Below are 288,358 nucleotides of genomic sequence, written 5' to 3'. Positions count from 1 at the left end.
AGAGTTAATAACAGCAATTCGACTGAACCGGCAGATTTTTTTTGGGGTGGTATCTGATGAATTTTGATGGTCTGATTTTCCAAAATGTACCAGCACTGTTACTAGATTATACGTTTTTACACAACTCTCTTTACATCAGTACTGTGTACTTTTAATTTCCTGCCTGTGACTGTATTCCTAATCAATTGTACTTCAAAGAAAAGACACCACCTCCAACTGAACTGGTACACAAATACACCAATTTATTTAAATCCTTAGTATGAAATATAGTGGAAATTTGATATGTCTCTTTAAGCCAAGGCTATTTGATACCTACAGAATAACAACAAAGGAAATAGGCCCACAAACACTGAATTTCTATGACTTCCTTTTTCTTTCCAGCATAAGAAAGGGTCACAGCTGCAGTGTATATATATATATATATAAAAAATATCGTGATGCTTTGCAAATTCTAACTTAAACAGATCCCAGACCATGGTCTTAGTTCTGTATTTAGGGATATTCTCTAGAAAAACATGATTTCTTAGAGTTTTCCGTGTTCTTTGAGGAGTGATAGCAAGTTATTGTCACAGGAATTTCCAGAATGAGATAACTACTCAGGTCCATCAAGCCCCCTCCATGAAGGAGTGAACTGAAATATTCAGAACTTGTTTTTGGTTCTGTTGCACCACTTTCAAGCAAACAAAGCAAAAAAGATTCAGCTACAAGACACAAGATGATGTTGAAAAGGTATTAACCCTTTCCTTCCGAGTCTTACAGCAGATGTGGAAGCCTTAGTGTCTTCGCCCATGAAGTAATGAACCCCAGTCTGTGTGCCAATTCTTTTCCAGTCAACCCCTACAATAAATTCAAGGTGAACCATCAAATGTGGTCTTCACACTTTGTAACTCTTGACACCCTCAACCCCTTCACAATCTTAATACTCCCCAACCTAAAACCCTGCTATACCCTTCCTGTGCCCTGTTGTCACAAATGCTGCCTGTGTTGTGCTGTCTGTCCCTCAAGGGTAGCTCTCAGGTCTATCCCAGCACATGAGCAACCAGTGAACCAAAATAAAGCATGGCCATCCAGGGATACATCTGCATACAGCTCACCTCTTCTTCCAGTATTGCTGTTACCTGTGGGCAACAGGGGAAGGAAAAGGTGACAGGAACAAAGAACTATGGCATTGCTAAAAGTAGACTTTTTGCACATGAAACCAGCAGACTAGAAGCAGTTTACTCAGTTTTTCTACCTATAAATGGTGATTGTTTTAGTCCTTAATGTCTAACGTACTTTGTGACCTATCAATTAAATATGCTAGGTATTCTTCCCAAAATGTATAAGGAGGACTAAGGATGCACCACTGTGAGGTGGAATAGTACAAAGCTGTTATACAGCCATATAATTGACTAATATAGAGGGCAATCCTTACCATAAGAAATAATAATAACAATACTAATAGATAAAAACATTCTATACAAAGAGATTTTTATTTCTTATTCATTCTAGATAAATATATCCCTTGTATGATTCCATTTACTTTTTGCAAGCACTGCCTGCTTACAGACAGGAGAAGCTATATAATAAGTGTCACCATCCTATAGCATATTGGTGGTTTAGTTACTAATATTAAAAGCAATTCTAAATGGTTCAGTTTGTAAAATGTTATTTTCATTAATGTAACAGCGCCCTCTATGTTCCAAAGATTGCACTGAGGATAATATAATTATTGCACACTTAATGAAACTTACCTTTTTATTTTGGTTTTTTTTATTTTTAAGAAAGGGTGAAATTACCTTGTTAACTTTTTTTTACTGTTAAATTCCATAAAACCATAGGCAAGAAATGAAATGGAATTTTAAATTTCAATCTGTTAATCTCATTGTAAATATCCAGTCGCACATCATTTCTGACATTAAAAGAAAGAAAGAAGTGTTTTTTGTGGAAAAATGGATGTGTAAACATTTTTTAAACCCTACAATTAACATTTAAAGGTCTCAGAAGTTATAGCATATTTGTTTTCAGTACAAGACCATAACCAGTGAATTATGGGTTTATTGCACACATAAAAGTCTTCAAGAGGCTTCATGGTGAAAGTGAAGCACATATGAATTATGAAGCACTGAGATGTACATGCCCTCATGACCACTGTTTATTTATTATATAGCTTTGGTCAGATTTTACTAAGAAAAGTATAAGATAAAAATGGGAAAGGTTTCTTCAGATTTGGGTCAACAAAATCTCACAATTAAATTGTAACTCAAAGGAAGTCTACCTGAATCTTCTCTAACATGAAGAAGAAGCACAAGACATCTTGAGGAAATAAGTGATTTAGTGAGGGTTTTTTTCTAAAAGAGAAAAGAAGGAAAAAACATAAAAGGAAAAAGTCCTTCATGAGTGCTACTGCACTTCACATTGTACACAGCAGGATCAAGCTAGTAAGTATAAGTCATAAGTGGTTATTTAGGGACCAGGAAACCTTGGCTCATTGTTCAGTCAACAGGGAAGAATAATTTTAATGACTGACTGAAACACATAAATAGAGTAATCTGAATCCAGTTTTAGCAGGCTAAGTAAGATGGAGATGGAGGTTGGAAATGAAGATTAATTTAACCTTTTTCACTTTACTTTGAAACAACTCGTTTCTTCTAAGCTGTCCCTCTATCAGCCTTCAGTCTCCTTAGACACCTTGATAGGAGAGAATGGGACAACAAAGGGGATTGTGAAGACCAAATCCCTATTTCTTTTTTCTCAACTCTTGCTGCTATTTAGTGATCAGAAAGCTTCTGAACTTTTAGGACAGTATTTGCTAATCAGGCATAAGCTGAAGTACGCTCGCAGTAAAATGGTTTTTTTAAACTATTCCATAGTAATATTTGCCTGGGAATTATAAAGGAGAAAGGGGAGAAGGTGTTAATAAATGATGCTTCAGGTAAAAGGGACCAAAACGTTGCTATTAAGAAAAAGAAATCACTTTGCTGAAAATAAAAGGCTTTTTGCATTAATAAATATCTTAATGTTTTCAAAAAAAGAAAAAGTCCCTAAATTATTTATAATAGAAAACATTTAACAGCCAAAGCAAAAGGCAACCACTAGATACATTATAATAAAATCTCATTGTGATTGCCTCCATTCCTCTCTTGGAAGAGGGAATGCTCAATGAATGCTATGAATCCATTGAAAAAGCACAATTTCAGTAGTAATAGTGTGATCTTCTCATTGCTGAAAAAGGGTTTAATTATTTGCTTATCCTTTGTACTGTCTACGTTTAGAAAAATGCAAGGTGTTATAAAACAGTGACATGGTGTTCATGCCAGTGCTATCCTAGCTAAAACTGTCAATATTTCCCATAAACTTCAGCTGGGGAAGTGAATTCACTGGTTGTTTTTCATAATGGTTGAAAGAAAGAAGAAATTTTGATTTAAATATACCTGTGGCCTCTCATTAAGAGAATGATGATACTTTTCATGGCAAAATTTGCATACATAGACAAATTCATGTTTTTTTCTTAATTATGCATGTTTTCTTTCCCTATTTTTTCCCTCCTCTCAGATCTTAAGCAGCCGAGAGCCCTTGATTCTGTTGACTATTATCTTAATACTAGCACTGAGCAGTTTTGTCACTATTTCCATTAGACTTGTGTTCTGAAGCCAAGAATATCTTTCTTCTTTCTTCTCCTTTTTATCTATCTACACATAAGGCTTTTGTCAGACAACAGGAGTAAATTAAATACCAGCCTCTACTTTTCAGATTTTTAAATTATGCTCTAACTATGCAGCAGAGAGCTCCTCCTTCTCACCCTTTCATGGGATGGGAAACTGTGACATGGAAGCATTTTTCGAGGAGGTAAAGTTACAAGATGCAAAAAGCTAAAAAGAAAAAAAAAAGGAAAGAAAGAAAAAAGAAACAAAAAAGATTATCCAGCTATTCAGAAATGATGGAAAACTGGAAAGACCAGGGGACAGGGCACACTGCTGTCATTGAAGAAACAGGAAGAACAGGAAGGAACAGAAGAAACTGAAATTAGTTTCATCATCTTGATGACAAAGGTTTTAACAAGTGCAAGAAACACAAAACAAATCCTTGCTTGTGATAACGACTGCAATGAGTCTGAGAAACATTATGATGTTACTTCACTGCTGTAAGTTTGAAATCTCATGCACTCACTATCCCGTTCTTTTTGCTCCATTAACTTAATCCCACTGTTTTGCTTGACTAAAAGACTTGCCTTGGGGAGAGCAAGGGGGTTCACAAAAGCGGGATTTGTGGTGGATCATACAGCATTACTGGCAGAAGGCTGACCTCAAATACATAAAATATACCCCCTATTCTAGTGCTTGCTTAAACTGATTTGAAAATAGGAACTGAAAATGAAGACTGGAAAATGTTCTTTAACTCATTAGTATGAAAATCAGAAAATTAATATTATTTTAATAACAAAAGTTTTAAGTATGCTATGCACAGAAATGGCAGTGACAAATTATCCACTGTGATGATAATTATCCACAGTTATCCATTTTAGAGCTCGGCAAATGGTAAGAGCCTATATCACAACACTCACTAATAATCCAGAATCCCCATGAAGTCTACTAAACCTTTTGTACCTATTTTGTGTGAAAGGAGCTCAGAGAAAAGAGCTCAATTAAGGCAGTAACACTGTAAGAGAACCTGCTATCACAGCTGACTATGTAGGACAGTGGTATGAATAAGAAACTACTATAATGTATTGATATACAGCAATAAGTGAGCACCTTCTGGACCAGATGAATAAAGAAGAAATAGATCCTTAGCTACTATGGCCATGAAAGAAGACAGCCTTTTAAGAAGCAAGAGGGAGCAGGAGAAAACTAGGAAAGGATCAATCAACAACATAGGCAATATCATTACATTACTGCACAAATTGATTGCATCCTGAATAGTTCTGGGTACCTTGTTTCTAAAAAGAGTAGAATTGAACCATAAAAGATATGCAAAGAATGTGACAAGGACAGCTTCCATAAAAGAAACAGACTCTGCAGCCTTGCAAGAAAACAGTAGAAGGAGATATGATGGAGGTCTCTAAAATCTTGAAAGGCAATGATTATTCACTCCCCCTATGAACTAGGGAAATCAAATGAAACTAACATGTCATGCTTAAATAGGACAAATTTAATTATTCTTCACATTACAGAAACTATAGAACTCCTTCTTACAGCATTTTGCATTTACCAAAAGTTTACCTTACTTCAGAAAGTGATTAGAAAAAAATGGCACATCTGGCTAAGGTATTAACAAAGTTATACAAATCACCGGAGGCTGGAAAATGTACCAGAAAATGTTACTGTCTGTCCTGTTGTTGAACAGTCCTCTGTGAATCTTGTGGTGCCACTGTTGGGTGGGGGGATGATTATTTGGACTGTGTGGTATCCTGACACAGTCGACTCTTCTTACATGAGCTGAAGGGGCTTCCAAAACACTTTGACTTGAATAGTACTTCTGATAGTGTCTCATCAGGCCTAAATCTAAAAATATCCTCCATGACCACATTTTTGAAACATTTACCTCTAAATTTCTTTCCTTTTGATATCAAGAAGACACTATTTTTTTTCTGAAGTTAACATTATCCCGTGTTTGCCTAGAGTCACCAACTCATTCATTAGTCTCAGTTATCTACTCATGAAAACAGAACTATGCAGCCAGTATAGTCCTCAAAGATTTGAGAAACTGTTGTTACATCTACATTTAGATTTAAAGAGAGAATTTTAATTTTCTGTGCCTTTCTTCCCTTTTTTTCACCCCCCCCCAACTTTCTGGCTTAGCCTAAGTGTTTATTTCACTTCCAAAAATCAAGGCCAAGGTACTCCTGAGAGGTTACCTTGGCAGCTATCATTTCTGTGTTACACAGTACCATTTGAAGAGATATCGTTAATCCAAAAAACTTGCAGATGGAGTGGGGTTCTGCCTTCAACGCATTCTTTATTGCTGAGGGACAGAAGCACTCTCTGATATGGGAAGTGAGATGGAGGAAGTATCAGAGAAGCAAGTACATGTTCTGGAAATGATCCTTTCAACATCATAGAACATCTGTTTAAACAAATGTGTCTTGTATTACAAGATGACACAGGTGCTATGAAGAAAAGGATGAGCTATAGCATTAGTGCTGAGAGTAGAAAAAAACATTTGTGACTGAGGAGGTAAGACTACCAGAAGGATTTAAACTTATTAGTTTATCATATAGGCAGTAAACTACTATCAAGAAACCAAACTCAGAAGGAGTGCTGCAGATAGCCACTGGTGACATATACCTGATGGATAGTTTTGTGATGTTAAACATCAAATGACAAATCTTCTTAAGAAAGCTGGAATTTGTCTTCAATAACTCCCTTTAATTTGAGGACTGATGAGACTTATGTCCTAGAAATCACTGGTAACAATAAATGGGAATGGTTAAAAGGAATACTACATCAGAATACAGAGACAATTCTATGTGTTTAAGATGTTGGCAGAATTTTTAGGTAGAAAACTTTATTAGAGGTTGTTTTGTCCCATGAAGGAAAAAGCAGGAAAGCCTGGATGTAAACTGCTGTCTATGCCATTACTGTCAAGCTTGTTTGGCTGAAAAGAAATTATTATGGATCTGTAATGACAGATTATCTTCCAGTACAGAAGGAGACTATATAAGCATGATTTCTGATGTCTCCTTAACAAAGAGACAAATCTTTGCTGAAGACAGGTTAGAGCAGTCTGTAGCTGAAACAACTTTTGAGAAGATTTCCACACCATTAATTTTCATTGTTTAATAAATCTAGGCATTAGGCACTGTACAATATCATAAAGTTAAAGATGTTAAATGGATCAAGAATTGGTTAACTGACATATTAAAAGTAAGCCATCAGTGGTTAATCATCACTCTACAGGAGAGTGGGGCTCCACAGGGAACAGTGCAATGCCCAGTGAGATACAATATTTTTATCAGAGATAGGGAAGTAATTATCTAATCACCAGCAAGAAAATGTGTGGAAGGCATAAAATTTATCACAATGGTAAATAATAATGAGAACGTGGAGGCCATAGAGAGTAATCTGGATAGCTTGATAAACTGGTCATATCCACATGAAGTATTTTTAATGCAGCCAGATACAAAGCCATTAATTTAAGAATAGAGGCTGCAGCTGCAGAATAAGATTTTTTTTTCCTGAAAAGCAGTGATTGAAAAGAATCTAGCAGTCATAGTGGGAAGATAACCAGCTTTCAGAACAATGCTGTAGCAATGAGAACTAGTCTGCTTCTTGGAGAAGGAGAAGTTAATAAGAGCAGGTAGTTAATTTTACCATTGCTGAAATCGTTATTAGGGTATTCCATATAATTCTGAAGTCTAGATTTTTCAAAAGAAGGATGAAAGATTGGGGAAGGCTAATGAAAAAAGATCAACAAAAATGATTTGAGAGTTGGAGAAAGTACCTTAAAGTGAAATACAGAACATATCAAAAAGAAGATTGTAAGGTGATTTGATTACAGTGTGTAAGTATCTTCACAGAAAAAGATACATTAGGTACTATAGAGTACTTTCATACAGTGGAAGACACCATAACAAGAACTAGAAGCTGGAAATTGAAACTAGATATTCACACTGGAAATTAGGTGTACATTTTTATCAATTGTAGAAAAAAACTATCAATTCTAGTGATAGCTTTTTTGCATCTCTTGATGGCTTCAGGTCAAGGCTGGAAGGTTTTCTAAGAGCCTATTACACCTTGATCTAGCCAAAGGAAAAAAAAAATCTGCTTAACTTAAGGCACCCAGGTGAAATTTAAGGACAAGAAACATTCAAGGAGTCAAATAAAATGGTCTCATTTGATTATGAGTCTTATTAATTTGTATCTTAGATTTAAATTGATAAGTTCTACTTGATGTTATTGCTTTGAAATCCAATATAGAGTGAAGGCACTGTACTGTAAGTTTGCTCTTTAGCTGATCAGCTTATAGTATGTTGCTTCAGCAGCGTCCTGCAGGATGTTACAACACTGTCAAGAGATATACTATACTCCACCAAAGGAAAAGAAAATACTTCCTTCTTCGTCTTAATTTAATGGCTGGATTTTAACTAATGCTTTGCCCTTCCTCATACACACCACTGCTCTATGCTCTACCTCTCTCTGAACCTTGATTTCTGGTTGCTTCTGAGCTTAAATTTCCTTTGTCTCTTCTTGCTAAAAGTAAGATACCAACATTTTCTGATCTGTTGTTTTGCTGTCCACCTGCTTGCACATCATTAACTCTAAAGGGGCATGAAACAGCTGTTTAGAACTGAAGAGGAAAAGTAAAGTAATGGACTAGTCAGAAGCACTGTCAAAGGCAAAATAGCCAGACTTCTAGCTGTTAAAGACATCTCAGCAGATTTGGAAAGTAATTCCCCAATTAAAAAAAGTTTTATACTGGATAATGCTCCATCAAAGTAATTTCCAAAGTGGTGTTTGCTACATTTGCTGCTGGCTGCACTGGACTCCTCTCTCACATTTGTTTTTTTCCTAAGAAAACTTTTGAAACTCTTAGGTTCATCTTGATGCAGATCATGAAACTCTTTGTGTGTGTGTGTGTGTTAAATGGGAGACTGTCCAGTTCTGCTCTGCAGTCAGCCTTGGCAACAAGATGTTTTCTCAAGACTGAAAAGAGGGAGATCAAAAGTCACTGATCTGTTTGAAGAGTGGTTGTACAGAGTGCTGTGAGGTAAGGCAGGCCACGTAGGATGAATCAGAAGAAGCTGACAGGCACGTTTGAACTGATGAATGGAAAAATAAATAATGTTTTGCTCTGAACAAGTTGGTTCAAAGCCATTTTAATAAGATGGTTTCACAAATTCTCAGAGAGTCAACCCAGACTGGATTTGCTAACGTAGTGTCATCTGTTGACCTGGGATCCGTAACCCTAGGCTCAGGGCAGGCTGCAAATCCATTTCTGGAACGTGATAGCATGATACCTAATGACTGTGACTCTGAGTGACCCTGAGCAAGAGCTGTAATTCAAGTAGTCTGGTATGTGTGATACTGTCTGTATACCTTTCTTTCATAACAATCTAGAAAGCAAGTTTCCTGGAGGTGTTCTGGAATATATTTCAAAAGTTTCTCATTCCTGCTTCTCCCTGCAACTATATCACACTTCACTTTTCGATAGCAGTTCTAAACATCCATTGTAAAGGTCAATACTCTTGCAATAGAATTAGAGTAAACTGATCTGTAAGGAACTTTAAGAAGCCATCTAACCCCTCCAGGACTCTGCAGCAAGCTCAGCTCTCACTTATTCACTGTAGCATTTCTAAGAAATCTCTATTTGCTATTGCTTAGCTATCTGTATGTTCAGGAAGTTTTTCTGTGCACTGATCTAAATCTCATTTTCTGAAATTTAAGCTACTATTTTCTTGTCCTATCCATCAGGGACATGGAATACTTTCTTTTTGTTGCAGTGCTTTACATGTCTGAAGGTTGCTATTTTATCCTTGTTTAGTTTTCTCTGAATAAGCAATTCCGATCCTCTTAGTTTTTCCTTGATATCTTTTTTCAGATCTCAGTGCTTCCATTAGGTGATCTAGTTGGTCAAAGCTCATCTTGAACTATGATGCCCAAAAGTTGCCTTGAAGTGTGATGCACTTCCTCATAGCAAAGCCAGAACAGTAAAGAACAAGGCACTGCTGCTTATGACATTCAGCCTGCTATTTCTCTTTTGTGCAACATATTAGTACTTATGTTCATATGACTCATGCTAATCCTTTTTTATATATATATAGAACTAAAACCAAAAGAGAGGGAAAACCAGAAGGACTTGTTGAAGGTCAGTTAGTGGAGAAAGGTCTTGAGTCCCAGTCTAGTCCTATAGCTAGTTATTTGTGCTGTTCTGGAATATGTTTAGTTTTATTTTATTTTCAGAATATGTTTGCCCCATTGACATGCCCCCTTACAGTCTGTTTCTCTGGTTGTAAAATACTCTAGTAGACCTGACTGCCTCAGACACACAGCTTGGCAGACATTACGTCCTGCCCTCCTGGCTTGTACTAATCTCATCATGCGTTACTATTGGTCATTCCTAGGGAGCTAGTAAAAAATCACTCAGATGTTTCCTCAAATATCAGATTACAAAGATTAAATACTAAAAAGATTTCATCTAGCAGAAAGACCATCCAGAAATGTAGTTTATAACTGGATACAGCATAAATGAATTGTGTCCATAGCTCTACATGAAAACATCTAGTAGCCTCTATGTCGTTCCTATAAGTCTAATGTTGCAAGCTGACATGATTTTTGCTGTTGACTTTAGTGTGACTTCTGCTCTACTTTTTTCTTCCTTAATTTGCTTTAAGATCATTTATACATGGAGATATAAGAGAAGGGCGTTTAGGGTGTTGGGAAAAGGCGTTTAACATTTGTGAAGTGTCATCCATTATAATCCCATGATTTTTTGTCAACACCTTTCTTCAGAGCTACTCTCTACTATTCTAGATTAAGCGAAGGAAACAAAATAGATGAAAGCCTGACAGTGTTTGCTAGACAATTGCAATATCTCATTTATCTAAATGTCACTTACTAAACTACAGTGGATGATTTTTTTTGTATTACAGAGGGTACAGGGAATGCAGAGAGAGAAGAGAGAAGGAAACTATGAGAGTTTCATCTGACTGGAAAATTATTTATTTACCTTTGCCCTGTCCATTGGAATTGGTGAGATTTTTTTTCTCTTTATTCCCTTACACTAGTTAATAACTTATTTGCACATTTGGGTAAGAATTCATCAGTTTTTATGGAATTTTAAGTAAAAAAGATAGAATATTTCTAAGATAGAGTTAGGGAACAGGGAACAATTCCAGTCCCAACCAGAGTGATACATTTGAAAAGATTTTAGCACTGTGATTAGGTTGCTACTTTGGGGGCGTAAGAGGTGAAGTCGGTTGCCTAAAATTAGACATTGAGTGCCAATTTAGATGCTCCAGGCTATCCGCCAGGTTTACATGTGCCTATAATAGTCTGGGGAAGGGGTTGGGAGGAAGCCAAAGAGAGACCGAAACCAGAACGCATGTGCAGGAGAGAAACGTGAGCAAAAAGCCTTGTGAAATAATGACCCACGGCAATTCTAGCCTGGCAGGGTACCCTTTTTACTAGACATAGCTAGTCTCCTATTAGTGAAAACACAAAGCTCTCCAGCAAGAAAGATTGCACTTCAGAATAGTCAGGTGGCAAGATATGAATGTGGAATAGATGTCTTCAACTTTAAATCATATAGGGAAGGAACTTGAAGCTCTGTTTCCCATGGCCAAATAACTGTGCTGATCATGGCTGTCCTCCAATATCCTGCAGTTTCTCTCTTTATTTTATCCATTATAATTTCAGTTTCAAAAGGTTTTGATTTAATTCTAATGTCAAACAAGAACAGGTTTGAACTGCCAGAAAATTGTTTTGCAGTAGAAAAGCTGTTTACCGATCTGCTCAAAATCAAAAAAACTATGGCTACCTGGCAAGGATGAGTGACAAAGGATGACTGTTTAGACGAATGTACAGTATACATTAAAAAAATACTAGCTATATTAAATCAGGTTTATTTTATAGGCTTTTGTAGTGCCAAGGCTATCAATAAGTAACACTGTGATATTCTGTTAGGAAGAAATCACACTGAACTGTAATTATTAACACCTATGGTGATGGTATGTTAGTATCTTGGAAACCTTGCTGCTCTTGAATTTTCTACAAAAATACAGTCCCTGTACAGAGCTTTGAAGAGCTCATGATCTAAATAAATTAGAGTGGTAATGGAAAAGTAGCTTGATAGATGGGACAATGCTCTGTGCTGTTGAAAAAAAAATCAACATGTATTATCCATTGTCTTACTCTACATTTGCAGATTGATGCTGCACTGGCAGTTTCTGTGGCTGAACCATGTGCACTGTTTCAGTATTGGTACTTTTTTGATTCCAGTCTTCCTTCCCTGCTTTGTGGAATAAGTGTCCCCATGTCTAAATGCTTCCTGTGGTTAATTAGTATCATATTTCACATCATCTCAATGCCTTTTAGCAGCAGCCAGCCTGATGAAGCTACTTCAGCAGCGAACTCATTTCAGCCTGGCTGCATATATATTATTTTGGATTATTTTTAGGTCAGATTTCATTTTAATGTTTGCTGCAATGTTTATAACATCACATCCCTTTGTTTTATCTCTGTTTCAGTTGTGTTCAATGCTCCTTTTGATGCAATATCAGACTGATTATCTGTGAATTTCATTAATATGCTCTTTGTTCTTTTAGATCATTAAAGATTTGAAATAAGACGAGACATCACAGAGATCTCTTGTTTCTTCCAGTACAAACATTCCAGCAACTTCACGTTTTACCATCTTCATTAGCCTTTGTTTATATTTCTTCAGCCAGTGTTCAGTTCAAATGAAAGTACCTGATTACTTTTATCTAGATAAATAATGTTATGTATTTTGAAATATTTACTCACTGCCAGGCATGTTGATATTAAGATATTAGTATTCTTTATACTAAAATTAATTATAGTCAAATACTTCAGGGTGAAACTAAGATTGCTATTTCATGACAATACTACTGTAGTATAATAAGTAAGGTATTGTATTTTATCCACACAAAATATAATAGCAGCAAAACATTTGCATACTACATTCATGTGCTAATTTTAAATATCAGTCTGTAAATCTATCCAGCTGCATAAAGGTATAATACAATTACAGCATTTTTATTGACATAACTGTTATAGCTGTTATTATTATTGCAACAAAAGGAAACATTTTCAGCTCAAATGATCTTAATCTGCTGGTGTTTTTATGACCTGTGCAGGTAATTTTCCACCCTTATGTGTTTCTTTGCAATTTAGTAGTCTAAAGACACAATCACTACACACATACACACTAATATGTACAGGTACGCATAAATATATAGACACAAGTTTTTTATATATATATCTGTGTGTGTGTGTGTGTGTGTGTGTGTGTAAATTTAGATCTTTTGTGGGTGCATATATCTGAATATTTATATTTAAGATATAACAGATAATATATATTTGAACATTTATTTAAAATATTTTACTAACTTGTACATCTGCATGAAGCCTGAGATTTAGTATTATGCTGACTTCCAAGCAAAAGCTCCAGTAATTCCCAGTGTGGCTATTCAAAGTCCCACTTGTTACCTTTTTTGCATGCATGACACAATTACAAATACCAACTCTAATTCCATCACATTTCCTGAATTCTCATTACTTTTGCATTTCTGAACAATTTCATTATACCTTTAGGAAGCTAATATAATAAAATCGCCAAGCAAAATGTCACCCCTAATTTATTTGCTTTTAAGGATAACTTAAATAATCTGAGAAAAAAAATCTGATAAGGTTTATTAGCAATTTTGGAGTTTATCTTAGCAGAAGAACTATGAAAGGGTTTTATTTCCACTTAAAAAAGAAAAGAAAAGCTTGTGCCACAGGACTGGGCATGTTTCAAGTTGTTCAACAAGGGACTACAATGAGGCTAAAAGATGAGGAGAGATCCCAGAAGAGCACAGGCAACCTCATTTAGTGTTGTCATATCTCAGTAGAGCTAAATGACATGAATTTAAGAGTAATGTGGATTTCTTTGTGTAGGTATGCATTCCACATACAGATGTTTGTAGTGAGACCAACTTGAAGCTTAGCAGCACCTGAGAATTTCTAGTACAGAAAATTCCAAATTGTTTTAGATACTAAAAAATGAAAAAATCTCAAACTACCTAATATACCTAATATTTGGACAAATATGTATAGAAATTCATTAAGCAGCAGGAACAGGGAAGGCAAGTATACAGATGTGTGAACAAATACAAAACAGAAGTCCATAGGCAACTGGAGAATGATATAGTTTGAATTGTTGGTTTCAATCACCATATTTTCTTTGCAATGGGTGTTTGAAATTAATTATAGGATGAAATTAGCAACAATGCTAAAACATATAATAGTATTTAATATCACTAGAGTAGCTTCTAAAAACATGCCAAATTACTGAATAATAGTACTTTCATACATTAAACACATAAAATATCACAATTTAAATTATTAACTTACATGTTTTTGAATTACATTAGCCGTCAGCTTAAATTAAAAAAGTAGAATTTTGAAGAAGGCAAATTACATTATAATGCAGTCAAGGTAAGTGGCAAGTGGATTCTGCTGGGGAGGTTTTTACAGAAAGGCAAATAGCAGTAAATCTTTAGGTGTCTAAGAATAGGTATTGATCCCCAGCTGCTTCAGCCCTAGGTACCTTAGCCATCTTCACATTTCACTGTTACTTAGTTTAGATGGCTTCCACTTACTGATGGGATGCTAGTTACTGTGCTCAGGTTTGCACAAAGTGATAACTCCACTCCATAGCAGAACATCTGGTAAGCTGTTTTTCCAGTGTTAATGGTACAGCTTCCAGTCAGCCCTTTGAATTATGTGAATGTAATGGGTATTTTTGGTCAGGACCCTACAACCAGATCTCTTATGGCCATAGGATCTATGTGTTAACTAACATGGCAATACAAAGCAGATAGTAATAGGGGAAAAAATAATGGTGATGTATAATCATGAGTTCTCTCACATACACTGCATGCTAAGTCTTTGCTGTTTATTAACTGTTGTTAATACAGTAAGTCAAAAGGCCAAGTCAGAGCACTGAAATTGAAATTGTGGCATGAAAGAAGAGAGGTATTTCATGCGGGACCACATCAGAAGGCTTTTAAGTTGTATGAAAGGGAGGTTATTAACACCTCAGTTTACTACTGCAATAACAAGTCCACCTATATCTCTAAAAGCTTATATAGTATACTCATATTTAACATACTTATTCCAAGTTTCACTACCTTGTAAAAATCAAACCAGTTAATCAGAATGAATACAAAGAAAAGCAATCAAAATGAGTGAATGCTTAGTAGTGATGACTAACATGTCTATTTACTGAGTATTGTTAAATCATTACTTTGAGATTAAGGATGAAGTTACTATATAAATGCAAAATTGTTTATAAATCTGGAATATGTATTTGATTCATAACTACTTACCATTCTTGCATAATATATGCCTATACTAAAGATCAGAGTCCATTTGCATGCTGATGACTTGCTAGTAGTGATTAACTGGTCTGTTTACATAGCATCCCATCCAGGTATCATTAAAATAAGGAAGAAAATGTAATTACTTTAATGGGACTTGAATGATATCCTAAGTGATAAGGAGCAGTTCCACTTTTCTAAAGTCTTCTGCTATACTTCCATGAGCAGCAGAGATGTCTGAGCAACTTATTTCCAGCAAAGGGGCAATCTAACAGCCTCTTCCCCTGCTCTTGTCTGCATGGTTCCCTCCCTTGCATTTTATGGCTTGGACGACCCCTTGCTGAGCCAATTCTACTTAACAGCTTGGCAAAAAAGAGTGGTCTACAGTTTTGCTAGCTTTTTTTGTTGTTGTTGTTGTTGTTGTTTGTTTTTTTTTTTATGAGCTACTGAAATGAAGTAACTCACAAAAGCCTCAGATAAAAGTCAAGGTGCAGAGCCTGTGCAGAAAAGGCTGAGGAAGAGAGGAGAGAGATGGAGGACAACTCCCTCTTTTGGCATTTTTGATCTGCTCAGGTAGTTCACTCCAGCTAGTGAAACCATTCCTGTAGGCACAGTTTCTAGTTACCAACGCTTTGGTGCAAAAGCTGGGTTAGGTTTCCTTCTCCCATCTCTCCATCACATCAGTGGTGTTGATTCAGAGATGTATGCCCATGCTGTAAATTAGATCCAGGAAGAAAAATGTTGTGGTGCAGTGATGATTAAATCTGGCTTGAATTCTTCAGCAAGACTTCCGTGCCACATAAGCAAAGTGCTCATTTGATAAAAACTAACTTTTCCAGTTCAGATTTACTCACAAACTATCTGTGGATAATCTTGGCACAAGCAGACATTGGGTCCGTCTTCTTGCAGCCATCACTAAACTGGTGTATAAACCCTGAAAAAACTCCTTATCTCCTGTTTGTTCGACAGTAATGTAATTGTGAATCCACCTGGGAGGCACACTTCCTGGAAGTGTATAAATCTAGGATGAACAATGCAGGAACCACAGTGTTTTTCCATAAATCAGTGAATTTGACTGATCTGGTTCAGGGCACAGCAGCACACAAAGAGCTGATTTAGCAAACAGAAAGTACAATAGCCTCTGCTGGGGACAGGGGAAAGGCTAAGGATAAGCAGAAGGAGGAAAGAAATATTTTATAGTAGTTTTAATATGATGTTGTACCATTATGCATTGGCCATATATCCTTTCCTAGATCTAAGTTACCTTATAGCCCTCTCCAGCTGCTTACCACTGCCTCCCTCCATCCTGACTCCCAGGGAGAATTTACCATCCCTCTGATATGCCGGCTCTGCTGCTGCAAAGACAGCTCCAGCGTGTTCTGTCTTAGGTAAATCTTTTATTTAAACTGTTTAGCTCAACCTAGCTCACTTTGACACAAGCAGTTTTGACACAAGCAGTTCTGCTGAGAAATTTGAGGGAGTCATAATCGCTAGCAAGGAGAGCTGGGGATGAACAGTTGGGAAAGCAGCTCTTCCATCAGTCTGTAAAGCACATGTCTTCCTGCATGCTTCAAGGTTAACATAGCAGTGGTAGCGATTACTGCTCTACAAAAAGCAGCTTCGTAGGTACCTGGCATGTGTGTGAAGGTGAAGAAACTCCTTCCTCTCTGACAATCCTGGAAGGTTTGGTTTGGACTGAGTACTGAGGAACTGAATAGTGAGAACCTCTTTTGGGTCAGCGAATACCCTGCATAAGGCATTGCTAAGGTTATTACTAGATTGACATGTTGAAATATATGTCAGTGCACTTATTCATCAGGCCAGCAGATGAGAGAGACAGGCAATCTTTATCCAGAACAAGAAAGGATTGATTAATATATCAGTAAGATATCTGTTTTTCTAGGTTGGAAGGTTGAAAGTATATGCTTCTGTGTTTGAACAAGTCAGGTTCTCAAGTTTCAGCAAAAGTATCTGTGGTTTAGAAGGTGTAGTTTTGCTCAAATTCCAAATAAAAAGAGCAGTACTGAATAAGTCAGGAAGAGATAGTATTTTGTCATTCTTTCTCTTAAAATCATAAAGCTGAATGAGACCTCAGGAGCTTATTTAGTCCATGACCTTCCTCAGAAAGTGTTATCTGTATCTAGATCATTCATTTTTGTCTAATCTGTTCTTCTAGACATATTTAGATGGAAATTTTCAAAACTCTCAATGATATCATATTGTTAGAAAAGTGTGTGGGGGTGGGGTGGGGGGGTTGCTCCAAATATACAAATATACAATTCTGAAAGGAGGGAAGAAGGCAAATATTCAGTGACTGAGGAACATAAATAAGTAAAAATAATTTTATATTTTCATCTTCTTTATTGCTGGGCATAGACTTCTGGCTGTCTGTAGAAAATAATAATTTTCTAAGTGTCACCAATTTCCTAAGAGGCTGAGGAGATAGTAAAGGTTTTCTTTTTTCTCACATCTGTACTCATTCAAGTACTGTCATTAAAAAGCTTTGACAATGAGATGACCCAAATAAAGGCTTAGCACCACAGGTCCTTAGGCTGCATTAGAGTAGTTTCTGCCCCGTACATTCATAGGCACCTAGAATTCAGCTATTTTATTTCTTGTTTTCTCTTTTTTTCTGTAGAACTCTAATAAATCCTTCTTTTGTTCACTCAGAAATCAACATGACTTTGGCTGTGAGCTAAGGATGTTATTCAATGGTGTTCTGAGAGGAACTGATCTGTGTCTTCTTAAGAAGCAGAATAGCACATCCAGATCTAAAGGCAAAAAAAAAAAAAAAAAAAAAAAAATCAGAACATTTGTAATAAAGTCAAATTCTCTTTCTTTCAAAGACCCTATTGATTTTTAGACATTTCCTTTGGACGATAAGAAAGAAATTACCATGCTCTATTGGGTAACGGACCAGAGCATTCATCCTGAGAACGGAGCAACTCAAATGTCAGCTTCTCTTTGGTCAGATTCATAGCAGAAGGTCTCATGTCAGATCCTTCTGAGACAAGAGGATCAGGGACTTGACTTTCCAGTTCCTCTCTCTTGAACCAGTACATTAATCATGAGAGCGAAAAGTGTGTGAATTTATCATTGGATGGGATTATCAAGCCATACATATACATAAATTTATGTTTTCCCAAGCTGAAAGCCCCAGTTCCATTTAAAAAAGACAGACTGTATCTCTTAAAAACATTCTGAAAGGTATTTGATTTGTTTCAGTGTAGTACAAAATTAAATGTTGAAAATTAAAGAATTGTTGCAAAAGGTAAGTAATTGTATCAAGAATATAATTAGAAGTTATATAATAATTAAAATAACAATTAAATAATATTTTAAAAGATATTACAAATGGCACAGCCAGAAGCCTCTACTTACCATAGTTTTATATGGTAAATTGGTTAAATTTAAAACATTTGGACACAAAACTGGAAGAAAATGCTAGGTATATGTAAGTAACAACAATTCAGGTTTGCAGGTATAGGCAAAAATTGGTTAGCTGCTGCTGAGAAAGGGCTGTTTTGCCCACGTTCCAAGCAAAAGACAGAATTCTTGAGAAGATCCAGTGCCTTTGACAATATGTCATTGCAGACACAGGAAATGATTCACCAGGTGTTAAATTCACCAAGTTTTACAGTTTTTAGCAAAAACAGTGCTTTCAAAATTCAATGTACATATGTTGAGACTGTAATTTTTTACCATTACATCTTGCAAAGCTCTGTCCTCACTAAACATGCTTCATCCTCTCACAACTCTTATTGTGCGTAGACCACTACAAGCCTGAATCTCTCAAAGCATGCTCTGCTTTAAGTACGTAGAAGATGGCTGAAGAGGATGATTTCTCCATTCCTTCCCACACTAGAAAGGCTGGCTCATATTACTGCTTCTCGCATTCAAATCAATAGGAAGCCACTGCACTTAAGAGGAGCTACAAAATAAGAAGAGAAGAGACACTGGACAAAGGAGAAAGAGAAAACATTAGGAAAATGAGGAGCAACCATGTAGGAGAGATGCATAGGGAGCTGAAAGGGCAGAAGAGAGAGTTTAGACTCAAGAGCAAAAGCCTGCGAACTGGGGGAACATGGTGAAGAGCTAAAATTAATAATAGTGGTGTAAACCACTGGCAGAAGCTGTGATTGGTATAAAAACAGGGAAAAATGTACAATATGTGGCAGTAAACACAGTAGTTCTGTAGCTGCTAGAAAATGCTTCCTGCTGGATCTAGATATGAACGCATTATTTTCATATTTCAGCATTTCTTTGTTATCTGAAAAGACTGGGAAGCTCACAAGAAGGAGTCTCTACTCCTCAGCTTTTACTGCTTGCTACAATGGGTAATATTTTGTGAAAGAACTTTTTTCCTCATACAAAAAGGTCATCTACTTCACCTGAAACATCCCAGAAATGTATGCTGAAATCATTGCCAAGAAATAAAAATAAGTGAAAAAAGAGAAGTAAAATATAACCTTAAAATTTGATCAGATTTTATGTTTTGAGTTAAAACAAGCCTCACACATCAAATGAAACACTCTAAGGGTACACTTTACCAGCTAAATTATATTGGTTTTGTTAGAAAACAGTGAAAGATTTAATTTCAGACAATATGTTTGGTTTCAAGTCTGAGATTAAACAGCAAACCAATAAAAGATGGAAATACACTTCTCAAACCAGTCTTGTGCTGGATTAAATAATGAATTACTTTTGAAACTGCAAGTTTGCTCCTGGCTGGGAATGATACTGTTACCAAGAATGCAATTTATTTATTATTTCCAGCATTTAATTTTGAGAAGGAAAGAAGTAAACAAGGAAATTACATTTTAAACAAAGGTATGACAAAAATATTTAAGTTACAAATCAAACTTTCTAAAGTTACAAAATGCCTATGTTACAGTTGCCATTGCAATTTTAAGTCACTTCATTTATGATGCTTTCTGCCTGTGTAATGACACGTTTCCTTTCTAACAGGATTCCTGGCTCATCAAAGGCCCAGAGAAAGGCCCAAAGATACAGGGGAGTATAACAGCTCCTGACCTGTGAGTAGGGCACTCCCTGAGGCCGGTAATATGAGAGTACTGTACTAAAAAAGAGTATTATTTTAATAGTCCTTTCTTTTTAAATCTGGCTTACATTATAGATGAATATAATAACCTGCATATTGGTCAAGGACTAATAAAGTAGGTTACCATCCTCTTCTAAGGCAGTATCAGAAAATGACATTTGTTGATTAGCTTTATTATTTGCAGTCATTAGCATCTGAAATATGGAGAGAAGAGCTGGGAAGATGGAATGGCAGTACCAGGTGATAGAATGGCAATTATATTCTCCAGAAGATTTCCACTTTTATGGTTTTTTTTTATTCCTACAATGATTTTTTTCTAGAAAATCTCAAAAAAACAAAAAGTCCATAAGGCATATCAAATTTATAACATAATCTGTATTTAAGAATTATGGAGATTACTACCTCCCCAACTTCTCCCTGAGGTATCCTAGTTATCTAGGATGGCATTATCCATTAATTTGCTAGGCAATCATATCTGTGAGGAACGTTCCCTTGTTCCCACTACTCCTTTCTTGTCACTTTTAGTGGGGACCCTAAATTATACCTTCTTTTTAAGATATGGTCTGTATCTAACTCTTATTCCCGCTCCCAGAGACTCTCAAGGTGAAGATAAGAGTTCCTTTTTCTGAGAAGAGCACCACGGATCTCCCTTAAAATATTAAAAATAGAAGAAAGCAGCTAGTGCTGTACAGACAGTAACAGCCTAGGTTTACAACCTGAGGTGCCAGGTTGCTTCTTTTTGGAGTAACATAACAATCATGCAGACAAATTGATTTCAGATAGCTTACACATTCTATCTAATTTCTTCACACTGCTCAGTTATTCCTGTGAGGTTACTAAAGGACATTAATATATGCAGCTATGCAGGAGAAAAATGAAACCTATGTCTCTGTATGTAAGAAACAATTCAGAGACTGTATCTTAGAATTCTACATTTTAACCATCATTTTTCAAAAGAGGAGGTAGAATATGTGTAGTGCATGAGACAGCACAATTGGACTTGAAAATGAAAAAGGAAAAGCTTACACACAACTTTCTTTTTTAGCATTAATAATAATTAGGTAATGAAATGATGCTTAGGGAGAAAGTTGAGGTACAGTTGCTACAACTGCTTGACACAGAATTGCTTTAAAATTTAGGAATATATATATATATACATTTATATATGTGTACATGTGTGTGTATGCAGATACATATACACCTCCAGGAGATAGACTAGCAGTGAAAAAATCCTGCTGTGTTCTAAATGATTGAAATAGTTGACCAAGAGGCCTTTTCCAGTCCTAGCAGCCGAATGATTCTATGATTAGGAATAAAAATACAAATAAAAAGTGCATACAATATGAGTTGCTTATGCAAAATCCAGCCTCAGAATTCATTAGCATATTTGCAGTCCTTATTTGAACAGACTATGGTAAATTGCATTTTTAAAAATAGTTTGCATATATGTGAAAGAAAAATGCCACAGAAAAGAAAAAAAAGTTGTCAACATCAAGTAAGAGAAACCTGTCCAAACCAAAAACAGATATGACTGCAAGGGGAAAAAAGTCTCTTCTCCCAGAAGGCTTCTTAGAGTAGACAAGAAGAATAAAATATGCATCTGAAACTGAGAGAAGTAAGGATGACGTCACACGAATATGAGTCATATCATGAAAACAATTATGTGAGTGTGACAGGAAAATATATTAATAATTTTTTTGTTTAACTTCTTAATACTAAGATTATACAGGAGTCTGAAGTTAAAAAGGGGGTTGCTTTTTTTTTTTGATTAATGAATAACTTCTTTAAACTTAAAATCTTGATGATAAATGCATATGCACATATGCCTGTTACTGTTCACACACTATCCTTATTACTACCTATATTTTACTCAGTAAAGATCGGGTATTTAAAACTTTGCATACAATGTAGTTATCAAGAGAGGCTTCCAGAAGAACTATTTTTCCAGGGAGGGTAGTTTTGATATACAGCCTCTGCATGTGATGAAGGCTGTCTCCAGACATCTCCCCCTAGCTAAGATGTTTTGGTGTGGAGTTCAGGTCTGGAAAAAAGTTAGTGATCCCAGTGAATCTCAGACCCCCATCTGTGATGGGAAAAGACTTCACCAGCAGTTATAAGCCATTGTACAATTGTTCTGCCTTCTGAGAGACCCAAATGCTTATCTGATTGAATCTGAAACCATGAACCTGCTCAAAGCCAGAATTGCTGGATCTTTTGTAGAGAGTGCTGCAAATAGTAGACTGATGGAAAGCTACCCATGTGCAGCTGTGCTGAAAGGTTCTAGAAATGGAATATAACAGTTACTGGGAAAAATTTACATGCAGATGCCCAAATGACCATCTGCAAAAAGTCTGGAAATTTTTCTAGAAATCTAGATTTCTTCCCTAGAAATGATGATTTTTCTAGAAATGAAGATTTTTTCATGCAAAATGAAGTGTAAAATGAGTATATTGTAGAGTATTACTTCACACGAGAGATAAGCTGAATCAGTATGATTAGAGCTTTTCATGAGAAAAGGAGTCATACATAAATGGTAAGCTTGAACTGACCTTAATTATTATACAGGGGGCATGATATAGAATAAGAAGACAACATCAGAAATTAGAAGCATCAAAATCAGCAAAACAATCATGACTATAAACAGAAAAATAGGTATATTTACCTATATCCCATACAACAACATTATCCTATTCATAAATGAGGAAAACAGGGCTTCCACTTTGAGCTGATGTTTCTCTTCCTCTGAGTTCAAGGTCTGCATAAGTTCCCACCTGCAAGTGCTCCCAGACCTTTCTTGGGAGTTTGTCTATGAAACTTAGGTAAGAAAGTGAGATTCTCATCTAGGTTGCCCCTGAGAGGTAGAGAGTTCTTGTTCATGGATAGAAGATATTGATTATGTTCCTAATTGATAATAATGGATTTCTTAAGAGATTTATGTTTTAAACTGTGGTCATACATAATTTTATTATACCTTGAGTAAATTACATTTTTCTTGATCTAATTATTTTATCATAGGTTTGAAAAGCTAAAATAGAATTTGTTAGTTTGTTTTTGTTTCATTTTTCCTAGTCTTTTTGAGTACTTCTTTCCCTGGGGTATATTCTTTGAACCCTTGTGAATTCCAGTTTATGTCAGAAAACTCACACTTCCAACCTCTTGTTAAACAGAGAATTCACTGAACCCCAGAGGCTGAAATTTCATCCCCCTGCCCCCTGAGGTCTTTACAGAATGAAATAAACCTACAGTAAAAAAATGGGGTGGACAGAGAAATAATGGGAAAGAACACTGCAATTATTTTTTATTAGAAAATCAAAGCTTCCCTTTTCTTTCTTTTTCTTTTTTCTTTTTACCCTAAACAACACCATCATCCATAATTGTTTAGTTAGAAGGCTTACTTCAAAGATTAGTAACTTATGACTGCAGTTCTAAAGAGATCTAACAATGTAATTTCTTTGTTTTAAGTATAAAGACTGCATTGGCAAACCCAGAATGCATTTTATTAAGCCTTGCTAAATTTCTATTAGTTCTCCGAGCTATAGATTTAACTCAACTTAAAATGAAAAATCGTTACCCCCTGAAAAAACATTTCATTGCTTAAATATATAATTTATATGTGATTCAAAATTCCTTGAATCAATCAGCCAAAGGTGACTGTGTTATTGAGGAGTGATCTGAAGGCATATGAACATCTGAGAGAATAGTGAGCTTTTGCAAATCACAATATAAAACATATTCAAGTGATCTAAAGAGTAAATGCAAGTGAGAAAAGCACTGCAGTTATCCTGCTGTCACTGTTAACTATTTAATATTACAGAAGATTCGGTCCTGGTCCTGAATGGTAGTATAATTACGGATTCCAATTCTCAGGCAGGCGTCTTTATTCTCTTTCTTTTATTCAGCAGATATATGTTCATATAGCATTGATACAGTGTAAAGTCTAGTATATTGCCAAACTTGAATACCCCTGGGCTTAGAAGAAGAAACACTAGAATTAGTGTGTGGAAGTTAGTATCTGAGGTAATAAGTGTCAGCCATTTAATAGCATCCACTTTATGTCAATGATTTGTATGCAACACAATGTAGGTATTTATAATGAATATTTTTAATTAAGTGCCATGATTAATGAGTTGCATGTAAATTTGTTTTTTAATCTTTGGGAAACAGATTAAAATTCCATCTGAAAAATAAAATTCATGATAGCTCATGATGTACGTAGGGCCATTAGACTGTGTTAAACTGTGTCAGCATGTCTCTATTTTTTAGAATAGATTTTGAGAGAGACTTTGAAATTTAAGCTTCAGTTCTTCCTAAAAGAAGTTTTGATTATGCTATGAATTGAAAACTGAATTATAGTTTCAAACAAGATTTCAACTGCTATCACATTTAGTAATCATTATCTAGAAAGATGCAACAGGTACTAAGCGATATTTACTCCGAATATCTCGGCTCTGGGTTTTTCGGGAAGGTTGATGTGGGAGGGGTGGAAACAGGAAATCTGAGGCAAGATTCAGTGTTTTACTCTTCAAGCTGCAGCACAGAACTTCTAGTTTACTGAATATGAGACTAGATGGGCTTCAAATTGAACTCTTCAGACTCAGAGTTGTTTCAAGGGTTGGGGAAACTTGTGACTGATTCCAAACATGCAGATCTGGATACTTGCCAGTAAACAAAGAAATATGTATTTCTCCAAGGATTTAAAGGAAATTCTAAATATAAGATTAAGATACATTTTGCATAATGCAAAGTACAGCAGAACATTCTGGTACAAGGATGTTCAAAAATAATCTATCAAATTGAGACTCCCTGTAAAGGTCTATTTGCTTTAATGGTTTTACAAAACATGGTACTCATAAAAGTGTTCCAATAATGAACTACTCATCTTGTGAGATCATAGACTTTCTTAGCACCTAACAAAATGGAAATTATTTGAATATTTTTGAGTAGAAATGCATAAAAATATTGCATTAACCAGAGACATGAAATTAAAAAGAATGGCAGTATTGCAGTTGACAAAAAGAGGGGGAAAATAGCTGTAATTTTCTGGGGAAGAAATGGCTCATACATGGTGGGTTCAAATCAGCTGAGAAAAAGATGCTGCTGAATTCATCTGTCTGAGTAGGTATCAGTTACACCTCCTTGTCTGATCAATGGCTAGAGTAACTGTAAAGACTGATCATAGGGTTGTAATAGTCTAAAGTCTTAATCACAGTAAAGCTGCTGGATAGTGATAATATATTTTATAGTCCAGTTAATCTTGGTGCCAAAGCCACATCTGTTTTTTCAAACTTCATTTCTTGATCTGCAAAATAATATTTCTTTTTATACTCAGAATCTTTATATAAAGATTCGTAATCCTGACAACTCACTGGCAGATCCTTTAACATCGACATATCATTACTTTTCCATCTATTACATTTCCCTCTGACATTGTGACCTCTGATCTATTAGAGCTTCACTACTTTCATCCCTGAGAAAGCAAAGAAAAGAGCAAAGAAAAATCCTTTTGACTATTTTTTCTGGAAATATTATTATTTCTTGTTTCATTACAGTTCTGGCTCCTTACTTAGATGAGAAGATCAGCTTCCCCCCCCCCCCCCCCCCAAGAAAAAGTAAGTTTCTGAACTTTTTGACTGTAAAGAAAAACTTTTAATATGTATTAATGTATTATGTATATATGTATTTTATGTATGTATGCGTAATATGTATTCAATATGATGATGATCAATACCTCTGATGTATTTTCAGAGACAGAGAATAAAGATTCAAACTTCAAGAAGCAAACAGAACACAAAATGTGTTCCCTTTCAGATAATCTCAGTTGTATCTCCATTCTGAAGTAAATACACAATGCATATGCCTTCAACATAATTCATTAAATCTTCATTATAATCTTCATTATTTGGGGCAGGAGAGCCAACCAGTGTTTACTGAACATTGGAACTAAGAATACAGCTTTCTTGTCAATACACAAGTTGTCAAATTTAGTGTCAGATAATATAGTGTCAGATATAGTGTCAGAAATTGTATGTTTTTTCTTTCAGTGAATGTCATTCACTTGTACTAACTATGTGTCTATGATTTAGATGAGTAGATGAATAGAGAGGTCTGCCTTAGTCCTTTCAGGCTGCCTTTATAGTCAGTGGAAAGAAATAAACTTCCCCAAAGAGCAAGTAATTTGACCCGAGATATATGTGTTGAATTGCCCTCTGGTATTCTCTAAGCCATCAAGCTCTTTATCAACTATACAGAGAGTGAAGAGAAATTTACTCATCTAACCATGGCAGGTGGGATTGGCCAGCCCCATTTACCTGTGAGGCAAAACCTAAGCTTTACAGAACAGATTAAATATGAACACCTACAAAATTTCCAGTTGAGCCGGGACTGCTGGAATTTAAACACAAGTGGAGTGTGCTGAACCTAACTACACACTCCTCTGAGTGTTTTTGAATCCTTACTCTTCCTTCGAGTTACTTTTATTGTTAATTCAATGCTATACCAATTGAGAGTTAATTCTTTAAATTTGTATGTTTGAAACACATGAAAAAGAAGTATTTCACTGATATTCTGTGAACACGGGATATTTTTCAATTTGGTATCACATCAATGGAAAATATTAGTGTTTACTAAGTTTCGTAGATTATATTATTCTAAATACGCATTTGAACCATATGCTGTTAAAGTGTCCTTCAATTTTGTTAAATTTTAATGTGTTTTAAATAATACTCATTTGCATATAATGGACTGTTTGTAACAATGAAAAGCACATCAGAAAGTTTTACAAAAAGTAGCTATTCCAGATGCATGTTGAATGAACTTTATTTTTTACACTTGATGAAAAATCAAAATATACTTTCAGCATGAACTAATTAGGTACAAATTTTGTGTAGCTGATATCCATTAATGTTTACCAATTCTAGTTTTTTCTTTTCATTATTTTATTCTCCAGCAATGCATAACATGGGCTAGAGCCTATGAAAAGAGGTTAAAAATTTCTGACAAATTAAAATTATAAAGCTTGTTTGCCTTAGGTATGCCATACACACACACACACACATACATACACACATTTATGTGTATATGTGTGTATATGTGTGTGTGTGTGTGTGTGCATATATATATATATACACATACATATATACATTTTCTGTTTGGAAGAAAATACCATAAAACTTATTTCTTTCCCATTAAAATATATCCTCATAAATAAAATATTTTAATGGGAAGAAGGTCTACTAGCTTAAGTGCAGCTTGTGGAAACAGCCAAGATCAATTACCAACAATAGAGTTTTTAAATATATATACTATTAGGTTATCTGACTAAGGCTAAACAAATCAAACACAAAGGTAAGGATCAGAGGAACAATGAATGCAGAGGAATATAATATATGTAATGTAGTAATGGAAGCAGTGAAGAGAGCACACTGAATCAGCTATTCCTGAAACCTCCAAGGGAGTATGGTGCGAAAGCCACCACAAAGATTCAAGAAAAGGAACTCTCTTCCTTGATTGCCATGCAAATGAAGGGGGATTATTGCCCGAAGGAGTTTGGGATTTATTTTGGAAAGCAAGGGCAAGAGAATTTGGGGGACAGAGCAGAGAGAATTCTGGCATTGCTTAAAGTTTACTATGGGATGATTTAAGGGGATGGTGGGAATGTCCATAATTTATTATGGGATGTTTAATGGAATGACTGAAAGTGATGAAGGGGAGGGGTCAAGGTGAATTAGGGAGGAACAAGTTTGGAAAAATGGAGGGAAAAAGGAATGAAAGTCTATGGTTTTGTGTAGACCGGCTGCTGGTAGCTACTTACGTCTGGCTGAACCCTGCACCTAATCACTTCAGTCTCTTTTATCGATTTAAGTCTTATTTTCTGTGTGGGTGCCCTTTCTGTTCTGGGCCTATGAGTGTGCATGCTAGCAAACCTGGAGTTGCACTAGCTGACAAGTAGGAGATGAAGTCTTAGTGCCAGTCATGAGACTGGGACCATGAGCATGAGGGGCTCGAAGGTGAGGGGCCAGCAACTTGAGAGACCAGGCCCTGGGGCTGGCTACAGGAGAGACCAGTGTCTGTGACCAGCTGCTGGAGAGAGGGGGACATGGTTTGGGCTGTCCGTGATGTTCACATTTATGTGAATACTGTTTGCATTTATGCAGTTGCTGGTACAGGCATTGCCCTGTCTCTGTGTTGTTCTATCTGGGGACAGGGAACTGGTGCAGCCTCACCTCTAGCTAACTGAGATGGGACAACTCTACTGGATCCCAAAATCCACCTGATTCAGCTACCCTTAGCACCTATCAGCTAGACTGCTGACGCTTAATGTTTACATTAAGCTGGTCTCCCTTTTGGGAGGCAAAACTGATCACAACTCTGCATAAATCTGGTAACAGAACTCTGTTAGTCCTAGGGGACCATATAATATATTTTTTATTCATCACAATCTTTGTGTCAGTGTTGCATATTCTGAGTTGGTTCAAAGTTCAACTCTTCAGAGAAATTAATAGGGCTCTTGCTCTGAGTCAGAAAATACCTCTACTGCTATCACTTAAAACTCCAGGTTTATTTTAATTTAGAATTTTTCCCTTGAAATTCACCCATAAATCCACAAACTATTAAGATCCTTGATGAATGAAAATGGCATCTTATTGTCAGAGCAGAATGGAAGAAAAGTAAAGTGGATATACAAAATTATGGTCAAGTTCTTTTCAATGGGTTTTGGTACAATTTGTTCTGCCTCATTAACAGTACTGTTCTTCCAACAGAACTCTGTTTAGAAAAATACATTTTGCAAAACACATCTTCTTCGAAAAACAATGAAGTGGCCAATGAAGTCCTGGAGATGTATAGGAACTAGATAGATGGAGATATTTTTGATGAATTGGTGACCTGAGCTGGCAAATCTTTTTCAAGACTGCTTTCAGGAGCTTCTCTGGATGTGAATGAACAGCTTGCTGCAAATCCAAAAAGTACAAAAGACAAAGCATGGTGTTAGGTTTCCTGGCTAAACAAAAGAGTTTAACAAGATGAAGGTGGAGTGGACATAAGGAACTTCTAGATGGGGCAGATTTCAATAATTATCTGACAGTACTGAGACATGTACAAGATATATTTTGTTGTAAGAAATGTATGTAAATAAATTGGAGTTGTGTACACTTCAGCATTATGATGCCACCAGCACACAACTAATAGAGGGATGAGTTTATTAATGAAGCTTAAGAAAATTGTTTACTCGCTGGAAAAAAAATTCTTTAACTTTCAGTTTGTCTGGTCTTAATAATATTCCTCAATGATATAATTTACCTTCACTTCTGAATAAAAACAAATCAGGAAGGGAAACAAAGGATAATAACCTACACATAAGCCTAACACACGTAGTGATGGAGAGGATCAGATTGCTGTTTCAACAGATTTCTTATTTCCAGCCCTGCCTTACTGCAGAACAACTGAAGATCTTAAATCTTGAATGTTTGTTTCCCTACTAAGTCTAAGACTTGTACTATTGTACTCTCCCCCTTCCACTAAGGTGTCACAGTTCTCTCATCCTATGGTAAGGTTGTTGATTCTGTTTCCCTAAGTTTTAACATTCGATTTCCCTTTCAGTCTGTACAAGAATGTAACGTAGCTGCCATAACTTTAAAAAAAAAAAATCTGCACATTTTACAGGATAAGACGTACAACAAGTTACTTTCCTCAGTCTTTCTGAACTCTTTCCCGTGTCTCATGTCTCTACTGCACTGGTGGGACTTCAAAACACCATGTCAAACCTCAGCTCTTACTCCATGTACTCCATACTTCACCTGGATATATCTTGAACTTTCCTTCCTCGCTATACCTTCTTTCACACCTGTTTGTCCCACTCTCTTTCACAAGCTGCTTTCTTCTGAGGGTGTTATAGTCTTCAGTGCCCTGATGTTGCAGGGAATGTGTGGTTTATGAAGACACATAATTTATGATATTCATGGAATGACAGGAATATCTTGATTTCTCTTAACACTCTCTTTTCACAAGCCTAAGCCAACGCCAATTTCTTCTAGGTGTGTAAGGTGTGTAAGCTTAAACAGTTTAGGAACTTCATTGGCATTCACTGTGATTAATGATGTTACAAAGATAAATCAAAGCAGTAGGCTTGTCATATCTTTGCATATTAAATAAACACAATTATTTGGGATCTACTTCTGCTGATGTATTTTTTATTACTATTGATTTTGATATGCAAAGAGAAAAGTACCGAAAGGTTCTACTTTCTTGAAAGAGAATATGGAAGTTAATATATTATTGACATGATTTTGCTAAATAAGCAAACCTCATACAAATGTATGAACAGGAGAAATGTCTGTAAAGTATATTATATACTTTGTCCATTCCACCCATCAGTGTAAAGACCACAGCTGGAAACTCAAATTTGAGAGACTGTCCTTAAAGAAAGACGTTTTCCATTTGGAGTCTAGAGGAGAGTAACAGAAATAATCAATGTGAAACACTGAAAACATGGAGTTACTTAGTCTAGAAAAGAAAAGGCTGAGGTGAGAAATGATAGAGTCTTTTAATGTAAAAAGCAGAGCTGCAAGAGGAAGAAAACAAAATCTTTTATTTTTTCACTGAGGACAGAGTAAGCAGTAATGGACTTAGAGTTCATCAAATGCTGTGAGAGGCATTAAAAAATCCTTAGCAACTTTGAAGACTGATCTGCAATAGAGTAGATTGTCTGGGAGGTTATGGAATCTCCATCACTAAAGAATTTTTAGGACAGATTAGGTGTCTATGTGTCCGGGAGGGCTTAGTGGTATCGGATTCTGCCTTGGATGTCCAGGCTGGACTAGACGACCTTTCAAGCTGTGATCTATGATGATATAGAAACAATAATAACCTCCTTTGTAACATGCTTCCATATCTACTGTCAAAAAGTCAAATGTTATCATCAGATCCAGAGGTGAGATAGATTCAGAGGTAGTGAGAAATTTACTAAAAATGCTTGTTTTGACTTAAGCATCAAATTTATCAGCAGGGGACTAAGAGACAAATAGGAGGACATGTACAGAGAATACAATTGCATAACTTTCATTTCTTTGAAAAAAATAAGGCTAAAAGGCTAAAAATTGAATTTCCTGTGGAGTTTAGGTATCGTCATTGCTGGCTTGTAAATGAGAGAAAGGTTTCAGAAATAAGATTTATCATTCATGTTTCTAAATTCTTTCTATTTAGGTGCTACTTACCTTTCCTTGAGTTTGATTTTTAGCTGATTAGTAAGGTCACTTCCTTCATTTACAGACAACACAAGGTTGTGGGAATCTGACCTTCCCCCCCTCCCTTACTATTTCTACACATACATATAAACCATTTTTTTTAAAGTATTCTGAAGTACTGTTAACTTTTAACACAACTAATACACCCAAAAAGCAAAGCTACTTATAAAATATACTTTTTAAATTCTTCATAAGGATTGGCTAATCCAGGGTGAATTACTGAGGCTTATGCATTTAGTGTTGAGTAGAAAATGAGAATTATACATGATAATATTTATTCTTTTCATTTTGTTTGAATCAATTTTTTTTTTAATTTAAGAGATAATGATTTAGGATCCAGGTTATGACAGCTTTGTATTGAATGGCAATCTGTCTCTGACTTTTATGGACTTTACAAGACTATTTCTACGGTAAGGAAACATTTGGTGAAATTAGAAGATCAGATTTTGACCAATGCTTCTTGTAACTTTTTGTACTTCTGCAGCACAGTATATTTTTGCAATGATATTGAAGTCTCAGTGGTATGCAACTTTGCAAAGAGATGCTAACATTAGCTCTTTGTTCAGTAATAAAAGACACCAGTTTGGTGCAAATTGTGGAGGTGGAGATATGAAAAGTGCAGTTAAGTGAGATTCACAATTTAACTTGCACTAAATTAATCACCCTCAAGCACTCTGAAGATAGAAAATATCACTCATATGCTAAGTGTTACTATTGGGGAAAGGATAAAGGAAAACATGTACTCAAGATGGTATGCCAATATTTAATCTTGGTGGTAAATTGTCTTAGTTTAATGGGCTGAATTTCTCAACAAAATGTAAAATATAATAAAAACAGAGGGATTCAGGTGTTTTCCAAGTATTCCAGCCAATAAAATGATAAGACTTTTTATTGACTTGAAGCCATGCCACTGGAAAATTTATTCCACTGAAAATTTGCAGAATTTGGCACTATAGGTTGGCTAACCAAAAAGATGTAGTTGTTGAAACATGGAATTGCTGAGCATTTCAATCAGGTAGTCAGAAGAGAGTAAAGTACCAGACATTAAAAGAGCTGAAGAGAGGGGTTTAACCAGCTTGGAAATTTAAATATAGCTGAGATATTTATCTCTGTCTTACAGGATAGGAATTGCTGCTCCAGAAGTGTCTAGTGCTGGTTAAGTCGGCTCTTACAAAATACAGTGAGAATATTTAGCTGTAATCTGAACGCCTCCAAGGAAAAATTGTCTTGCATTTGAGAGCATTGGAAACCATATCTTTTTAACCATATTTCCTTCTTTCAGCCACTGCTTTATTGGGCATTGTGAGGAAATAAAACCTAGATCTGATGCTCCCACTCCCGTGCTAAAGCTAAGCATTATATTCTAAACACTTACATGAAAACCCTTATTAAGATCCAAATAGGAAGTAGGTGAGAGGAAATGCCTGGCTACACTACACTAGTGGTAAAGTTACATACAACTTTGGGCTAGGGACCCAGTCTGAAAAGGCCAGCACACAAGGCTGTATGCGTAAGATTTAATTCACTGTACTGCATAGTTGCTTTTTGCATTAGCAGCATGCCTGAAAAATATTAGTTTTTGCTTTGCAAGCATAGTAGGACTCATTGTAAGCAGATTGAATTTCTATGCCCTCTTACGCACAGTTCCCAAGGCCTTTCTTATTAGTAAGTATCAGATTTAGAAAGCATGGACATGCATGTTTCGATTCAGACAGAGATTTACTTCCCTAATGGCATTTTGCTGCTGGAATGTGAATGTTGGCTGTTGGTACTTTATAGTTTAACATGATCTGAACATTGGCAGTAAGAATCTGTTTCCTTAAAGGATAAGGATGTTTAGATTTGGAAAAACAATACAGATCACCTAAATCATTCAGAATTAAGTTCTAAATATTTTGTTTATAATACCATAATAGCTAATTCCATACAACAATCCCAGATAAATAAGAATATTTTTATTTGACATTGGATTTGCAAATCTTTCAGCTATCTTAAATACATTAAGGATGGTGTTTACAAGTTTTTTTTTTTTTAATCCTTATACCTCTGTTTCACCCAATACTTTTTTTTTTTCGTTATAAGAATCCTCCCATTGTTTTTCACTCAGCTCCAGAGAGTGATTGCATAAAATGTATGATCAACTATCAAATAGACATCTGCTCAGGAAGCTATTGACTACAGAGTTCAAAATTGCCTGGGAGATGTGTTTTCAATTCTTTGAAGCTCTTATAAGTCAGCTGCAGGTTAGCTGCCAATAATGAACCTTTGAAATATTAGATTCTCTCTTCATCTAAGTAAGTGAATTAAGGTGACTTAATAAGTAAATTAAAAAATAGTAATAATACCACCATACATGCCTGGAGGATAAGTAAGTTTCCCACTCTCCTTCTTACCTGGAAACATCTCTTCTCAGCTTTTCAGATGACTTGTTTTCTTTCATTCTGACAAATAAATATGTCTCAATCACCTATTAATATATATTTTCTCTGCCAGTCGCTAATGGAATTTTTCATCTCCTATAAAGCTTTCCCATCAGAAGCACTAACATCATATTGCCATGAAATATTTAGCTTTAATATGTGTAAACCACTCAACATATAGCTTACAATTTAATAACATGCAAGTTGTAATTCAGTGACCACAATTCTTTCTCCAAACAGCTATTTTAGAATAGCTGAAAAAACTGGGTGAGAGAATAAGGATGTCTGTTTAAACTAAATTTCTTCATTTTCCACACATGCAATCAGTAAATGGAACTACATATAAAAATTTAGAGGGAAGGGATGTACTTCTAAGAAGTCAGTTTTAGATGCTTACAAATCAGGCTGACTTTTGGCTGATGGAAATGTAATAGAAATAGTAAGTGCATTCCTGATATGAATGTACAGAAATTCAGATATAAAACAAGATTTGAGTGCAGGTGCCTTTCCTCTGTCAGAACGCTGTGATCTCAGAAAAATGGCCTAAAGAGCTGTTCTCACCTCAAAATAAATTATTGTTGAGTAAGTACATAATTTAGAATGTGGGAAAAACTACTTACCTTTTGTTAACTTTACCTAAGCCTTAGGCCTGGGAAGGTAAAAATTATGGTTCTATTTTAGAAAAAAATGAACTTCATCACACCGACATTACTAGCAGACCTATTTAATGTTTTGCGAATGACTATACTTTTATTATTATTATAAGCCACTATTATTATAAATGTCCTTGTTATCATATTAAGCTCTTCCACATCAGAAGAAAACATGAAAATACAAAGAATGACCTATTTACATGATTTACATAAATGAAGTATGGGAGTTAGCTGTTCACTTTATCCTATTATAAAAAAAAAAGTGTAGATTGATGTTTCTAAGACCTGATAATAGACCAGACTAATTCTGATTTTTATGAATAATTAATTTTGCCTGAGTAAGGCAGAGAGTAATGAACAGAATGTAACCATTATTGGTATTTGCCTGTGCCACTGCATTTTAGAAACTTCGTCAGTATTTGACAGAATAAGTGACAGTATCTGCCAAGGGATATACACTTTACTTGGGCTGTATGTAGAACACAAATATGTGCCTACCACAGAGCTTTAATGGATTCCCTTAAAAATAATGATAAGTAAACTAAGCGCATAAAACTGTAATGTAGGTAGCCAGAAGAGTATGTGCAATCTTCTGGGTTGGCCTTCCTTAACCAGGCCTCCTTAGCCAGCTCTGACTTTGACATGCCAGTGGAGTGAAAGTGCATTTTCCTACTATGCCAAAAGAATTGTCAGGATTGTCATGGCTTAATAAGATTTGCCAGCTACTTTTGATAAAGATAAGATGTTGATATGTTCGTGATTCCTGGCAATAATGAGTAGATCTGCTTAGCAGGGACTACACTGCTTCTTTAAATTGAAGAACCCAGTGACTGAGCATTTGTCTACCACCAAAATGTTTTTGTAATGAACTGAAATCAGTTGTCTCTCCGACTCTTCTTCAATGTATTTAGTTGAATATATAGTTCAATATATAGTTCAGTGTCTCCAATCTGACTAATCGCATGTGCGCAACAGGGCAGAAGAATGTTTACTGTATGCCAACATGCATTTGAAAAAGATTATTTGGGCTCCATTTAGATTCACCGACTGTGAGTCAGAAATGAGGTAGCCTTTTTATGTAGCAGTATTTGTCATGGTGAGTTACAGTGTGAGTGTTACTGTTTAATCTTTTAATTTTTTCAGTACCACTACTTGCCACTAGTAAGTGTGCACAGGATGTAGTTACAGCAGCACAGAGGTGAGGTCTCTGTTTGGAAGAGTCCTTTTACCCAGGAGCACAGCAAATTCATGACACAAAATCACTAATCAGCCTTACCAAGATGTGTGACCCTCTCCATTCACTTTTTTATTGGCTGTATAAAAAGGAGTTCTGAATGAAGACTGGCTGGGACAGTTGAAATTCAGGATTAACCAGATCCATGGAGAGGGAATGAGCTAGGAGTACAACAGAGATGTGTAGGGAACGGCGATCGGAAGATCTCGCGATGGCACGGAAAGAGGAAGGAAGAGGAAGGATATGACGTAGGGATAGCAGTATGCTTGTAGGTATATAAGCGAATACATGCGTACAATAAACGCCATTTGCAGCATCCTCATATTGGTGTCAGTGCTCATTGGCCCGGAGGCTGGGGGAGCCTCCGTGCCGTCTCAGGCGAACGGGAGATTGTCACATCAGAAGGCGACAAGTGGTGACCCCGACGTGATAGCTGAGACGGCGGACCGCAGGCGGTCGAGAGGATCCGGATCATGGACGCGGTACTTAAGGTTGTACGCGTGGGTGCCCGGGAATGGGTGCTCTCTATGAGAGCGAATGCAGTTGCGAACTGCGTCGGGCGGCTCCTGAAAGATGGAGCGATAGTTAGAACAGGGGACATTTTTTCCCCTTCTAACTGGGAGAAGTGCACTCGAGCACTTGCTCAGAGAGCTATGGCCACTAAGAAGGCCGCAGAGCTTAAGACGTGGGGAGATATAACGATCATTTTAGAAAGGACTAGGGAGGAGCTTGAGACCTGGCAGGCTGCCCGCGCGGCGCTACACATGTCCGCGGAAATGGCGACACAGACAGCAGCGAACGCAGAGGAGCGAACGGAGGAGATAGAGGAAGAGACGATAGTAGGGGATGAAGTGAAAACGGAGAGTGTGGAAACAGACATAAAGGAGGAGGCGGTTAATCAAGAACCAGAGCGGGGAGAGGGGGAGGCAAAAACTCCAGAGGCTTACCCAATAACGCCCTCTTCTCCGCCTCCGCCGCGGTATCCGTGGAAAGAGATGAGGGCGATGGAAGGGGGAGAACTAGGAGAACCAGGAGACCTTTGTGGAGACCGAGATATGAAAAAGCCAGAGGCGTGTAGAGGAAAAGAAAGCAAGGTGAAAGTGGAGGAGGCAGAAGAAAAGGAAAGACCGATTATAGTGGATGATCCCCGAGACTGGCTACCGGGGGCCATGATTCGGGTGCAGTGGGAGGACGAAAGAAGAGAAGAAGCAGGGGAAAGACCAGAAGCAGGGGAAAGACCGAGGGTGCCGCACCCGGGAAAAGATGGCGCTGGCCGAGAGAGGAGTGGGCGTCGACCAGCACTGCGGAAGGAGGAGACTGAAGACTCAGGTGCAGCAACTAGGGCGGAGTTCCCCCGCCGCAGTCAGAGGCGAAGGAAAAAAAAAAAAAAAAAAGGAGGAGGAAAGTCACAAGAGATATGGAGCAGATGTTTATGCTGCTTACAGCTCTGGAAGAAGAAACAGCTAAACAAAGAGGGCTATCAGAGGCAACAGCTAAACAAAGAGGGCTATCAGAGACAGCAGGTTCCACCCAAGCGGGAGGGGGAAAAGAAATTCCCCTAACAGACTGGAAACTGATAGCGACGGAATGTGCCCTGAGTGGCCTCAAGTTTCGTGCGCCAACAGGGGCCTTCCCAGTACGAGTTGCCCCGGGGGGGGGGGGGGGGGCAGTGGAATGGATGCCCCTCGACCCAAAGACGGTACAACAGCTATTGAAAGCAGTGCAAGAACAGGGCCTGCGACACCCGGTGACACAGACGTTGCTGGACGCGGCGCACGCGGGAGGCCTAATACCGTGGGATTGTCGCGCCCTCGCGCGACTGGTTTTATCGCCCACGATGGTCCTTATGTGGAAAGAAGCGTGGACCTCGCGCCTGCAGCAGGCATTGATGGCCGCACAGGCAGACCCGCAGAACCCACTGGGCCAATCCACCCTAGCGCGGTTAAGAGGAAATGATGCGGCCATGGCTACACCCCAGCAGCAGGCAGCGGGCCTGAGACCTCGGGAGATACTGGTGGCAACAGAAGCATCTCGAAAGGCCTTTGATGATATTGGGCCACTGGTGCAGCAGGCAGACCCATGGACGACTGTGAAGCAGAGAGTGGGAGAGCCGTTTGACAAGTTTTGTGACAGGCTACAGGCAGCAGTAGAACTTGCATCTTTACCAGATGCTGCAAAAGGAGCAGTGATGTTGGAATGTATCAAACAACAGGGCAACGAGTTGACAAAAGAACTCCTAAGAACAGCGCCTAAGGGAGCAAGTCTAGGGCAGACGATCAAGTACGTATTAGAACACCGGGACAAGACCACAGCCCTACAGATTGCTGCAGCAGTTATGGCAATGCCGGAGGTTAGAGCTAGAGGAGGTCCAAAAGGAGGCCCATGCTTTGGCTGCGGGCAAATGGGCCATTTGAGAGCACAGTGCACGAATAAGGGAAGTTACGCGCGCCCAACAGGGGGTATGGGGAGCCTTACATGCTGGGCCTGTGGAAAACCAGGACACAGAGCACGAGATTGTCGGCGGTCGGGAAACGAGAAGCGGGGAGGGCAACTAGGGGGCCACCCCTCCCCGGTGAGCCGGCCTCAAGTAGCCCCCGTCAACAACAACACACCGCTGATGGACAGCTCCAGCGACCAAACTCCGAAGGGAAACCCCGCGTGGCCCTGGTCTTAGGGTGTGAGAAGAGACTCCGAGTGAAAGCGCATCTGATAGGCCCACCAGGGGCGGGTCCTCCTAGCATCCCCTTAATAATGATGCTAGATACGGGGGCAGATGTTACATGTGTGCCCTCGTGGTTGTGGCCATCGAGTTGGCCAGCAAAAGTGGCAAGCTCGTTAGATGGAGTGGGAGGCAGGGCGGAGGCTATGATTTCTGAAACTGATATCACAATTGTATTGGAGGACCCGGATAGGCCTGCTCAGATCATCCGTGTGCGGCCGTACATAACTGCCATAGGGGAACCATTGTTAGAGCGAGATGCCTTATTGCAAAGCGGCTTTCACCTGACAAATTTAGGGTAAGGGCCACTGCCTACCTCCTCGGGGCTCATTTCGCTGTCCCGCTGACATGGTGCTCCAATGAGCCTGTGTGGGTAGAGCAGTGGCCATTGACAGGGGACAAATTGGTGGCTGCCTGACAAATAGTAAGTAGAGAACTAGAGCAGGGACACCTGGAGGAAAGCCACAGTCCCTGGAACACTCCTATATTTGTGATACACAAAAAGGATAAGTCTAAATTTCGATTACTGCACGACCTACGAGCGGTAAATCAGCAGATGGAAGCGATGGGTGCCCTCCAGCCGGGGTTGCCACTACCATCAGCAATACCAAAGAATTGGCCAGTGGTGGTGATGGATATCCAAGATTGCTTTTTCTCTATACCATTAGCCCTTCAGGACAAAGCTCGATTTGCCTTCACACTGCCCTCAGAGAATCTGCAGGAGCCAGCAGCGTGATATCAATGGACCGTCCTCCCGCAGGGCATGAAAAATTCACCTACGATTTGTCAGGCGGCAGTAGCTAAGGTATTGCAGCCGGTAAGAGCGCAGCTCCCGCGCGCGCTTGTCATCCATTACATGGACGACCTCCTAATAGCTGCAGAGACCCAGCAAGAAACCGATCAGGCAGAACAGGCAGTAATTAACTGCCTAAATGAAGCGGGGTTGTACGTCCAGAAAGCGAAGACGCAAAGGGGAGAATCTGTCGACTATCTGGGAACCACCATCCTCCCCAGAGCTGTGGTCCCACAGCCGATAAAGCTCAATAGAGAGATACGGACGTTGCATGATGTACAGCAATTGGTTGGAGCTCTCCAATGGCTGCGAGGGCTGATAGGTATTCCCAAGGAGTGGATGGAGCCACTGTTCGAGTTGCTCAAGGGCCACAAACCATGGGAACCGAGGCAGATGACACCGAACGCGTTAGAAGCCCTCCGAAAAATAGAAGATCTCATGGCAAAGGGCGGAGTAACGAGATACGACCCGGCCAGACCTATCAATCTGTACGTGGCAGTTACAAGAACAGGAGCCATAGGCGTTCTAGGTCAAGGGATGCCGGAGCGTCCGGAAGTCGTATGGTGGATAGTGTCGAACCAAATAAGTACGGCATACGTCACAATCGTAACAGCGTTGGCACAGATGATACAGAAGGGACGAACCGCCACCGTTCGGCACTTCGCGAAGGAGCCTGAGTCCATTTACCTGCCGGTAAAAAGGAGTCAATGGGACAGCGTGGTCCAGAAACAAGATAGTATAGCAATAGCTTTAGAAGGATTCCCAGGAACAATCAGATTATCGCCTGTGCTGGAGATGTATACACACCTCTCCGTCCTTCGGCCCCATCTGAAAGCCCGAGTGCTACAGCGACCTGCACCAGGGCGCACAGTGTTCACCGACGCGTCATCGGTGACCAGGGCAGCGGTCGTTGTGTGGCAAGATCAGAAGGCCCAATGGCACCGAGTGAAGATCAGCGAGCCGGACAGTAGCGTACAGCATTTAGAGGCCCGAGCTGTGGCGCAGGCATTGCAAATGTGGCCAGAAGAGCATTTGAATGTAGTGACAGACTCCATGTTCGTCTTTAAATTGTTACACAACATGTCGTATCCCGGATGGGCCGGATCGCCCATTGCGCTAATGCTAGAAGAAGCCCTACAACAACGGCGGGCCACTGCCTCCATTATTCATGTTCAGAGTCATGAGGCAATCCAAGGAGTGTACCAAGAAGGCAACAATAAAGCCGATCAAGCGGCCAAAGGTGTGTGGACAGTCGCAGAAGCAAGGCAGGTGCACGACCTTCTCCATGTTGGTGCAAAAGCACTGGCAAAAAGCTGCAACATCCCCCTCACCACGGCTCGTGAAGTGGTTGCGGCTTGCCCGTATTGCCAAAAAACCCCCCTGTGGGGTGCTGGCATCAACCCCAGGGGGCTGAAAGGAAACCAAATATGGCAAACGGACTTCACAATGTGCCAGCGACTTCGACCACGGCCCTGGCTGGCTGTCACAGTGGACACACACAGCGGTATCATCGTTGCGACCCAACATAAACGAGTCACAGCGCAGGCGGCACAGTTGCATTGGCACACGGCAATGGCCTGGCTGGGTGCCCCAGAAACTATTAAAACAGACAACGGCACGTGTTTCACAGCGCAAAGCACGAGAGAATGGGCCGTACGGTGGGGAATTAAGCTAGTGCACAGTATTGCCTATAATAGCACAGGTCAGGCCATCGTCGAGCGAGCAAACCACACTTTAAAGCAAAGGATCGAGATTCTTGGGGAGGGGGAAGGATATACACAAAAAATCCCCGCGCACAAACAATCAGAAATAATTATGCGCGCCTTATTTGGTCTGAATCAGTTCATCAGGGGGGAGGAGAACAAGACACCAGCGGAAAAGCATTGGGCGGTCCGAGCGATGCACGAGGGACCAGACGTAAAGGTCCGAATCCCGGAAAAAGGGGAATGGGAAGAGGGGTGGCAACTGGTAACCCAAGGACGAGGGTATGCAGCGGTCAGGCAGGGGGAAGTGGTAAGATGGGTCCCTGTGAAGTGGGTGCGCCCAGACCTCAGGGCAAGGACAAGACAGGAAGCAGAGAGTCAGGTGAATTAATGAATGTCTGAGTTTTATTGCAGGGGAGGACCACCATGAAAAGCCGATGATCCCTTCTAGCAGCAAAGACAGCAGACAGGAGAAGAAGAACAGATGAGAAAAGGCGCGTGAAACCACAAGAAGAACGCGTAACCAGAAAACCCGAGAAGATGGCAGGGGGAGCAACCCAAGTAGCTCTCCTCGTAGCGATGCTGGGACTGGGACTCCAAGGGGTGAAAGGCGAACCAACGTTAGCGAAATGGGGTAGTAACAATCTATGGCTCACCTGGCAAACCGGACAGGAAATAAGCAATTTTGCCTGACGTTGGTGGGTGCGGGGCAGCTTTTAAGACATGCTTAATAGGGGTCACATTGAATTTGACCGTAGACCTACGAAAGCTGAGAGAGCATTGCACAAACACAAGCAATATTAGTAACCGCTTGAACACGCTGAGTGCATCATTGCCCTGGGACCCGCAAGAGCTTGACCTTCTGGGTTCAGTAGTGGTAATTGGCTTGGGCTAGGACCATGGGCCAGGCAATTACTAATAGAAGAGTTGCACCTGCTGCTGATGCTCGTGCTAGGCATATTAGTATGTAGACTAGTGTTTAGATGCTTGGTAAGACAACTGCTAAAAAAGGGGTGGTCCCACCCACACCCACACTATGAACGCTTAACCCGCGACACGGCAATTTAAAGCAAATAGCATAGTCAAAGCATGGGGAGGGGGAGATGTAGGGAACGGCGATCGGAAGATCTCGCGATGGCACGGAAAGAGGAAGGAAGAGGAAGGATATGACGTAGGGATAGCAGTATGCTTGTAGGTATATAAGCGAATACATGCGTACAATAAACGCCATTTGCAGCATCCTCATATTGGTGTCAGTGCTCATTGGCCCGGAGGCTGGGGGAGCCTCCGTGCCATCTCAGGCGAACGGGAGATTGTCGCATCAGAAGGCGACAGAGATGAATTTTATTTTTACATTGTAACTACTGTATACTTGCTTTCTGTATACGTATAAGTCTATTGATAAGATAGTTTTATTGAGATGCATTTGGATGCCCTTAAAGAAAACGAACACATCTCAGAGAACATAGTTACCTTTTACATAGGGTATTTACATCTTTTTTTTTAAAATGCATATTTTTAATTGCATTAGATACAGACTTTCCTTCCTCTCTCTATGTATATCTCTATGTATATTGCATTCTCAATGGTAAGTTGTTTGAAACAGCATCAGTTTTTTTCACCAGCTATCAGTACAATATATAGCACAATGATGGCTCTATACATTAATCATAACAGTATTTACAAAAGTTATTTAGAGTTTTATCATGTAATAAAGCAGGAAAAATAAACAAGATTATTTCCAATGGAAAATATGTATACTTACTGCCTAGTTTTGTCAAAAAGATACTGAATTTAGTTAGTATTTCACAGTAACTATGTATCTAGTTAATGTCACCCACTGATAACTACATATACATTACAGCATTGCAAATACTGATAACCTGTGCCTGAAAGGGAAGTATTGTTAAAGGACTGACATAGTTTTTACTGCAAAATCTTCTTCAAAGAGGCTTGTACCTCAGCCATGGTTTTATGGGCTTCTACTTTCAAGAAAAGAGGATAGACTGCGATGAATTTCCTTTTAAACTTTACTTTTTTGATGGATATCATTCCTATAACTATAAAACAGTATATGAAGAACAGAACAGTCAACATTCTTTGATAAAACTGCTGTATTTCAAATCATCACCCCAAATTCTATGAGAAATAGTGCAAAAAAAGATCTATGTATGTGCTTTCTAGGTCAATGTGAGGTCATCCCTTAATAACTGATCACTTGTGGGGCAGCAAAAAAAGTAAAAAAAAACCCTTCTGTGAGTACCTATGTGTAACTAACAGCATCACTTCATGTCAATGTGGCTGCAGGTAGCTTCTTAAACAGTAATTACTTTTCAATTCCCTTGATAATGCACAAGCTAAAAGAGAGTCCATCCGTTTATCCATAGCTGCTCTTGCCCTGCAAAGATAACATGAGTACAGTTATTCCTGTGGGTGTGAGGTTCTTCTTGGACCTTAGCTGCATTACCAGCTAAAATGTAAGAGGAAAGGAAAATATTGGTGGATTATTTCTCTGTGATGGATAATATTTTCGCAGTGTGCTATTGATAAAATGGTAACTTTTTCTTCGTTTTTGGAAAATAACTCCCCACTCCTTTTGCCATTAGATCATGCAATGGGAAAGCAGGGAATGAAGTCCTTATTTTCATACCTCTTTTTGTTGGAATAATCACACATGACTAAATAGATCTGTGGAAAACATTTTTGATCCAGAATATGTCTACATGCAAAGTCAGATATTTTACCATAAGTTTTGAAACAGGAATATTCCCCTTTATTGGCTAACTTCTTTCTTCCTATTAAAATTACCACTGTATTGGGTAGAAAAATTGTTGCTGTTAGTCCTAAAACATCATTTAGAAATGGTCAGCATTTACACTGTGTCCAATGCAGTACAAAGAGAATGATAAAGGTCACTTCCCTGAAGAGCCTACAGACTAAAAATCTGATAAGAAATGATAGCTACAGGCAGAAAAAACACATAGGAAACAGTAAAGCAATATTTGTCAGCATGGTAGGTAACAGGCTGAGAGCGAATTAGAACATTTCCAACAAAACCAAACATTATTGGTAATGTAACCTCACTGCGGCTGAAATTTTTGTCACTGAAACAATGTCAGCTGTCCCATACTCCTTACTCCTGGGTCCCAGAGTCTTGACCTGGGAGCTTGAACCTGGTGCTTTACATTCTTGAGCCTCTTAGTTTCTTAGAAGGAAATCATGCCAAGAGCGGTATCACAAGAGATGTCAGGTCCTTGGCCCTGAAACAGCCCAACTCACGAGCCTCCCAAAGCCACAGACTACTGAAGGACAAAAGATTGATTTTACTGAGCATCAGCATACTGCAGTTAGGAAACACTACTAGGTTTCTTATCTGAAATTTCCCATCTGTGGTTTAGACTGAATTTCAATGAAACTTGCTCCTACATTCAGAAAACAAGATTCTTCATGAGTCAGAGAACTTTTTTTCAGCCAACTTTCTCAGCATATGCTCTGCCTAACACTTGTCAAGTTTCCTGGTAGGAATCATAGTGAAAAAGGAGATTCACGTGGTAGCTTTGAAATATGTTTTTGGAGAGTGGACATGAGAAGAAGTATGTAAGAAAGCAGGAAAAATGGTGTTTGAAAACCTAACAAGTAGCAATAGAAACAGATTATGGAATCAAAACTAGCAATCAGTCTCTGTACATTTGAATGAGAGGTGACAAGTAGATTGCCATGTCTTGTGATGTACAGGTCAGCCTTGATGATTCAGTAGTCTGGTTTGAAGTTTCTTAAGTTTTAATGAGAGCTTTCTGAAAGAAAGTGTAATATTATCGTTATGTCTTTTGACCCATATTCTGTAGATGCAGTCGCACACAGGCACACACACACATGCTGTTTGCATGCAAGGTTGAAATCTATTTTAAAGTAGGATTAAAATGATGTCTTCCATCTCTGTTATGTAAAGAAATAATCACCAGAGGATGGCACCAGAAATACAACTGAAATGAGGAACTCTGCTAGTCATCCTCCTAACTTCATATAACAAGTTATTTATTTCATACACTCAGGGCTTAAATATAGATGCAGAGGTATTATTATGGTCTAGATAAATTTGGTTGACATGTTGTAGATTTTATTTACATTCAAAATATGGAATAAATTCCAGCTGTTGGATATCCATTGGGTAGACTAACAATTTGGAATATTCTTATGTGTAGCATACAGTAATTGCAGTGGGGCAATATAGACACAGCATTTCAGATTTAGTTATGAATGCTCATATATGTGTATCATTGTTTAACCACAAGTCTAAGTCTAATCTTTATAATGTATAGAAGAAACTTTCTCAGAGAGAGAAAATCCTTAAAAATCATGTGTTCCTAAAGACATGTGGTGTAGTGTATTTGGTGGAAATAAAGAAATTACTGTAGTTTTAAAATTATGTTTAAAAAGTAGGCCAATATGTCTTCACTTACTTTTTTAATACTTTTTCACTATTATAATTCATGTACTTCCCCAGGCAGTGGTCTGTATTTAATCTTCATAAAATTTGACTCACTTTAATTCCGCTACTGACATCTCCTCAAGGAAAAAAAAACCAAAATAAGTAGATTTTATTTTGTCTATATTCCCTCTTCTGTCTGTCCACATCCACCTAAAAAGATTTCTCTCAGGTCACGGCAAATAGCAGTTGGGTTCTGGTTTTAGACAAGGTTCTTAGTCTACAGTACTAGAAACAATTAACAGTATTAAATAATGGATAAAAGAGCATAAGAATTAAAGAAGAATCAAAGTGATAGATAAATATAAGAGGAGAATGCACCATACATAGAGATAGCTTGAAAATATATGAATATGCACAATAAAAAAGGATTATTTTTGTGAGAGTAAATGAAATGGAAAACAACAGAAAGAAGGCACATTTTTCCACTTTGAAATGGAGAAAGAAAAGGGAAACTTAAAATGGGATTTGGAAGACTTGAAAATGCAGAAGAGGAATATTTTTTCAAAATGTGAGTATAAAAGAAATGGAAGTGACTGTGAAATTTGATGAAAATGAACTAGATCCTCTTCTCTCTTCTGCTTCACAGAAAGGCAATATTAACCCTAAAAGGTCAAAAGAATATGAATATGAAACACCAGTGTGAAAGAAAATCTTTAAAGTACATAGCCTCAATCATACTATTTTCTCAGTAATACATGCACTATCCTACTGGTGAAACAAGCAACTCAGTGGGGGCTGGATTCCCGCTGCTCGTGTTGAACAGGACAAAGAATGGGACAAACTGTGAAGTGTGAAATAAGGAGCTTCTCAGAAGGAACAGTGGGGTTGGATGAGGTAAATAAAACATGACGACAACACCTGTCTACACAACATTAATTGTTAATGACAAATTTATGATGCACTGTTGCATTATCCAAACATTTCGTCACTCAGAAGGGTTGTTCTTTGCATCAGCTGTGCAATATACTGCAGCAGCAGTTTGCGGCTGTGGTATTCTAGTAGCCTAAAAGCAGTGCTCTGTTCTCCATTTTGGCATCATATTCCCCTGAGGAAACTTGGAGCTATGCAGTAATGTAAGAACGGTCTCTTCACAAAGACTTTTATTCATGTATAGTCAAGTCAGCAATTTTTTATCAATAAGAACGTTCACAGGAAGCTGAAGTGACATTCCCGTAAGTGCATTCATAAACTGAAAGTGTTCCCAAAACCACTCTGAAAACTGATGGCACCTTGAGAATTGATGTAGGAGGGAAGGATTTAGCCTACTGCAGAGAAGGAAGACAAAAAATTCATAAAGACTGGGAAGAAGGTCATACTACAAATTTCACTATCTCCACTGGTTCTGAATATATTTGGATGACTGCAGGTGGAAAAGGATTTACACTTTTAACACCCTTGGTCAGTGATCCAGACACTGCTTTTTGGATAAAAAGAAGTTTCACATGTTTATCGTCTCTCTGCTTTTGCCAGGCAAGGCTGGTGGAGATTACCCACTCTCAGAGTGGTATGTTCCCAGTTCAAAACACCACTATCCTCTCAATTCATGGAGTTGTTTGTTGCCTTCTTTAAGTAGCTTCCTGGGTATATACCTAATTAATGAACTACAAACTTACAGTTATATTGCATGAAAAGTCTGGGATAGGGCAATGTATTCCACACAGAAAATAAATTCCTAAAATTATTGTTTGTGCTTTAGTCCTCCACTCTTCCTGTTTCAGTTCATTGTTACTCTCACTCAAAAACATCACTGTTTCAGCTATTGAATGAACAAGGCTATTTGTCCTGTAAATGGCAGGTATACTGGATATCTCCTAGACCTACATGAGGCTTAAATATGACTTTCTGAAAGATGGTCTCCTCCTAGCATCCATTTCTGCTTTTATTGACTTTTGTCAGTAAATATGACTTCTATGAATAAAAAATTACTCATAGACATACTAAATCTCCTGGAAAATACAAAGATGATCATTCATAAAGCACAAGTAACTCATCTTGACCAATGAATGTCATCTTGATACAGTGAAGAGGAAATGCATAGGCTAAGATCTCTTTACAAAAATAATTATTTGAGTAATGACAAAGACCAAATATATTCCTAAAGTCATGGTTCACAGAAAAGTTAAGTAAGAAAGAGGTTACATTTCCTGAATAAATTATTCACAGAAAATTATTTACTCAAATCGATCCATATTGAGGCTCCTAAATTTTCCAGGATATGTGACAAATGGGTTCAGATCATTTAAGTCATGCCTTGATGAGACTGTAAAGCCTCCAGCAACATACAGCTAAAGTGGGAAGAAGTGTAAATACTCACAGCGGCTGCCATATCAAAAAGCAATCACGATTCTCATTGAAACAAGCTGAGCTCTTTAAAGGAATGTTAATCACAGCTCTTCAGACAGAGCATCTCACTGGAGACACTGAACAGCAAGTCCTCTACTGCTTACAGTCGCTGAACAGATTATTATAAATGGAATTATTTGTAGATGAAATTAAATGTACATTGTATTAAATAACATTTTAAAAAATTGGTGCTTTATTTTGTATTTCTATCATATTATATTTGCATAGGTACTGATTTTGAGGAGTTGGAATGAAACACCTCATCAATATTATTAACCACAGCCAGGAGTTTTCCTAGAAATTAAAGGTAGCCAACCCCATAACAGACATAACCTCTGTTTTATGCAGGCTTCAGTGACACGCTCTATATCATGAGCTGTAGTGAGGGACCCACTCAGAAAACAGCCAGCTACATCTTTTGCCAGGCTATTGAACACCAAAGTGCAAGACATGTACATAACCTCAGGAATAGAAAGAAATCTCTCTGTGAGCTGTGTGGCATAGACCTGTGTTTGCTCGTCTGAAGAAGGAAATATTTCAGTGGACTGTAAGGCCGTTGAACTGGAGCTGGGCACACAGCTGACAGTCACAGACAGAATCCATTTAACAGTAGGCAGAGATATCCTGCTCTAAGGAAAGGTTTCTGCTGCAAATAATCACAATAGAAAGTATTCTCCAACAAAAATCTGAAACTGAGCCAGCAAACTTTGGAGGATGAATGTCTTCTATTAGACTGCAACTGAATATCTTTGATAGCGCATGCTGCACTCCCTTATGCTCACTTTTTTGGAGACAGTTCTGTGGAATTTTGTGATCTCTCTTTAGATCCTTAATTTCTTACTGGAATCAATTGGAATTTATGTCCATTTATAGTGGTCAAGTATCTAACTATCTTTATGTAGTTGGTCCTGAGTTTCGGTGCACAGACCAACCTCCAAGGTCTTTTATTCTGTGTTTGAAATTGCCTCATGCGGGACGGCTGGATGAGAGCGCAGGCATGACCATAAAAACATTCTACTGTCCCTGAAAATGCCTTCCTTTGTTTTTTACAGATTTTTTTTATGACAGCTTTAGCGTAGTCAGGGAACTCAATATCCTTACTGAGTCCATTGCCAGAGGAGAATAGTGAACTTCAAAAATAGCCTACAGCGTGTGCATGTGAAGATATATATATATATATATGTATATACATATAAAATGCAAATGGCCATGAAATGTTCCTAATTAGGCAAACTTGGTATCATACACTCCTCTTTCCAGCACTTCTAAAAGGGAAAAAACAGAGAGAATTAAAAACAGTGGAAGCCCTTTGACTTTTAGCTGCCAGGCATGGAGCACCTAAGAAATGAGCAGAAGGTTCTGTGACAAGCAGTGTTTCTTCTTCAGTTAAAATCGTCCTTTAAATAAAAAAATTAAAAAAAAAACAACAATAGCAACAACAAAGTCCATCAAAAAACCCCATCAACAAAACAAATGTAAAACTAGGTTAGAAGACAAGGCAATTCAGAAAAATTCACTTTCTGAAACCAAGTTTTTGTCTACTGGTGCTATTTATCCCATTTGGTAAAATAGAGTTATTTTTCTGAGACTGAAATAAAATTTTAACATGGAGATACAGGTAAGTTTTTTATATAGACAAATAATGGGCAAGAATAGAAGTTAGAAAATTATGCAAATTTCTTTAGGATATTTTAAGGACGCACAACCAATTCAGGGTCGAAAATAATCTTCACCTATACAACAGTACATCTGCTCTGAAAGACTCTCTCTTGAGAATACATCTCCTGTTAGGAATTTCAAAATGGCTGAGTTAAATTTAGCTTGCATTTAAATGACCTGTGAATAACTTCACAATCACATTTTGGCATACATTTTGAATGCGTATTTCACATGTCCTACCTTCATTTCCAACCAGAAGCTAAACAGAAGCAGCAAGATGCTTTAGGAAATGTTCTTGCACCGTTTTTGCTAGACACTGTCACAAGAACGTATGTTCTACTTCTGTCAAAAAACACCTTATTTATTGATGATGGCCACACAGCAGCTGAGCAGCCCACCTTCTGAGGCACAGCCAGAGGGGACCAGCCGCAAACGCGCAGCCTTGTGCACCCAGGGCAATGCACATGCTGACTAACGGCTACGTCTTTCTTGCAGAAAGAAGAAGCTGTTTCCATCCTGACACCCACAGTTGTAAAAATCCCAGGGAAACCCTGTTTTATGTGACAACAACTATACTAATGAACTTTGGAGTTTAAACCAGGCACCTTCAGAACTAAAAAGAAAAGCATTTTTTACCTAGAACTAGAGTAATTTCTGCAGATTAAGATGCACAATAGTGTTTTCTCCTCTGTCCAAACTGTGGAGGCAATTCTCTTCCTCCATCTATTTCCATATCGAGGACTTCTTTATCTGCATATTGAAAACCTTATTTCTAGCTGAATGAGAGGAGGAATATTAGGCGGAGTAATCTCATCTTTCCAACCAAAATGGTTGAAGAATTTTGCTGCTATTCACATTATGTGAGACAATATCTTCTATTTTTGGTATCCTGTTTGTAAATTTGCTGATTATCAATCTGATTATCTTTTCTGACCTTAGCTCTGGCTGCTTGGCAAAGTCAGCAATAAGTGTGTCTTGAAAAAGTGCTAAGAGCCAAGCAAGAGTCAGTATAAAAATCCATTTACTCAGCACATGTAAAAGAAAAACAAACTGAATCCTCTCAGAAATTAAATTTTGTAGAATTATGTAGAAATAATTTATTTAGATAACTGAAACATTTCATTTGCATGTTAAGCTTTCTGAAACTTTTAAAAGCTTAATATATGAAAATGCTTAATTATGTGTAAATAAATAAAAGTATTTATTGGAATGGGATGGGACTTTCAAAGTGCTTTTGATATAATGTTGTTCTTTTCCTAAATGAAATATCAACAAAAGAGATAGCCTTAAAAAAATTTAGAATATAGCATTTTTTGGTATTTATAGAAATTCTTTCTCATTATGATCTAGCAAAAGTCATCACTTAACAAAAAATGTTGATGATTTTATAAATATTTATTTTACTAGAAGAAACCAACCTAGCTATGCTGAAAGAAAACAGAGTTTACAGTGGCATTACCATATAGTATGATATTACTTCTCCCAATCATTTTTGTTAGATGGAAAAATTGCAAAATACGTTTTTTTTTTTTTTTCCTTCAGTTATCAATTTCCAGATGCTTCCAGTTACTAGGAGCTATATTCAGAATGCCTAGTTTGGAAACTCAGTTATCATATCACGATCCTTGGTCCCAGTAGGGTCTAAGTCACAGAGCAAAAATACAAATGTTAGACAATAATGTGAGAATTTATTTCATTACTCTTCCCCAGTCAAATATCAGGGTGCTTGTTTGTTCTCCTAAAACTTTCATATTTCTAAAGGTAACACAAAAATGATGGTCCCTGGTGTTTTTCCTGACTTCTTGACATTAAGCGCACCTTAGCCATGGCTTGACCCTGTATCTGGCAGGAAACTCAGAGACACCGGTGTCTCACCTGCTGTCTGGTTTCCACAGCCAGGGTGACTGGGCCTTGTGACTCGAAGTGGCATTGCATGCACTCACTGATCAACAGCACAGCTGCAGGAGCCCCACGGAAAGTATTTTATTCTAGAGCCTGGTCATCAAGGAATACTTTTGGAAAGTGAGAGGCTTGAATATTTCCATGGAGCGGAGGGAAATGAAGCCGCACTTCCACTTCCCAGAGAGCATTCTTTCCACTACAGTATTGTGTAAAAGGTGCGTGGTACCTGTACTGAAGTCCTATACACCATCCAGCAGATTTGTGACATGGCATTCTGTCACACTTTAAATGCACAGAGGAGATAGAAATAAGGGCCAGTACTGGAAAGCAAACCTAAAGAGACAGAAGGATAGTATTCCTCTTTGTTGTGGATTGTGTTGGTAGTTTTTGCTTTATCCTGTGAAAGAACAAAAGCTAGAGAGAGGAGAGCGACTGCTTGTTTTTGTCTTCTCCCCCAGCACAGACAAGGCTGGACCACAGCAGCTTGCTGTAAGCCACACCAGCTGCTCAGGCTCTCTGACACCCTTAAAACTCCAGGCTTACTTAAATTGCTCCATACCTTGTTTCAGTTTCAGCAGCCCCACTATGTACAGACAGCTATGTATGAGACACATGCAGTTTCAGGTTTTTAAATGACAGCAAGCTTAGTCCTATTATGTACTGAGGACATAAAAAGGGGGGCTCAGCACTGTTTGATTCCCAGGCTACCATGACAGCAAAGGAGCAATTCTGCAGCTTGCAGAATTAAAACCACACGCAGCTTGATGACTATTAGTTTGACCTACAAAATAACAGACCATACATGTATTTAATATTCTGTTCTACTAAACAGGATCTCAGCATGTGGTTACTGACATTCACCTATTCAGCTGCAGGGGTAAACGCTTAAGAAAGGAATTTATTAGCTTCAGTAATGCCACACAAGCTCAGTTCATGGCCAGAGCTGAGCTCCTGCTCTAATTCCACTCCTCCCAGCTGAAATCAGTCTGGGACTTCACCTTAAACTAACTGACACTTGAGAGAAAAAGCAAGAGGAGATCAATTTGCTTGGTACTATGATGTCTAATTAAAACACCGTATGTGTTCAGAGACTTGTCACAGTTTGTTAAACCATTGAAGGAGTTGGTGGCATTAACTCCATTTTAGAGAAAATCCTGCTTCAGTTGCAGCCCATTAAAATGTTCTTCACAAAAACCTCATTTCAAATTTAAATCTGGAAATCCTATTAGCTTCTATATGGGTGTTATGCTCTCTAAATTTAAATACACCTGTTCATAAGCCTCTTTACTGTTTGCAATACACATTATGGATTTCCCAATACAGCTCTTAATTTATTTCATTTCCTACAGCTGGTGCATCTGATCTGAGTGTGATTTTATTCCCTTCACAACTTTCTAGCACAGGTTTTCAGATTCCTGGTCATTCTAATTTTCTGTGCCAGGAGCAAAATAGCAGTTATCATTTCCTACGTGATGTTACCAAATCCATTCCAAACAGGAGGTATTTGAAATCTGATGCTGGGTTTTCTTGAAATTTCTAGTCCAAATGTGGGGATCCAAGAGATTTTAATAGTTTGAACTATATAGTCTGAGCTATATAAATCTATGGTAATTTGCCTTGACTTGGAGCATAGGCAGATTTCAAAAGAAATATAGAAGTCTAAAAATGTCATCCACAAAACCCCAAACCAAAGTCTTTTAAAACTGAAAAGTGCCATATTTTACCTGACTTCTAAATTCAGTGCAGGAATTACTAGGTGATCATGATGGTTCAGTCTGCCCATCACATTCACATATCTTAAATTCTGCAAAAAGCATCATTTGATTTGGCAAATGACTTTTAAAGTCAGTTAAGACATGGAAAGTAATGTGAATTGGTTCTTTATGAACATATTTAAGCTAATAATTAGAGGTTTCTGCCTGATAGCTCCATAACACTCCGTACAGCCTACAGCTCAGAACAGCAGGAGACAAGTATCCCGACTACTTTTTAGACATTTTTGAAAGTAACTTCAGTAACAAAGCCCTGGGCACAAGGGATTCAGGACACCTATGCCTAAATACAGGTGCCTAGTGCCATTTGAGATGACCTAGGGAATCTGAGACATTGCTATGCGTCTGACAGGTATAACACAAGGTCTGTGGGGAATGCTTGCCCTTCTGGAGTGAAAGCTGGAGACAAGGCGGGATACCCTAGAGCACCTCCAAAAGCAATAAACGCCTAAGTTTTCAGCTGAATCAAACCCAAATAGGCTTTGTCCCAAAGGATTCTCGTTCCAATCTGAAGTGGAACTTAATCACACAATTATGTTCATTTAAACTTTGTGACAGAGAACTGTGTGGAATTCTTAAAATTATTTTAAAACATACACGTATATGATATGCAGAGAAATTTGAGGAGATGCACTTCAACTTTTTTAATATGCTGTTTTGGTGCAATGAAGCATGATTATCAAGGAAATTCATGACAATGATCTAACCGAACTGCAAATCAGCATTTGTCACTTATTTCCACCCCCAGCTCTAACCAGCTAGACATTTTTTAACTTGAATATGAATCAAAACATTTAAAGTAATCACTCCCAAATTATTCTTCACAGCTTTGTATCCCTGCCAATTAAACAAGCATACATGATTTTTTTAACATTCCTGAAATTTATTTATCATGCTGTATTTTTTTCCTCATAGGTGCCCTCAACCTATGGAAACATTACAGGTAGAATGTGGAAATCAGATAGTTCTCTCTACTTCACCTTTATTTTCTGTAAGAAGCTACTAGATTGTAATATTAGGCAAACAATAGATTTAATTAACAAATTAAAAAAAAAAAAAAACAAGAAGCATAATCTCTGTGTTCCCTCCAAATATTTCCAGAAGAATCTCTCTTGTATAATTTATAATAATATCTCTGATGAGTAAATTCTGGTTAGTTATAAACTTTAGTCCAGTTATTTGCAATGATGGAGATTCCACAACTTCTGTAAGTATCTGGTCCTGTGCTTCCCTATATTTACCACCAGATGGTTAATCTAAATATTCTTCTTGCAGTGTGTGCCTATCATTCTTTTTCCTGTCTGCATCAGAGGTGGAGAACAGACTATTCGCTTCCTCCCTCAGGCAGCCCATTATGAACCTAAAGACTCTTATTATGCAGTCTCCCATTCTTTTCTTCTCTAGACAAAACATCCTTTGTCATTTCAGTCTCTTGTCCTAGGCCACATTATGTACATCACTCTCCAATCTTCTTGTTACCTTCTAGCCTCTACCCACTTGATTTTTTTTTTCCTGAAAAGCAGTGCCCCAAAGTTCACACAGATTGTCTCATTAGGCTTTGTCAGCATTGAGCAGGTAGTTACTCCATGGATTTTACAGGCTATGCTCTAATTTATGTAATCCAGTAAGATATTTGCCTTTTTGCCCAGATAAGTACTCTTCAGGTTGGAATTCTCTATTATGCCTAGATCCTTTTTTGAGGAAACATTGCTCAGCCAGTTGTCACTGTTGAACTACTTAGGCACATTCTTGTATTTTCATGATAATTTGATTTTTTTTATCCTTTCTGATACAATCACAATCAGTCCCACAAAGCTTCATGTTCTCTGTGGATTTAATAAGCTCATTCAATATTGCTTTACCCAGATCATTAGCAGAAATACAGAGCAACTCCAAATCCGGAAAATAAAACCCTTACTCAACACGTCCTTTCATTTTAACAACAACAAAAAAAATGTTATGACCAACCGCCCAGCTAATTTTGTACTTATACCATAGTCGTTCCACACAGGCTGCATTTCCCTACCTTCATTAGGAAAAGGGCACGTGAGACCCTGCTGAAAGCTTTAGGAAAGCCACTGTATTAGATATTTATTACTTCTTCCCATGAGAACAGGGACAAATGTCACTCTCACCGGGAGCATTCGACATTTACAGAGGAAATTAGATTGGTTTCAAAAATTGCCAATTATTATCATCACCTCCTTTTTTATTAATTTTCAGTACTTACAAACATTTAGATTAATTCTTCTGATACTCTTACCACGAAGCGAAATTAGTCTGGATGGTTTCAGTTCTGTAAATTGGGATTTTTTCCCCCTTTTCAGAAGATTGGCACCATCTTCTTTCTTCTCATCCAAAGGTTTTCAGAATGATCATTACAAATTCTGAAATTACATCAGTCAGTTCAAAAAGCATTTAAAATGCAGTTCATGAAAACCAATCAATTTGAATGGCCTACCCTTGCAATGTCACTCATCTAATCTTTTTAATATCTATTTTAATCTGAGACCTTCCCCCTTTGTTTTATATTAATTGTACTTCCTTCCTACTCACAGACAAGTGCTGTAGTGAAGGTAAGCAAAAAGTCACTAAAAAATGCAGATCTTCCTGTCATCGTCTGCCAATAAGTTTTCCTCTCCGTAGTAGTAAAACCTACTTCTTGTTCTTAGAATTTCTTTAAAGCATTGATGTCTTTCCTTAGACTTGGTTATCATGGGCTTTTACCAACCTATTTTCTGAGTCCTTTTGAAGTCCACTGTTTTTATTTTGCTGATCTCTCTTTCACTTCCAAATGATCATGAACATCTGCCATTTCAAGGTCACCCTCATGATCTGCTTTTCACTTTCATGTGATGTACAAGTTTCTCTTTATCAATTAGAATAAAATTTAGAAGATAATCCTCTGTATTGCTTTCTCTAACTTCTATACCCCCAAAATTGTCATGAGTTGATGCTAACAGACAATCATGAAAATATTCATATTGGCAACAAACAATAACAGAATGTATGCAATAGTTGGGTTTTTTTTCTTGAGTTTCTATTTTTCATATATTTCTCATAATTTCATACATTTTCATTTTTTTCATTAATTCATATATTTCCTAATTTGTTTCTTGATTTTTAAGTACTGTGTTTTTAATGGAATAATAACATCATTTACTAACTTCACTTGAGTGAAAAATGAATTAAGTTTTCAAATAACACTGTATGCTTTAAACAGCAATACACCGAGAAAGTGTACTGTGATATTATATCACATTATTTAGTTGTCCTCAGGAAATAAATTTCTGAATACTTAATAAAGAAATCACAGCAGGATTTCCTAGGTGCACTTAAACACCCAAGACTCTGGTTCACCAATAACCGGTTACTGGATTTCTCTGCATCATCACGTTTGTTCTTCCACTCTCAAATAAGTCTACGTCAAGAAAGAGTTACATAAAGAGTTACAAAAAAAGTACAATATTAAAGAATGTGTAGATGTGTTCCTTGGCTACTTCTATACTAGAAGTTAATACATAGTGCAGTCATGTTTTTCCTCAGAGAAATCTGAGACTCAGTTTCAAGTAGTGTTTAACAAGTTTATCCTGCTCTGTAGGTGACATATACTGCCATAACTTTTATCTGGAGTTTTGATCTAAAGATCAGTGATCTGGATCATCATCAGCTAACTCTGAGTAGATAATTGAAAAATAATTTATTTTCTCTAAGCAGCTCTGTCAAGCTAATCATCTATTCCAATTCAAATCAAGGACCAAACTGTATAAAAATGGAGTCATTGATAGTTACTTCTCTTAAAACAATTATAGCAAGCCTTTTAATATTTAATACACAGGCCTATTTACTTCCTCTTCTTCATGGCTACCATGTTAATGAAGATGCACAGATAATAAAATAGCACGTAGTTATATATCTCTTTTCCTTTTAGCTGCGATATATAGCTTCTGCTTTTAGATGAATTCTGAAGATATTGAAATGAAGAACGAATGAATGAAAAGAATGTGGTATTGGCAAAACAGTATTTCAAATACCTAAATGTAATTTTCAGCACAGGTAGCACATAACATCATGAATACTGCTGACTGATTAGACCAAGAGTGGATTGTACTGAACAGAAGTAGGAATGATCAATTTTTGGTAATCTCTATGGTTATGTTATTCTTCCTTACTATTTCTATTTAAAGCTATACTCCATTTATCCCATTGCATAATCCATTTCCAAGGTGTGTCAGCAAAATTATGCAATTAGTTGTTTGGTACGGGAACTGTCTTTCACCCAATTTTTGATTGTCATTGGCACAGCCTCTGTTGGATGTCCCCTTATTGCTTATATTATAAGCAAGTATATTATAAAAGGAAATACCAACGATGAATATGCAAAAGTCTTCTTAACCATCCTACATTAAAAGCAGAAAATTGTCTCCATAAGTTTTAATAGAAAATTGATATATAGCTAAGCATAGGAACTATTCATTTAGTTGCATACTTCTTTTTCAAATTTTCTCATCTTTCAAATAATTTAACATATTGATCTAATTGTGTTACACTGTTCATTTTGATGGTACTGTTTGAATCATGAAACAATATTTCCAGGAAGTTTCCAGAGTTACTTTGATACTGACTGTTTTTTTGGTTTTTTTTTTTTTTTTTTCTTCATTTAAGATGACAGATTGAAGTGAAAGCTTGCTTTGGCAGCAGACAGTAGGTATGTTAGCAGTAAATAAATAAAAGCCACAAGCAAGTGAGCAACTCAACACTGAAGATTTTGTAGAACTTTTTTTTTTTTTTTTTAATAAAATTGTGCAGACAGGTTTTCATTCTAAGATTTCATTTTACCAAGTTAGGTCAACTTTTAAGGCTATCTTATGGGATAGTTGCTGGATAGCAGTTACAAGGTTCAGTAGCACAGCTGAGGAGAAAACCCATGAAGTCTCACATTGATCTATTTTTTAACTAGAAGCAATCTTATTTCTTATTGCCATATAGGTAATTAGATGAAATGCACTTAAAGTATTTTCATTCATTATAAAACACTTATAGAAATACCTTATTAGGAAGCAAAAATAAGTAATAGGTTATCTTGCCTAATTTCCTGCTTGCATCCTGTTGGTTGGCTCTTATTGAGACAAATGCTTCCTGATGGCTCATTGTAGGGGCTTTGGAAATGCCTGGAATCCAGACAGAAAACACTAGGCCTTGGGATGCAAGAACAAATATAGGCCATTTGAACCTAATCTTACAGAACATTATATTAAAAAAAAAATCTTTTTGTATTGTGTTTAGCTTGCCGAAAATAATTTTATTCAGTTATTTTTATGATTTCATTAATCTCTTTTTGTGTAGCTTTCTAAATTGACACCAATCAAAAATAAAATAAAATAAAATAAAATAAAACAAAACAAAACAAAAGTAATCCTTAGTCTTTCTCAGTAGATCAATATATAAACCAGTAATTTTTCTGTAGATAGCATTCCACTGTTGAATAATCAATATTTCTTTCTTGGAGGCTTATATGTTTTTTTCATATTGTGTGTTACTATTTGATAAAAGAAGGATCTTCTAATATTTAGTTTTATAAATAAAATTTCATTTTATATAGCAATAACAGAATACATATTTGAAACAGGTAATAAGTTATAAGAGTAAAAGTGTTATATTACTCCAAAAAGATTTAAAAGCTGATCTCTCTGTGTATATTGTATGCAGGTTACTCTTAACTCTTTAATAAAGGATTATTTATAAATTCTCAGTTACGTTCTCTTAAGGCTTTTAAGCTGTGCTCCTGCAGTAACCAGCTGATTCTTATTTGAAGGGATAGCTAAGTATGATCTATTTATTTAGCACATAGCCAAGACAACTAATGAAGAGATGGAAGGCATTGTAGGCCTATCAGCCCCTAGTGGTAGTAAATATTTCTTCTGCTTCTGTTTGGGGGTCTCATTCATACTCCCCCAAATTATGGGAAGGGAAGCCACATAAATTCAAGTGATTCTGACCTGGAGACAGGTTTGAAAAATTCACCTTTTGTGCACAATGGTGACTTCTCCACAACTTTGCTGTCTCCTGAGGATGCGCCTGGAGCTGCCAGCTTCATCGCCTGCCAAGTCTGGTTCTGTTTTATTAGCCTGACGCATTGCACAATGACGATTTCAAGCCTTGTGTGTTTGAATTTTGTCTTTCAACGTATTGCTTCGGGCCTGTTGGTTCTAACTTCCCATCAGGTGCTGTCATTTTCCAGTAGTCAGCTGTAAAGAAGCACCCTCGGCCCCTGTGTGAGGCAGTATAGCTCATGTTTTCATTAAAGAAATCTGCACTAGCTACAAGGACAAAAAAGGCCTGATCTCCTGGCAGAGTTTTATTTGTTAATGTATAATAGTGAACTGCACAAATGAAAGCCAACTCTGGAATAAAGTCATAAGATTACATTAGAGATTTGCCTCAAAATAATCTTATTGCTGAATTTAAATATGTGTCATCTTCCACAAGAAATTAATTTCTAGTTTATGTCTTGACTCATTTTCCTTCACCAAGGAAAGGTATATATTGTAATATAGTGTTGTATAGTTCAACTTCTTTTATTCACCTAAACTGGGAGACAGTAAACTGCTTCCATTTAAAAATACAGAATGAATAATCACTGCAAACTGAAAAATATTGCCTCACAGCATGTTCTGAGATCATTTATTTTTGATGTCTTCATGTAATTTGTAGTAATTCATAATTTACTAGTAAATGTAGCCATGAAGAGTTTGTAAATATTGTAAATTCTGAGTAATGTGATTTCACAGTGACACTCTCCCATGGGATCTTCCATTTTTATTGACCAATGCCTCTCTTTTACAGCTAGGCATTTGTTTTCAAAAGCTGTTGATTCATTTTGCATAAGTTTCTGAAAGTTAAAATTTCAGCTTTGAAGGGAGAGATGATATGATAGTACTTTTACCCCAGTTTAACTACAACTGATTTCTTGTTCTTTTTAATCATACCCTAAATGAGTAACTATTATTATACAGAAGTATGAATGGATTCAAGAAGAGATCAGGAGATGTCTGCCTGTCACTGGCTATTGAAAACAATGTCTAGAGGCAACCTCCAGGTGAGATTTACAAAAGAGAGATTATTCAATGCCTGTCTTGCTTTGGAAGTTAATATTTGGTAAGGTGGTCCCTCTATAGGCTACAGCATAGTCTGTGTAAGGGTACTTTATTCTCCTGAACTTGTTCAGTCAGGAAAACATCATTGTCTTCCGCAAAATACCTGCTATTGGCCATGGTAGGAAGCTCCTTCCTGGGACAGCCGGTTTGACCTCCTATTGCATTTATTTCATTCTTATGTGTTCTTCGCTGCTTTCTTTGCAACCCAGACAGTTGTTTTTTGTTGGTTTTTGTCGGGGCAGGACGGACGAGGGAAGCAAGAGACCACCCAATATGGGTGATAAGCAAGCTTCAACTTTATTGGTAACAAGCACAGCTTATATAGCTCATTCGACTCTCGATTACATATTTGGCGCACATCCATTGGATAAGGATTGTACACGCCCTCCTGACAAGTCCCTTGGCCGACTGCCAGGGACTTCTCCTGTCCGTTAGTGGTGTGCTGTTTGTTACCTACACTGTGCTGTAACTAAAGGTCAAGTAAAGTTCAAAACCTCTGTAATTTTCCTCAAGCTAGCACCTATACAAGCATCTCCATAGGACTGTGTCCCTGTTCCTCAAGCCATTCCCCAACAGGTTTTTTTTAAGCATACCTGCTTGAAAGCTCAGTTCATCTACCTAGGGCATTTTAAAGGACTACTGAGACTGCTTGTGTACATAAGAACAATGATTATTTCTGAACTGAAAAAATCACCCACTGCAGAGAGTGATCCTTTCGCCTCAGGCCCAGTGTGAGGGAATAGCTCATGCTCACACTCCCTTTAAAGTGCGTTGGCTGTGTGCATTCTACATGGCTCCCTGGCATGAGTCTCTCTGGAGTTTTCCAGGACATTTCTCTGCCCTAAGACATAATTACTGGTTGTTAAGGTTATTATTGCAGTTTGAAATTCCTGAAATAATGGGAGTACTGTGTTGCTGCCTATTCAAATGCTGTTTTAATCATATCTGAAGTAAGACCTGGGCCACAGTGGCAGTTCTTAAAGATCCACTCTAATAGCATTGGGGAACTAGGAACTTCCTACTGTGTGTAGGCTGGAGTCCCTGGAGCACACCATGCCACAGGCTGCATCTGGGTTTTGTCTCGAAGAGAAATATACGGTTCATTCCAAACTAAATTTAACTAATATGCTTATATGCAGTGAAGGCAATCAGGGGGGCAATCGGGACTGGTGAGCAAAAAAAAAGGCTAAATTGTTTGATAAAATGCATTATCTATTTTCCACCTCTCATTGCAAAATATATGCTGTTAGTCACTACTGAAAGGTTTTACACCACATTTTGCATTTATTAAAGCTTATTTTTAACTGCTCTCCAGAAATATGATTGAAATCACAATTTGGGAATTCATCTCTGAGGTGTCTACTGTTATATTTGATTGAATATAAGAACTGTCATCTCTGCATGTCCACACTTTGCTTTCAGGTCTACATTTTGTGCCTGCACTTAAACAAGGAAGGAAATTTTGTCCATCTGCCTTGATATTTCTTAGTTATACGTATACATATATAGATCACAAGGTAAGAATATAAATGGACTACTGAAAATTAGAAGAGTTTTACAATATTTGTTACGTGTATGTCACTGAGTCTTCAATAACGAATGGTAGGAGGTAAGAGTGATTAAAATCTGCTCCCTGCTGGGTTTACTGTGGGTACTAGAAGTGGAATATTCAGAATAAGTTTTACTGTTTCTTGTATCCCTTGATGCCCTACTAATCACGAAGTCTTAAAAAAAAACCCTATAAATATCCTCTCTTCTAGTTCTGAAGGACACTTCGCAAATAAATGAGTGGAATACACTGCACATAAATCAGAGATGAGAACACCAGTCATCAAAATGAGATATTAACTTCCCTGTTAGGGATAAGCAAAGTAACTCCTAAATCAGACATTTACCATTGCTAGCTGTCAGAGTTCAGCTGTCTCTGCCTGCAAAGCTTGTTTGTTTTTGTAGCCGAATATCTACAATTTAACGGCAAACAATAAAGGGAAATATTACTTTATTTAGAGAATGAACAATAATATACTGAACTACTCAGTAGAGAGTATGAAAGTACAGGCCTACAAAAAAGTTGATGTAAATTACTTTCCAAACAGTTAGCTACTACTTTGTTTTAGCAAAGATTAACAAATATTCCCAAATGATGAACAACATTTCTACCAATCCCTTCCTCCTTTAAGGGAAAAAAAATCTTACATAGCTATAGCAAAGTGTAGGTTATATCAAGCTTGTTATTCTTTAATGATTCATTTTTTCCTCAATCTACTGAATAATTTTGTCAAAAAAGACATCTTTTCATTATTCTATGAAAGTATATTAAACACTCCCACTTACAGGATACACCTCTTTACCAGCAGGATTGCATGAATTTTCACATTTTTTAGACTTTCAGGATGTAAAAAGATGAGGCTTTACTGCCTGAGATAAAAACTACATATCCACTTAAATGCTGAAAGACTCAAACTTCAAAAAGGGAACATGGACTATATGTCATATACGAGTGTTAGAAGTACAATGAAAGAGTTGTACTTGTGGTTGCCAGTGGGACTTCATAAAATAATATGAGTAAATGGAGTCATGTCATTTTGGTATTTTTACCTGAAGCTCTGCCTTTAAAATTAAGTTTCTATAGACAGGTACCAGTGATCAACTAATTTAAAGCTATGTAGTAATGCTGAAAACAATGCATTTAGGATGTTCTTGCTTACCTTTTTTTTTTCTTTTCTTCAGGGAAAGTCTGGCTTGCTTTCTTATTCTATAGAAGGCTCTTCAGCCTAATCAAGAGTGTAAAAAACCCCTATTTTTTCCATTCTCAGGTCATTCAGGAAAGCAGAACCTTTCAACCTTTTTGGTTTTTCGTCTTAAAAATTAGTCACTAATTAAGCCTTCTGGCAACTGGTTGCTTTTTTATGTCTCTTACATGGACCCCTCAAGGAAGCCTATAGATTTCAGGGAGTTACACAATGCATAAAGGGAACTGATATGCTGAAGCTAGTTTTACATGAGTAAACTTCATGTGTCCTCATATTAGCTACCTAAAACTCTAAAGAAAGTTCATCAGTGGCTGCAAAACGGACTGTGAAATTAGTTTCCCTCTTTTGCACAACCTTCTGCAGTGGTCCCCAATTTCTCATTCCCACACTCTCTTCAGGAAAGTTAAAAGATTGAAATGCAAAGACATATAGTAAGAGAGGCTTCATAAGCACGACAGGTAGGTTCACTGACACTCCTTCCTTGGATATAAGACAGGAGCCTTCCTATCTTACTTATGAAGCCTGGTCTTCTTGAAAACCTTTAGAAGTCAAGGGGAGTCTTTTCTTTCTCTTTCTTTCTTTCTTTCTTTTTTTTTTTTTAAACTAGAATAGGCTTTTGATCATGCACCAAACTGAAGCTTTTTTTTATTAATTGAAAAAACAAGCAAGTGAGCAAGAATCCCTTCATATGCTGCTCTCTTTATGAGCAAAGTTGATGCACACAGTGGTAGAAAACTAACTTTTTACATAGCTGCATTGGGGAGGATAAGCAGGAAATATTAAAGAACACTTCTTGAATTTGGCCCAAAGAAAGATGTTACCATTTTCAACAGAAAATCCAAAGCTCTACAATAAACAAAATAAAACCTGAAACTAAAAGAAATTCAATTTGTATCAAGCCAATTTTGCTAGCTCAGAAGAAGACTCATGCAATTTCATATAGAGGGAGAAAAGATGCTAGATGCATTTTGTGAGAGAAATACCAATTTTCTGTTAGAAATATCTAATATAAGGAAGCCTAATATGAAAATAATTATCAATTTATTGCTACTAATAGTTATAGTAATATACATATTTTATTGTTTCTATGGTAATATTTATAAAAAGAGATCTTCCTAACAGTTTTTTTCTGTAGACATGGCCTGTAGACATAGGCTCTGTTTTGCCAGTGATCCTGCAAACAGCTTATGCTTTATAAATACTCTGTGCTGTCCCACTTCTTTGTATTCCTCTTGAACCGGAGGTTCAAAACTGTCATAAAAGCCACTTTTTCTGCTATAATATAAAGAAATACAAAAAGCTATCTAAACAACTTAAGTTCAACAGCTACAAGCTCACTCATGTGGTTGTTTCTATTTATCTTGAAGTGTACCTATGTAAAGAATGTAGATTGTACTTTCAGGCCATCCATTCATTTTGTGCTGCTTTTGTGGTACAAAATGAAAATGAAGCAGCAGGAAAACTGCTTGAGAACTTTTCCTACATGAAGGAAATCTGCAGTGCATACAGCTGCTGAGGTGATGCCACTCTCTTAGCTGCTTTCTTTACTGGCCGCAGCTGGCATCAGGAACTCCATGGACTGGTGTAAAGGGAAGCAGAAGACAAGCTGAGGGCCAAAGAAGGGTAATGGGGAGGTGATGTTGCAACACAAGCCTTGACTGAAGTGAGTGAATGAATTGGTATCCCTTAGGATTTTCAGCCAGAAAGGAGCATCTTTTAAACAAATGCTGTTATCAGACATATGAGAATCTGCAAGCCTCAAAATTTGATTCACAACAGAGAAAATGGAGAATGAGACATGTAAAGATATAATTACGTCCCTCTTCTTAGCATCTCAAAAAGTAGTTGTTACCGTAGACGGAAAGTGTGGTAGGCACCATAAGCTTTCATATTCATTGACTACTTAGAATCCTACCATGAATCTCCTTTGAGCCTCCAGGGGACAACAACAAAAATGAAAACAGTGTGTCTCAGGAATTTTCAGAAATTCCTCCAAATCTCCAAGTAGTTTTTATTATTATTATTGCTGACATTTCATTTTCAATTCAAAACTTAATTGCTTTCATTTTGCTCACTATTCTGATTGCTTTAGTCTAATTTTCACAGTATTCCTCAAAGACAGGGCTGACAGTTAGTCACCCCAACTCCATTATCATCCTCACAGGAGTGATTAACATTGCATCTGATCTCCATGAAGAGTCAGTAATAAGCTGTGGGCATTCATCTTTTTTTTTTCTATTATTTTTGTATGAGGTAGAACAGGTGATTTACCTGCTTAAATGATGAAAAGCCTCAAAGCCTGGGAAATGAGTGGTTCCACACAAAAGGAGGGGCAGTTGCACCCTACCTATCTCTAGCAGAACTGTCAGTTTAAGGGTTTCCTACACTTTCCTTATTTGATTTTTTTTTTCCTTTTCAGCTTAGATATTTTCCTTGATCTAGTTTAGACACAACAAACAGTTACAGCAGCACAAGTGAGAATTGGTGAATTAAATGGAGGAAACAGAGAGGAAGTGGCAAGAAGATTGCTTCTTAATAACATTTTGCCAGCAGAGATATCATAATGTTGGATCACAGTGCAGTTTACTAAATAAAGTGGAAAAGAGCATTTTATCCTTCAAAGAATTAAGTGCTTGCTAGTAGTTCTGCTGAGTAAATGAGGTATTATTCTTAGGTCCAATAGACAGATATTAAAATCCCTAAAAAAACAGAAGAGCAGCTAGTAGGCTTAGTTAAGAAAGTTCAGTATGCCTGAATAAGGATAAATATTCCTTGAGGAAGAGAAAACTTGAAATTGTAAACTTCATCCCAATAGTCCCAAACAATGTTATGGGTGAAAAATAAACCACCACCAACAAAAATAACAAGAAAAACCCACAGTATTCTTCCTCAAGCAAATATGTCACCTAGTGCTTAGTGTGCACCGGGAACCCATGTTCCGGACTGGAAGGATTGAGTGAGTCTCTAGCTTGGTCGATGGTCAAAGAGGAAGAGAGATGTTTGGGTTTGATCCTGGTGAGATTTATTTGCATTGTACACACAATTGTACCTTTTGTTATCTATTCTGCACTTTGGAAACTTAAAATGGTTTGCTCGTACCTTGCATTAGTTTGTGTTATGGGTGACAGCAAACTAAAATGAAAGCACACTCTCTCTCTGGGACATTCTGGCAGTTTGAACTCACTCCAGCATATGGCTCCAGAGAATCCCAGCAATAAGAGAGTACGTGGCTTCAGAATATTGTGAAATAGGAGCCTCTGGGGCATGAGAGTTTTCTCATCAGTAGTGTTAGCAAAAAAAACCTGCAAAAAGACAGGGCAGTGGAGAGCAAACCTGCATCCCTAGGAAAGCTTGTGAGCCTAGTATTCTGGCTTTTGCCTTTATTATTGTCACATGACCACAGGCTGTAAAATCACTCTTTTATTAAGGGCTTGCTACCACTGTCATTAAAGATAGTGATAACACTTGTGACAAAATTTCAACAGACTTAGGATCAGGACTGACATCAATTCAGTAACAACTTGTCAAATTTATTTGGAAAAGGACCAGAATTAGTGGTCTCATTAGACTTCTTTTCCCTCCCTTCTGGGAAAAAAAAAAAAAAAGCCACTGCGAATTGATCACTATCATATATACAAAACATCTTATTTTTTAACAATTTTCAGTGAAAGTCAAATTTTTGAACCTATATGTAATTGTTTGGTCTAGGATTAAACACATTATTTCAAAGAAATTTTGAAAAATTTCAGAAGTGATGTGGTTTATGAGAAATTCCTTATTTCATAAAAGCCTAGAATTTCAAGTTTTTGAAAAGATAAATGATCATATCTGGGACCTAACCTTCCTTATTTCATAATTATGTGACCCAGTTTTACATGCAGAAAAAACTTCTCATTTGATATGTTCCTGACAACTGAATCAACCTTCTCAGACCTTTTAAGAAGTCAAATTCATAAGGCAGATCAGCAAAAATCATAAGACCCATTTAAAAATCTTCATGGTATAAAAAGAACAGTTGGAAAGACTCTATTAGAATTATGTTATCATTCCTATTTACTCATAATCCTATCAGTGTGGTTAATTCTGCCTCAAAAAATTATTCTCCTCCTTAGCTCACCATACTTCCAGGTACATTTTTCTCAAATTCACATCACTAAGACTTTTAGCATTCACAGGAATAAAAACACAGCTGACTGCTAGCAAGATCTGGATCCCTCAGTCATGCGCATGCATAGGGCTTTGATTTAGGAAAGGATTTACCCTTATAGAAAAATGTTGCCTAATTTTTTGTATATATTTAAATTCAAAAAATCAAAACTTGACTCCAAGCAGTTTTTATGGATAAGAATACATTAGTGATGAACATACCATAACCTAAAGTTATCAAGTCAAGCTCAAGCTTCTAGAAGGTGGTTTTTTGATAAAAGACAACTTACTAGAATCAGTACAGGAATAAATGCATTAAACTCTACAATTTGTGTTACAGAATGTGTTATATTAGATGGTCTAATCATTGCTTCCAGAGTCAAAATCTATGAACATGCTTTATATGCTACCTAGAATTGCAACAGATTTAGGCATGTGCTTAAGTGGTTTTCTGTATCGTGTTTTAAGTTTTACAATTATTCTTGTTGCAAGTGGGAGATATTCTGAGAGAAGGGTACGCTACTTTGCTAATGTAAAAAAAACCCTTACCAACAATAGATCTAGGTTTAATTGTAGTCAGTAAAATACAATTTTTACAAGTAATTCGGAAGACAATTAATTACGGATTCAGTGCAGAGATGTAAATATTTTTACTGTGATTACTTAAAAAGGATATAACGAGCAGTTTGAAAAAGTCTGCAAACCTAGAGACCAGGCAGGGCAGATAATTACATAATTGGTAATATGTCAACATCTGAACTCCAAATAAGAGAAAGGAACTTGAAAAGGAAAACGTTTTTCTTTTATTTGAATTTTCTGTAGGTTTTTTTTTGAACAACAACAACAACAAAGTAAGCAATCACTTTTCCTTGAGAATAGGTGCTGGGTTTCTCTCCCTGTAATTTATACCAGATTGTCCTCTGACATTCCCTTTTGTTGTTTAAAATTGTTGCAACTTTGAATAAAACATTTTTTGTGCATTGTGTGTTGTAGATTAATTGCTCCTGTCAGATGAACAGCCCATCTTGGGAATACAGCAAATTATTGTATACTTGACTGTTTTTTTAGTGCACCCATGAAAACTGAAGGGAGCTGATGCAAAAGAAAATCCCAAAACAAAACAAAACAACAAGCCCCACTCCTTCCTGAACAAATAAAATAAAAAGCAGAGCTCACTACATCTCAGAAAGGCCCTCCAAGCACTGTCACGTCAGATATTGGAGAATAGAGTACATTCACCCTTCAGGAAAGACATTTTTAAATTCATTTCAGTCATTGCTTGTAATTGAGTTTAACAACTGAAAATCCTTCAGTTGACCTCCTGTCTATCTTTGTTTCTTCTTCTAATACAATTGCTCAGAGAGAAAAAGGTCTATCCAAACAAGCTGGAATGACAACAACAATAATATATATATGTGTATATATATACACCACACACACGCAGGCACACACACACAAAACAAAATCAAAAGTGTCAAAGCCATCTGTTTTGGGAATGTTAGAACTGATGCAGGTAAATAATTGAAATGGCTTAAATTGCTTTTTCTCCATATACAAAGAAAATCTCAGAGCCGCATGGTACAAACAGATCACATATGGAAACTAATTAAAACCCTGTCAAAGACAGCCTGTCATCTTCGACTGAAGTGAGTGAGCAAGAAAATGGAACAAGACTGCTAATAAAATTTGGCACAATAATTTGCTTTTATTTGAAAATATCTGAAAGAATTTAGAAGCTGAAATAGCAGCTTCTTGCAACACTCTTTTGGAGCAGGTATACTTATGATTCCCGTACTATTCTTTTGATACCTTGAAGTTTCTAGCCACAAAATTCCTCCAGACTGAGTAGAATAGTATCCTAACATCACAACATTATCTAGCTATCACAGGAACCCGTAATAAACTTGTTCTATGGAAGAAAGATATACAAGGAAGTAGGATTTGGGATGGGTGAAAACAGGCAAACGCCAGCAGGAAATTTGGATTTGCCTCCCTTTAGAACAATGACTCACTGACCCTTTGGCAAAAGCACCGAAAATGATCTGATTGCCTAAAGGGCTGAGTGCCTGCACTCGAGAAAACCAGGTTTTTCTTTTTTAATTTACTTCAGCCAATTCCTTAAAAATATTGGCTTTGCAGCTAGACAATCATTCCATTTCATCCCTGTCCGTATTGTATGCAGCGTATCTTTTTGGAACATGATCAGTAAGTATTTTGACTAAGCTAATACCTAGAATGTGCACCTCACCCTGCACTTCTGAGAAAGGCACTTACCATTTTTTAAAGGTGGGAGAAGAAGAAATTTTTGCTAATTGGTTTACAAAAATATGTTAGAGAGAGTGTATTATTCCAGTTCCACCTTTCCTCCTTCCTCTTTGCTTCATTTCTTTCCCAGCTATCAGGTCAGTTGAATTTTCTCACGTATAAGGAAAGACCAAATAAAGTTTAAACAACTCCTATTTCATGATTTAATCATCTGCTGAATGCCTCACATCTGTTCTACTGAAGGAAAAAAGATTCTCACCTAGGCTTTCTGCCTGCTCTGTTTCTCTGTCCAGCTCCACTTCTCATACCAAAAAAACACTCTAAATATTTTGCCAGTGTCTAGGTACTCACTGACCCGGAGTTTCTCCTTCACTAGTATTTCCTTTCTCTAGAAACTCTAGTTGCCTCCCAAATCTAGTCCAAAAGAAGATCAGTCTTCTCCTTATTTCTTCTTCATATAGAAACTTACAATATGTCTAGATGCCACTGTTTTCTCTCTCCTCCTCCAGACATTTGATAACACATATTTATTCTTATATTCTTAGCATATACTATATATTATAATACATTATAATCTCCTTTTGAAAGGGGATTATATACTGGATTCTATACTGGATGCCAGGTAATAGGAGAAGAGGTATCAATGTTTTATTTTGTTTTTTGTATTTTGTTGTTGCTGTGCTTCATTTTTGCTTTTTTTCTTTTTTGTTTTCTTTTTATATCAAACCATCCCTTTTAGTAAGAGAATTATCTACAGAGAAGCTGAAGTTGCAACTACCTTTCAAACCACGTTCAAACACACAGACATTTTAGCAGTGCCTTGACAATATAACCTTTCTTCTTGCTAACAAGTCCCGTCCAGGCTGCATCTTTCTTTTTAATAACTGCAATTGTCTTTATATTTGAGAAACACTTATTTGTGGTAGCCTCTATCAGTTGCTAGTATGCAGGCCCCAGCAAAGATGTGTGCAGAATAGGGTATTTACTAATGCAGCCTCCTAGGCTGAAGTTCCTTGAATCTGAAGTTCTTTAAATACATGGGTCTTGAAACCCATGTCCCACTTTTTCTCTGTCCTTATTGCAGTGATGGAAGATGGCCTTATTGCCTTTCAAGCATTTTGTTCATTTTTTCAGTTAGTGAAGTTTGTTTTCCATATTATTTCCATACTGTTTTCCTATCTGGTTTCTTCTAACTCGCTTGCTTCCTGGCTGCTGGTCCTGCTGGCTCCTAACTGTTCCTAATAGTAAGTTAGCCTAAAAATAAACTAATCTTGCATCTCTAGACCAACAGTATTTTTACAGAGATGTTTTCTAGTGTACAACATGGTGTGTGTCCTAATACATAGCACATTGGTTAAGCATTGCTTAGTGAGCTCTATTCACTGACTTTGTCTTTAAATTTCAGTATTCTCTTATTTTGTCTGCTTACTGTTTATTCCTCTGAGTATATGTATTCAAGGGATGACTTGAGCTCAGTGACACTGAATTACTAGTATACATTTATATACTAGTATATTTATATACAAGTATATACATACTGCATATATTTAATACACCTTGCAAAATATACTTTCCATGTGAGACCGTTGTTCCCAAAGTCCCAGCATCCCCAGTATACTCTGTCTCAAAACTGAGAGGCTGAACTAGCTTTGTCAAATTCCTTTAGAAGAGCAGTCCTGGAATATCTTCATTTCTAAAGTGCAAGACATAAACCTACTTGCTATTGTCACCATTGTTGTCATTGCCACTTCATTTTTCAGTGTTTCTATGGTGATGTTCCACACTCAGTACTTTATAGGCAAATTAAGTTCAGAGTTCCTTCCCTAAGAAGCATTTATGAGGTATACTTCTGAATAGTTCAGAAAAGTCAATGACTGTAAATATTGTGCCTGGAAACAGTTGCAGGATTATCTTTTGATTTACATTAAATTGCAAAAGAATCCTTCTAGGTTAGAACCAGCAATAGCCAGAAGAGAAATGGAGGTAAACATATTGAAAGTCATACAATTTGCACCATAAAACAGTACAGAGGTACTTAGAAATGACTTTTATGAGAAATATTGTGATTTTACTGGTTTTCCTTGACATTTGTTTTCACTTTAAAATGCAATGTATTACTCAATAGTATTTCACTTCCAGTCATGCTGCGTTATCAAAGAGATATTTGCATTAAGTATGCAGTGCTTTTTATGGCATACTTTTGGGTAGTTAGGAAGTGGTTCTGTCACTTTTTGAGAAAACTAATGGATGAGTCAAAGTAAAATTGAAAACCTTTAACTATATATTTATTTTATTTATGAAGTAGGGGAGAAGTAGGAGGCAATCCTGTAAGAGGAACCAAATAAAGAAATACACTGTTTGTCTTGTGATTTTGTAGGAGAGGATGAGGTAGATATGTTAATTTTAATCCAGTCAAGCTCTGGGCACTGGCTTCTTATGTAAGTGCATGCAAATCACTAAGGATTTTCTTTTTTTTTTTTAAGAAGGAGACTTTCTTTCATGTGGATGATGAGCTAGGAATGGCACGTTATGGTCCCTACAAATTGCTTAGATTGTGGATTCTGTACAGATAATTTCTGCCTTGTACTTATTTCACTGACTGAATAGGAGTTTTCAATTTGGCTTAAGCTTTTAATATTATTTTTCCCTCCTGTAGAATAGTTGCGCATACATTATTTTGGTATAAATACAACATACACTGTTTAAGGTAGAACTAGATACAGTTTATAAAACAATACTAAATTATGAATGGTGATCTGGCAAATTTGTATGTGTGCTTTTTTTCACTATATAGTGTGTATAAATGAGGCCTGAAAAGGTCTTCGTTTAGCTCCAAAAAGGCTCATCTCTCCCCATTTATTTCTCATTATTAATATCAACAACATTGTATTTTATCTCCCTGATTTGTTGCAGGACTTTTGGAATCCACACATGTTTTAGGAGCTCCTTATAGTGGAAAGTTTATTCAACACCATTCACTGCTGAAAACAGATGCCTAATATCCGCATTTCAAAAATTACTCCTAGTAGTTAATGAATATATCTCAGCTACATCCAGGATCAAGTATGATTAATTGACCTATGCATTCTATACTCAGTTTTGGATATTTTCCATTGCAAAAACTGTGCATCCTGCTGCCTTGAAAGATTTTGCAGATCTAGATTCTGTTCAGCAGTCATGCTGAAGGAGGACCAGAATAAATCACTCCAGAGTCTCAAAGCCAGCAGATATCATTAGGCTTGACGTTACAAGCTTAGACAGAGGTGTCTGGAGACTGCCGAACAGATCCATCTGAAATCAGTGGAAACAGAAAGGAAAAATTACAGTTGTTCGTACCTCTACAGTTAATATTGACTGAAATAAAAACTCCAGACAGAAACAGCAAGGGCACTTGGTCTCCTTCATTTGAGGAGCTCTGGCTTTACTTTATACACTAGATCTAGATCTCAATTTGCATATGACTTTCCATGTGGAACAGAGATATTAACAAGGAGAGCTATTTACAAATCTAGATTTCACAGAAAGCTGCCTTTCAGGACCACCTTCATATTCAGAAATTATGAAGGGAAAGGAGAGGAAGAGGATTTTATAATCCTTTTCCCTTCTTTTCATTGTGGTTTCAAAACAGTCAGCTGAAAGCTTTCCACAGCTGTCAGATGTTTTCCCCTTGAAAAATCCTATAGGAAATAGAAGCTCAGATCAGTCTGTTGCATTTCCAGTATTACCAGTAATGGGAGCACTAGAAGACCTGCCAAGTCCATACTTTCATGGCATTTTTGTTTGGTTGCAGAACAAAGAAGCTCAGAGCATAGATATGCATGAGAGATGCAATGCAAATTTTGAATTGTCCTTCAAATTACAATTTCAATGCCTTTGAATTTCACCCAATCAGCATTCATCATTTTCAGGCCCTTTCCCTGTAACCTTCCTATGACAGTTTCCTGACAGCTCTTACTGTCTCCCAGATTCAATCAAATTGTTGAGATAGTGCTTGTAAAATATATTTTAATTTGATTCTATTGAAAGGCAACTCTTATGCTGCCTCTCAGAAGGGACCAGCATGTTAGGAAAAGTGCAGGAAATGTTAAAAAGCAATAATTGGAACAACTAGTTAATTTGAATTTCTTTCTTTTTTTTCTTTTTTTCTTTTTTTCAGTTTGTCGTATTGGATTCATTACCCTTGCTTATGGAGTCAGACAACAAATCCATAAACTTTCTCTCAATCTCTCTTCCTCAGCTAAGTTATTGCTCCATGCACATGTTAGCTTCAGAAAGCAGATCTTTGTTTCTTCACAGCAGAGTCTGTATAAACCACTTTACTGGGTGAATTTATGATATATCTTGATTGTCTTGTTGCTATGAGTGTATCTGTGCAATAATGATGCTTTGCACTCACTGGACCAATTAAAAAGATTCTGAATTCAACTACACTATATTATAGTATTTATATTGTAATGAAACCTGCTAAATTGCAAAGAATTATTTCTGTTCCCTGATTGGATGAGAGACCAACCCCCCATTAGCACAAATATTAAGTCATTTAACATAGCTTTCCACAAACGTTCATGCAAGTAAACTGCATTTCTCCAATATTTTTGGAAAGAAAATATAAAAAGAGTTGGAACGTAGCCAAAATAGAATAATTTATAATTCTAAAAAATATCCACAGGAGATATTTTGTGTTATCGACCTTGGTCTTTCGAATATTAATAAGAATTGAGGTTGATCCTGGAGACAATTTTAACATATAATGGGGAATGAGACAAAGCTAGAAAAAAGTCATTATCTTGCATCTTGTGGCCAGTCCTGTCAGTTCATGTTGCCCAGTGACAACTTTAAATAATCTTGGGAAAAGACAGAAAATTGGATAACATTTTAGTATAAGTATATTTGTTCCTCCAAATGGTCCTAGTAAAACATTTAAGAGCTGAAGAAGAAATGGACATCACTTAATTTGATAATTTAATTTAATAACATGTTTGTATAGGTATGGCACACAAAACGTGTTCTAGTATTGAACACTAAATTAGTTGCCTTACAGGACTGATTTTTTGTTCTTTTTTTATTTATTCCAATAAACTACTTTTTCAAATAGTGTAAGATAAATATCAGATACTAGATTGCTTTAACTTTTTCTTGAAAAGTCCTAGGTAGAGTATATTTATCAGTTTTACTTTGACCACATTCACCAGAATGTTTCTATGATTGTATGTGAAAGGTGAGAATATACAGAGTATGTTGAATAAATTGTAGATATTCCTGATTTTGCAGATTTTTGCAGATTGATGGTATTTACAGGTTGATGGATTGAGGGACAGAACATGTGACACGGGAAGCATTAAATGCAACTTCTGACATCAGATTTTGGAACTGATGCTTATTCCAATATTCCAAATTTACAGAAAAACACCTACCATGTCACCTCATAAAATACCAAAGAATAGGACACAGAATGAAACAGTTTCAGCATTTTTTAGACTGACTCATGAGTTTGTGTTGCTACTGATGTTACAAATCATGCTGTTCTAGGGGGTATGACCATTAGCTGAAGAATTCAAATTAACAGTTCATCGTTTTCCCACAAGGACATTAAATATGTACCCTTACGCCTCATGCAGCTTGACAGAGAGCACGCAGTTCACCTCTTACTTCAAATTGCATTGCTGTCTCTATTTATAATATCAACAAGTCTAGAACAGACCAGACTGAGGACTGTAACAAATTAAATGCAACTCTGAAAGCACTGAGGTGTTTTCTATTTTGTTTCATTTTCCTTTGTTTTCCCCTTCCTCTGTGGGAGCAGAAATTTTAAATATATCACAGCACTGCAGTAAAAGAGTAACAATTTCTGAAGAGAAATTGTAAGCAGAGCTGACCATCAGCACAGGCCATTGGCAGTTCTTGGAGCAGGGAACAGTCACAAACGCTGTGCAGAGGCTAAGATGGCTAGCACACAAAAAATGTGCACACATGACAAAGAAATGAAGAGGAACAAGGAGGAAGGAAAAATAAAATGAAAAATTAAATCTGCCCCGAGATCCTCTGGGCTCCCCGGCTGCTGGCACTGGGGGGACACGCAAGCCCCCGAGGCCGCAGCCCCACGGTCTCCCTGGCAGTCATCCAGGACCCCTTGGTCCCTCTAGTAGCCAGTTGTCTCCTGGTCTCGCCCTTAGAGACCCCCCCCCCCCCCCAACCTGCCTCCCAGGTCACTTTACCTACTCACCAGCTCTTACAGCTTGATGTTCACTACTGCTCACGCAGACCAGCGCGCCCTCGCTCACTGTGGGTGCTGCACCACAGGCTCAGGACAGGCCCCTGACTCGTGGTCTGACTCCAGCTGCTGGCACTCAGGCCTCCTCACACACACATGCACGCAGAATAGAGTCCCTCACACAGGGAGGGTGACAGAAAGTCATTTAATTAGAAGACGGGACAGATTGTACTGATCAGGCACAGGGCATGGCCACACAAGCACACTTGCCAGCAACCTGCTTACACACAACCGGCCCCTTTCCTCCCCTTCTCCCTGTATTTTCCCATGTTTGTTTCTTCCCGTACCACCTAGATGCCTCCCTTTCCCCACCTTTGTTTCCTCCCCTAAACAACCCATAATAAAACTTGTGTAATCCTGAAATGCTCTTCCTCTGCATCCCATAATGTGTCCCGAAAGAGCTCCAGAGAGCCTCCTCTGCTAACTCGTGATGGGCTTTCACCCTGATGGTGCGGCTGATGGTCGCCCAGGAAAGCCCTGGGAGGAGGAACCTGGTTCCCTGCGAGGGGGATTTGCGTTCCCCCCGCCTGCCGTTGTCTCTCTGTGCTACCTTGTGCTTGTGGAGATGAAACAGGGGCAATGGTGGCAGTCCAAACTGCTGTGCACAGTACAGTTATGCAGCATATATACATATAATTAATCATTTATGCAGAAATTCTCATACACCAGTATAACTCATTTCTTGCTGGAGATTAAACCAATCTATTTATTTGAGAAGAAAATTCATACCCTAGCTGACATTTTAACTTCATACAGTACTTGAAAATAGATCAGGTTTGAAAGTTTTCTCAGAAATCGCAGCAGTCGGTCACATTATGTGTCTAAGCCCTGGCCTCCGCCATCTGGAAACCTGGCTGGTTCCACTCTGAAGACTCCCCATTATTCTCAGTCTCCCTTTACTGTGTGGTAAATACACACACGTGTGTGTGTAAGTGTATACACCTCCACACACATCATACGCACCTATCTGAGGGCTCCTGCCATTTCCCAGGACTTTCCTTTGAAGAAATACTTGGATGACAGTTATGCTATTGTCATCTCATCCCTTCTGAAATGTCTGTCAGGCTTGATTTTCATAACTTTGGTAACCCCTATGTGCTTCAGGCCACAGTTTATACTAAACCTGGGGAAACTTCAGGGAAAAATAACCTAAGGATGAGCTAAATAGCAGGTAGCAAGACATCCAACATGAAAAAGGAAAATAAAAAGGCCTCCCTGCCAGCTCCTGTTCAGGACCAGTACAAGTATAAAGCTACTCAAGCTACTCCTGCTGTAATTTAGCCTTTAGTGTTCAAGCCTCAGTAAGATTCCCCCCATTTTGAAATACCTTATCAGAGGGAACTGAGTTAACAACACCTTTATAGTTTGCACGCTGCTGTGACTTTGCTCTAAACATTATTAGTAAGCAGTTATGTTCTGTATTTTCTAAATTTATCATCTATATTTTTAAAAAAGCACCAGGATACGTGCTACGGAACAACCAGGCTTCTTGATTTTTTCATTAACAAGCAGAGCAATGCTTCAGATGTTGTATCTTAGAGGCTTGAATTCCATACTAAGCACTTCTTGATCTCACTCTTGCAGCTGCTACTTTTGTAAAAACAAAGCAAAGACAAGAAAAGGGATACTCGTTTAAATAATATGATTCTGCTCCCTTCTTCTCCCCAAAACAGCAAGAACAACAGCAAAAGTTCACCTCAGTGGACTTCCTTAGTGAAATCCTGCAGTGCCGATTGGGATAGTTGAATTAGCTGATGAGTGAATGTTAGCTAGTTCTGCAATTTAAATAAAACATGCATTCTGAGTTCTGATAGAAATGCTTTGAGGTAACTCTTGCAGGCTTTCACGTGCATCCTCAGCATCCCTTCTACATTTTTGGGGGTGTTTGTTTGTTTGTTTGTTTGTCAGTGTTGCTCTTTCCTGTGCCCCGTAGTTTGCTGGTGTTTTTGTGAGAATGTGGATTTTTTTTTCTAATCTTATGAAGATGTTTCTCCTCCAGTCCTAAGTGGCCATGTTGTACAGAACACAATAGGTTCTATTTTTCATCCACAGCTCAAGACTGTTAGCAAATAAACCTCTGGAATGTGTTAACAGCTTAGATATATTGTACGCTAGGTCTGCAATGAATGGTAAATGAATGGTGAAATACTTTCCTTTCAAATCTTACAGATAATTTAAAGTGTTGATTCCATTAGAGAAGAGAATGCAAATTGATGCATTACTACTAATCCTTTATGCACCTTATGAATTTTCTCAAGGATCTCTGTTTAGACTACTGACAAAAACTAAGGCTTTATTGCTAACAGTAAAAATTCAATACCTGACTTGCAAAGTGAAACTGATCTTTTTTCAGACTCATGCATCAGTAGAACTGCCTGCGAAATTCCAGTTTGGGAGTGTATTATAATACATAGTGCATGGCAAAGTTGTTTCTGGAGCCTCAGAGTAAACCAGTCTTTCTAAATAAGGTCTTCATATTTCATATTGAATAGTTTGATACAGAGAAGTGGAGATACAGTAGCAAATGAGGCAATCATTAGCAAGGTTCTTTTCCAGTCCTAAGGGATTTCCATCACCATTCTGCCTTACTATCTCCAAAACTGAGGTTCAGTACTGAATATTGAATATCAGACATGGAAATATCAGACAAAATACACAGAGTGGACATACTCCAGAGTTTCTGAGAGGAATTTGCTTCCTCTGTGGTTTATAAATATTCTGTTTACTCATCTAAGCATAACATTAAAACTGAAGCAAAATATGTAGTCCACGATGTAATGGGAGATTGTAAAGTCAATTTGTTATTTGAGTCAAATTTGGTGTTAGGTAATGGAGTTAGGAAAAGACTTAAAGAAGTTTATCTATCTCCTCTGAAAATTTTTAGATATTCTAAAAAGCTGTTGATATTTGTAAGATTCCTCCTATTTGGTGGTAAAATCTTGGTACTTTTGACATAGGTGAAATCAGAATTTCATCAATTAGTTATAAGGTTGGTTCAACATACCTCCACTCACCTGTACTCAATTATTGCCATAAATTAGAAGATTCAATTTAATAAATATTTGAGAATTATCCTGTTTGAACATTTATTTGAAATTTTGAAAAATGTTCTACTAGAATTCTTTCAGTTTGTTAGTACAGTTTTTTAGAACTACAGGTTGCAATTAATACAAATATTCTTATAATGCCAGAACAGTTTTTGTAATTTTGCAGGTCCTCTTGATTGATTTGGCAGTATTTCTGAGTTTATGTCTATTCAATAACTATTGTTAGCACACTTAGATGGAATAAGATGTAACAGCTATGCATTATTTAAAAGCCATGCCTTGACAGGTGATGACAGTTGAACATGACAACTTTAGAGATGTTTATTTTTTAAGATTTCACAATAATCACTTTTCAGACTTCTTACAAAATTCCTGTTAAATAATAGTTCGAGGCAGCTCAGCAACAGTACTTTCTTCTATTAAACTAGAAAATTCCTCCCCAAACCATCTGGGCTGGCAGGTGTTCATCATCAGATCTAGGTTGCTATGAGACAAGAGCTTGCTTATGCTAATTAGTCGTGTAGCAAGAAACTCCAATTTTGCTCATTTGAAGCAACTTACATTTGCTAGGGCGTATTATTAGTACCTGTAAAGCTCAAGGTGTAAAACTGAAATCAAGGATATGAGAAAGTGATGATTTCATCAACTGAAAAGCCTTTTAAGCAAGATCTGTGATGGAGTCACTCATACACATAAAGCTCTCAGTTTAGTCCTTGCCTCTCTGACCCGTCAATAACTGCTGTAATTTAGTGCGCTAGTGTTTACTGATTTGAGATGCATCAAATCCCAGGTCAAGGTCCATCACTCAGTTTAATGAACAAGAATTAGGATTGCTTCTATGGGATCATTCTGGAATCACTGTAATGCTCAATTTTCTTCTGTGAATCTGTTTAAGGCCTCCAGGTCCAGGACAGGAGAAAGCAGAAAATGCTATGCAGTTCAAATCTTCCAGTTGTCAATTTCGTTGTTTGTATTATGATAAAACTCTGAAGCTCCAACTAAGATTAGTATAGTAGCATCCAATAATTAACATTATAGACAGACAGTAGCTACAGCTATAGCATTTCCTATACTGGAGATGGAATAAGAGTAAAAGTCAGACAGGATTCAGACAGTATACTCTACAGGCTGCCTAACCTTTTAGCACTCTAAATAAAGATTCCCATTTTGGATCTCAAATTTCCCTACTCATAGGCTCCCAAATGCTCTATCTCAGAGGACCATCTAAGCACTTAACCTCTTTGTAAACACTATCAAAATTCAAAGAGAGGTGGAAAGAGGCACACAAACACTGGTTACATCCTCAATCACCTGGAAGAGGGCTGAGTTTAGTCTAAAGCACGCTGGGTATGATTTTGTGGTCACAGTGATTTCATTCAAGAGTATGACAGGAGAAGACTGCATAGATAATGTTTCATTGAATGGTTTCAAGAGTGACTTCTGATCCCTTCTCACAGTTTTTTATTTTTTTTATTTTTTAATGCATTCTCATCATCATTGCAAAATGTGTAAGGAATTCCCAGAGATCAAAATTCATGGAGTCCCATTTTCACTGAGATATAGTCATACTTTTTTTGCTTCTTGTTATTTTTGTCCCATAAATCTTGCAGAGCTTGTACAAGGGCTTCAGCAGGAAGAAGACAACCTGTCACAGTCTTGCCCATAATTGGTGAATAATGCTGTAAGTGAAAACTGTGGGTTTGAATTCTCTCAGACCAATGGAGTCACCATCAACCTTGTCTAATAGTAGTTGCTCTGTTGTTCTGGTACTCAAAAGGTGTATATTTTTTCTCCTCCATTTCCCGATCCCTATTCTGAAACCCAGCTAAAACAAAGATTCCTAATGAGCAGCCCTTAATCAACTGCCAAGGCACCAGAAATCATCTTAGGCAAGTTCTTTGCCTACTGTTTCTTATTGGCTGACTGTAGCTGCTCCCTGCCAAGCCTGCAAGAGAACTGAATCACTCTTTGAAGATCCTGCTGTTTGTTAGAGGAGTGAGACTCACACATCTGAGGCCATGCTGTCTCCGAGTGATTTGTCCAAGGTCACAAAATGAAGCTAGATCTAGAAACTGCATCTAGATCTCCAGAGGTCATGCATTCCAGGTATGCAATTAGTTCATTAATTCTATTCAAGTATCAGGATTTAACTATCATAACAAAGTATGTCTTTCTGCATTTAGCATCTTTTTTCTGTTTCATTTCTGTCCTGTTGATTTTTGATGTACTCAGCACAATGCATGTGGACTGACTCCAAGAAAGAGTCCAGGCAGTTGTAGTTTCCCCAATGACTAATACTTGATCATGTCTGCTCTAGGACAAGCATCCATCTGGCTTAATCAGTATACAGGGGCTCAGATTCTATTTTCCTTTCCCTTGATGGCACACAGCCACCTTGACAGTGTGAAGGGAAAAAAAAAAAGTTACTGTGTCAGACCAGCTTATGATGAGCAGAAAAATGCATTGGACTTTTAATTCATGGTACTGGGTAAGCAACAGGTAGCCTTCAACAGAAGCAATGATTTGCAGTGCACAGCTTTTGTTGCATTCCTTGATTCAGCCCCCTCCCCCCTTTTTTGTAGGAGCCTGTGTTTTCAACTGAAATACTTACAGAGTAGTCAGGAGCTGAGAACAAAGCTTTACTATTAAAAACTAAACTCAGGATATTAATATTGAAAGCCTGTTTTTACTTAAGAACCTTCTGTGGACCTTAATCATCACTAGTAAGTAATATAAATAATAGAAGTGGATTTTCAAGAGTGAAGGACATGGCGCTGATGTCCATATGCATTTTGGTGGGACGAGGCAGGAGTGTTACTTCAGACCAGGGTCTGACATTATGGACTCCATGTCAATTGGTGGTTGAGATGCATTTGATGTGTTCGTGAACCATGACTTTGATCCGATAACAATCTAGGTAATGCACTCCAAGAATAAACTGGTGTGAAAACCAAAGTGAAGAGAGTCAGGAGATTCACTTCAAAAGCCTTCTCTCTTGATCTGAACCAAAAATTCAGTGCAGGTGTATGGTCAGTTTTTTAATTATCCAGCCAGAGATACGAAAAATAATGCAAATATTCTACAGTATCATTTTAAACCGTAAGTTCTTTCGGACAAAAGCATCTTGAGTCTCTCTATACCATGCCTAACTTGAATGGGCCCTTATAGACTAAATTTGTTTGTTCAGATGAAAATAATAGAGAAATAGTGTGTTTTTTTTCACAAAGTTCTAATGCTTGACTGAGAGTGTAATTTTGAATATCAATCTGTTCCAAAATTTCTATTTCCAGTCACAAAAAATTAAAAGGAACAAACCTTCATGTCTAGTAATTTGTCTCTGAAGATTAGAATTGTTGAAATTCTTGCACAGTCCCTCTATTTCAAGGAGGGTTGAAAATAAATTCCCTCCCCCAGATTCTGTAAATTCTCTTAATGAAAAATAAATAAATAAATAGATTAAGGTAAGCTATGGTAAGGTAAGGCATGGTAAGGTAAGTATGGTAGGGTAAGGCATGGTAAGGTACAGTAAGGTAAGATATTGATATCTGTGATGTTGACATGGAAGGGAAACATTAATGTGATTCATTACTTTCTCCACCAAAAAAAAAAAAACAACAAAAATACTTTGTTGTAACAAGAGCTGAAGCAATATAACATGTTGCACTCAGCTGTTGCATAGCTGTAATCATTAAAGTATTATCCACTCATGCAACAAGAAAAGTGAGAAATCTGCTGATTCAAGGAAAGACTGATTATTGCGTAAACATCATTTTATAGCTAATTAAGGAAAAACAAAGTTTGATGCTGTCTTGATGTGAGCAACAGGAAAACAGGAATTACAATTTTCTAGTACTGCAAACTCTTAGAAACTGAGAATGAAAAAGATATATTGAAAATAAGCAAAATACTCCTAATATTATAGATGAACTAAATACCTAGTGCTTCTTTTTTTAAGGTTGTGGAAATACAATGAAGTGTAGGAATAGTGGGAGATTAACAGAAATTTTTGATGAGTATCTTTTCATTTTAATGTAGCTGTGTCTGTGCCATTGATAGTTATGACACTGGCATTTCTACAGTGGGTTTTCTGGTTGTTTTTGTTTTTGCGAGAATATCTAGGGAAGAGCTTTTACCTGCAATTTGTACTTATCACAGTACAAATATTGTTTTTGTCACTCTGTACCTGCTCCAGGTGATCTAAAATGTGTGTTACAAAAAGAGAAGGAAGTTTTCCAAGCCGTTGAACAATCAGTTACAATGAGCAAGAGGGAGGAGGAAGGTGAGGAGTATTCTCTGACCAGAAGGGTCCTTTTCTGGAGAGCCTTTGTTCTTCAAGCAAAATTTCCGCTGTGTAGCTGGATAATAAGACAAGTTGAAAGAGTAGGTGTTTCACAACGTCCATTTCACAGAACTTCATTTGTGCAGACACAAGGTAATGGGCTATGGGCTTTCTGACTAGTGTGACTAGTCAAAGAGCTGAAGGGAAGGAGAAATAACATGTACACTGTATTCAGGGAAAAATGCAGAACCAGAAAGAAAGAAGGAAAGGGAGTCATACACACAGACAAGCACATTACTTCTCGAGACTTGTGGGAACACCCCTTCAACAATATAAAGGTTGCTGAATACTTTATTGTACCATCTTACTGTGTTCTTGTCAGCATCTTATCTGGAGTGCAGGCCATAAGATTCCAAAGTAGAGATTTAGGAATGACTGCTGTACACTTTTTTACAAAGATGTAAAACAACCCTCACAATGTGTTTTCTGAGAGCTGGGGAAATCCATTATTCTAAATACAGAATGCAGAAGAAGTTCTGTCTTCTCTATTGTCCCAGTTGGATGGTGTCTTTATCTGCCAAATCAAAGCTGGAGGCAACCATAATGAAGCTGAGCTTCTAGGTAAGTACCAAAATAACCTGTCCAGATAGCTGCCAGAAAAGGAACTAAAACAAAAAAGATGACTCTGTAGTAAAGAATATATAATCTGTGACTTTTATTCAACCTTACCTAGTTCTAACATAGACCAAAATAAGGAAGTTTTAAAACCACACACACATGAGAAAAGGTGGGAAGAAGGAGCAGGTGCTGTGAGTCACTTGCAAGAAGGATGAGGTAGATGCTGTGGTGGGTATTGCAAAGCTTTAGCTGGACACAGGAAACCAGTCTTCCATATCAGCTAGGGGCCTAAGGAAAGGAGAAAGGGAAAAAAAAGTTCTGTCCTAAAAAAAAAAAAAAAAATCAAGAAGCACAACAATGACCTGAGAAATAATGCAGTATCCGGACTTTTCTGCAGCAAAAGATGAGATCAGCTCAACCTCAACCACAGCTTTGCTTACTTGCAGTAGATGCTTGGTAAATATAGTGTCCCGTAGTCCTTGGTAATGAAGTCACAAATCGGCTGACTGGTGACATGTGTCACTCTGCTTGCAGTTTTGACTCAGTTGTGGAGTAAATGAGAATAGTTATTCACCTTCTTTCCATTTCCCATATCCTTAAAGTACCTATTGGTGAGCAGCGTAAAAGTTGGTGAACTAGCCTGACTACTGAGTGCTGATTATTCCCTCAGCTGGCAGTCCTCGTAGGTGGGGGTCACAGCCTTGTCTTCATCTGTGACTGCTGGAGGAGACCAGTCAGTATGTACCTGCATGGTGCTCCCCATCAGGAGATCCAAAATGCACATGGTCTCCAACAAGGCTAACGAGGCTCCTTCCTCCTTCCTCCATGTCAGAGGAAATTTCCCTTGCATCTTCCTTGCTGTCCTATGACCCCCTTATGCCTTTTCCATAACACAGAGACATGAGTCACAAATCTGTCCCACACCATGCTGTTGCATATAAATCACATCGCTTTGACCAATTGGTCTCAAAAGATGCTAAGAGAATATTTCTAAAAGAAAAAACAAAAACAAAAAAATAGACAAACCTATACAAAGTCTTAAAAAAGCACTTCCCCTAATTGAATTTCTAATTGGAAATTGTTTAGTGTTTATGGTTCACAACTTATGACTTTTTTTTTTAATAAATTAGTGAAATTCTGTTGCTAAACTAATTAGGTAACTGCCTTTCATTACTATGCTTCTTCATCTTCCTGCCAGCTTCGATTTTTATAAGCAAAATGAGTGTGATGAGTCCAGCCTACTTTCTAGCAACCTGTGGTACTGAACCCTCATATCTGGCATACCTCAGCAATTAGCATAACTTCCACGTGTAATGGCTTTACTGGTACAGCACCTGAGCTCCACCTCTGGCAACTGATGTAATTTTCTAAACCAAACATGGCTTGTGGAAGAAGAAATTGATTGACAGCAAAGCATATGACAGCTCGACCCCTGCTTTGCTTCGGCTGTACGTTCTTTCCCAATAACATTTTTACTCATTGTGTGATTAATAAGGTAAACACAACTGAGTAACGGTTTGAGCAGAGGACTGTTGCCTGTGTGTAGAATATGTGGCATATACTGACAACGAGAACTCCATCATCTGTCTATGCAATGCAGATGACTAACATAAAGGTCTCAATCATTAGAATACCTGCATAAAATCCTATAAACTACCACTTGCTCACTTCATAAGTCCATCTCATAATATGTTGCTCCTCAGCTGTGCAATGAGAATGGCTTTTCTATATCCATGAGGATAAATGTATTTGGAGTGCAGAGAAACAAGGTAAAATAGGTAGAGCAGTGTTGTCATCTAAGACAAACTTCTGATCCTTTCCATGGCACAAAGAAATGACTAAAAGATAAATTTTGCAGCAGTTAAAGATCTCAAAAAGATAGGCATAAGATCTCCTTAAAATTCTCTTTTTAGCTTGCTTCAGATTCATTTCATGAAGGTTTTTTTTTCATCTTTGAAAGCGTTGCAATAACAAAGCACAAAAATAACAAAAAACAGACTTGAGCCCTCTCCCACCCCACAAAATAAAACAAAAACCAAAGCAAAATAAAAAAACCCACCCTCCAAAAACACTGCTGTTGTTTACTTTGGATGAAAGAAAGACCGAAGAAAAGAGAGGGAGTACACTACAAGTTGAGTAATAAGCAAGCCCTCCACAATAAGTACACTTTGCAAGACTTAAAGCAAGATAACAGGATAAGAAGCCCTCTACAAAGTGATAATGGATACGTTGTTCATGATAATACCAGCAATAAAACCAAGCTGCATTTTACAATAATGTATCTTCTCGTGCAGATGATAGTGTTCAAACTCCCCTGTGTTCGTTTTTCTTGGTATGAAAAATGAACCATAAACACTAACAAGTGCTTCTGTCTGATGTCTCGATTCTCTGTTTGAAAGATGCCACTTTTAGATAAAGAAAGCTTCAAAAGCCTACCATTATCAAATGAAATAAAATCAGTATGAGTTGAGGCATTTGTACTTGGAACCCATGTTGGATTTGTAGCAGCATTATCACACACACACACACACAAAAACACAAGGGAAAGTTTTCCATCTGATTTCATTTGTTTCTTGTTTTGGATGCAATTTTGTGCTAAAAGGCATTGGTTAAGCCTTCTTACTATGTAAACATTTCCACAGTAGAACTCCTGAATAAAGACAGACAAAAATATATATCAGATCTCATTGTCATCAGTCACTTTTCTTTAAGCCTAAAAGAGAAGCCAGCAGCCATTAGTAGCACTTGGAGCCATGATCTCACCATAGGATCTGTGCTTGGATGGGTGAAAGTCCAAAGCAAACTGCAGATGTGAGAAGGAGTCAGTGCTGATGCCACAGCTGCCAAGTCAGCTGGCAAACTTGCCTTGAAATCAGAATTGAACAGCCTTGGCCCTGGGATGAAGATACGGACGAAAATGCTGCTGATGGTGTTCTTTTAGTAGCCAAAGTAATTAAATAACCCAAGAATGGAAAGAAACGGAATATTCCAAAAGTCTCTGCAGGTATATTAAGCTGCTTGCAGCCGGAAGTTGGGTTATAGTGCAATGGGCCAAATTCAACATGGGAAATTAGGAGTTATACTTCCAAGAATTTTTGATACCTGTCTTTCTGACATCCTTTGGTGCATATAGAACTGGTCCGTGTTTGTAAAGCTCAAAAGAGTGTCTCAGTTAGAGACTGGGACTTTCTGAACTAGTTCAGAAGCAAATGTCAATAAAAGTCGAGGAGCAGAAAGCCTAAACTCTGCCCCTCAAAGGTCAGGCCTGTGCAGAATTTGGAAAGCAGTCGGTGAAGAACCTTCCCACCCTGCCCACACCTAGGAGATGGGCAAGAATTTGATACTTACATACACTAGTAGTTCACTCCATTTGCTAGTATTTCACCATAAGTAATCCTCTTTTGCTGCTCAGATGGTGACAGCTGAAGTTCTGAGCCTCTTATTTTCCTCCCGACATGAGAAAGGGAGCACACCTATCTGAAAGCAAAATCTCAGAACCTGTAGTGGGCAGCTGTCACAGGATCTGACTCATAGCTCTGACCCAGGTTTATTTCATGAGAGACAACAAAGCCTCATTCCAGCCTTCTTTTCATAGATCTTTACCTTTTTTAAAGTTAACAAAACATGTTCTTGATTTTCTTTATTTTAGTATACGATTAACACACTGAGTCAATCTGCCTATTAATTTAGGATAGAATTAATTTTAGCAGAGAAAAAGACTTCAATGGTGAATTAATAGAGAAAGTCATCTAAAATAAATAGCTTTTTATTTATAGCCTTCTTAGTACTTGGATAGGATAGGGTCAGATCTCTCATTCACCAGCTCACTGTATTATTATTTTTACTTAGTATGATTTATTTTGTGTTTATTAAGTGCTAACGTTGGGAACCTTCTCAAAGATAGACATCTGAACATTTTTTTCCCCCATGATTACCTCAGAAGAAAAGAAAAATGTATTTTTGCTTAACTTTAGCTGAAGGATGACAAATCCTAAAAAAGATGTTGCTGAAGGAGAGGTGAGGAAAGTACACAAATATTCGCTTTCCCTGTCTGTACCAGGTCGCGCTTTTACAATAAATTATATAATTAAAGTTGTATAATCAGTGTGAATTCTGGACCTTCAGTACTGGTTACTCAACTTCACAACTTCAACAATGACCTATTAGCTAATGATTAATTACTAATGTCCTTTTATGCTTAACAATATATATGTAAATTTGCCAACAAATTTAAGTGGTCATATTTGCTAAAGTTTCAGTTTGTGCCCATTGCCTCTTGTCCTGTCACTGGGAACCACTGAAAATAGTCTGGCCCCATCCTCTTGCTCCCTTAAAGTATTTGTATACATTGATAAGATCCCCTCTCAGTCTTCTCTTCCCCAGGCTAAACAGGCCCAGCTCTCTCAGCCTTTCCTCATAGGGGAGATGCTCCAGTTCCCTAATCATCTTTGTAGCCCTCTGCTGGACTCGCTCCAGTAGTTCCATGTCTCTCTTGTACTGGGGAGCCCAGAACTGGACACAGGAATCTGTGATTACTGGTGAATTTTAGCATTACTCTGCCTCAGTCCATGGATAGGCTCAGGTATTATGACTTCCTACAGAAATGAACAAGGAAAGTTTATGGCCCTGTCTTCTTTTATTGTTCTTTTCTCCTTCCATCTTCTCATCTGGAAGTAGTTAGAAAAATGATCATAACTATGGACACTCAGATATACCACCGAATAATAAAAATGTAATGTTATCTGCATTCTTCCATTCAGATTCAGTGAACTTTCTGCAAAGGTTAGCATATTCATATATGGTTTTATTATTTCAGACTAAAGAAATACCTTAGAAATTATAGAAAGATTATACAAAAAAAGAGAGAATTTGTTATACAAATATGCACATCTCTTTTTTGAGTATTATCAGCACCCAAAGGTATATCTGAGTTGTGCATACATAACTAATTTTCAAGAGCAATTTAAAAAGTCATAAATATGGCAGTCAAAGGCTATATCTCTACGGACCCGCAAAATAGCTAATCTACATGCATAAGAACTCCATACCAAAATGTACCCATCTGACTCCACTCTAAAGTACTGTGTAGTGCATTAAATAGAAAGAAACACAAAATCCTTGGGAGATGAAAGTCTGTTACAAATATGTAATCTTCATTCTTTTTTCGTACTTACCCGCTCATCATATAACCATGAAAAAAATAAATATACATGACCAAAATCAAATTGATTTCTGTAACTGGGTAAAATAGATTATAGGTAAAGAAAAGTTCTAATGAACTTCCTTATAAAACTTTATAACAGAAAGCAGATTTCCATCACAAGCATACAAATATTTCCACTGTCCCTAGTACAGAGTAAGGTTCTTCCCTCATTTTAAAAGCCATCAGAAGTGTCATCCCACAGGTAGAAGTGGATTGAAAAAGTTTCTTGATAGAGAGCATGTAGAATACATTGCCTTGCATTAAAAATCTCAAATGTTTCCCATTATATCAAATGCAATTTTCTTCTCCAGCTCCTAGGAGGTTTTGAAGCAGATTCTTCTTCTATAAATTTTACAGACATGACAAGCTACCATTTCTCAATAAACTTTTCTTATTTGACTTCTGTGCTACCAGTCTCAGGAACTTTTATCTTCAGTGTAGTCTGTATTTCTTAAAGTTGCACTAACATACATCTAATCACTCTTAGAAAATAAACTTAATGTTGCTACTTTTTAATGAAGTTAAGGTTGCTGGGAGAAAATGTACCTTTTTATTATTATTACTTCTAATGTCAGTGGATTTAGCACTCATGGAAGTAGAATTGAATTTCAGTGACTTTGGCAATTCATATTGCTGGCAAACACTGTAGAAGGTATTCATAAGCCTGCTACTGGAATTGAGATACAATTTATCTTTTGGACTCACAGAAAAAGGCTAACAGTCACAAATGCCTTTTCAGGGTCTTTTGATGTAGTTGGGAGAAATGATTAAGCTGGAGACACTAATCTCTCTCCCTTTAATTGTAAACCAGGACAGCATGTGAACAAAGGATTCCAGAGATTAAATAAGGTGTATTGACTGAATGTGTCATTTGCCCCCAGCATTGCACGTGTCTGGATCTGGAGAAGCTATTTCTGCTTAGAAAAATGCAGGGTTTTGTAGTAAAATATGTAAATAAATGGAGTCAGAGTACTGTTGTATCATTCAAATACTGGACGGTTTGACTTTCATAGTTATATATGAGAAGTGGAAAGTGTTTTGAGCCCTATGGTATTTCTTCTGACAAGTTTGTGCAATAGTATTTGATCATTGTGTAGATCTGATGAAAGTGTGCAATGCAAATAGAAATTAAAATTGCTATTAATATCTTTGCTTTTATTCTACAATCTCTATTTGCTATATTTTTTTTTCCTGTTCTGTATATATTCTGTTGGCTTTTTTTGCTTGCCAATAAATATTTCTTTCCCATAGAGTGCACCCTGGTCAGTGGTGTGATGAAAGCTGGGCTCCACACACAGGGAAGCACAGTGGACCCACGGCAGGCGGAAATCCACATGATTCACTGCCCTGGCGACCCCCAGGGCCAGCACAGGAGAGCGATCAGCCTGTAACGGGTCTGGAGCACGCCAGGCTGAGGAGTTGCTGCCCCAAGCTTGAGTCTGTATGGGAGCCGGGGATGAGCATCGTGGGGCTGTGTGTACTTACTGTGCAGGGCTTTGGGGAGGGACGGGTGGCTGGGGAAAGGAGGCACCCAGGTGGTTCAGGGAGGAACAAGCCTGGGAAAACAGTGGGAGCAGAGGGTAAGAGGGGCCAGTCAGGTGCAAATGGGGGCTGGTCTGTACCCTTGTCTGGCCATGCCTGATCCCCACAGCCTGCCCTGTTTCCTCATTACACTCCATTTCTAACTATTTTCATAGGTGAGGGACCCTCTATGCTGTGTGCATGTGTGTATGGAGGTCTAAGTGCCAGCAGTTGGAGGGGGACTGCAGGTCAGCAGGGCTGCATGTGCCTAGGTGCTACCACCTGGAGTGAGTGAGAGTGGGCTTGTCTGTGTAAGTGCTAGCATGCATCAAGACAGATGAGCTGGCAAGTAGGTAAAATAGCTTGGGAGCCAGGGGTCTGTGTGTGTGTGTGTGTGTGTGTGTTTGTTTGTGTGTGTGTGTGTGTTTGTGCGAGGGTGTGAGGGCATCTGTAGCAGCAGCTGGCGTGGGGCTGCAGCCTTGGGGGCTCGTGTGTCCCCCCGGTGCCAGCAGCCAGGGAGCCCAGGGGATCCTGGGGCAACTACTGAGGGGATGCATGTCTGAGCCTGGCTCCTGAAGGGATCTGCACTGAGTATTTGTATATATTTCCCACTAACAGACCTTCTTCCTGATCAGCCAGAGAAGGGAAAAGGATGAGGCTGTTTGTGCTGTCTGTGTTTGCATTCGTGTTGAGTGTTTCTGTGCTGATCTGTGCGGCTGGCCGTGTGTATATGTAGATGTGCTGCTGTATGTGTGTTTTGTATGTGTGCCTGTTGGGAATACACACTCAGCCTCGCGGCTGTTTGGATCTGAGGGCATGGAGCTGCAGTGGCCTGAACTCTACTAGGCTACTGCATCCAGCCATTCATAACACAACCTATAAAAGTGGCCATAATTTTCTTAAGTATATTCAGTAAAATTACTCAGAGGTGTGGTGTGAGGAATTTTCTCCATCTTAACTAGATTAAAATTACTTTTGCCCTGTTCACCTGTCAGCCTTGGTATATTACCTTGAATTTTTGTGCTCTGCTGGCACCTTTTGTTCACTTTGCGTTAGCCTGGTGACTCCTGCACTAAAAGACAATCATTTTGCCTATAGCCTTCAGAATAATTTTCAAATATTTCCTTTTACAAAGGAAGAAACAGAAGCAAATTCTCCTAGACATTTTGACCATTATGCACTTACTTGACCAAGTGAAAGGAATCTCAGTCCTTCTGACTGCATGTCAAGAAATAACCCAGGAAGGTAGGAATAGTCTATGAAGCGACTTCATGTGCTCTGGTCTTCGTAGTTTCAAAACTGAACATATCCACAAAGCCACAAATTCTTTTTGACAATAAGCATTTCAAAGCAGTACAAACAACAATACAACCTTTTAAAGAGTTACAAAAAGTCATTCCATACCTCAGCGACATACCCCACATTTATGACTGAAACTTCAGAAGCATACTCTTTTCAAGAAAAGAAGCATACAAATATCTTCTGTAGATTGGAAAAGGACTTGTGAAAAATGTCAGAGACCTTTTACATTAGTGGAGCTTCAACTTTGCTATTGTCTTTTCTTCATCATTTTCATTATCTGGATGAGAAAGAAGAAAGACAAGCCTGGTGAATTCTGGAGGAGGTGAGTGAAAAAGACCCATTTTTATTTGTTCACTTTGTGAGAAGAACTCTTTAGGAAGGTGTTGGAAACTTGCACGGGAGGAGCCGACGGAGGGAAGACCCAGACGCTCAATATGAGTGATCAGTGTACTTCCATTTTATTAGGTGTGGTCTTTCTTTATATAGCACAGGACTAATCAGGCTCATACATATTGCAAAAGCTGAGCTCCTTATTGGTAACAGCAACTTGGTTTACCCAGCAACTTCTGCATTACATCACCCGCAAGTTCCCAGGACTAATCATTGATAACACCTTGGAGCCAAGGACAATGTGTCCTTGGCTCTAGCTGTTTTTACTCTCATACGGGACTTGGCTCACATCAACTGTGTGCGATATGCACTTAGTTCTGCTTCCTTTAGTTGTTCAATCTTCACATGACCTCTGCCCTCAAGCCAGTCCTCCACAATTCCCCCGTTTTTATTTTGTGCGAGAAAGACCTTTTTAGTTAATTGTTCAAGCTTTTGTGTTAAGCAGCTAAAAATCACTCTTACAGCAATTAAAATTAATACAATTATGAATAGAATATGTAGCCTTTCTTTGATCAAGCTCAAAATCCAGGTACTCACATTACCAAACATCTTTCTAAACAGATCATCAAACCAATTATACTGTACGGTGATTCTCTGGGTGTGGTCCTTTAGCCATTTCAATTGCTCATGGATTGACTGTCCATGATCAGAAAGATTAAAACAACACATTCCTTCAAAATCCTCACACCCGCGTCCCTGTGCCAAAAGCAGAAAGTCTATAGCTACTCTATTTTGCAACACTGCATGTCTCAGGCTATCCATATCCTGTGACATTTCAGAGAGAATTTGTGTAGTAACATTTGATTGCTTAACAGCCCAACAAGCAAGTTTATTTAGATTAGACATGGCATGCGCAACTGCAACGTTAGGAGCTAAAGCTGCGGCGAAAAACCTTTCCGCAGGCCCCCATAATTCTACATCATCAACACAATCTGAACCTAGTTTTTTCAATTCACGCTTGCCTCGACGATTCTCACTTCTTCTATGTTTGATTGCTGCAGTCAGATTTGACCAACGCTGATCATGTAAGTCAGGGGCGAAGAGTGTCCTAATGAGTTCGGCCAGCGTTGAAATTTTTTCTTGAATAGTTCGTTTTGGTTGTAACGGTGGTGCTATCCATTCTAGTACAATGGGTTCCGCCAACCCTCTTTTTTCCCCCGTTTTTATTTTGTGTTGTGTAATGGCTCCCATTAGGTATTGTGGGCCACATAAAATAGTAAGATCAAGTGGCTGATTTTCCAGGCGTCGGTGCGTAGCACGCGTAGTAATTAGCGATGCAATTTCCTGGAGTACCCGTTGCTGTTCCTCTGTGAGCGTGACAGCAGCCGCTGGGTCTGTTCCCTTCAGCAAGGGGCGTAGCAGATTTAAAAGTTCATTAGGAATGCCGACAACCGGACGGATCCATTGGAGGTCTCCTAATAGTTTTTGAGCATCATTGAGTGTTCTTATGTCAGTCCTGATTGTCAATTTCTGTGGTCTGATGGTGGCATTCGAAATATGCCAACCTAGATACTGCCAGGGGCTGGATTCCTGTACCTTTTCCGGGGCCATCACAAGTTCCTTTTTCTTTAATTGTGTGATTAGATCAAATTTTTGTTCAGGAGAAAAAGGGGGTTTTTTTGTGCCAACAATATGTCGTCCATGTAGTGATATATCATGGTCTCTGGCCACTGTTGACGTAACGGTTGAAGTGCCGCATCGACATAGAGTTGACAGAGGGTTGGTGAGTTTCGCATACCCTGCGGTAGTACTGTCCATTCAAATCTTTGGTCTGGCCCCTCTCTATTGATAGCAGGGAGTGTAAATGCAAATCGCTGTTTATCATCTTCATGGAGGGCTATGGTAAAGAAACAGTCCTTTAAATCTATGATTAGCAGGTGCCAGCCTTCTGGGATCATTGCTGGGCTGGATAACCCCGGTTGTAAAGCACCCATGTCATGCATCTGTCTGTTTACAGCACGTAGATCGTGTAAAAGTCTGTATTTGCCGGATTTTTTCTTGATCACAAATATTGGGGTATTCCAAGGGCTGGTAGATAGTCTTAGATGACCTTGTTTGTACTGTTGCTTTACTAGTTCATGTGCTTGAATGAGACTTTCCCGTTTAAGCGGCCATTGCTCTACCCACACAGGCTGATCAGTCCTCCAGCTGAGTGGGATTGGGAAAGTCCAGGCAATGGCCGGTGCTATAAAGGGTGTTCCGAGGTAAGCACCATACCCATCTGGGCAAGGATATCGCGCCCTATTAATGTTTGCACTCCTTCAGGTAGGGGTAAAATGGAAACGGAGCAATTCACCACCTTGTTCCCTATAGTCCATTGTAGCGTCGATGATTTTCGGGCGAGGGTGACCCCGCCTACCCCAGCTACCATAGAGCTGGTCTCTCGGGTTGGCCAATGTTGGGGCCAAATCTTAGTGCTAATTATTGATACATCCGCTCCAGTGTCCAATAAGGCATTAGTGCGTATAGATTCTTCTTTATACTTTACAGTCACGGTTTGTCGGGGCCTTTGATGCATTCCGACAGTCAGTAATGCTGCACTCCCAGTGGAACCAAAAGCACCATAGCCTCGTGGTTGCTCTTTCGCTGGTGCCACCCCTTCAGTCAGGTGGGGAAGCGGAATAAGTTGAGCTATTCTCGATCCTTGTGGTATGTGCATAGGTGGAAACATTGCTGAAACCACAATTTGTATTTCCCCGAAATAGTCCTTGTCGATCAATCCTGTCAAAACTTGTAATCCTTTCATTGTAGCGGACGATCTTCCAATCAGTAAGGCACCTATCGGCTCATGATTAATAGTTACTGGTCCATAGACATTCGTCCGGATTCTTGTTGGCTTTGTATCCAATAAGGTGGCGTCTACTGCTGTTGCCAAGTCCAGTCCGAGACTCCCTCTGGTGGCTGGTCGAAGACAAAGGGATTCATGCTGTTCGGAGTGGAGCTGGGCGCCGGGGGGGTCGGTAGTTGTGTTAACTGCGGGGGTTGCTGGGTTGTTGTGGTGAAGGCCGCCTTTTGTGTCATCGCGGGGCGGCTCGTCCCGCTTCTCTGGGCGTTTCCCGAGCCAGCCTTCCAGCAAGCCGCTCCATCATGTTTGCTGCTTTTGCAGTTGGGACACCATACTCTACTAGCTTGGCATTCTCTGCGAAGATGACCAACAACGCCGCATCGGTAGCAGTGTGCCGATCGTCGATTAGGGGGGGTATTTCCGCCGGGGTTTTGCAAAGGAGCAAGGGCAGCGAATACCTGACTTTGATTCTGTTGCATATTATCCCGCAACGCCTGTGCTTGCTCTCTCATGCTCTCTCCTAATTGTTTCACCGCCTCTACTAGCATAGCTTGCGGTCCTACAAGTACCTGCGCCATTCTTTCTAGCCCCTCCTCAATAGTCCATGTTCCCGGGAGTGTGGCTAAAATACTACGCGTTGAAGGGTTACTATTCTGTATTGCACATTGTTTCAAGATAGTCCCTTTCAGATAATCTGGTACCCCTGCTGCTTGTATAGCATTGGCTACTCTGTCAATAAATAAGCCGAAAGGCTCTTCCCGGCCCTGCTTTATTCCCATATAAGATGGGATACCCCCTTTATTTTTTTTTCTTTTTTTTTCTTTTCTTTTTTTTTTTCCTTTTTCTTTCCTTTTTTTTTTCTTTTTTTTTCTTTTCTTTTTTTTTTCTTTATTATTTTTTTTTCAAACTGCTTTTATTAGTGGTTTCTGACCATTAATATCATAGAGAAAAACTTATTTCACATTGATAGCCTGAGATGGGTGTCCTCAGATAACTGTGGCCAAAGGAAGAGGAGAAGGAGGAGAGGAGAAAAAAAGGGGGGGGGAAGAGAGGGGGGGGGAGAGAGGGGGGGGAGAGAGAGAGGGGGGGGAGGGGGGGGAGAGGGGGGAGGGAGAGAGGGGGGGAGAGAGAGGGGGAGAGAGAAGGGTGGGGGAGAGAGAAGGGGGGGGGAGAGAGAAGGGGGGGGGAGAGAGAAGGGGGGGGGAGGGGGGGGGCACTGAGGGAGGAGGGGGGATCTGCCGCATGGTCAATGTTGCTCCTTTTGGCAGGCCTGTGTTCCCAGACCCTCCCTGGGCAATATTAAAGGTTCGAGGGGGGTGATGGGTATGGGGACACAGGGGACACCTCTGCATGCGGGGGTTCCTTGAACCCATCGGGGCTTCCCAAACGCGCCGCGGCGGCGGCAGCTACTTTTTTTTTTTTTTTTTTTTTTTTTTACTTTTTTTTTCTTTCTTTTTTTTTTTTTTACTTTCTTTTTTTTTTTTTTACTTTTTTCTTTTTTTTTCTTTTTTTACTTTTTTTTTACTTTTTTTCTTTCTTTTTTTTTTTTTTTTTTTTTACTTTGAGGTGCGAGAGCATTAGTAACTGCCCTCCACGGCTTCATCAGCTTTTTTGCTGTCTTGTTGTCACTTATTACTTCATCAAACAACTTGTTCCCAAATTTTTTCCATTCAGTTTGTTCAAACATGGTATCTGGGTTAACAAAACACCCCTTAGCCACTCCGTAAGCTAATAGCCCTGGGAGTTCCTTATGACATTCTATTCCTTGAGTACCTCGCTTTTCTAAAAAGCATCTTAATAAATAATAAGCCGCTTGTCGCGCCGTGGTTACTCACGTACCGTTGCAACCTTTGCAAGACCTGCGGCGAGACTTTCTGGCAGGACCCCGTCTCGTCCTGGGCACGGACCCCCTTTGTTTGTGTCCTCTCCACCTCCTCTGTAGCTCTGGCACGTAGACCCCCTTTTGTGTCTCGTCGCCTTTAGCACAGCAGGACCAGCTGTCTCTAGCACTCTGTCGACTCCTGAGTTTTTAATCACCGAGTCCCTGACCGGCAGGGTCCCTGTTCGGGCGCCATTTGTTGGAAACTTGCACGGGAGGAGCCGACGGAGGGAAGACCCAGACGCTCAATATGAGTGATCAGCGTACTTCAACTTTATTAGGCGTGGTCTTTCTTTATATAGTATAGGACTAATCAGGCTCATACATATTGCAAAAGCTGAGCTCCTTATTGGTAACAGCAATTTGGTTTACCCAGCAACTTCTGCATTACATCACCCGCAAGTTCCCAGGACTAATCATTGATAACACCTTGGAGCCAAGGACAATGTGTCCTTGGCTCTAGCTGTTTTTACTCTCATACGGGACTTGGCTCACATCAACTGTGTGCGATATGCACTTAGTTCTGCTTCCTTTAGTTGTTCAATCTTCACATGACCTCTGCCCTCAAGCCAGTCCTCCACACATGCACATGATTATTTTGACAAATATGTTCATGCTGGACCTAACAGAATTACACATGTGAAGAGTTACTTATATGTCTTTGTGGGACTGAGCCCTAAATCACTGATTATTGTAAAGGGTTTTGAAGACCTCACATACAAAGTATTTTGGATATACTTTTGAATAATATTCTTGTATGCATTTTTCTAGCAGTCAGTCTGCTTCTTCTGCTTTCATTCCAGACAAATAGCACCCCAGAAAAAATATTTTCATTAGAACTATTTCTGCAAGTTCACTTCACAAGTGTTGTAAGTCCTGAGGAATGCATTCTCTTTTTCAAATCAATATTTATCCTGATTGCATTCAGAATGTACTAGATACTACTTGCATAGGCACAGGATGTATATGGCAGAAACAGAATTTTAGTGTCCAGTTTGCCAGCTTTAGATCTGTGCCCCAGTTCACTGCTTAAGTCTCTCTCTGTGCAGTGCAGCTTGTAGCCGTACGTAAATATTTGTACAGCCAGCATGCTCAACAGGGCTTTAAAAAGAAGGCTTGTTTAATGAAAGACTACAAAACATAAGGCAGAGTTGTATGCTTCTCCTGCACATGCAGTCAAAAAGCCATTATTAGGAAAAGTGGATACTAGTCACAAACATTCCTTTTTGATAAGCACCTCAAGTAAAAAACAGAAAAACTTTGAGCAAGCAAAAACTCACAAAGAAAATACATTTTCTCCTATCACTCAGACACAGACTTCCTTGTAAAACTGATTCTAAGTGTAGGACATGTAACTCGACAACTTGGTAATGCCGTTAACAGCCATTAAGCCTCTAGCAAATTACTCCACAGCTGCCACTGATTTTTCACTTCTTGCTGAAAAAGATTTCATTTTCACACCTACCACCACCACCATCTTCTTCCCTGGAAAATCAAGTAATATTGTGCTTTCAGTGTATCCTGATGCTCTAAAAAGCATCTGCAGAAATAGCAGAGAGGGTTGCTTTTTTTTCCATATAACCTTTCCAAACATTTCATTGTGAATGTATCCAAGATTTTCTCAAGTGCCTTCAGCCAGAGATCTTGTAAAAAAGGAGAAAAACATGATCTTACAAATTAGCAAAAAACTAGACTTAATTTATTCTCCTCCAGTAACACATAAAGACATCACATTGCCTAAACTAGATATCTATGTTTATAATTAATATAAAAACTGAAAGTAATGATTGTATTTTCTTTTTAAAAAAGGTTATTATTATTCTGACTTTCTTTCATCTCATTAAAGCATCAGGCAGAAAATGCAATACAACTTTATATGAAAAATGATCAAATTGCTTTCCCAATCCAGTTACTTTATCTGTCAATGTAAATTCAAGGTACATTAAGTGACTAAAGTTACTCTGTGTTTCATACAGTAAAAAGGAAATTAGAATCAGTTGCAATAGTTTTGGTTTTTTTAATGATTTTGAATGCATTAACAACTTTTATATTTCAGATTTTGTTATGTTTCTTTACGAAACTGAATAGTAGTATGGATATTTTCACACAAGAATTGCACAAAAACATTGTAACAGCTGCCATAGCTAGACCCACTGTCTTTATCTCCCAATATCCTTTTTCTGACAGTTGTCAAATACGTGTTTTCAATTAACTTTTTCAGTATCAAAGTAGTATCATTTTATAAAATGAAGTACAGGAAGACAGCATTATCCACTATTTATAATTTTGTTACTCGGATTCCAAACTGAAATATACAATTCCATATTTCGGTAATTTCTATTTCAGTGAGTAACACTACCACAGATGAGTCATTGGTGTATCCCAAAAATTTAAGGTGCATGTGTAAAGCCAATGGAGCTCACTTTCAGTGAGCTGCTTCATTTCTAGTGAAGAAAATACATTCAAAAAACAGTCAACTGGACTCTTTTTGGAAGGGATGCAACTCTAATGCATACACAGTTGGTTGCTTTGCCTCTCTCCCTGCTTTGGGTGGTAAGACAATGCAGGTCCCGCAACAGAGGAAGGGCAGCATCCCAGAACAGGGAAATGCTTCTCTTGGCTCTGCAGCTCTTTGGCTTCCCTCCAGTTACACAAAAAAGAGGGAGAGAGAGAGAGATGGCATCACATTATCAAGTGCATGGAGTGTAGAAGAGTTGCCAACACATTGGCTGACAATTGTAGGTGAGAATGATTAGTGCAGGTAGTGAGGGAAGAGGCAAAGCCATTTTTCTCTTCATATATATTGCATTCAGTAACGCTTGCTTTTCAAGCCAGGACAATATTTAATAATTAGAGGTTTGCACATGTCCCAGGCCTTATCTTTAAATCCTATATGACCTCTGATTTTTCTCTCAGTTCTCTTTTGTTTCCAGAACTTTTAGGGTTTGAACTCCAAGAGGAAAGGAAGAAAAAGGGTGGGGGAGGGAGGAATTAGAGTTAATATCTTCAGGCTCAAGTTCATCCCACTTAACTGAATACCCTTACTTCCAAGCCAGCATCAACTAGGCCTTATCTGCTGCAACTGATCAGCAACTTCGAAGCATGATTAAGCCAACGTATGACTTAACTGCCCTCTCCAGAGCCCTTTCTGCTGAACATAAGCTGAAATCTAATTACCTAAAAATCAGCAGAACACAAGGTATACTATGATATAATATCTATTTTTTGTTGTTCTTATGGCTTTGCCTCCCTTGTGGTCTACTAGAGTAGCACAGCCACCAGTGTGAGCTGGACCATGTAGTACTTCAATATCTGTAAGCACTGCTGAATTTATATGGCCTGACATTAAGATTTTTCATAAGATATCCTGGACATTTCCTAGCTGAATAGTGGATAACAAAAATTTTTATATCCAGGGAGTTTAACCTGGTTTCTTTGAGTAACTGTATGGTTATAGAAAAAATCACGGCAGGGATATGGATTGATTTTACTGAAAATCAATATACTTTTTTGTAAAAATACTGGGTGTTATAATACACCTTGTTCTTGTACAGCATCATAGATGGTGCTTTTGCCCTAAGCAACTGCTACATTCCAGTCCACTAATAAAGAGACCTTCCATAAAAAGTAGTATAGAAAACAGTATCTAAAAGGCTCCCAGGGCCCATCCATAAGCCCACTTAAATTCAAACCTCACACAGCAGCAGCAGAAGATGTAAGTACATAATACCTTCCTGTGGAGGACTGGCTTGAGGGCAGAGGTCATGTGAAGACTGAACAACTAAAGGAAGCAGAACTAAGTATATATCGTACACAGTTGATGTGAGCCAAGTCCCGTACGAGAGTAAAAACAGCTAGAGCCAAGGACACATTGTCCTTGGCTCCAAGGTGTTATCAATGATTAGTCCTGGGAACTTGCGGGTGATGTAATGCAGAAGTTGCTGGGTAAACCAAGTTGCTGTTACCAATAAGGAGCTCAGCTTTTGCAATATGTATGAGCCTGATTAGTCCTGTGCTATATAAAGAAAGACCACACCTAATAAAGTTGAAGTACACTGATCACTCATATTGAGCGTCTGGGTCTTCCCTCCGTCGGCTCCTCCCGTGCAAGTTTCCAACAAATGGCGCCCGAACAGGGACCCTGCCGGTCAGGGACTCGGTGATTAAAAACTCAGGAGTCGACAGAGTGCTAGAGACAGCTGGTCCTGCTGTGCTAAAGGCGACGTGACACAAAAGGGGGTCTACGTGCCAGAGTTACAGAGGAGGTGGAGAGGACACAAACAAAGGGGGTCCGTGCCCAGGACAAGACGGGGTCCTGCCAGAAAGTCTCGCCGCAGGTCTTGCAAAGGTTGCAACGGTAAGTGAGTAACCACGGCGCGACAAGTGGCTTATTATTTATTAAGATGCTTTTTAGAAAAGCGAGGTACTCAAGGAATAGAATGTCATAAGGAACTCCCAGGGCTATTAGCTTACGGAGTGGCTAAGGGGTGTTTTGTTAACCCAGATACCATGTTCGAACAAACTGAATGGAAAAAATTTGGGGACAAGTTGTTTGATGAAGTAATAAGTGACAACAAGACAGCAAAAAAGCTGATGAAGCCGTGGAGGGCAGTTACTAATGCTCTCGCACCTCAAAAAAAAAAAAAAAAAAAAAAAAAAAAAAAAAAAAAGGTAGCTGCCACTGCCGCGGAGCGTTTGGGAAGCCCCGATGGGTTCAAGGAACCCCCGCATGCAGAGGTGTCCCCTGTGTTCCCATACCCATCGCCCCCCTCGATCCGAACCTTTACTATTGCCCAGGGAGGGTCTGGGAACACAGGCCTGCCAAAAGGAGCAACATTGACCATGCGGCAGATCCCCCCTCCTCCCTCAGCGCCTCCCCCCCTCTCTCTCTCCCCCCCCCTCCCCCTCCCTCCCCCCCTCTCTCCCTCCCCCCCTCCCCCCCCTCTCCCCCCCCTCCCCCCCCCCTCTCCCCCCCCCCTTTTTTCTCCTCTCCTCCTTCTCCTCTTCCTTTGGCCACAGTTATCTGAGGACACCCATCTCAGGCTATCAATGTGAAATAAGTTTTTCTCTATGATATTAATGGTCAGAAACCACTAATAAAAGCAGTTTGAAAAAAAAAAAAAAAGAAAAGAAAAAAAAAAAGAAAAAAAAGTAAAAAAAAAAAAAAAAAAAAAAAAAAGGGGGGTATCCCATCTTATATGGGAATAAAGCAGGGCCGGGAAGAGCCTTTCGGCTTATTTATTGACAGAGTAGCCAATGCTATACAAGCAGCAGGGGTACCAGATTACCTGAAAGGGACTATCTTGAAACAATGTGCAATACAGAATAGTAACCCTTCAACGCGTAGTATTTTAGCCACACTCCCGGGAACATGGACTATCGAGGAGGGGCTAGAAAGAATGGCGCAGGTACCTGTAGGACCGCAAGCTATGCTAGTAGAGGAGGTGAAACAATTAGGAGAGAGCATGAGAGAGCAAGCACAGGTGTTGCGGGATAATATGCAACAGAATCAAAGACAGGTATTCGCTGCCCTTGCTCCTTTGCAAAAGCCCGGCGGAAATACCCCCCCCGATCACCAACTGCAAAACCAACAAACATGATGGAGCGGCTTGCTGGAAGGCTGGTTCGGGAAACGCCCGGAGAAGCGGGACGAGCCGCCCCGCGACGACACAAAAGGCGGCCTTCACCACAACAACTCAGCAACCCCCGCAGTTAACACAACCACCTCAGCCGGTGCCCAGCTCCACTCCGAACGCCATGAACCCCTTTGTCTTCGACCAGCCACCAGAGGGAGTCTCGGACTGGACTTGGCAACAGCAGTAGACGCCACCTTATTGGATACAAAGCCAACAAGAATCCGGACGAATGTCTATGGACCAGTAACTATTAATCATGAGCCGATAGGTGCCTTACTGATTGGAAGATCGTCCGCTACAATGAAAGGATTACAAGTTTTGACAGGATTGATCGACAAGGACTATTTCGGGGAAATACAAATTGTGGTTTCAGCAATGTTTCCACCTATGCACATACCACAAGGATCGAGAATAGCTCAACTTATTCCGCTTCCCCACCTGACTGAAGGGGTGGCACCAGCGAAAGAGCAACCACGAGGCTATGGTGCTTTTGGTTCCACTGGGAGTGCAGCATTACTGACTGTCGGAATGCATCAAAGGCCCCGACAAACCGTGACTGTAAAGTATAAAGAAGAATCTATACGCACTAATGCCTTATTGGACACTGGAGCGGATGTATCAATAATTAGCACTAAGATTTGGCCCCAACATTGGCCAACCCGAGAGACCAGCTCTATGGTAGCTGGGGTAGGCGGGGTCACCCTCGCCCGAAAATCATCGACGCTACAATGGACTATAGGGAACAAGGTGGTGAATTGCTCCGTTTCCATTTTACCCCTACCTGAAGGAGTGCAAACATTAATAGGGCGCGATATCCTTGCCCAGATGGGTATGGTGCTTACCTCGGAACACCCTTTATAGCACCGGCCATTGCCTGGACTTTCCCAATCCCACTCAGCTGGAGGACTGATCAGCCTGTGTGGGTAGAGCAATGGCCGCTTAAACGGGAAAGTCTCATTCAAGCACATGAACTAGTAAAGCAACAGTACAAACAAGGTCATCTAAGACTATCTACCAGCCCTTGGAATACCCCAATATTTGTGATCAAGAAAAAATCCGGCAAATACAGACTTTTACACGATCTACGTGCTGTAAACAGACAGATGCATGACATGGGTGCTTTACAACCGGGGTTACCCAGCCCAGCAATGATCCCAGAAGGCTGGCACCTGCTAATCATAGATTTAAAGGACTGTTTCTTTACCATAGCCCTCCATGAAGATGATAAACAGCGATTTGCATTTACACTCCCTGCTATCAATAGAGAGGGGCCAGACCAAAGATTTGAATGGACAGTACTACCGCAGGGTATGCGAAACTCACCAACCCTCTGTCAACTCTATGTCGATGCGGCACTTCAACCGTTACGTCAACAGTGGCCAGAGACCATGATATATCACTACATGGACGACATATTGTTGGCACAAAAAAACCCCCTTTTTCTCCTGAACAAAAATTTGATCTAATCACACAATTAAAGAAAAAGGAACTTGTGATGGCCCCGGAAAAGGTACAGGAATCCAGCCCCTGGCAGTATCTAGGTTGGCATATTTCGAATGCCACCATCAGACCACAGAAATTGACAATCAGGACTGACATAAGAACACTCAATGATGCTCAAAAACTATTAGGAGACCTCCAATGGATCCGTCCGGTTGTCGGCATTCCTAATGAACTTTTAAATCTGCTACGCCCCTTGCTGAAGGGAACAGACCCAGCGGCTGCTGTCACGCTCACAGAGGAACAGCAACGGGTACTCCAGGAAATTGCATCGCTAATTACTACGCGTGCTACGCACCGACGCCTGGAAAATCAGCCACTTGATCTTACTATTTTATGTGGCCCACAATACCTAATGGGAGCCATTACACAACACAAAATAAAAACGGGGGAAAAAAGAGGGTTGGCGGAACCCATTGTACTAGAATGGATAGCACCACCGTTACAACCAAAACGAACTATTCAAGAAAAAATTTCAACGCTGGCCGAACTCATTAGGACACTCTTCGCCCCTGACTTACATGATCAGCGTTGGTCAAATCTGACTGCAGCAATCAAACATAGAAGAAGTGAGAATCGTCGAGGCAAGCGTGAATTGAAAAAACTAGGTTCAGATTGTGTTGATGATGTAGAATTATGGGGGCCTGCGGAAAGGTTTTTCGCCGCAGCTTTAGCTCCTAACGTTGCAGTTGCGCATGCCATGTCTAATCTAAATAAACTTGCTTGTTGGGCTGTTAAGCAATCAAATGTTACTACACAAATTCTCTCTGAAATGTCACAGGATATGGATAGCCTGAGACATGCAGTGTTGCAAAATAGAGTAGCTATAGACTTTCTGCTTTTGGCACAGGGACGCGGGTGTGAGGATTTTGAAGGAATGTGTTGTTTTAATCTTTCTGATCATGGACAGTCAATCCATGAGCAATTGAAATGGCTAAAGGACCACACCCAGAGAATCACCGTACAGTATAATTGGTTTGATGATCTGTTTAGAAAGATGTTTGGTAATGTGAGTACCTGGATTTTGAGCTTGATCAAAGAAAGGCTACATATTCTATTCATAATTGTATTAATTTTAATTGCTGTAAGAGTGATTTTTAGCTGCTTAACACAAAAGCTTGAACAATTAACTAAAAAGGTCTTTCTCGCACAAAATAAAAACGGGGGAATTGTGGAGGACTGGCTTGAGGGCAGAGGTCATGTGAAGATTGAACAACTAAAGGAAGCAGAACTAAGTGCATATCGCACACAGTTGATGTGAGCCAAGTCCCGTATGAGAGTAAAAACAGCTAGAGCCAAGGACACATTGTCCTTGGCTCCAAGGTGTTATCAATGATTAGTCCTGGGAACTTGCGGGTGATGTAATGCAGAAGTTGCTGGGTAAACCAAATTGCTGTTACCAATAAGGAGCTCAGCTTTTGCAATATGTATGAGCCTGATTAGTCCTATACTATATAAAGAAAGACCACGCCTAATAAAGTTGAAGTACGCTGATCACTCATATTGAGCGTCTGGGTCTTCCCTCCGTCGGCTCCTCCCGTGCAAGTTTCCAACATGCATGTTACAGGAACTCAGGCCTTAGTTCTGAAATTTCTCTAAGGTACAGGTATGAGTGTAAAAATATGGGTAGGATTTCTCCTTTATCTATTACATTCAATTTTTACAATAATAGCATATTAAATTAAAATATATTACTGGTTTTATCATCATAGCATGTAGGGTGGTTATCAGCTCTTTCCTGAATTTATCTACCTGCTAAGTTAATTTTCCACCCACTCTAACTGCATATTCTACATCAATTTAGAATATTAGAATCTATTGATGAAGATGTAATGCTTTAAATTTATGTAGTTTGTAAAAGCAATTAGATGTCCTTTTCAAGATTTATTCAAATTATGGATTCATTTGATAATAAAATCAGATTAGATGTCTATCAGCAATGAGAAAAACTTAACAAAATAACTTCTTAATAATTGATCTCAGCTTCAGCATTGTCGTGCTCTTGTTGCTTTTGCATGGAGCTATTTCTTACCAGCTAGAGACTCTTGTTTTTAGCTTCCTAGTAGTCTGCAGAGCTACATCTTGTAAATTATTCTGATTAAAAATGCTAGGGTCTAAGGTGCAACAAAAATAAATCTGCTCGGAAGAAGAATGGATATGCTTTGGCCTAATAATAATTTTGAATACCCACACAGCTTCAGCAGCCTGTCAAATTTACAAAAAAAATGGTAGATTTAATTTTCAGTAGTTGTTTTGATTGTCTACACTTCACAATTTGCCATGTCAAGTTAAACTGATGAAAAATGCGGGATGCATTCTATGTAAATCTTTTGAAGGAAAAAGTAAACCATCAGTATGCGGGATTAAAAATAACCTGCAATCTGCAAACAGTAGTAAGGGTATATTTACCACATTTCTCTGAATTATAGAAAACTAGGATGAAAATTCCAAGGTTTGTTTTGTTTTGTTTTCAGCTTTAAAGTGTACCTTTCAAGCAGGTGAGTTGTAATTCATGCATCTAATCCCAGGTCATTAACAAAGCAAAAAGAAAAAAGAAATGATGATACTGTGGTTATAACTTCAGCTATATCAGCAGAATACCTACTTGACACACACATAATATTGTTCTTTCTAGAAAGGAAGCACAACATTAGTTAGATAACTTACCTAAATCCAAAATGACAACTGAAATGAAACTGTATACAGTAACTGCTTATATACTAGGTGTTTCACTGGATGCTCTTTGACCTGAGAGTTCCCACGATTTCTGCACTTGTGACTTCTGTGCATGCCCCTCCATGTTTGTACTTCAGCTTGAGCCTAATCATCATTGAAGTCTGGAGACTACAGGAATAACATCAACGTCTTTTTGCTTGATCCACAGACATCCTTTCAGCATGTCTAATGACACTAAGCGGAGTGAGCCCTTCATGAATGGAAGGCATAGGCTCTTTATTTTGTTACTGTGACCAGCACCACCAGCTATCCTACACATCGTAGTGATGAGAGCGCTCACCCTCGAAGTAGGCAGTATGTAATTACTTCCCAACTTCAAATGGAGAGATATAAACTAGTATTTCTCACTCCCATTTCCAATAAAATCTTTAGCTTGCCCATACTCCTGAATCTGGTGATAAACTCTGAAAATGAGCAGCAGTTTAAAGGCACTACATTTGCCTTGTTTAACTTGAAGACACCTAAGTCTACAACTGGATCTAGTCTAAGAAGATATTTGCAGGACTGCCTTCTAATTCTGTTTAAATATAAGGGACAAACAATACAGAACCAAAACAAGCAAACAAACAAAAAGGTGTTACCTCAATTGATAGCCACTGAAGTTAGCATCCCGTACTGTTTCAAGAAAAATATATTTTTTTCCATTTAATCCAGCACCAAACTGAGACTTTTTCATCTTTGGACTCAAAGAAAGCTGTTATTTAATAACTGTCACTACTAATTCCTGCAATGTGCATTTTCCTTGAGCATCTCTAACCCAGACTGAATGCCTCCATCCCTCCTTCCTCCCACAAACCAGTGTGGAAGATCCACACATCCGCTCAGTTACAAGATTTGACAGGATCATAGCCCAGAGTAATATGGGCCTTCTACTAATCTTTCTACTAATAGAAAGATATTTCTTTGGTGATAACATTGAATTTTATGAATGCAAGTCAAGAGTCTACAGATGCTCCATGGCACTAAATGAGGTTCCATTTACATGACAGAACTTATAATATTCTCTCAGAATGCAAAAATAAGTAGAAGGTCTGTAGAAGCTGGCTGAGTCATAAAATCTCCAGTGCTAATGACTCTTACTACCATGAGGACAGATGGCATCTGTACTCTGGAATGCCTTTCATAGTCTTGCTGCTACATCACCAGGACAATTTATACATTGCTCAATTTTTTCTAAATTCAGGGCACAGACCAGCCCTGGTTTACACCCAGCTGTCTCTCCTTACCCTCTTGCCCTACTGTTTTCCCATGAGACAACAGACTGTAGTTAACACACGTGGGATCTGCAGAAGCACCCTAAGAACATGGAAGCATGAAACCCATTTTTCTTCTGCCTTCCAAACTGACTGAATTCCAAGTATAGGTGAAATAGTACAAGTGTCATATAGATCTCTGTCTTTTAACAGAACTGAGATATCTTTATCTTTTGGAAAATTAAATTGGTTAATCATAGAAAATATCTGTGCCTTATTCCTTATACACAGTTTTCCTAAATTGTTAAAAGAAAAGATGCAGTTTGCAAATGTAATAGTATTGCACTGTCTTGAAAATATCTTTCTCAACTCCATCTCACCACTGAAACTGCATTTCCCCAAATATATCAGGATTTTATATTTGAGAGTCTACATGAAACCTTCCTAGAACTTAAAAAAAAGATCCTTAAAACATTAATGTTCTTTTTTTCCCTCTATTTACATTTGTCCATTCCTTGAGGTCTCAGATGCAACTGAATTTCTCTACAGCTTTTCTAGCTGTAGCCTAATTTTTTGAGCACTCTTTTTCAACTTGTAGAAATTTTGATAATAAATATATTAATTTCTGGCTTATATATTTACCTGTACCTATGATATATCCTGTAAGTATACTGTATTCTTACTAACAATTGAAACTAGATACTTTCTGATTCTTTTATATCAAATGTTTCAGAGGCTAATCAGAGTTAATAGTTGAAAAAAGAAAATAACAGTGGAAAACTACAAAATAATTAAAAAGAAAAAATCTCAGAATAAATTTTAAACTTAAAATTAAATAGGTAGGTCAGAGAAGCTGAATGTAAAGCAATAGCCACTTTATTATAAAAAAAGTTCACTAAAACTTAAAGAAATAAAGTCAACTCATCTGAGTCATTTCCTCCAGAGATGGCTGATCCCTTATTCATTAGTTAACTAACAACAGTGAGGGATTTTCTACTAAAGGCTTTTATGTGTAGGGAGTTTCTGTAAGATTTTGTGTAGAATCACATCCAAGGTATTATTAAATTATTCATATTAATCAAAAACAAAGGTCAGCTCCAAAGAGGCTATTTAGGAACACAAGTTTCAAGTACTTACATCCTTTTAAGTAATCAACATGGTTCATTCTTATTCCAGACTTACTCCTTTCTGATTTTTACAGAAGGACAGTGAATTATATGTCATAAGCACAACCGTTATTCTTTTAAAAGATGGAAGGATTTCTTAAGACTTGTTTTTGTCCTCCACAAGTTATGAAGGGTACCTTAAGGGTCAATGATGGGAAAAGCATTTTCACCTATTAAGGTAGGGATTTGAGTGCAATACAAGGACAGTAGTTGTCCTTGTTCCATTTTCCCAAACACCTAAGTCCTTGCTGACTATGGAGTCATTTACATGTATGAGCGAAAAGTGTGTAAGAACTAGAAAGAAGTAAAAATAGGTTTGTATGTTTCCTTTGTATATCTAAAAATGACTTAAGTGAAATCTGTGATGTGGGGCTCTTATGCTGTCTCATCCCAATTGATGTTTTAATTTTTGGCCTGGATGTGTTGTTATTCTCAAATGAAATATGGGGCAAATTTAAACTTCTACTATTGAGTCTAAGTTTAATAGATCAGTGTGCTCTTCATTCCTCCTCCTGCCAGTATTAGATCATCCTACTGCCCATAAATTGTGCTTCCATAAGGCATAGATACAAGTCTATTTCTCTGAAAAGGAAAATCATGCCATTTTGCTCTATGGTAGAATACTTAGTGCCCTCCAAATTTATGACAGTTATTCTGCATCCATTTTATTTTTCTTGTGTCGAGGACAAGAAAATAATAATTAAAAAAAAAGTCTTCCCAAACCTTATAGAGCATCACTCACTACTGAGAAAATAATTTCAGTGTGCTAGATGATCCTGAGAGAACTCTGTAGTAGGAGATACACAAGGATAAAATAAGAAAAAAGTATTTATTATAAACCCTGCAACTAGAAAATTATAAAATTTCAAGTCTGAGTCTCATCTGAAGATATATACATGGGTTGATTCCTATATTATTTTAGATTTTTCTAATTATTGACTTATAGTCTGCTCAGCAGAATCTTACTGTTACCAATGATCAGGAGGAAACAATAATTACCATTATCTTCCTCTTATCTCTAAGATATTATAGTAAAGAGAATTACTTGGTGTCAGAGGTGGGAAGATGAAGGCCAAAAATAAAGGCAAAAAAGTAAGCATAGTAGTATGACTAGAAGAGAAGAAAAAATATTTCTAGATTGGAAAGGATTTGAGTAGTCACATGGATTTCACAGTCATTTCTTAGTGACAAAGGAGGTAGATATGGTGCCAACCAGCTTTGCTTTCCTTTTCCTTTTTTTTTTTTTTTTTTTTTTTTTTTTTTTTTTTTTGCTAAGGCTTACCCAGGCTCACACCTAGTAATTATGTGTCTTTTATCACAAAAAGTGCATCTTTGAAGTGAGATTCTGTGAGCCAATTAGGCAGATTAGTTTCAAAACACATGATGCAGCAGTTCTCATTTGTTGACCTTTGGACAGCTGTGCTAATGGGTTTGTCTCTAGATTATCAATACATTAGCTCAATTACAACAATTTTAGCTGAAAAAAATTAGGAACCTGATTAAAATTCACAGCTTTTATGGAATATGTGGGCTGATTGTCCAGCTTTATCTTCTGCTGCTAAGCATAAAAGACACAACTAAAGAGGACAAAGACGTAGTCAGTGAAGTGGAGAGTCAGGGCAAAGTCTGTGTCTAAACAGTCCTAATTGTGATTATTTTAATTGGCCTTATCAACAGAAAATTTCTCTGTAAACAGTTTGTTTTTTAGTTATGATATGGCAAGGAACATTGACATAAAATATATGTATTTTTCTCTTACTACATAATATGAGGGTGAGGAATGATTTATAGCTTGACTTTTATTTTTAGAAAGTTTTTAATTTCTATATTTTTACTTTTAATACTGTTATGTATAAAGTTTGGTACTCTAATTAATATGAAAATACAGAAGAAAATACAGGAGTCATTATTCCTCAGTACTGTTATTCATGTCTTGTCTCAGATTTTAGAATTGTCTTAAATAATAAATAATTATTTTAAGTAACAATTATTTTAATATTTTATTAATAATTTAAATACAATTTAAATGAATTTTAAATAAGCTAAGGGATCTACAGCCATCTCTTTCCCTGCTAAAGTCACAGGAAAAAGGAAACTTCCAAACAAATAGTAGGGCTTGCAGTTTAATACTTCAATAGGAATAAGTCAGCAAATCATATTATAACATCCTCTCACTCTATTTCCTGCTGAATATTATTACTGAATCTAGTTAAGACCAACAAAATAACTAAAGGTTGAATGAAGGTGAGTTTCATAAGATACAGAACCAATGTAAATGATCTTATATCATTTCCTCTGCTTGCCACTAATGTTACAGGGAAAAAGTCACCTAAATTGGACTCCTGCTATTGCATTTTTCCTGGTGATCACTGTACTCCAAAATCAATTAGACCATTCTTGACAAGAATAAAAACAGCTCAGGAGGACTGGTCTGCACAGAAAAACAGCAGGATCAGGGTTCTGTAAAAAAATTAGTTTATGAACCTCACTCTCATCTAGCCAATGTACAGAGTTAGCCACATCCCAGGGGTAAACCAAGTTGATGATAGTACAGGATTTTATTGCTTGCTAAAAATACAGGATTTTTCACTTTGATAAGGCTTTTATTGTTGTTTTTTGTTGTTGTTGTTGATGATCAAGGCCATTTTTGATATTTTTTCTGTAAAACCTGAACAATGTGAAGAAAATTTAAATTTTACAGGGGGAAAGGAAGTGGGGGAGAGAAAGAAAGAGGAAGAAAGAAAGAAAGATAGGGAGATATTTTCCTTCAGAACAGAAACATCAACCGATGCTGTTCTAACAGAACAACTGTTCACTAACATTTGGGTTAGGGGACTTAAGTCAGTCACAGGCTGATTCACTTTTTCTTCCTTAACCAGCTATCCAGATTCAATCTTGTTTACTCAAATATTTTAAGTTATGGTCTGAGGGCAATTGCTTTCTCCAGGCAATGAAAAGAGAAGGACACCTATAGAAGATGGTTCAGCTCTTGGTTTACATATTCTAGAAATGCCCATATCTTTATGCTTAGTACAGAGGACCCTGAGTGCCTGGAGTTGGATGGGATGATTCCAGGTTTCTGATCTTTTCTGACAGCATTGTGTAATATAAAAAAATTCTCTGCCCCTCCCCTTTACGACTAGACAGAATATGTCAATCTTTATTTTACAGTTCTTAATGATATTAACGTTTGTCAAGACTACATGCACAAATGGGTACTCTGCTCATCACAATAACTATAGATGAGTATTTTGCAAAGTCAGATGGAGTGATCCTAATCTCAGCAATCTTTTCCTGTCTAAAAGTTGGGCAACTAATTTAAGATTATTGTTTAAGATCAGTCTTAGTCTGCAGGAAAAGATGAGCATCCCTAAAAGTTAATTAATCTCACCTCATTTAGACACCTATCTTAGGATAGCAGAAATCTCCCTATAGCATTAATGACAAGAAAGTGATTGATGTGTCGAATGACTGAGGTGTTAAATAGTAGCAGTTCAGCAGAGAGGTATTTTTTGGTAGTATAAAACTAGTACAATAGCACAAGACATACATAAATAACCATTAGGTTTATTGTGAATAAGGGTACAAAACCAGGTGTATCATGTAGCCAATGAATTTCTAGTGAAACTATTCAGCTGAGTTATGGAGGTCATCTAGAGTCCAAGACCTTCTGTTTTTTTTCTTGGAATTCCTTTTACTATGACTGAAAATATTCTTTCATCAAATTTCATTGGTTCTAGGTAAAACGAGCGGTGTTAACCCTTGCTTTTTTCCCTGTTAGTTGAGTATAATTGCTAAGAAGGAAAAACCTCTCTTGGAAAAACAAACAGACAGACAAAAACACACTATGCTAGTGCTGTGCAAGATCAAAGTGATTGTGCTTATTCACATCAGTGAGGATCTGGGTTCTCAAAGACAGCGTCATTTAATCAAGTGTTACGGATTCAGTTTTACTTAAATCTATTTTTGCTCTAACACATGCTTTTACTTTTCTGTATCTATTCAATCAATTTCACAGTGACACATCAAATCCTCTTATTTCTCCCCAAATTATTTGTGAACAATTCACAGTTCTTAGCACCAGGCTTGGACTGCTTTAGATGATACATAGCTTACCTGGTGAGCTCCTCAGATGATCAAATGTCAAGTGACATATCTCTTTTATAAACCAGTCAAATCTCACTTAATTCTGAGAGGGAAATCTTGAAGTTATTTCTTGTATTCTGTCAACAGTTTATTTTTCCTTCATAGTACTGGATACAGATATCTAACAGAAGTGAGCCAGGAAATTTGTTGGGCACTTTGAAAAAGCATATACTACTGGGGTGCCAGGAAGCTACTGCTTTAAGAAAGCCACGACGGAAACATTTTCCATAATGCAATGGTGAATGAAAAATCAGAACCAGAGAATTACTGACTTTTCCACTGGTATTCACTGCAATGCAATGTGCAGCACAGGGTCAGAATGCTGAAGATGGCCATAATATTGGAAATTCTCAGGCTATTGCATAAAGGGTTGCTTCAGCACATCACCTTGGACTTTGATGAGTTTTAAATATGATTTTTTGGTAGTGGTTATACTTTGTTGTACTTGGGTGTGGCTTTTCAACCTATTTTGAAAAGATGAAGATCCCTAAGTGGACTTCCTATAGGAGTACAGGAATCACCACTTATAGGCTTTAAAACTAAGTTTTTATTCTCCTCAGTACAATTCTAAGCTTGAGAGTCTTGAAGTTTGAGAAGGTCAAGTATGTCTTTCATTTCTTTTGTTAAACAGAGGAGCAAGTATGTTTTTTGACTTTACACGGTGTCGATTACCAGGATGTTTTAGAGCTATTCCTTTAATCTTATGAGAAGATTCTCCTGATGACTCAGATTACAAGAATATAGATCTCATTTACTGATCAGTGAAAGCAGACTAGGTTTCTGACACTTTCATATATACCTATTTTTTTCTAAATAACCTTCCTAACAGAAGAGCTTAAGGAGATGAAATATAAAATAGACAGTTGATTATGAAGAGAGAGAAACTGCTTGAATTAAATGAGGATTGTTCCCTATGAGCAGGCAAAGCTTTAAAAGTTGAAATATGAAACTTTTTTTTAATAATTAATATTTTAAAATGGAAATGAATCAAATGAAAATTCAGCTGAAAGTTACCTGGAGAGCTTCACAGGAAGTGTGTACTCAGTAAAGCAGATTCCTATGGACCTTTCCCCATGCTGTGGAAAATGAAAGTGAGAAGATAAAAAAGCCATATTCAGTTCTGGGATTTTTAAATTATTTGATTAAAGTAAGAACTTTTTTAAGTACACACTGAAAACTTGTTTGACCTTTTTTTACATCTCCGTTTTGATTAAATGTAAAAGATAGAAAATAAACAGCTCTGAGAAGTATCTGCTTTCTGGAGCTTTTTTTTTTTTTTTTTTTTTTTGTCTTTGAGACATTTACAAGATATTGAAGGTCAAATAAAATATGTATATACGTGAGATAAGAAAACTTTTACAAACCTATGTATTTTTTCTTTTTTCATATATGTATATATACACACATATACATCTACATATAGATATATATATCTGTATCTAGATAAGTCCCTGAGGATTTCTTTTAAATTGCAGCTCATTGCAGTCACAGTCAGTTTCCAAAACTGTCACCTGCCTGTCCAACTGGTAGATTTTAATGATAGAATTTACTCCCATGAAACATATGGCTAGTGTTTTCGAAGCTGCTCCTAACATCTCCAGCTGAGAATTACCAACTCACACATGCTAATTCATTTTAAAAAAAGTTACAATTAAGCCAAGAAATCTGTTGGACAAGACTGAAATTTGCAGAGCTCCATGAAGACCCTGAGTCTTCACATGTATTCAGAAATTCAGTTATAGATCTAACACTAAGTTTGGGTGTGTATCAGAATGGGCATGCCTATTCTTCCCTTGTATTAGATGGTTGTACACTGGTCGGTAGGCTGTTGGTCTACAGTTGTACAAGGCCTTGAACTAGCTTCTTTTGTTTGTCACATCTCTTCGTAATGAAATGGAAAGCATATTTTAAAGAAAAGTGCCATTCAGAATTACATTGCGGTGTGCAGAAACTTTACATTGCAGCTGTGAGTGAGGCTGTCATGTAATGCAACTGAAGGCAGGAGGCTGATTGTGATATTGGCCAGTTTACAATGAGTTTCAGAAACACTATTGTTAACTGAAGCAAAGAGACCACCACACTTTGAGCTTCATAAACCAGAATGTTGCTAACAGCCTGACAGAGCTGGCCACATTCTTTCGTCGTTCCTTTCTCCTTGACTTTGTACTCAGTACCTCAGCCTGTGACACAAGAATGCATCCCATTCTCTCATCTCATACAAGATTTAGTGAAGAATTAAGGTTTAGTTTGAAGTGCTGGTCATCAGTCCTGCTCTCCCATTCCATATGCTGCCTGTGAGATCTCCCCCCATCAAAGTCACTCCCCAGTTTTACAGGAAGTTGATGCTTTCAAGCAGGTGGAAATAACAAAATACAATGTGGCTCAGAAAGTTTTCTCTCTGGTGATGTTGTCTGTGGATCAGTAAAGCTTAGAGACAGCTGATAGAGAAGTGATGTGGATGATCTCTTAGCAAAGATGCAAGTGATCTTCTTCCTTGTCTGAAAGAAGCTTTCTGCTGTTTTACATGTCTCTATAGGTCTGTTGTGAAAATCCCAATTGAAACAGAGACTGCTGCTGTGACATTGGTGCTTCACTGTCTTGTTACAACATGCATATGCCGCAATCTGTCATACAGCAGCAGGACCATATTGCTATGAAATTATTCTTACTTAGTCATAGTCCTGTATGATTTCAGTTAGACCATTTCAAGAGACATGAAAGTGCAGCTGGAAAGCCTCTGTGAAATCAAAACATGAGAGAGGAGCTAGCCAGATAAAACCTCGCTCCCAGACTCTACTTCTTCCCTTCTCAGGGTAGATACTACTCTTTCATTACTGGGAAAACTGACCTTCTTACACTGTGTCTCCAAAGTGGGAAATATAACGGAGTATGCCTCACCTTATGAAATAGAGGAAAATGTGTCGTGGGGAAAGAACACCCCACACCAGCTATGCAGCCCGTGAATTTCCTTCAACTTTTGGTGACAGACAGGAGCTGCATTTCAATGCTTCAGCTGGGAATGCTGAAGGGAGTAGGACAAGGTTTAGCTCTCTCTTTGCTCCACAGCCTCTACAAGTCCACAAGGCTGTATCACGTTATCCAGATAACATTACAATTTAGGGGTAACCAGCTGGACTCACATGACAGACATTCATTTTGTATTAAAAAAGGAGAAATGGTGACAGTGAGGAAGATGACTCTTTATATGGACTAGACACTGTGCTGAAACTGTGGTGTTTGAGTTACATTTTTAGCTTCACAGAGCACTATAGGATCTCTAGCACCTAATCTATTAGCACTATTACAAATATCTATTATCACCTCTGCTAATAAACCTGACTTAGAAATAAGCAGCTGAGTAGACAAGCAGTTGCCTTTAATTTAGTGTATGGCTCAGAGTTTTGGTGAAATATCAAGCTATTTCTAGCCCATAGGTGTTAGAAAGTGAGTAGCTGTTCCGATACTCTTTCTTTAGGGAGGCTAGCAGCCTCATGCTGAGAGCTTACTGCCTTCAATTCTGTTACATGGGAAGTGGTTCCTCAGATGTTACAGAGGTGACAAGGAAAACAGTATGTGTTTTGAGAACATCATAATACTAATAATCACTGATATTACACCTTGACTTCATAGGTTTCACCTTGCTTTGCAAAGCTCTCTAGACATCATTTCTTGTACGCTTAGAGAAGCAGGATGTTAGAGAGAAATCAAATCCAATAAGTTGTTTGAAAATTTCCTGAAAATAACACATGTAACAGATCAGATACAAATTCCAGTTGCCTTGCTTTTTAATTTTCTTTTTCTTTATACTGTGATCCTGTTTTAAAGAACAATTGTCTAAATGTGCAAGCTTTTCCATAAACATCTATTTCAAAAGAGAACAGCTGATTTACAGCATTTTAGAGCAGACTCCTGAATATAATAGTTCTTAATCTCCTTATGTTTTAGGGTTTTGTATTTCTTCCACCTGCCCAAAGATACTTTCATCATGGGATGGCTTAGGATTTTCACCCAGTCACATCTGCCTAGTCAAAATATATATATATATTTGAAAATGTATTTTTCCATACAGTGACTGTAAATTTCTTGGCAGAGATGAAACTCTTCTAATGACAGAGAGTCTGAAGTGGAAAAATATATTCACAGAGCTCTTTGATTGCTTCCGTGTGTCGTTCTTGAGATGTTTGGCAAAATCCCTCAGAAAGAAAATTCCTCAAATTAAAAAACTTTTCATTTTTCCTGTGGATTATATTCATACACACTGAAGCCCATGACTATCAGAGAAAGAACCACATAAACTGCTCAGCTTAAAGGTTTTGTGTTCCCAGCTAGAGTTTGTGATCAGCTCCGGGGATAAAATTTCATTGGAGCACCTGAATTAATTTCTTTGACGCTGATTACACAGCCATAAATTGCAGATGTGTTTAGTTGTGAAGCATGGTAATTGAATTTTGATACATCCTTTATATCTACAGAGTTTAAAATTTAAGCTGAGGGCATTTTGGAGTTGCTTAGTTTACCCTGTAAGACTCTTTTGTCCCTCTACATGGCTTGGGCAGACTTAGGAATTTGGATAGTGTTCAAAAGAGATACTCCCTGACGTAACTTAAACTGAGCTCAGCCCCTGAACTGAGCACCTTGTAGAGCTCAGACAAGGCATTGCTTAGCTATTGTGTATCGTTGATGCTTAAGTATAATAATCAGAATGTGCAAAAAGTGTGAGGGAAGCAATTTCCACCCCAGCCTCTCCAGCCAGCTGTCTGGTCTGCGGTTGGAGGAAGGTGAGAGAAAAGTTATCACGAAGGCCTCTCAGTGACTGCAGCTTCCGTAAACAAAACACATTGCTGGGTCTGATGACACAGATGTGGGAATGAGTTATTAACTGATATACAAAATGGAGCTGTAAATAGATTCCGGGTGTTTCGCGCTTGCTTGATGCGGTGCACTAATTGTGGACTTTCCAGCAGCCCTCTGCCTGTGAACTTGTGCTCATCTAAAGTTCTTGGAGGCAGTTAAGCATGTCAACGTTTTTGAGAGCCTGGGCCTATATATTCTGCGAGCAGCCCGCTTGCCCACCCTCCGTCAGCTGCACTGAATCTCCAGGTTGCTGCTGCTGGTGTTGAAAAGGGACAGTTTAGGAATGCGTTTTTGAAACCTTTCCATTTGATCAATTTTGAGACAAAACTTGCTGTAATAAACCAGAGTGCAACACATAATTTATACCATTTATTGACCCTGTTAGCTTGTGGGGAAAATATTGCTAGGAATATTACCTCTCTTGGAAAACAAAAATTAACAAAGGAGTTACCAAAAGAAAGAAATAGCATATCTTTTGCAACAAAAAAGGCAGCATATTGATAGATATTACCACTTGAAAGTATTCAAATTAAAATTCATAATGTCAATATCTTAAAATCTTTGCTTTGGGGCATTATTTCCCATTTTCAGTTACTTCTGGTATCCAGAGTGAATTTCCATGTGTCTGAGTTTGAGGATGGGAAGGGAAATTTCTAGTTGCATGAGGTATTCATTTTCAGTCAGCTCAGGCTAGGTCTCTGATACAACAGTGGCCATGTAAACACAAGCCAGCTGATGCTGGATTTTATTAATATCCAGCAATAAAACTTTTAATTTGTTATTGATATCAGCTGAATAAAAAGAATGAGGAGATCGTCAGTGTCAGTCTACTTTACTTCAGTCTTTCAAAGGTGATAAAATGCTACTGTGTCTTGTCAAAGCAACACATTTCCGAGGATAGTCCCCAAACACCATTCTGTGGGATTTTTCTGGCCTGAGGGTATTAGCTATATCTTCTATTGATCATTCACTTTGCATAAAATACTCGCTGCTGGAAGACATACAGTACAGGGGCTAGAGCACCTCCATGAGAAATGGGACAAAAGACTGGCAGTCTCTGCCGCAGCGAACATGACGTGGAGCAGCGTCCACCGGACAGCAATTCTCTCCCTAATACCCGACAGCTTTAGAAGAGGGAACCATGGGCTCGCTCTTGTCGTGCAGAAGAGAGTGCTGGATCTGCCTCTCTGTGTGTCTGATGCATAATGTGATCACTGCTGAATCCTGTTGTTTTATAAATGGTATCCAAAGCTACCTTTATTTCCATTCAGGATATCCAAAAAGCCTTGTTTTGTAATTAAGGCAAGGAAACATGTTTTGGGGGGAGGAAGGGAATTCAGTTCAATCTCAACTGTTTTTCCCCGAATTATTCAGTTCAGTGACTGGACTAAATAATTACCCACACTGCCTAACTGCTACTCATCTATCATTCAGACCAAGCTGGAATTGCAGTTATTAATCAATATACATGTTGATGGTTGGCAAAATGAATCAGTCTTCCTCTAAAATAAGCTCTTTGTCAGTGAGAACTGATACATGTGTGAGACTTCATAAAATTTTGCCTTTTCTTTCTGATATCTATGACTTTAGGACTCTAAAGATCCATTTCTGAAAATACTTATTTCATGGAAAATATGACCACATAACATTTACAAGTTGCTGCATCGAATTACATAAAATAATTCTTTCTCTTTCTCTCAGTGTTCTGTTTAAGCTTGTTTTAACAGAAATCTTTGAGAGTTTTAAGACATTTCATTAACTCACATTTTCTTAATTATTTCACATGGCTTTTCTGGTCAGAATTTCAAGTGCAATATAAAATAAAAACTTTTATTGGATGCTTGTTTTTTCTATAGGTTTCGGTGAACTTTGATGAAGACAATAAAAACCAAAATGGATTGTGTTGGAGTATTTCAGCTTGACTTAAAATACAAATAAGAAAAGTTGCATTAGCAAGTTTCTCATTCCAGTTTCACAGGCATTTAAGAGTTCAAATAGCTTGTGCATATTTCCAGCTTGTGAAAAAATTCAGGAAGAAGGAGTAGTAAGGGCAACAATGATAAGACATGATTGGGACTGTTTGTAGTCAGTACGGAAGGTATTATTTCCCCTGCTATTCAAATAAGTCTGCAAGAGTTATATACAGAATATAGACTTCCAAATATGTTTTTATTATCTACAGTCAAACGATTTCCATGGAAATAAATTATAATTAAATTCAGAAAAAAGGAGTTATCAAAAGAAAGAAATAGCATAGCTTTTGCAACAGAAAAGGCAGTATACTGATAGATATTACCACTTGAAAGTATTCAAATTAAAATTCATAATGTCGATATCTTCAAATCTAATGTTGACATCTTTAATTCAAGTAATTCTTGAGGTATTTTAAGATGTTTTCTAGTACTACCAAACAGTATCTTTTCTAATCACATTTTTGTTCCCGTTGTTATGTAGGTGTAAGCTTTTTGAAGAAGACGAATTTAAGGCAGCTAAAATATACTGTGCTTCGCTTGATGGATAGCTTTCCAGCATGTCTAGTATGAGTGAGAAAGGTCAGAGGAGACAAGCATGTGAAAAATGGGAAGTAATTTAGTTACTTTCCATGACTATTGACATATTAAAACTCCGAATTTTGACAAAATGTAAAAAAAAAAAATCATATAAGATGAATGGGTTTTTTTACATCATCGTTGTATTTCAGACAGACTAACTTGAAATACTGATTTGAAATCATTTGCAAATAATATTTGGAACAGGAAGTTCTAAAATTTTAAACTGAATTGAAGGAAGTATCATTCCAGACGTTTTAGGAGTATCATTCCAGACGTTTTAAGAGCCATCTGTTTTCCTTACCTAACAGAAAAAAAGTTTGTTAAATGTCCTTAAATGTACCTGAGTGTTTCTGGATTTTCTCCACATAAATCAACTTTTGATATCTTGTGAGAAAAATGGTGAAACTCTGGAGTGGCTCACAGGTCCTTTCATACAGAAAAGATTGCAAGTCTGAGGTTTTATGCTAGTCAAAGAAATATCAGAATCATTTCTTGATCTCTCTGTTTTGAGGTGAAAAAGTCATTACATTAGACAATAAGATCTTGTAGGAAGTTTCTATGAGAAAAACAGGTGTTCTAAAGGATGGACATATTCTAACCAAATATTCAAGTATTTGTTACTTCATGGGATGTTCTTACGGTTTGGTGTCACTAGGACCTGGAAATTAGAAGTCATTCTTAAAGAAAACTGAACTGCTTATCCAAGCGACGAATGTCAATCATCAATTATGTGTCCCTTTTTAATTCATTATATATAATATTTATTTTTCTTTGCCTTATGATTCTGATGTGATCTTTAAACAACAAGCTTAGTATCTCTAAGCTCTAGAGGATTGTTTTAATTAAGGAGCCAAACTGGAAGCATAATGTACATGGCACATGCATGGCACATACATGCATACCACGGCACAGGTAGAAGAGGCATGAGAAAAAAAGTTTTCATAAATATTAGTAGGGCTATAAATTATGGTTTGTATATAATATGAATTAGGAATAGTATTGGATAGCATTTTTTTTTAAGTTTTGAACAGAGGAATAAAATTGCAGAAGTAATCACCTCTGAGTCACAGTGATAAGTGTAACCTCTTAACTGCATTTGGGAAAATCAGCAGAATTAAAAGGGCCTGTTACTAGAATAAAGTACAGATTGTCAGAAAATGTGCTCTGTAAAAGCTGACCTTAGAGCTGACCTACAGAATGAGGTCTCCATCTATCTTGCCACTGAGATATCAAAATATAAAATCTCAGGAATGGGTATGTATGTTTGGACTGGATTAGAGGTTCTATTTACTAGCAATGCATTTTAGTCATCCAACCTAATCCAACGAGGAAGCATATACCCATACGTCTGGGCACATAAGTGAGATCAAGAAGGTCTTTGAGTACAGTTAAATATCATATTCCCATTAAAAGGAAACAGGAAAGAGAAGCAATGGACATGGTTCACTGTACTGAAGGAAGAATATATTTTTAACTTTATTCTTAATTTTTTATTTGGTCTATGCTTTAAAATACATTATTTATGAAGACTGCAAATATTACAAGGGACTAGAATCTAAAAGAAATTGAAATAAACTATGGTAGATGAATCACCTTTGGCCTATTCAAAAGATTATAGTTGACTTCTTGAAAATAGATTTTACAGTTATTAGAAATCTAAAAATAAAGGCCAATTGCTTTAATAGTCTAAGTTACGTCTTTCTTATTCAATAGTTAATCTTTCTAAAAAGTTATTGTTTCCCAGTAGCTTGTTGTGCTTCTATGTGAAAGGTACATAGATAACATGCAAAGAGCTTTAACCAGTTTCTCTAATTTTAAATATCCTTTCAGATTCTACAAACAAACACCAATTTAACTGTGGCAAGCAAGCATAACCTCCATAGTCAATTGAGAAACATATATGATTTGGCTTAGAAAGATGAGAAGGAAATATCTACATCTACTATTTTGAGCTATATGGACAAATTCTTCTTCTGTATGAGAATGAATGTTGGTGATAAATGACTTATTACATGTACATGGAATATAGAAAAACATCCCAATCAGAGTAATGGAGAAAAAATCCTGCTTGTCTAGATGGAATTTGATTAATTTATGAGGTTAAATCATAATCATGGTAGAGTTAGGAACAGCACAGGGGCTGGTAGCATGTTCTACTGCTGGTATTACCTTTCCTACACAAGAAATCTTTCAGTTCTTTCTCTATGTGAGGAGAGAGATTTTGAGATCTGACCTACGTTTGAATAGTGAGCCTATGAATACATCTACACTTTCAAAGTGCAAATAACTTTCTAATAATCTTTAAAAAGTGACGACATATACGCCCTTTCAGAAACTTTACATGGAAATTTTATTTTCTTTTTTCTTTTTTTTAAATTGTTTATCATACACATTTTTCCTTGCAATTTGCCATAAATATATACCGACAAATTTGACATATTAGACACTACTACAGGCCTGGAATAGAAGTTAATGAGCAAGAATGCATTAAAATACAATGCAATGCAGTGCATAAGCATTTTACAGAGTTAATATACAGTATGGACAATGAATTTTGTCAGGTCAAAAAAGCATTTGGCATGTAGAAAGAGAAGGTTATCATCCACCCAGATCTCTTTGGAACATAAATAGCACCTCCAGCTAATAAATGATTGTCTAAAAAAAAAAAGGTCTAGCCAATATATTCAAGTAAAAACTGCACAGTATTGCAAAATATAAAAAGGAAGAAAAACACCTGTTAGTCAACAACAATGGCTACTGCATGTTTAATTATTGCATAGCAATACCGAGTTCTGTTGGTAGACTGCAGAAGTGGTGAACTTTCCAAGAAGGCCATAAGTGGAAAATGCACCTACATCACACTTAAGGAAGGGTATTTGTGTAGGTGCTTTACGTACCACTCTGAAAAATCTTGTAAAAACTTTTAGGTAGAACTTTTTAAGAGTCAGAGGCTAATGTAGACTTTTCACGTAATTGCATACTTGCAGAGAAAAAATAAAAACAAAACATGAAAAAGTTATGAAAAATGGTCAGTGCTTTTATATTGTAGTGTTTAGGAGAGTTTCCCAAAATCTCAATTTTGGCTGATTTTTTAAATGGGAGTATTGTTTGAAAGGCCTTGAGTACCCTCATTTTACATACATTTTATCGGAATATCATGTCCACCAATACCTCATATGATCTTGTCACATATCTATTAACTACAATAGACGAAATGTCAGTGTATTCACAGAATCATCTGGTTCATACTTCCACAGAACAAACAACTGACAGCACCGTCCCCTCCCTCCATAAAATGTTGCTCTTTTACAGTCTAAAACCAATGAAAACTCCCAGTGATCTCAGGCCACTTTGAACAGCTGAGTCATGGTAGAAATATCAGTGTTACGTAGTATTACAGTTTTCTGAATGAATTTCTGATATAAATAAAACCAGCAGAAACTGAAAAATAATAAAATATATACTCTTGTAGAAAAGCTTTATTTTTTCTTTCATTTGCTGAAGTCTTTTTTCTGTTTACAAATATGTTTTATTTATCAGGCACAGTATGCAACTTACTCTAAAATATTATATATATTTTATATATATAAATATATAACATATATATAAATTAGAGTTTTATTTATAGGGGAATACACACACACACACACACACACACACACACACACACACACACACACACACACACACATTCCCTTATACATATATACACACACACGTATATATACACATTCCAAAATGACAAAACCCACTTTCTCTGGAAATAAGAATAATGAAGATTATAAACTGCTGAAGAAAAGCTTGAAAGGAAATTGGTAATTTCCCTTTGGGATTAAACAGATTTGTTCAGATATTTAAATATACCTTCTATATTTTATAATCTACATTCAGAGTTAATGTTTTTATTATTTACAGAAACTATCGAAGTAATAGATATTGTGCGTTAATTTAGGGACTGATTCATTAGGAATAGTATGCAGGCACAGCTAATTTGCCAGTTGCAACAAAGCCTACATTTGCTCTGTTATATCCGATACTCCTGAGATCTGATATGGAAAAATAAGGCGGAAGCCTCCACTGAAGCCACATCATCTCCAGTGTCTGAGAAAGCTCTTTCTTTGACTTTCTTTGATAGGTTCTTTCTGTTGGCTTCAATGAACTTTGTATTAGATCCTAGAAGGTAAGAGTAGTTTGCAGACTAAAAAGAAGAGTATCTTTGAAGAAACAATCATCGTGTTGTTATAAACAGCATATGAAGAACAATTATTGTGCCTTGGCCCCAATCCAACTTTTTGTGATCATCTCCCCCAGATGCCTCACAAAAAAGAAAGAGAGCCAAAATTTTATATTATTTACAAATCAGATAAACTTTTTTTTCAGGGATGCAAAGTGTGAAGTGTTCTGTAACACTCCTTTTTAGAACTGTTTTTTGTATGTACTAACAACATAATGTTTGCATTTCATTATTTCCATTAACCCAGAAATGGAAAAGGGAAAAAAAAAAAAAAAAAAAAAGGAGAGGCAGCATCTCAGAAAAAGGGCAGGAGGACTTTGTATGTTTAAATGAAGGATGGAGTTTTTACACCACTTTATTGGTGTAAAAACTACACAGGTAAGTCTTCAGAAGGCAGTTTATAAAACAATGTCAACTGTTAGAAACAAAGAATATGGTCATAAATATGCAATGCCTGTAAAAATGTAACTGTAAGTGACTTCAAATATTTGGGAGACTTTCTAATAAACTGTATAGGCTTTATCTCCACGTTTTTTGTTAACTATATTCTTCCAGGGTCATGCAAGTCTCCAAACTGTAATCGAGAGGTAGATGATAGAGAAAAAACTGAACTGCAAAAGAAGCACATGCAAATCATGTTGAAATTATGTAGCACATTGTTTATGCAAAGGTGCCTATACATGCAAATGCTTTTAATATATATGCAAAAATATCAGAAAAGTACCCACCCGAAAAAAAAAAAAATCCACAGAGAGCCTTGTTAAAATTGATATGTCATTTCTGGTAATAATCACTTAGAAAATTCCCTTTATATTCCTCTGTGTGAGTAGAAAAATAGTTATCTATAGAGAAACTAACAAAAGTTGCCTCAATTCAATTTTGATATAGGCAAAATTGTCAGTATAAGTTACAGCAAGTTTGTCTAAAAAAGTGGTCACTAGTTTTGTTTAGTGAAATCCTGATGGCTGCACTGATGGCTGTATGTGATGTCTGTAGCTTATTACGTAGTTGAATATGAATATGTATCTGTAGCTTATTATGTATCACTAATACTCACAACTATCCAAACTTGGAAGTAACAAGTGAAAAAAAGTCACATCCTCGTCTGAGGAAAGATAAAGACATGAAATCATTTAACAAAAGTCACTATATGTCTGGGCCTTTATATTACATCCGAATGGAAAACAGAAAAAAAGAAAAAAGAAAAATACTTTAAGAGGAATGAGAGGGGAAATGAAATTAGAAAAACAGTAATTAAGTATGCTTATTTAAAGGATAATAAAGTGAATATAATTTCTACATGGGCAAGCTAAGTTAGATTAATCCTACCTCTTGAGTCAGTATATACTGTTACTTCATGGAATCTTTACGGACAGTTCTACAAAAACATTTGAAACTGGTCATTTGCCACGAGAGCTTGTGAAACTCCCATTGGCTTCTCCAAGTTTTGACCAATTAGGTACACATGGCCCAAAGTTTTTAAGCACACTGGATGTTGTTATGCAAAAGGACCATTAAAATTAATGTGAATTTTGGATGATCAAGTCAGTGAAATTGCTGCCATTAACTTCAGCAGAAAATGAGAAGGGAGAGCATCTTTACCAAAAAATAAGAGAAAAAAAAAAAAGAACCCCCCCCTAAAGTCCCACCCTATGTGGAGGTAAAAAAAACTTTCTCTAGCTCTCTCAAAAAAGCTCACAACTCATGCCCCAGCATAAAAGAATTGCAGCCTGACTACTTATGCTTCAGAATTTAAGATTTAAGATTCAAAATCTGCTTCTGTGAACTTGGTGGAAATGCAGAATTGGCAAGAACTGCAAACAATTCAGCGGTGAGAGGTGACATGGGTGAACTTTTATATGAAAATTGAGAGAATTGAGAATTATTGCTGATAAGTCTATCTTTGGAGTTGGAAAAGGGAGAAGAACTCTCCAGGTACTAGAGAAGTAAGTTATCACAAAACCTTAAAGAGATAAAAGTGACTGTATGTGGCTGTATACTCTGAAACTATTTGAAATTTAATCTTGACATTGAATAGGAAAAAACATTACTGACGTAGGTTAATTATCCCATCTGATACTAGCTCTAAAATTTCAGCATTATTTTTCCTGATTGATCAAATAAGAGCAAGATGATAATTAGGCTCAGTGATAATGTGGTCGAGGAATGAAGAGGATGAAGGATAAATGATTAAAAATGAGATTAAGACCAATTAAGGATGTGCTGGCACTGACTGACAGAGACCCTATACTGCGTAACAGATGCATGTGGTATGTCTTGAAGTTTGACAGTACATTCCCTGATGGCAGGGCAGGGTCATCCCTTGGTCCTGCAGCTCCCGTGGTCCAGGGAGATAATTAAAAGAAACCAGGGGGATATAGAGAGATGGTGTATACCCAGGTCTTAGCCTGAAAATAGAAATGTGATGATGAAAACACTTTCAGCACAAGGTACAGCTCAGTGCAAGAATGATATACAGGTGTATGTTATATTTAGCTAGCATTTAGCTAGTTTGCTGCTCAATATAGATTGAATTCAAGGCAATTTATTGTTATTATTACTTTTAGAAATAAGAGGTACATATACAAAGCAACTGCTCCTTCAGGACCTGTTATTTGGAAGACCCAGCTTTTTTAATCTCAAGCAGTTTTGCATAGATATGGTCCCAATCTTCCTCATTCATCTCTGTATTCAAACTTCCTCAACATTCAGTAATATCAAGAGTATTCTGATATTTTCTTTCTTTGTTGCTACTTTTAAGAGGAAAAATAATGAAAGAGGTGTAAAGAAATGTTTCAGTTGGTTTACACTTTATATGGCTTCTGGTGCCTGCTACACCGTTTTATCTTCTCATGCAATTAAAAATTGCACATTGGTTAGTGGTAGTAAACCAGCTCTTTTATTACTATTATTTTTTTTAAGGTAATTGACTGGAGATGAAAGAGTAGTAACTCTTCAGAGGGTCATGTATATATAAATTTTGATTTCTTCTAAGATAGTAACATAATTTTTGGTATTTGTGGCCAGTCGTGTCTATGGCCCAAGGAACCATTTTTTTCCCTGAGTTCCTATGCTATGTCATATTGTCTTCTGAGTTTGTGATCCTGCACTGAGCAGGTAAATTGCCTGAATGGTTCCTGAGAACGTCTTGTTTTTAATCATCTTTTTTCTGAGTCCCTTATTTACTCGACAGCGACATTTAACAGACAAAGTCAAAAAGTGATGCCAGTTGTCTTCTACCCTGTACTTTTAATCGTGCTGTTTTTTGCAAAGAGATAATAAGCACCTAAAATTTTGCCTCAGTCATTTTGGTTCAGCCTCTATATTCATGTCTTTTCAAATAATCTGTGCCTTCCTACCACTTGCTGTCAAAAGCAGAGTGATGTTCCTGATGACTATTCTTTAGCTAAAGTTTTAGTTCATCTTTCACAATCCAGTATTTATAACTGATATTCCTAGCTATGTGAAAGCTTAGCGTTTATGAAACTCCTCACCTCTGTCTCCCTTTGGGCATGTAGGGCCTTCACAGACTGGGGATCCTGGAACTAACACTGTATATTTGTACAGCGAAAAAGAGAACGCTTTTACCTCATGGGGTGCTGGCCTGTCTACCTACATCTTGAAAAGAAATGCAGAGTATTTATTTCTTCTCTGAAGCAGGGGGCTGGAAGAAGAACTGTAATTTTACCAGGACTACGAAGCCAATCTTTCTCCCTTACACAGTTCACTGCTCAAACACAAATTTTCTCCTATAACTCTGAAATGCACATACTTTGTTGTCGATGTTCCTATTAAATTACAAGATTTTTAAACATTGTTTGGTATTCCTGAAGATAATTAGGTGAAATGTAGACACTACTTTCTGTACCATGCTGATAGTAGATTCATGATGCTGCTTCCCAAAAGCAGTGCTAAGGTGATGAAAAGGTTCAATATTACTGCAGAAGTTCATAGTATATAAGGTGATATAAGTGATATAAGTACATAAGGCAAGCACTACCAAATTAAAAAAAAAAAAACAAATTCAAATAATCATATTGAACATTACCATTAGGACATGGCTTTCTTAGAAGTGCTCACATCCCTTCTATACTTTACTATTTCACTTTTTTCTTTTGATATTGGCACTCCATAATGAGTTTAACAAAGCTTTCTGTCCATATATTTACACGTTTTTGAGATTAAAAAAAGGGCTCAAATTAGATATTCATTTTCCTGAACTGAATGTGCATGCACCCTGCATAAACAGTGCATAAATATTTTATGAATCAGACCCTTAATTGTCACAATTTCAGAGGCATTTACATGCATCTCTCCAAAATGAATAGCACCTATCCTCACCTACAAATAAAACAGAAATATTTGCTTTTAATACTTTCAGAAGCTTTCATTTTTGGCTTTCAAGTGCAATGCTAGATATTTTTTGTAAAGTTAAATTGTAGACCTATGTTTTCTTTTGCCTAAAGGAAGAAAAACAGTGGTGTACATTTTAATTGATATTTAATATGAGTGTCTGTGTAAAATTGCAGACATGAGACCAAATATTCTGCACAAAAATGATATGTCAATACAAGGCTCCCAGACTGGCACTGTTGACGTGCCTTGCAGCATTTTGCTCAAACCGGCAATATAAAAAAGAAGTGGGTTTTCACCAAGTATATGAGAAAGGCAGGCGAGAACTGGTATGAAGTTACCTGCTGCAAGGACCTGAAGATAAACTTTAAATCTTCCCTCCATAAACTGTCAATGAACTAATGACTTCTTGCCAATAAACCCAAACATCTGATTTGAAGTAATTGCCATGAAACTGATTCTAGCCAGAAAAGTCAAGGGTAAATATCTTTTTAGCATCAGTGGCTTCTGAATCAAATCCCTAGAGAAAGAAGGCTTCACAGACCAATGCAGTTCCTTCAACCATACAGGAATATAAAACTGAACAAACTGATTGCCACTCTTGTTAGCAATGTAAATCTTGGTTTAAAACCCTTTTATGTACAGGCAGATTTTAGTGTAGTTTCAATTAGTGAGGTCTGAACGTAGTTTGTGTTCAAATGTGTATGTTGAAGTATAATGTAGGCATCTATCACTGGAGGAAACAACCTCTAGGATATATTTTAATTCAACTATTTGATTCATTTTAGATATAGAGCCCACTAATTGTTTGCTTTCTAACATTAATTTTTACATCCATATTGTAAATTTTTATACAGACATAATATACATTTTTAATCTAGTGGGCATACAAAAAGGAAAAATATTTCCAGTGTTCTTCACTTAGTTATTCTGTCTCTTTAGAAACAAATCCTTGAGCTTACATTCTTTTTTAATATTAGTTGTAAATATAGTGTGGGCAGATTATTTCAACAGATTTTACTAATACTCTAAAGATGGACTTAAAGTGTCTTCCCAAATAAGATTAAGAGATGCTTTTATATTAGAAGTTCTTTAGAAAAAAAACTGTTTGTCATTGGAAGACTTTATAATCTGGCTTACCTGACTCTGATTGTCCAGAGTTTGGATGGACTCATTTGCATGGAATCACTACCTCTGAAACCTCAACTTTGTATCACTGAAATAAATAAACTGCAAATGGTAATTTAACCTGGAGTCTTGCCATGGGGCAAAAATCTGTTCCCATACAATATTGTGACTGATCATTGTTACTAAAAACCTGGCCTGTGTCTTGAAAAAGATATTTCTAATGGAAGTCATAAACGTTGACTTTTGAGCTATACTGCAGATTAAATATTGGTTTCTCTTTCTGAAGGATCTTCTAGAGCTTTGTTGGCCCTGCTGGAAGCATCTTCATTCTCGTTGTTTGTTAATGGTTCGGCTTCTTTTGGGTCGGCGTTCTTCTGTGCTTTCTGATTCTCATCTTCTAACTTCTTTTCTCTTGCCAAAAGCCTGTAGTTAATGGCATTGCCAATGAACAACCAGATACTGGCCACAATCACGATCACTCCACAGACAAAATACATGTACTGATATTCACCAGTAACATCCACTAACCAACCTGAAAGACAAAGGGAAAGGGAATAAAAAGAGAGACTTGAGAACAGAATGTGCATTATGTTCCAGCTCTTTCCCTAGGAGAAATATCTATACATTGCGAGCTTTCAAAGATGGAACAGAAAAGCATTTTCAACAAATTCAATTTGTCTAACATGTATAGCGGACCTCTAATGAAACTTGTATTAGTCAAGTTAGCAATTACCTTGGAATTACTGACAACAATAAAATATTGAAGAATAAAGTAAGTAAAGCCTAATGAACAAAGACAGACAGTTTTTAGTTCTTTCATTTTCATTCCTTCATTGTCTTATTATTTTATTCACCTCCTAATTTTGTTTCCTATTGTTTTGGAGTGACTGACACTCACGGAGGCTGCATACAGACAATAGGATGAAGAGGTATGTGCCTTCTCTGGCTGCTGTCACTGTGCATCAACTGCTTGCCTTTCATTTTTACTTTCCTGTGCCTGGTGAAAGAAATAGAAAGGCTTATCCCTTCAGCCATCACATGCAACTGCTGAGTTTTGAACTCTGAAGCCTGTACCTAAAAATTATATGCATACTTCTGAGATTAATTTGGTTATGGCAAGGAAAATTTATGAGCCACTTTATGAGCCATTCTTTACGAATTTTCTCAGCTCCCAAATCAACATTTGTACATATCCAAGTAGTTAGCTCTGAACTCAGCTACAGTATAATTGAAATTCATAGGATAACTTGCACACTTCAATTTAGTGTATATTTAGATGCTTTTACTGAGTCAGAGCCATAGTGCCACATATTTACCTGATACACATTTACAAGCCATCAAATTATTTTAGTCTTTGCTTTATTTCATGAGCCTTGTATTAAGAAAAATTCAAGTGATATTACTATAGCACTGAAAGTGTATAATTCACCTATTAGTGTAAAGAGTAAAATTCGCTGGGTTTTGTACACAAGCAGTTGGGTAAAACTGATTAAAAAAATGAAATTCTCCATTAACATTTCTTAACCATAATATTTAAAAGATATGAACTAACAAAAACTGCAATTTAGCTTTTTTTGTGTATTCATCCCCTTTGTTGTTTCTGTTTAACAAGAGAAATCAATTATTCATACCGTTATAGCACAAACATGCTTTTCAAAACTTCTGAAAAACTAATATATTGAAAAATAAACAGTTGCATACTCTGCTGCTCCATTAATATTAGATTTAATATCTTTAGAGTTAATATTAATGTCTATTTCAGAACCTGATCGAGAAGGCTAGATTCAGTCACCAGCCCGGCCCCCCACTAGGTGGCATAGGAAGAGCCTGTGTTAGAAGAATATATTTCGCTCTGTCATTACCAAAAAGAATTAATATGTTAAAAGATCATGCAAATATGGAATATCTTAAACATTTATTTGTAAAAATATTATCATATTGAAATGAGTGGAATTATTCTGCTTTATTGAAAGTTTCATTCAAGAATGCTATTTTGACACAAATTTTGACCATAATTCTAAAAATACTTGGACATATGTGATTACTTTAATCCTGCTCACTTCTGTGGCTCTGCTTGTTTGAATGTAGGGGAACAAGTGCATGTTCACAAGGCTGGTCATTTTCTCAGTATTTTTACCAAGAAAATGTATCAGTATTTTTATATTGTAGGGCTCACATTACACACACACACACACACACAGAGCCTATACTTTTCAACAAGATTTGAATACCTATTTTCTTTAGTCTCCTATGTCCTAAAAAACCTTAAGATTGTAAATATTACTAATAGCATTGCTAAATACTTACTAAAAACTAACAGAAAATCTTTCAAGATTATTTTCCTCATTTTTGACTCTAGAAGTCCAAAAGTTATGGATATAGTCCAAGCTATTCACCTAGGCTCCCTTTAAACTCCCCTTACACTCGGAGGAGGGAAATAGGCAATATCACCATTCAATCTATGTAGGATGATTTACTCTCTGAATTACCATACACCTATCTAGTGGCTCTAAAAACAGGCTCAGACATGCAGCATGAAATTTGTGGCAGGGCATAGTGCTCCATGGCACAGCACGGCAGAGGCTGCTGAGGGGCCCCTTCCTTTCTGGCACCTCTCGATTGAGCTCTTGTGGCTAGACATGCAAATCCTCTCTGTTTAGACAAATTCAAATTGAAGTTTTTAATTTAAGCGGGTGCCTCTTTAACAGCCATTAAGTTAGAGAAATTATAAGCCTTTCTGTGAGATCTTCATGAAAACTGACCTAATGGATTCAGCCTATTCAGGGAAGTAAGAGCTGTGTCGGCAAAGAACAAAGTGGAAGTGAGTACATGCAGATTAAGGCTGCAAAGTTAGCATTAAGTGCTACTAGGAAAATATACATTTATCACCTGGATTTATTGGACAGGCAAGATATGCTGTAAATCTCTCTATTACACATGCATACGATGTATACCTCCAGAGCTTCACGTGGATTTGAAGCTGTGCTAAGTGCCAAGATAGTCAGTATAGTGCAGTGCTATGGTATATGCAAAATCACAGAGAAAACATTAAATAACATTAAGAACAATTTTTAGATTAATTCAATATCAAATTGCAAATTTACGCTGTGATGTCTGAAACAAAAAAATAAAAGAGATTCTTACCTCCTAGAGGAGGCCCTATGAGAACAGGGCAACATTCCACTATCGTCACAAGTCCAACTGCACTGGAAAATCTGGCAGCACCAACGAGGTCCATCAATGTCTCAAAAAGCACACTGCTAACCATTCCAAATGCAAACCCAAAAAATACAGAATATATCACCAAGCCAGTGTAATTTGTTGCCAGAGGGCACAAGATATGGCAGACACCATTGTACAAGACAGCAAAACTAAAAAAGTACTGGATCTTTGGCCGGATAAATTTGGAGTTTGCTACAAGTCCCATTGAAGGCCTAGCAAACATGTCTACAAAGGCTAAGATAGAGAGCAAAAAAGCAGCAGAATATTCATCAATTCCCTTGTGCTTGGCATAAGGAGCCAAGAATACGATTGGAGCGAAGAAACCAATGAACATAATAACATTTCCTGACAAATAAATCAGAAAACCTCTGTGTTTGAAGAGGGACAAATCTAGGTATTTATTCATAGTTTGCCAAAAAGACTTCTTGTTGTTTTTGTGCAAGGTAGAATCTCCTGCGCCTTTCTCAACATCTTTTTTCACAGGAGGGACTGGTTTTGGTCCAACGGGTCTCATCAGTGACCCTGCCACACAGCAGTTCAAAAGAAGTCCTCCCAGAATGAGAAAGCTTCCTTTCCAGCCAAATGCATTAAAGAGGAATTGATTGAGAGGTGCCAATGTGCTTAGAAACACTGGACTTCCAGCCATGGCCAATCCGTTAGCAATGGGACGCTTCTTATAGAAATACTTGCCAATCATGGTCAAGGCAGGCTGCAAGTTGAATGCTAAACCCAGACCTAAACAACACATAGAACACAGTATTACTGCAATGTCATGCACTAAAAGAACATACCACACTGTAGCCAAATTATTTTTAAAATGATCAATATACAATCCAGTGACTTTTTAATGAAGATAAAAAGCAACCAGCATTTGAGAATGAAATATAGCTTCACTGCTTTCTAGGGGAGTTAATGCCAAGAGTATGTCACGGTCACATTCTGTCATTTCCCTCTGCAGCATTACAGTAAAAGCCGAAACTCATCACTCTGTTTCAGCAATGACAGAGACAGTGGAATGACAGAGGAATGATGATATCAAAATCTTGACTACACCATTTTTGTTTTTACTAAGCTGTAAGACAATTCTCTCTTGGCTCATTTCACAAAAGTTATTAAATGTCACCTCAGCTACAAAGTAATGCAGAGTGTATTTAAATGCAAAAATTTCCTCACTTTTTATTTCCAGCCCATTTTAAGATTGAACTTGTGTACAAAAGTAGAGATTAAAATGGCTAATAATTCTGGAGCATATCCAGCTCCACTTCTCCAGCTGAGGTGGAAATGTTGTAGAAGAAGAGGGCATGTATGGGAGCAGAAATGAAGGATGCTCCACATGTCAGCCAAGTACCTGCACCTCTAGACCTCCTCTCTGTAGCGAGACATCTAGCCAATACAGGATAAGTAGCTACGCATCTCCATCGGAGAGAAGTCTTCTTCTCCAATAGCCCCTTCCCCAGCCCTGACCTTATTTTTGGATATAAAAAAATGGAGCTTTAAAGAATAGACCCTGAAAAAAGAGAGACTCCTATATTCACTTCTACATAGTCACAGTATAAAGAAGATAAGCTTGCATATAGGAACAAGTACTATCTCATTGGTTTATTACCTGCCATTATTTGACCTCTAATCTCACTTGCCTTCCTTATTCTGATGAGATGGTTTGAGAAAAATGGTGAAGAAGTTATTTAATTTACTGGTCTTATTATCACTTTAGTTCATTGCTTTAGGTAATTTCCAGGCCTTTGATGATATATGAATAATTTTATTTTGGGGTTGACTTGAATTTTAAACAGAAAGCTATTAAACTGAAAATTGTCATACTTTTCTATGAGATAATATGTATGTACAGACCTCCAGAAAGCTGCTACTAGGTTTAGTATTTTTATTAGAATTCTTCTAGCCTCTGCCACCCTGTTTGAAGTGTAGCATGACTGAAGGCTAAAACAATGAATGTAAAATTCTATACAAATGACTGTAATAAGTGCTGTCACGAGCCAATCAATTTTTATGCCATAATTACAGTGCAGTGTGGAACAGTACATACATATAGCATTTACTGAATAAAATAATCAGCTGTTCCTGAAATATCCTAAGAAATAATTTAACATCATCCCAGCTAATTTAAAGGATTAGATAGTTCAGGTAGCTGAAATGAACCAATCTTGGTACCCTCGTTTTGCATTTGTACAATGCTTCACACAGTGGGTTCTGGTCAGTAAAGCTCATCAGTACAACAGTATTAGAAATAATACAATACAAATGATACATTTTAAACAGGACTCTTACCTCCAACAACACCAATACATAGATAAAGTTCCAGGACACTATTGCAGAAAGAGGACGCAATCATTCCAAATGAACACAATATACCTCCTGCTATCATCACGGGCCGGCTACCATACTTATTTACTAAAATGCTGCTTATGGGACCTGTTGGTAGAGAGGAAATACATTAACAGGTGTTCCATCATATATGTGTTTTTATTTAGGACTGGTTATAATCTGTTACTATTTGGTCCTTGAAAAAGCTTAGATGTTTCTGCACTGATTTGTCTAACAAATGCACTCTGTGAATTTGCAGACACATGAACCTGGATGTGGATATATTGCCTCCTTGACTATGTATGTACATACATATGTATGCATGTATGCACATGTACATATATCTGTGTATATATATGTAAATATATATTTATATACACATTTAGTCATGGACATATTTATATACACATTTAGATCAACAGATTAAAGACATGAGACAAGCAAGAGGGATTGTTACAGTTCATAAAGAATCATCACTGAGATCAGTCAGTCGAAGTTTTGGAAGTGCAAGCACTGAAGAATTTCAAGTATCAGGAAGACATCAAAACTCTAGTTAACAGTAGGACGAATGTTCAGTCAGGCCAACTAATAACTAATCTTTTTAATACTGCAGCACGTCCAGGACCCTGACTTAAACCAATGCATGGACTTAAGAACATTGTCAAATCAGAGTACCAATCTCTGGCCTCTGAGGCTCATTTTCCCTTACCTGATCTAGAAAGGAGTGTTAATGGGCAGTAAAATGACTGCAGGTTGTCTGGGAATACCTAAGATGTGGTTTAGCATAAAGACCTATAAACTTTGAAAATATTGCTACAAGTCTGATTTTCAGTTTCAACTGCAGTTCATTTTATAGTGTAATTATGCCCATACTAAACAAACAGCTAGTGTGCAATTTAGCATGACATACATTATATGTTTTTTAAATGATCGTTGCTAGAATAGATGGTGTGTTGCATATCAAGATTAAGAGGTTGTCAAAGCTCTTTAGGTAAACTTGCACACCATCTGATTACACTATATTTGGCCCAAACCATTATGAGTAGTCTTACTTTTGCAATAACTAAACTTATCCAATACAAATATAAAACACCTACAATAAAAAGTAATAAATTTCAAAGTGAAGATAAAATAGGCACCTGACATAAAATGAAATGTCAAGCACTGCATTTATTTTTACTGCAAATCATTCACTGTACTGATTATAGTTTAAGTCTCTCACAATAAATATCTAAAGGAATAAATGTCAGACTTTCCATGATGAGAAAAAAACAAATCCAACCAAATTTAGAAGCGTATGTTTCACAGATATGGTGTTATTTAGGCCTCACTGTTTGAGTTACCTTAAAGGTACTAAATTATTATTACAGATGTGTTGTAATTGTTAAATTATTATTTGCATATGAACAGCAAGTCTTAAACATATACAAAAAAAGGTCAATTTTTAGCCTACTTCTGTAGAGAAATAAGCTTATATGACAGTGTTGTCCTCTGCCTGCCCATCTTCCCTATAACTCTCAAATCCAGAGTTTCGTTCCAAATCAAATTCTTGGAAAAGCAAAGATTTCAGTGATACTTAGCTCTTACAGCTTGTGTCTTCATTAAATAGCTTGGGTCCCAAGCAGTGGAGGGAATCACCTGTTTAAAGAAAAGGGGGGCTCCCTGGCCACTGATCACAGACAAATATGCACAGCTTTGCACTAGTAAAAGCACTGTATCTTCTTGTCCAGGCAGCTGTGCAGTCTAAAGTAGATAGGAGACTTGGAGGAAAAGAGGGCAGCTATTACCCTGGGAAGGTAAAGGCTGCTCACACTGAAGTGAGTATGGCTCAGGTTGGATACACACGAACAGAAGAAACCAGGCTCTACTAGTTCTACTGCAGTTTAAATATAACTGTATATTGAAAATCAACAGAACTTCCCCTTCAAAATCGATGGGATGGCCTACCAAATATACAACAATGCACAGATTTATTAAAAGACTTCAAAACACACATGAAATACCAAAATGTTTAGCTGACGGCCTGTATTACGAGATACCTAACACTTCTTTATTTCTGCTTGGGGGGAACCACTGAGTAAAAGAACAGTGATAAGGTGGGGTTTTCCCCTCCTTTGAGGCCATAGGAGGAGGCAATGAGACACGAAATACTGGCAAGTTATTCTCAAAGCACTGTCCAAATATATCATGCCTCCTATTCCGGTCTTAATAAACTTGTGTTGAAGCACAGTTTCAATCATGACTTTTTTATACAAATAAGTTTGAACAATCAATAGTCTGGCTCACATTTAAGTTAGAAAGAAAGACATTTTTGAAATGCATGAACTATACAAAATATTTCCTTTGAATCAAAAAAAAAAAAAAAAAAAAAGGTTCCTTGAATGCTTTGTCTCACTCAAAGCAAAAATTTTGTAAATTAAATTTAGGACACCTTTCTGAAAAAAAAAGTTCTAATTGTTAATATTACTAAAAAAAAATCCACAATAACAATATTTCACTTCCAAAATGCTAGAAAGTGATGAGGAAATATTTGCAAAAGTGACCTGAACTCTTGAAGATTTGCTTTGCATTTGTTAACATTTTGACCAAAAAAATTACTGGAGTAATAAATGTTGCCTTTCTGTAGTGACACTGAAAATATTTTTTTGCTCATCCTTAGAAAGAAAATCTAGGAAAGAGGAAGCATGGTAGAGGAAAATTTGGTTATAGTATTTAAGATTTATTCACTAGAGGCAGCACCTTGAACGGTGCTCTTATCTGAAGACTTAAGTAATAATCCAGATATTGAAAGACCTGCTAGCAAACTGTTTCTTTTCTCATTAAGCAAAGACACTGTGGAAAAGCCAGAAGGATGGATGTGAGACTGTGTGAAAAAGATGAGGGTAAATCCACACATTACAGATTATCAACTATTGGAAAGAAAAGAAAACCATTATAAAACATTGTGCAATTGCAATTATTGCAATTGTGTGCAATATTGCTATATTGTTGACTTATTTTAAATAAAACTATGAATCAAAAAGACAGCATTGTACAGCACTGACAAATATTTCAAATGATAACCAAGCTCAGAGGTAAGTTCTGCTGTAATAGTCCCCCACAAAGAAATGCTAACTATAACCTTATTCTTTAATACAGTTTCAGCAAACCTTACTTCCTTCTTCTAGAAAGTAAAGAAGAGAAGGCAGGAAAATTATCCATTTTTTTGTTTGTTTAGGGTTTAGGGATGGGCATTTGAGGGTCTGTTAGTTTATTTCTGTTTTTTTCCGGAAATGGCAAGTTTCCTAGTACAAATCTTTCAGGGAGATGGCTTTGCAAACAGTTCCTTCTCAGGAACAAGAAAATTGCTCTGCTGATCTTAACTAGGGCAAATAGACCAGGACCATAAGTTACAGCTTTTCAGGCCAAAAAGTGTAATGCTAGCCTCACCTACATGGTAACCAGTCACCTGGAGGTCAAATATGGATGTACTGATTGAGGTAGATACTGGGTGAAGATACCAGAGGAAAGTCAAACCTGTCTGATGAGTCCAAGCTCTGCATTTTCAAATGACCTAAAACTGGAATGGATTATAAATTGAAAATGAACTGAACATTCATTTAACTATACTATTCTCTTTGAGATGCTTTCCTCAAGTTAGTGATGCATATTTACCACCACCACTCCATTTTCCTCCCCTTTTTTCTGAGTATATTTCAGTATTTTGATTTAAAAGTCATACATTTGGAGAATATTAATTGTTATGTAAGTCATAAAGTTAGATTAAGCCAACTCCATAAGTTATCCAGGAACCCTTCAGACCATGTTCAACATGGTTATCAAACCATGTTAAACATGTTCTTGTGACATTTGTGTAGATTCTTGGTTTTAGAATCTCCTAAAGTGATGCATATTCATATTTCAGCATATATGAATCTACATAAATTGCAGCTCTTTGTATGTCATCATGCCTTTTATAGCCATGCACAATTTTCTTTTGGCATTGAACAGCTTCTACGATTATTTAAGCCATGCTCACATGCTCACATGCTCTACATTCCTTGCATTTTTTCTTCTTTTTAGATAAAGCAAAATTAAGCTGTTTAGGTCATGTATTACTGGCAAAATCATGCTATACATTAATTCAAGTTAATGCACTAAAAGCCTGCAGGATATGTGTGTCTACTCTCCTGAAGCCTAAAGTAACTACATAACAGATGTTAAGTCAAGAAGGGCCCACAAGAATATTTACTCTGATTTCTCCCTTAGCACCTACAAACCACCAGCCACAAAGACTACCCACTCCCTAAACCAAATTTAAAACCATTATCATAATACGCTAACAGTCTCCTGGCTGTATTTTTGTTTCATATCTTTCTGTTTGAGGTAATGACCAGACTTCCAGAAAAGGAGTTAGATAGCAGCTGTAAATGGTGCTGCTGAAGAAGAGTTTCAGGAGGGGCTATACAGCAGAACGCAAATAGTTTAGAAGAAGGCAACAAAAATTAGAAGCTTTTCATGTCCTTCATCACCCTTCAAGGGGAAGATGGCAAAAGTCGTTTCAGCTGTGTGAGCAGACACTGCTTCATTCATTTGGGAGATGCTTATGACGCTTTATACAAAGCCTATAATAACGTAAATGACACCTATTTTGATGAAATTCTATTTTGAAGGCTAAGCAAAACATTTACTTGCACATTTGTATTGTGCATGTAAATGTAAGGATAAAGCTGCTTTGACTAGCCTTTAGTGAATACCAAGACCTCTGGGTAAAAATATAATATATTTCTTGGAAATGAAAATTATTATTTCTTAAAATAACAAAGGTAGCAATAATCTATGTTTTCCTCTCCCTTACAAGTTTAACTTTGTGATCAGCATGTAAATCCTCCTTCTTCTGCTAAGCCATGCTGTTGTAATGAAAAGCAATAAGAAGATTAAATAACTGAATAGATTTATTTTGAAGAAATAATCACTTTTTCGCCCTTAGAATAGGCTTACTGTGCTAATATTGTCTAAACAGAATTTGAACAATAAAGTTCTTTCTAAAGAAATGTACGGCTTGCTATTTTTGTGGAAACAGATGCAGAGCTCAAACTAAGTACTACCAATACAGTATATTTAATATATTTAATATTCTTTCTCATGCAGTCACATTCTCAGAGACACATGTACACTCATGTACACATATCTATACATTTATTTGGCTTTTTTTCAGCCCTAAGAAAATATACACTTCAAAAATGCTCTGACTCTGGAGACAATGCAACAACTCTGTATCTAATGTCTCTAAAAGCTTAAAGGATGTAAACTAGATAACGATATTTCCATTCCATAATACCTAGAGGTATTAGCACTGGCAGATCAGTTTTAAGGCCACAAAATAGAATGAAGGAAGATTTATTTATTTGGCATATAATCCATATCTTGCTCAGCTTTTAGGTAGAATAACATTTATCAGTCCAAATGTATTAGGTACACTCCATTAACTTATAAAAGGAAGAGAATCTAGGACACTAGAATTCTTGTTGCCTTCTCTCTTTTCCATCATTTTTTTTATATGAACACTGAAAAAAAATATTTCTCTTAGACAGTTCTCATCTAAATAGGGAATGTTTTGTATAACAGATGAAAAATGTTCTGCAACTTAAATATACAATAACTAGTCAGAATGGCTATAGCAGTAGGGGTTGGTTTGTAGCAGCATCAAGCTGCCACAAAATGTCTTTCATTTCTATAAAGAGATCATCTTCGGGTGTATTCTATATTTATATTCACTGAAGGAGTTTCTTTTAAAAGAACATAAACTAGTTTACACATATTTAATATATTCCTCTTAGCTTGATTTCTCACCGCTATAATACATGATGCAATTAAAAACCCTTCATCTCTGTATTTTGATTCACACTCAGCCAGCCCACTTACGCTTTATATTTTCCTATCTGCATTATCTATAGTAAGGAACTAGACAAGAGCTAGCTTAATATAAAGGTAATTTTCTAAACCTATATTAACAATTAATACTCCATACACTGTCATTAATCAAAAGCAACCTAAAGTGACTCAATCTAAATGATATGACATTTTACATAAAGTGAAATCTTGAAAGAAGATGAAAATAAATCCAATAATAATATTTGAAGTTGCATTAGTGCAAGTTATACTAATGAAGTGCAAGTCAAGTGATTTAAGCACAAGTACAGTTCCGCAATTTTGGCCATCTGTTCAGCAGAGTCAATGCAGCTATCCATCCAGTCTTGCTTTATTATTATTTCTGTTTCCTACCAGGCTGTAAAAGCCTGAGGAACTCTAAGCATTAAAATTACAATAAACTACTTGCTAATAATGGCTTTTTTTTCTTTTTTTTTTTCTTTTATAAAATACAAAATCCATTTACAGGAGCTGATTTACTTTTCTGGCAAATAGTGCCTAAGATTTTCCTTCTACTGCAAATGCTTTATACAAGTACCTGGTGCTGCTAGTAGAATGTCATTTCTGACATCTAGAAGAAAAGAAAATGAAAATTAATTCTGATAATGTTTTAAATCTGTTCATAAAAATAATCTGTTTTTCTCAAGCAGGCTGAAGTCAAAATGCTGAGTGTTCTCTGTCAGTTTTACCTCTAGTTGAAAAAACTTTAGATAAGTAGCATGAATAGTCTTGTATGTACACTTAAAGAAGGCTGCAGGGGACAGAAAAAAGACCAAACAAACAAAAAGTAGGTATGAATTGGTAAATATTAAAATGTCATATAATGATTTTTGTATTATACTTTTCATAGCATTTCTGGGAATGGCTGTCTGCATTTCTGACACATTCTATGTGTTTGTATAACAGCAACAAAAGTGTCACAGTTCAACAATGGCTGTAAAGGATTCTCTATTTCCTCTGTGCATTTGGCAGTATTTCTCCTCCCCCCCCTCCCCCCCCATTTCATATAACATTTACAACTGGCTGCACTGATTTCATAAAATCAGATAATATAGTAACCTTGACAGAAAGCAAAGAGGAAAAAAATTGCTTCTGCAACAAATACCACCAAAAAGAAATGGCTAACATTGAAGTAGGGTAGCTAAACTATGAGTTAAGGTAGCTCAGCAGCGGAAAGTGCAGTATGCTGGGGAGCAAGCACTCAGTCCTTCAACAGCCCATCACCCCCTGCTCATCACTTCTCCTCAAACTGCAGTTCCTCAGTTTCGTTACCTGGGATACACCTATCCTCACTTTTGTCCATGAATTCTATTTTTTTATCTTTTGATTACTAAGGAGGATTACTTTGACCTTCAGATTTTTCTTATGGGTTTCATAAGAAAGAAAATAACCATGCATGTGATAGCCCACAGGAGCCTGGGTCATGGTAGACTGCCTCAGCACACTGGCTGCTTCTCTAAAGTCTCTTCCCCCAAAAGTTATGGTTTATAATTTTAAACTGATGTCGGTAAGATGCTCAAGTCACTGAGATATATGTCAGGCTGCAAGTTGACAGATGTCTTTTTTCCTGAAATGTTCAGCAGAAACATAAATAAGTGATCAATGGTGCTGATTCTTGCTCTAAATGTGTTGCTTTAATGTAGAAATTATAGATTCTTGATGTGTACTTTTTCTGCATTGATACACCAGAAATATGAACCAAGGGCAATATACACTTCGACTAAGGCTGTTGACTGGCTTACGGGGCTTTTTTGTTTGCTAGCTGTTCTGTGAATGGAGCATGGAGTTAAGGACCACGTAATTTAGAAAACTTAACTTCCGGTTCATGAGTTCCTGTATATATATCAATTTTAAAAAGTGTGAAAATTTCCCAGTTTTTAATCAAGATGTATCCATGCTGATTGTTATTTGCATTGGTACATGTTGATGCCGGATATTAACTAAGTTTTGTATGCTCTGCTATGGAAGCTTTGTTTCATGAAAGGCTAAAACAGTTAGTCACAAAGCAGAAGATTTTAAGTTGATTTATAACATTTCTTTTCAAGCTAGCAGTACAAAACTTCATAATATTTAATCAGAAATAAGTGTAATTCTCTAAGTTGCTAAATACTCAGAGTTCTCAGAATCAGGTTCCATTCATGGTCATTGACTTAAAAAAAAAAAAAAGAGGAAAATAGAAAAAGAGTTCTGCTTCAAAATTAGTTGTTTGGATTTGGTATTGCCACATTTACTGTAAGAGAAGTCAGATGCCACAAAATATCACAGCACTTTTTAAACTTCATTTATGTTTGCATTCCTGTTAATTTCAGTATCACTTAGTAAAGTGAGGCACATGAATAGCTATTTGCAAAAACTAGTCTTTAAATTTGGAAAAAAAGAACGAAAGAAGGACGAGGAAAGGAGAGAACGAGCTAATGATGAGGTGGAACCAAAGCACCTATAAAAGAGATGTATATAAATAGACACAATGTAACACCAGGCACATATTTTTCACGGGGAGGCCTGCATGCTTCTGTGATGGGGATAGGCAGAAATAGAATCAGCACATGATATGTGAATCACAAATGCTCTTCTTGGAAAACTGTTGTTTTCTTCTGAGAAAACTGTTGTTATAAGCTTGTAACTTAAGCAATAAATGTATCAATGTGATCATTAGAAAATTCAATGGCAAACATAAGTACTTTGAAGAATTAATGAAAGCTTCCTGCAGAAGAAAATACATTTTTTTCCAGCTTATCATTTAACAGCAACTAATTTAACTGCTTTAGAGTTTGTGTGCTTGTGTGAATATAAAGTTAACACAGTTTTTTCAGACCTAAAAATGTGTTGGAGATTTCATCTAAATATCATTACTGGTGACATGCACAATGAACCTCTGCCACAAAAGATTACTCCTCCTTTCAATGAAAAATTAAAAAAAGGATCCTCTAATTTCACCTCTATACAGTCAAAAATACAGGAAGATTATATTAAAAATAAACTTCATTAAATTTATGTGCTTTAAGGATTCTACCGGGGTTTCAGGAGGCACAACTCTAAGTATTGAAATGCCTCAACAAAAACATTTAACAGTTTTATTGCAGAGGTCGCATCCTTGAAATACTATCTATTCCAGTGAAATATTATCTATTCCAGTGAGTGCTCCTTCTTCCTCTGTGGATGTTCCCAGGTGAAAAATTTAGTTCAATGCTGTAAAATCGGTGTCTGGGCACTTGTACTGAAAGAAGCATCATATTTATGAGAAGGTTAAAATTAATCCTAATTTGTCTACTTTCAGGGAATGAAGGAAAATTAATACTAGCCTGAAACTAAAGGCTAATTTATAGCTATCAAGTATTTATAGCAGCTCTTTTATCTCCAAAACAATCTTACTAAAAACCTACTAGGCCCATACATAGAAACTGTACATTTACACAATAGAAAGATATACATGACCAAGATAGCAATATTTATCGAGAGGCATTCACTATAATATAATCAAACAAATCTAAATATTTGTTTATGATAACATTTATAACCTTTTTTTCCTCATTTGGCTGTGGGACTTGTCATGACATAAATGGATCGGGTTTTTTTCTGAAATAGTATAGAGTACTCATCTCATATATACATACACATACATTCATACATATATATACCTGGAAATGTCTGAACTCATAGTGAGTTCAAATGACTTCAAAATTTGTAACTAAAGGTAAATATACAGAATAATTAGTTTTTGGTACATTGTGCCTTGCCACAACAGTTTTTAGCTATAAAACTTGCCTTTACATTTTGCTAACTGTGAACCAGATTGCCAAACAAGTTTTGTACATTCTGCTGTTACAAAGGAGGGACAATTTTCATGATTGTTGCAGTTCATGATACTGAAAGAAAAAAGAGGGATTCCAGTATAGCACTGTCACATCTATAATTATAGCAACTTGAAAGTAAGAGATACGGTGTTAATCTCAGAACTAGTCACTGGAAAAGCAAACAAAGCTAGCCACCTTCCTAACCCATGTTATTAGCTAGTTAAAAATGTTTCCCTTGATTTTTTCTTTCTTCCTCTTTGGGAAATGACTGCCTTTTGTATGAATATACGTGTGCGCATGTGAACACAATATTCTTTAGTGTTCACTGCTCATTGCTTCCTATTTATTATTCCCTATTATCATTCATGATTTTTATGCACCTTCTTAAAAATGTCTGGCTACTTTGCCTGGAAGCAGAACAATACTTTGCCATGTAGACACCTAGCAAACATCACAGACAGCAAAAAGTCAAAGCAAACATTTTATGAATATCTTGCACAGGTGAGTAGTTCTTATGAATATAAGACATATTCTCTGCAACTCAGATCAGTTCACTAATAATTTGGAAAAAAAAAAAGCACATCCTTCAGATAGATAATGCATTCACTGTGAAATATTCAATCAATTCTAGTTAAGGTTAATCTCGTCATTTGGATTTCTCTGTCTTCTACGAATTGCCCATCATATTAATATTCTCAAAACAAACATCCTTTTTTTACCCTGCACACCATCTTACAGGTATTTTTTCTTCCAAAATAACATTATATCTGACTTAACTTGGAAATGATTCCGTACATATTCCTACAGGTAACAATATGTAATTTCAGAGAAAGCATGAGATATATGGAACTATATATGTCCATTGTTTAGTTATTTGCTTCTTTATTATTTTTGTATTCCTCTTCCCATTCCCTTCTTTATCATAGTCCTCTTCTAGTCTTAATTTCACATTCTTTAATTAAACTTCAAATTGAAAACACTCAGTCTACCTATGATGTTTCCATGGACCATTTACTGTGAGTTATGGACCATAAGTGGATCATTACATCTCATCTGCATATTCAGAATATATGAAACTAGAAGTGTAAATCTGGATGTATTTATAACTTTAAATAGTGTCCTAAGAAGTCATCATATTTAGATCATTGCCAATAACATTGTTAGATTATTTCCAAATGAAGTCTACCACTCCTTGCAGATAAATACCCATATGAGAAAGACATCATCCTCTAAAAGACTGGGTGTGTTATTAAGACTTAAAGGAAGAATGAGATGTTAAATATTTTGTCCACAAGATTCACTACCTAAGCAAAGCACACGTAGCACTTAGAGAAGCCTACTCATGGACTGTAAGTGTTAGCTAAGCAGTGACTCACAGATTTGCCTCATTATTACTGGCAAAATGCATAAAGCTGTTCATATGGTGATACAGCGCCTATAACTAAATTGCAGATCCTGCAATTGCTTAAAGTAGGAAGCAGCGTTTTGATGTCTCCCCTTTTAAATCTATTATGAATTTAGGTGGCTCACAAAGAATTAAAGGATTCTGTCAACAAGATTAATTTTTCTTACCTGTCTGAAGAAAACATTGTTAAAATAATAATAAAATTCAAAACAGAAGGCTACATTTTAATGTTGTCATCTGTGTGAGTTCAAAGAGTATTGGAGGGAAGGAGAAGGGGAAAAGGGAAAAGGAAAAGGAAAGGAAAAGGGAAAGGGGGAAAAAAACACTCTACCGGTAAAAGCAAAATTCAGAGCCAGATTTGCACATGATGTAAATCATTGACTATTCTTTGATTTGAGTGAAGCTAAACAAGTTTATACAAGCTGGGGATGTGATTTTTGTAAATAATGTAAATGTAAATTTTAATGCAAACTTTAATGTAAATTTTGTTATTTGGGGTTCAAAGATATCATTTAAGATGGGAACTGAACATATTCATTAGGTTTTGGCACCTAAATTATTTAGAGTCTAAATGCAGGCAATAATAGTGTATTAATGGGATAATGCCAGGCGTAGAACTTTAATTTTTCTCAGTATTTGCAAAAGGGGAGGCAGAGGGGGAGGAGGAGGAAAGACAAAAGTAAATTCAGCTGTCAACTCAAAGCCTTAATCCTTACTTGTTTTGTGTCTTTGTTTATTGTTTTCTCTTTTCAGACAAGTGAAAAAATGAGATGTATAGATATTGAGAAAATCTTTTTTAATTACAGAATGATATGTAAAGGTGATACTGAATATTTTTGCTTCTGTGTTAAAAAGACTAAAAGCAATATAAATTGTTAAAATACTTAGAAACATGAAGAAAAAATAGAATGATGAGAAGCCAGAAGTTATCATAAGATCATCCTCTGAATCAGCACTAGTAACAACATTTATGTGATGATTTCCATCTTTCAGGGTATTTATTTCAGTTGTGCCTGAATCAGTACCCTTGATTATACCCTTGAGGAAGTAGAAGGATTGGAGACAACTTAGTGAACGATTTCAGATTTTTGGAAGTGTTCTACAGGTTTCAAAACAGAACATTTTTCCAATTTATTTAAACTTTAGACCCCAAAATTTAACAAATTCTTTTTAAATTTTAATCTTTAGGATACTTTTTATCAAGAGCACTATTTTTCTAAACAAAAGATAAGGATCATTGATATATAAACAAATAAACGAATTAATTAATATAAGAATGAATTCTATTCTCTTCACTCCTAGTCCTGCTTTACCTGCTTCTCCTTAACTTCTCAAGATTATTCAAACCTTTTACAGCAAAATACATGTCTGAGAGTAAAATTCTATCCAATGGAGAAAGAGTTGAAAGAGAAAACACTTACAGAATATATCATATTTATTATCCATATGGTAAGTGAGTAGACGTCAGTTTATCTTTGCATTTTCCCATACCCATCTCACAAACTTTTCATCATTGGAGTCTTTTTAGAGATCCACAAACATATCTGTTCAAAATATATGATTTTAGTAAAAATATTGTTAAAGACACATTTATAGATTTCCATGTATGAAAGGAGCTTCACGTGATGAGTTTTTCAATCTTTTAGCCACTTCCTGTGTATATTCACATGCTATTTCTTCTGTGGGCTGGTTCAACACATACACTTCCATGGACCGCAATCAATGAAAACATTATGACTTCCTCTAATGAGACGGAAAGTATGCTTTCCCCTATAAAAAGAATATTTCATAAAATATGACCAAGTAAGGAAGAGTCATGAAAAATGAGTATAGGAAGCCTGGGACTTATCCAGTGGAAAAAAGATATTATCATGGAGCTGGGCAAAGGTATTTATGGCATGGACTAGAAAGGAAACAACATGCAAAACGTTATCTCCATAGTCCCTTCCCTTGTAGCAGCAGAGGATTCATCGCCATAGACAATGACTTCAGAATATGAGGAGAAAGAGAGAGAAAAAAAGTCTAGATCAAGTTTGCTCAAATGAATAGGAAAATATTTGAGCCCTGCTGAAAAAAAGCAACATTCAATGGCTTAAGTGACCTAGTGCCATCTTATTGCACTTGCAGGCATTATTTTTGTGCCTATGGAACTGGGCATATTTTCTTACCTGACATCAAGAAATAAAACAAGCCACCGCTGACAGAAACCTTATTCTCCATGAACTAATGTAAAGCAGCTTACTTCTAATGGTTGCAATGCCTCATAAATTCAAAATAAATTAGTCGCCATTAAAATACAGGCTTCTTATGATTTGTAACACAGATGCTGCCTAGACACCATGCACTCCTGGAGGCACCCTTCATCTGAGGAGTTATGTTGATATTCTTCAGCCAGAACATATTAAAATCATCCAGTGAAATATACTCGCCTCTGCAAGGATTTAACATGTATGCTTGTGATGAGAATATTACTTAGGTTTACTAGTAAAAGAATTATTTTCTTCCCACAGGAGGAACTATGTTTCTCTAGTAAGATTTAATACATGTGGCTGAGAAGCAGTTGGTTAGAAATTTGACTGATCTAGGCAATATGTATATCTGAACACTTTGTCAAGTAAATTTTTTATAACACAAGGAGAAATGATCAAAATATATATATATGATACAAATTCATTCTTTTTTATTAATCCCATATCCACTTCAGCTCTATCCCTCTGTGAGCATAGAGTCCAATGCTTTGCTCTCAGCTTACTGCTTATATTTGAGTAATATGAAAAGTAACTAAATCAGAATGGCAATGATTCACGTATGTTTGCACACTCTTTGCACACGTATATATTGTGGCACACTATGAAAGACAAGAGGATGTCTGCCACATATATTAATTTTGAGATGTTCTATCTGATTTTTAAGGAACAATATGTCAAATTGGAACTAGCATTGCACAAAACATTCTTATACTTTAACATCCATTTTATTCCCAAGCTGACTACATTTTCTGTAAATTTATTAAAAAAACCCATAATATCTTAATCAAAATGATTGTTGAGTCTATCAGCCCCTTACAGCCATCTCCAATGCTGATTACAATGTCTTCATTGTCTTTTCATGTGAGAATCATGCAGTTTCAGGTCACTGCTAGTGAATGTTTTGCTATGTAGTGTGTTGCTTCAACAGTTATTTAGAGGGCGGCATACAGTCAGGGTCCCTTATTCTACTCTACTCAGTCCACTTTGCAGTACTGGAACTCTGTGTAATACAATAAATTAACTGTTCACTTGCACGAAATTTAAGTTAGGAGAAAGACCCATAATTAGAGTCAAATTGTACTGTCTCTTTAGATTTTTATTTTAAAACTTCACATTTTAAGGTCTCTGAAACAAAGGTTAGAAATAAACTGGATTTCAGCAACTGATAAACTGTTGTTAATGAGGATCAGGCAAACGTATTTATTTTAAGTATCATGTCAAGAAATAAGTCTCCAACAGCTTCTTTAGACGGAGACTTTTTATTTAATTAAATGCTCCTTAAGTCCTCTCATTTCTTTATATATGTCTCCTAAAATGCTGCAGTTTTTAAAGAAGGTAGAAATTTCCTTTCCCCCCCTTAAAATAATAACAAAAAATCAAATTGTTTTATAGCACCATGCTAATCAAATAAACAAGAAAACAACATGCATAAACCTGATTAGATAAGGTGAAGGGTTTTTTTTAATAAATACTTTTTATTGGAAAAATAAATCCTTTCAAGACACAAGTAAAAAATGAAATATGAAGCAGAGATAAGCTTACTGAAAAAATAAGTCATCTCAAAAAGCTTAATCAAATGATTATCTAAATAAAGCGAATGGCTCCAGTTTTGCTCAAATACATCCTCACAGCTAATATTTGCTTCATTTATATTTTCTTAGGGGGAAAAGATATGAATCATTTATAGATAATACAATGCTATGTCATTTTAAGGTTGATATAAATAAAAATGGGATTTTCATGAGTACCTCTGGAAGTACTTGAAGTCACTGAAGGTATATTGTCACAAGACCTTGATATTACAAATGCCTATGTATAACCATCTGCATATATATATAAATAAACATATGTATATACACACAAATATAAACACAAATATATGTTTCTATGTTGACTTTAAACAGGTGAGAAATTTACCTTAACCTTGAACTTGATGGGATCACTTATCTATTTAAAACTAAACATATATTCCAGGATTAGCACCATAGTGCCCATACTTGGAAGTGAGTCGCAGGCAGTTATTTTACATGTCTTTGATAAGGGCATAACATTGCCAATGAAAAGTATCATTCATCACTATGTATATGAATAGATCTGTCGTAAATTTTCCTACTGTCATCTTTTATTTTTTCCAGTGCCACTAGCCAAACTACAACCCCAGAACACTTGGCTATAAATTCAAATAAGACCTAAGATTCACTGTATGTTGCACATGACCTGAACTTCTTTATCAATAAAGTATTTATGTGCTTGTGTTAGTTCATTTCTTTTACTGCATTTTGCTGGGCAGATGTTCAGGGAAAAAAAGAAAGGTCCTTATTCTTGCCATAAGTAATGTCATGCTGCTTCCCACCAGCTTTAAAACTTTATATTGCTTAATTAAATGTTTCATGACAACAGTTATAGAGTCTTGGTTTCTTATGGACTGAAGAGTTGTCATAAAGAAAGTCTTTAGGTAGAATATCTGGAAGTAAAACCTCCAGCACTTTGCTGATTTACTTGCTGCTCTGGAAAACAGAACTACTCTGATTAGGAGTATATTCAGTCACCTAACTTGAGATATGCAACGCTTAATAACGTCACAATAGGAAAGGATTAATTCTGCCTGTTGGGTGTAAGCCAACAGTTAAAATGATCTAGAACAGAACTGCTCTCGAAGCTTTTCTGGATAAAATCTGACTCCCAAGGACACAACATTACTCCGTCTTTCAAGGAAGGCCAACTAGGACACCTGCCTTCCTCTGCCCTACCCTCACGGCTATTGCAAAGAGTCCTTGGGAAGTCCTGACACTAAGCCATTCCTAAGAATTAATTATTTTCTACTATGTAGAAAATGGCAAGAAGATAAAAGCGAGGATGGATTTGTAGTTCTGTAAGTGGCAGGTGTAGGACAGAGAAGTTCATTCTTGTAAAAGAAGAAAAATTTTCAGTCGCATAATTGCTGTTCCTGGAAAGGCAAAGGAGTGCTCTCACAGGACGGCAGCATAAGTAAGATCTGCACCATGACAGAAGTGGTACAGCCAGCCGATACTGATAGAGAAATGTTTGGGGATTCTGTTACAAAGAGCCTGAAGTGTATTCAACTTTCAAATCATTCACAGAGCAGAAGAAAATAAAACAGATCCATAGATTTCTATCAGTTCATAATCAGCTACAAAAGAATTTAAACTTTGTTAATTATTAGACAAACCAGCTATTCTCCCAGTTGTGCTTTCTCCTTATCTAGTGATGGAATTAGGAGGAATTGTGGGTATGAGAAAAGTTATTGCAAGATTAGGGAAGGTTTATAAACTAATAGATAGTTTTAAGATTACCAGGAAGTTCTAATGAAACCAAAGCTTTCACAGCTGAGACAACATTGCTGAAACATGATGGAATTACAACCTGTGCAACATAAAAGACCTGGGAAGGCTAAAAAAGAAAATGAAACCTTTACCAGTACAAGCTCAAAATCAGAAGTATTTAGAAGTTTCATTTGTCTCTGTATGCCCAAGTTCCCACTGATTTGAAAGGAAATTTAAGCACTTAAACAGGAATAAAATACAGCATAAATTTGGGAGCATTCCTTAATCTTTCTGCACCTCTAAAGACAGTATTTCTTTTCTAATACATTTTATCCATCCTTTGATCTTAGATTTCAAGGTTTCAGGGGAAAACATATACAGTGTCAGTATAGGGAAACAATCATGTGGGGTATCATTATTTAACAAGTGTACAAAACATACATCAGAACTCTTCTTCTAGGTTCCTTTAGCAGTCAAAAGACAGAGAAGTCTTTCTAAAACATGATTTATCCAATGCATTTTGGACATTTAACTTAGGAAGGCATGAATGAGAAATACCTATTTTTCTTCAGTGACAACAGAGGATGTCTAAACAACTAGTTTAGATGTAGGTGCCTATGCTGCAGAAAACTAAAAAGATGAATCCTATCCTTATAATCTCTATGTACTATTGTTAAAAAGCTGCAAGGTTAGCACTACTTCATTCAAAATTTTGTAAGAGTCAAAACACTTAATGATAAGTGTTTCAAAGCAGTACACACAGAAAAACAGGGTACATCAGATGTAGAAGCTCTCAGTGGAAAAATTTTGCAAGAAGTGTTTGAACTAGGTCAGGAAATCAACATCTTATTTCACAATACAGTCTCCTGGTTTAATCACACTTTTTGATTTGGCTGTCTAGCTATAGTAGACACTCAGCTGAACAAGTCAAGTGAAACTGCAGTGAAAATGATTAACTGCTTTTTGACAATTAAAAAAACCTGAAATTTGTGGAAAAGAAAAGCAAACTTTTCTACTAAATTAAAATTTTCAAGTGTATGGATAAATATTACATTAATTTTTCAAACATAGATAAAACTACTAAAGCTGCATTTGTATTTGATCTTTTGACATCGGTGATCTTAACAGACAGATTAAAAGGTTGTGACTGATCAAAAGGGTCTTTGTATGGTATATATATATGTCTCTCTATGCATGTCATATATGATCTCTGAAAAGATCTTGAAAACCAGTTAATTACTTAAAAGAGCATTTAAAGTAATCACAACAGACAATTTAAAACAACCTCATTCTTTGAATTCTGTAGTTCCACTGGCATCAGCACAAACCTGTCTCTAAGTCCATGGACAACACTGCTATGTAAACAGCTGTGCATCTATGTATCTTTATGAATCACCTTAAAAATCTCAGCTGTTGCCATTTGATTCCGGTTTGGAAATATCTTGTAACTATCTTAGTTCAACTCTGTTTCCCTTGAATATACCCTTCAAAATAAACAAGGGAATATTTCTTAGAGATTCCAAAACAATGGACCAGTAAAATTCTATAATAAGTTCTTTGAAAAGTGCTAGGTTTATTATTTCATTTAAGGTGCTGGTATGATTACAATGGTATACACAGCATGAGTAGATAGACTTTTCCTTCCCCACAGTACTTCTCTGGTATCTGCTTAGGTATCTCATGATTCCCAGTTGTGCTAGACCATTGTTTCATTACCTTTGAATTCTGCAACACACATCACGAATACCACCATTGTATGATCCAGTGATATGAAAAACTATATGGGAACCAATCCAACTTTATTAGTACACACAAAATAAGCATTCTTTCCTCAAAGTTTTACAAGCTGAATGAACATATCAAAGGCCTAAGTTTGTCCCTTGATATTTATCTTAAACAAACCCAAAGCTTTAGTCCCTTAGAAAATATATTTTATGATGCATTCTATTTATTATTGTTTGTCTTTGAGCCATGACTTGAAACTAAGTGAGAGGGAAAAAAAAGAATCTTATTTGAGGATGTGATATTCATTACTTTACTTATAGAAAAGCCTAACTATAAAAGCAAATTAAGATGAAGACAAATACTAAGGTTCAAAGAGGAAAAAGGTGCTTAACTAATATTCATTACATAATCTATGTTGCCTGCTTGTGTATAGACAAGAACTATTTCAGTAAAGGGCTTGAGTTAATTTAATTAAAATTGCCAGAAACTTTTCTATGATATACATCAAATCATTATTAACAACCTATGAGTTTGAATGCTGAAAGAGCGTGGTAGAAGCATGGTGGGAATTCATTGCCATTTAGGTAATTTTTCTCATAATTATTCAAAATTAACATGGGCATACAATAAAAGACAAAACCAGAACTTATTTCTGTCAATGGCAGTATGTCCTTAACTTTGAGACTGGCTTCCCAAGGGTGGAGGAATAGACCCCAGTAAGAAATCATGTTTCATGTTGTGAAACCTTGACCAAATTGGATCCCCAAAAGGCTTTGAATATTTAGCAATTAGATCTTATCTGCTTAGCCAATTATGAAAAGCTGCAGAAGGAAAAAAAAAAAAAAAAAAAGGTCCTCCATACACAAAAAGACTATTTGAAAACAAATTATAAAAACATCTGCAATAAAGGTGTTTTTTGCAACTTTCTTCCCACATACATTTTAGAAGTATTTTCTGAGTATTTTTAGGGTAGGCTTAAGCGTTTAAAGCAATCATTGCTGCCACAGAACACTGTCCTACAAGGTACAGTTTCTAAATAATGTAAGAAGTGGTTGTATTACCCTTCAGAGGCTTTATGAGGCTTCCTTAACATTCAGGACTTCTTTTAAAAACTGAACTATTGTAAATTTATAATATATTTGTTACTCTTGATACTTCTTTTCTTGTACTTATCTCCATTTGTTAGTAAGACTCAAAATGCTCTGTTCTTGTGTCACCTCATTATGACTTCTTTTTCTTTATCTGTAAGTCTCAAATTAACTGACATAGATGTTTTACATATATTTTAAGCTAAATGTGAAGTATTCCCTCATGCCCATGAGGCATCTGGAAAGTTGATAAGTTCTGCATTCAAGGACACTCTAAATGAGGTTATTAAAATTCAACACTTTGCATATTCCGATGGAGAAAAAATGTTTGTCCCTGACAACAAAGGACATAGGTCAATTCAAGAAAGCTTCTCAATCTCCCTGTCCATGTCCACCCAATTCCTTGTGCCAATATTTGAAAAATCAAAAAAAAAAAAAAAGTTACTGGGGAGGGAGAAAGTGTAGGAGCCTAGGTCCTGTCCAAAGTAAAAAACCATAGCCATCTGTTGTTTGTGTTACATGGATTTTGCAACTGTCATTTCCACTGTGCATGCCATTTCATCTTCACAGCACTATCACTGAAACACCCACTGAGATAAAATCACAAATATTTTGAACATACCATATGATATGTTATTTTCCAAATTAATATTTGACAAAGTCACAATGAGAACTTGTCTGTAGATTACTTTTGAGTTGTCACCTGAAAAATCCTTTAAGGGTCTGCTACTATATGAAAATAGTTAAGCTGAAACTTGAGTAACTTAAGAAATATAGAAAAAGAGAGAGGAAGCTACTAAATATTGTATTTTTAACTGTAAGAGTATTTTGAAAAACAGTCACTATTTACACTTGTATAGCATCTTTCATCAAAAAAATGTCCCAAAGTGTTTTTTAAAGGACTTATTTAGAGAAATCATCTAGAACTTCTCTGTTGAGATTCAGACGAGCAAGACCGTCCCACATCTCACAGCTGGGTATGGCCCAAAGGATTTAACAGCTCTCCAGCTAATCTCTGTAACCCAATGTCACACCCAAACAGTTATTTCTGAAACAAAATAAAACAAACTGAAATTGCCTTTGGAAAATGACAGAAAGGAGTTAAAGACAAGTAAGAAAACCAAGTGATTTTTTTCCCTAAGGAAATCTGCAATACAAGGTCATCTGTGTCTGAAATGAACAGACCTGTCACATGGCTTTCACGGCTGCCACTAAGGGCCCTATCAAACTTACACTGAAAGCAATGAAAATGTTTTTACTGGAAATAGATTGAGCCTGGATAAGAATCTTCCTAATCACCTTTGCCCGGTTAGTGCTGTGTGAAGTGAAAAGCGAAGTTTTGAAAAAGAGAAGAATGAACTAGAAGAACTTAGTGTCAAATATATTTGGTCTTTTTCTTAAATTCTTTAATCCTTTGGGTGTTAGTGCATATATGTGGCTCTGTAAGTTTATATATGCATATATATACATATACACACACATATATATATATAAAAAGTACATACATGGACACACATTTTATATACATATGTGTACGTACACACACAGACGAAAGCTGCCCTGTCCATTTAACTCAGCTATTTCCATCTTATCTCAAATTCTGTCCTCCAGAAACAAAAGTTTGGTGGTTTCAGTCACAGTCCCTTGTGTGTAGAAGTCTGCCACAAAATCATCACCCTGAATTTAAAAAAAAATTGTCAGTCTCTGCTCAAGGGAGGCAGAAGACTGAGTTGCCATGGAGACTGAACTACTGCTCTTCTCCAGAGGATGATTCCTTCAAGCACCAGCTGAACAGCAGAGGCTGTCCAATACCTGTAACCTTGATCACATCACAGGATTTTGCTTTTTGGGATGGCTTTTAAGTAAACTCTAACAAACACATAGGAGACCAGAGGGGAAAATGAGAAAAAGTCTGGGATTACTGCTTGAGAAAGCAAAAAACTTTCCCCCCCCCCAAAAAAAAAAGTAGGAAAGCGCATATTACGACAGATTGAGAGGGGAAAAAGAGTTTCGTATTGATTTGATTTATCAGATTTGTCACCTCTGCTTAGTGCTTTCCTAACGGGGAGTATGCTGTGCTTGACCTATTTGCTGGAATTAACCAGGACTCCAGGAGACCATATGGATTGCCAGATGGTCTGCTATAATTTAATGCCATTTATTCTAAGTATGAAGTAAGTGATAAACATAATTAACATTCTTTTAGCTCCTTACTGGATGTCTTTTATTAGTTCCCTTTTTCTTTCTTTCTTTTTTTTTTTTTCTTCCAGGCCTTGAAAGGTAAGTTAATACCTTGTTACTGAAACACAGATGCCAGCTAATTACTGCAAGAGGCTGCAGCCTCCAAAGTAAAGAGCGCCTGCACAGATTCTAACTTATTCACTGACCCCACTGTGATGATTAATAGGTTGAATGCTAAGCTCTAATGAGGATGACAGATCTTAGAAGTTTTCAAGTTACCTTAATTAGCAGTATGATGAACAGAGTGTTCATCACAGATATACATATCACACTTTATTGTAAACCATGCACCTTGTACTTATGTTCTTAAAGTGTATTTCACATTGCAGTACATCAAATGCTAAGGAATCAAACCACCTTCAGACAGTAAAAACAATGGAGTGATTTCCTCGAGAAATGTTCTTCCGGATCGGTATTTCATATTCTGCCAGTGATTGTCTAAAAGGCCTATTTTTTAGGAAGTGGTCCTAGAGAAGCTACGGCTTCAAAGAATGTTTATATAAGGCACAGTCGCTCATTCTCAGCATTTTAAAGCCATGATTCTATAACAAGATATTCAAACATTCTGCCTACTGTTCCTCTGCTGACAGTCTTTACAGTCAACGGGATGGGTGTTAGAATAGTAAACCATTTTGTAATTTTAATGTCAATGTACAGATGAAGTTAGCAAGCTAGTATTCATAATAGTGAAAGAAGTATTAGACAGAAGGTAGAAGTATTGAGTGCTCTGTATTTTACATTAAATGTTGTGCACATTGAAGCCAGTATATAAAAATGACTACAGCTGAACACCCTCTTGTTACCAACTATGCTGTTAATAAAACTTGGGTAAACTTTGACATGACAGAAATGACATAAACTGCATGTTATTCAAATATGAAAATAAAAGAAGTCAGCTGTGTTACAAAGAAAATCTTCCTTTACAAAATTTTTCTATGATTAGAAAAAGCAGTCAAAAAGAGTCAAGGTCAAAAGTCATAGAACAAGAAATTGGGAAGTAAAATGACACTTTTCAACATCTGTACTCTTTCCCTATTCCAAACAGATCCAGCACTTGTTCTGGGGCCTCCATAGGTACCCCTGTTTGCTCTACAGTACAAGCACGGGCCCTACATATTCATCCTGAAGAAGCAGCTCCTGAAGAGAGGACATGAATGTGACATGCTTTCTGTGTGCATGGCTGTCATGTGGACTGCCTTTGGAGGGCTTGCAGATATGCTGTCCAGATGTGCCTGGCAGGGTGCTAGTCAAGCACACTTGAGCACATGAAGTGCCACATATTCCAAAGGGAAACACATTTCCAAGCTCACAGTATCCCTAAAAGCAAGTCTGGTTGGAGGGTGACACGCCCGTAACATATAGTACAAATACACCTGCTTTTTTACTCCACTCTTGAATGTATCATTCCAGGTTACCTCTTCACTCAGTGAATTTTCTCATGGCTGTTGCTGCTTCTATAAAATCCTTTATGATTCTCTACTAGCACATGATTAAAAATGGGATCAAAATATCTGAACAGCAAGCTCTTACTGAAATTGACACCACTTCTCACATCCTCTTTATAGGGTCTCTGTCTCGGCCAGCATAAATGACTTTATCAGCCAATATAATCATGTTAGCTTGCTTCCAGTATCACTGACAAGATTTTATAACAAGATTTTAAAATTTATTTCTATATAAATAATAACAGCAACAGGTACTTACAGCGAGCAACTGAGGTAGCCTGAATCCCCTTCTTTATGCACCTACACCTCTTCACTTATGGCTAAAGGAGTGAGAGTCATTCAGGTGTCAAAACTTAGGTAAGCTGAAATCAGGGGGAAGAGTTTTCTATGCTAAAGACTTTGTGCTTCATTTGATAGATTAAGTTTACTGGACCTGACAATACTGTACTTTATTATTATACAGATATCCCTTCTGAAAAATATTGGTGATGCTCTTTAATGATTAAAGATACTCCACCTGGATATGCTACTGCCACAGTGTTTTCAGAATATATACGTGTGTGTACGTGTATGTGCATCTGTGTATTTAATGGCTCCATCAATGCCAACATCCTGAGATGTTCCAAGTGGGTATCTCATAACTTTCAAAGAAAGGTCATTAAATCACAATGTCAGATCTTTTGCCTGAAATAACCTCCTATCTAGACCTCTGGACTGCCTGCAAAACTGATTTGCCTAAGTAGCAGCTAGCTCCTACTAATACTTTAAAAAATATCCCAAAAGAATGAAGAAACAAAGCAGAATTTAACAGTTAGTCCTTGAGGCTGAGAAACACAAAAGCTGCTGTGGTAGGTTTAATGCACTTAGTATTTTAACCAGTTTTATGCTTAAAATCCTTTTCCCTCTGTCTTGATCTTCCTCACAAGAATAAAATTGTCTGAGAATATTTGCTCACTGTTCATTTCAGCCCCAAGAAGAGGACTCAGTTGTCATACAGATGGCATACATGAAATGTGGCTGGCAATCTAAACAGAAAGTAACCATAGGATTTTATTTTAGGACAAATAAGGACAGCATATGAAACAGTTGTCTATAGAGGATTACCTGTAGCAGACTGCAGGACCCTCACTGTCATAATACTAATTTTCTGTATTTAAACTCCATCATGTGATCTATTGAGAGACCTGACTGAGGTGATGGAAACTGAGCAAATGTGCCCCTAGTCCTAGGAGAAGATACTTGAACATTGCTTTGTTGGAAAATGTGGTTCTCAGAAATTATGAATTGAGGTCAAAATTGCTAAATAGAATTAGGTAGAACAAACAAAAGGACCTAAGGGGAAAATGAATAGGAAGAGAACATTAAAACTATTTTAAAAGGGAAAGTAAACACTAATGGTAATACAGTAAGAAAGTGTGTACCTGGGTAAATCCATCAGGCAATAATGAAAAAAATCAAGTAATAATTAACTTTAAGTGCTTTAAGACCATTCAAAAAAACTATGGTTCTTGCCAATTTCACAAATGTCTTACCTCCAGCATACATGACAGCCAACATTATCGATGATATCCAAGCTATCTCACTATATGATGTGTGGAAGATTTCCTGTATTTCTTTGAAGAATACTGTGATGGCTTTGGGGAATGCATAGGAAAATCCAATGGAGATAAAAGCCCCAAAGACCACAACCCATCCCCAGCCTCCATCTGGAGGTGGGTACTGTGGTGCTGTTACTGCTGGTGGCATTTTTGGTCTAGGTCACCTTTCCAAAGAGGCTGAAAAAGAAGAGCAGAAACAGTGTTTCAAATAATTTTCCTTTTGTCTTTCTCAAACTGCTGTATTCTGTCATCAACCTCATGAATTACAAAGAATCCTCAGAGCACAGAACCACCTCCCAATTTACACGGGATCACAGAGTGTGAATACCTGTCTTTAGAAACATCATCTGGCAGCAGAAAAAGCTTATGTGGCAAGAATCCTTCAAGTGTCCTATTCTGTATGTTATACCTATTACATATCACTGATCTCAGTCACTGAAGTTCTATTTTGCAATTAGTCACTTACTGGAAAGTGACACGTTTGTGTGTATAAATTTATGTAGCTCTATTGTCTTCAATGTAGATTTAGCACAGGTATGAAACAGAATAAAGCTGGAAATCAGCCTTGCAGCAAACAATGACAAAAAGTTCCAATGTACTATTCCTAAATGCCATTTTACTTGCAACATTTACAGGTACCACAGCAAAATCATCAGCAATGAGTTCCTGACAGTGTTTTATCACATGCTATCAGTATCCAATTGTTGATCATCGTTGAAAGCTCTTCCTTTTCTCATAAGAACATTTAAAAAGCAAGTTTTAAACTGAGATTTAAAATTCCCTGTTTATCCATAATAAGATATATAAAAAATATTACAATTCCATACTGTACACATATTTTTAAAATTTCAGTCTGTGTATTAGCTTATGTTGACATTGCTTGTAGGAACAAGTTGGAGGCTGAGAGTACTATTTTTACTCTATTTTCACACATTAAATGATGGCAGGAAATCATTCACTGATTACCTCACAAACTCTCCACAGTGCTCTTCTAATTTATAATTCATGATAGCAGAGGCCTCCAAAGTGATATCTTGCAGACCTGCTGAGAGGCGCAACTAAGAAATTCAAGGAGCTCAAGAAACCATAGGTAATTCACATAAAACTCCTGAACTCCTGAAATGAGTTTTACACTTTTATTATCATTCTGATATCGAAAAACTTAAGCTTACTACATTCTGCATTACCTTTTTAGAAAACCTCTATTAGAGAGAATCCACTTTGCAATTCTGAGATTTTTCCACTATAAAATCCTCTTATTCTTCCTCTTATTCTTAAAGCACAAAGCTGGAGTCCACTGTGTTTTCTTCTATGTGTTCCAGCCTGCACAGGCAGTAGGAACTGAAAATTCCACCCTCCTCTCTGTTTCTTTCCTGGGCATTTTTGGCAACTTACTACACTCCACTGGTCTCCTGTTGTACCAGTATCCAAAGTTATGGACCATAACAGTATGTGGGTTTCCATTATGCTCATGCTTATCAGTAGGTCTCCATGTGGTTTTTCCATGCCACTTATGGCACGTTCTAATTTGTCATAGCAGACTGCATTAGCGGTGGGAATGATATGATTGCCTTAACAAAAACTAAAAGAATCAACTGTGTAAGCTTATATTAATCTCTCAGGAGAGTGCCTGGAGTACTCTCAGGGTAAATGGCATCTAGTACTGCATATAATATATACTGCAAAACTAGCAAAGTGTTGCTTTTAAGATTAGCTATCACTAGGCTAATACTGCGATAGAAACCCACTGTACTTCTGATTCCCCACTTTACTGAAGCTAATTGTAAACATCACCTTTACAATGGCAGACCTCTGTGAGGGGGTGAATAAACCACAAAGACAACCGGCTTCTATGTGAGGCTAAAAAATCCCAGAAAATTTGGCTTCTGTATGATATCCTACAGATCCACTGCTGGCAGGAATAGGTATCCGTTGCTTAGTACGTAGAGAACATAAATCTTTTCACATCCATGTCCAGAAAAAAACACTGGCCTGTATTATGTTCCTGCTAATCCTGCTCTCACCTTAATATTAGTCTACTGATGTAGCTCAGTGAGGGAAAACCTGGGCTTGTCACTGGAAGAAGACGAACAAGAAGAGATAGTTCTGGTTGCTGAGATTAACTTTGGCAAAGCAGTTAAATCCTGGTTGGTCTTTGCTGAATAAGGACACATATGAAAAAAGGAGAATCTCAAAAAGCCTGTTGTACCTTATAACACACCTACCAAACATTGTTTACTTTCACAAACACAACTATACAAATTGGCATGAAAAGTGGAACACTTCCTCTATGGGGTGAACAACAGAGCCTTCTACTGCCCCAGAAAACAGTTGCTTTGCTCATCTAAGAAAACTTTTGGTTATTTCCAAAAATATGTTAACTATTATTTTCCTATATTTCAAAGATTTAAGCCTAAAGTTCTTCACAGTCATACACTTTTATCCTTACTATAAATTTAATTAATGCCACACAATATCAAAGTATTGCTTTCCATAAAAATGGAAAGTGACTATCAACTTATTGAAAAAGTACTCCATTTCCAAAAAATAATAAACGACCATTTTGAAAAACCACCACCACCACATTAGTCAGAAGATAGTTCTTGAAGGACTAAAACATCAGCTCTTTGGAAAGACTCCTTTACAATTGTTTCTTTACAGGAGCAGAACAGGCTGTGACGGTTCAACGCTTTCCTCCCTTTAAATGCTTCACAGTAAGCTCAGGGTGCATTAGGGAAAAGAGGGAAGAGGCATTAGCTGCTCCTGTGCTCTAGTATCTACAAACTGCTGCAAGGCCCACTGCATAACCAGCTCATAGCACTGCTACAGTAAAAGGTTGTGTGTTAACTTACACTAGACATTACGCTGTCACAAAGCAGAGTCTGGATCATCATATCTCACACCTCCTGTTGATCCTACAGAGTACAGTTAATAATAGCTTCCATGATATTTCTTTATGATCTGGATAGCCAGTTTTAGCTCCAGTTAATAAAAGGTGAAAAGGGAAAAAAAAATAATAATAAATACATATTTGCACTGAGAGGAACAAAACATTCATTATGTCAGAAATGTGAAGTCCAACATCTCAAACATCCTACACCTGCTCAGGAGTTAAAAGAGTCTTTATCCTATTAAATTTTCACTTAATCTCCCTGAAACTGAACTCCTCCCAGAGCAGTCTAGCATAATAATATCTCTAGCTCTAGTCTGAGCCTAACCAGTGGGATTTGGATGGTAGGAGGAGTATATAGACAAGGGCAATAACTACTAGCAGCCAAAATAAAATAGCATTTTGAATGAGTGGATATAAACCTTGACAAGGGAGGAGATGGGAGAGAGAAGAATGAAGCACTGACAAGCAAACTGTCCTTTCAGAGCTCTCAGAGCATATTATGATCTGTGAAGAAAGAAAGGAGTGCAGTAAAAGATATGAAAACAGGTATATGTGAGCAAGGGCCCAATTTTCATCTGAAGGGCATAGCGCCAGAGCCAAAAAAAGAAAAAGAGCAGCATTTGCGTAAATAAAGGTTAAAGGTTACCACCAGTGTGTTTAAACAATCATGTGAGCTCCATCATGTGCTTAGAGATAGAAAGTGAGTACTACTCATACCTATGCTTTTATAGGCAAGTAATCGGTGAAGAATGCTGCTTGCCATCCACGCAGAGAAGAAACGGGAATGGTGACTGAAGCTCTTTCTGGGTGAACCCATCAATTTCAGTTCTCTCTGTCAGCTACAGAGAGGTTGCTCAGCTTTTCCATACTCTGCATCAGCCTGTGCACAAGGATTCTTTCTCCTAAGCTCCTTCTAGTTTCCCTGTATAAATCTCATTTATGTAAGCAGTGAGAAAGAACACAGCTTGCTGTAATGGTAACTGCATGTATCTACTGATGAATAGTAGGAGAGAAACATGGTAAGAGAACACTTTGAAAAATCTAATATGCAATATTTTTATTACATAGGTTTCTGTTTACACACTGGAATGAAAGAGAGGGAGGAAGAAAACAAGAAGGAAAGAGAAAAAAGAAAAAGAGAAAGAAAAGAAAAAAGAAATAAAAAGGATAGATAAGAAAGAAAAGAAAAAGAGTGAAAGAAAAAAATAAATAGAGACTGAAGCAACAAGGTCAAACTAAGAGCAAATGCTATAGACAAATAATGTATCTTGATAACATGCACTGTAGACTTCAGTCAGTCATGATCAACCTGTTCAGACTGCTCTTGTACCAATGATCCATTAATATTCTGAAGTTGCCAGCTGCCAAAATCAGCTACAAATACAACAGCTTGTCAAAGAATATTCTGAAAGGGGTTAGGTTTTTCTCATGTTTACAGATACTCTGATTTTACCAGGAGTTTTATTTTTGTTTTTCTGCAAACATTAGAGTAAACATTTCCTTTCCTACTTGCATTGCATCTGCCTTGTCCTCAATATGCCCCATGAACCCATGACTCAGCAGCAGTTAGCCTACAGCGTAAAAGAGCTGGTATGTGAAAAAGCTGACTGTAGTTCCTTTAGAATAGCAGGAATATTTGGCATGCGTGCAGTGTATTCCAGATCCACATAGTAAGTCAAGGACAACAAAGAGCTTGGCAAACTTGAACAATTTTAGCCTCATGATATCCCTGTATGGTGATTCAGAATTATCATCCACTTTCAGGCATGGGAAACAAATATGATAACATAAGTCTTGTAGCAAATCAGTGGCAGAGCTGGGATGTGGACTAGTGTCTAAGTAAACTGTGAGTTATGACTGAGATTTTTAAGTACATGTGGGATTTAGGAGCTCATTAACTAAGAAATGCAGATTAATTGTACTGCTTAATACTGGAGTTAGAAGCACAGGTGAGGTTGAATTTTTTGCTTTATAGGTTTGAATAGTTCTGCTTCTCTACCTTAACCCTAATGAGTTATTATATTATATTGCAAATTATATTGCTATATTTGAAATCAATGACTGTGTGATAGAATTAGCAAAACAGTGAGCTATAAAAGATTAAAATTCCTGGAATGTAGAAGAAAAAGACCCTTCCTTAAAAACCACAAAAAAATAAATTTTCTTATTTTTTATAAACAACTCTTCAACAAGTTCCAGGCAGGATATCATTATAGTAGATATCACCAAATAGTGTTGCTGCTTGTAATTTTGCAAGCTATTCTCATTATCCCATAAGCAGCAGTCAGTATTTAAAGAAAAAAATATCTTATTAGTTTTGTGAGATGAGTTTGCTGTGACTAGCGATTTTGTTGTGGGGAAAGAGAGGCTGCAGAAGGACTGACTGAAGGGATCAAGAGAGCTTGTTCTCTGCTCTGATTTCTAACTACTCAGTTGTGAGGCAAAGTAGCTCCTAATGAGCACTGGTATTCAGCCTTAAGGAACCAGCTAATTTTCCTGGAAAAGGATGACAGGCTACATTTTGTCTGAATGTCTGTATTCAGAGACTGAGGTGTATGTGGTAAGTGAAACTCAGGCGTATTGAACATATACTCAGAATCTGATTTTATTTCATCTTTGCCAGCAGGGTCTAACCTGCAGGATAAACATACCCTGTCTGAGAACAAAATTGGCAAAATGTGCCCAGGCTATCTAGCATTTCAGAAAGCCACTGGTCTTTGTAAAGTTTCTCCAACTTGCTCTGAATTGACAGGGCTGTGTCTGTGAATACCTTCCAGACTTGTCTGTGACAATACAATATGACATATATAGTATAGTATATTAATTTATATTTATGGTGCTTATGTTACAATTTATTATTTTTGATAAAAGTCTAAGCAAATCTAAAAAAAACCCCAACAAAAACATTCTTTACTTTTACTTAATTTTGAAGCCTATCTCACTTCAGTCTTTCATAGCACAATGTCAAACAGTATTAAAATATTTTACCACAGGTATTTTAAGTATAAAGTTATATCTTACTGAGAAAAGACAAAGATAAAAGTTCTTTTTTTTGTCTTGAAGAGGGGATGAAGGGACTGTTTCTAAAATTCACATTTATGAAACAAACACAGAGTTATTCAAGCCATCAATAATTTGTAGTTAAGAATCAATATTGTAATATACTTCCTGTTCCACTGAAGCAGTAACAGGACAAGTACGTGCTTGAAAACACTGTGGGAAATTAATATCTCCTCACACGTCCAAAGCAGGCATATTAATATTGTTTTTCTAAATGCCTCAAAGGTTAGCAGAGGCAGGCTCTGCAGAGGGAGACAGGAGGAAGGGAAAGGCACATGTTGTAAAATAAAAATAAATGAACAATGAAAGTCTCTTTCTTCTTATGCTTTGGTGCTGTAATTGGCTGACGCTTAGTCACAGCATCAGCTGGGTAGATAATTGTGTGTAAAAGCAAAAACTGTTTGCTGAGTTAAACAAGGTTGATTACAGCTGTGAGTTCCTGCTATCCATGGGAATAACAAAAGGTGTAATTCACCTTTACCAAGAAGACTGGCGCAAAGGCTCATTTCAAGTTATTACTTATTCCTGTTTAAGGACTCCAAATAGGATTACTGAGACTGAAGTGAGTCCTGCACTGTAAGATATTCACTATAGAAAGCAAAAATTCACTCTGAGAGGGTAATTAAAATCCCATTCACACTAAGGTTGCATTTTCTCAGTGCTTAAATAGAGGCTGAAGATTATTATCATTAAGTAAGTCACTAAAGTCACATTTTTACAGAACTGTAACCTCCATCTGAAAAAAAAGATATTGAAACTAGTGTTGTGTTGCCATTGGAATCACATTTTGGGCATTAGACTTCATGTTGACCTGATTTTATCCACTTTTAGTTACTGATGAGTCAGGAGTCAGATGACCAAGACAATAATTTGTCAGCACTAATGCTAGTGCATCATTTATCATTCCTGGGAATTTCGTCTACCTGTTTGTTTGTTTGTTTGTTTGTTTTAAACTTCACATGTTGTGGGGACATATTCTCCCGAGAAGCCATAATGAAACTTTTGAAAACTGGTCTATATTCTCAGTCACAGCATCGGCTGGACTTCCATTCGTCCTGTCTTCTGGCCTTATGTTTCCTGACTTTAAGAGAAACCTGAATGATGAGCTTACTCTGGATGACTAAAGGCCTAGGTGACTAAATCTAAGTGAAATGAATTCCAACCAAGGTGACTGCAATTCTGTTTTAATTACTTCAAGAAAGTAGTCAACTGAATATCTAATCCAGAGAATTTGGCACCCCACACAAATTGGACTGCACCAAAATGAAATGCTGTTGAATAAATTGAAAATGTCAGTGATCCAGTCCAAAGAATTAGCCAGTTTTAATAATAAGTTGATCAAGGTTGATCAAAAATTCCCTACACTTGAAAAAAAATACCCCCTCAAACTAATCAACCTTCCCCCCCCAAAAAAAAACCCACCAACAAACTAGTTTTAATAAGCTCAGCTAATCTCATTCCTTAGAGCTCAAAGTGTTGATTGCCTGCACTGCAAGAATACTGATACACTTATTTATTTTTAACCACTGCTACCATACTTTAATTTCTATGAGTACTCCACCACCTTTAATTATTATAGTTACCAGCTTTATTACCTGCTTTGTAAGCTTACTATTGCAGCCCTTGACAGACCAGTTTTGAACTATTGCCTGTATAAGCCTTCTCTGGATTCAGCTTCTTTGACAGTCACATTGTATGAATGTTAATAACAAAGAAGAATATCCAGAATAGCTGAAATGATGTCAAGTAATCTGAAGTTATATGTTTGATATATACTCTTAAGAATTCCAGTGTTTGGAGGGAGGGAAATTATATTTTCACTTATTTGTAATATTTTATAAATGGAAGAACTAAGGTTTCTAGTCAGTGTTAATGGAGCTATCTGCACAGCTGCTGCATGATGCTCAAGAAATAAATAACATAATCTTTCCAAAGCAGCAGATTTTCCATTATCAATAATAACAGATATTCATTTTAATATCACTCTCTCAATACTAAGCTCCAGAAAAAGCTAGTTTATTCTTTGTGCAATTAGCTAAAGTTTTCACGAAGCAGAAATTTCATGTTTTGAATCCAAAATTCATATCTTTTTACATAAAACTGTCATTTGAAAGTGGCAATATTTAATCCATTTATTGCTGCAGATAATATTCAGATCCATCTATCAGTTGAATATTTGTTTTTATGAAGAAGCATTAGATTCCAATTCAAAGTCTGCTGACATCAATTTCCATAAATGCTACTGAAGATACTCTGTCCTCATAGTAATGCTCTGAAATTAGACTCCAACCCCTGTTGGTCTTCTGTGCTTCAGCAGTTATGGCTCAGTGAGCTTACTGCATATGTCCTATCAGTGGCCTAAATCCTGGAATGGAAGTATCATCTCACACATACTGAGAAAATCCATTTTTCTTCTGTGCTTGTGCAGCATATGGCTCCCACGAGTGGAAATAGTTACTAACGTTTAAGTCTCAGTGACAACTACTTAGATTATGTAATAGGAAGTAAACTGATCTAGATTCTGTTCCTAAGAATATATGACTGGAATCAAATAACAAGCCAAGGCTGGAAAATAATTCCAGACTACAAAACCTTATCCAGGGTTGATACTTCAAATATTACTGCCAGTTTGGAAACTATTACTGGTTTATGAAATATTTTCTATATTATTAATAAAATGGGAAAAGTTGGTAATACTTCTGTTGATATAGAAACTTTTAAAAGTGTGAGCTGGAAGATCCAATGAATTATGTGCCTTAAAGTGTCAGCAAAACTACAGTAAGTTGTGCACTCTCTCTCTCTATATATATATGTATATATAAAAACTAGGCAAAAACAGAATGAACAGAACCACCAAAACTTACAATGAGGAAAATACCTTCTAGAAGAAATTAGTTGGAAACTATTATAGCTTGGAAAAGACACAAAAGTCATAAGTCTGTTTGATTAATGTAGATTTTAAATACTTTGTGAGAGCTGAGAGTGTGAGCCATCTATTTGTATGAAAATAAAATTAAAAACATACAGATAATACAAAATGAAAAATCAAATCAATACAGCTGTGCTCATAAAGGCTTGATCTGTGAGTTCTTTCTGTCCATGAGGGTTAAAATGTGAGCCACTGATTCCGAGCACAATACAGCCAAAAGAAAAATTAATTTAGAGATCATTCAAAAATTACTACAACATATTAGTCTAGCAAAAAGAATGAAAATCAGTATTTCATCCATGTGCCTTAACAGAACTTAGCAGAGAGGAAAACTTTGTATACATTTATAAAGAATTGATCTGAGAGCTCAGTGTGGCCTCATAAAACTAAGTGCAAGAACTTTAAAAATGTCAACACGTTTTCTTACAGTCATAGTTTACCTGAGCATTTTCTCAAGCTGGAGACATTAACTGCCATTTTATTAATCTTACAACCAGTCACTCCAATGACTCTGAAAAAGCAGACCCTAGAGCAAGGTACACTGCTCCCTGTGAAGTGCCTCTGCTTCCCTGGAAGGCAACAGGAATGCCCCTCGATCTCCCGAAGACTATGCTTGCAAACATACAAATAGCATGCTAACACAATGCTCATCTTTGGGGCCATGCAGGGGTCATCCATCCAGATGCATTTCTTGGCATTTCTTTAATACAGAAATCAGATTTATCAAAGCATCTTGAGGACTCTGCAAGAGCAGGTAACATCTCCAATCACCTAGCAGTACTGAAGTAGACAGATATATCCAGTTCACTCAAGTTTTAGCCTTTCTTATGTTGGTATTAATACTGACAAAAGATTGTAAAAGAAGTTTGATTTTTATTTGCTAGCACAAGACTTGAAACAGACAGCTAAACAAATGGGGAGGTATGTCTTTGCATGGCACAGTGTGGCACAGCTCTTGATAGCTAACATGGCTAGCAGGAGCGCAGTAGCCATGTTAGGTCTGTATCCCACCTAGGCAACTTAATTCTACTTAGGTATTACTGCACTGTGCTATGTAAAATAAGTACATGTATGATGTTTATTTGTCCAGTCTGGAACATGATGATAAAAATATCCATTTGAAGTATGTACCAAAACTAATATAATTTAGGCAATGACAAGGTTTTAGCATAAACAAATACAGGGAAGGAAGAAGTTATGATTGTATTTGATTTCCATGGGAAGGAAGGGGATGTTTAATTGCAAACTTACTATGTACTTTGTCCAAGTGTTAATAAGCTGACCTACTGATATATATACAAAGAAACTTTAAAGACCAAGACAGTTTAATCAAATTCTAATGTGTACTCCACCACCCATTGTCAGAAACTGGACATGGGGAGATCAAAAACCTCTCTTGTCTATTATGGAGGACATTTTTTGCTATCACAGTACATACCTCCCAAAGAGCATATGACATGCTGTACCTCTCCTAGAGAAGAAGAGTCTTGCTATAGTTCTACAATGCTGCAGCTAAAATAATCTTTGAATAATTTGCAACAAACTCTAGAATTCATCAGGAGTCTAGTATTAATCATACTGTTTATACCTGTATAATTTTCAACATTTTATTCTGCAATTTACTAAATCCTGATAGAATGCCCAGAATATATATGTGAAGACTGTGGTCCTGATCTAGCATAGTGTCATTGAAAAGTTGTTGGGTGCTTGTAGACACAAAAAGACATCAGGAGATGACCAGCCACTGAAGGACACAAGAGAAGGGCTAAATAATTCTGAAATCCCTCCCCTCTCACACTGACATAAGGAACTGTTGAAGACTCTAGAAATCAAATATTTATTTTTCCATATTTGAATCTCCCGTTATAGATTTTCCATTAAACCCAGCGTTGTGTGCTTATCTTATATAACATCCTATTTCCCTAGCTTACAGTGGCATGCTCTTTCCAACTGTTTTTTCCAGAATGTAAGTCTTTCGATTTGAATTTATCAACTTTATTAGCCTGTTATGAAAGTGGTCCTTTCAAACATTCAGACAGGAGAAACTGCTTTTCTTAGTAGAAATGGATGACTCAGACAGACCACTGGCTGTAACTGTAATTCGTACCTAAAAAGCAGACCTGCAAATTGAAGTCCTGAAGTGCAGCAGTGTGATAATTATGTGATACAAACTTGCTATTGCAATTGTTCTGTTTAAGCTGATAAATTACTGATTTTTGGCAGAGAATATGAACAGGGAATAACATTGCTTCACTACTCAAAAGCAACATGACAAACCCACAATAAGATGCACATTTGTTGACATATGCTAGACTTTAACTGTAGAACTCATCTCAAGTACCAAAGTGCTTTGCTCTGTACAATCCTTCCTTGCCAAAAACAAAAGCAGAGGCTCATGAATATTAGCTTTTATACTTCTAAATCATTACAGCAAAAGCTTTATACTTTAGATTGTTCTCCTGTTCCATGTGACAACATATTGCAAAGAAAGTCTCTCTCATCACTATTCAGACTGTAGATCAAAAACTTCAAATTCTCACACTTCCACTACAATAGCTGCAAGAGAAACAGCAGTACAGTTTACATAAATGTGTAGTAAATGAGACATGAAATATAAAGATATCTCTATTATTTGCATGCTTCCAATTAGCAAAAGGGCACTGCGCAAATCTTCACACCAGAAAGCAGGTAAAACATATTTACCTGGAAGCTTAATAAATCAAGAGCAAACCTTATTGAAGGTAGGGCACTGGGCACATCAATCTGTGCAATGACTCTGTTGTCACTTTCAGGATAGAAGTTTAATCAGTTCAGAAGCAAAAAGTCATGAGTCATGTTTTTCCTAGTGACAAACAGATATATACACACACTGCACTGTGTATTTGCTTTATTGCTTTCGAATTTCCTCTGAAGGTCACCTTAAACACAAAAATAAGAGTTTAGCAGAATATTTCACATGTAAAATTGTTCATAATGTATAAAAATAGGTACAGTGCACTCCATATATCTATGCTTTTTGTCTTGATAACAAGACAAAGAGGTGGCAGTGGAGTTTTATAATTCTCAAGGTTTTTCCTTGAGAATGCAATACAATGCTGGGATTCACAGCCTAAGAGCATTATAGTCCACTGAAAATTATTCTTTCTGTCTTCAAGGCAATAACACTTTTCTTTATACACAAAACTCCCAACCTTGGAGTATGCATCTTTTCATAAAACCCTTAAAGACATACTGTGGACTTATTTGTGTTGAAGTCTTAAACCATAATCTACAGAAGTATGCACAGACTTCTGCTTTCACATATAGCCTAACTGATTTCCATGGGGCTCAGTTTGAGGGGCTGAACTACAAATCCATATTTCTAATAGTCATTTAACTAGAGCCTTCCTCGGTCAATAGCTGCATATGAAACAAAGATAACCTTCTGGAATGACTGGATTTTAGTAAGCATTTTTTTCTTTACAGATTCTTTTCCTAACACACTTTCAGTATCTCCTTTCATTGTCAAAATATTACCAGATAGATTGTTTGGTCTTCCTCAGTGGAGATAACATTTGTTTTGATCTGTTTGATTCATGCACAGCATTTTTGTTCTGTTCAACCTTAGTTTTATTCTTCCCTTTTCAGGAAATTTTGTATTTTGTATATTAAGCATCAGATTTGCATGTTTTTCTTTTTTCTTTTGTTTTCTTTTCCTTTCTTTTTTTCTTTACTTTTGTAAGTTGGGTGGGATTCATCTTTTCAGTCAACAAAATGTTTATATTAAGAGACAAAGGTTGGACAAAATGAACTTTGTCCAACTAACCCCAAATAAAATTGAATGGCCTTCACGTGTAGAAATAATTAATTGCCTCAAAAACTATGTTACAGTCTGCCAATTCAATAAAACAGCAGAAAAATAATAGAATAGAATGCCAAAAAAGCATTCAAAATCGTGAGCTGACTTAGAAATAGTAATGATGTTGACATAAGCTGGATAATAAGGTCATACTTGTGCCTCCTCCATAATTACATAAGGGAAGATAACTTATATATCTCACATGCAGTATATATCTACAAAGCTTTATAATGATGATATATGTGTAGCTGCATCTTACTTTAAGAAAATGCTTTCTTTTGTCTGTTAACACAGCAAAGCATTCATTGATTTGCTCTGATATATCATACATACCTGCTCTGAGGTGAAACAATGTAATATTACTCTAGCATATGCTGCCATGTAACTACAAAAGCATTGTTAATTGCCAAAAATGCACTTGAAATAGAGCGCTCATTTGAGGAAAGCAAAGCAGAGATGGCTCTAGGGCACACAGGCACTGTGGGACTGACATAAAATAGCTGCTATTCAATCCTGGATGGAGTTTTCACCATTATAAATTACAAAGATAGATATATTTTATCAACAAACCACTATTCAAAATATTTATAATATTATTATATCTATCCATTCTTAGACATTATACTTCACAGAAGAATACCACATATGATTAATTTAACTATAATAACTGGTTGTAATTTTTGGTTTTTTTCTGGATAATAATGCTATCTAAGTAGCTGAGTGTGAAACATATGTCCCCTCTCTGAAATATGATGTGATGTTTATGTTACAAATAGTAGATGTTCCCAGGACAAGAAATGAAGCAGAGAGATGTATTACGTCTTTCACGGTCTACATTAGTTCTTTCACCCTAGAGCTTTCTCCTCTTCTGCTGCAGTATGAGTTGATTGGTATATGTCAAGTTTACAGACACATATAACTCTTTCTTTTTTGCAACTTCTTTCTTTTTGATAAATTCCACTGCATTTATTTCTTCATCTTAATGATGATTTCCTCATGAGCTGTACTTACCACATGAGTGTACCAATAATTTTAAAGATATATCTAACCGTTTTTAACTACTTGCATTACATGGAAGCATAGTCTATCAGTAAAGGCAATGGCATAGGTTTCAGATGATCTAGACCTATTCTCTGATTCTGCATCAAACTCTTTTTATAATTTTAGGCAAGCCTTTCAAGGCTCAGTTCAACAAAGAGTTTAAGAATGTGCATAAATCCATTTTTATTTCAGCAAAACATTTAGATTTAAAAGATTTGCAAACTGGTTGTGGGTTACACGTGTCTAACACATTTTTATAGCAGAATGTGAGTCACTAGAGGAAAACTTCAAGCCCACATATCCTCCTCCAAAGCAGCATCTTCTCCAGTCCAATCTGAATTTTGCTCACACTTGCACTTTCAGTGGCCAAAGAATATGAGATTATTTCCTCCAAAATGGAATAATTTTATCAAGGATGGAACGGCAATGTTCTCCTGAACAATCCCATCACTGAAGTACTCTCCTGAAATGGAAAAGATTTTGGCTAAAAAGTTCTTGGATAGAAAAGAAACTTGAATGTTAGGTGATGTTCTGATCACTGAGCCGGTGGCTAAAGAAGGGAGTGCCAGTGTCACCTAGCATGGCCAGTCGTGTGACGCACTACTGATTAGGTATACTGTGAAAGTGTTGAACAGTTCAGACCTGCCAAAGACCTCATCTTGTCTACTTAAATGATCCTGATGGGAGTAAGACTCGAGTTATCTAGCACAATCAAGACTGAGACATTTCTGAGCAGGCCAAAAGGCAGAATATTAGAATCTTGAAACAATTAGGAAAAGAAATTTAATGGCCTTCAAGTTCAGAGAATTTGACTACTGAAGTTTGGGATTTAAATGCTTATATTCCTTTCTGCATCAAACTTTATGGTATTAGATTAAGGGATGATAAGAACTGGCCAAATATATTTTCCTTCATTTAGAAATAGTGGAAAGAATCTATCATGTTCACTGTCTACAAGGCAAATAGCAATCAAGGACATTTTTTAGGGTCATAAGAAGCTCTCAGTTTAACTGCTTATATACAATCAAATCTGCTAGTGTTACTTTATCCATTAAAAGAATTCAATGATGAGTGGGGCTTTTGTAGACCACATTTGTCTATTGGCTTCTTCTATTCTCTTTCAGTCTTCAGCATGAGAGAACTAGGTATGCTTCTCAATGACAAGGTCTTTAACACTGTATTATTTTTGCCCTTGAAAACTGCCTTTTGCACAAGCCAATGTAAAAATCTATTTAATCTATCTGCATTTTCAAGTGTTTATCGCTGTGGTGCTGTGCCTGAGTGGTGTAAAGATTAGAAAGCAACAGGCAGGCTGCCTGCAGGTAGGCAGTAAAATTTACGTGCTTTGAGTACTGTGATACCATAAAGTATCTCTGGAACAACCAAGGGAGACAAAAAAGACTAGGCATTGCACAAAACTTTCTAAAATGAGAGTGGTAGTATGAATTGAACCCCAAATTTCAAAAAGATATTTATTTAATTTTTAATTAATAATAAATTCAATATGATTTTAAACTATAAACCTTGGGAAAGCATCAAAGGTTCTTTTACTCAAGTAAACTTAAACTTAAAATTATAAAAAATTCCTGATGCTTTTTAGTAATTTAGGTCATAATGTCCAAAAGCATTCCATGCAATAAAAAGTGAAAAAAAAATTGCTGAATTCAATGAGAGAAAGGTTCATTCAGAAACATTTTTTCTCCTTCTTTCTTTCTCTCTTACCCCCCCTCCCCCCAAAAAAATCATTAATGGATCTTTAATTGCAACTTTTCTATTTGGCCTAGCACTCGCATTTGAGATTTATGGATGCGTATATTTTGCAGAAGAAACAATAATGAGTTTTTTAGCAAGAAAAGAGACAAAAAAGCATTAAAAAACATTTCAGTTGAGCAGAATTTTTAGTGATATAGATCTCATAAAAGATTAAAGCCAATGTTTCAGACTTTACAAAAATATTCTGCTTCATCTTCAGTATAAACTTGGCAATTTCAATGCCAATCACATTTTTAACTAAGAGTGAGTGAAGCCTAGTAGTAGTGTTAATTATGTGATAGCAACAGTCTCTCTACAGTTCATCCCAGTAATTTCTCTAACCAAGACAAAGAGATGTATCTTTTTTTCTTATTCTGACATCCACAGATTCCATCTTCAGTACGCCAAGTTGCAATCCAATGTCCAAACTCTTCTACTGAAAAAGTATGATATCTTGATTTTGAAAATTCAAAATCAGCATGTAGCAGTAACTTCCTCCTTTTACTTGTTGCACATGAAAGAGATCATCTGTAAAACGCCTAGTATTCATCCCCCAACATAAGGATTTAGAAGAGAAATTAAAGTCAACAACAACTTTGGTGTTATACATCATTTAGCTGAACTCATATACATACACAAATTCCATACATTGTGCTCTAGCCAAATTATTGTCTATTTGTATTCTGCAGCACACACAAGTGTTTGTTAAAAGAAACAGGAATAGGAGGGCAATCAGCCTATTTTCCATGCCAAAGTAGAATTTGCTCATAAGAAAGAAAAAGCTGCCATAACAATGCAGGAAAGCATACTGAAGAATCAGAATGTCATGCATAATATTTCTTGAAGCCTCAATTGTATTTGTCATCTATTCTACCTTCTGTACTCATTACACTCATCTTCTTCTCTGTCCTCTATTTTTCTAATATGTTAATATCTGTGCTCACACCAAACGATATTGCAGGAGGACTTAATTGAGATTTCAGGCAAAATATTTGGCATCACAGCAGAAAAAGGTCACCTTTTAGCCTTGTGACTAGAGGTTTTGGTTCACCCTCATTGACCCTGCCTGCACTTATACTCTGTGTTAAGCCATGCAAGAATATGAGGAGGACTATTATGCAAGAAAATGTAGGCAGACTCACGTTAACCACATACACCTGCTATAAAATAAGCAATCAGCTCTCCCTTCTCAGTGGGATTTGTTTCACTTTATGGCCATTTAGTTTCCTCTTCCCTTCTGTTCTTTTTGAGTCAATTCAGAGAAAAAAAAAATCTGTATTTTCAGACAAACAATAAGGAATGTTTCTTTCGCAAAGTATAGCACAACCACGGGTATTTTAATAAACTATCCATAGCTTACTATCAACAAAAAATTAGTACACTGCGACAACCAGGAATCCTTGAAAACTTTAACGCTTCCAAATTGAATGTGTTCTGGATCTCTTCTGGGAAGATTGGAGCTGCTATTTATTTTTAATGAGGCTGATGGCAGAACAGAACACTTCCCAATGTTTGATCTTTTGAAAATAAATTTTTAAAACACAAAAATTGTAAATTAATCCAAAATTTCAGATTTTTTTGAGTTGTTCTGACTGGCTAAGGCTGATCCAATATCTATATTTGCAGTGCTTTCAATGGAAGTCAGAAAAGCACCTTGAAATAAACAACTGCAACTGTAGAACTTCCGTTTATAACTGTTAGTAATAAGTAAATAACTGTAACTATACTTACAGAACTACTTGTTTACACTTTCTAAAAGAACAAACAAATATTTCAAAAGATCTTTACTTAGCTCTGGTAGTGAATAAATGGACATACTCAGAGTGCAGAGAGTATCACCCTGCACTTTTTCCGATAGCCATTCTCCCCTCACATGACCAATGTAGAATTCCTCCGTGGTTCTGGGAAAGAACTGGCACACTGAACAATTTTTCAACTGTGAAATCATTCAACAGATTTTGGAAAGGATGTATATCTGGGCCAAACTGCTGGTTTTTATTTGACAAAACTTATCAACAGAGAATTTCACAGAGCTGCTGCAGTTTTGTTCTTCATCAAGGGGTCTGATTAAACAATATTTTAAGGAGCATGTAACATAATTAGCTTGTTCCCTGGCACCCAGAACATACCCAGTTGTCTCTTTGAAATGATCAGACTCCTTATTTCCTGCAAGAGATATAGTTGCATGGGCTCAATCCCACATGGGTTCCCCTTTAAAGATTACTGCTAGCCCATAAAGAATACTGTCTGCACAGCAAAGATCAGGCATAACGAAGAAAACTCAGCAGCAAAAACGGCATTTATCTTAGAGCAGACACTCAGATCTTGAATCAAATTAGAGTGGGAGGACTGAGGAGACAGGGATAACTAGCACTCGGAGGATAGGGATATCTTCTGTAAACCTTTGCCTTCCCCTCAGTTTTTGAGGTTTTAAACATAGAAAAAAAATGAGTCTTTACTCTTGGAACAAAATTATGTAAAACTTTTCACAGACCTCTTTAATAGCAGTTTCCAACAACTAAATGAAAATGAAATTGGCTTTTTTGGTTTGTTTTTCTTCCATCCTGTCTCTGAGACAAAAGCCATATGAAATGTTAATGTTGATGCCAAAGTAGTTAAAGAGATCAACTGAGGGTTGAATAAATAAATAAATAAATAAATAAAATGTGTTACTAAACCCCTAGAAATTAGTTTTCCAGACTCATCCTCTGTTTGAGGTGCTTCAGTCTCACCTGTGCATGCAAATAAAAAAGAAAGGTGCTCTACAAAAAAAGAATATTCTCAATAGTTCAGTTTTAGATTAGGACTCAGAGAAGAAGACTTTTAAATGTGACCAGTAATTTCATGCATCTCAATTCCTAACTTACACTGTGCAAAGTAACACAATTTAATTATTATGATGCAAGGCAATGGTTCTGTGTGTGCAAGGCATCAAGCAAGCTTCTCATGGAGAAACTTATACTAACAAAATTCAGTGTATTTGGAAAGCAGAAACTGAGATACAGACATTTGCATTAGCTGATCCCAAATATGTGAGCTGCAGGGCTTATGGTGGACTTCTGAGTATTTATGGGTTGATTATCTAGACTGTGGATTAATGCTGCCTAGACCTGGCATATTTCTGCCTGAGACTTTCTGAGCAGAAATATCAGCATCTGTTTTATGTGACAAAGCAAGAGTATGCCTAAACAACTGAACTGCAAGAGATCACTGTGCATCCACAATAGACATATCTGAGATTTCTGGATAATTGTTAAAAGTCCTAAAATTATGACTTGAAAAGTTTTCCAAATGAGAAACAAGGACCTGCCCATCAGAATATAAATATCTGATAGAAGTACTCAACTAAGTCATAACACAGCTATGAAAAAATACACAGATGAACCCTTCCTCTGTCTATTCTAATAGCCTATATAATATTTACATGTTTTATATTATCAGCTGAATTTTTATTTTCTTTTGGTAATCCCATTTACCCTCACTCATCCTTAGTTCCTGAGTCACATAACTGTTTGCACAATGATATACATTATAAATAGCATTTAGAAAGAGCCATTTTTGCACTTATGTAAGTTTACATTTCTTATGGTTTCTTTTTCTGAAGCAGCAAAAGAATCTTATTCAGAAATTATTTATTAATACAAAGTTCATTAGGCAGTAATGGAGTATATTTTCCATAAACATTTCAAATCCCAATGGCATGTCTTTTCCCCAAAATGTTAAAAGAAAGTTCTAGCTATACTAGGAATAAATGGAAATAACTGAGAACAATCAGCTGATGACCTAGAAAAAGAAACAGACAATACTTTCATATCCTTAAAAGTTTATCCTGTCAAACCTTATAGTTCTGAGGACCAAAACAGTACTTACTTAAAGTTTTATTCTACTCCCCCTCAGAAATAATCTTATGTTTTACAAAACTTGTTTCTGGACTCAAACTACAAAACCCTTTTCTACTACTTGAAATGAGTGACTAATGGTCTGTAAAGACTGACAAGGAACAGAGTAACTTGCTAAACCACCCTCAGCTAGCCGAATCCAAATAAATGAATCAAGTCATTCCATACTATGTCAAAGCTAAAGCGCAATTTTCCTACTTGCATGGTATGCCTGTGACAAATACAGCTTGAGGTTTCCAACAACAGACCTGCTGTTATTATGGCAACTGTACAGAGTAATAAAAGAAACCTTGTGAAAGTCACAGATGACAAAAGTTGAAAGGAAAAACATGGTGCTTAATTGCTTTCCAGACGTTAGGCCTGCTACGAGTCTTTCAAATATTTCCATGACTGTTTCTGAATCTGTAGGTTGCACAGGAAAAAAATATTTTTTTATTAGTATTACAGGTGTACGCACAGGATGGTAGAAGCTGAATACTTGTATTTGTGAAGGATGCACGTCTACAATTTATCTTCAAATCTTGGATTTTCACTGTACAATCCCCAGCAAATCATCAGTCTTACAGTATGATTTGAATACATGGAGCTAGCACTATTTTCCTCAAACAGTTTATATCTGCAGCTTCAACTACAGTAACTTTTATTTTGGAACTAATTATATTTTCCCATATTAACACACATCAGACTGACTCTGCTTTGTCAGTCTGCTTAACCAGCATTGCACAAGAATACTGGGCCCTTGAGCCTAAAATTATGTACACTTGCTTGCCATTTTCTTCTCTTGCAGTGATTGCAGAAGTAATTCAGCTACACTATGCAGCCAGATGTTAGTACATAGTACTGATCTAAATCATTCTTGCAACGTTAGAAATGCATACCATGGTATCATTTTGAACAAATAAAGTAGTTACCAAGGGACAGAAAACAATGTGTTGTATGTGAAAGATGCAATACATCCCACAAGGTTTTGTTTATAAAACTCTTTAAAATTGCTATTATTATTTGTATTATTATTTACATTATTATTAAAGGGTAATTAACTCTTCTATTTTCCTACATTATGGAAGATTTTCCTCATAGGTCAGAGATGAATTACTAAGTAAAACAAAGAAAAACCCACAGAATCACAGAATGGTTGAGGTTGGAAGGGACCTCTGGAGATCATTTAGTCCAACTCCCCTGCTCAAGCAGGGTTACCTAGAGGAGGCTGCCCAGGACCCTCCGCAGGCAGCTTTTGACTATCCCCAAGGGAGGACACTCCACAGCCTCCTGGGGCAACCTGTTCCAGTGCTCAGTTACCCTGACAGTAAAGAAGTTTTTCCTTATGTTCAGACAGAAGTGCCTGTGTTTCACTGTGTGCCTGTTGCCTCTTGTCCTGTCACTGGGCACCATTGAAAAGAGTCTGGTCCCATCCTCTTTGTGCCCTTCAGATATTCATCTCAGTCTTCTCTTCCTGAGGCTGAACAGTCGCAGCTCTCCCAGCCTTTCCTCATAAGAGAGATGCTCCAGGCTATTAATCATCTTAGTAAACTTTCGCTAGACACGCTCCAGTAGTTCCAAATCTCTTTTCCTGGGGAGCCCAGAACTGGACACAGTACTCCAGGTGTGGCCTCACCAGCACTAGGTAGAGGGTGAGGATCACCTCCCTCGACCTGCTCGCAGTGCTCTTCCTAATGCAGCCCAACATACCATTGGCCTTCTTGGCCACAAGGACACATTGCTGGCTCATGGTCAACTTGTTGTCGAGCAGGACTCCCAAGCGCTTCTCCGCAGAGCTGCTTTCTGGCAGGTCAGCCCCCAGCCTGTAAAGGTGCGTGGAGCTATTCCTTCCCAGGTGAAGGACTTGGCCTTTCCCTTTGTTGAACTTCGTGATGTTCCCCTCTGCCCATCTCTCCAGCCTGCTGAGGTCCCTCTGAATGGCAGCACAGCCCTCTGGTGTGTCAGCCACTCCTTCCAGTTTTGTATCATAAGCAAACCTGCTGAGGGTGCACTCTGTCCTTTCATCCAGGTCATTGATGAATAAGTTGAACAGGATTGCACCCTGTATTGACCCACTAGCTATGGCTACACGCCTAGCCACAGGCCTCCAACTAGACTTGGCACCACTGATCAGCCCTGCCATTCAACCAGTTCTCCATCCACCTCACTGCTTGCTCATCTAGCCCACAATTCATCAGCTTGCCTATGAAGATGTTATGGGAGACAGTGCTGAAAATCTTACTGAAATCAAGGTAGACAACATCCATTGCTCTCCTCTCATCCACCTAGCCAGTCATTCCATCACAGAAGGCTATCAGGTTGAATAAGCATGATTTCCCCTTTGTGAATCCATGCTGGCTACTCATCCTTCATCACCTGGAAATATCCAGGATGAGCTGCTCCATCTCCTTTCCAGGGATCGAGGTGAGGCTGACTGGCCTGGAGTTCCCTGGGTCCTCCCACTTGCCTTTCTTGAAGATTGGAGTGACACTGCTTTCTTCCAGTCCTCAGGCAGTTTCCTGATACCATGATCTTTCAAAGATGATTAAGAGTGGCTTTGCAATGACATTGTCCAGCTCCCTCAGTGCTCATGGGTGTATCCCATCAGGGCCTATGGACTTGTGTATGTCCAGTTTGGTTAAGCGATCCCTAACCCAGCCCTCTTCCACTAAGTCTTAAATGTTAATATTTGGTCTAGTGGTACGTGTCATATTGATTGATAAAAATGAGTTTCCCAGTAATTTGGAAAGAGAGTTCATGACTACTGCAGAATTCCTAATCTATGGAGATACAGTCATGATTAGCTCGTTCCTTATATGGAGGTTAAACGAAATGTCATTTTGAATTCAAGACTGAGGGCATGTCAGTAATTTTGTACATTGCAGTGATACTAAAACACAACTCATACTCTCTGAAAAGTCCATCTTACAAAACAAAACAAATGCAAGCCAATTAAGATACAGAAATAAATACTCAAGGCACTTGAATGGTATAATGAAAGAACCATTTATTTTGGTAGATTACCCGTGTTGGCCTACTTACGACTACTGAGTAAGAGCACTTGCATTGCCAAATTTAGTCAAAATGTTTTTTAAAGGTTCCTAATTTGTTGCTAAGTGAGTTTTCTTCTCCTTCTTCCTTCATTCTTTATTTTACTCTTCAATATATATCTAAGCTCCTGTTCTGTAGGGATGAAGGTGCATAAAATGAAAAATTGCTTCCTGCTGAAACTGTGCTTAGTCTTCTGATTTGCAGAAGGCATAATTTTGCTCTCAAACACACCTTAAAGGCACCTATTCTTAAAATGGATGGTTGGTATAAAACCATCTGGGGAGAAAGGGGATGGCTTTTCCTCTCACAGCTTAGAGAGCGTTTCTGCATTTTGGTACCTAATCTCAGGTAACCATGCCCAAGAAGTACAGGTTCTCTTGTAGCCTCATCTCAACTGTCCTAACTCAGAAAACACCAATAAGAAGTTTTATTTTTGGCTGCCTCTCATGGTGCCTTCCGCATGCTGTATGGTCAGCTGTCATCTACAACATACTACTTCATTACAGCTATTTCCTCAGTCTTTTTGCTATTCTACTGCATCACTCACATCTTACATCACTTCATGCCTGCCACCATTCCCTTTATGCTGGATAATACAATATGGCAAAAGCACAAGTGGCTGAGTTTCTCACAGACCAATTGCTCTATTTTAGCTTTTCTAACTCCTCTTCTTGACTTAGCTGCACACCACCATCATGCTATCAGCTGAAGTTACAATGACCTCAGGCTGAAGCTACAACAACCTACCCTTTACAGTGTAGATCACGTTTTTCTTCTACTGGAGCCCTAATTCAGATGTCTTCAGACAAGGCCAGCCAGCAGCATAATTACATGTGAGAGTTACCTTCTAATTGTTATTCTGGGACCACAGGCTGCTGTGTGCAGCCTGCCAGTGAATCCCCTTCCAATGGCAACCTGCATACCAAGGCTGTACCACCATTTTTCCATGTCTGCCTTCCCAGGGAAATGCAGGCTGCAAAACAAACATAAAGACCAAGCCAAAAACATTTACGCTGTGTTACCTATGGTGTATTTCCTTTTTTCTAAAATTCACTTGTATCCTATTCCACTTTCACAAATAACTGAGGTTTACATTCAGCCAAGGCAAGTGCTTCAGCTTTAACAAATCTGAAAGCAATGGGGGAAAATGGAAAAATAAATTAACACTTCATAAAGCCACCACCCAGGAAAAGGGGTAAAGTGGCATACATGAAACAGCTCTTCCAACTCAATCTAAAGGTGATGTGATAATATTAATCACACATTATTGCTGTTCTGTATCTGTAAATCTATAAAATTTGAATGACATAGAGAAGGATAGTAGGTAACAACTATTTGCTATTTCTCGTAATGCAAAGATGAGGAGGCCTTCAGTGAAATTATCAAGTAGATTACAAACAAATAATAAGAATTTTTTTCCATACAAACCCCTTTTCCATTTCACACAGTGGAACTCGCTGCCGCAGGAGATAGTGGATGTCAAGCAAACAAGTATGTATTACGAGATCATACTAGACATTCCCTGTTTCTTACAGTCTATTCATATCCAGCCCATCATTTTTGGAAACAGGATGATGAGTTAACTGGAACTTTAATATGCCATGATCTGGCAACTTTCGTGTTCTTGAAAGAGCCAAGTTTAATGTACCTTAACAAGCCCAATGTTGAATTCACAGTATTAGTCTGGAGACAACTGATGACCTTATAAAGGAGTGACAAATTTTACAAAATCTAATATTAACTTGTGGTTAATGATTACCATGTACATTGTGCTACTTACAGGGTAAATATCTTCTACATATGTGCCAGTCAGTGCTGGAAGAAATGATGCAGTATGTAGATGCAACATTACTGCAGACCAGAAAGTATAACTAAAGGAGACGATTAGAAATGCCTGTTATGAGAGGCTGTAACCTAGGTGAAATGGAAGCAGCAGGTGGAGAAAGGGAATGTGTAGAAAGACAAACATAGTGAGAGAAGTTTATAAAACAGGAAGCAGCTCAGGAAAGCAATGACTTAGGTGCTTAATGCAGGATTCCTTGACTAGAATTTAGAGAAGATCAAGGATCTCCCCCTACAGAAAGGAAAATAGTGGTCCAGGAAAGAAAGGAGTAATAGTCCCTAGATGGGAGACAAATCAGTTAGGAGAGTGTCCTAAAATGTTTTATTTGAACTTCGCATTACCTTAAGAGGGGGGAAACTGTCTGAGCAAGGGAGAGATGGAATGGTTACCACTGTCAGGTTTCTGTATTTCCTGAACATGTTGCAAAATGAACTCTTTTGAAAAAGAGAGACTAATTATTATTATTCCCAAATACAGGAACTGTTTTTTAGAGATTAAGTGATAAGTGCTTTCTTGGCATAAGGCACAAATTTAATGAAATGTAGAAAAACGTTCGCTACTAAGCATTGTAAAACAGTAGTTACTAGGAAAATATTCATTTTTAAGACAATATTTCCTCTAAATAAACTCAACAAACAACCTAATTATCTCACCCAGCAAGGACTGTAGGCTTCCCTCCAGAAAAATAACCTCCCAAAACTCTTCAGTGATTTTATGGCACAAGATACAATGGCAGTTCAATGTGAAAGTCTCTTAATGATAAGCATATGTTAAGTATTTTTTCTGGATCAGAACTAGAAAGACCAACACATCAACAGACTGAATTCTAGACAGGAAAAATCACTGCTAAGAAGTGCGTGTTCCCCTTTTGCTTCCTGTTTGCAGACTAGTTGCATGATGGCAAGAGAGCATAACTACTGCTGTCACACCAGTCTCATGAAAAAGAGGAGGATATAGCAGACAGCTGGATACACAGCACCAGGTGGCAATGTGCTGTCTCTCCTCCCAGGCTGGTGCAGCTCCTGTTGCAGCACATGCTGTCCGCAAGGAATCCAAACTCAACGCAGCACAACTCTTCCAAGGGGGACCTGACTTTAAGCCACAGGTTATTCCTGGAATTCAAAGTGCTTCTTAAATAGCCTATAAATCTCTCTTAAATAGTTCAGTTGTTTATAGTTCAGATCACTTGTTTGTGGTGGAAATTAATTAGACAGTTCTTTAAATACCTTTGTGTTTAAGACCAGGTGGAAGCATGCCATAATGTTTTCTGGTTTGTCGAACAGAATTTGATACACCTGTTGACAGCTTCTTAAGATTTCTTGTCCTTGAAGGAGAAGAACCTTGAAATTCTTTGTTTTTCTAATCACATGATAAATGGAAAAAGGTCATCATCAGTTGCAGTTACCACTGGGAATATTTCTCTCCCTCATTCTGCTTACTGTTACCTTGGCTTTGACTGTCAATTGACTCTGAAATAGTTAAGCAGCTTTAAGATTAAACTGGTTTTTCTTGAAATTTACAATGAACAGAATTTATTTTTCATTCATTCTCAAACTTTGTATAGATACCTAGATTTTAACTATGTTCTTTTGATACTTCAAGTTATATATTGCTTGAAAACCAAAAAGTAAAACTCATTGGAAAATTTTTAGAAACAGAAATGAATATATCAGTTCATTTTGAACTTCCAAGTGCAAAGAAATGAATAAATTAAACATTTATGCCAGTTCTCATTATCAAGGTGGCTGGATGCAACTGTAGGGTCCTCATGCCATCAGTGCTCTCTCTGACTCCACTGGTGACTGTGTGCCAATTAAAAGAATTACCAACTTGTCTTACATTCTTAAAATGTAGATATTGTCTATCATTGATAAAGTTATATTTACCATGTCATACACATAATATCACAGCACATTCTTCCTTTGTAGTGATGAATTTACATCAAGGTTTAAATTAAAAGATACCAATATAAATTAAAGGAAAAGTTGAACCCGTATCTGAACATACAAAATGCAAGAAACAAGTTAAAGGGGACTGCAAAACAGGATCAGGCTGAGAAATGTTTAGTTGCACTATTGTCTGTGGCACTAAGGCTTTGGACGAAAAGTGTTATAACTCACAGTGTGTGACTTGACACCCACAGCTCATACGTAGCAGATCATTATAAATGTTATGCAAAAGATACCTATACTATCCCATACAGATCTGTAAGTGCTCAGTAGGACTTTTTTTTTCTTTATGCATTTTATCTCTTTTAAAATGGCTAGTATGTAAAAAAGAGATATATTAAGAGTCATGTATAAACACAATCCTAATATTCATTACACACTATTTTTGGTTTTGTTATTTTGTAAACTGAAGGACCAGCTTTGCAGAAATACATATACAGTATGACCCTTTGATTCGTTGAAATGCCAACTGATTTCAAAGAGAATCTGTCTGAGAACAGGAGTGTTTTAAAGCTTCTACCTCATTATCAATAAATATTTTAGTGTTCAAACTAAAGGAATGATTCTTGTGAATGCTTATGCAACATTTTAGTACTTGTGCATATTCTTACTAGACCCTAGAGCATTATCAAGTTTCACTCTGACAAGCCTCTGAAGGGAGTCTTGCTGAAAAAAGAAAACAACCTTGCATAATATGCTTTATAAAAAACATCAGGATACTCACAGTACTCACACGAATAGAATTAATATTGGGACTAAGTGTTTACAGATGTGAGCCTTTAAGCAGAATCCAGTGAGCCAGAACTGAATTTACCTTACTCCAGTGTCTCTCAGCCCCCAAAACCCTAGAAAATAAATCAGATAGAGTTCTATGCAGAAAAAGGAGTTGATATTGCTGAACAAAATATTTAAATTTGTAAGCCTTCTTTTTCTCTGCAAAGTCACAGTCCACCCTTTACCTTTTTCATGACCTTGGAGATTTAAACTTGAGGCCTATAGTTAAAGGGATATCATCAGCTCATACATTACATTGTTATCAAAACTTTTCTTTTTTATCCTATTATTATTATTACAGATTATTACTCTAACCTACTATTGTTTCTCTAGTTTCTTCATACACTAAATATTATTGCTACTGTTTTAAACACAAAGTGAACTATATAGGATCCACTTTTATAGTAAATCATGATCAAGCGTTTAAACAAGAGTTTAAAAAGCAAGAGGACATATATAAGTACACACAGTTTATAATTTTCAGAATTTATATAATTGACATATATAAGGTATATAGCCTTTGTATCATTGTACATCATATACACTGATATTTTCATAATTAAAGAAATCTGATTACACTTTACTGCTGCTTAACTCATAGTACTAATTTGTTGCAGTATAATAAAAATACAGAATTTTAAGTGGAAATCTGATGAGGGAGATAGATGAGTTTTGCCAGAGTTTTCAGAGTGGGTTCCATATACTGCAAAGAGCATGACAGACCATACAACACATATGGTAATCTTCTCTGAGGTTAATGACCAGTTCCACTTGTCACGTACATGAACTTGACTCCATCAACTCTGTATTCTTTTGAATCACCAGATGGCACTTTTCGCTGCCATAAAGAGTTACCATCTGAGTGTGTAGGAGTTGGATCTGAGAGAAACAGTCAGCTGAACTGAGGTTCTTTATAGATGTACACATGTATAGATGTTATAGAGTACATTACCAGTAAAAAGCTTGTTTTGTTTTAATCTCTGTCTTTAGCTGAGAATATTCTTTCTTAAACTAGTTGCTGTAAACAAGCTATGTCTACAAAAGTGGAAAAAAAGAAGAAAAAAACCCCCACATTTGCAAACACATAGGCACTGCCCAGGGACATTTTTTCTAAAGGCACACACTGCCTACAAAACTGTACTTAAAGCTGCAGTTCTGATCAAATAAAATAATATTGGCAAAATGAAACAAAACAGTGTTGAAAAGTTTATCTGCTTCTAAGTACCACTATAATTTTTCTTTTTCTATTTTGATTATGTTCCTCAAGTAACTCTCCCTTGTTTCTATATGTGACCCACAGGAAGAAAAAAAAAAAAATCAGAAAACTATGCAGTCATGGCAGGAACTGTCACTGAAGTATGATCATGATTCATTATCATCACATACTAATGGAATATCTCAGTCAAAACATCATAAAGCACTGTTTAAACATCATGCCATGATTATTTTATAATCTCTGTAGCTACACTGCACACATCTCTTTCACTGATTCCTCTCTTGCTTTCTTCTCTTTTGTTGGTCAGGAACAGTGCTTCCTTCCTCTGACTTTCAGGAGAAGAGACAAGCTGATTTGTTGGGGGGGGAGTTGTTTTGTTTGTTTTTTCTGCCCCATTTCTTTCCATCTTCTAACTGTTTGAGGGGATAGGGAGGTATAGAGGAAGTCAATTGTGTGTGACAATCTGAAAAATAGCTTTTCAGGAGGCAAGTTAAAGCAAAAGGAATTCTAATTATATGGAAACTTCACTAAGGTTGCATGCAGCATGATGAAAAACTGCTTGTTCAAACAGGCCTCCTTTATAGAGGTTTTGTAAGAATTTGGGGGCCTCTCTACCTTAATCTTGTAGTAATACCTTTCTGTTGTCTTCTCCTGTTTTTTTGAACAGGCAAGCGACTGTTTTTATTGTTAAAGAGCTACAATACACCAGTTCTACCTAAGGATGGGACTATACAAAAAAAGTGGTTCCACACACTAGTGAAAAAACAAAAAATTTATTTATTGATTGATCTCCCAAATATTTCCTTGCTTCAGAAACAATTTCTGAATAACATTTTTTCTAGATTTAAGGAGAAGCATATAACAAACAAATACAAGCAAATACAAATCAAAAATGGATATAAAAAGAGGTCTAAAAATACTCATAGGAAATAAGTGTGAAAACTGTTGCTATTGACAAGGTTTGGTGTTCTCAGTTTTGTAGTTTGACATATTTAAGTCCACAGCCTTAGTAGGTGGTAAGTCGTCAGAGCTCTACTGACGTCAGCAAAGCTGTGAAAATGACAGTTAAAATTCAGGCCTTCAAGCTGTCAGCCTACTCTAGAGAAATCAAAGACAATTTGGCTGAGTTTTGAGCTCAGTAAGCAAAGAATTAGACACTGAGACATTAAACTATGATAACAAGGACAACACAAAAACACCACCAAAAATCAGCAGGTTATTTCCACGAAATAAACTCAGCCCCAAATAATGTATAAACAGCCACTGTAAAATTACTAATGCATTCACCATTAGCAAAGCTGTTTGGGTTGGTTGGAGGTTTTTTTGTTTCTTGTTATATATGAAAAACAGAGTCGGAAATTAGTTTTGCACCTACTTCAGTCAAAGCAATCTAATAATTTTAAAGTGCCTACAGCTAGAACTAGTCATAGGACATTGAGTTTTGAGGTTGCAAAAGACCGCAATAAGCTACTTGTGTCAGTGAAATATACGCCCAGATTGCTTGCTTTGAAGAAGCCTATCACTCTTTATTTTAAAAATCTCTGGCACTGCAGAAGAACCAACTGTGTAACTGCTCAGTGAGGCCAAACAGCCTTCATTCCACTGCTTGGCTGCTTGGCTTCACACAGGGGCATTTTGTTATTGCTGCCCTTTCAAAATCCTTATGAACGTAAGATGTTTATCATAAAGACTTTTCTTAAACTTGTAAGTAGAATTGGTATTGCATTTATAAATTACATCCTACTTCAGGATATATGGGATTAATTCCTTCTGTCAGCCCAGGCTATATTCTTCCTTCTTACCTGTGGCTATGGAAATTATCTACCCCGCCTGTTGGCTTGGCCAGGTCCAACTCATCTTCAAATCTTCCTGCCCTCGTTCATCTTTCCACAATAGTTGTGAGCTTCTTGAGCTTCTTCGTGGCTGTGTTTCTGCCAAAGACTTTGCTTGTGCTCTTTATCACTGTCCTGTCATTCTCCTAACTCAAGCCAAGTCACACAGCCACATAACCACTTTCTCATATCCTTCACTCCAACTCTGCTTTACATTCCACATCCATCAGTTCTGAAATCCGACCTGAGCTACACTGATGCTTCCCTCTTTTTAAAGCTCCTCCTTAGAAGACTCATCTTTGAACTCTTTATTTCCTCAGAGTGTTAACAAAATATATGAAAAATAAATGTCAACCAAATCTATAAAATCTGATGAGACTGGAGAGTGCCACCGCTCAGTCACATTAATGCTTGTTATAACCTTTAGAAGTAGAAAGACGGTCAGAATATTTCTTCTGTAAAGTGTTTCATATGCTTTTGTCAATATATGCCATATAGTCATTAAAAAGCTGATAGCAAATATTGTGCAATGTGTGTTAGCGCATTGACTTGTCTTACATTTAATTAAGCAATTAGTTCTGCATGGATTACCACAGTAATCTGAAACTACCTATTACCACTAAGTAAAGCTAAAAGAAAACAGAAAAACAGCACATTACCTGGCAGAGAGCTGCTGTCCAAGACAATAATCTGAACTTGATAGATACAGAGGCTTTGTTCAGTCTGAACATTTAAAGACTCTTTGGAGACCTGATTGGCTGACGAACACACATGATGTTTGTATGGTTTATTTTGTGTGACCAATTGCCAAATCAACAAGCATCTCAAATTACCGAGGCACAACAGGTTATGATGATTCTCAACATCTAGAACATGATCCCATAGAAGGGCATTCTTCGTTTATGAACATTACACTGCCTGTTTAGGATTTCTTTCACAGTTTCTTTGTCTGACATACAGGACATTTCCTTACCATCCTCTGTAGAAAGGCACACATTTAAAAGTGTATTTAGATGCCGTAGCCTCTAAAATGAGTGTTATTATGTGAGGACATCTGAACATAGATTATGCCTACTGCTACAAGAGTTCAGCATATACAGAGATGCTGGGTGTTAACCTGCCTTTTAAAACATACAATAAGCTAAAATCAGCATTAACATGATTTTGTTCAACTAAAAAATATAATAAAAATGCTCTAAATATCATGGGCAGAAGCATAAAACCAAAATGCAGATATTCAGTGCAGCTAACGTGTTGCAGAAGTCTAATGTTTTTCCTCATTTGAAGAAAATTGTCCAGCAATTAACTATAAATATGCAATTAACTTACTTTTTTTTAAGACTGCTCCATTTTCAGGCATAGTAAAATTCCGTTTTAGGTTTTATAGAGTAATTAGAAACTTCTTTGTATTAATAAGCAATGCTGGCTGCTACATTAATTAAAAAGCTGTATTTTGCTGAAGATAATGCAGAATTTACTTCAGAGATGCAGAATTTATTTTATGTTATGTCCTTATTTTTACAAAAAAAATTACCATTTTTATGTAGGGCAAAATTTAATCATTTGCAATACTGATGACAGAATAAATGAATACATAAAACACAAATTGTATCTTAGAACAAATCATAACTTCACTCATTAATTCTGAGCAAAATTCATTTACAAGTTCATATCAAAACATTTTCCTTTATAATTGCAAAAAGGACTTTAACTGTCTTCCTGGAGGAAGAAACAAATAAACAAAAGTGCATGTGTTGTTACAAACGTTATTTTTCACCAATCTCACTTACCATACTTGTGTTAACTCAGTATACAATAAGGATGAGTAAGTGCTGCAAGGGATGAAATTGCATATCCAAATGAAATTGAATAAAAAAAAAATGAATGCTCAGGTTAAAAAAAAGTTGAAACCTATACTTGTCCGAAATATGCATTGTGCAACTGGTATTAAAGCCTCAAAGCTGTTACAAGTACTTTGCTTGGGAATTTTAAGCAGTCTCTGGGACAAATCTTGTAAGAAAACTGCCACTATTTTCACTGCCCAGCGTTTTGAATGTTCACAGGGGAAGAGAAATTCTTACAGTGAATAATTTTTAATTTATCTGAAAATAGTGATATTAATGATGATCAGCATTTCTAAGACTTATGGCTATCTCACATAAAAAGTGAGATGAGTTTAGAACTACTACGAGCACACCAAAAGAGAGTGGTTTAAATAAAAAGACTAGCCTAATCATGAGAAAATATTATCATTTAATTGATCTCCATACTGTCTAAAATTTTAATTTGAATCTGAAATGGTCCCTTCAAGAAGGACGAAATATATTGGAGATAAAATGTAGCACCGATAGGTAAACCTCTGATGCAAAATTGCAGCAAGGACTCTTTGAAAGGGACTTCATCTCAGCACTGAGGACAACGGCAGGAAGAAAACATGTTTGCTGACATATGCACATAAGAAGAAGACAAAAAGGAAATAAACATAGGTTGCTGAACTCTGATAGAAAGCATGTGTTATGAACAATAGCACATTTCCTATTATTGGAAAGAAAGGGGAAGTGAGCCATTGTTCTTGCTGGACACCCTCTGCTAGATTGCGACAACCCACATTGAGTTGGAGGTACAGCTTCTTACTTGTGTCAGCAAACATGATCCCCTGCCGTGGCCTCCAGCAGCAGGCCCTTCCTGCTGCACGATCCCTGCTCCCGTCCCGCTCAGCAGAGCCAGGGCAGGGGCAGGCAAAACCCGCTCTGACCTCGAGACCTCTGCATCCGTAAAAAGCAGGCACAGAAAGAGGGAATGAGGACAGGCATCCTCCCGATGCCTCTAGGTGAATCCGCAGCCGTCCCCAGGAGATACTGACCACAGGGTCAACAGCGGCCAGCATGGCAGAGCTCGAGCTCCGACTTGGCACCGCGGCTGCAGATCACGGCCAGCTTTTGTCCTTCCCCTTCAGACAGCAAGCAGAAGGGCTTAAATCTCTGCCTCCACCGACGCTAATCTTCTAAATTCAGGAAAGTAAGCGTGAGGTAGGAGGTCAGGGCTAATGTTAAAGTGTGCTCCTGAGTGACAGAGCTAATTGGCGCAGGGCACACTAGTGGCAGTTGGTTGCCTAGCAGTTCATTGCCAGATTGAGCTTGACGTGACTAAGTTAAAAGTTAATACTATCATGGACTCTTGCCTGTAAACATGTATAGATACCAATAGAGCTATTACTCAATTCACCATACAAGACTAATGCAGGAGTATATTTTGATAATAATAACAGCAGTGGATTTTTAAATATAAGAATCCAGCTACTTGAGAGCTCCTCAGAAACAGATGCCTAGATGTAGTTGCTTTACTGCACCTTGCTGCCCACTGTTACATATCCATTAATTTTAACCCTTCATTTCTGGAAGAGAGACAGATACTACAACAGAGGCTGCGATTTTCTTCTGAGATCATGAGCTTAAACTATAAAACCTGAAACAAGTTCACAATAATCATTTGCTTTGGATGCTCATCTGAACTTTTTCAGGAATAGGTTTCTTGCTCACTAATGTTTGTTCCAGCACAATACACTTTTTATTTGCAGACATTTAAAAATTAATCTCTTTTTCACAAAGCCAAGTTATATCTTTAATATCACATCTCAATTTTTCCTTCAATCACAATCCAAAGATGTTGGTTTTCTTGAAAGAACATTTCTGCTGGCAGTGACAATAGTACTTAAAGCTATATAGTGGTTTGTTCTAAAAACGGCATTTTGGTCACAGTGTTTTCTGTTGATGCGATTTTTTTTTGGTTTAATCCTCTGCAAAATCTCAGATAATGAGTAAGAGTCTAGGTTCCTCCTGCTTCTCACTAGTATATACTTGTAACCATTCACATTTTAGGATAGATATAAGTTTGCAGTAGGGGCCTGGAAGATATTGTTTGGCTTATACATGCGTTGTGACACTTTCTGGTTTAAGGAAGTAATTCATCACAGCCATCTTTAGACATCCACAGTGCTGACTTCTACATGTGATCAGGATATCTAGATTCCGTTTAGAGTCAATGGACAGAAATTGGCATAGTCAATGGACTTCTGGGACGTATTTCACTGACTTTTGTTAGATACCTAAGTTACAATGAAATGATTCATAGTCTAAAAGTGCCTGTATCTCTTCCTCAGGTATAAAGCGAGTCTAGGTAACTAGCTCAATTATAGATATCTATGCTGCTTAACTCTGCATTTGATCAGAAGAATCTAGGCCTTAAATGTCCATAATATGGTTTTTTGGTAGTGCAGGGGACTGGAAGTAGGAACCTAGTTGCTCTTTCCAGTCTAACGTTTTTATATCTTAGTTTTCTTGGGGTAAGGGTTGTTTTTCTTGTTTGTTTTTAAACACTTAACGAAACAGGAAACTGAAAAATAAATGTTTTGGGTTCTAAAAATGTTCTTGTGACCTTCTTTGAAATAAATCCATGACTACACAGTACAGTGCTGAAATCTGAAATTTTGCAATCTCTTCTGTAGTGCTGAGAAAAATAAGTTCAGTTTGGCTGAGTAATGAATCTCTGAAAAGCATGGGCTGTGATATTCATATTTCGTGCAGGATTTTATTTTGCTGTGTTTGTAAAATGTGCAACTCAGAAATGCTGCATTATGCACATTTTTGTGGCTATATGGCTGCATAGAAGAAAATTTTTGGAAGGTGCAGATAAACTATGCCATGCTTTACATACATACTATAGCCAATTAGTATTACCTTTTTGGATAGTGAAGTCTAATATAGCAAAAGCAAATATCTAGTTGTCTGACTAGTCAACAACAGTGACCATTTCAAATTCCATATATGCAAATTTAATTCAAAATTTGTCCAACCCACTCATTGCACAGATCATCCAAATAAATGCCAATTAAAAACTGAAACAATGTGCAATGCCTTATAGAAGGACGCAGAGGGCAGCTTACCGTATGGAAAGATTGGATGGTTGCCTAGAGCTGCAGAATTGGGGAGGCAGCATTTTAGAGCCAGTTTATGACTTCACTCATTAAATAGCTAAGAAGATATTAAGTGTTATAGTGTATAATACTTTGTTTTCTACTTCTCTTTTTTTTTTTGATACTGTTTTCTAATAACTGAATATGTGACATTCTGAAAGGCTACAAAAATGCCTTGTATTAAATATGCTCTCCTGTGAAAGGTGGAGTAGAGGCAGCAGAATATATTTTACTCAAGAAAACAAAACAGCTAGGGCTATCCCTGATGATACAGATGTGGAATTTTCATCAGGGACAATTCATAACTGACCAGAAAAACAGTAACTGTTTGCCAGAGAAATTGGCAAGGCTTTTTGAATAAGCTGAATAATTCCCTAGTAGATCTGTTGGCAGAAAAAAAGTCAAAATTAATTTAAAACTATTCTTTGTGCATTATTTAAAAAGCATTATCATTCAGGCCTGAAGTTCTGTTGGCCTAGATAACTGCAGATACATAACAGCTTGAGTAAGAAATGCCATAGGGTGTGCCAGGACTTAATAAAAACAAGTTTGAGTGTGTTAGGTATGTAGAAAATGCAAGTCTGAAAGTTACATTGTATTGCACATTGCCCAACACTGCATGAACACACATCCATCCCTTTGGGCTGGTAGTTGCTTGATTGTGCCATAAATTCTCATTCGCAGTGGTTAGCAGCAAGGGATAGCAAGGGGTGAAGGGAGAAGACCATGAGGAACCACGAAGAGACTGCAACCAGGCAGAATTGCTGCACCAAGCTGATGAGAAACACGGTGATTTTCTCATCTACCTCCAAGAGGAAGGAGGGATGGGAAAGAGGCACTGGTAATAATTCTCCTCTTCTACACCACCCTGCAGAATGAGCAGGGCACATCAGTGGGTTAAAAACTGCAGCACATGGAGGGCCATGTGCATCTGTGAACAAGCTGCAAATGCTCAGGCTAAGGAGAAATCTCAGTAGTTTCTGTATCACTACTCCCCACCAGCCATCTGCAATGGCCAAACTCTGCTTTAGCCTGTTCCAAGGAATACTCATTGGATAACTTCTGTCCACTCTTGTTCCCTAATTCACCTACCTCAAATGCTGACAGTCTTACCCCCTTTATTTTAACAGTTCTAATATAAAAAAATGCACCAGCATGCAAAGTCCAAGGTAAGCAAAGACTGCTCTACAACTGTTTTCAGGCTTTTTCACCACAGGATCTGTTCACCACAGGACTGATGTTTCATCCTCCTTGCTATCTTGCATTTAAATTTATCTATATGAATAAATAATTCCTAACTACACACACAGTAAAAGAATGGAATACCCTCAAAAATATTTTTAAGGCTACAGGTGGTTGTAACGCCACTGGGCAGAGTTAACAGCTGTGATTATTTGAATATCACCTAATGTCTTAAATAAAGCAGTATAAACTTAGCACTACCTTTATTACTTTTTAAAAACACTGCAGCTCGTGAAAGACAAAATACACTCAAATCAGCAATATATGTCTGCAATTTTTCTGTTATATTCAGATCAGTTTAGATTCTTATACTGAATCCCTTCATGTCCCTTTCATAAATTATTTTTTTGTGGGCAAGTGTAGTTTTTAGAACAGAAAAATATCTTTTTATAGTCAGGTCAGAAAATATATGTGAGTTCAATTCCATGAAACTGAATGTGTACCTGAGACTTACCGTGTATTAGAAAAGAAAGAGTGTTCTTCAGAGATGAGAGGATGCTGTGAATACATTGTGATATACAGAAAGAAGATGAGGTTGAATGCTAGTACTGCCTTTTTTAGCATCTTAATTTTTAAAGCTATCAGTCTTGTGAAAGTCACCTGTGACCCTTAGCTTTCAGTTAACAAAGCTTTGTAGTTACATAATCATTATCTGTTAAGCAAAAATACTTGTTTCCAGCCTGTAAGAAAATAGAAGACAGTCTCCAGCCCAGAATCTTATGATACACATACAGATGTCTAAATATGTGTTATATTTGTTATAGATAGGATCAATCTTTCAGCCAAATTTGGACCAAGATTAAGGGAAATATTTAAAACAAGCAAGAAAAAAAAATAGGTGTATATTATAGAGGGAACATGAAAATTGTACTTCGGTATATATTATTTTAACATATAAGTACAGGGTTAAGAATATTCGGCAATTGATGAAGTAATCTGGTTTAAAGACAGGAAGCAGATATAAGCCTTAGTGATAAAAGGTGGAGTATAATTTCTCTCTACTTTGCCTAGAGGGGCAGATGGGCTGGCAGAAGCTTTCACCCCGAGGGATCAATTCTTGGCTGTAGTTTTTAACAGAGTAAAGCAGGTTCATTTTTATGGGTAGAAATCAACACAAGCCCTGCCAACAGAGACTCCTCAGGAGACAGACAAATTTTATGCAACTCCCAGCTGGCCTGAATATGCCTACAGAAGCACCTTTCCTTTACAGCTGTTTTCTTTTCTGCTCTCTGAACTGATCAGCTCCTTTCAAGTCACTCTTAGTAAGTCTGAGTCAAATATTGCTCTTTTAACCACAATGGGTAAAACATTCAGATCAATGTACAGATTTGCTACAGCTCTGTAGTAGCCATTTTGTGCACGTGTGTGTTTTTAAAGATGGTAGTTGTGCGGTAGCACAAAAAGCCTCTCAAAAGTCAACCCACGGTCCGCAACAGAGCTGTTCAGTCTGATATAATAAGCTATGCTGTTGCATCTTCAGGTTTAAACTAAAGCCAGTGCTCTGAGAATGCTGTATATCCCTCCACTTTGAAGCACAAAGCTTTTTAGGTAGCTTGTGCTACTGTGTCCTTCCCTTAAAGCAGGGCAGAAAATGAATCTATGCTTTGCTGGACTGCCTTAGACTGAAAGCCAAACAGCCTGATGGATTATATAATATACATTTCCTTCCTTTCTCTACTTTCAAGACCTTGCATCTTCTCACTGCTGTCACCAGCCTTCCTACTGCTGCTTGAAGAATCATTGCACCAGTCTCCAAAACAAGAAATTACCAACTATCTGAAGAAAAAAAGAGAAATCAAAAAACAGCTTACATAAGCTCTTCTCTCTTTACTACAAGCAATGGTTCCTCACAGTTCCCTTTTCCAGCAGAAAAAAGGAAGCCTATTTCTCTCCTCAGCAGGGCCCACATAAACAGTTCTACCAAATGAAGAAATAATCAAAGGGATTCCCTTCTGGCAGGGTCAGAGGAGCAGATGAAAATGACCCCGGGAGCACAAATTCAACCAAATACAAAATGTTCCTTGCTCAGTGGGGTTTAGCTAAACAGTTCACATCCAACTTTTTAGGAACACAAATGCAAACCGCTCCCTTCTCAATGGGGTAACAGAAACAAACACACAAGCTTAATGAACGCAGCAGAGATCAACCGAAGAGCGCAAATTCCCCTTTTGAGCAGCGAGAATAATTATGAAGCCAACAACCTTAGCCACTTGACATTGCAAAACTCTGGTTGGATGGATAAAACCTTCCTTCCTAAACAAATCCCCCTTGATTACAGGGGTCCCTCATTCTTTAAGGGGCTTAATTTACTCTATCCTGACTAAGGAATCATCCATTCAGTGCTGCCAGTTCATGGGATAGGTGTAAGCAATGACAGTGAAAATTTCTCCTCCAACCACTTGATCCCTTTGTTTTCTTACTGGGCCCAGAATTTATATCTCCTTCCATTCCTATACTCTTAATATATAATTTTCATACTTTCTTTCACATTGTTCTCCTCATGTGAAATAGTCTTCCTTTTTTAATCCATCAGTATCCAGTACTCCTTCTATGCAACCATTCATAGAAATGTTCCAAGAGAGTCAAAAGGAACTCTTCTATCTTGGTTATGGATTATCAGTAAAAGTACCTTATTGCCATCAGGGTATCTCCTGGCAGTGCACACTTTGTGAACAGTGGTAATTTAGAGGTAATATCACCTAAATTCTCCAAAGCCTGGAATCTTTTCAGTGTGCTGTGATTGGATCCCAATTCATAGAAAGGACAATTCTGTTTATTCACTGGCCGCATTCCTCTCCTACCATTCACACATCTCATTATAATGTGCTTGTTCTGATAAATCAATGATAATCCATAAATTAAGAGTCAGAAGAAGAAAGGAGACCTTTCTTCACTGCTTCATGAATGGAACATCCCAGTTCTGGCTATTTTGAGCAAGATTCACATAGATTCATTAATTTTAGTCATGAAAACGTTTGATCTTTAGTCTACACTTTTCACCGAGACACCTTCTGCAGTCAGTATAAGGGGACTGATTTCTCCCACCTCTTTTAAACACACACTGGTGTATTAATACACTTTATGAAATGAAATGGCACAGTCCAATGTTACTATGAAAATCCTAGGTATGCAGCAGAAATGACTACCAGTTCTTCAATGGCTGTACATTCATGCTGCATTATTTTCACACATTACACTCCAATACTATAAAATGCATGAAGCTCTAGACAAATAGTTTCACTGTTACAGTTGATTTTGCTGAAAATACATCCACATATATATATATGGTACTCACAGTGGATCAATATAGGCTACTAAGACTATAATCCAGCACTATCATCTCCTGAAACTTCATACCAATACACCAGCCATTCTTTTTCCAGCACTTTCCTATTTTTCCCTTCCATCTCCCAGTATGCAGTTGCTGCATATTTCATCCTTATTTTTGTATCAACTGCTCTATGTTTATATATCTACATATAATTATTTCTGTTGGAAAATGATCTCCTCACTTACATATGTTCTGTTTTCATACTGAAAAGCAAGTAGATGCTCCAGTGAGGCTACACTAGAATGCAAGATTCTCAGCTTACAACACAGCCATATCTGCCGTTTAAAGTACTTACAAAATAAGCTGATCAGCATACAGTTTTAACTACTGATTTCATCCTGTAATTGTGTTAGTTAGAAGAAAGGATTGGTTTGAAGGTAGGATTTAAGTTTCAGTTATTAAGAGATAACAACCCACTCAGCCAGGATGCAGTAACACTGGAATTAAAGATCCTAATTTAGGAGGATAATTTAGGTTTGACAAAACTGTTGTGCTACCTACAAGAAAAAATTTTTGTATTTATGCATCTGTGATAAGGCTGGTAAATGCAAAGATAAATAAATAAATTTTATAACTACCTCATTAAAGTTAAAAACATATTGTGGACCCTCGATAAAAAATATCATCCAGTATTCTATGAGAATCTTATTCTATTAGACTAGCAATTTAAGTATAATAATTTAAAAATAAGCTTGTACAGGACAACTACTATAGCTTTACTAATTTTTCAGGAAATAGGTACAAGGAAAAGTGGGAAAAAAAATGGCCTCAGTAGCTAAAACACAGTAGTGAGTGAGAACAACTTATGTTGCCAATCAAGATATACAGCATTTCAGCAATACTAAAATATATGCAGAAGTGCAAGTTGATTACCCAGTTAAGCAAGACTGTCTTGTTACATTAATAGCTTTCTATGCTATAACATTCAGAAGAATTTATTTTAATCATGGAAAGGACAGGCTTTTGGATCCCACTACATTATAAATGCAATATGACTATTCTCCAGGTTGCATGAAACAATCAACTTTACTATTAGGCATAATGTTGTAAGTCACTATTATTTTTTTTAATCACAAAAATAATTTGGAGTTGGAATCCTTCCACTGGATCCATACTCTTTTATGTAGTTGGGAGTTTCTGGGCACAGCAGTGTGCACATAACAGTTTCATTTCACATGTGAGAGCTCATTTTTCATTGCACACGTGAGAGGGAGTCACCTGTGCATGTACAGATCAACTTAACACGCACAGCAGGGCGACTTAACAGACAGCACACTGGCATGTGGCTTCAGGGCACTGTCCAAGCACTAAGTAAGAAGCAATGCCCTTTTCACCCACCCATTGCTAAAGCACCTAAACAAATCCCTCCTGGAGCATCCATTTGTTTCCCACTGAAGCCAGTGGCCATCACGACTCAAGCAAATCTAAATGATGGATAAAGCCCTTATTAGATGTCATAGTTTTGCAGTGTAATGACTTTAGATGTCTTTTATATTATTTGCAAAGTACTTCTGGAATTCAGTATATTCTCAAACACCAGGCTAAATGATAACTGTAAAACTCAATACTTGTCTTTTATTTTCAAGACTGCAACATTAATGTTTGAGAATTGTACTGTCAATTGTGTATTAATTTTTCTCATATTTGATATGCATTTCTTTATTAACAGCTTGTTTGACAGATATATTGGTATACAAGACAGCACAGCCAAGAATGCTTGTCCATTTGGACACAACCACGTCAACAGCAAAAACCTTACTATGGCCTAGATGTAGCACACAGAAGTAATAATAGCAAAAGTCAACATCTTCTTTCTTTCTGGGATAAAAGGATAAAAAAGAACCCTGAAGACAACTAAAAACCACTCTGACTAAAATACAATCTATTATTCCACTTCTGCTAGCTTGAAGATATTAGAGTCTGTGAAATTCCTGAAAATAACATTTCCTCAGGTTAATGTTTCTTGCCTTTCTACTCTGTTTACATCTCATATTTGTCATTCTTCTTTTAAGGCTACATTTTTTTTTACCTTAATCATAACACCTGAAAGGTAGAATTAAAAAACAGAAGAGTAAAAATTGTGAACATATGCAACTCTAATGATAAAAATAGAATGAACAAACATAAATGCTAGTTACCATGGAGAAGCATAATTTATACAATATACAAACTACCTTAAAAGTGAGCATGCCTCTGACAGTTGCCCTTTTTATAGTGGAAGACACACAGTATGGCAATAAGAGGAGCAGAGAAGAATACAAACTTGATCTTTTATCTTAAGCAGTATTTTTATTCTAATGAGGAAGCAGAGAAAATGCTCTCAAAGCAAGATAGGAGTAGAAGGACAAAGAAGATAGACAGGTGTGAAAATATTTGTTTGGAAAGAGAGAATAATTTTGATCATCATTACAGATTTTTTTTTGTTTGTTTAAACTTTAATAAGACAAGTCAAAGCTATTGAACTGAGTCTTGAGAAGCAATCAAAAGAGCCTTTTCAGGCAGTACTGTGATAAAACAAGATTAACTCCCTTTTTAACCCAGTGGAATTGCACTAGAGTCAGTGAGATAAAGTTCAGAACTGGAGTCACAATCAGAGAGGAAATGCCAATTAAGCAATACTGTCATATTCTGTGAGTGCATCTCTGAACATTTTTGAGAGAAAACACCACAGTGTTCTTACAAGATCTTTCGGTGTCCATTTTAAATGCCCTTCCTGGATTTCTCAACCTGATGCAAGTTTGACCCTTATATTTATTATCTTTTTTTATAAACCTCTTTCGCTATACTAATGTAGCTGAAACTGAAAGTCCATGTATGGCACTCATAATGCTGTAGTGTTGTTATGTATGAGAAAGGAAATAAGCTAAATTGAAATGAGGCATCTTTGTAACCAGCATAACTACCTCAATACATCTCTCTTTCGATAACTACATCAGAAAAACAGGAGAACAAAAATTCTTATGCCTCTAGCCAACATATTTATATCTACACAAGAACAGGAAAAAAAGGATCTCCTTTTTCCTTATTCTTCACAAACACAATGCATACTTCATGCTTTGTAAATACAGGCTATTACGGCATATTTTTCCCTACCTTTTTTTGCTTAAATATACAACACAGATCTCTCAAAATATGCAAGCTTTTGTCACTCCTTGTTGAAGTCTGGTGGTGTGACTTCTAATCATGGGCTATTGAGTCCCCTGATTAGCCTTTTACAGTGCTGATAAGTAGAGAAACAGGCTGCCTAATGGAAGGCAGGGAGTTAGGACCTCTGTGTGATACAATGAGCAGCAATCTTACAAATTCATCAGGGCAGGAAGGAAGCCCTTATTTTAGCACTATGTACAGATTATTATAAAGACGCACCTCATAAAAAGTGTTTGGCAATGGGATGATAGGCCCATTGCCTTCTTCCGCTTCCAGTGCCAATTTCCTTTAACAATCTCTTCTCTCATCTTCACCTGCTCCCAGATAAAATCCTCTTGCTCACCCAGCTTGAGTCTGTCCTATGCCCATTTTTTTTCTGTCTCCTACACCATGCTCCAGTGCTAGGCTCCACTTTATGTCTCCCTGATTTCCATTTCTAACATCAGCAGAAGGCAGTGTTGGGAAGCCAGGGTCCACTGCCCAGGTCCAGACCCACATCCAGCCCCAGCATGGAATGCAAAAGCAGTAATTTCTTGAAAAGACTTGTTCAGGGCAGAGCATACTCAGCAAAGACAGATTCTTTAAGGAACTGAACAAGAAAAATTCCAGTTGTTGACAAATCAGACACCTACATTCCCATGGGGAGCTTATCTGCATCATTAAGGTAGTCTTTTTTTTTCTCCTGTCTTTTTTTTGAATCTGCCCTGAGGGCCATAGTAAGAATACAAACTACGGGAGCCCAGTTTAGTAACTGCAACTCCTATGGCATCTTAATTTGATAGCATAGTAAACTATTGAGACGCCCTACAATTTAAGGTTTCTAATTTCTGTCTCTCAGTATGGTCAGCAAAGACAAGAAGTTCTGTCTAGGAAGCCAAGCTTATATTGTTGGTTGTTTCAACACAGTCTTAAGTCACTTTGAAAATTCTAATCTTCATCCCCAAATATTTATATAATTATCCCATAAAACTGAAAAAATGCCACAAAACACTTCATTTTTACATTAAAAATGATCTAATGGAATTGATTTTAAAAGTATGCATTGAAAGTGAGCATATTTCTCTACCTGTGATACTAACTATATACTTTACCATAGAATCTCATTTAAAAAAAAAAAAAAAAAAGTCAAATATGCATTTTGCATATACACTTTTCCAATTTTGTCAGCACCTCAATGGTACAGACTTTTTGGTTTGCTTCTTCACATGATTTTAGTGCTAGAATGTACAAGTTTGTATTTCCTGAATTCGGAAAACAACAGTGAGAAGCACAAGTCTGAAGTGGAGAGTATGAGTTTGAAACTAATACAAAAGACAACTTAATCTTTCGTTTTTTTACTGTCTCCTTTGTGCCTGCACCATGGACTGCAAGAGTGTCTAAATGCTGGGTGACTTCTTACATTTTTTATATGTTGATAAGCATGAATGCTAAAACATAAATTAAAAATCTATTTCTATGAAAAATATATTTACACATTATGTAATACTGTTTTATGACTGATTTTACTAATTTCTATTGCATAGAACACATGCAAGAAAGATAAGGCAACATGCATCATTCCACATTCATTTCCACTTCTGTAGTGACAGCAAGTGGTTAAAGTTCACTGACATCAAATATATTTTATACAGCAAAATTTTACATCTCTTTGTCATATGTGCTATCCCTAATTGCCAGACTTGGGAGTGCTGCCCATAGTTTGTTATCACTGAGGCCATATGATGGGAGGGCACTAGGCAATGGACATGTCTGCAGCAGCAACAGAAGTCTGCTAGCAGGTTTGGGAAGACGAGGTATTCCTAAGGATCAGGACTTCTTAAAAAAAGTAGATGATGATGTGAAAAGCCATGAAATACATGAGACGTCCTGTGCTGCTTTTTGTGGAGCATGTGTTTTCTGAATATTCCCACAGCACCTGGATCCCTCTATCCAGCTGATTCCTCCATTGGAAAACTTCGAAGAGCTAAAAGTAAAAGAACTACCAAACCCTTGTGTCAAAACTGGAAAGTGCTCTTGTTTGGGGTACAAGTGCTCAGGTTGAAGCTGTGCTTCCTTTGCTCCAACAATCCTGCACGCCTCTGGGTGACTCTAGTCCACACGCCTCTGGGCGACTCTAGTCCACAGAGGTTTGTGCTTTTTACAGTCACACACTGTCATTATCTCGCATGGTAACCATACCTTAAATAAAGATAAATGAAGAGAATTTCAAATCTGCCTATTCTGGAATATTCCAGCTTCTACAACATGTTTGGGCTTGCTGCAGTTTGTCAATAACTGGCTTAAAGTACAAGCTTCCTATCGTATACAGTTATTCGCCAATTCAGTACAATTTCTACTGTTATTTTAGAACGTTGCTTTCTCATGGGGTGGGATGAAATGTACTCAGTAGCCACAACATCAAGTTAAAAGAAATTATATATATTTAAAAAATGCATTTCAGGCTTAAGTTTGCTCTCTAGTAATACCTGATTTTATGTATTAACACCAATTTCCATTCATAAGATCTTAACTTAGTCCAGTCAAAGAAAAGAGTACATAACAAAAGTGTTAAGCTAAGGCATTGTTCTTTTCCATCAAGTTTTCCTCCTTCATTTTTGGGAACTGTCTTTTTTGATTGCCCTCATTATGTTAATATCTTTTGGGAAATGCTCATTCCTTTTTTCCCAGAAAATGCTCTTAAACGCACACCTCTGATTACATGCTTCTAAAAGTGTCATGAGACAGGAAAACACCCTGTCCTGAAAATAAAAAAAATATATTAGCAGGTAACTCAGTGCTTGACCCTAAAAATAACAAATAAGGAAGTACTTAAAGCCATTGTGGAAACTAAAACCAAAAAAAATTAATCAACAAAAGAAGCAGATAATGATGATGAGTCACACTCTCCCCCCAAATATTATGAATTAACGATCTTGAGATTACAAGGAAAAAAAGCAAACAAACTCAGACACTTTCTAGTTTGTCAACCACTGTTGACCTAGTTGGCTAAAGATTTACTCTAATAAAAGCTTAAGATTCTTTCGACTGTTTGACTGAAGAAACTAGAGATATAAGAAACGTGGGAAATATTTGATAGATTGTAAAGCCAAGTAGGGTTCCCTGGTGAGTTAGTCTGACCTCCTGTATTCCTCAAGTCATGGAATATTATCCCATTACTCCTACATTAATGCCAATTATTTTTGCTTGAATACTGCAAACTTTTCTTCGAATGTTCCAAGGTTCATGACACAATTATGGAAGTTGGCACAACAGCTCACAAATACATACATACAGAATGCAGGCTTGTAATCACAGGACTTTGCTCAAAGATGTATATGAAGAACACAGCCTGCTTCTAACTTTCAGCTGACGTATATAACAGCGCGCCAGTGAGGTCCCATTCGCCTATGTATCCTTCTCTTTGGTACCATGCCACACATTAGGCCATATATATTAAATGGAAAGAAACAGAAAATAGTAACAGTCTCTATTGATTAAAGATTATAACCTAATCTTTATTTTAGATAATCATGTTTTTGTAATCATATTGACCTTGAATCATGCAAAATTCATTTTATAGCACTGATTACTAGCATAGACAAAGACTGTTCTTTTTTTTTTTTTTTTTGATTCACTATTATTTAAAAATAGCATAAGAATATGGACAGCTTTAACTCTCGTAAATGGTGTAAGGGATACAATTAATTCAAAATTATACTCAGAGAACATTTTTCCTGAAGCAGGAATCTACTCAAGAAAAACTCAGCTCTTCACAAACATTCTGTGATTTTGCAAAAGGAGAAAAATCAGGTGAGCTGTCTCTTTTATTGAACTGGAAGGGCGCCCAAACATAACTTGAGATACTGGAAGCAAAAACCATGTGCTCATTGTACAAAAAGGACAGGAGAGTTTACTTAAGAAACAAAGTATACTGAAGAGGATTTTTTTTCAAAAACAAAGGAAAAGAAAATCCCTGGGTACCAGAAAGATATCTTTTTTAAATAGTGAAAAAGAATGAAATAGTGAACAAAATCCAAGGAGGTAGGGTAATGAAAGAACATTAAAAAAGAAGAAAAAAGAAGAAGAAGAAGAACTCGTGATTCAAAGATAAGTTCTTTTTTCTCCCTTATTTTCCTGTCCTTAAAGAACCGTATCTCCTCTAAGGCTGCCCACAGGATGTCCTGCCTCCACAAAACCCTGATTCTAGAATGAAGATGTAACAATAGCAAGAGCTGAGTAAGTTTAAATCAAGTATAAGCCCTAGAGAAGTGACCGATGGAATTAAGTTAAAAAGCTGGAGACTTTTTTATTATTATTATTAATGATGTATTAGTTTACACTGAAAATTGCTGAAACAGAACTCAACCTCTCTTCACTGCAGCTTCAGAGACACAATGTTTAATCATGCTGTTGCTTTGATATTTCCTTCTGAAATATTTCTAAGTCCCCCTAAAAGTTTACATCTACTGTTCCCTCCTTCACCATTTTATGTGTAAAATACCTGTGCTTAGATCAGTTGTATTATTAGATAAGGCAGAGAGTCTTCCTACATAAAATGTGTGAATTTATTTTTCAGCATTTCACAAAGATCTTCCATGAAGATCACAGTGAAGACTTACTATCTATCTTACATCCCTATGATATGAACAAAAAAAGACTGACTTCGTGAACCAAAACCACTCACTATTAGAGTAAAAAAAACCCATATCCTCCAGGCACCACTGTTTGCCTTATGCCAAGTGATCATCTATTTTGCTCTGAAGCCTCTTGTTTTGTAAGCACTATGTTCTAAATTAAGCTAGCAGTGTCTTTACAGATATGTGAAGTTACATACCAGTAATAAATTACACAAATAACAGAAACATCTGGAATATAATTTCTTTTCTCAATTTATACACTGTGTGGAAAAAAGTAGTTAGTCAGCACTCATTCTCAAGTATAATACTCATCAGACAAAAAAGGGAGGAGAGGTGAGAAACCTGTCTTTAAAAATGAGAAGGGAATCACTTATGTATTATTCCCAAAATTCCAAATACTTTCACATAAAAGTGTTTACCATATTTGTTGAACTGCTTGTCAGTCTTCTGCTTCCTTTAACTACGACTCCTCATCCCTCTGTCTTAAAGAGTAACTTTTGTATCATGATTCACCTAGATATAGTCAAGGCAAAATTGTGTTGGCTTGACAGGTACGCTGTTAAGTTTATGGCCCCATTCCTGCAGTGGAAGCTGCAAGCACCTATTGCATTACTATTTGATAAGTAACTGGAGAGCCACAGATGGATGTCGCTATGGAAACACAAGTGATTATTATAGAGACCAATGAAACAGGAGTGGAAGCCTCCATGAAGCACCAGCCTCCTTCAGTTTCTTTTTTCCTCAAATCTGCTTTCAATAATAACTGCAGTAAGATTTCTTTTTCGCTGAAAGCTCAGGTTGGCATCTGAAAAACCTGCTATCTCTAAATGCTACTCTTGTTTTGTTTTGTTTTCCTGTCCATCTTTGATGTGAAAAGTTGTGGAGAACCTGTGTTGGTTCTGTGTGACTGCAGGGCTGCGAAATAACGTGTCCTCCCAGGAGCACTGGAGAGAGTCCGGTCTCCCAGGTGGTAACAAGGACAACTTCTTGGCCTCTTCTAAGATTGTTTCCCTGCTCCAGTATCTTGTAGAGGCCACTTCAGCAACCAGAGACCCAGGGCATAGAGACATCTTGGATGTGCAGAACCCCTTTTCTACCTGAGGACAAGCCTGTGTTTGCCCCTCGCCGTGGAGGCTCCTTAGACAGGGCCCAGTTCCTTCAAGGACCTTGAGTCCACTGTGTGCTAGCAGAGATCAAGTAAAAACAGCGATAGAGAAGAAGTATCTTCTCTTCCATGGTACCAGGTACACCAGGGGTCAGCAAACAATGACCAGCTGAAGCCAGCAGTGTCTGGGGATAATAATGTCAGCGTTGTTGGAGTCAGAGCAGCCTGGCCCACAGTAACACGGGCTACAGCCGGCGCGGAGGCAGAGGGTCCCATCCAGACCCCCCTTCCCCAAGGTCACAGCACGTGACACCACCGCGTCCTTCAGGCCCGTTCCCGGGGCATCGAGCGCGGGTTTTGCGCTGCTGCCGTGGCTCCCCCGCGGCAGCCGCCCCCGCGGGGCTGCGCGCAGCCGGCGGCGGCGGGGGGCGGGATGCAGCGGCGGCCGGGCCGGGGCTCCTCGCCCCGCAGTGGCTGCGTGCTGTTTTTGTACCGGGCCGGGAGGAGAGGCGGCTGCACCCCACACACCCTGCATCCATCCGTCCGTCCGTCCATCCGCCCGCGTGCGGGCAGCGCCTGTGTGTTTGTGTGACATTGCGGCGCACACGAGCCGGCGCCGCCGGCCCCTAGCACGCAGCCCCCGGGGCTCCTGGCACGCCCCGGCTGCGGCAACCCCTCCTCCGCCCCCGGAGCCCTCCCCGGCAGGGGCAACACGGCGGCCTCGCTTCTCCTCCTCCCTCCTGGCGGGTAGGTTACTTTACCTGGTCTCTAGCTCGGGCTGGGTCTAATCCCGCGGCCGCCGCCGCCGGCTCCTCTCACTGCCACGGGGGGTGAGTGGGCTTACTAATTTATTTATCTCCCAGGAGGTGTCCTCGGCGGCAGGGAGAGCCCGGGCCGGGCGGGAGGCCCGGTGCTGCTGCGGGGCCGACGGGGCGCCGCTGTCCCGGGGGTGCTGCCGAGGAGCGGCGGAGGCGCTTCGGCACCGGCGCGGCGGGGCGGGGGCTGCGGCGGAGACGCCTCCCGGGCTGCCCAACCCGGCTCCGCCGGGCCGAGTGGGGCGCGGCGCGGCGCCCAGCCCGCGGAGGACGGAGCCGGCGCCGGGGGCGGGCGGCGCCGGGCGGCGCCGGGCTCCCCGCCCTCCCGAGCGGGGGCGGCCGCGGGCCTCCCCGCGGGGCCGCCGGGCGCGGGGCCGCCCCGGGGGCTGGGCCGAGGCCCCGCGTGGTCGCGCCGGGAGGGGCGGGCAGGGCGGCGGGTCTCGCCCCGCTGCGGGCGCCTCGGGCAAGCGCGTGTCGTGCTGGCCCCAGCCCGCTGCGAGACCGCGTGTGCCAAGCGTTTCCCACCGCCAGACCGCTTTCGCCCACTTGTTTTCGCGAAAAGGTCACGTAAAGGTGCGTAGGTCTGCCCACGTTAGGGGGAAAAAAACACGAAAGAAAGAAAAAAAGAAAACACAGGAATCTTTTCCCGCAAAACGCGGGAACGTCGTCTTCTGAAGCGGGAAATGAAATGTGGGAAGTCACAAATGCGTTCTTCATTAGCACCTGGCAAAAGCTGGCCGCCCCCCTCCTCTGCCTCCTTTGCTGCTCCCCCTCCCCCCTCCCCCAAAAGTCCCATAATTTGATCCAAGAACTGTCGTCTATGTGCCCTAAACAAGTCTGCGAGAACGGCCACTGGATTCTCCAAAATAATCTGCCCTTAAGGCTGCAATTGTGTGGGGGAAAAAGAACATAACCGTATAATTATATAATTAAAGCTTTTATCGTAATGCCTATAGTCATGGTTAAAGGTTGCACATTTATGAGCAACATTTAATGTAGTGAGAGGAAACTGGGCTAATTACAGTTATTGAAATTATATTGCAAAATATGCACAAAAATAGATGTGGTTATCGTGTGAATGTTTTTGTCATAATTTTATTGTATGCACTTTGTTTAGTAAGGGCTTTATGAATAGGACCTTTACGGACACTTCAGGAACTAAAACTGCTTTGTGTAGATGTGAGGCGATAGATCACATGTTATAGCTGGGAATACTCTAGTTTGCTGAGCTGTTCGTGAAAGGGGGAAGGACTTGATATGCCTGCCTGTTTATTTTCCATTAACAGCGTTTGAATTCCTTGGCTAGCACCAGCCAGCATGGACAGAGAAGTCTGAAAAGTAATCTGGCAAAACAGCACGACGCCCCAAAGAAAGCTGCAGCGTGAGTGGCAATACCTATTAGACATCAAAGAACCTATTCACAGAGGACTGTCATCTTCATAGAAATCAGGCTTCTTTGGTTCCATTGCTTATGAAACCACTTGTTCTTAAGGGAGAAACGTTAGGAATTACTTTGTCTTTTAGACTAAGGTTGTTAAAGCAGAAGATACAGACACAGACATCTCAGTAATGTAACATTGTATTGTTCCTTCTTTCTCTAACCTCCATTTCACTGTTTGTTGTTATAATGTGCCATTGTGTATCGTCTGCTTCCACTGCAAGTTCTTCAGATTCAAAAGGAGCGAATACTTTGTCACGTGTTGTGGAGCAGCTGGTTCACTAGAGACTCTAAACAGATCCTGACCCTGGGCTAACATAAGCAGCAGTAAATAGTTCACTGGCAGACGCTGCAAACTAGCCTTTATTTCTGAAACAGGCTGAACAATTTGGAATAATTATTGTGACATCATGTAAGCTTAATCATACTTGAGTTACTTACCTGAATCTAGGGACATTTTTAGGAGCAAACATGCATGGCAGCTGCCAGGGCAGCTCATGGCAATCCCAATTTCATGAATTTAGGTAGCAGTGTGAAGAAGAAATATTAAGCAGGGACTGTTGGGAGTAGAAGCGAAGACTTAGGCAAAGAAGCGCATGGTCAAACTCATTGTCACCTCCAGGCAGGTCCTATTCATAGAGTTACAGTTGTGCACATTCTGATAGAATCTGATGCAAGATCTTTCTTAGAGAAGCTGCTTATGCTGAAAACAAAGTTGTATACTTGTCATTACAGCTATATTAAGCTGTCTTCCATAGAAAACGATTCACTTTGTATGCTCTTAGGTATCTTAGGCAATATAGAACCTCAGACAGTTCCTGTAAAATGAAAAACATGGGTACATTGTCTTTCACAGAGAATTATTAGAGTCTGCATACTGTTTTGTAGAATGTCAAGAAAGTGATTTTTCAAAGAGAGTTGAAATAATACAGGAAGATATATGCTAATTATTTTTCATTATATAGTTTTATTTCCTGATGTGCCCTAAATAGAATAAATTCATATTGTATAAATATAAGTATACATCATCTTTTTTATAGATACATTATAAATGATAAGTTTTGTATAGTAATGTGTGTGATATATATACTATATACGGTAATACAATATTGATCTATTCTGTGTGTTTGTATCTGCATTTATATTATTACCACATGCATTAATGTATCTATATAGAAATAGTAGATTATATTAATATATGTTAAACATTATATAGACATATACATATGCTCTGCATACATATATGTTACATACAGCTTCTTTCTACATCTTCTTTCAGAACAATCTCTCTAGGAAATATCCATGAATCTTAATGGATTTAATGTTGCTGTGTGCTTTATCACATTTTGTGTTTTCTAGTCAGAGACAGAGACTGAACATAAGCTAGCTGCAATTATAATGGTATGTGATTCTGGCCTACAGTGTGCACAAGTTTAGGTGCAGTTTAGTGTCTGTGTCTTGCTTCAACTTACAGAAGATATCATGAACCCTCAGACTAAAAGTTGATGGATGATTTTATTCTTTATGTAGACCTCTTTCTACTTTTGCTGTGGCATCAGGGTTTTAAAGTGAATACACTCCTCTGCAAGTACTGCAGAATGAAGGCTCTGAAGTGATTCAGTTCCCAGATGCAGATTTAAAAAAAAAAAAAAAAAGTCATGGTTCTGCATCCTTCTAGTCTCTCTGAGAACTTTCAATGTAGGGACCCCATTACTCGAAAATATTCATAACCACCTGCTAAGAGTTGGAATTAAAAATGTATTAGCAATAGTGGTGAATAATTTATGTATGAATTTCAAGAGGCTAGCAAAAGTTCAGAGCTGTCTATGCAAGTACATATGTATGTATGTCACATGTTTGGGGGGGGTGTCACTCTGGATTTTTCAGTGATCAGATTGTAAAGAAGAAATTTGATACCTATCTAGCATATGTGTGAAAACAAGTCATACATCTGGTTATTCATTCTGTGTTCATTCGCCAGTGTGATTAGACCCTTGGGAGGTTGCATGTGTCCTTCTATTTGGGTTGATAACAGCTTGAAGTCATTTGAATGATACTAATGGAAAAAGTTCTTAAGTATCATTTTTCACTAGAGAAAAAGAAAATGCTGTAAATGTTGAATGTCCAATGGTATTTTCTGTGAGTCTATGCATTAAATGCTTGGGTAAGTCTCCTACTGGATTAGTCCATTTCCCTCACTTACTGCTTGTCATGAAGCTTCATTTGAACACAAAATTTTACAGGTCCTTCTCTAAGCTAATGTTCCTGTTTTCCTCTACTAAGTTGCATGTCATTTCTTCTAATCTCAGCGTCTGGATCTAAACAGGCTGCATTTATGATTGTATGTCATTCTGGCCTACATTGTGCATAAGATTAGATTCTGATTTTTTTTTTTTTGAATGATTTCTTTTCCTTTAATATGTAACTCAGACTTCTCTCATGTACATATGCAAGGTGGTATGGTGTGGGTGTTCCTCATCTCTAGCAAATATTGAGGATACTGTCATTAATATTATATTGGTAAATCACCTAAGCCACTTTCTGTAAGCTTTGTATCAACAAATCATTGTCAGCTTGTGTCTCATTCCACCTTCATTCATGCACACAGATAATTGTTTCTAACATAAACTAATCCTAGTTCTGCTAGCACAACAGATACATATACTTCATCTTTTGTGATAAAATTTGTATAAATATTACTAGACTGTAGAATTCTAATGATAAAAAATAGCTTAAGGATGTTTTTCTTTTGAGGTCAGCTTTCTCTATAGGTGACAACCATGCCTATTCCAGACCCAGTAAAATTCTTTTCTTTTACAGCTCCTGGGGACACAGAGCACAGCACATTGTAACTACAGCAATAGACTCAACTGTGAAAGATCTCTATCAGGCATCACAGAGAATTTGAGGCAGCTGGCAGTTATCAGCTGAAGCAGGTAGTCAGTAGACATGTAGAAGATAAATAGATAATAGAAAAACAATCTGGAAACCTGGGAAAGATTATAAACCTCTCTTCTAGAAGGTAAGTAACAACTCAGGTGGGTCACTGATCAACTCAACTCCCAGATTGGTTGTGCGTCTAATACTACTGAAAATACAACAACAGTTTTACTCTTCATGCCTGTCAGCTCTGAAGTAGTATTCAAGTTGTGGGCAACGCAGTTTGATGTACTCAGTTATAGAAATCACTATCACAGTAAAGTGAAGAAGAATCATACTGTTGGAAGACAGACAACCAAAATCTCAGGGATGGCTTGACCCTCTGTTAAATTACAGTTGCCTGAATAAAAAACAGCTTACACCCCCTTCTTATTCTAGATGCTACTGTATGTATACTGTCAATGCAGCCATTAAATAATATTCTTGTCGTATTAGTCATGGTTGTCTCTGGAGCATGTTTTTTGTTTTGTTGTTTTGGGGGGTTTTTTTGTGTGTGTATAATTGCTAGTTGTCTTAAAATAACTAAACCATTCCATTTCCCTTAGAATTAGCCACAGAAATGAGAAAGGTGCATGTCTATGAATAGGGGAAGAATGTGGTGATTTTAGTCACTGTATATTACAACAGTCCTACAAAATATCTTTCAATTCAAGTCAGTCTTATATTTCCCAGATTCCTACCTATAGAGAGTATGGAATCTTGCATAAGCTTCTTAGGAAACTGATAATGTTTGATAACTCTTCTTGCCAGGTTTTGAGATGTTGTAGGACTATTGGTAGTAGAGAGAGAGTGTCAGGAGATTTTTTTTTGTGAGGGTAGGCACAGAAAAGAAGTCTGTAAATGGCACCTAGAAGTGCTAGAATTACTGCACTGACATCTTTCTTTATTATGTTAACCCAGTCAAATGGACCCCATGAAGTAGCTGAAATCAGTGAAATGTGAATTCTTGATAGCGGTATTCCATGGAGCTGAACAACAACACGAAAGACTTCTGCTCAATTTGCTTTAAAAGGTGCTTTAAAAAAATCTCTGTCTGTACCACGGGAGTTAAAAATCACTCTGCACATTTACACTGAAAGAATATAATCCCAAGACACACCCACCAAATATTTTTAGAATATTAGCTGCCACTATTAAAGAAAATTTAGCGAACAAAGTTACATACTATATTCATAAAACCCATTGACAACATTTAGATGTGTCCATGTTCCTGGTTATGTAAGTAATGTATGTCCTTTGAACAGACCTCGGTGTAATTCTTAAGAGTATGAAATGTATAAGAAAGTAACTGACGTACATGTTTTTATTTTTATTGTTATAATATGTACTTTAGTATGCTACTGAACAATAATTAGTTAAGCGTCCCTGGACATTCTAGCTCCAAATAGTGATTGCTTGGGCTATTTTTCCTTTCATATTTCATTCTATGACTGCTTAAGTACTAAAAATCCAGATTTTCAAAGCTGACATAGATTAGAAGTCTAAAATGATCATATCGTCTTATTTTGATGCCTGATTGGTCTTCCAGTTGTACGAGTATAATTCCAGTGATAGACTCTGCCCAGTCTAGATCCATTTTTTTATAACAATCTCTCAGTTCAGATATTATAGAACTGTAAGTTTCTACCCTGCTGTTATAAGATACACCTAACTTCATTAGGTTAAAGAGCATTTTAGATAGCAGGAGAAATTTCTTTCTGACTCAAGCATTTTTATTTGTTTTTAAGGAAAAAAAAAAAGTAAAAGAAGATGACAGAGAAATAGCCAAAATATAGACACATTATTAGATAAAATTTTAGTGTGTGTCTGAATATTTACTGTGTTAGATTGCAGTATATCAGTAATTATCAGTTAACGAGAAGTTGACAAGTTGTTGTCCTAAACAGTACAAAAAGTACATAGGGAATATATGGAGTCAGAAGAAGGCACCACTCCCAGGCAATCATTCTTACCATTTGGATAGAAACATGTCTTGTCTACTTTTTTCTCTCTCATGAATCCTTTGAATGTTTCATTCTTGTTCTACATTGTGATCCAGATTCAACAGAAATCTGGAAAAATGGAGAATAAATAGTTCAGCTCAGTCTCGGGCTACATAACTGTCTGAGATTTAGGCCCTCCCTTAGGAGGCATAAGCAGAGGGAGGTCTAAAAATCACTTTCTGGTCAAGTTGCCTAATCTGTGCATAAAAGAAGGCATCTTTTGTCATCTAATTGTGCTCAAAAGTGAATTCATTGTTCTGAATCTCAAAGGGATGAAGGTGTCTGTTTTATACCTAGATGAGTTAGACAACTGTTCAAACAAACGTCATGATTTAGCATTCCCAAAGACACTTCCTGTACAGCCAGTGGAAAGAAAAAGGCTTCCTACTTAGGCTTTCTGAATTTCCTCGTGGAGGCATTTAACTCACTGGCTGGATGAGAGCTGGGATGCTCAAGATACAATTCTGAATCATCCTGCCAGGCAGGTGTTACAACACTGGCAGCTGCAACGGTCTGAACACGACCCAAAGTTTAAAAAGACCGCTTTGCAGAAGCCTTAAACTTAAATAAGTGTGCTCGGCTTTGACGGGATCACACTCTTCACTCAGGTTAACATGAAAAGCCAACTCCTGAGTTGAACGTAACTTGACCTACTGAATATCTTGAATATCTGGCATGTACGATTGTTCTCCAGTACTTTCATTTGTTATTCATTGTGTTGAAAACACTAGACTGTATAATCAAAATCATTCAGGAAGAACTTTTACTTCTTGCCTCTGTGTCTTGTTAAAGCCACAGTTTTCTTTACAACTGTCCTTTGGGATAGTTATTTTTTTTCCCAAAGTGGGCAAACCTAACAGATAGAAGTAAATTTTGTTTATTAGTGCTTTATCATGCTTTACAATTGTAGAAATTCTCCGTATATCATGTATTTGCTCTTGTGACTGATTAGGTCAAAAATATAGTCTTGTAATTTTAAGGAATTATAAAAGAGATTTCGGATGTAGTAATATAGATAAATAAATAATAAAAAAAATCAGTGTGTGTGTTGCAGGGGAAGTGAGGCTACGTACATTCTCCTGACAAGCAAAACAGCACTGAGAGAATTCTGAAGAAAGCACAAAATATTTATTTCTGTGGTTCTACAGGAAGGTATTAAGGGTAGAATTTCACTCTCCTTTGGAGAAGGCCTCAGACTGCTGATCCAAACCTCATTTTTCCCAAGACCTACACAGCATGGAAGAGCTATGTGTTTGCAGCTCTTATTTCTTTTTGGTGACTCTCTCATTCTCTAAAAACTAGTCTTTGCTGAAGATTCCTCTGATCTCCTGGGATCACATGTTTCTGCTTTGGATATTCCACTCTTTATAACATCCTAGAAAAGATTTCAGTCCTTGGCCTCTACTTAGTTTTAGTAAACTGTTTTCTGAGTTTTCTGTTCTTTTTACTGCCTCCAGGTACTGCTGGTTGTTCCGTTATAGAGCTACAGTAGATCATCCTATACAGGAAGCAGAAATTTCCTTTTCCTATAGGTAGTGAGACTCTGTACTGAGCCATTACATATAATCTGAGGGACTGTACCACTGTCACAAAATTAATAATAAACAATTCTTTCATGTTTCCATTTTACTATCACTCTTTGTTTCACTGCCAGTAATGTTTTTTGGATACACAAGTATGACGTTTTATATTGTAATATCCATGTGCCATCAAATAACTTAAATTCTGCAGCAGTTCACTGTGGTGTAGGATGGGATTCCAGTGGAGTTTAGACACCTTAGACATCTGCATATAGATATGCTCAAATGTAAGCTGTGCATGGAAATTCCCATTATGGACAACAGAGTCAGTGGAATAGGTGGAGCCTTGGCAGTGACTCATCAGTTGACTAGCTATATATATGCATATATTTCAAAATGAGCTATGTTGTTCTGTAGGCGCCATCTGAACACAGTGAAAAACATGACATTTGTAAAGTGTACTATCATTTTCTGTGTCTTGCAGTTCCCTAAAGGATGCAGCTCCCAGAAACTGGAAGAATTTTCCACTGTAATCATGAAATTTCATACAAAAATAATAAAAAGATCTATCTTGAATATTTCCCAAAATTAAACTGGCCTGTCATGAAGTTATCAAATCTCTTGTCATTTGCTGTGTTTTGTGCACATCACACACTTGTATACTCTAAACTAGATACGCATATTTGGCCAAGTAAATGCAATCTCTAGGTAATCTTGCACATGAGAGTATCCTGAAAATGTTTATCAGAGTAATCATGTCAGTTCTTGAATTTGTTGGGCTTTTTTGATACATTTATGATAATAACAGAATTATTTGAGTTGGTAGCCTGTAATAGTGGGAAACTGCATTTGTTGATGCAGATGGTTTCTCTGGATTCTGTTTGAGGATCTTACTGATATGTCCCATGTGAATAAAATACTTTCCTGTAAACATATTGTTTATTTACTTTGGTAGTGATTGTATGAATCAGAGGAAGGGAAGGCGTTACTCCCTTACTTTAAAGACATTTACTTTCTATAGCACCTCCAGTCTGTTTCATTAGGGTTGATCTGAACAGTTAATATACCAGAGAACAGGTTAGGATGCAACCATCAAACAAAACTGAAATGCAATAACAAAGAGCACCATCTAAGTTATGGTAGGACTAAGATTACGTAGGGTGGCTACTGACCCAGGGCAGCTACAGAGACAGAGCCTGGACAGGTGCAGAGGAGTGGCAGCCAGCCAGTGTTGTTGAACAGATGAAGATGAGCCCAGAAGAGGAGGACTTAAATCTCAGACATTAGCTGCTCTAATATAGAACAAACAAGCTATATAAGAACCTTAAATACCATGACAAGAATTACAGCAGTTAGTTGAAACAAAGTCCTTGGAATTTCTAGAGCAACTTTTAATATAGAAATTCTGATAACAAAAGTATTTAAAGAAATACTAGATTTTGAAACATTAAAAAAAAAAAAACCACACACTAGCTACATATTAAACAGTCTTTGTCATCCAATATGTCATATACTGACTTCTTAAAGAAAGACCATGTCTTTATAGCCACATTTCAGTTTATGCAAAGATAATTCAAGCTATCCCAAGCTGGGAATTGAAATCTGTGAGTCCAGGTATATTGGTTGTGGTATCCAGATTAGCCCACTCTTCATAATGGTACACTGTATTTTGTGTAAGTTAATTGTCCTTTGAACAAACAAAAACAATTTATGAAAGCCCTATTTCTTTCTGAAAGTACATTTTAAGATATAATCTATAAGCTGTGCACATCCACACTCCCTGAAAAGGTTACTTTTCCTATCTTATTTGTAAATCATGGTAATGCTTTACAACACAGTTGCAGACTCTACCGCAGAGGCCTGGCAACTGGAAAACAGACATATAAATAGCTCAAAAGGAGGAAGAAATGTAGTACACAAAGATGTCTTCATAGAACCTATAGCTATCTATAGCTTTAAACTCTATAGTTTTCTTTTCAGGACATACTTAATTGGTTTGGATTAGCCATGGGTGCAGATCATGTCAGGATCAGTCCTCTAAATCTTTTTTATTTTCCCTTATGGAAATATGCCAAAGATCTATAGTATCAGGCATGATATTCCTATTAATATTTCCTATTAAATCCAAAAATCTTTCCTGATAAGGGCATCCATTCTCAAAGTACTTCTTAAAATAGAATAGCTTGATGCTGTGGACAATACATTGACATTGATGAAAACTAGGGAGACGCAGACAAATTCCAACAAGCCTGGAAGAGCCTGTATGCTTCAGAACTGCTTTAACTCATTAATGGAGTAATAAGATGCACAGAGAACTGGTTCTCTGAAAGAACTCAGTGATTTAAGGGCAGACTATTACCCTGTAGTTCCCATTAGCCTGCACATTAGCCAAATAGATCTACAGATACTTCTGTCCCATACAAATCACTGAAACAATAGATATAGGTTTTACATAAAATCAGCATGACCATAAAAAGGATTGTAGGCATATTTTCCAATTACTGCAGTTAGAATGACCAAAGCTTTTGAGTACAGCCTTGTCAGGATTTTTATTCTCCAGGGGTCTACCTATTCACAAATCTGAGGTAGCTGAACATCACAAAATTAGGTTTTCTAATATGTTTTTTCTTTTGTTTTCTCAGAAACAATTTATTAAACCATTGAACGACTTTCATGTAAAAATGTGTTTTGATATATCTGATAGAAAATATTTCATCTTGCCTGAGGGCAAAAGAATGGATAAGATGGCCTGTCATCTATGTTTGTAAGCCACTGTTCCTATTTTTTATCTTTTAAACACGGATTAGTTGTAATGACCGAGAGTGAGCTACAACAGTCCCTTCCAAATGGCTTGTAGCACTCTGTGTATGCAGGAAGCTCACAGGAAAGGTCAGCTAGGTCCCAAATACCATGCATTAAAGACTTCAGTTGGAGGGTTAACAGTGCCAGGCACATTTTGCATTTCGATTACTTTATGTGAGATTCATATGACCAAATGCAGCTTTTATAGTGTAACAGCTACATCTGAGCTAGTCATCTAGGCTGCCCTTCTTCTCTGCAGAAAGAAATAGGCACCTGAAGGGCACAGTTATTCTTATCAAAAAGGTCTAAAATGGGTCAGATGAACTGTGTCCTGGAACTGAACAATTGTCTCCATTGACTATAAAGACAACCCAGGTGATAGTACACATGTAAACATCTGCTAGTTAAATATCTAAATTTAACTGAAATGACTTCCATCCTAACATCTTCCCTGCTTGCATATTGCCATCCTTTCTCAGTGAAAGTTCATCAGTGGACTCATAACATATTTATCATACTGCCTTTAGCTGATTTTTGACGGCTCAGTAGTTCATTACATCCACTCTATTCTGTCCTGTAGTACAATGACTTACCACAAGCACCCAATTTGAGCTGATAGCTCTGTACTGGAGAAGCACATTATTAATTAAGCTGAAGAAAATGAAAACAGAAAGCCATTAAGTAACAGATGAGAACAAGAATTTTCAGACTAGTCTTTTCTGCTCTGCTCTCCGGTAGTGAACAATGACAAGGACTGAGAAGACATTGATTGTATTGTCTTTCCTGTTTTTACTTTTGATGCTGTGAGAGAAATTTCATCCTGATGCCACCTGTCCATCAACATATGTCCTTAAACATAAAGACTTAAAACTTCTTTAGTTAGTCACTTACTGTGCTATAACTGCTGATTCTTACTTTCATCTACTCTGTATTGATGACTAATTGAAAAGCATGCTTTGAGTAGATCCTCTACTGTGGATGTAATACCCAACAGGAGGAAAAAACAAACAAAAAAAATTTTCTGCACTCATATAACAAATCTACCTGCAGGTGGCTTGAACTGTCATAAAGCTCTGCAGCAGCAGGAGTGTTTTATGCATTGGCAAGTTTGAAGATATGGCTAATGAACCTAGGCTGGCAATGCACCTACCACAGACCTGCACGTAGCTGGCAGCTGATCTTTGATATTCATGGAGAAGATATTTTTTTCCTACATACAATGTCTCTTTGCCAAGTGTGTTCATATTTGGCACAGGTAGAAATATTTGATGCTCAGCTATTTTTGCCTTTGATAGAAAACTTTTTTTTTTCTCACATATTAAAATGATGTTCTCTGTTCCTTACAGCCTTCATCAAATACTTAGCCAACCAGACTTAGCTCAAAAATTGCTTTGCAGGGTATGCTAGCTTTAGCTACTTTTTACACACCAGTGAAATCTGTGTCCATCTTATTGATTTCAAATGATCAGCCCTTAAAGTTCTTGGATGGAAAAAGGAAATTTGATTTAGAGTTTTTCAGTGTGAACGAAATTGTATTTCCTAAGTAAAAGTAATATTTATTTAAAAAGCCTAGTTACCAGTCTTCTGGTAGCAAAACTGATCATTTAGAATTATCAAATAAAACAAGGCATGATTTTCTCATTTATTTCTCTGTGAGAATTTTTAAAAGAAAGAAAGATGGGAAAAAATAGATGCCTATACTGAAAAAGCATAATGAGATTAATTAGTTGTTTATAGACCAAGACTCACGTTTTACTTTGTATATATGACTATATGATGAATTTTGCATCCTCAGAACTGTGTTTGTTCAGTTCTTTGGCATATCCAGAATAGAAGAGTTGAGGAAAGAGTTGAAGAGAAGAAGCCTAAAAAGTTAAAAAAAAAAAAGAAAAAAAAAAGATAAGTTCTAATGGGGAAATACTCTTTCTATATTTGGGTAATATTTTGGGTAATTTATTGGTGTTTTTCTGAGGGTTTCATGTTGGTGGTATTATAGTAATGTTTTTATTGTGAATGAAGTCAGAAGTGCTCAGACTAGCAAATGAGTTCTTTTATAAATCTTAATAATGAAAGGTCAATAAGTGATTCTAAAATTACTTGTGACAAATCTCAGCAATAATAGAGGAATATAGTTTTCAATTTACTTGTGTACTTCACCACATTTGATTCAGTGAAACTGATTATGTTTTAAGGCTGTGTAAAGAATTGATTTTTTGACATAGCTACTGAATTAAATAGAAATAATTTTTATTTTGAGAAGCAAGTGATTTTTTGTTTTTTTCTGTTTTTTTCTTTTTTCTTTTTTACTTTAGGATCCAGACCAATTGAAAAAAAAAGAGAGAGAGAGAGAGATCAAGGTACTGTGTGGCCTTCCATAAGCAATTTTCTTGGAAGATAGGTAAGAAAAAGCAAAGAGAAGGCAGGCCAGATCCAGATAAAGCTGCTGGAGGAAGTCATGTCTATCTCTCTTTTAGAGTGTTAGAATGGCCACCTGTGTGCCTGGGTTTAGTTTTCACTTTGCCTCAGAGGAATTAAATCCTACTCATCTAATCTTAACTGCCACGCTGTAAATGGTTTTATAAAGGGAAGAACAATCCTAGCAAAAGTGACAGAAGCCTCATCTCTCTTCACTGCAACCTCAGAATATCTATAGCCCTGGGAGAAAGCATTAATTTAAAATGTCTCTCATAATTTCTTGGTGTGAGCTAAGGGACATCAGTCAGAATTACAATAGGTTGTATTTTCATCATAAAGCAGCATTAGTATCTACTTAATATAAAAATCTCTCTTCCCTTTGTCCCACCTACACATGCACACAGAAAATTAGGAGACATTGGTTTTGAAAAACCTGAAGGTTTAGAAATTTTTAGGTGGAATTAGAGCCTGGCTTAAGTTAAACTGAGTAATAGGTACCAAGAGGTCATTCTAACCCATAAAGTATGTTGTATAAACTTGTTTTTGAAAGAAAGAACAGAAAGAAGTACATGAATGATGTCAATTATGTTTGTTTAAACTTAAGGAACCCTTGATTATGCAGCTTCAAAGTTTCTAGGGAAGTAATAAAAAGTGTCTTAGTGGCAACCTAAAATTTTGTTAGGATGAGAGGAAGTGTGCATACATAGGACCACCAGAGTTTGTTTTTTAGATCTTAGAAACAGGATTTGAAAGGACATCTTCAGCAGTCAAGTTCAGTGTCCCACTATCGCAGGCTATCATGTTCTATTAGTTTTTAAGATTTAGACATCTATTTTTTTCCACAGGATTCATTGGTTTTTTCTTCCTGCAATTCCTCACTTAAGACTGACATATTTGAGAACTTCTCCTCTTTCATGGCTAGTCTTTCAGATAAGTATCATGATCTCTTTATACTCATATGGGGTCAAATATCAACCACCTCCAAGGACTCAGTTCACAACCGGTTCACTCTCTCCTTATTCCCTTATTTATCTGTACCTTATTTTGACACAGCTCACTGCTTTTGATAGATTAAACTCTGACTCGCCTTTTTCTGGAGATACACATTCTTTTTGGTTGTTTGTTTCAGACTATAAATTTCTCCCTGTAGTTAATGGCCTATTAACTATTTATTGACTCAAGAAAGGATAAAACTTTTTCATTTAGGGAACTCAGGATGTACCTTTGAGAGTCAAATGTTTTCCTTCACTGCGCTATGTATTTAGATCAATCTGTGTATTAATAAGTGTACTAATACAAATATCTTCATTAATGTATGGTTTTCATACTGGTTCTTGACTAAGACTGTTCACAACGGGAGTCAGACACTGAAATAATAATAGACTCAGGGTGATTCACACACAAGACTACTTTTTAAGCATACTATGAAAAGTTATCCTCCAAACCAAACAGTTTTTCCCTCCCAAGTTGTCAACCATTTGCTGCATTTGCAGAGGCCAGACAGATTCTCTTCCAGCCCTTTCTTCCTCTTCTGCTTCCTATACTAACCAAGCAAGTACTATCCAGTGATAGGTTTCCCATTCCTTGCACCTATTCTAATATAGATAGTAGCCTTTATATCATTTTAATAGAGCAGTGAATTTTTGCTATGACTTTTAGAAATGATTTTCTATGTTGCTCTTTGGATGAACTTTGGATTCCCTGCTTTAGGCATCTAAAATAGATTAAAGTAGCTAAATCTCAGAAGGCACACTCTTCGCTGACTTTTAACTCTGGAGGTGTCTGTATTCAATTAGCACCTCTTGTTGGGTCTAAAGCTTTGTTCATACATATATGCCTGTAGAATTACTTTGTCTTGAGCAGCAGGTTGCCTTCTCTGTGTTTAAATTCCATTGTGATTTAGAGATCTAAAGATTGTTTCCCAAAGGATCCAATCTAATAACTGTACTTTGGACATTATCGTGAACTGGCAGCATAAAGTTCAACATGTATCAAACCACAATGACTTCCTTCAGAAGGCATGGTCAAGGAAAGAGGCGTGATTATTGTGGTGTGTGTGTTTTGCACATTGTCTATAGGTTGTAGCGTTATGATGGAAGGCAACATACATGAGTGTTGATCTTTGCTCCTTAGATGATTTATGCAAATTAGATTAATTTTAGATTAAACGAAAAATAATATCAACAACATAAATTGTCCACCTAGTATGGACTAGATGCAAAACTAACTTTTCTTTATGGATTCTTTGAGTACCACTGTCAGACCCAAGCCAAGCTATGGTCCTATGGTTGGGTGTAGGACACTATTTGAGATATGGAAGCTGTGGATGTAAGTTTCTTGGATTTGAAGGGAAATAAATTCTTCTCTGGAATATACTTACAAAATAGGCTACATGAAAAGAAGTAGATAGCATCAGGTGCATTTAAAAAATGGTGAGCCCTGCTTACTTAAGTATATAACCTCAGAAAAGAAATTAGCACCTGAATCCAAAATAGTTAGAGGAGTCACTTTAGATGCCAAGGCTCAAAAGGACGATAGTTTAGCTCAGAGATAGCTTCCCTCAGCATATCCTATTAACCCGCCTCTAGACTGCTGCATACTCAGAATGTGTGAGCCATGAATGGCTAAACCTTGCTCTGAAGTTCAGTGAGTTTCAAGATCACCAATAACATTAACTTACACTCCCTGGCAACAGCTGATGACACCTGTACTTGAAAAACTTGAAAACAGCTCAGAGCCAGAAAGCACTCTCTACCTCTAAAGCCAACTGATGTAGATTGGCCACATCCGCACAATATTCTTGATCTTGGGTCTGTGCCTGGGATGGTAACCTTCTATCTCCAGATATAATAATCTCTTTTTACTTGTATTTTTTTCTGGTTAAAATGTTTGTACTACTGAAAGGAAGTTGCAGCCCACCAGCGTCTAGTTTTCAGAGCATGAAACGGAAAGCATCTGTTACATGATCTGGGGTGTCATAGACAAGGCACGTGGGTGTATTTGAGCTACAAAACCTGCAGGAATAGTGCTGGAAATAGTTGGTGAAATAGTAAATTAGTAAGGAACAGTAGCATTGTAAAAGCCTTGGGTATGGGAGTGGCTCTTGGCTCATGCAGACCTGAGCATTTTCAAGGAGAGTGCTGGATGGTACAGGTAAAAACTGTGCCAGACAGTGTGTTAATAATTAAGTAGTGTGAATGGTTGGAGGTTCAGGGCTTGAGCTTGCTCGCTAGTCCTATTTTATTTAGCAGTGTAGACATAGCCAATTGAGATAAGGTTTTACTGCTGGGCTCGTTTTCTCCTAATCCAAAAAAATGTTCAAACATGACTAGATAAGGAGACAGAGGCAGATAACATCAGGCTAGTTCCAATAACAAGGAATGCACAAAGGTATCAGAAAATATTTGCTTTTCTCACTCACAGCTGAAATAAACTGTGATTTTAGCCTCTGATGCACATACAAGTTTAGTGGAATTTATTAGAAATAGGAATACTGTAGGGAGACCAGGTCAGACATAGAAAGCAGAGCAGAAAAAGGGATCACAAAGATGTGAGAAAGAACTGTGGACATATTATAAAACCAGAACTAAAGAGATGGATAAAAAGGAGTCTTAAATAGGACTTTCACAAATACAGTAAAGGTTGCAGTGATACCTTGATCCTAGTCACACAATAGATCTTTAAGAATAAAGACTGTTGCCATTAATACTACAGCATAACATTTTATTCAGGTGTTTGTTTTTAATAGAAAGTGAAAAGAATAAATGAGTTCAGAGATGAAACAGTAAATCAACAAGACATATCGTTGGCCAGCTCTGGTGCCAAATCTATTTGTCTTAAAAATTATGAAAATAAATACCATCATTTTTCTTTGAAAACTCTTCTTTAGATAATTTAGATAATTTGTGTAAAGTACAATAAAATAATATCTAACCATATTCATTCAAAATATAAACAGGGAAAGATGACAGTTTAATTATTTCTTATTGACTCTAAGGGTTTTAAAATTAGCACTTTGTTCTAAATGAGGTTTTTGCAGATAATTGCCAAAATATATTGTTGTTGTATTGTTGTTGTAGTCATTATTATTTTTATTTGTAAATCTATGGCTGAAAAAGACTGTAGACAATTCACTAATGGAAGCAGAAATGGCAAGAGAATTTGCAGTTGGCAGATTTACAAAACAACGTAACAGTATATATTGCATAAAGTGACACCTAAAGAAAAGTAAAATAGCGGTAGTTATTTTAAAATTCAGTTGCAATATTATTTTAAAAATACAGAACATCATTGTTATTCCTTAAAAAAAAAAGCTCTTTCCATGTCATCTTGCTTAAAACACTCCATATTGTTGGTTTTGTGCTATGTCTATCTAAATGGATGTTAAATCAATTTTTAAAACATTATAGATGATTACCAATTACATTCTTACATTATTTATCTCAGTAAGACAAATGTAGTGCTGAGAATACCTCTTGAAACAGGCACATTGACTGCAGTGGAACTGCATATATATAAAGATCTGCATTGGTAGTTCTTTCTCCACCCAGTGTTTTTGCCTTTCAGTTCAGTTATGATTTTTGAATGTTAGTGTGAAAGGTGCTTCACAGAATAATGGCCTGAAGTGGAAAACTGCTGATCAAGCCAGGTGTCATTGCAAAGCAAATTGTCACCCTGCTGTGCTTAGAATCTCACAGACATGGTTTTATAACGCGACTCTGAAAATATTCTTCCTAATTTTTCAAGGGGATGGGCAAATCTGTGAGAAATGTTTGCTGAGATATCAAGAATCCAAGTTGGAAAGGAGGGATGAGATATAACTTTAACATATTTAATTCCTTTGTCTATCCCTGCGTTACATGTACTTGGGGAGAGGTGCTAGAATGTTTTTTTAGTGCATTGATAACAGAAGAGACTGGTGTGAACTTATCAGGTAGCCTTATTCTGTCATAAGGGACTATCTACAGGTGTCATACTCTGAAAGTAAAACAGAGAAAACCATTCTCTGTCCTTGCATATTAAAAGGCAGTGAACATGCCCAGCTAAAGTGGGTGAAGAAACAAGGCCAAAATACACCGACTAAAATTAGACAGGGTTTCTATGAGACTTAGTAATGACATTTCCTTCATCAGGGACAGAATACATTTCACACAACATATGTCTTCACTCCAGATGTTTGGGAGATTCTTTTTGAATCCCTTGTCAGGACAAGTTTGTATCATTTTGAGGAGGAGAGAGAAAGAACAGATTAATAAAAAAGAAAGGGACACACAGTACTCAGTAACAGAGAGACATTTAGCTGAGAGGGAGAGAGCCACATTCAACCTCTTACTCTGGGTGATTTAGACCAGAAATTAGAACTTTGGTCTCATTCTAGCTTCAAAAGCAGAAATCCCATTTTGAGAAACTCTGATGAAGAGATGAATATTGTATGTGTAATTGTGCAAATAAGTCTTGTTATGCTGCTGCTGTATTTGGCCCAAAACATGATTTGAATAGCTGCCATATTTCCAAGTAACTGGGAGTGAATATCCGACTACAGATATTTTCTTTGATTACATAAATGTCTCATACCTTATTTCTAACTAGTTGTGCTAATCATTCTGGCATTTTTCCTCCTTGTGTGGCTATATGCCCACAATATTTTTATTGTAGCCAATAAATCAGTTGAAGTATCAAACAAAGCTTTTTTTTTAATGTTGTTTTTATGTTTTGGCCATAACTCAGGAAAGCATTTCAGGGGTTGTCTCTCAGTAAACAAAGGAGTGGCCCTCCTGACTTCAGAAATTTAAAAGGAAGTTTTTGTTTGTTTCCTCAGTAAGATAACTACAGCCTACAAATGACTTTGACCTTTCTTCTCATGGATATTAAATATACCATTATTTTCTAGACACTCTTTATTTTGAAATTTGAACTAGAATTTAATCTTTAAGGAAAAAAAGTGGAAAGGATCAGTAACAGTTGAACTCACATTTCACAGAATCACAGAATCACAGAACAGTTGAGTTTGGAAGGGACCTTGAAAGATCGCCTAGTCCAACCCTGCCTTGATCAAGCAGGACCACCTAGAGCAGGTTGTCCAGGACTGTGTTCAGGTGGCTTTTGAATATCTCCAAGGATGGAGACTCCACAACCTCTTGGGGCAACCTGTTCCAGTGCTCAGTCACCCTCACAGTAAAAGCCTTCCCTTCAGATATTTACCTCAGTCTTGTCTTCTTGAGGCTGAACAGTCCCAGCTCTCTCTGCCTTTCCTCGCATGAGAGATGCTCCAGGCCACTAATTATCTCAGTATCCCTTTGCTGGACTCACTCCAGTAGCTCCATATCTCTCTTGTACAGGGGAGCCCAGAACTGGACACAGCACTCCAGGTATGGCCTCACCAGGCCACAGTAGATGGGAAGGATCACCTCCCTCGACCTGCTAGAAATGCTCTTCCTAATGCAACCCAGGATACCATTGGCCTTCTTTGCCACTGGGGCACGTCAATGATCTGCGATCAGCTTTTCCTCCAGGACGCCCAAGTCCTTCATTCATGCAGGTCTCCTGCCACCTTTGCCTGAGTTCTTGCTCGCTGGGATGGTCCGTTCTTGAGCTTGGAGGAGGTGATCCTTGAATATCAACCAGCTGTCTTGGACCCCTCTTCCGTCTAGGACTCTATCCAATGGGATTCTTCCAAAAAGGTGGCTAAAGCTTTGTCCTGAAGAGGCCAAAGTCTGCTCTCCTGAGGTCCAGGGTTGTGATCCTGCTTTTTGGTCTGCTGCCTCCTCTCAGGGATGAACTAAACTCCACCATCTCATGGTTACGTTAGCCAAGGTTGCCCCCAACCTTCACATCTCCAGTCGGCCGTTCCTTGTCTGTAAATACAAGGTGGAGAGGAGCAGAGCACTTCTCTTTGTTGGCTCCTCTATCACCTGTATCAGGGATTTGTTATTTTTGCTCTCCAGGAACCTCCTGGATTGCTTGTGCCTTGCTGTGTTGCCCCTCCAGAACACACCAGGGTGGTTAAAGTCCCCATTAGGACCAGGGCCTGCAAATGTTAGACTACTTCCAGTCTGTAGAAGGCCTCATCTACTTCTTCTTCCTGATCAGGTGGCCTGTAGCAAATACCCACAACAGTGTCACCTGTGTTAGCGTGCCCCTTAATCTTATCCATAAGCTCTCGACACGCTCATCATCCATCCCGGGCAGAGCTCCATACACTCCAGTTGCTCTCTCACATAAAGGGTGACGTTCCCTCTTCGCCTTCCTGGCCTGTCCTTCCTAAAGAGCCTGTATCCATCCATGGCAGCATTCCAGTCATGCCAGGTATCCCACCATGTCTCCATAATCACAATGAGATCATCATCCTGCAACTGCACACACATTCCTAATTCCTCCTGTTTATTCGTCATGCTGCGCACATTGGTGTACGGGCACTTGAGAGAGGCATGCTGATTTCCCAGAAGGGATGCAGGAGGTTTCCTTATAGTTTTGTCTTGTAGGCAGTTCCTTGCCTGCATGAAAATGCTTGAGGTACCCCCACTTAAACCCTGTTTTGTTGATTATGTGATCCCTATAACTCTCCTCTTCCCATGTATTTAATAAATCTGTGAAAACTACAGAAACAGTAATTAATGTGAAAAAAGCTAATTATTCTGTTTAACAGGTTGACAATTCCTATTGCTAAGAATTGAATTTCTATCACTCTAAGTTATATTAACAAGATGTTAGTATATTTCATAATGCTGTGAATGCAAAACTTCATATTAAATGTCAGTGTATTTTATGACCACAGCTTTTTATCCCTGAATTCACTAATATGATAATGGAGCCCAGCTATAGTACAAATAACATTATACTATATGGGTAATAAAAACAATAAAAAGACCAAGGGGCAGATACTTGAACAGAAAAATCTATAAAATACGTTTTTACCTTGCTTACAAGCAATGAATTTGAACAAACAATTCCAGAACCATTTTTTTCTTTTTCTGTTTGTGAATAATTTCCACAGACCAAGAACTCAGAAGAACAAGAAAAGTATGTGGATGTACTTATGAAACTGTATCAAAATGTTTTTGAAGTTGACTCTGAACAGTTGCAGAAGGATCTAGGTGACTGGTTGGTAAAATAGTAGATGAAAATCAACACCAATAATAGCAAATAGCAAAGTAAAGCACATGGAAAGAAAAACAATCCTAGTTATACAGACACAATGACATACTTCAGTGTGACTGTTTCCACTTGGAAAGAGGTCTTGAGGGCTTTTTGGTTAGTTCTCTGACAACCTGAATTTGATGCTCAGTAGTGACCGAAAAACAATTGCAGTGATATGAATTATTAGGAAAGGAATGGAGAGCAAAACAGAAAACATAATTTTACCATTGTATAAAACTGAGGTGCTTGAAAAGCTTAAATATTTCATGAATTTCTGGAAATGCAAACACTCAAAACCCCCAAACCTGGAAAAAGTATCGAGAAGGAGGTGTGACATGACAAGAGGTATGGAATTGCTTCAGGACAAATGAAAATCAAAATAAAGACCCTGAGTTTTTGAGATTCTGTTCTCTTTCCCTTCAGATATATGGTTTCCAGAATGCATGCTTGGCATGTTTCCTTATGGAAAGGACACATAATTTAGCATATTCGACGTTGCATTTTAGGATTAGATGTATCTGCTCTAAACGAAGTGTTTAAAAATTAGACACCTAAGTCTAAGCTAGTCACCTTAGCCATGCTATCTAATCATTTGGGAAAAAGAGCCACTACAGAAGATTTTCATCTTATTTTAGCATAGTAATCTGCTTATTTTGAAGAAGGTCTACTGTTTCAGTAGCTATTAATAATTGCAATGGAAAACATGCTTTCAGCGGAATGTGATGATTTGAATGGAATATTAAGATTTGAACGAGTAATAATGGCTAGCAGGTCATGAGTTAAAAAAATACTTTCTGATATTTTCCTTGCAAGTTATGGTGGGTATTTTTTATCTAGTTGTGAAAAAATCAGTGTTAAAATCTGGGTGCTAATTTGTTTGTAAAGATTGTAATTAAAGTTCAAAATCAGTTTTAGTAAGAGCCAGTTATAGCCAGAATATTGCATTGTATATGTAGGTAGGATTCTGCAATATGGTTCATCAGCTTAAGGCTGTAGTATTTATGTTACCTGAGAAATCAGTTTCTAGTATGTGGTGTGTTCATGATGCTACTAAACCTTTGTAAGTGCATAAGGTTTGTTCTTTAGACACTTCGTTGCCTTCATGTCAGGTTTTGAAGTGGTTTAATGAAATTATTATTGACCTTAGAGTGCTTAATGGTTTGGAACTTTTGTATTAATTTAATCAATTAATTGTATTCCTAAAAGATGAAGAAGTGTGAGGTGTTCCTCTGGCAGCCATTTATCAGTCATAGCTATCACCTTATAACATTTTGACAGAGAGGCATTTTTTCCCATATTCCCTTATCAGATGTTTTTAATTTTGGCCTTTTTTAGCTTAGCATTACAATGTATCTTAAACTGCGTTTGAGAAACTGATGTAAAATGAGGTATATAAATATGCATTTAATTGCATATTTCTGCACAACACAGTAAGGTTATGAACTTGAACCTTTCATTTTCAATAGGGAAGATCCCACTGAAAAATATAGGAGTTCAATCAGATCAAGTTAAAGCACAGGAGGAAGGACTGTTAAAGGAGGAAAATAAAAATATCAGGAGTGAGTGTGGGCTTAGACAGGGAGCAATATTCAGTAGAATTAATGAACATAATCCTTTTTATTCCTAAGTAGTGAATATAAAATTTATTTTATTCCAAGCCATGATTCTTTTCTATATCTAGTAAGAGCTGGGAAAAAAATTACTGTGATTTGTAGTACACAGAAAAGAAGTTATGTTTGTGCTAGAATCAGAAATATGAAATATGTGGTAATTTCATTCTTGGAGTGTCCTTTCTGTTATGGCAACCATTCCATTTGTTTTTTTATTAAGCAAGAAAGATTATCTTTCATCTTAACAAATGCCTCACTCTTTTACTTGCTAATGAGAAAAAAATGCCTTCCACAGCAGAGATAGTTGTATATTTTGTCAGTCGAAGCTTGCCCTATTTAACGTAGTTCTTTTCTAGACTTTTCTGTGTTCGGGTAATTACAGAATATCCTTACTTTTTTTTATTTATTTTTTGTGATATTATTAATTTGGTGTCAGGATATACAAGACACATCAGCTCTGGAGTCATCTAGAGGAAGCAAAAATGCTTTTTTGTCTCCTAATTGTTCCTGGGAGGGAGTAAGCTCTCATGAATTCACAACTAAATTTTTGGGCAGACAGTGGAGTAGGAGAGGATCCTTCTGAGGGAAAGTTTATTGCAAAGTTCAAATGAATCAAAATACTTCAAAATAACATATATCCCAGATTTTTCCTATTGAAAATGTTTTTCCTTTTCAAAGTGAGACCTATCCATCCTCCTCTAACTAATATTTTTTGATCTGGACTGCCACTTTTCTCAAATGAATACCCAAACGTGAGACAGCTGTACAATCAAAAAAGGTCTGTCTCCAATTCTCTTGCTGCAAGTGTATCATTTTCCATATATAAATATTAACTGAAGAAGAGAGTTGGACCTGGGTCTCTCATATCACAAAGGAATGAATTCTGGTTACAGAATAATCTCTGTTTCCCCCTCTCTGCTATAAAGAGGAGCAACTGCACAGAAAGATTACTGCTTAAAATAATCATCTGGCAGGTGCAAAGGGCAGGCTTTGCACTCAGTGAAGGAAATCAGGGAATTTGAAACATGCTCTTGTTATATTAGGTGACTTCCCTAACTATAGAGACTTGCCCATTCTGCAGTGACATATCTACCTTTCCATGCAAAACGTTGAAATGTACCTCCTAGGAAATAGGTTGAATCTGGATTTTTTTTTTTTTTCCAGTGGTAACAAGGAGTAAAGGCTTTTCTCATTCTCATTTTTGGTAAACACTCGTGCGCACACACGCAGGCTGGGGGGCCGAGACGGGGCCAGGCGGGCCGGGGGAGCCCCAAGGTGGGGGGGGTCAGGGACGGGCCATTATTGTGAAGTCGTGGATGAAATATTAAATGGAATTATAAAAGTATCAAAGTTCCATGGATTGTTGATTTAACCCTTTAAATGGACATATTTGTGAGCAGTTAAAGTCCAGTACTCAGGGTAGATGGAAGTCTGCTGCCTTCAGTGAGACTCTCAATGAAGATTACTTCTAGGATCAGGCTTGTATTAATATCTTATGTTTTTTGAAAATCAAGTATTGGAAAATCTTCTATGAAAATCTGTTTTGGAAGGAAATCATGGAAGACTTCTCTCTACCGTTTGATTAAACACAAATCATAGATAAATGCTATAAATGCATGAGACCATAATGTAGAAAGTGTTTTTTTAGCACAGATCATATTTCAGAACCTCAGTATCCTCACACCTCCAAATTGACACTATGTTATTTTTTCCTCCTAAAAGATACCCTGAACTAAAAAAGATAAGTAGACATTTATTTATAAGAACTGAGAGACAAACTTAGTTTTACATAGTTAACAATGGCTTTCGATTCAGGAAAACTGGCCATTTGGAGAATAAATAATGGATTCATTCTAAAAGCTCTGTGATCCCTTTTGATCTGATTACCTAGGATCTCCAAAGTTTCATTGTTTTGTCAAGAGCCCATAACATGGCTGGCTATAGCCAAAGCAGTGCTGGAAGCATGGAAGAGTAACCTATGTAGCAATGTACAATGTGTTATTGAGAGAATACTGAGTCCATGGCTACACAACAATCGGAGAAATCATGGAGGAGGAGGAAGTATTTTATTTCTGTTTAGAAGCTCAAATAAACTGGGAGATAGCATATAACTGATTAATGAACAAGGTTTTATAACTTTAGTTGCATTGCGAAGCCAGCATAGACTGGGCTCTTAGAACTTGGAGGCTTCGTCAGCCATGATCAGGCAAGAGAATCTACCATAGTGAACATAAAACAAGCTGCAGTATGCCCTGTGCTGTGTTTCCTCATCTTTTATGTTCATGGTGCTTAAACTTTATCTGGGATCTTTAGAGCTTTATTTTCTAAACCTTTTTTATTTTTATTTTTTTTGTGTGTGCAACAAGAGTTTTCTCTGAACACTTGACATTTCCACTTATTTTTCAAGCATTTCCTTTGATATGCATGTGACCTGTTCAGTTTGGTTCTTTTTGCTCCATTCTTCATCTTCCCATAATGCAAACTGTGCAAACATCTCAGTAAAAAGCAGTTTTCTCACAAGCCCTTTATTAAAGAACAGATTAGCCCTACAAACTGAATTCTAATAATTTCTTTTCTTCCTTGGCAGAATGCTCCATCTCTACATTATAATGAAATACCCATACTTCACACGCACGGCTGTGAGCAAAAGCTTGTACATAGATATTCTCTTTCCCTTCCAAGGGAATGGACAAAGAAAAAGGTTAATTTGCAGTGCCCATCTTTGGAATGGAGTTTACAGCTCTAGTCTCCCAGAAACCAGCCATTTATGCTGAGGGGCATTCAGTCCATAACTCCCTGTGTCAAGATTTTTTTGTCTGTGTCCCTCCCCAAAGAAGAGTCCCTGCTTTGAACACCTGTTGCATATTTCCTAAATCAGACACTCAGGTAGTGTCAATAAGAAGGAATACCATCTTACAGATTGTTTGGTTCTCTAGCGTTTGATTAGCCACAATATCAATTTGTCAGTTTTTCTTCTGTTTTTTTTTTTTTTTTGGCAAATCTATTATTAGTAAATTTGAAAATGAAAAATAATTCTGCGAAAAATAAGGTCAGCCTCACTGCTATATATAATTTGTTCTTAACATGCTGGTATTACTGTTATGACTATTATGATATTTCTATGAATACATAGTTCATGTTATAAAGAGATCTATTTCCATTCCAAGTAATGTTTTTTCATTTTTCATTAAAAACATTGAACCATAATGTGAATTACAAGTGTTACCTAGTCTTTATGCTCCAATGTTTTTTTTTTCCTTTTATACACTCATATATACATTCATAAATGTATAGACCTATCTTCATATATATTTTACATAATTTTGAATCTGCCAATTTGGATTACAGAATCATGCAACTTCTGCAAAAAGAGCAAGCAATTCTTATTGCATCAAAAAAATAATCAATACGCAAACTATGATGATCACAAACTTTCATGACAGCAAAAACTAGCATTTCAACCATGGTGTTACAGGCGAGAGACAAAATCCCCTTTGCAATATGTCTTTATATGCTTTTTTAGTTTTTTAGAGTATTACTTTTCTGTGAATATTATGGTTGAATATTTAGGCCGTAAAATACTGCTAAAGAAATAAATGCTGTATGTTACTCGGTACTCTGGAATCACCATGTTTAGAGCTCAGAAACAGTTCAAAGGAGAGTTATAGAATTTAAAGAGAAAGGAAATCCTTATGGTCTTTCCACTGTAAAATTATGTGCAAGCCTCTAGGGAGTATATTTTGAAAAAATAAGAATATATGTAATTATTAGAAGATTTATTGTTATTTAAAGAATAGCTACTGCAGATGAACAGAATTTCTATAAAATGAGAGGACAGTCTGCCAGTGGAAGCTGGAAGGTATAAATTCAAAGGGATAAACCATCTCTCAAAGAATATTTGGTCTTCCGCCATCATGAAAGCACATTCTTCTGTTCCTCCATTTGAGATTCTGAATGCAATACTTGCATAGAGAGTTCATGTATTTGCAAATTTCAAAGCAACTGTTTTTTATATCTATATACTGCTATGGAGCAATCTGTACTTTAAGTGCCAAAGCAAGAAAGATATCATTTTCTTTTTAATAGAAAAATGCTGTATTTGATGGGATAAATGTTATATGTTTACACCATCGAATAAATACTTCACTGGAAGAAAAAATTAGTTTTCCACTGAGACTTTCTGGGAAAATTAGAGTCCATATTCACTGGAGTTAATCTTATGTTTGTAGTTGATATTTTAGTTTACTCTGTTATATAAAATGAAGTCTAGTTTCAGTTTGAGAAAGCAATTGAGTGCCTACAGCTATGCTTAAACTATATAATCTGGGAACACCTCCCAGTCTTTGGACACAAAAGTTTGTTTATACATTACCCTCTTCCCATTTGTGACCTAGTTAACATGGAAGGAAATCTGGAAGCATGGGTCGGTAGGGAGCCATGGCATGTTTTCCACCTCTCTGAATTGGAGAAACAAGTCCATGGAGCATGATGAGCATGTAAAAGAAGCCAAAATATATTGAGTAGTATCAAATAGAAAAAAAAATGTCATTTGACTAAGTAGGTCTTGAAGACCTGTTGTTCATCAGGGAAGGCTGGGATCTTTACCTCTGGATTGGGATTTGAACTTGAGTGACTAAAGCTGGGCAATTTGCTAAAGAGAAGAAGATTCAGAGCAAAGTATTAAGTTACAGAAGACAAAAAGGAAACAGGAAACAATGACCAGATTCAGCCACACATTTGACTCTGTGTTTCAGCTGAGAATTTCAAGGCTGTCTGTGAGGTTTCCTGCTGAAAGTACTCAGGACTACAGGGACTTCATTAGCTACAGTATGTGTAGAAAAACAGGCATATTTATAGATGTCTACAGGAATGGCACAATAGGGAAACATTTCAGTTATGCAAAGATCCTGTAGTAGGCCATCAGGATTAGCAGGATAACATAAGATGGATAGATGAATGATTTTGTTTAACATTTGCCTAAGTTTTCTTTTTCCTTTTTTTCTTTTTTTTTTTTCTTTAATTGAAGACTACATCTATATCCCTCAAGAAACTCAAGGTGTGGCAGTAATTCATTCATGGACAGATGTAACCAACAGATTTACATGAGGCAAGTAGACTGTTAAAAAGGGGGAGGCTTTGGATATACGAACAAATCATAAAACAAAACTATTGTAAATCTGACCATTTGGGAATCAGAGAAATTGTAGGAGGTGCAAAAGTAGTTTTATCTTTTGGACCCAGCACTTCTAATTGGAATAAATTAACTACTTATGCTCCTAGATCTTGGATGATGGAACTTACCTGAATGATAGTGAATTTTTAATGGCATTTCTGATACATTATCCAGGATTACATATTTGGGAAAAGCCTTATTCAAGCTGATGACTTGACAGTTTCTATTTCACAGTTAATTATTTAGATTCCCAAAACAAAATGAGAAAGAAGATAACTTTGCAAGCTTTCGAAATGCATTTAAAAGCAATACATCATGTTACAAGATGCTTGAGGGTACCCTTATATAAAGAGATATTCATGTTAAACAAGGAAATGAATGGTCAATAGGCTAGAGAGTATTGCAGAAAGTTGCTGCAATAGTCAGATGATGCATGTACAACTTGCAGCATTCTCCAACCATCGATTGGCCTAAGCTGAATTCTGGAAATACAGAATAGTAGCTATTGACCTGACTTGTTGGAAACTAAATACTTGTTTACTTGATAATACAGTTGTAGTTAGAAAGGTTGAAAGTATCTCTGTGGAATGATAAACAATTCAGGAATGCTATAAATCGCAGATGGAATGGTGGGAATTGACCAAGCAGAGGTCTGGTCTTTCTACACCCCTTTTCAGGGTATTTGTATATAATTGGTAGTAAACATGGAATTTAGCTCTGTAAACACCAGATGATGCAGCTGGAGGGACATAATACAATTTTTGCTACACAGTGGAGCACATAGGTAAAAGAAAAGACTACGAGTACATTAATCAAACATCAAGTTACCAAAATTATTTTTTTGGGGAGGAAATGAAAAAAGCTAGTAGGAGAAATCAGAGGAGATTTTTCTTGTAGAGGCAGAGTAATATTAAAGACACTGGTGAAATATTGTCTTAAGCACTATAGTACTGTTATTGTCTTCGATGACTGAGAGAGATGAGCTACACAAGTATACAGACAACCAAAATGACTGGAAAATAGTATTACCAGGAGGTACTGAAAGAGCAAAAGGATACATGTGAGGAAATGTATCTATTATTTACATAAATATACATATAAAGAATAAAAGCCATAAAAGAAAACAGAAGTATTTACCTTAAATGATCATGTTCGCACATGATGGAATTATTATAAATCTACCATGAATCCATTCAGTCTGGAAAATCATTGCCAGGCTGTCTCAGCAATGAAAAAGAAACCTTCCTAGACTGATGAGTTAACTGTAAAAACTTATCAAAGTTTTCTATGCATTTTTCATTAGTTTCAGTGATGCTTCCATCTAATGCCCCCTCTACAGGAAGCCTTTTGATATTTGTTGCAGAGATGAATTACAATAAATAAATAAATAAATAAAAGGAAATATAATGATATTGCCCCTTTGACAGGAGATGAAATGTTGCCTCCCAGTGCATGCAAAATAGTAGATATGCTGGAGTAATTTTGGAAAGTGTAGTCTGTAACCATTTATTTCCGTAGTGATCATACCGGACCAATATAGAACGAGAGCTGACAAGGAAAGACATATGGATGTGTATGGATTTGTATGAATTTGGGTGGCAAGCATAGCAGAAAAGGTAAGTTTTGGTTTTGTGTCAGGTCAGAGCTTTTGATGGAATGAAACCTATTAATGGTTGGCTTCAATCTTGCATTGTCTGCAGCTTGTTAATGGCTTGCAGTTCTTGTATGCCAATGCTCTCTCTACAGCTTTTTGAAAAACAGAGGAGGGATATATAGGAGCATTCCAAATAAAGCAAGGATATTTAACAAGTCTATTGTTACATTTTTCTCATGCTCCTTGGGGTTGGGCAATGTTCAGAGGTGACAATTCAGGTTTTAAATACAGAGAAAGGAGATGAATTTCACTGTTAGCACACTTTCCGTTTACAGGGAAAATATATCAGTATCAGTGGTCAGCACAGAAGATAAGGCATTTTAATCTCTTAAACAATTATTCAGCTTGAGCAGTGACCAACATGATAAGAACAAGCCTTTGTAGATATGAAATTTTAGGCTGAATTCTTGTTCTGCTAGAGGACTTACAGATTATTACAGTCCTATATGAAGAAAACAACACTGCAGGGTTGGTCTTTCGCAGTAGTTTTGTACTCAAGTTGAACTGAAAGCAGTGACTTCTGACAAGTGAGGATGATCATGTGGAAAAGATAGACATTAACACTCGTAGAAAAGGTTATCTTAATTGAAATATTTTTTGTTGTCATTGTGTTTCTTACAAATATGTATACAGCCTCTGTGCTGTTGCTTAAATTGTAGGGTTACATATTTCAGTACTCCAGAGCAGTCAAAATAATATAGTAAGGAGAGGCATACTTTACCTGACATTTTAGGGGATGCTGATTTGACTTTTTTTTCCCCAGTTTTTATATCTAGATGTAATCAGAAGTGACTGACCACTCATTTTCTGGTACCACTGGAAATATGCTAGAGAGCCTCCATAAAGATGTTTTCTCCCCTGCAGACTGTTTGATAGCTTTATAAGCATGATGCAATGTCATGCAATGGTCCCCAAGTGCATTCTGAAAGAGCTAGCTTGGTTACTGAAAGCAGTATAATCACTTTAGTGCTTTGCCCAGCCTAGGCTAGCATATCTTGTTCTCAGATCATTGTACTTCTGTTTCTTTGCATGACAGTGCATTTAGCATCTAAATATAACCTTTCTTATGTATACTTAAGATGCATTTTTACTGGAAAATTCAGATCAAGACATTCTGACATTTGAGGTCCACAGTTAAGGAAAATACTGTTTTAAAGGATCTCAGAAAATATTCTTAAACTATTTTTGGAATGATTTGATTTACACAGAAGATAGCCTTGGTATACCTTTGAAATTAAAAACTGTCCTGTGGAAGAAACATGTAAGTGCTTTCTCTGGGGCACATGATAATGAGATGGTGAGAGCGTCTGTGGTAAGTGACTGTGAAACTTCCAAGTGTTTTACTTTAAAATCTATGCTGGTCTCCCCTTGACCTCAGAAAAGTGTTTTGTAGGGGGAATCTACTCTTCTGGACAGCATGGAGTCCAATGCTTTTTGCATATAGTGTTCTTAATGTGAAAGATAGGCTAGGACTATCTGGGAGACTGGATAGAGATTATACATTATAAGCTTATCCTGTTGCACATTTTTCCTGGACCCATTATGTAATGTCTATATGACTTCTGTCCCAGAATATAGGTGATATATTCTGGGCCCTTTCAGATTCTGCTCTCCACATGTGGAGACTCTAGTACCTGATAAGTAGCCAGATGTAACAGAAAGACAAGCACAATTTAATATAGAATTTATCAATGGAAATATTGGACAAGGACTCTAGAGAGTTGGAATCTATTCACAGTTCTGCTAATAGTTTTTACAGCTCTCTATCTCATTTTCCTTTGGTCTTAAAGTTTAAATAATGATCTTTACTTCCCTTGTAAACTTACTGTGAGTTTTCCTGAAGGAAAGCTTTGTTTGAATGATGGCAAGAATTGGAATGATTATCTAACCACATGTGTGTTGCAGGTACAGGTGCAATTATATATACAATTTATACACAGGTATATACATGCAATCGCATATACAATTTCATAGATATCGCAATTATGTAATAGCTACTTTTTTTGTCTTTTGAAACAACATTGCTCTTTAAATCAATACAGAAACTCTCTGACAATGTGCTTCATTAATGAAAGTTAAGTCTGCTTGTGGGTTTGTGCTCTGCCTTAGGATTAGGGTCAGTGATGTTCAACATCTTAAAACCAGAAAATTCTGAATTACAGGATGTGAAGCTCTTAATCTGCTATTTTTGAGCAATGTCCTTACATGTCAACAACATACTCACACTTTGTGAGAGTAAAAGGTATGGCTAGGTGAACTACAGTGAGTTGGAGCCATCTCCATGTGTGTTACTCCCTAGAAGTAATATATCCTTTCGTAATATTATATATTTATATCCTTTCATAAATTAAGCCAATTTCTCTGCCAGATTTTCAAGTTGTTAGCATAGTTGTATACAAACCACTCTCACACCACTAAAAACTCCATGAAAAGAGAAGGCTTGTTTTTCCTTGCATTGAAACAGGGCAAACTGGACTAAGATACACATATGCCTCTATCTCCTTGAATATACCAAATACTGTCTCAGACCCAGATCTCCTCATACTGCTAAACTGTTCCAGTAATCCCTTCTCTGTTCTACACAACTATACCTAGCACAGTGAATCCAACTGTAGTGCATGGGGATTTTTGCCAGCTAGGTGGGAAAGTAGAGTTAATGCTGGGCTGACATATATTTTAGTACTGTATTTCCTAGTATTCACAAGTTTAAGTTACATACACATTAACTACTTGTTTCATGGTTTTCAGGTATCTGAAGGACACTGTATTAAACATTCTGGTAAGGAATATGACTGTATTGATATTTTAAGTCGTCATTGAAGATTTTTTTGTCTGGTACATATTATGTACCACATGCTCCAGATCCAAACAAATAAAAAATCACTGCATGCCAAGGTGAGTTGCCAAGAAACATTTTACACAGTTGGGATGGGGGAGGCTACATGGTTGCTTGGAGCTTCTGTGCATATGTGGGAGTATGCAAAAAAAAGTTTAGGGAGTGCAGGAGAGTGAGAAGAGTGCATGGGATTCAGTAAGAAAGATAAGTTAAGGTCAGAAAATCTTCTAATGATTTAAAGCACTGGGGCTGGGATCCAAAGTAGATGACAGGCACTAATGCTGCTGGAAGAGAGGTTGTTGGTATCCTGCGACTAAGCAGTAGAAATCATTGTGAATACCAGAGAGAATGAGGTCAGAAAGAGAATCCGCAGGAATTTCAGCTGACATTTTAAGCCCTTCAAAATAGAATAGAGTTCTACAAAATTCTTTTGAACTTGAGGATGTCTGTGGCATTGTTTGTATAAGTGAGTGAATATTCTGTTTCAGGTTGTCCTAAGAGAGAAGTCTGGGATCAGATGGAGAAACATATTGCCAAACAACCAGTCATCCAGCTAAACATGAAAAGAGACTAAGATAACTCTAATATCAAGGAAATGGTAGGACTTTCAAGAGAAATCTCAAAGAAGCACAAACAGAATACACGTTAGAGGAAACACAACATTTATTTCTGGTGTGTCTGCACTGATGCAGTGATATTGTATATGGGATGATTACTGATGAGGTGATAAAAGGCAGTAGGGAGCCATGGATAAAGATAGGTAAGAAAGGCCATAAATAAGAGATTCATAAAACTGAGACTCCTTAAAAACCTTTCAGTTTTGAAACTTGTGCAAGGCTTCCTTTTGGGAAAAGGACATTGAAGACATTTGGAGCATGGAATTGAACCAATTCCCAGTTTTCTTCTATTAACAATAATAATTATTCCAATTCCCCTTTCAATCTTCACCTTGAAAGGGCCTACACAGTGAAAAGTTGTGTTTTTAAAAGTCAAAATGACAACTTTCTTCAAGTTTTCAAAATTTATAACATTAAGAAAATGAATTGCAGATTGCCACATAGTCTGGATCCTAACGTATGAGATAGGTGTTATCATGCTGCAGGTTAATCATAACTACATCTCCAGTTTCTACCTGAAGGAGCAGCAACTGAAATTGCACAACTGTATTATTAACAGAATATTATTATTAACAGAATAATTACCAAATTATTAACAGAATAATTACCAAACCTTTTGGCTATGAGAAGAAAAAGGAAGAAGATGCAGATGTCTTTTAGAGATCAGTTTGATTGCACAAACCTTTAGAGTTCTAAATCCTGCACAACAACACTATTGTGCCTCTAAATACTGTTTTGTAGTAAGACAGCTTTAGATGTGGGTGTTGAACAATAGTGCGAATCTGAAAAAAAAATAACAGTATAGGACTTTTTATAGTGGCTTTATTATTTTAACACACAGGTTGCATGTGAATACAATAATTTTAGAGCTGCTGTTAGGGAATTGACTGTAGGACTAGTTTGTTATTATGAACATTTAATTGTGTGGCTGGAATACTGGTGCTACCCAGAAAAAGTGTTACCAACTCACAGGGTCTGGTTTCTCTGGTGGATATTCAGAATTTCTGGATAACACAGTTATTTCAGATCTGGATGACACTGGATATGCACCATAATAAATAGCCCACTGTCCCAGGTGGACTCATGAAATTTGGGTCCTCAACAACTTACATCTTTGGAATGCAGTTTTCATAATGACGTCTCTGTGTTTATTCTTTCTCATATAAAATATATTTCCCATGATTTAATTTATTATTTAGTGATGCATTATCAGGATTATTTGTATTTAAACACGTCTTTCCTCACCTGCAATACAAGGAGATCAGATTAGCCTTAATATTAATTTGTTTGTTTGTTTCTTTTAAATAGTGGGCACTGAATAAAAATGTCTCACCAACATGTCAAAATACTTTATTCAGCTTTAGATTCTGAACAAAACAAAGAAAGAACATATGCAACCTCAAACGCAGAGCTCTGAGTTCACAGTATCCATTTATCAGCATGGATACTTTGTGCTGATACTTTGTGTTCCATGTTGAAATTACAGTTTTATTTGTTCTTTACCTTCTTTTAATCAGATATATCTCCTTAATGGTGTTTTTCAGTGTTGTTAACGAAGAAAAAAAAATGTTCTGTTTATTTTAAGATAGCATACACAAGTAAAGTTCAAAGTTTCATACAGAAAAAAAAAAGAAGCTTTGAGTGCATACAGCTTATATTAACTTTGTTTACTGTTCCATTTAGAAATTTCAGCCAATGCTTAAGTTTCATCAAAGTTAATAGCAGGTAAGTCTGGCTGCAAAATCATTAACATACAACAGCATTATTAATGTTCCTAGTCATTAATAAGTAGGAGCAGAAGGAATTGTTTGTGTCTTCATAAATTTTATGAAGTATTTCTGTCTTAGGTTCTAAATTATGTAGCCAGTATCTTAAAAATATGAAGTTATTTCCATTCAATTCTTTATTTACATTTCATATATAACAGCATCTAAGGAACAAGAGCTTCATGATAAAACTAGTGACTATTTAAAAATTCTGAAATAGCAGATTTTATTGCATTCTCTTAAATAAAATCTAGAAACATAAAATTTAAACTTTCATAATGAACATGTATATGTAGAGAAAATGCTACAGAGATAAGGTCCTTACTGTTATCTCAGAGACTTCTAATATTAAGATTCCATTAATGAAAATAAACAAATAGTATTTATGATTTATGCCAAAGAAAGAAACAAACCCAAATATCCTAAGTCACAGAAGGAGAAACAGAAAGTAAATGCCAGGAACCCAATGAGAACAAATTTATTTTCAAAATTACCCACAGACTAGTAGTCTTCAAAATTGAGTGTATTATCAGGGACAATAGGGTGATAACAGCTACTAAAAGGAAATGGATCATGGTTGTGTGGGGATTTGTAGGAGTACTTTGAAGTTATCTAACTGAGGCTTACTGCTGCAGTCTCAAGCAAAAGAGAGAATGCTGAGCGAATGTTTAAGTTGCTCCTTTGATTAAGCTTTTGCTTGTTTAATGTAGGAGATATTTTTAGAGGTAATCAAAGCTCAGGTAATCTGTTTGCTCTGGTTGTGCATCATCTGTGATCTGTATCAAGTAATCAAAATAAAATGTAACCAGTGCTGCATTAAAGAGGTGGATAGAAACAGATCCATGGCTCAGTCTACTTGACAAATCACATTTTTTTCTGTACTGAACAATGAAGGGTTTATACCAAAAAAGCCCTTTCAGGAAATGAAGGATTTGTCAAGGATAGATATCTATGGTGGAATGCTTATCTACATAAGTGCAAACTTCTAATCAAGATATACTATACCATTATAAAACTGACCTTGCATACACAGATTTTAGCTCAGTCAACCTGTGCGTATTGACAAGCTGCAGCCCTCTCAGAAGACAGATTTCCTATAAAAGGGAAAATGAAGACATTTTGGAGATATCATCTTGTCAGTAATTACACATTTTCAAGAGATTAACTATAACGAACAGGAATGGCCACACTAGACCACTTGTGACTTGACCACAAAGGAATATTCAAGTTTTTAAGGTGAATTTCACTTATAAACCCCAAAGACCCCCCCCTTCCACTTTTCCTTTGGTCTATGAATTTTGCATTGCACTTTGAATTCTGGGCTGTGACAGCAGCTATTCCTCCCTTGAGGAAAGAGGAGTGAGGGGAAGAGAGGAAGAGGGCCTTATTGAGACTTCTCCCACACTGCTTTTTTTTATGTACCTGAAAGGAGAAACTGCATTCTAATTCTAACTGCTTATCCAGATAGTTGTTTGTGCATGTATAATAATGTAAGCAAGTTTCTTTGCTTATTCAACAGCTATTCCAGCCAGATGAGGGGTGGCACTGGTAACTCTTTAGCAGTATCTAATCCTGTTAACACAAAAGGAGCATGGTCATAAAACAGATTAATCTTTACAGTCTACTGAAGAAAATGTAGGACCCACAGAAGTGAGTATGTAAGAGATGTCAGAAACAGAAGTGATTATGAAGTAAAACCCAGGATTTTTTGGTGAATGTGAGAAGAAAAAGACAGATTGCCAGCAACCAAAATGAGAGAACAAGCTATTAACATATAAAGCTTTTAGGTTCAATATCTCAGTATCTACTCAGTACAGTCCAACATTTTGAAAGTGATTTCTTGATGCTATAGTATTCTTCAAAGTAACTTTACTTCTATTTTGACCAAAACAGATAAGTAACTGACATTTTAAAGTTTCATTATTTATTTAAAACAACCCACTAACATTAAATATTTTATTCATTTTATTTTTTTTTCTTTCTTGAAGAATCTTTCTCCAACTTTCTTGATACATTTCAGCCATGTATTGTATTTACTCATTTATTACCCATGGGCAGTTATTTAAGAGAACCTTTTAAGGATTGTAAAGCCAGTCTTTCAAAAATACAGAAATGCCAGAGCTGTTTGACTGTCTAACCTTAATTTGGCTACTATATGGATTTTGAGATAGTCTTTATTTATATAATTGCTATCCAATTTTCTGTCTTACCTGGTAAATAGAGCAGGTTGTATACGAGATCCAGTATATGCTAATATAGTGATAAAGCAGCTGTGATTTAGTCCATCTGAGAAAGTAGATGGTGGTGGTTGTGTATACAGGGTGTATCACCTACACAGCAGATACCAAAGTATCCTGTGTGAATAGGCTGTTCGTCCCTTCTCTTAAAACTGAGCCATTCAACAGCTTGAGAACATAAAAGGCAAAAGACAAAAGGAAGCCTGGCTGCAGTGTGTTATTAGGACACTCTGCTGGGAGTGAGGGAGCCAATCCTAGTTCTGTCCAGCAGGCAGCTAGAAGACTGGGCTGCCAGCTGAGACATAGGTAAGTTTTAGTGGAACAGACAGTGTGCCTATAAAGTAATGAAATATACCAAATATACCTCTTTTTTTTACATAGAAAGAGCACCAGCAGGAGAAAATACAGCAAATTTATTAATGGAGACTGTTCAGTAGAGAACTACATCCCCAAAATTGAGTGTTACATCGAACACTGGGTGCAACATAATGCTCTGTCTGAAGTCACAGTAAGAAATTTGAGGAGCAAACTTGTTCTTGTGCAACACAGATGGTTCAGACTGGGCAGCCAGGGAATCATTCTGACTCTGGGTGATTTTAGCTTGGTGTAAAGATAAATCAGATCTTGATGAGATAGATTTCATAATTGTTTAAGGAAAAGTAATACGTAGGAAATGGTATGAAAACTGATTTCTTTTTTTTTTCTTTTTTTTTTTTTAAGAGACCGTACTGTAGGGAAGAGATCCATAGAGGTATAAAACTTCTTCCAAGATGTTTTTAATGGAAGAGGTAATACACCAGAGAATATGAAACAGATCAGAGAACCCAATTACCCTGTACTACATGTAATAACAACCTTTTGACATGGTCCAAAGAAACCTCTCAACCTTGAAGAGAAATTAGGTAGACCGGTTAAGTTAGATAATCTAGAGAAAATTCAAGAGCATGCTGAGTGGGTTCGCTATTTAATAGTTGGATTTGAATGGGATGAGATGGTCGCAAATAAGTTGAACCAGTGTGGTGAAAAAAAAATCAACGCCTAGGAATCGATGAAGAAACCTATGGACAAACAGTAGATGCCTGATATTCTTCTGCATTGATTGTGCTACCTGGATAATGACCTTTTTTTTCTTTAAGAAGAAATTTGTATCTGTATACTTTTAATGCTTTGTTTGGGAAAATATAGCTCTGCTGGATTACAGTTTGGATTATACTGTGTACCTGAAGTATATTCTCAAAAGATCTAAATAGTTGATGCAATTGAAATCATTAAGATATTACATAGAGGATATTCTAATGTAAGGTGAAACAATGCAGGAACATAGCCAGAAAAGCTCTGAAAATGGTTTATGTTGCAGATTTAAAACACAAACAACAAATGAAAAGTTAGGGTTAAAGAAATCACAGAATAGGGAGAAAAAAAACTTATTATGAGATACATATGTCTCAACAGAACAGAGGTGGATCCTTGACCTATAGAAAAAGCTGTACAAAAATTTATGGGAATAGTATGTTTTGGGGAAAGTTTTTTACCTAGTCCAGCTGCTACCTCAAGGCTTTTCTTAATCTGTAAAAATGCAGAACAGTAGGCATCAAAAAATGGACTTTGAAATCCTTATACGGTTCCTAAAGAAGGCACCTGTCCTGAATTCCTAATACAATAAGCAGCACACAAAGCTGCCACCCGATGCCTGTAAGCAGCACCTTGGGGGCACACTTGTACAAAGACAGGGCGACCACTTGAGAACTGCAGCATGTGCTTCCAAAGCTGAGGCTGCTACTGAGTGAGCGTCCGTGTGCAGAAACAGAAAAAAAATCTCTAGCAGTACTGCATGTAAGGAAAGTTTCTTTTCTTTTTTTTTTTTTTTTAAAGGCAGACCAGGAAAAAGGTCATGAGCTTTGAATGACAACTATAAAAAATAAATTAGAAAAGACTTCTTGATTTCAGAAACTTTTCTTTTTCAGTTTCAATTGTATGTTTTACAAGCAGAGATGAACTAGGAAAAGACTGTGATAACTGAAAACCTGTTTTCCGCTTGGGATGGAAGTGAAGCAGGATGACATAGGAATCTGATATTGAAACTAGATGAACCAGCTCATGAAAACTTTTTCACAAGGTGTGATAGTCCTCTTTCACAGGATGTGGTCTGTCACTGCAGAAGTTGCAGCATAAAATCAAACTGCAAAAGATAGTGATGGCTATTAATATCTTGCCCTTTTGACAACTTTGAAGCAGATCTCTGTGATGCAGATGATACTCCATTTAAGATTACTTGATTGTATTCTGCACCAAATCCAGATTATTATTTGTTATTCTCAAAATGTGGCAATATGTAGTTACCTTGCAAACTATTATCCTTGAATCTGACCATTTCACCTGCTCAAGTGTTGTTCAACATAAAGCAGACAGCAGACTGTTCAACTACTTAGCCAAAAATAATGATATTGTGTCCTCCTGTAAATACTATAAGAGATTCTATGTATGTGTATGTATGTATGTATATGTATATATACACATATATATGGAGGGAAGGAATGAAGATAGATAGACAAGTATAATGGGGCATGTGTATATACTACTTAAATACATATAAAAAGTAAGAATATGGGCACAGAAGATAGTGGTCATTGTAGAATTTGCCATATTCTGGGGAGGTGGTAGCTAAACAAAAACACCCGTATACAGAATATAAAACATATTTGCAGAGTCTTCAATAGGAGGAGATGGGAAAGAGATGTATGCTGCATGCCTGTCTTTGGAAAAGAATGAACTGCAGAGTGCAAAAAGATCAGACACCTAAAGGAAGTGCTGAGCAATGTAACACAGAGCAAATATGTAGTAGTGCATATTTTCTCTTAGGAAAGGGTTGTTGCAAGGGCAGGTAATGTGTAACTGTGTGTTGCAAGGCGACACTTCTGGAACATTCCTGTAAAACTGGTTTGACATCTGTACACAAGCAGAGCCAATCTGGATGTCCATACACAAGCAGAAACCGTTTGTACAGGAGATGCAGACCTTGCCTCCTCCTTTTTTAGATCTTAGAATAATATTTGTAGTTCCTTGATAAATAACAAAGGCCTGCCTTAGAAGTGAGGCCAGGAACAGAAATTTCTTTGTGTGTGGGCTAGCTGCAAGCGCAGGTCACAGTCCTGGCTCCTGGATCGCCAAGGCTGTGGAACGTGAGAGAGCATGGCAGCTCCCGCACTGCCGGCTTGCCTGGCTTTCATCTCCTTCCAAGAAACCAATGTGTGTCAGCTTATGGTGTGCACCCAGGTCTTGTTCTGGATCTGAACTGGGGGGGGAAGGGACCCTGGGTGAGCAGTGGGGTGCACCAGCCCTTCAGCATCACTGCTTGGTTGGCAGTTAGTAACAGCCACCTCAGAAAATGACATTGCTCTCTGGACTGCCCAGCTTCTCTCTTCTTAGCCCTATAGTATGTCTTCTCCTTGCTTTTTAATCTGGTTTTAGTCAAACTAATATAACTGTTCCCTGTATTTTACCTCTTTTCCTCCTTCAGTATCAAATATACTAATCTTGACAAACTAGCTCCATCCCCTGAAGCCCTGTTGATTACCAGTCCTCTCTTCCTTATTTGCTTCTTTCCCATCTGAGATACTCTTCAGTCCTGTTTCCTTCTTCTCTACAAGGTCTGTACCATAATCTCCTCCCCCATCCACTTATTTGTTTCCATTTTTCCCTGCTGGATCTTAGATTTGTCTCGTCTCCACTTTAGGTCAACCCTTAGGCTTCCTCCTGCATATTGCTTGCAACTCTGAAAAGCAGGAGCTGCCCCAGACAGCTAAGAAGAGACAGACTCCCTGCTTTCAGTTCTAGCATCTGTGTGCTCCCACTCTACTTTCCTGACTAACATGAAAAATCTGCAAAGCCTGTTATAAGAAAAGTCTGACTTTATATATAATGACTCTATAGCTTTAGTTTACAGCAGGGCTATATGGGCTTACTGCCTAGCTTGTGACTTACTGCAGAAGCTATGAAAGAATGTACAATCTAGAAGCATCTTAAAATCTAGAACACTCTTAGAAGATATGAGAGGGCTAAATAGAGCAAGTTGTCCTGCAGAAATGGTGCTTGTGCTGGATGGACAGGAGCTGTAAGAAACTCAAACATGCCAAATGACAGCAAGACCGTTAGAGATCTTAGTTATTTCTCTAGCAAGATTTATTAAGCATGCATTAATTCTAACTGTTAGGACCATGAGTGACATAACGGGCCTTCATTGCCATGACCAGCCACTCCTGGGACCTCACCCACACCTCTGCCCATTGGTTTAGGACCTCCATTTAGGCTCAGTCTGGGCTGTTGGTCTCAGTCTAAAGTATGCTGTATCTGTACCTGTTTCAAGTCCTGTCTCTGGCCCCATCTTCTTTTGCCCCTAGATGGACTCTGGACATGGTTTATTGCTGGTCCTGTTTGGGGCTGTTGACGGACCCTGCTAGAAGCTCCTGGATCTGCCCACCATGCTCAGCCCCTGTTGGTGAGGGGGGTCCTGGCTGGTGAGCTGTTCCCTCAGTTTCCACCTCCCCTTCCTTGAGGGCTCCCGCAGCTGGCCCTCACTGTGCCGTGACACCAACTTGGTTCTCATAGATGTAGTTTGGCCAGTCTGAAGGTTAAAAGAGAACAATATTGAATGCCAGTGTTAAAACAGAGAAGCAAAAACAAAAGGCTGTTATAACAATAACAAATAATACAGTTTTATCTTCAGGTATCTTTTTTCCCTGCAGAGTTTCACTGCATGTAGGTTCACTGTAGCTTTAACACCATGAGAAAGTTATTTATGGAAGGAACTGTAGGTGGGGAAAAGAAAATTCCATCCTTTAGAAGATTTAGTTGCTTATGCAGTTTCTCTACATGTTAGATATCTCTTGTAGGTATTTGTCTTTATGACAGATTTCTTTCTAATGTCTTACTACTTCCTGTAGTGCGCTGACTCTTCTAGCCTTTTTCTTAGGCCCTGACCTTAATTATACACTCTCTCTTATAGATAATATGTGCAGGCTTCCAAAAAAATCTGTTGTTGTACTTTTAAATTCTCTAGCCAGTTCAGGATTGTTTCTCTCACAGAAAATGTTCGAGATTAATACATGACTTTTGGGTTTGCCTGAGAAAATGAAGCCTTTGGACCTTTGGCTTGTGGGCTTTTTATTTAATTTGATTCCTCCCTCATAGCTTGGATCATGGAGCTGGAGCTTAGGGAGCAGGGGGATATGCCTTCAAATTGCAATTCTCCTTCAGCTGTAGCTTTTCTGGCGTATGAACAGAGTCCCTGAATGTCGCTGCTGAAGTGCTCCTGTTCATACTGGTTTTGTAACTGAGCTATAGTAGCACTTACTGCATACTGAATATAGGTGTGTCTGTGGTTAAGACTGTATCTGAAGGCCCTTGCCTTTTAACAGCTGCGAAATTTTCTTTCTTCATACTTCTTACTCCAATCATTGTGATCTTATTCTTTGTTACCTGATCATTGTTTTGCCTGATTGTTTTGACTAAAAGGGTATTAGCAGATTGTTTCTGGAGTATGAGATTTCAAGGAAGGGGGTTTTTTTGTTGTTTTTTTTTTCCAGTTTCTTCTATTTCAGGTATCTGATTTGTCTGGTTTGCTAATTATATCAGCTAATCATTCCGATCATCTGACTATATTTCACATCCAGTCATATGACTAGTTTAGTTTCTCGTGAATCTGTGATCAGTTTCTCCATAAAAACAAGAATAGCAGTGTGCAGTTTCTAGTTACCATCTAATGAATGAGAGTTTTACTTAAGAAAAGTATTTGTTTTTCCTTTGGCCAGATACATTCTTATTTCACCATTTTAAAAATGAGACTTGATTTTATTTTACTTTTTATGGCCAGGTTTTCACATTGGTGTTGCTACTGAAAATACTGAAAAATAATTTTTCTCTTTCCACATTTTCCTCTTCACAATTAAAGATGGATTGAGTCTGCAGTATTTATATCTGAATTTCTCAAAGGTCTGAGCAGTTTTTGATCTTGTTTACCAGCTGGACTGAATTAAGATGAAATTTGATCGAAGTCAGTATGGGATATTGATTTAATCACTACCTGATGTAGGATTCAGTCTCAGTTTAAAATGTTCTTGGGTGGAAGATGACAGCAATGGAATTCTGATCCAGTATAAAACCTACCTTATCTGTAGGCAGTGGTTTTAGCAGATCTCAATGAAATACTTGCAGATAATAAGAAGTGCCTTTGCTAATGACAGAGTATGACTTCATATTGTGGAATGGGGGGAATTACCAGCCTTATCAACTTGCAATTAATCTGAGTATATGTTTTTTCTAAACATATTGTTGAATATCTTTGCTTTATTTGCTTTATTTTACCTTTTATTTACACTGTTTTATGTAAGATGCAGAAGAGCAATTAATCCTTTTTACTTAGAAATTCTGGTGATTCACAATGGTTTGTTCCCATTCTGTGTCTGAGCCCTGTTCCACAATCATACTGTCCATAAACCTAGCTGCAAAAAAGTATCTGAGTTTTTGGGACAAGGAAGTTGAATATAGCTGCGTGCGATGCAAGCTTTTTTGTAGTCTGTTGTCTATGAAACATGAAAGGGTTTTCATCAGACTGGGCTACTTCAGCATCAGACTCAGGACAGATCAGTTATTTGCAAAAACAGTAAATCATCTGATAAATAACTATATTAACATTTTAATTCCAGGGTTCCCTTAGTGTGGACTGTGGAAATTACTTCAGCATTGCAGTTAACTCCAAGTGGATATATCACACCAGTCCAGCAGATCATAAATCGCAGGAAAGGGTAAGTGATAACAGAGTTCACTGAAGGATCTCAGTGCATCCTAGTGACAGTAGCAAAGAGACTGGCAACTTGAAACTTCACTACAATAGTGGATGGGATGCCAGTTACTAGCATTCTTGCATCTGCATTTTCCATTGCAACTGGACCTGCCAAAAAAAGTAAATCCTTAACTATTTACTTTAACTTCATGAGTTTGCTCTGAATCAACTGTTTTTCACAGTGCCTTTTTCAGTGGCAGCTGTATCAGTGACTGGGAAGGTTTACACTATATACATTACAGACATGCGACTCCAAGCTTTTATATTTCCAGAGGAGGAAAGATTTGAAATTAGCTGCCCCATCCAGTTTCCTGGTTGTGTTCCTATCTAACATTTATTTTCATAATATTACCTCCTCCTGCTATTTCTATTGACACCGCTGTATCTGGCAATTTCTGCTCCTCTGTAAAACTCCTCTGAGCCTGGTGTATGTCTTTGCCAAAGCTGCCATGTAAATAGAGTGCTTACGTGAGGTTGCATGACTTCTGTGACAATAGCAGTTTATATTTGAATTTGTCTGACTATCAGACTGTCATACAGAAGAGTCACACTCAGCAAGGTGGGCAGGTGAATCCACCCTGTTTATTTACAACAGGTTGCAATTACAGCCATATAGACGCCTTCATTTATTGACCTATTTTTTGTTATGGAAAGCGGAAGGGAAGTTGCTGTTCCCATAACACACAGGAACAGCAACACAAACTGGAAGAAATGATTTATGCCCTATTTCCACTAAGTTATGCAAATTGGAAAAGCTTCAAAAGGCTTAACAAATGGTATGATCATTGTTGAGAGCTGATTTCCATGTGTCTGTGTTGTATGCATGCAGGCAGACAATATACAACCATCTCCTATTAGCAATAGGAGCATTCATTTAACAGTTAAGAACAACCTTGATTTTGGAGGGAAAGTAAAGCAATGATTTTGTTATGAACAGGCATGGCTAGGGGTAAAGAGAAGAAAAGATGAACTGATCATTTATTGTATGATGTATTCAAGGATTTTCAGAAAGGAATCAAAAAAGCCTATCTAACAAATCCTGCATACAAAACAGGATTAAAACTGACCTAGAAACTAATATTGAAAATGTGCATTCAGTTACAGAGTCAGAAAGGGGTAATTTACATTAATGATACCTGTGTAATCTTGTAAGTGTTAAACAGTTGTTATGTATATGCTGAGGTGGAGAGGAAGGTGCAAAAATAGTATAAGAAATTAGAAGATTATGTAAATTATAAATGATGCTTTACCAATAATAGGATTGGGTGAAGGGGGAAATGGGTTGGGGTGGGGAGGGGAGAGAGGAAGAGCTTTAATTTTTGCTGACAGCACCAGAGCTCTGGTAGGGCATACCACAGTTCCTCAACATGGCCTCACTCCTCCACCTTCCCTTTTAAACTTGGACTGTGGCTGTGAACCACTAGTGTTTTCTGGCTCCGGCATTTCCTGCACTCCCTTGCCCCATTTATTATCCTACATACGTGTATTTTAAAGGCTAGCTATCCACATATGCTAATTGTCCTTACTGTAACTTAAGAATATTGCAGAAAAACATATATAAGCATAAAAAACATAACTAATTTGCAGCTCTATTCATACCACAACTTAGTTATGTTTTTATGCTAGGTGTATAGTTAAGACTGAAGTACACCCAGAAAACACACATTTGTCCTCTGGAGAGGACAAGGAGAGGGCTGACAAAAGGGGACAAACTGTCTCAACGGGAATCAGGATCCTGAAATATAAGAGAGGAAACTGCTTCCTACTAAGGTTCATCTACAATCCTGTAAAATAAGAGGAAAAAGAAGACCCCTGTTTGGGAAAATTGGTCATCCTTGGGATGGATATGCAGCTCCAAACCAGAAAAGGTAATAGTAAGTGGTCAGACTTCAAGAGGGAATCTTTACTGTGGTCAGAGGCTTTGCTCATGCCAGTAAATAAGACAGAATTATGTCTTGCGTGGACTCAATGTCTATGCATTGTCTCATGTGGACTCAAGCACTAGTGTGTGAATATATGTATAATTTAATTGTTAGTACAGTTAATGCCTGGCATGATTTTGAACCAAATAGAAATATTTCAGACATTCCTGGGACACTATTCAGGAGACAATACATGCCAGGTACTGTTCATTCTCAGGAAGTAGTTCAGTTTCTCCTGCATTCAGGCAGGTGAATATGAACTAGGGCATCAGTTAGCCTCAGGTCAGAAAATGACCCCAGTCTCTTTTATTTCATTCTGTAGACCTAATCATAGGCCTCAGAAAGGAGTCAGAGCACAGATAATCCTGTGACAAGATCATTGTACCGAGAAATGGGTAGCAAAAAGTGTAGGCAGTCAAGGTAAAGGGTTGATTAGAGATCTGATCCCAAGTATGTTCTGCATTTTTCAGCACTTCTGTGAAATTCTCAGGGGACACTAGAGGTGCCTTCCTCTACAGTCCCTAAGGAGAACAAGCAGCTGCTTTCCCTTATAGTGAATATCTTCTAAAGACTAATGGGATTTGCTGACAGGAGAGAAATAATGTGCACCTGTCTATGCCATCTTCAGAGCATCTGGTCAATTTAAACCAGTTTACATCAATATTCCAAAAGTGTGAATATTGATGTAATATTACACTGAATTTGGTTCATTCATTATTTATGATGGATGCTGCTGTGTGCCAATTTCTTTCTAGACTGGCAAGAAAGAGGGGCTACTTGTTTCCATTGGCATACAATAGTGTGAAAAGTCTGGGGTCTGCTATAAATGTGCATTAAAAACACATTCCCCAAAACCCAAAAAGCTGCTGAAACATAGATCATAACAAAATGCTGGTTCTAAATGACTTCAGTGCCAACAAGTTTTTATTGGGCTGGAAGCATTTTCTGAAATGAAGTTTAACTAGCATTTTAAGAGCTTGCCTTCAATTTCTCATAATTTTGCCAGGTTCTAAGCATTTGGAGTGAAATGTTCCATCTGAGAGATTTGCCTTAGGCTGAATTTCTCTGGAAAGCATCAATGAATACTGTAAGGCTATTTCCTAGAATAAGACTAAAGAAAACTACATTGCTCTTTCAAGTTAAAAACAAATAAATCCATTGCAGCAGTGTTCCTGAACAGCTCCAGTAACTCTATATAAAACAGGGACTTGAGATTTGGGACTGAAGCAAGCCTGTGTGTTAAGTGTGTCATTTGCCAGCAAATATCTGTGAAACCCACTGGCATAACTTGAATTTGTAGTGTAGATCAACATGGTGGATAAAAAATCCGTATTACCCTTAATCAGTTGTGCTATTATGTCCAAGAGCAGATGTCTCTGACATGGATCTGTTTCCAGTCTTTTGTCTGACTCTCTCAAACTGAATCCTGAATTTTCATTTTGTTTCTAAATCAGAAAATGTCCATTGTTAAGGCAGCAAAGTTAAGTGCTGGAAAGTTAGGCATTAACAGGTTTCATGTCATCTTTGTAACAATAACCCTCTGTGTATATATTAGGACGCAACTTTAAGTTTTATAGGGTTATTTTTTGTTATAGTGTTGGTTTTGTGGGCTTTGGGTGGGGGGAGGGTAGGTGGATATCTCTTCCATTCAGTGCTCCTTGTAAGCTGTATCAGGATGACTCATAATGATAAAATATAGCAGGCTACTCTTGCACCACTTATTACTGAACTTAGAAATGGGAGCAAGAAAAATATTTAATCCTGCTAGCCTTTGAACTGTAATGTGATTTTAGACAAGTCAATGAAAGCATGCTTTTTTAGTTGTGATCACTGGAAGTATCTAGACTCTCAGTCAAGAACAAGTCTGAGCCTGCACCCAAGCCCATAGAGACCTATGAGATCTTTTTTTCAAAGCACCTTTACCATTTCCTGGAAATTTCACAGAAGGGATTGCTGAGGATGAACATGAGATCAGGTCTTGACTCACTCATTACCTGGCTTCTCAGTTTGCTCGTCTACCTTGAACGAGGAGTAGAATACAGTATACTGAAGAATGGAGCACTGTTCCCTCAGAGGAGTCTTGTTTAAAGTGGTATCATGGTAAGAAAGAACGCATATTTTAACGTGCTTCCCGTAGGAGACTGAATCTGGCATTTCCCAATTTGTCAGTGCTTAATTTTGCCATCTCTGCATTCTGTTAGCATTGTGAAATGGGGAGATAGTATGGCATTTTATAATATAAGGCTAAAGCATATATTTCAGTGAATAATTTTGTAATCTTTAACATTTTATAGAACGATTTTTTTCTATAATGTACTAAGTAGGAAAATATTTCTTTCTTTTCCTTTCCTTCACCTTCTTTTGCCTATCTTCCCATTCAGCTTTATATGCAATTTTGGATCTCTTTTTATTCTACTTATTAGGTCTCTTTCATAATTGGTCTTCTACCCTTTCTCCCTCCAACCCTTTCAACAGCTGTAGTAGTCACTTTCTCACTGGAACAGCACAGCTTCTCCTCTGCAGTGTCAGACCAGTGTCATTGCAGAGAAATGTTAAGAGAAAGACAGTGAAGAGAAGGTGAGAAGGGTGAGGGGGAGAAGAAGAAGGAAGAAGAGAGTGGAGACAACTGGTGTCTGCCTCAGGCTGGGTCCTTCTCAGTGTGACTGGCAGCTACTGAAGTAGAGCCCAGGAAGATGTGTCAGGCTCAGTAGAATACTGCAGTCCTAGTCAGGACCCTAATTTCCCTAACAATTGTTGACTCTTCTTTTTGAAAAGTTGAGTTGTAGCTTAGGGTGGCACTGGCCTTGCTATCTGCTTAATTTGTCTTCCTTTGTGTAAACAACTGATCTGTTATTGTTTATTACTCATCTGTGTTTCAGCTGATTCCCAAATTGCTATGAATATTTCCATACTAATATATTATCTATATTAATAATTATAATATTGATTATATTATATAATTAATATATTAATATATAATCCATATCCATATTAATAACCATAACTAATTAGAAAGTGGATGCACTGAAGCATGATGTAAAATCTCATCTCTGGCAGTTACTTGGAGACTCTCAATAGTTCTCCTTAGTAGTTCTGTGTATCAGCATGATCATCCTACCCTAAAGAGCCCTGGCAGGTTGCAATAGCTGCTCTCTCTAATTCATGCCTGCCAAGCCTGTTCACTTAGCAGCAGGCGATGTTTCAATGAGAGTTTTAACAAGTCTCCCCATTAGACAGCATCTTGATGGTTTGCTCATTATAGCAAGATCTGTTTCCTTCATTAGTTAGAAGAGTTGTATTTGTGGTACCAATATCCAAGAACTGGTAGTGACTTTATACTTTCTAAATCAGTATCTAAGACCAATTAGAGCAGGTTAAATTACTTACTGAGAAAACTATTAATTTAAATCCAGGATTTTAGTTTTCATTTACTATTGTGGTCTCTACATATTATCCCACCAGCGTAACAAATGTAAAAAAAAAAAAAAAAAAAAAAAAAAAAGTATAAGTTTAAAGTCCTTTTATCCTGATAGAGTTTTGTATGGAAAGTCTACTTGTGAGTGGAAAAAAACACAACAACTTTCTACCAGTTTATGACAAGCTGATTCCTTTTGCATAGATCCATGATCAACATAAGCAGGCTGCCATCCCACCTTGAGTTTTCTTGTAGTGCTCTTTGTAGCTATGACAAGCGTTACAGATCCTGAGTGCGTACCTTCTTAACCATAGTTTCGTATCCTACTGTTTTGTATTAGCATGGACAAGAAGACGACGAGAAAAAACAGGTTTAATGAGAGATGATCCTAGAAGACAATTTGTTTTGGACAAGGATCACATGCTACGGTTAAGCATAGGATATCAGCTCTGGGATTAGATCTTTTCTATGAAGAGAGAAATAAATATGGAGACAAAAAAAATTTTAATCTAGTACTTAAATGGCATCAAATAAGTTCAATAAGGGATTATCATCTACAAGAAATCACTGCTTACAGTGTGCCTCAGATATATTGGGATGCTATGATGCATTCCATGTATACAAAGAATAACTCTTGACAGTATCTCCAAGATCTGCCAGGATGTCAGATAAGAAGATATCATCTGAGAAGATGACTATATTTTGAGGTGCAGTCAGTTGTAGAAATATACTCAGTGAATGACCACCACTCCCAGCACATCCTAGTATACAATCAGAATATTATTCCATTGCTGTTCAGGTGCTTATAGATGTCTGGGAGTTATACTTGGAAAGAGGATGTCTGGGAATAGTGAACAATGCAGTGAGTTCCATAAATATTGCCTGTATGGACCTGGGCAAGCTTACACATCAGTTTCTTGACAGTCTTCCATCCATAGCATATCTGTGTCAATTGTGATTTCACATTACCCATGCTTTATGAAGTCTTATCCTGATGTCCACCAAGATGACCAAAGGGAGTTTAGGAGGCTGTTGTTACACGTTTGGTGGTCTGTGATGTTAAGAGGGAATGCTCTGGGCTGGTAGTTACACTGTTGGTAGTTATCACTGAACTTTACTTACAGAAAACCAACACATTACTACAGTGAAAGCTCCACAGGGTGCCATTAGTGCACATGCATTAATGTTGTAGGAAAAACAGTAAAATTTGTAAATCCTTTAAGAAATATGGATGGCTAGGGAGGATTGCAAAAGCATCATGTACTAATTAGATTTAATGTTGTTGAAAATGGTTAGAACAGCTCCAACGACGAGGTCTAAATGATAAGGCTGTGTTGTAAATTTAGGCTTTTGAATGACACACTGGTCTTCTCTTGCATAGAATTATATGATTTAAGAATAAGTGAAGGACAAAAATCATTCCCTTCCTTTTATTGATATACTTGTGGATATTTGTACTTAGGAAAAATCAATGACTGTATCAGGCACAGCTGACAGCTGATCCTCCTGTTAGTGTAGTGGTCTCTGTCTTATTGCAGCTCTCCCATATAAATTATTTTGAGTAGTTTAAAGAACGTGATTCATAGTCTTTCACTGAGAGCTCAGGACTTTGGATATTCTCTTGAACACATTCCTGCGTAATGCTGTGTCACACCTATCTTGTAACCTTGATAGAGACATTATGACATTAATTTCTTCTCCCCTTTTCCTGTTTTGAGAGCAGGGCACCTGTAATTCATAATATTTTATTCTTGGCTGTTACTGCCAGAAAAATGTGGTGAATTTTATTTCAAAAGAGTGCTATTCTCCTTTGCTTGCTTATGCATATACACATATATACCTACATTAAAAATTCACAAATGATTTATATTATAAAAGTATAATGTAAGGTTTTTTTTCATTTAGTAAAAAAAAAAAAGTGATTACAGGATGCCTTACCATCTCATGATTACTAAATAGGCTGAGAAGGAATTGCTGAGAGAAGATAAACAAGTTTTCCCTCTCTCAGGTGAGTGCACTTATCATTGGTTTATGCTTCACTTTTTTTTTTTTTTTTTTTTTTTTTTTTTTTTTTAAACTATATTACTCTGACTTCCCCCTGCCCCTGCTTCAATCTTGTCTGCACAGAAGCTATGCTTCAAAAGAAAGCAAATGGAGCACATTATTGGAGAATCCTACACTCACCTCTGTACTGGGTACTATAGGGTCAATGTCTTTGAGTCTGAAGAGAGTGGTAAACTAATTTCTTCAACATTCCAGGTGAATGTGTTTGTAGTGAGCTGATTAAGCATTATGTAAAAGGAAGGTACTTTAGTTCTGTATTTATAAACTGTGCTTGCTTTGTTTTTTTAATAAATTAATTAATTTTAATTTTGGATGAGCTAGGCATCTATCTGGATCAGGGTGGTAATGGAATTTTGATACAAAAATACTTAATTCTTGATTGCTAGGACTATGCTGGGGATAAACTCTTGTCTTTTCAGACAGAACTTTTGGGCATGAGTGGAAAATTAGGCACAGGCAGCTATTGAACTTTCAGGCTCACGGTGAGCATAGGATTTCCAGAAGTAAGTAATGCTGGAGAGAGGTTTTGAAGCTAGCGTAAAGCTTAGGTAGAAATTAGGTAGTCTGAGTCTTTGCTCAAGTGTCTATGTGCAACAGTTCTTCATTGATAAGGAATTTTTCATTTGAAAGTTACATGTCTTTATGATCCAGAAAACTTGTGAGGAAAATAGATTAATGTTCTCATTCAAATATTCAGGTGTTACAATAACTGGAAATACAGATGTTTCTCAAAATCTGATCCATGACTTTATAATAAACAAAGGAATAAATAGCTGTTTCTTCATCTGAAGGCTGGTCAAAATGTTTCACTTTGTAGAATTTTTGAGTATGTATGTGCAAAGAATCAGCAGTGTATTTAGTAGCAAATTGTTCATTAGAAAATGATATGGAATTTTCAAGAAATGTAACTTCTAAATTTATCTGTCATGACTGGACTGTGGTTACATAGATATTCATAAACACAAATTTGAGTAAAATTCCCTGCTTTTCTTTCCTGTAATATTCACCAATTGGCTTCCAGTACTGCCTCCTGATTTCTGATAAATCTAAGTTCTCATACTTTTTGTTTATACCATAAAGAAACTTGGGTTAATTTTTGGGTATAGAAGCGGTATAATAGAAGTAAGCTAGGCAAATATTCATAGACAGAATGTTGCCCCCCCCCCCCCCCAATATCCATTCATATGCCAGGTGACCTGAGAATGATGATGTTTTTAGTAGTATTGTTAATGGAGACTACATCCTTATTTAATCTTCTTTGGCTTGGATTTAGTGGCTCCCTTTGTTTCCTAAACACAGAACGGCTAGCTTTAAATTAGTGGTTCATGTTTTTAACTTGAAATACTTTCTGATATGATACATTCATTCCCATGAGCCAACTGCAGTGTCATAACTCTCTTGAATCAATTCAGGTAAACTTGGAAAGTCTTAACCTCTGCCTAGGCCTGTGCTGTAACAGTAAATTATTATGTTCTACTGCTCTGTACTCTATACTGGTACAGCTGAGTAAATTAGAATCTCTTACAAATAGAGCTCTTGTAGTTAGCAAAATTTAGTTACTATTTTGACGCACAATGGGTTTTCCCTTTTGATGAAAATGTTAACACTATTCATAATGTACTGAAGTTCCAAGCAAGATAACACTAATGAACTAGCATAGAAATTATTATTTACCTTATTTTTACCCTCTTTTGAATATATTAACATGTCAATGCCATTTGCTTCTTGTCCTATGTAGCACTGTAGCAGACGCCACTACAGTGAACATTCCTGCATTTGGGTTGGTGCAGCTGAAAATTGTGATGCCTACGTTGGCTTTAAGACAGATCATTATTTAAAGGTGGTAGAGATGCAGTCTGAAAATGGAATAATGTTTTTATTCTATGTTGTACCATAACGCTATTCTTTTTTTTTTTTTTTTTTTTTTTTTTTTTTTTTCCTCCAGAAGTCACTCGCATTTCTCCATCTTGGCGTATCTTTCAATAAAAAAGCTCTGAGGAAGTGTATGTATGTATGAGTGTACATATACATATAAAATGCCAAATGTACAGAGAAGTACTGCATTACATTCAGTATAAGCAAAAACACCGATGCTTAATACCTTCGGAATCACATTTGGTCAAAGAACACTTAAATTTAGCAAAATCTTACTGAGGAAAGTTTGCTTCCTTATGAATATGTTAAGGTACATTTCTTTTGAAATCTGATCTGAAATGTCTCATTAACTCTATTCGTAGAATAGTTTGAGCTTGTTTATCACAAAGAATGAAGATGTTGCTTGTAAAGTTTGTCCTAATAAAATTCAGGTGAACACTACTGATGAAAGATTACATTATATTAGCTACAGAATCTTCTTTCCTCACAGGACTGTAACAGTGAAAGCAGCTGGAAAAAAATTGTAATTTGAAAAAAAAAAAATTGATATATAGCCTGTAAAAGCCATGATAAAAGCCAATGCTGGAATGTTACAGTTTTGCCAGATATTTACAGTTTAAACTTCATAGATACTTTCATTAATGCCAAGATCCTAATAGGATATCCTGCCTTACAATTGGTTATGGTAAAGATACAAATAGTATGATGCACTTGTTCATGTTTCAAGGGAATTGTTTAAGCTCTCAATAGTCCTCCAACTATTTAAAAATACGTAATATTTTAATGGCAGAATTCAACATGCATCTTGGCTTTTAATTTGTGTGCATAATATATCATTTACTTGAGGGAAATGTGAAGTCTTCTGTAAGAATATCAAAGATATAGATAAATGTTAAGTACTTTCAGTGCCACCTATTGGCTGATAAATTATTTGATTTAACCACAAACATAAGCTTCCTGATTTTGGACAATGAAATGAGATAGGGCCACTTATACTAGTATTTCTAATTTGTACTGAAATTGAAACTAGAATCAGTGTCTTCCATCACAAGCAAGGAGCTTATCCTGTCTCCAAAGAATTTAAACATTAAGCACTTATTTTTTCTGCAGAAGGAGAAAAAAACAAAACAAAAATAACCATGAACATATCCTGTGCAATGCTCCAGAGAGCTCATGGTGGGACCATTGTTCTAAAGTATGTAGTGTATAAGCAAGATAGTGGAAGACGTAAAAAGTAGTCAAGGTGTCATCTAAACCTCTCTTGTTAACCTGACGATGTTTTTTGTTTGTCTGAACATATGGCCTAATCATTTTAGCCATAGTTAGTTTCTCCTTCGTAAAATTTAAAGCAAAAGCTGCTCTTCACTGCATCGTGTATTCCAATTCTGCAATATGCTGAGCAATGTAGTATCTCTGAACACTGAAGCTTGTCCTTATGTTTTCACATTCACAATTCATCAAGAACTGAAGGAATCTCGTTCAAATGTGTACAACTATACACATGCTTAAAGGTAAGCACATGACTGTTTTCTAGAGCAAAGGAAAAGTGCTTGGTGAACCCTAGGGTGATAAAGAATTAAATTGTGTCTTTGACAAACCATACCTTAATCGAGATACTTGGAGAACAGGAGATGCCTAGGGAGCCCAGCAAAGCCTAGGGAGCCCAGCCATGGCACCTTGAGAATGGATAGAGCTATGGTCAGTCCCATGCTGAGGAGGTGAATTCATCTCATGTCTCTTTAGCCACCGGAGAGAGAGTTCAGACTCCAATCTGGCTGTCTAGGTTCCCTCTGTAGTCAAAGTCAAAAAGTGGGCAACCTAGAGAAATTCTAGTTATAAAACAATCATCTGAACCAGAGAAGTATCTCTACCAGGCGCCTGTCCCATACCACTGACTGCACAGGAAATGTAGGTGACCTTAAACCTAGCAAGAAAATTTTTTAAGAAACTGATTTTTTGAGACGAGCCCTTCTCTTAGTATCAGTTAACCTGCTCATTTTGAATATGAGCAGGTCATTTGCAACCACTTCTATTTTTCTTAAGTTTCTTTCCAAAAGAAGAATTTGTCAGATCTATGTTATAAAATAATCTTGACATTGATGCATATTTGGGGTCTCTGACTTATACACTGAGGTATTCAGAAATTTTCCTAGAGAAGTATACAGAAACCAGGCCACCATTTCTCAAATTGTTCACCAAAAATAAACAAAATATATGTTTTATAGATAATGATGAGGAATAAAGACTCATTTTCAAGATAACACTACACCCAGGTCCAGCAGTAGGTGACTTGCTCTAAGTTTCTGAGCTGATCTGTGGCTACCCTCTCAATTATTCGATTAATTGAAGAATGCACTAGACTACAAGCCTTTCTCCTTTTGAACAGTTTTAGGAATAGCAAATCTCAAAAGCTCCGATGCACTCTTTTTTTTCCCCAAGCTACAGAATTTTACTAATATTTTCTTCATAAATGCTGAGCTGTTATCTGTCCCGGCCCCGAGGGCACCCCCAGTCCCTCCTGTCCCTGCCTCCCCCGGGGCTCCTCCTGCTCGCCCGGCCCTGCCTCGGCCCAGCCCGGGGCCGTCAGTAGCTGCTGTGCCCTACTGCCACGGTGCCGTCTCCAGCCCTGCCATAGCCTGGCCCTGCCTGGACACGGGACCCCCCGGCCCCCAGGTCAGTGGTGCCTGATATCTCCCGGGGCTGGGGCTGCCCCGGCTCCCCTGGGGCCCTGTTCCCTCTGGGCAGAGGGACAGGCCCTGGCAGCCATGACTGGCCTGGACCTGCCTGGCCCCGCCCCACCAGCAGCCCCCGCTGCCGGCCCCGGGGAGCCCCCAGCCTCTGCAGCGCCCTGACACTGTGTACAATTTAGCACTGATTTAATCCCTCCTTTCAGGCCTTTTCTACTCCTGGCATTTATTTTTCTTTCTTTTTTCTTTTTTTTCCCCCCTTTCTTAGGCCCTCACTGACCCAGACTGCCCTGCTGTGACACTGAAATGTGGGCGAGCTGCCTGAAGCCTGTGAACTTTGGGCCACAAACTCAGGAGCCATGACAGAGGTTGAGGCAACAAAGTGACTCAAGGCCTTAAATACATTTAAAAAAATCTGTCCCATAGGATTTGAAATGAATTAGGTTTTTACTGGATGACAACACAATTCTTGGCCAAAGGACAAAAACAATTGCAGAATGGGAACAACGCTTTCTCCAGGCTAACACGGTGCAAAAAGCTATGAGCTCTGGGGCTAAACTAAACCCTCCTGTTGGGGGAAGAATCATGAATCACAATAATTATTTAACAAAATAAGAAAACTTCTGCCTTACAGTTCCTCTGAATCCCGGCTTTCAAGCCCCTCTACCGGGGGAGAGCTGTTTCTAGCATTCCCTGGATTATTTCAAATCTCTGGAAATTTGTGTAGCCCTTGTCTTCACTAATCTTCAAGCCATTGTGTTTGCTATTTGATAGCAGGCCAAACTGTCCCACTGGTGATTCAAACTTAATTTCCATATTCAAACCTAATACCAGATAGGCTAAATCAGAAATGAATTTTAAATATGGAAGAACTTTACTTCCTGGTTAGGGATAAATTCATATGAGGGCATCTAATCTATGTAGGTGACTGGCGAAATTGGTATAGCAGCTGACCTGCAATATTTCTGCCAGAGGTCACAAGATTTTGGTGCTATCATATCAAAACCAAAATTCATGTTTTGATTAGTCTTCTAGATAAAACCAAATGTGGATCTGAATTATGCCACATCTTATTTAATGTCTGATATTAAAAAGTGACTCATCTCTTATGTAGTTTCTTTCAAAAATGCTTTGATTATTAATAGACCAATTCATATAGTTTAACCAGCCTATAATTTCCCAAATAAGACATTTTTTTCCATATTAAATTGTGAAGAATTTATCTCTGTGTAGATAAAATTTGCCATAAAAATTGCTTTTTTTATAATTCTTACTCTGGAAATTTCCTTTTCCAAACAAACAAAAATCAAGCAAGGTCTACATTTCAGATGAGGTTTGTACTATTTTTTGACGTTTATATCATTTGACTTAGAAACCCATTCCTCCTGGTCCAAATTCAAATAATTTATAATAATGTTCTTAGTGAAAAACAAATTAATCATTAATCTCACCTGATGACCAAACTAAAATGTCAATCAAAAAAAAAATCAGTAACTCCATTTAACAGGGTTTTTTTGGGTGATGCTACCTGCTGAAGTATTACAAAGTTCAAAATAAATTAACTCCGTATGGCATTACCTATGTTCATTTCTGACACTTTGGTCTCAGGTGTGATGATTTTAAATTTCTGCAAATGTTTACTGGAGTTAGTCACCTCAGATCACAATAGCAATATAATTCTGGAAGTAATTTGCTATCAGTAAGACTCTCTAAAAGTATGCAGGTGAATGCTACTTTCTTAAAACAGTGGTTCTGGGCTGTGTCTATAACACAAAGAAAGTATGTAAAGATACAGTTCACTCTGCTAAAGAGTTCTCTCAATCAAGCTATGAGCTAGCTGGAAATAAAGAAATAAAAATTCAGTATAAGTCTATTATTTCCTGCATGCCAAACTGTTAACACTTTGTTCTCCCTGCAGTTCTTCGGTATGTTAACTGCTGCACAGATTAAGCTGGTCTACAGTGGAATTTAGCGAGGTAGTTTTGTGCCTCTTTTCACTCCAAACTATGATTCTAAGTCACAGTTTGGTATTTGTATTTTACCCAGGACAGTATTACAATGTCTATTACAGTGCATTAAGTAAAACAAACTCTTTTAAAATTTATTCCTGAATATCTTATAAGAGTTGAGTTGGAATTCCAAACTTTCAGAAATTGCTATGTACATTTGGAGCTGAACTAACCTTGGCTCAAAGTTTGGGTTTTTTTTAATTTATTTCTGGAAAAGTGTCTCTATTCCAAGGTTTCTTTGAGAATATTTTAACTTTATTTCTGTTTAAAATCACCTGAAAGCAGTTCTCTGTTTTGAAGAGCCAAATCATTTATTTGCTTTAGATTAACACATTACAGCGGTTGTATTTCAAAATGATGTTCTCTGGATATGTTTCATGTAATGTTGCTGGCTTATTAAGTACATTCTAAAAAAGATTCAGAAGTCATTCTTTGATAAAAGAGCTAATAAATTCACAGTTTCATCTGAATATAAAAATAAATATTTGTTATAATTTGAAAAGATTATGTTAGAGAAAAAAACTCAAATGTATATTTCTAGACAGCTTGATTATTACGTCCTGCAGCTGTGTCACCTGCGTCTTTTTGTGCAGATTTATTTTGTAGATTTATGAAATAAGCAACATTCCAGAGCCAGTGGATAGGATGATGATGCATTTTTGGAGTGGAATGATTCCTTTAACTCTTGTGTAAAGTGGCTCCTCAGTCTCCTGAGTACCAACAGAGAGACTAGGCTCATTATTTATTGCTAAAGTGGCAGACTACTTAGTACATGTACCTTACAGTGCCATTACAATGACACATCACTAGATGTACTGTTTGCTATGGCCATGAGCTCTTCAAAGTAGGAATTGTTGGTTTATTTAAATAGTAGCCTATTTTTCTGTGAAAAATGATTAGTAATGGGCCGTTGACTAGGAAAAAAAATCCTTGAACCTTTGGAGCTGCTTATACTAACAGCTGGTTTAGTAAAACAACATACAACAGCAGGTTTCAGTGCGGTAGTGTACTTATGGGACTTGAGTCTCTTCTATGCTTGATTCTGGACGTAAAATGATAATGTTTATTTTATGAATTTGCTATGATACAGAATTCCCATGAAAATTCTCATAAGCAATTATTTATAAATGAAAATGTACTCTTCTTGGGTCTTTATTAATATATTGGAGTATATTAATTTATCAGCTGAAAAGCAAATGAAAAGACGCAAAGGGAAAAGCAAGCCCTAGGAAACAAATAAATATAGATCAAGGACAAACATTATTCTTAACTGAAAGCATACTTCATATTTTGTTTTGCTCCATGTTTGCTTTATAACTCTCTAGTGCTGTCCTGTCATTCATTCAAAGAAAGCCAATGCAAATATCTTCAAGACAAACAACAATAACATTGTTTATAAGACTAGGTTCATCTTACTGAACTTCAGCTACTTTAAAGTTAAATATCTAGTCTAAACTTCTCAATAGTTCACTCACTATAGGCAGCAAATAAATAGAGAAGAACCCTTTAGAGAGCAGTTCTGCTAGAATGGGGGTGAATTGCCCTCTGGAGGTAACTATCTGTCTATTTGTGTTTGCCTCTATCAGTTAAAGTTAGATGAGATTGAGTGTCTTTCCCTCACCTTTTGCTCGGCCACCTCAAGCTTATTGGAATGAGTGAGTATAGAAGAATTTCACGTATCCCTTTCCTTTTTATTCATATTTTATGGAAAGACAGTTCACATTTCTATCTATCTCATTCTGATGTGAACTATTAATTCTTTTTTTGCTATGTCTATCCTGTATATGTTGAGACTGCGTTACTGTCCTCTAGAGCCACTAACTTTTTTTGCATTGCCCATTGAAGCAAAACTTCTAATATAATCAGAATTGTAAGTGAAAGTATTATTCCACTGTAAAGATGCCAAAAAAGACACACAAGGGCTACATATTCACTTATTTTATTGATTAATTCATTGTAGAAAAATCTATTTTGCATGGTTTTATAACAAAAAGATAAAAATCCTACTGGTGCTAGTAGTACAGTGGTATTAGTTATTGCTTTTTGTTAATAACAATTCAATCCCTTGTTAAATAATCCCTCTGCCTACCTGGATTCATAATAGTATATTTGGGAACCAGACTTTTATCTGGGAGCCAGTGGTGGAGCTGTCACTCTTGATGATTAGTGAAGTATAACTTGACTCTTTTCAGATTTTGCACTGTCTTGTAAAAAAAAGAAAAATGTATTTTATATTTGCACCTAGGCTTTGTAATTGTTTAATGAACTGATTCTAAGTTCTACAATTAAAGAAACATTTGTCATTTCATTACTGTGTTGTTCAAGGTTGAAGAGGCATTTGATCATCATAATTGAGTGACGGATTTTAGCTACAGCGATAATCAAAATATACATAGACTATTTATGTAGCATCTTTCGTCAGAGGGCCTTTTCCAAATTTATAATCCATGTACAAACTTAGCATTAATAAAGTGTTAAGGTTAAGCAATCAAGCCTTCAGCAGTCAGGTGTGGTGAATTTAAGCATTTTTTCTGGGCGTATGTCTTAAAAACTGTGGTACTTTTTAAGCATTAAAGAGCTAAATATTTCTTGCCTCAGCTGTATACAGTGGCTAAAATGTCTTTGTTTGTAAAGATTTGAAAGCTTTTCTTGATCACAGGATGTTTTAAATGATATCTTTATGATTTGCTTTCCAGTGGTATCTGTGTGTGATTAGCTTTAAACTATGCTTGGTCCTGTACACAAGCATGAAAGATGCAATTAAATCAGTCTGTAAAATTTTCATCAACACAACTTTCCATTAGAAATTGCTACTTTATGTAAGCTGGCATTTTTGGCACTAAAAGTATATATTTTTTATTTTTGTTTCTAATTGAATTATAATGTCAAAATGTCCCATTTCTGAATTATATTGAAATGAAAAAATATAAATTTTCTATTTCCAGAACTTTGGCTTAGAGGCTTGCTTCATTCTATATGATGTTAAATAAGAAATGAAATGTTTGCAGTCAGAATGATACATTTTTAATTTATCAAACTGAATTATTTCTGTTACCCAGAAACACATTTTCTGACATTCCATAAACACTTTGAAATATTGTGTTTCAGTACCATTTGAGGCATAAAAAATGCATTTCCCCTTTTAGGTGGGGTCATGTATCCACTGCAGGCAGTGGGACTGTTGTCATGGGCTTCACTGGGGCCAGCCTTTCAGATCAGATCTGTAGCTGGATTTCTGTCTCAAATGCAAAGGTCAGGTACCAAGTAACTATACTATGGAAGAAGGGTCTTATGTAGGCTGAATCCTAATTGAGGGAGCTGAGTAAGGCTCAAGGTCCAGAAGTTTGGAGAACTCTTAGGAAATTGTTTTGAATACTCAGGTTTCTGAATAGCAACAATTTGACTGCTTGTGATATTTGAAGAAGATAATGGAGCCTTACCGCTATTGTTTGTTCTACAACACATAGTTATAGCCATGGAGATATATATTTCATGTAATCTTGTTTTCATGTTAGCTGTATTGTTAGCAGTATCTCCTTCATTATTAAGATTTGTGAAGATGCATAACTGTTTTTTGTATGTAAACGTGGAACACTCATTTCTATGAGGGAAATTGTGCTATATAAGATGTCTCTCTAAAACAGTCTAGTTAATAGCAGAAGCTTCTGCTATCAGTTTATGCAAATACAAGACAATTTGCCACAAGAATTTTAAGATAAGGATTTACTTGTTAGTGCAGGAATAAAAGGGATTCTAAATGCAAATGAAGCAGCATTTTCCTGCTTTGCAACAAGGTTAAAGGAAGGCTTTTTAATGGGACAGCCAGTCTTGGGATAGCCTGTCTGTAGTAATGAAAAAATACCTTTGAGCAACTTTAAAAAAGGTCATAGCTGAGGTACTGGAGTTCTGCAGATCTATCTTTTATTCTTGACTTTACCTGCTAATCCAATGTTATTACAACTCTAATGTAGAATCTCTCTGTAAAAAATAAATGGTGTCAGTGGTCATGACATAAAAAAACCTCCTTATATAAGATGGAGCATGCAAATGTCATCTAAGAGAAAATTTCCTTTTTTTTTTTTTTTTTTTTTTTTAAATGCTACACATACCAAGGGTTAGGTGAAAGACTGATGGAAAATTTAATCTACTAAATTTTTGTCCATCTCTTTAATTGAATCTGCTTCACATTTTGGAAAAATGCCAGCAAGAACTAGCTTCTCCCATCCTACATGGAGTGAGATAAAAGGAATCCTGCTACTGCTTTTCTCTTGTGGCAGGCATTTCTGCAGGAAATGAAACTTTCAGAAAACTAATGGTTCTGTCCAACCTTTCTTTTGATTCTTTTCCATTTCAGAAGTGGCATAATCTCACAGTAAATCTCACTGATCCAGCTCTTCAAACCCAGTGGAGTTTAGGATAGACGAAGTTACTAAGGAGAGGCAGTATCTTTCACATATCAATGGAAAAGAAAGGACATTTCAGACTTGAATGTCTTTTTTCAGTCTGAAACAGTAAGCCATTAAACTGTTATGACAACAACACTGCTTCTGCATCTTCTGAAAGGGTACATATTGCTGTGGGCATTAGTCTAGGTTTTGATGACTAAGTAAAATGAAAGATGTTGATTTATTTACCCCAAATGAGTTATTTAATAAGGACAGCCTTCTTGCTTTTCTATATTCAAACATCTCCAGACAGTATGTAGTCAAATATTATTGATACTTGGTAAATTCCAGAACCCCTTAAAATGCATCAGACATTGCATTCATTGAATATATTTTCCCGCTATTTGGAGATCTTTATGTAAAATAGTTAAAAACTAGCATTCATAATGGAGGTTAGTACTATTGTTAATTACCTCTATAATTCCAGAAAGGCATAGGACACCAGAAAAGAGGCTTTCATTTTACCGAAGAACTCACAACAGTGTCAGATAATCTGTAAAGAGGCTGCAAGAAGAGGAGACAATAAAAAGTTGTAGGAAGGAGCAGTAAAGTATTGCATATACTTTCTTAATTCTAATTTTAATTTTTTCCTTTGTGACATTCAAAATGAGAAATAGTCGCTTATGGTAGCAGATGGTATGCTATGCAGGACTTCTTATTTTAGTAAAAGGGTAACTGAGGAGGAATTTGAAGAAGAAAAAAAGCTGGAGCTCAAAGCTAGAAGAGAGAGGAAGAATGGAAAGATTTCTAAGAGCCTAGGCCTAGCTTTTTGCTCTCTATAACTGAAGGTGTACTCGGTCCTGCTGGCAATACAGCTTTTGAGGAAATACAACTGAGTAACAGGAGGAATCTCTTACACTACAGTAGGCTTAGGATCAGGCCTTTTTGCTACTTATGTTGCTGAGTCTTTCTGATAAGTTTATTAAATATGAAGGAGAAGGTTGTTGTGCATTTTATTTTTCCTAAAGATCGTGCTCCTGTTGAACACGTTTAAAGAAAGTAGCTTCATAATTGGAAAAAAAGTCTTTCCATCATTTTGATTGCCTAATGAAATATTTTTCTCAAATTCCCACAAGTAAATAATGCTCCTTGCAACACACACATGCTTTTGTCATAGACCTTAAATCAACTGAGAAACATGGAATAGGGAAGCTCATAGTTTATATTTACTGGTCTGTCACAGTCCTTTTTGCAATATAGCACTTCTTCCAGTAGGGATCTATTAATCAGAAACTAATTCAGCTCCCTTCCCATGCCTGCTGTCCAAAACATTATAACTCAGTTCTTCTGTCAGTGGTCTCTGTGCTACTGCCAAACCTTTATCACCTTTTTCTTTTTGCTAATTGAAGCCTGCCACACTTTAAATGCCTTCAGTGCCATTAACTGTTATTTTAATTCTGGATAGTGAATTGGGTAGTTCAAGAGGTGTTTTTTTACAAGACTGATTATTTTTAAAGTGTTCTTCATAATATATAGTAACCTTTTCAAAGAGCTTGAGATTAACAAAGGTTCTTAGGAGCCTAACTGACATTTTTACTTGCTTGAATCTCATATTTAGATACTGTAACATCTGCAGAAATCTTAAACAGTGCTAGGGTTCTGAGTGCACCAAAGGATCCTAATTACCCTCAACAGCCTCACCTGAGGGCTTCACCCATGCAACCTCTGCCCATTGGGTCCAGGGCTACATTTAATATCAGGTTTTGCCCTTGGACTTTGCCAGAGCTGTGCACGTGGTATGCTGTGCTCAGCACTGTACCTTGCTGATCTGGGCTTGACTTCCTGGCTTGACATCAGATTATCTTTGGTGCTATGGACTCCTTGGGCAATCACTGGATTCTTCTGAACCCATTACCGTTACCAGCCCTGCTCTGTGCATCTTGATGGGGGCTGTGGGACATGCTCATCAGGTAGTCCTAACACAAAATAACAAGAGATACCATAGAGGGCTGCCTGTCATCCACACACCCCGTTGTACAAAGTGGAGTTGAGTGTACAGGGTGTGAGTTCGCTTTCCTGCTGTTATGCAGACAGCAATTTTGAAATGGGACTCTGCTCTACCACAGGAGTGCTCTAACCACTGAGCTACTGTAGTGAAGTCTCTCATCATGGCCTAACTTCGGAAAAGGATTCACAGTTCAGAGCCATGCATGGAGGATCTCACTCTGAGGGGCAGTTGTTAGGACCCCAGACTTTTCTGAAGCAGTTCCTTCTTCAGCCTAGTAACTTTTGTAACTCTTTAGTAAATATTATTATTCCTTGCTCTATGTCCTTGGGATTCACTCTTTTTGAACCACTCAGTACTCAGTGTACTCTTTCAATGAATAGGAGATCTAAATTTATTTCCCTCTAAATTTATTTCCCCACTAAGAGTACTTCATCTCACCACCAGAAAGTGCCCTAAAAAGCTACACGTTTTCCAACTGAAGAAATGGGTGAAGAGGTGGTTTTGAGAAAACTGTACACAGAGCAATTAAAGTATCTTTTTCTTGTGCAGCATCAAGCAAAATAGAAAAAAATAGATTTTGTCTTGGATATAAATTACTAAACTCATTTAATGAGGTAAATTAGCCTGAATATTAAATGTTGCACTATACAGTTTTCCATTGAGAAAGAAAGGCAGTGAAACAGATGCATAATTTCCAATCTTAAGCTCTCCTCATTATCCTGCAGATACTTTCTTTTTGTAATATTAACTCACAGTAAGCCACGAAAAAGTGAAGTATTGTGTATTGATCTTACAGAATTTTTTCCCGAAGCCTTACAATAGCAATAGAGGGTTAGAATTCTACATGCCTGTTTCTTGCCTATAAAGATTAAATAATCAGGGTTGTTATTCAGGGTCATCTGCTCTGCATTCTGAACATCGGTTATTTGTCAATATTTACACACCTACAGGGCTGATCATGGCTTGTGTGCCAAGCAAGGATCTGTAACTGCCAGTGAATCCAATTGTTTTCACTGTGACATCTATTCATGACGGATCACTTTCGGAAAAGCACAGGAAATGGCTTATGTTGTTCATAGGGGAATTGGAATACAAATAGATTTGGCTACTCATTGACCAAAACCTAAAATTTTCAGGAGGACATTGTAATAATAAGAAGAATTAGGAGACAGGACTGAAGATCCCTCAGTGAAGTGAAAGCTGGGAAATCTGAAAATAGCCATATAGAAGTGAGTGCTCTTCTATCCCCAAAAGGAAATATATACAACGTAAGTGGTGTTATTGATCATGCCAGAGAGTTATCTTATAAAATGCTCTATTAAGGAAAATACATATTTTCCTCCCCAGTAATGCCTATAATAAACAGAATTTTCCTCACTCTTTTTATTAGCCAGGGAAAATCCACATCAGAAGTTGCTACCCAAATTTCCCCTAGTCTGAAATAATTTCATTCTGCAGGGCTCCTAGGTATAAGAGTGACCCCTACAGAAAACTCCTCCTCAAAATGCTCTGTAAGATATCAAAGATTTCTTTGTTCTAATGGCCACAGAGATGGCAGTTAACCATTTGACTTAACCAGACTGTAAAACATTTAAGAGCTAGCAGACCTGGAACTGAAGGTCAGAATAGTGTTATGAAGTGGCATGTTATGAAGTGACACCATTACGCTTATGAAGGCATATACTATTATGAAGTTCTGATACATCAGAACAATTGATAAAATAGCAATTTCTTTAGCTTTCAAAATTGATATTTGTTAATCCAATAGAACAATTGCTTGCATCCTTGCAATATTTTGATCTTAGATTATAGTGGAAAAAATATAAGAAAGTTTTTTTTAATACATGAATATCAGAAAGTCACAACTTTAAATAAGATCTTGTTCTGGATGCTGGAATAGGCATCCTTGTCTTCTGAAAAATTAGTCTTGGTTCTGATGTTCATTTGTGAGTTTGCCTACTAAATCAGCAAGAGATTTGACAGCTGTGTGAATGCTTAAAGCAAGTCTTGAAACAATTTTTATTCTATGCCTTGTAGTGTTTCTTCAGAATTATCAATATTAATATAATTACATCTATTTGCTTTAGGTACATAGGAAATGTTCCCATTATCAAAAGTTTCTTCATTGCATACAAAGAAACCAAACCTAGCAATATTCCTTTTCCAAGGAATGGAGTTGGTCCTGAGGCTTCAGGACTATCTGGATCCTGGGAAGTAACTGTTAGTACAGCATTTCTCCAAAGTGGAACACCATTCACATAATAACTTGTTCAACTGAATGTGTCTTACTAAGAAAGAAGAATAATCTATCATTATGTGTTCTGGTCTTGAATGCTTCAGATTATATCATCTGTAGAACATGTCACACAGCCTTCTAAATTTGCCTTTTTCTCTTAAAAGACAGAATAACACAAGGTCCTTTTTGAGGTTACATGAATTTACAGTTACGGTTGTATGGATCACACTGTACAGCTGACTGTAAAGTGCACCCTCATATCAATGAACTCCCATCCATTAACAAAGTGCTCTGAGAAAATGGTTACTTAGTCATCACATGGCCCTTATAATCTGTAGGAAGGAAGGGATAGTACATTGCTTTGTTTCAAGAGACAGGCAAGAACTAGACTGTTACTTGGTGTCACAGAAAACAGGCATTTGGGGAGGACCCTGCTAATCTTCTTCAGTCCTCCTTTGTGCCAGAAGGAGCGTTATATTTGGCTAAGTTGCTAGATCCCCAATTTGAATATGTCTGGAAGGCTTCCCAAATGAGGGGGAGAGAGTGCTGTAGGCCAGAAATATGACCTGCCTAGCAGACACAAATAAAATTGTGCACAAGTGTATACATGTGAGGTCTTTGCTAGCTCCAGATTTTTGTCTCACGTATTTGCATAAATGCCAGGTCTATGGCCAGGCAGTACTGGGATCTGCTGGGTATTCCCCCATCCAGTTTAAACTGCCATCTGCTATTTCATATATCTGCCAAGCATACAGATTAAGTCTTCTGTTTTCCATTTTATGTCACATTATTAATAATGGTATGAATGTCTGGTGAATAATAGTTGTATGGGCTGCAGTTGTGAAGTTCATGGTCACACATTTCTGTCTTTCCCTTATTTATCTTAGCACTGCCAGAACTCTGGACATACTTTTCACCTCTCCTAATTTCTCTTAATGATTCCCTCTAATGTCTGAACATATCATAGCACTTTATGAAATACTAGTAGCTGATTCATATAACTGCATGGTGCTGAGTGTGCATGTATCTGTGTGTCTTAAACCTATGCAGGCAGCCAGAACAAAAGTGTAACAAGCCTTAAACACACAAAGGAATAACCTGGCAGGGGTCTCTGTCTCGCACCTCATTTGAAGATGCCCTTCCTTTCACAGCTGCAACAATAAAGATAGGAAAAAATAGTGATTCCCTACACTTGTCCTGACACCAAGTTCAGTAACCCATTGTGATAAACACTGTGCAGCTCTTTGGGGTATTTTAAAACATGATAAAATGGAATGCATTTCATTAAAAAAGCCTCACACAAAGAGACTTTTTTAAAAAAATATACCTTATTTTTAAATGACTGAACTTTGAAGACCTTCGTATCTATGGCTTATAGAAGTATAAAAATAGCCTTTCAAAGGGACAATCCATATGTAATTTTTCATGATATGTAACTCAATTTCAATGTAGCTATGGATACTTATGACGGTTGCATGACATATACTTCACATATTTATTGTCACTATTTTTCCATTGAAATCTGGTATCAGAGCCCTGCAGTGAGAAAGATAGTTCAGTGTAATCAGAAGTAATCATGACTTTCCCATCAGAACTGTCTGTCCCAATGTTCCCAAGAGTGTATAAAAAGCCATTTAATCACTAGCTGTAATATGTTTGTTGGCAATTTCATTTTTTGTTTCACCTTGAGAGCTACAGTAAGGTCAACTCTCATGAGTATGATTTTATACTCTGCTATAATAACTAGAACGCTACCTTGAATTTCTTACTTGCATACAGAAGAGATCAGTGTGAATTGTGAATATGTATATCACTGAGCCAACACTCTTGGTTCTGGCCTTGTTTTCTGACAGTTCTAGTACCTTTTAAAAAAAGCTTTGAGCTTGGTCCAAAAGAGGATTTAGGCAGCTAAAGCAGGACTTAGGTAGGACTAAGCTCCTGAAATTCAAAACGGTAAGAGTGAAAAAAGCTGGTTAGCTTCCGCCTAGCCTTGGAGGTGTCTCAGATCCATAAAAGATCATCTTTTCATGTCCAGGACATTGATAAGCTCAGCATGGCCATTCCTGGGCTATGCCTTATGCACTTCAACATGAGTGGACATTGCTTTCTGTCACAGCATAAATCATTTGGCCTAGATACCTGAATGCATGTTCCTCCTTTGGCATCCTTGCAAAGTGCCCTATTAGGCTAGAAACTACCTGTGAAAGAGAAGATCTTGTTGAAGCCTTGCCTATGCAAAGAGAAGGTGCTGAATTTCACCGGTCAGTCAGGTTTCAGTGTTACATGTATTGAACAGTCAGAGAATAAAGTACCATAGCCATCTTAGGAGCAGGCATAACACTTTCTGTTAAGAGCAAAAGCAGGGGGCTGCAAACTCATGTTTCTCCTTTTCCAGCCCCTTTCATTTTCTGCTCTTGCCTTTCCAAGGTGGCACACATTTGCAGCAGGTGAGAAGGGAATGAACTGCACCACAAAACAACCATGAGCTAGAGATATCGGGCATCGGGGTGGAAGCTGTGGAATCAATCTCTCGCTTGAGGGCAGAGCACATTAAACCCTCTCTATGGGCTGGCACTCTAAAAACTGGGCTGTAAAGGTGAGGAGTGTCTCATTCTGTCCGTGAAGGAAAGGCTACGCCATTACCCTCAGGAAAGTTTTGCAAAGTAAAGAGAAATTTCTCCGTGTATTCCTGTGAAAGTAATGATGTTCAGTGACTTGTCTTTGGAGTTCCCTGTTAATTAATGCATGGTCCCTGCTGCCCCGAGTACTCGCTGCTGGCCTCAGCTGGCTCCCCTCTCAAAGCGCTGGCTGTTTTGAGCTATATTCTGAGGCACCTTGCTCCCCTGTGGGCTCTACTAGGAGCCTCAATGCCTAGCATAGAACCCTGGATTGCACTGGGAGAGCCAGATACGTAAAAACCAAGTACTGCAGCGCCTTTTCAGGGTAAAGTACTGTTTTTAGTTACTTGAAGAATAAGTTAAGACCAGAACTGTCTACTTCCATAAGAGAGAATATATACATATATACTACTGAATTCTGAACCCTTAAAAGAATTTCAAAATTCAGAGTTGGAGACTGAATCTTGTTTTCCTATTTTGAGGAAGACACTTTCAACCTTCCAAATGTGAATCCCTACATGTAATATATATCTATGCATCAAGTTATAGGATGGAGACTTCTGTGGTAAAGTGACACATTCTTCAATTCTTCAATTGCTCTCCACCTCTGGATCTTCAAAGCTATATTGATTTACACTGGCTGAGCTTCTGTTCTACAGAAGATATTATAACTGTAAATGAACTCAGACTGGAGGTGCAGGTCCAGTTTTCCAAAATATTTGAAGCTGCTCAGACTTGGATCTTAATCCAGGTATATTTTATGTAGTTTAGCTCATCAGAAATTAAAACTTGTTTGTCAGAAATACGTTCTTCAAATCTCAGTTTTCATATTCTCATTTAATTAACCTGAACATCTATTCCAGTTATTCAAATTCAGTCACTTGTTTATTAGTAGAATACTTGTACACTGAGTAAGCTGAAGATAATGTAATAGCCGTTCTACTTATTGATGTGAAAATACCTATTGTTTCTACAGTTAAACCATATGTAATTCTTAATATGCAGGATATATTAAGGAGTATATTGTAAAGTAATGATTTAATTTGTTTGGCTCATTTGTCACCACTACAGAGATCCTAAACACTAGTTGACCCATTTTAAGTATTGCCAGACTAAAAAAGAAAAAAAAAACACAAAAAAAACCCCAAGGTGACTACATACATAATCATATTCCAGGATACAGATAATATTGTGAATACTTCAGCATTAAAATCTTAATTAGCTGTCAAACAGGCACACAAGGAAGGGAAGATGGTGAAGAAAGCTGTAGCCAACTCCCAAAATTGAAAAAAAAAGAAAAAATAAAAAGAGAGAAAACAAACCTTTAGTATATTCTGTAAAGAGGATAGAAGTTTTCAGCTGTACCATTATGTCCATAGAGAACTATTCCACAGAATAATTACAGAATTTTATCCATTCAGATTTACTCAGTCTAAAATTGAATGTGTTCTCTTATTCATTTTTATTAATTAGGATCTGAAATCAGGGTTTTTTTTTTCTTATTGAGAGAGGCTTTTCTTTTGATTCCAGGTTTTCTTGATCTACTCATATGATCCTTCAAGTAGTCCCGAAGCTTGTAAAAATAACCTTCATCCATATACATTTAAATTTAAAATATGTATTTAAAAAATTGTTGTTACAAAGCTGGATAATTTAGCTAAATACATTCTGAGACACATACATATACCCCTATGCCCTCTTACGGTTTCTTTTTTTAAAAAGAAAAGAAGCACTGTCATCCTTCAAATACAATTAAGTTTAAGCAACTAGTTCTCACAGAGGTAAAAAATGTTGGATGTGGCATGTACTACATGTGTAGTAGAGCAAAGTTATAGGCTTTCATGCTCTCTTTCAGCCAGTCAATTTTAAAATGGCAAATACTATCTAACATGTTGTCTGTCAGACTTTCCAGCAGCTGTGCAACAATGAGAACATGAAGGCACAACCTAGAAATTACATAGTTACACAAGCTTAAATTGCATAATTAACACTGAAATGTCAGTCTACTTGAACCAAACATTAGTTTTGCCATTGCCTTTACTGAAGTCGAGATTTCTCAGTAAGTGTAGTATTCAAGTAACCACTACCTTGGAGATGAAGTCAAATGCCACCTTTCACCTTTGTTTGGCTCCTGCTCAGAAGAGAATGGATTAGGTGGTCTCCTCAGACTGAGTATAACTGTGAGCATTGGTTATATATGTGGGGAAAGAGAAAGAGAAATCAGTTATTTAATTTAGCTACAGAACTGGAAAGAGAAATTAAAAGTTGTCTGAAATTTCTGTTGAATGGAGCAGGGGAGGCAGAAGCAGTTGATTAACAAAGCCAGGGGAGAGGAAATACTTCTTGCCCACAATTTTGATGCAAGTAGGATTTGACTATAGATATCCTAATGTGCAGCTGTATGTGCTGGTCTCTCTGTTATGGAGAGAGAAAGTGGTGAAAGTCTCTCATGCTCTCTTGAAACGTGCTCAGTCTGTGGAAAATACTTAATATCCTTCAGAGCAGAGAGCTCTTAGGATACTTAATGGATACTTAATATCCATCATGGAGCGAGCAGTCTCTGTAGGACCTGTCTCCAGGACCTGTGCTCTAACTACCAGGCTTATTCAAGCTCCACCCTAGGCTAACTGCTAACAGTTACTATGAAATAGCTTTAGAAACTGAGAACCTCCATAGATTTTCCCATTAGTCCAGTGAATGCTGACCTTAAAAGTGAGAGTTTCTGCATCTGCCCTTCAGAAAAAAAAGATATATCTGCCAGATAGCATGAAAGGATGGTTCATGCCATTCAAAAGGAGGTCCTCATCTTCCTTCTTTGGTTCCTTGAATAAGCTGCAAAATCCTTTGGCAATGCAACCTTTTTCTTTCCCCAGCCTTGAAACAGCTTTTGCAAAAGTAAATTTCTTTTAATTTGGACAATTTTTTTGGCAAAAACAATTTTTAATGTTATATGATTTTGTTGTGAACAAGTTGTGAATTTGCAAATGTTTTTGGACTGACAAAAACTATTTTTCAGGTCGGGGATGGCACAAATCACCCAGTCCCACACAAACTGAGATCATTTTGTGCTTTACTGGTTCCTACCACAGAAACCTCTCTTTTACCTGTAACTTGCAGTCATATGAAACAAGAGTCAAATCACAAGGTTTTAGCCAACTTAAAGTTAGTGGTCTAGCCTAAGGTAATTTCCTCGAATACTGCTGGGATTCAGTGGAGAGAGAGGCACCTCGATGAGTAAACCATCTCATATTAAAATAATTATATCAGATGCATAGGATCACTTTCCTGGTTGGGGGCACTTCCTTCTCTTTCTTTCTCTTGACTACAGAAGAAGCGCAGGCAAAAGGCTTCTCATCCTTCAGACAGCTAAAGTTAGATGAGTTGACTTCCACCTTTGATAGCTGAAGACAGTTTCCCTGGCCCAGATCCTCCTGCCTGAATATTAAGTGTACCTGTAGCTCTGTGCTTTCCCTGACATTATTTCTGCCTTATTGGTTGAGAGAGTTACTGTCTCCATTTGGCTGCTGTTTTATTTGGAGGAAGAATGCTTGTCAGTTCAGACCTTGAGTAGCTGGTTCCTTTATTGTTGATCGATGGCCTGACACCATGGAACATTCTAGCTGCAGGATTTTTTTCTTCTTGCTTTTTTCTTCTTCTCTTATGTTTTTATCATTTAAAATTGTGTTTATTTATTGCTACTGAGTTTCTGTCAGAGGACACAGATGCTTACAATTATATTTTCACTGTCCTTACAGTAGCTGTAATCCTTGTGACAGAAAAGCTCTGCTGCAAAATGAATGGTGTTAATTTATCAGCCAGGGGTTGGATTGACAGCTGGCAAACTACCACTTCTTTTACTCTTTTAACAAAGTTTCAGGATTCACAGGGTGAAAGATGTGTGCTTTATTGGATCCTGATAAAATATTGTTTTAATACACCATAATAAAAGGAAAGAGCAATATGCCTGTTGTAGCTTGAATAGCCTTAAGGGTTGCATTGCAGGGACCAATAAAATGGCAAGACTCATTTAACAGAGCACTATCTGGTTTGTTGCAGATTCTCTTTCCGGTGCTTTCCTGCCAAGCAGATTATATAAAGATGCATACGGTTGGTCTTTCCTTGAGGGAGCTGGGATTTAATCAGTGAACTGAAGTCATGAGATAGTGCAAACTAAAAAACAAAGCAAAACAAAACAACAGAACCCTGTAACTCTCTGCATTGTTCCTCTTTTACTATAGACTAATTCACTATGGATAAAATCATCCATTTTATTTTGTTTTCTGGTTGTGCCTGTGCTTTTCAGTTTTCCTCTCCAAAACTGAACAGAGTCTTTTAATTTGTAAGAACTCCTAACTAATAAGGTGTACCTATAAGATTGCAGTTCTTTCTTGCTCTTCCTCATTCCAGCTTTCAGAGGTCTGGTGGACAAATCCGAGGATCCCAAGAGCTTCTCTGCATATCTGTCCATCTCAGGATGAGAAAAGGAGCTTGACTTCAGCCTGTCTAGCAAGTCTTGCATATCAGCCCTTGCGAAGCTGTCTTCTTGTGTTACTGCCTTCTTTTATCAACCACAAACATAAATATTCCAACACTGGAAAATAATATAAACTCAAAAAGAGATGATTAGACAGTAGTATTAAAACCTACTTCTTTACATAAAGTAATGCAGAAGATCTGTTCTTCATTCTAGCTCTGCCACAGACGACTTCTACGACAGTAGAAATTCATGTGTGCTTCGGTTTCATGTCTGTAAAATGAGATTAATGACTTACTTTCTCCCCTATTTTTGTCTGCCTTCTGTATATGTTGATTGGGATGGTGTTGATTTTGCATTGTTTTTCACCATGAGGCACAGATCAATATCAGTCCAAAGGCATCATCTAAAGCAAGTCACAGATAGGACAAATACATAATCATAATATAGAAATTGCATTTTTGTTTTTCAAAAAACTTCAAGACATGAAGGAATAGTGACTGTTTTTCCTGTGAACACACAGAATACAGAAAGTGTTTTGTTGTGCAGGTCTTTATCATCACACTTATGAAGATTTCTATTCCGTTAGCCAGTGTGATTAAACAGTTTTTGTATTGACCACGAACTGCCGATTTTGGGTAGCTTCCCTCCCTGATTGCTTCTGTTCAGTCATAGCCCCATCTGGAAGGTTTGATCTTTCAACAGGTTTCATTAGGTGTCTGAAGCGTTTTGCCTGTACTTCTGCATGTGTCTCTTTTTCATGGCTTTTAATTTTGGCTTCTTACACTTGTTTTGCTCCTCTACCTCCCTCTTGATTCCTGGCTTACATTCCTAATAATTGCTGTGTTTTTCATCTCCTAACTTTGGATCTTGGCCTCCTGGAAGCTTCTGGAAATTTGGCATGAGCTCTTGATCTGTGGCTTGCCTTCTGCTTCTAGATGTTGGCCCTATCCACTAGACAAAACTGTCCAGGCCAGTGGTCCTACCAAGCACATGTCTAAAAGCTACAACCCAGAGAGAAGAGCATTTAACTCATTTAACTAATCAGAAATAGCTGTCATTCAAGTTATGGTAAACTGTTCTTACATATGATTTCAGTGTCTCTAGCACAATATCTTTTCTACTTGCCTTTCTCTTTTAACATCCTCTTTTCAGTATTAGTTTGACAAGTGTCTGGTAGTCGCTTCTGTGCCAATGAGTCATTTGCTTTAAAATTACTCAGCTTCTATTTGCTTTCAACTGGGCTCTACTCCAGACACATGGAAATATGTTCCTTTGATTCAGTAATGATTTGTTTTTCTGGGCATGTTATTTGAACTACTGGTCATTTGCTTTCTCCTGATTTCCAGATAAATCTACTACATAGCTAAGGTAAGCAGTTGGAATTTGTGAAGCTTAACAATAAGATAACCTGGATCATTACTTCAAAACAGAGGCAGATGCTACTTCTGCAATGCTTATCACTTTCCTAGTACCCTGGCTGATGATAATCAGTCTCTGACCTAATCCAACTACCTGTGGCCAGTGCAGAAAGTACCTAGTGTACTGTACTCTGTATCAGTCTCAGAATAGATAAAATACAGCCTGTATATCTTTAGTTATGTTAATGGATCTATTCTAAAGGTTTACTGTTAAAGATCACGGAAGTCAGTAAAGTTTTAGAGTGAGCCACGTTGACCGTTCAATATAAACTTCCTTTTGGTGAACTCTCTTTAGATGAAAAACAATTTTAGAGCAGTTCATAATTTATTATTCTAACATATATTAAGAATATTTTTTATGCCATAGCTTTCATATGCCACAGTTTTTGAGGTGTTTCTAAGAGGTCAGTAAAACCAATCTTATTTGTTAAACACACTCATTTTAACATATCATTTTCACTCTTATAGCCCACATCCAGTCTTTGGAATTTTAAAATCAAATATCCCTAAATGTCATTTTTCATCCTATTATCTTCCCCTGAAAAATAATGATATTTTTCCTTGGGTGACTAAGGCAAATTTAATCCTTGTTAGCACAACACAGTGTACGTAGTGTGTGCTCTGAGTAAGTTGATGGCAGGAGTCATTGGATGTGTCTCCATCAACAATTTGTTTCAGAACAGTAGTACAGCTTTAAAATGATCTCCAGATTCTCTGTTTATCTATTTAACATGTGTTGGTTCAGTTTTCAAGATGTTTTTAGTCAGCAAAACCTAGATTCATTTTGGAGAAAATTAAGTGAAAATATATAGCCCTCTCACATGTTTTAATTTACTCCATCTTTTCTCTGTTTTGCATATTGCAGATGAACTATATAAAAAGCTGAAGGAAATAAATAAGAAGCTCAAGAGTGTGTTCTACACTGCCAGTTTCCTTCCTGAAAAAAAGAAGGAAGGACTCTGCGAAGCCACCAGTTTCATTCTCCTCCTCAATCCTTTTGACTAGTCACTGTACCATTCTTTGACTTTCCCTTGACAAGCCTAACTCCTAGGTGACTTTTGCAATTGCAAATAGCTCCAATATTTTTGTAGCTCATTAGTTATGCATAGCAGATAGAAAAACAGATCAAATGGAGCAAGGGTTAATCCCTTTTTCCCGTGTCTGGATCAAAGACCATGATACTAAGCTGAATGGAGCATCAGAAATGTCCCTGGATTTATAAAGTCAGAAGAGCATTTTCAATGAAATACTCTATGCAAATGATTCATGACATTAAGTGACAGTAAGTGACTTGATTATGTCTACTCAGAACTTGTTTTTCATAATTTTTCAGTATATCCACTGCTTGGGCATCCATTATGTCAATTTGTGACCGAGCAATTAGCTATAACTGTGGGATACAGATATGTACCCAAGCCATGGTCTCATTCATGTCAGAACAAGACCTTTACAATTGTTCTCTTCCCTCCCCATTCTTCTACACTGTGTTTCAGTTTCTTTAGAAAGGAATTCTAGATACATAGGCTTAGAGAGAGTTTCTGTACCTGCCAAAAAGCCTCCTGACTGGAGTGATCAGAAGACCAGGACTGTGCAACATGCTGTGGGGCACACCTGTTTCATGGTTTAAGTGTTGTCACCGTCTTTCATTGATCAGATAAATGCAATGTAGCCTTCACTTTTGCCCACTGTCTGTTTTCCATACTGTACATGCATTATGATATATTTTTTTCCTATGTAGCAGAACCTACGTGAATATAGAAGTGAAGAGATGATCATGACTTCTGTGCTGTCATCCACATAGTATTAGTTTGGCTGATCAGGTTGTTATACCTGGAATAGACATGTTGGTTTCTGAAATAGTCTTGAATTTGTCTTTCAATTTAGTGTTTTTTTCAGCTAGGTTCTAATCAATCCCACCTTTCAATACAAGATCAATAAAAACTGGGGGGATCCTCCTACACTACACATATATCTGGTGGTCAGCTTCATGCAATGTTTGACTTTCTGAATTCATGGAAGAAAATTCAGTCAATTGAATGGAATTAGTATAATTATTTTAAGTCAGATATTTTTCATGATATTCTAAAACTGAAATCGTATGGCAATGCCTACTATTGCAGTTTCTAATTTTTTGTTTTAGTATGACTTCATTTAGTCATTTAGTATGACTTAGTCATTTAGTATGACTTTAGTATGACTCTCACATGATTCCTCTACTATAAGAGGACAATCATTGTGTGTTGTCTCACACTTCTATTGTATAGGCTCAAACACCCATCTAAACAGGAGATAAACTGGAATTCCTAGGGGGTCCTGTACCTAAGTCTGCCATGGCCTCCTTTAGGATTATGACTCCTGCTTTGCAAACCACTGCCTTAGTATTTTTTTCCTAATAAGGTGCACCTTGTTTTCTTGCCTTAGTAAGACTGATCTTGATACTCAGGTGGTGATAAAATGCAATATGTGATGAGTGCCTATACATGGCTATTTATCTTTCTGTTCTATTGCATATAGTAGTGGAATTAGATAAAAAGGTTAAAAAAAAAAAAAAAAAAAAAACACAGACTAGACTAAACTAAACACAGTTTAGTTTGTTATAAACATGCCAGGAAATGCTGGCATCTAAATTATGTATTTCAGAACTAGTGCCAAGGAAGCAGCTAGCTGGTAGGAATGATGGTGCAAGGACATGAGAGGAAGAACAGATTATGGGGGGAAAAAAATGGGAAAAGGAATAAGAATATGGAGTTGAATGTGTTTCCTTGTGTGGTTGAGAGAAGAAAGAAACTTGGCTTTTCTTCTTCATGTAGTTTAACAAAAGGAAAAAAAAATAATATAGGAAACAAAGCTTTAGAGCTGAAATGAAATGTGGAACATATTTATAGAGAACTTCTATATAAAATCTACACTGTGATTATCTGTAATATCTAGCAGGAAGAGGTGATGGATGGAAATAATCCAATTCACTTGGAAAATGTCTACTGTAAAGATATTCTGGAAGGCAACCACCTCTCCTTCTATGCAGCAGAGTATAGGAAAGAGTTCACGTCAGTACTAATAAGTATATATCTTTCATCATTTTGCATTTTTTATGGCAGCCCAGTCCTAAAAGGATGGCATTGAATAACTCTTGCCATGCACATGCCATCTATAGCTGCAGAGGAACTTTTCATCCAGTGGCAATGTAAATTTGAAATATTGGTTGTGTATGTACAGATACTGAAGGCCAAAATGTGGAGTTTATAGATAGCTTTTACCGTTTCAAAATATCCCCAGCTGTTCTAACACATTGGCATTTTGTATTACAGTGCAACATCGTAGTTGCTTATACCTTTTGACTGCCTTCAACACAGACCGTTTTCTCACCTCCTAGCTGTGTGGATATTCATTAGCAAAATTCAGTTGTCTCCATTTCCCTTCTTGCTTTAAAAATCCCCCAAAAGAAACAACAGCCAGTTTGGGCCTTGAAATGAAAATTAATTAGAGTACTTTTTTACTTAGTCAGCCTAAATGATTATTGTTATTAACAGCCATCTTCTCCAGGAACAAATCAAAGCAAATAGTAATAATAAAAAAGCCACCATTGCA

The 288,358-nt window shown here is 37.2% G+C and overlaps 1 protein-coding gene and 1 long non-coding RNA gene across 5 annotated transcripts; one reads left to right on the top strand and one right to left on the bottom strand.

Annotated features, from left to right (window-relative positions):
* Positions 1-122,736: 122,736 nt before the first annotated feature.
* On the bottom strand, positions 122,737-209,981 carry SLC16A7 (solute carrier family 16 member 7). 4 transcript variants are annotated; one of them, XM_026099897.2, is made up of 5 exons: positions 209,639-209,977; positions 160,343-160,585; positions 135,634-135,777; positions 133,270-134,082; positions 122,737-130,657 (listed from the first exon to the last, which is right to left on the bottom strand). In XM_026099897.2, exons 2-5 carry the CDS (start codon positions 160,554-160,556, stop codon positions 130,386-130,388), a joined length of 1,443 nt encoding a protein of 480 aa, XP_025955682.2. In that variant the 5' UTR covers positions 160,557-160,585; positions 209,639-209,977; the 3' UTR covers positions 122,737-130,385. The 4 variants fall into 4 exon arrangements, with proteins under 4 accessions (XP_025955682.2, XP_025955683.2, XP_025955684.2 ...); XM_026099898.2 differs by lacking the exon at positions 209,639-209,977 and adding an exon at positions 191,124-191,144; XM_026099899.2 differs by lacking the exon at positions 209,639-209,977 and adding an exon at positions 187,376-187,396.
* Positions 209,312-270,120, top strand: LOC112983058 (uncharacterized). Its single transcript, XR_003259146.2, has 12 exons — positions 209,312-209,624; positions 210,979-211,073; positions 213,951-214,152; positions 237,562-237,642; positions 239,227-239,324; positions 242,111-242,257; positions 242,687-242,796; positions 244,499-244,540; positions 253,520-253,618; positions 260,899-261,001; positions 263,003-264,443; positions 265,888-270,120. It is a non-coding gene; the product is annotated as an uncharacterized LOC112983058 (long non-coding RNA).
* The last annotated feature ends 18,238 nt before the right edge of the window (positions 270,121-288,358 follow it).

This window comes from Dromaius novaehollandiae, chromosome 1, assembly GCF_036370855.1.
Source record: "Dromaius novaehollandiae isolate bDroNov1 chromosome 1, bDroNov1.hap1, whole genome shotgun sequence".
Taxonomy (NCBI): domain Eukaryota; kingdom Metazoa; phylum Chordata; class Aves; order Casuariiformes; family Dromaiidae; genus Dromaius; species Dromaius novaehollandiae.
This window is presented reverse-complemented; position numbering and strand designations above follow the sequence as displayed.

Coding starts and splice junctions, on each gene's coding strand:
- SLC16A7 (XM_026099897.2), bottom strand. CDS start 160,556: ATGCCACCAGCAGTAACAGCACCACAGTACCCACCTCCAGATGGAGGC. Junction 134,083..135,633: donor ATGTATTGGTGTTGTTGGAG/GTAAGAGTCCTG, acceptor TGTGTTGTTTAG/GTCTGGGTTTAGCATTCAAC. Junction 130,658..133,269: donor CATAGGGCCTCCTCTAGGAG/GTAAGAATCTCT, acceptor TTTGTCTTTCAG/GTTGGTTAGTGGATGTTACT.